General features: G+C 41.3%; 5 protein-coding genes across 7 annotated transcripts; 3 read left to right on the top strand and 2 right to left on the bottom strand.

The window, feature by feature from the left end:
- The first annotated feature begins 35,525 nt into the window (after positions 1–35,525).
- LIN7C (lin-7 homolog C, crumbs cell polarity complex component) lies at positions 35,526–48,866 on the top strand. The gene is made up of 5 exons (XM_082058895.1): positions 35,526–35,589; positions 41,041–41,159; positions 42,231–42,302; positions 42,645–42,854; positions 45,361–48,866. Exons 1-5 carry the CDS (start codon positions 35,553–35,555, stop codon positions 45,514–45,516), a joined length of 594 nt encoding a protein of 197 aa, XP_081915021.1. The 5' UTR covers positions 35,526–35,552; the 3' UTR covers positions 45,517–48,866.
- Positions 48,867–55,331: 6,465 nt separating this feature from the next.
- LGR4 (leucine rich repeat containing G protein-coupled receptor 4) lies at positions 55,332–132,128 on the top strand. 2 transcript variants are annotated; one of them, XM_082058873.1, is made up of 18 exons: positions 55,332–55,932; positions 88,792–88,863; positions 101,745–101,816; positions 103,383–103,454; positions 115,270–115,485; positions 116,160–116,231; positions 117,566–117,634; positions 118,224–118,295; positions 118,382–118,453; positions 119,131–119,199; positions 119,590–119,661; positions 121,219–121,284; positions 122,386–122,457; positions 123,360–123,431; positions 123,697–123,822; positions 125,173–125,294; positions 125,933–126,007; positions 129,158–132,128. In XM_082058873.1, exons 1-18 carry the CDS (start codon positions 55,748–55,750, stop codon positions 130,432–130,434), a joined length of 2,853 nt encoding a protein of 950 aa, XP_081914999.1. In that variant the 5' UTR covers positions 55,332–55,747; the 3' UTR covers positions 130,435–132,128. The 2 variants fall into 2 exon arrangements, with proteins under 2 accessions (XP_081914999.1, XP_081915000.1); XM_082058874.1 differs by lacking the exon at positions 55,332–55,932 and adding an exon at positions 59,031–59,144.
- A 5,926-nt stretch (positions 132,129–138,054) lies between these two features.
- On the top strand, positions 138,055–156,409 carry CCDC34 (coiled-coil domain containing 34). Its single transcript, XM_082058686.1, has 6 exons — positions 138,055–138,320; positions 142,220–142,352; positions 144,813–144,920; positions 153,390–153,548; positions 154,873–155,014; positions 155,993–156,409. The coding sequence occupies exons 1-6, from the start codon at positions 138,139–138,141 to the stop codon at positions 156,202–156,204; spliced, it is 936 nt and encodes a 311-aa protein (XP_081914812.1). The 5' UTR covers positions 138,055–138,138; the 3' UTR covers positions 156,205–156,409.
- An 81,790-nt stretch (positions 156,410–238,199) lies between these two features.
- Positions 238,200–268,336, bottom strand: BBOX1 (gamma-butyrobetaine hydroxylase 1). 2 transcript variants are annotated; one of them, XM_082058683.1, is made up of 8 exons: positions 268,236–268,336; positions 263,556–263,975; positions 262,013–262,127; positions 252,936–253,134; positions 244,928–245,033; positions 243,014–243,210; positions 242,116–242,282; positions 238,200–240,199 (listed from the first exon to the last, which is right to left on the bottom strand). In XM_082058683.1, the coding sequence occupies exons 2-8, from the start codon at positions 263,937–263,939 to the stop codon at positions 240,042–240,044; spliced, it is 1,326 nt and encodes a 441-aa protein (XP_081914809.1). In that variant the 5' UTR covers positions 263,940–263,975; positions 268,236–268,336; the 3' UTR covers positions 238,200–240,041. The 2 variants fall into 2 exon arrangements, with proteins under 2 accessions (XP_081914809.1, XP_081914808.1); XM_082058682.1 differs by lacking the exon at positions 268,236–268,336 and adding an exon at positions 267,860–268,192.
- Positions 268,337–275,939: 7,603 nt separating this feature from the next.
- On the bottom strand, positions 275,940–277,780 carry FIBIN (fin bud initiation factor homolog). Its single transcript, XM_082059650.1, has one exon. The coding sequence runs from the start codon at positions 277,589–277,591 to the stop codon at positions 276,965–276,967; it is 627 nt and encodes a 208-aa protein (XP_081915776.1). The 5' UTR covers positions 277,592–277,780; the 3' UTR covers positions 275,940–276,964.
- Between the last annotated feature and the right edge of the window lie 10,578 nt (positions 277,781–288,358).

Here is a 288,358-nt window from a genome sequence, read left to right on the forward strand (position 1 = left end):
ATAATTTTATGGTTTTTTGGGACAAACTGAAATTGGCATTAAAATTTAAAAGCAACTGCGTCATATTGTAAATATAATTAAGCTATATTTAAGTGTACTGATTAACATAATATATGTTTAACTATAGAGTTTTTTATGTTTTTAAATATATTTTCAATATATATATATAAAAAAAAACTTGGGGTTTTTTGGGGGACCATGTGACTCTTTTCTCTAATTGTAAAACAAACTTGAGTTTTACTATAAAGACGTGTGTTCTTTGTTTTAAAACAATTTTTACTTTATTTTAGCAATAAAATCTCACTCAGAGGGCAGATAACCCCGTTTCATAGCTGGACAGTTAGCACTGGGAGGGGAGGGGTGGCAAGAATTTACTTTCCATAAAAGCTTGGGATACTTGCAGAATGATGCATTTCCATTTAATTCTAGCTCGTAAGTCCTCCTGAGACTACGAACCCATGAATTACACATATATATTATTTTATTCAGCTGTAAAATAATGAGCGTAATGGAAGTTAGAGGGAGGGGTTACTAACCTTAGTAACTAAGGGATAAGTGAAACATAAACTCAATAGCTATAGACCAGTCATGTACCTGATTTTAAATGGTGTCATGTATATTTATATCCCCTGCGCTGAACTTATTTATGACCCCACAGAGTACTAGGAGTGGAATTCCTTGGATTTAACATATTGTTAGCATTTCTAAAAGAATATGCTCCCCTATAACTGCCAAGCCTTTGTATATTAAATTATCCCATATCCCTAGAACAATCAGTAAATCCTCATGATGAATAGAAAACTTTCATATAACTTAAGGGGGGAAAAAAAAAGCACAAACCCAAACTCTTAAAAAATTCCATTGCTGCTGATTTCCCAAGAGCCCAGTGCCAGCAACGTCACCACAAGAACGGAGGAAATGGTGCTTCTGCAGATTATCACTTATATTAAACACACATGCTGGCACATTGCTGGCTTTATTGTTGTCTTAAAATGCAATAAGCCAACAGAAGCAGTGACAGACACCCAGACCTTTGGTGGATGGAAGGACTGTGCCATGTGGCTGCGGGAGCCGGTTCCCCTCAGACCTGCCTCTTCCCCAAGACAGGACAGAGATGGGTGAGGCTGGCTTAGCTTATTTTACTGTTAAATGTATGGTATAGGTACCTAAGGAATAAAATGGGCACCCTCAAAATGCGTGAGCTACAGAGGATGATACAGGAGCTGAGCATCCATCCATATGGTCTCCTGAATCCTCGGGGAAAAAAGTAGAGATTTTTTTCCATAGCTTTCATCACTCAGAGGAGAAATAAAGGCATATAGCTAGACTTTTAAATTACTCAGCCAGAAAATAATAGCAAGCAGTAAAAGAAGATTTTTTTGAAGAGAATTTCAAGGCTACACTGAAGTGCAACGAGAGGGGGAGGACATTTATTTCAATTTGTCCCAGGTGGATCCAATACATTGCTTCCACAGGCTACTTCTCCTAATTAAGATTTCATTGAAAAGATGCCTTCTGGCAGGGCAGTTAAAGTGGAAAAGGAATAGATGTACTTGTTTGGAGTAAATATAAAGAGCATCAAGGCTTCACCTTTAAAGCAATTTTAAAGTTAGGAAGTTTCTGTAGAGGGATGTTTTAGAAGAGGGTATTTTTCTGAACCATTTTGAGGGGGTGTGGGGTTGGTTTTTTTTATTGTTTTTGTTTCAGTTTTTTTAACCACTTGCTACCATTTTGGGTAGTCAAAGACTGTGGTGTTGTTATAAATCAATAGAGTTAAACTGAAGATCGTTTTTGATGCCTGTGGGAGAAGAAGACCTGGAGATAGCATGAGTGAGTCCACCTTTTCCAGCCAAGATTTGCATTCACCTGTGGAATTTGAGATGCTTCTGGAAATCAAGCCTTTTAAATCTCATCCTGTTAGATGGTGGCAGAAGGCACTCAGAGGTAAGCTGCTCTTTGCTATGCCAACCCTCTGTTGAGTGAAACAGCTGGTTTTTGCTTTGCTATGCGAGGGTGAGTCTCTAAAACCTGTCTGCAACCTGCTCAGTTCTCTCGGGGGTCTATACTGAAGTCACAAACATGTGTATGTATTTATCTGGGTTTTAGATAGCTACTGGTACTGCTGCTTTGCTGATCAGGCCAGGGCGGTGTTGTTGACTCCAGATAGAACTGCAGCCGCCTCACTTGTTGCTGCAGGTCCCGGCTCCATGGGAATAACCTGCAGAGGGAACACGGGGTGGAAATTCCCAGTAATTCCTAGCTCTGGGATGCCCAGGCAGGCAGCGAGGGCTTCCCTGCTGCCAGGAGCCCTCGGCTTGCAGCAGATATTGCTGAGCTCATCAGTGCAATCGATGCCAGTTTGCTCACACAGGGATTTCAGGAGATGAGGAGGAGGATTTGGCACAGAGCTGCAAGGCTTCTCGTCTAAATCCAGCCTTTCTGCCTTTATCAGATGAGCAAAGCGCCCGTGTGGCAGTGGGAAGAGGCAGGGAGCTGCTTCTGCCCATGATGATGTAGCAAGGGGATGCTGTGGTGCGATGTCCTGCCTGTCACCATGGGGGTGGCACCACCACACAACTGTAGAAGGCTGGGACTGGGCTTGGAGGCCCTTTGAACACGGCCAGGCAGACAGCTAGAGTAAAATGGGCTTGGGAAAACTGGGCTAAAATGTTTGGAGAAGGAAGTTGTTTGCATGTGCAGGGACCAGCGAGCAGAAACCTGAGTTCCCAGCATAGGTGGTGTTCTTACCCATTGGCAAAAGGTGAAATAATGTCATCTTTATCTTCGTGTGAACTTGAATAAGCTCCCTTCCTATCACAGTAAAGCATGCCAGAGGAGGAACTTCAAAAGCATTGATTTATTTAATAGGAGTAATCTCTCAGGTGATATGCATAGGGATGGGTTACTAGGAGGGAATACACCCTGCTACAAGTGCAGAGTTTTGTAATCTCAGAACGGCATCTCATGCGTCTGCACTCTGAAAATGTTTCCCCTTGCTAAAATAATCCTTTGCTTATACCATCCCCTCCTCCTCTTTATTAAAAAAAGACCCTGAGCAAAAAATCTGGTCTAGTTTAAGCCTATAAAGTATTGCAGTTTCCAAGTTAAAGCTGCAGCTCATGTACGTAAACCAAACTATTTTCTCCTACTGTGTTATGTTGGTTGTAATAGCCCTTTAAACTACTCAGGCTCTAAGTAAGAGCGTAGGTACGTACTGCACTAAATATTCCTTCAACTGGCATCTGCACTGAGGATTTTAAATTATCCTAATAAGGTTTCCAATTATAATTTTTTCTGACCTTTAACTAAAGACCACTCTGCTGGGAGACTCATTTTTGCTCCAGCCCCAGCATGGTCCTTCATGGAAGTCTCACTATATTTGGACTCCAGTCTTGGGAATCTGTTATTTAAAGACAATATAAAGTATGTGTGGCCATGTTTGTGTTACAAAAATAGTTAGTGCTGCCAACTTCATCCTTTACATCCACGAAACAGCCCAGTGAGGCCATTTCACTCCCAGTTCTATGCTTCCTCTTACTCAAACACATGTAATATGTGCACAGATTGGTACAGCTGTAGATTTGAATTGAAGGATGTAAGCAAAAGAGCTTTGGAAAATATACAAAGAACAAATCTAGTGAGCTTTGTTGAAAGCAAAGTACAGATGATGTGTTGTGGGACAGTGGCATCTTATGTGCTGCTGCTGCCTCTTTTCACAGCAGGATGGATATCTTCACCTTTGAGTCAACTCTCTTGTGGAGCAGGGATAAGCAACAACAAATACATACCTAAAGACCTGCTCAGCTACAAGGACATTTACTTGAACAAACAGCACACAGACAACTCTTTCTTGCTTAAACTGTTCAGCATCTCTTCTTTTTTGTCCCTCTGACCTACTTTATTCTTGGAGCAAACAAAGTCACCATTCTTGATGTCCCTGTGTAGCACAGCCCACCTGGGCAGCAACAACACTTGTCTCAGCAACAGCAGGAGTACATTTATTTAAAAAAATCACTACATCAGCTTATAAATTAGGATCCTTTCTGCCCTGTTGGAGGTACTGTTCTAGAGGGCATGGTCAAAGGGATGTGACGCTGGGGTAGGTGTGGATTTCTCTGCCAACAGAAGGTGCCTGCCAGTGCTGGGATGAAGCAATAAGACGACTTGTACTCATTTTATCTAGTGTCGAATTGCCTCCTAGCTGGTTACATGTTTTGGCCACTATTCCCTTAGATTTGGTTGACATATTAGTCTTAGAGATGCCATAGTCTGGCTGTTTAATTCTGAAGGGTACACTCAAAAATCTCACTCAGCTTCAGCTTAACTAGTCACAACAGCCATATTATCTTATGCTTTTCTTCCTTTATATTTCCCCTCCTTGCTGCCAGCTGTGCTGGTGTGGAGTACTAACCTCCTCGTTTCAGGGGATATAAGTTCAGACATGCTCATCCAGCCTTGCTAATAGCTGCTGGTTCATAGCTCCGAGCCACACAGGTCTGTGCCGAAGAGCTGAGGGAGGGAGGAGAAGGGCCGGGGGGCTGCGGCTTCAGAAACCAAAGGGGACCCTCTGCTTTGGAAGGCAGGGCAGCCCACAGCAGCTCTCCTTGCCTTGCTATGCAATTCTTGAATTGAGATGTAGTAGGTATAAAGCAGGAGTACTTGTTAGCACACTGCAAGGCACGGTGTAGGTGACCCCGTGCTTTAATTCTGACACCTGGTAGTCTCCACTTAGCGCTTCAGGAGGCATAAACCACATTTGTGTTTTCAGAAGCCTTGTTGTGACCGAGCTCTCTAGTGAAATGGAAATTCATCACCTGATGTGCTAAAAAGCAGCTTTGTTTTCCAAGGGGAAACTAGGGCAAACACTCAGAAGAGGTTATTGCAGGGAAAGCATCGTTTTGCACATTCCCTTAGAATATGCATTACATTTAGTATCCAAATAAGCTAAAAATCTTCATGTGACTGTATGTATTAAGGCCTCAATAGTGTAGTATTTTATTCTGGGAAGCCTAGCGAGCGCAGGGACCACAGGACCCTATTTGTCAGCATTTAAATTCAGCTGGTGTAGCAGGGGACACCGAGGAAAGGCAGACGAGCACGTGAAATCTCTTCATAAATCTGTCAGGTAGGCATCCACGTTAACAGTAGCAGTGTTCGTCTTGCCTGAACCTCCTGTAAATTAAACCAGAGATTCCAGGCATAACTCTGCATGTCCTTACGGCTTGATAATTGTTGCCCGCATAGCAAGTCGAAGAAATAATGAGGATAAAGTAGTGCAAACAATAGCTATATAAGCTAATTAGCCCTGCCTGTCACTTAATTCAGTGGATGGGCTGATGATCTAAAGCCTTGCTTGAACTTTCCAAAGCAGGAAGTTAGTTTGAGGAGATCCTGAAACAAAGCATTCCTGTAGCCCGAGATGATTTTTAGGGTTCTGCAATACGTTACCCACTCAATAGTCAAATGACAAATTCCCCTTTGGGACCACAATACTCTGTTAGGTGCTTCATAACACAGTAAATAGCTATGGTTTCTAAGAATTGGTGCAACATCTCTAATAAAGTATGTGTCAGGTATTACGCAGGGCTATAACTACAGCATAATTTATAGTTTGGTGCCAGACTAATGAAATGACCACCTACGCAGTGATGTGTTGGAGCATTTCAGAACAAAGCTGCAAGCCCAAAAACCTCTGCAAGTCTTCTTTCTTGGAGCTTTTATTTTTCTCTCCCTTAGATAGGACAATTTCTCCTTAATCACAGAGCCTAATTCTGCCTCTGAAAAGGACAGTGTCTACTGAATTTAGTGGGAGGATTGAAGAGCAACTCAATAAATCAATAGAGAGTAAACCTAGCAAAAGTCATTCTGCACAGTGTCAGTTTTAGCTCAGGAGGTCCCCGGGTTGAGGATTAACAGAAGAGTATTCCAAGAGGTAATTTTTGTGAAATTGTACTATTTCTACCCCCATTCTGGGCATGAGCTGTTGGCCACCGCCGGAGGTCAAGCATGAGGGTGGCCAGATACATGGTGTCATTTGGTGTGGGCTTTCTCAAAAATGCATTTCTGTGCTTGCAGAGTCATGTGAAAAAAAGGTACTATGGCAGGGGGGCTGGCAGGAGGATCCAGACCCTCCCCAGCCCTGGGGACCACTGACCCCGAAGAAGCGAGTGGGACCTTGCCTGGTCTGGGAGGTAGAGCTTTCTCCTGGGGGCTTCAAAACAACCACATATGTAACTTTTTTCCTGCTACTTTGGTCTTTATGCTCCTAAATTGCATGAGTTTGGCTTTCTGGTAAATTAAAGGCAGGCCAGGGGTCTGTTTCAGATTTACATACATGTATTTGAGATACAGCCAGCCCAGGGAATATAGCAGGGATAAGAAAACCCGTCGTGCCTCGGAGGTGCCACAGACTTGACACATGGCCTCAGGCACTCTCGAGCTCTCCAGCTCTGTTTTCCCATTAGGTTTTTGTCTTGTTGTTGTTGCTGTGGATGTTGTTGATTGTATTTTTCAGCAGGTTGCTAGATGCAGAGCCCTGCGCCTGGGTGCAGGCAGATGTCCTGCAGCTGTGTGGCTGGCCAGGAATTCCCATTTTGCTTTGAAGCAAATGAGCTTGTTCCCCCCAAGTGCTTTTAATTCCCTTCCATACAGAGTGCAGACCCTCTGTTCTGGCTCAGGGCTGTCGCTGCCATCTATTTCTGCCTCTTAATGTGTTATAGATCATACCCAGAGATTTCAGTCATTACTCAGGATGGGGTTTTGCTCTATCTACCCCTAAGCATTGTGGAGTCCTTGTAAGGAGACACTTAAAGGCTTTGCCTTTAGGATCCCGCACTGTTTTGTGATGTGTCGGTGTTAGAGCAGTATAATTATTTCCGAGCTGGTGCACTGTTTGTTTTGCAGTAGGGGAGGCTGGTGTGTTTTTCAGCACCTGGCATGTGGGTGTAGTTAAATCCCGTTGGGTGCTGCCCTTGCCCAGCAGCACCCTGATGGAGAGGCAGCGCCTGGCACACACCCACGCCACGGGCAGCACCCTGCCCTCCCCTACCAACCCACAGCCTGGGGAGCCCAAAAACTTACAGAAAATGAGCAAGTTTTTGTGCTGGAGGGGGCCACAACCCGGCTCCTGGAGGAAGAGGATGGGCCACCCAGACCTTCTGGTTGATGGACCCTGCCAGACCCCACAGGGAACCTTTTCCCCTCTGAGTCCATGCTGTTCAATGGCTACTGCAGATCTGCCTTCATGTGGAGAGGTTTCTAACACTGCCTTTCTTTTTTTTTTTTTTAAAAAAAATCCTATATCATCAAACCCAGACAAGCTACCCTGAGCCCAGAAAGTGTGCATGGGAAGCCTCTGTGCACCATATGGCTGCAGAGCTCCTCTGGCATCCCACAGTGGGATGATGAGAAGGCACCCACATCTGTCCGGCTGGTGTGATTGTCCTGTGGACCTTGCCAAGCCTCATCCCAGCCCACCCCAATGCCATGGCCCTCATAGATGTCAACCCCACCTCAGATTGACAGACTTTTAAGCAGGGCCTGTTACGATAGGACAAAGGTTAATAGTTTTAAACTAAAGGAGGGGAGATCCAGGCTAGAAATGAGGAAGAAATTTTTTACACTGAGGGTGGTGAAACACTGGCCCAGGTTGCCCAGAGAGGTGGTGGATGAACCATCCTTGGAGACATCCCAGGCCAGGCTGAACAGGGCTCTGAGCAACATGAGCTGGGTGAAGATGTCCCTGCTCATGGCAGGGGGGTTGGACTAGATGAGCTTTGGAGGTCCCTTCCAACCCAAACTATTCTAAGATGATTCTTTGTGCACCAAGAGGCAACTCCTTCAAAGTGCTGCATCCTCAGCAGCACAGCAAACCCCACGCTTTGGGGTGGGGTGGCTGCTGTACATCTGGCTTTGTAGGCTCATTTCTTTGAGTGCATTCATCCTGTTGCTCGGTTCTTGGGACCATGAGTGCCCAGCGAGCAGCCCCACATGGTATTGGGGCTTGTGGGGAGGCCGCCACGCAAACACTGGACACGTACTGGGCAGGAGGGTCGTGGGGAAGAGGGTGTTTCAGCACCTGCAAGCCAAATGACTGTGGGGAAGGTTTGGCATCCGATCGAAAACACTAGGCATTGATTGCAGTTCAAAGGATCAGGACTGAAAAACAGCGTCTGTCAGAGGCACTGGGAGCAGCCAGCGGGAAGCTGGATTTCTCATGAAGTGCAGCATAAGCTAGCAAAACCCTGTCATCAGGGAAGTTTTAATTGTCTGTCCTTCTGAAGTCTTGGGGGGCGAAATCAGAATGATATTTTGGAGAACTTATTCCCTTCTAGTGGATACCAAATGTTTCAAAGCCATTTGCAGCTTTGGTTCCCTATAGGCAGAAACTCCTATGAGTTTGCATAACTGGTGCTGGTGAGTCTGCCCATGCAGATGGAACTGGACTCTGTCAAATGTGTATATTAAACAAAAAAAGCCTACTTTTTGGCAAAGCTGTGATCACTGTGAGTAGTAACTACGGAGCTACATGAACTTGTATTCAAAATGAGATGTTTGAGCTGCAGAGGTAAAACTTCACCTTCTCTCCTCGGCAGGCACACTGATGCCTCTTCATGGGCCACCTTGGTCTCTGTAGCAGCAAATCTGGTGTTGTTCCTTAATAGATCTATTCTAGACATGAGTGTACCTGGGGGAAGAATTTGGTCTGGTGAAACCATTTGAGTCAGGAAGTATAACAAGATTTGATGATGTGATTAGGCAAAGTGTCTCTTTCAACTACTACCACTGTACTTCTGACCTACAGATGAGCAATATATGATGCCAAACGCTTTTATTTAGTTTTGAAAAACTTATTTATAAAGACTTCAGCACGTCACTGGATGCAAAACCATCATTTCTATAAATACATATTGCGAAATATCTATTCCTTAATGCTAAAATATCTACAATATAAATATTTTGTAATAAAAATATAACTCTGTTAAATAACTAAACAAAACCCATGACAGGCTGTGTGAGTCACCAGTGCAGCTATATGCTATATTGATTACCAATGCAAAGGTCCAGTTTGTAGGCTGACTTTATTTATCAGAATACACGTACTTCTCCAAAACTGGAAATACTCCTACCCATAGAATATTTAAAGGATATTCAAAATAAAATCCCCCTCTGCAAGTATAAAACTCTGTCAAAGACTGCAGACTCGTCAAGTACACTTCAGGCTTGAAATGACAGAAAATATGGTCTCCAGACTTTTTTTTTCTGGCCTGGCAAACAAATGCTGCTACATCTCCTGGTGAGGTCCCTGGATCCATCCCTGCCCTGCGCAGAGCTGGGCATGTGCCGCAGAACAGCTCTTGCGCTCGGCTTTTGGATGGGTCCAGGTCAGCTGGGATCCAGCTCTTGCTGTGCTCATTTCCCACAGGTGCTCGGCTCTAATCCAAAACTGGGTATATCGACACCAGCCCCCTGAGGTGGGTGTACACGAGGGTCTGAGCGTCCGACTCCTGTGAGCCTGGGTAATCAGGGACTGGGAAAAATACCAGGACCTGGCATTACTCATGTGAAAATCCCCGCGGGTAATTATCTAGCGCGGCTTTGTGATCACGCTGTCGCTGGTCTCATCCCCTCGGCCCCAATTTTCTCCTGTTGTTTCTCTGACTCCTCACTTGGAGGGGAGCCCAAAGTGAGGATGGGTGTCCTCCATGGCCAGGGCCACTGCACAGACATGGCCCTAGGGATAAGCCATCTTGGGGCAAAGCCACTCTCCCTCTATGAAAGATCTCTGGAGAGCCCATCCCCATGGATGAAGTGGCCATGGGACAGCTCACAGGACATTTACAGGGGGTGGCTGTGTAGGGCTGGGCTTCAGAGAGCTTCCCAGGAACTAAAAAAAGAGGAGGAAGCCATTTCTGGCAGAGAGGACAGGGTTTGTTCCAGGAAGGGATAACGTGGGGGATCTGCATGGCCTGGGAAGAAGTGGATGGGAAGTTTCCTCTCTGGCTTCTCACAGACTCTGAGGAGAAAAGGCTGAGATGTGGCATGTGGAAGTGAGTAGACAGAGCAACTGAAAAGTCAGAGAAAACGCTGGTATCTGTGTGAACACCTTTGCAGGAAGGAGAAAAGAAATGGGGGTGGTTGGGTGGGGGGGTGGAAAAAAAAAAAAGACCTCAAAATACTAAACTGAGCTGCAGGCCAGGGGATGCTGAGAACGCAGCGTGTTAGTGAGGGGCTGGAGGTGCTGGGGCAGCCAAACGCAGAGGCTACAGCTTGATGTGGGAATTTCAATGTGAGCGGCCTCCGCTCAGGGCTTGTTCGTGCTTGTGCGCTCTCGGTGTCTGAAATAAAGCAGCTTCGCTAATGAGCAGATGTTTTCTCTGTGTGGCTGTTACGACATCCTTGAGGGTTCCTGCTGGAGATGTGTAACCAATCCCTCCCCGCCCACGCTCCGGCTTTGGATGCAAGCTGTAATACACAGTTGTGCAAAACCATTCACTTCACACCGCTCCTGACAGTCTGAGGTACATAAAGAAACTGGAGCTTCGAAAATAAAAAGAATTCTGCTACTGCTATAAACGACTCAGCATATCTGATCTTCAGATGCTCTGCAGCCTGCCTTACCCAGAAACATGAATTTGGGATTCCCAGTGTGCCAGCCACCTGCCCTGCCTGCTTTGCAGGTTCTCCTTACCTGGCTCTGGAGATGCTCAGTAAGGTCACCCCAGTCCATACCCAAATAGAGTGTAGGACACACAGGGTACCAGAGCTGCGGTTCCATCCATCTCCTCCAAACTGGCCAGCTGTTCAGCATCGCAGGGTGGCCAGCTCAGCTATGGGGATGCTAAGGGTGTAAAAAAAATCAGGGTAGCATAGAGTAACAACTGAAACGTTACTCACGTAAGCCACAGGCACTTGCTGCTTCTGCGAGAGCTTTAATGGGATATCAAAAACTTTCCAGAGAAAACCCCCAGCCATCTGCATGCACCTAATCAATGCAGCAATCAATTAAGACCACTGGCAGAGACAGTGTACAAAGGACATTGTTTATGCCACATCCAGCTGTAAAGCGAAAAACCAACCCTGTGGGTTTTAGATAGCATGTACGGTAATTAATGGCTTGATTATAACCTACCTGAAGCATAAAGTTGATCTCTTCCATTTTTCTGGGAAAGTCTTGTTCGGTTCCTCATTTATCACCTGAGAATTAACGTCTCACACAGACGCTACAGAAGGTGGATGAGTAAGTATCACCTTAGTGCTAAAAACATTTTCATGAAAACAGAACTAATAATAATAATAATAAGTGCTTGTTTGTTTTTCCTAGTGGGTTAGCTGGCCTTTTAAAATAAATTTCTTCACTAATCTTATTTAAATGTGCAGTTGTGTCGTTCTCATCTTTCACTCTGTGTTTGACTAGTATTTCTGAACCTCCCTAATTGCTGCTGTTATTTGTGCCTGAGTGGGGTGAGGAGTAAAACTCTGCTTTGATTTAAGCAGAAGTGTTTGCATATCGCCTAGGTTACCATTTGCATGGAAGGGAAAAAGATCACAGCCACGGCATCCTCTGCCTCTCCTGGTGGAACCGTGGTTTGTGGAAAACACTAAATGCTGAAGAAATCATCAATAAATCATAACGCTCTTCCCTGTTTGAGCAGTTTATCCTGGAGAATCTGAAATTGCAGTTATTTTCAGAATACCGCTGCGAGGTCCACGGGTGTTTTATGGTCAGGTGAACTCAGCACAGAGTGTTTAAGGGATTCGCTCAGGATGTCACAGCAAAGTAATGGCAGAATCACCACATCCCCTTTCTTTTCCAAATTGGCCCATCATCTTTCATTTGAAAGAAAATGAAAAAACCCTCGTGTCTCCCTTCCCTGCATTGCAATGAGAAAATAGAGCGTTTTCAAGAGAAGGGCCTAGTTTTTGGTGTGAAGGCACTTAGTGTTGTGGTCAGGAAGAGATGAAGGCTGCACAAGCACCCTGGCTGGGGTGGGCTGAGTTCGAGCCCTCTGGGGACACCACCGTGGGGGACATGGCAATGGTGGCACTGCCTGGGGACCTGCTGGTACCCCAGGGGCTGCCAGCATCCATCCACCTTCCTTCTTTCCACTGCCCTTGCGTTTGCCCCATTGGAAGTCCCCGTGGCCATGGGTGGGGAGCAGGCAGCCTTGGGGTGCAAGAGGCAGTGGGAAGGACCAGCAGGTTATGGCAGAGCCGATGCTGGGGCGGCTCTACTCCACTGTGTAGCTTCTGCACCGTACAGGACCATGTGTTTGTAACTCAGATTGCGAGTGTGACACGTGGCACCCGATGTGCGTGCGCTCTGCTGCTTGGGATGCTAATGCAGTCATCTTTCTCCTGATGCCGAATTAAGGTTCCCACGCAAAACATTCAGCAAAGATTATCTTTTATGCAAAGCAACAGTATCCTGTTTGCAAAGCTTGCCTCTGCAGTGATTGCTGTTGACATTATCTTTCAAGCAGCTAAAGTTCAAATGAGAAACAAACTGTCTTGGGAACAGGGTGGGGGAGGACCAGGGCAGTGATAAACAGCGATGATGAGGGCAAGGAGGGATGCCAGCATCTTCTAGCAAGGTTACAGTCTTGCCTGAAATGTTGGGATTAAAAGGCACCCAGCTGCACAAATAAGCTGTTGCGGTTAAATTAATCCCAGCTCAACAGAGCTGAATCTCTTCCACAGGTTACACCAGCGCTACTGAATGGCGTTAAAGCCTGGCTGTGTAATGACACCTGGAGATGGGCATCCCCAGCTTTGGGGGATCCCAAACTGTGGCTGCTCAGGCAAAGCGGGGGTTAACTGAACCCTTTTCCCCCGCTCTGTGTATAGTTTTCCCACGCAGCTACGCTGTCTGTAATGCTCATGGTTATGGCTGCCCAAAGTGTATTACTTTTTTTTAACTGTAGATGCTCAGGTACCTCTCATTTGCTTCAGGAGCCTTTGAAACTGACATTTTCTCTGTAGCCATTGGGGCTGGAAACCTTTATTCCTCTAATAAAAGCTGAGATTTTCACATAATAACATGATTCTGGTAACGAGAGCTTTAAGAAAAAGGTCAGATAATGTGACACTTGCAATAAAAGCTCAAGATTGGACAAAGCTGTATTTAGTGCAGTTCCCAGCTGAATGGGGAATTGCCATTATACATTCAGTTTAAAGTACACTTACGTTTATTCCAGGAAAGCTCTAATGCAACCTTTTCCTATTAGCTAAATAAAAGATTAAGTTAATGCTGCCACTTATTTTAAAATTTACTGAAAGTATCGGGAGGGGAGGGGGATAAAAAGGTGAAGACTTTTGTAGATGAGTCACTATAGAAATACGCAATGTTGCTAAAACTTTGTTCAGCCTCATTCGTTAATATCTAACAGTAGATTTCACTAATTATAGTCTGGAGCAACACTTCCTTGTTTTGTTTTTAACTTTTTAGTCATTTTACTGAACTTCTGGTGTTGTTTTATTAGTCAGTGTGCATGGGTCTCTGCTTGAAAGCAGGAGGAGGAGTTTTGGGGCACAAGCTGCTCAGAACGGGGTTGAATGGGGACATCTGGGGCAGGTGCTCTTGGTCTTTATCCTGCTGGGGGTTTGATATGGGGACAGGACTCTTGTGGAAATTAAGCATCCTCCCTCCTTTCACATGGAACAACAATTGCTTTACGTAGGATCAGGTTTTATCCGCCTGGCATCAGGTTTTATCCTTCCAGCACTTCTGGCATAAGCACATAGAAAGCATGACTACAAATAAGCTAAACCATAACCTCAGCCCCAAAAGACTTTGCAAAGGTACCTATGACTCTTTATCTAATGAAAAGGATTCCACTACATGCTTTTTTTTTTTTTTTTTTTTGTATTTTCTTTTTTTTGGAAAAGCAGAGAAATATGTCAAAATTGCTTAAAAATAAGTTGCAAAAATAACATTCAGTATTGTAAATGGGAACATGAAACTATTTGTGGTCGAATTTGTATGTTTATATTCATAAAGATTCCCCCAGGAAGGAAGTTTTATTCCATTTTCCCTTATTTCACTACTTAGCAACAAGATGTTATTGTTTCTCATACATCCATGCTTGCTTTTTACCAGCACTGCTGATGAATGTGATTTCACATATTCTTGCCACTGTTTACCAAAACATCTTTAAATTATTGCATCTGGTCCTGTATTAACCTTTCCCTGTGAGCTTCATTGGGTAGGCATAGCACAGAATCTGGTTCTTAGCCGTGCTCCCTCCTTTTCACTTGTTAATTAATCAGTTTCATACCACTGATCAACTTTTTATGGCTAAAGACTGTTTTGCTGTATACTGAAAATACACAAAGAACCGTTGCTGTAAAGGTCTGGTGCTCAGGGAAGGAGCGATTGCTGGCTCCAGCGAGCATCTAGAGTAGAGTAGCATCTACTGGAAATTAAATGAAACGACAGCTCAGAAATGCAAAGTACAATAAAACCTTGGCAGGACAGAGGAGGTGGCTGCTTCCACTCCCGGGACGCAAACTTTCCACAGCCTGTGGGACAATGTGATTAGGAGAAGACCAGGCTGGATAAATCCACATAGGCAGGCTGTTTGGCATATTCCCCAGGTGTTTTTGAGGTCTGGAGCTTCTTTCTTACGAGAGGAGCTGGGTCTGTTCAGCCTGGGGAAAAGAAGGCTGAGAGGCATCTTAATTATGCTTATAAATATCTCAAGGGTGGGTGTCAAGAGGACGGGACCAGACTCCTTTCAGTGGTGCCCAACAACAGGATGAGGGGTGACAGGAACAGAGTGACACACAGGAGATCCCATCTGAATATGAGGAAAACTTTGCTTTGAGGTGCCAGAGCCCTGGAACAGGCTGCCCAGAGAAGCTGTGGAGTCTCCTTCTCTGGAGACATTCAAACCCACCTGGACACCTTCCTGTGTGATCTGCTCTGGTGAACCTGCTTTAGCAGGTGGGCTGGACTGGATGATCTCCAGAGGTCCCTTCCAACCCCAACTATTCTGTGATTCTGTGAGGTTCTTAAATGGAGGAGAAGCCCTCACAGGGGACAAGTCAGTGCTTGGTCCCAGCTGCATACCTGTCTCCTCCTCTCCCCACAGGTTTGCGGGGACCAGTGTCCCAAGAGCATCCCTGGGAGGGGAAGGGAAGGGATGCTGGGGCACAGCCTCCCTGCTCCCCCACTTCTATCGGCCAGTCCCTATGTTGTACTACATCTGGAGACTGGTACCCTCCTGTCTCAGAGCAAGGCTTTGACCAAAGATCCTCCACGGGAAAGGAGGAGGGGTTTTGCCAGAGCTGAAAGTGAAATCCTTCAGGATTTTTGCCTGGGATTTCTGTATGGGGCTTTACCCCCAGAGGCAACACACAGCCGGCTTCTCTGTTCGCATCGCTGCGCGTAGGTAGCTCGAGCCATGCAACTGGAGTGAAAGAGAGAAGGTACTTTCACTAAGTGGGCTGCCATTGATTTTCATATGTTCATAGGTATTAGAGAGGAAAAAGACCTATTAAATCATCTAGTCAGTATAATCAGTGCAGAACTATTCCCTGCTGGACATTTACTGGTGGTTTGTCAACTCTAGTTCAGGAAATTGAGTTGTAGTGTTCAATATAATGGATTCTAAATTTCCATTTAATATCAGTTTTCTTTGGTTTCTGCTTTTACATTAATGCATTGATGTGCTCTATATTGATTGACTTTTATTAGTGTAATGAGAACAAAATGCCACTTATCATTTAAGTCATTTAACTCAAACTAGCAAGATATCAAACTAGCTCCTCCCAGGGGAAAATTGTAATGGCTACAGCAGAGAGTCATGTCAATACAGAAGTGTTGGCAAGACAGATAATTCTACAAATGTTTTAATTTATTTCAAAACAATGCTAGAGAGTTATACAGCTGCATATACCATCAAAAACTACTCAAACAATGAATTAAATCCTCAGCACTAATCTTGCCAGTCCTGCTTGTCTTCCAGCCTCCTAGAGTTTCATACATTTTATGCGCTCAGCTGCCTTTGCAAAAATAGAGGAAACTCTTCAAAATCATGTGAAACAGAGCAACCGGAGCATTAATCTTTGAGCCAAATCCCAACTCTGCTGTGAGCGCTATGCCGTGGAGATCTGCTTGAGAAGGATTGAAGGAATATGAGTAGACCCATTGCATTCCCCCACCTCAACTAATAAAACACGAGGCTGCTAGCAGAGGATTATTCATAGATTTCCATGTAGCTGCAGACCTAGCGTGAGAATAAGTGACAGAAGGAGGTTTTGATCCTTATAAATAGGTTGCTGAAAAGATGCTGTGATTACTGTCATATATATCATTACTTAATATGAAAAATATCATACCCTCTAGTTCGTACCAGGCTCTTATAAACATGTTCTGAGTTTTAACACCCCAACTGTTTTGCAAATGGTGCCAAGCTGTTATCCGCTGGAAGAGAGCTCTGGGCTTAAACATCTGTAGAGCGCAGATGCAGTGCAGTGTGATGTGTAACCTAAAACTGCCGGAAAGCAATTAAAGTCTTACTGTTCTTAGTAACACATCACTGGAATTATTTACAGTGTTAATTTTGAATATCGGGTAACAGCCTACCCTGTATGTTGGGAAAGAAATGATCAAACTGAAGATGTTTTGCTCCCGTGACATGTTCCTTGCACCAGGTTTTGATGAATTTTTAATAAGTTTGGGGTAAAGAAATAAGGCAGATGATACAACATTTTCTCTTTTACAAAATGATACAATTGTTTTTAATCATGAATTCATGCGAGGGTATGAGGAGAAAAAAACATCCCAATCTTTTCCTCTCTCTTTCTTGTGTTGTCTACCATCATATTTACTGTGTCATGGTGGTCTACATCTTGACTAGAGCATGCAATTACTTGCAGGAGTTCAGTTTTACCCACTGTTTCTCTGAGGTGTTCCTATCCAGCCTGAAAATATAAAAGCCTTACGACCACTTCTGACTGTCAGCAGATCTGTTCTCATTCCCTGCCAAAAAAAAAGTTAATTACAAATAAACTATTTCAAGAGGATCTGAAGTGCACTTAGACCAAGCAGACTGCTGTCAGTGATTTTCTGCAGAAGGTGAAGAATCAGAAAATTTCCCATGACTTCAGGCTGTTTCCCTGGAAAGGTGTCAAAGACTGAACCGACGAGAAGGTGGTTGGGAGCACAGCTAAGTCACACTCCTCATTTCCAGAATTAATTATAGTAGTTGCATATGGCTGCTCTCCAAGGAAAACAAATCTATTCATGCTTTCTCCATCCATCTTACTTCATTCCAGAAGCCGCTTTTGATTCATGCTCCACAGTTTTGTAAGTGAAGTCGGAGGGGAACATAAGGGCAGCCAGGCTGAAGGTCCCTGCAGCCCAGTGGTCTATTTCCAGCAATGGTACGAACAGGCTATGGAGAAATAAGAACAGAGCCAGTAAATACAATCCTTCTGTTAATGGTTTCCTTCAAAACGTCTTTTTGCAGATGAGGGAACTTCTTGAGCTGATAACTTGCTGAGCCCACACGATGGTCCCACAGACATTTTACATCCTTGGGCAGGCTGGGGACATGCTGTGAAGGACTATGTCTACCCATCTTTTTTGGCTCTGGCTCCTCCTGAATCCCTCAAATTCTTCCCATTGATTGTAGAAGGTGTGTTGTGAACACCTGATCCTGCTCTGCTCCCATGACTTGAGACCTCTGGCTTCTCTCCTCAGTCACCCTCGATGGAAAAGTCTTAGCCTAACATCTTGTTCCTCATAGGGAAGTTTTTAATACGTGGTCATGCTTGTTGCCTCCTTTTTACTTCCCCCTCCCCACCCCCCATTTCTGCTATAGCTGTTTGAGACCAGCACTGTGTGCATACTGAGAACATCCAATCCATACTGTCAGAGTAAGCTTATAGTAGCAACACTGACCTCAGAACTGAGTTAAAACCTGATTTTTCACCTCCTGTTCTTTGTAAAGCGGGGGCACCAGACACAAAATGGGAAGCAGCAGCTGGAGCTGTGTGCAGCCAAGAAGCAATCATAACATGTAGTCCTGCCTCTCCATCCACTGGGCTCCTTCTTAAAATAAAAGGGATTTTCTGCTTCCTTTTTCCTGCTCTTCATTCCCATTACTGTTAAGAACCTTTCTCACAACGTTGTTCCTCTTTTTGGGTTAGAAACACTTTGTTTTTCTCCATTCATTTTTTGTCTGAATTCATTCATACCGAAATAAATTCTCTTGTTCTTGTTGATATGGGTTTTTCTTTGGCTTACAGATATTTTTAATAACCCCTCTCAGCTATAGCTTAGCCAAGGCAAGTGAAACAGGCTCTTCTAATGAATGTCCTTCTGGGACAGTTCAAGATAAATCACTAAAGCCAAAGTCTCTCCACTAATCAAGAGAGCTTTGGCTCAAGCATCTGTCCTATAGGTACAGTTTTTAATCAAACAGAAACAGTAATAGCATTCAGCATTCAACATTTAAATGGTACAAAATCTCAAACAGGTATTAGAAGAGCTAGAACTAAACTAATGGAGTCCCTTGGCCCCTTCGTGTCACGTTGGCCTGGAAGTCTTTCCCAAAACACCCAGTTTCACTTGGTGCGATAGTGGTGAATCCTTCAGCTGTGGTGGTTGTGGCTGTGGTACGGATTTCGTCAGAGTTACTTCACTTGTCATATTGATTATCACCAGTGGACCTTACTGTGTGACATTATTAGACAAGCAATGCAATAGCTCTGATATAAGCAATCACTCATTTCTCTTTTATATTGTCAAGTGAGGCTGTCTTAGAAGAATGAGGACGTATCTTGGAAAAATTAATTGCAAAGAAATATATTTCTGTTTTGTTCCAGAGACCAATTTTTTTTCCTCTTTGGATATGGGTTCTTCTGTTTAACTTGTCCTATATCATAACCACATATATAATGCCTCAGTAATGTTTCTTACTCTGCCAAAACTTCTTAATCTGTTGCCTTTAGTCAGGCTGGTATGTTGAATGCAGCTCTGGATTTTGTTCTGCTGGCTGGTCAGATCCTTAGAAAGTGTGTCTGCAGTCATGAAAGTGCTTATAACATCTGTACAATTTGCACATGGCTGTACCTTTGGTTCTGGGGATCTTTCAAGATATATAAAGCGCTATTTTTCCAATGGCAGTAACATCGGTTTCAGCCCTGGTGATCTTCTCAAGAGGTGATATTAAACTTCTTATGCCTGTGAGCAAAACCCGAAGTTGCTTCCTCAGAACACACTTGCATTTAATATTTTTAGTACCTAAAATCTGCTGCCCCGCGGTTTAGGTGTTACCGCTGTTCCTCCAGTAATCCTCTTGAACCCGTCTGTGAAGAACCTGAGTTCTGCCTTCGATCACAGATGGTCAGAGGGCATCAGGTGTGTGGCCACACCAGTTAATTTAATAGGAAATAATTAAGTTATTAAGATTTGCATCACATGAGAAATAGCTACTGTTTTCCTAGTGTCTGTTTTGCTACCTTAGGTCTTCACTCTCTACATCAAGGGAGGTTTGTCCCATGGGGTGAGCCCTTCGCCACCACCATCTCCTCCATGAGCTCAGTGCTTCCTCCAGGCCAATTGACTTCCACCAGATTTTAGGGTTTAAGTGTTCACTATCCCTTCATGTTCAGAGATGATGGTGCCCATAAACATGGTCTGATCCCAGTGCCGGGACCTGCTGGGGCTGGGACAGGCGTGCTGTGACCCATGGCCATGCAGGAGGTACGCCACTCTGCTCACATGCTCATTTTCATAGATGATTCTCCCTTTTCCAGCCACCGGCATGGCATGTGCGGTATTTGAGGTAGCTTGTTGCTTCTGACAGCCGCTTGATTAAATGGCATTTATTATACTGCATCAATGGTCTCTGTGAAGCAATGTCTGAGGTGCAAATCCTACAGCTGTGACTTGCATAAAATACAGGTGAAGGCCTTGGGTGGCGGAATATAACAGGAAAAATAAACAGAGACAACTTCCAAGCTAGAAACCTTAACCACCTCAGAAAAATCCAATAAGAGTTTATGCTCTCTCCTTCTAAGCAATTCAACCTGCTTATTTTAAACGCAGATTTAGTATGGGCATGTCCTGTAGAGCCATAAATCAGAGCAGTCTGTCTCTTTGCCAGCACAAGACAGATGCCTGCTTGGCGTTAATGACTATTCAAACTCTACTCAGGCTCCGAAAAGCGGGGTGGAAGCGCAGGGCTGTCCAGGCACGGTGCTGAGCCCGTATCATCTGGTTCTTTTCATCCCATGGAGCAGGAATATACCAGCAGCTGCCTCAACCGCCTGGCCCCACAGAGGCTCCCAGGTGGCTCCAGAGCTCGTTTCGTGCCTCTTGTCGAGCATCTGTTCGTTACTCACCCACTAACTGTCCCTCAGTGCTTTCCCTTCAATTATCTCCATTTCCTGGATCCCATATGATTGCTCGCATAAATGTTACTTTCCATACGTGCGTAGCCGGGGCAATTTCTGCAGCTCCCCCGTGCAACTGGTGTGCCCCCGCTTCTCCGGTGAGCATTGCGGGTGGGTTTTTATTGCCGTGAAGCTGGTGCACAGCTGCCAGAGGACAGCAAAGAGCCCAGGCAAACAGGAGTGTAACCAGCTTTTCCCAAAACTGAGCCTGTGCTGAATACCATGTATGAGAGTGACACTTTTCCTGGCGTTGTGAGAGTTCCATGGATAAAATCCTGCATAACGTGCTGAATAACAATGTGAGGCAGGTTCGTTCCTCACCCCGCAAAACAATATTAGCGGAGGTTTCACAAGGTATAAAACAGAGAAAATACACAGGTGGGTGGCAGGGTATGGTGCTTAGTCACTGAATATTAAGCTCAGATTACAGATTCTTTGGGGATGCCACATCAAGAATCATTCAGAGGCAAGTGGGAGTCCTGGCCTGACACACGGAGGGAGAGGCATCTGTCACCCCAGTTGTCCTCTGCCCCAGGGCAGGGAAGCAAGAAAGGAGAGCTCCCCAAAGCCAAATGGCTAAATGCATCTCAGCAGGGTCTTGTTACTCACCTGGCGAAGGTGATAGGAAAAGAATAGACAATTTTTTCTTAAAACAGAGTTAGAAATGCAGCTGTTAATTCCAATAAATCATTATTTTAAAATTTTATTGCAATTTCTTAAATAAAGACATCATTTATTCAGTAGAAAAATTAATATCACCCTGATTTCCATCACAGTGGAAATTATTTGGTTTTCAAAACTATAACGGATACTTCATTGCCAAATTTCAGCTCAGGTATTTAAACACAAACTTTAGTATAATTTCAGCTGCATATTTTATTTTTTTATGTTCCTTTATGGAATACTAATATATTCAGGCATGAACAGAGGACATCCTTAGATGTCCTCATCAGAAAACATTAAATGCTAAAGGTATATGGTAATTAACTTGTGCTTAGAGAACTTCCTATGAAGGTGTTGCATAAATCCAAAATTATAGCAGCCAGAATTACTTCAGAATTTATTTCATTGCATAAATATGCATCACTCGATCCTGACATTTTACTCCTGCGGACAGAAATAGAGTTTTAGCTAATAATTCTTACCTGTGGTTTTGGAATAGCATAAGGATATAGATGCTAGAAACAAAAGAGAGTCCTTAGTTTTTGCAGAGGCAATGTAGCAAAGAGGCTTGAGGGGAAAAAAACCCTACATATTCTGAGAAATTACCAGAGTCAGACTTGCTAACTGTCGGGCTTACGTGGAGAAAAGCACCAAGAAGGCTTCTGAAAATAAGTTAAAGACAATTTTAGTATAGATTTATTAAAGCTCGCACAGGCAGGCTCTGGGCTGTGGAAGAAATTGCGCCTGGCTGTGCTCAGTGGGAAACGGCACGTGAAGAGAAAACAGCCATGAAATACCCATTGGAAGATACAAAGGTTTATTGAGGCATATGAGGGACTCTACTGTTGCCCTGAATTTAAGTGCAATTGGATTAGGAAAACGCTCTCTGAAAACAAAATGCAGCTTTCCAACATCAGGGCACAGCAGCATTTCCAGGCCCTTAAAACATTGAGTTAAAACATGGCCTCACTTTGTAGCTCTGGATTTTTGGGTGCCCTGCTCCTGGGGAACACCCATGTGTGAGATGGTATCATGCCTCACCTGAACCCATGAGCAACTCAACTCCACATGTGCCACCCTCAGCTTTCAAAGATTTGGGAAAGAAATGTTGTGGTGGGTTGATCCAGGCTGGATGCCTGAATCACTCCTTAGCTGGATAGGGGAGAGAAAACATAACGAAAGGCTCATGGGTTGAGATAAGTACGAGGGAGATCACTCACCCAACGCTTTCTCAGAATGGTCTTTTTGCCACAATTTAACTCTTCTGCTTTTTACCAGTACCCCATACACAACTGGATACTTTCCTCTGCTTCTGCCTGTTTTGGTTTTGTACCTTTGCATACAGCTGGTCTGCTTTAACTCACTGGGTTACTGACTTTATTTTTCCTTTAAACCAGAAATAGTTTGGAAAACACTTTAGTAGCCACACCTCTTGGGCCTAGCCAGACATGGTAGATCATCTATTTAATGTAAATAAGAAAAGAATAAGTGCGTTATTGACCAAATTTGGAGTAGACTCCCTAGAAATATGTTTACCACTAAGTTGCTGGGCTCAAGCAAGAATTTCTAGTCAAAACAAGAGGTATAAGAAAGCTGGGAAAAGATGAAGCAGTTCCAGAACAAGCAATATCTTTGTGATTACTTTATTCACCTGGCAAGAGGTAGCTTAGAATCTGAATTTGGAACTAGAATGTGGGGGCTAGAGGTATTTATATGATTTCTATAAGTGATTATATACTTGCCTCTCTCTCTGAATAGAGCTATTTGAGTTTGTATGTGTATGTCATATACATTGAGCCAAAGATTGCAAATTACTCAGTTTTTTTCACCAAAAAAATGAAGAAATCTGTGATTCTTGTACTTATTTGTGATCTGCGCTGTAACAAAAGCAAGCACTAAAGGGGTAGGGAAAAATTACAGAAAGGCAATGGATGGTAGAAAAGTCTTAGAAAACACAGTAGCCCTGTGACTAGTGAGCTTGACCTCAGATGTGGCACATGTGGGTTTGACTCCCTGTCTTGCACTCCATCTCCTGTCCACAAAATGCCTGGATATTCTGGAGTCTCTCACATTCTAGCTTATCTTTAAACATGGTAAGTATCTTGGTTTCGTTTTGATGCAAATGAAATTAAGTTCCAAGCCTTGTTGTTGTTGTTTTTATTTAAATTAGATACCAATTTTCCCAACCAAGCCTGCTCCTTCACGTTCACTTCTAAACACATCAGACTCTTGCTTTAGTGCCAGAGACAGGGTCTGGTTTTTCTGGTTTTTCCTCTTCTAGAAAATTCTTTACAGTTGAAGCACCACAAACCTTTTAATCCTTCTCCTGCTGAGATGTCTTATGTAATCTTTAATAAAAGCACAGCTATAGAAATCTGCTTAATATTGCCCGAACTTGTGGGTGAGAGCTTGGACTAGGATTTGTTGTGGTTCTCAGCTACCAGCACATTGTATAAGTGAGGAGGAGTATCTTGGACTTTGGGCTCTGGAAGGGTGTTTTTCACAGTTCTCTGAGTAAAAGGAATTTGGTTTGGGAACAAAAGGATGCAAAACAAGATAAAGCCTATCGCTGAGTATGCTGGAGCTGAGTCAGGCTCCGTACTGCCCTCCCGCACACCAGAGGGTTGGTAAATCCAGCCTCAATGGACACTTACTCCTCTCAGAGTTATCCATCATCCACCCCATAATAAACTTGTGTTGTTAATGCATAGGAATACTCTTTCGCCCTGAGGGCACCACAGAATCACATATAGTAACCTGTTTAGGATGATGATTTTGTGGGTCATTACACCCTCAGAGATGGGACATTTCACTGTGTTAGAGCTTTGTGTAAGTTTTAGCATGCAGTGAGTTTTAATGATAAAAGTACATGCTGACTTTTAAAAGTGTGGATTTTCACTATGAGAACAAAGATAAAACAATAAATCTCACCATTATGATTTGCTTAATATGAAAATTTCTTTCCTCTTCCAGCTAACTCACCTTTTCAATTTTTTAAAGCCAGAATCTCCATAGTGTCAAGACATCTAAGCCATAATCCAAAGCACGATGCTACTGAACATCACTGAAATCTGTTTAACTAAACCTCTGCTTCTGAGGAGTTCTCAGGAGGAGATATGCTTTGGGGAGAGGTCTCTTTGGGTGCTGCCAGCACCTTGCAGAAAAGCAGGATGTCTCACATCCACTCCACCGGTGTCCCTGCGAGCTTCCTAAGCACCTTCTGACCAGCAGAACACAAACAGGAACCAAACTTTTGTCTTTGTGACATTCCCACCTGGGAAACAAAGGAAAATTCAATGGTTAAATAAAATGCATCTGAATTCAAAGATTCCTGCCAATTTGACAAGATGGTTCATTGGCCAGGTTGTGATTGGTTGTATTATAAAACCAGACAAACTGAATGAGTCTAGATATGTATTGTCTGCAGCTGAGTGTTGCCATTTAAAAAACACTCGTGCTTTAAAATCTAAGCTGTCCTTTAGTAGCACGCGTTATCTTTAATAATGCAGTTCTTTTAGCTGTGGAGGAATACCAGCGGCAATTGGACAAGCTTAGCGGGGCTCAGATTTTATTGTTCTCTATTTGTCTTGTGTGGCTCAGTGCAAAAGCCGCCTTTATTTCTTGCTAACCAGAAATGGCAGGGTGTGAAGAAAAGGCAGTGTGTTTGCACTCCAGAGGACAGGAGCTGGCTCTGCTCCTTTTGTACGACCATAAACTACTGGGAGCACAGGAAAGAGAGAAAAGATACTTGTGGTTCTCACTGCATAGTGGAGAGATGTTTCTATGTGTTGTATTTTATTTGTTAGGGGTCCCAGTTTTGTCATCACAAAACTCACGGCACCTGAGTGGAGAGGATGAAGCCTGGATCTCATCAGGGTTTCTATATGTAAAATCAGGGTTTCTATGTGTGTATTTTCTAACACAATCTTAGTGATGTCTGCAGATCCAAGATCCATTCACAGTTCCAGGTCAGTTCACCTGCTGATTTTGCTTCATTTTTATTTTCCTTTGTGTTTTTATATGAAAGCATATTACTATTACTTACCTCCTGACTTTCTAAGTATATTTACTCAATACACTAAGAGTTTTTAGATATTTTCATAAAGTTTACTTTCGAACTGTATGAACCAACAACAGAAAATATGAAAAACTTTACCACTGGCTAACAAATATGCATTTGTGGTCGTCTCTCTCTGTCGCCCTCCCTCCCCAGCATATAATCCCCAGTAGACTCAAAGAAAGGAATCCTCTCCTCACCCTTCCTTGTAAGTTGGGCTCTCCCTTCACCTAACCATCCCAGCAGTCTTTCTTCCCATCTGTTACAAATCACGGGTTTGAACATGTTTGACAGGAGCAAAAGACCATAAAGGTTTGGGTTTTTTTTATGAAGGGTGGAAGAATCTCTTTTTCTTGCGGTTACAGGAACTTGTGTCTCAACTTCTGGTATCAGAATCTTATTTTGACGCTATTTTCACACTGGGACTCTTCAAATGGGTGTTCCTCAGCAAGCCAGGGATGTCATGTGGAAATATTTTCATTGAATTGCAAGGGTAAAACATATAGAGTGTGCATCCCTGAAACCACAGAACAAAGAGGACCAAGGGAACACAATCCCAGTCTGTAAACACTAATGCACTGCTCTGATGAAAGTATTTACGTTCAGAGGTGCATAAATCCATATTAAAATGTTTCAGAAGTGCTGAAGTTGCCCAGTCTCACTGTCTTGCAGCTGGGCTTAGGTTCTTCCATGATTTATTTGCTTTTGGTCTTACCTGAAGTTCTAAATTTCATGAATTTACAAGCTGCCATGGAAATTCACTTTGTCTTAGGCTGAAAATAAGTAGCAGTTGCATGTACTCATAAACCCCTTTTATTGCCTTCCTACACAAATTTAATTTCAGTCCTTTGGCTGAAATGTAAAACACAAGGAAGCACACTTTAAGAAAACTAAAACCCCATGTTTCTCAAATGTGCAAATGCAAACGAAAGTGTTTCAGATTTCATTCTGTACTGATCACTACAATACAGCTTGACAAATCATATTATGAATTGAATAGCTTCTTCCATTTTTTAGCCAAAAAAAATGTAAAATGTCAAATCAGTTGCAATCCTTTATTCTTTGAGCACAGAGAACACTTTTACCACCAAACTACCAAATATCTTCCCATTTGCATTATGCTCCCCATATGTGTAACTACAAAAAGGATCAGAAGAAAACAGGACAAGATAAAATCAGACAAATAAGACTTATTTCTCCCTTCAAAATATAATCCTAAATGCAGAATCCAGACTAATTAGCAGCCTTTTACACTCAGAAACAATTTTAATATAAATGATATCGTAACCTGGGACCCAACCCTGCAAACATTAAAGAATATGAGGTTATTTTATGCATGTGAGTAATTCCTCTTGAGAATATTTGTGAGATTAGAAACCAGAGTAATGTGATAAAATAGTATGGAAGGAGATTGTATTACATCTGTACAGACTGTACCCGTTCGATACCACTAATGTAGTCTATTTAATATTAGTCAAACTCACTGGCTTTGTAAAGATGACAAGATCAGATATTTCAACACAACAAAATTAATCTATCTCTAGAACTATCAGGTGGGCACCTTTGATGGGGAGAGGAAAGTCTAGGTAAAGACTCAATTTGGGGAAATAATCTCTATATATTCTTCAATATAAGCAAGTTCTGAAAATGCTTAATGATGTGGAGACAATATATTAATGGTATATACTGCACCGTACGCACAAAGAGGTGGATATCTGGTTGTTACCTGTTTAGTGTGGTCCAGCCCTGTCACTATTGCAATTAACAGCAAAACTCCTGGGGCTGAAGAACCAAATCCTGCCCATATAGTCACTGCAGCTATAAGATATTGGAGATTCAGAGACACCAGGGTTGCGGGCGTCTGCATCAGCAAGTGATGTGGCCCTATGCGAATCTGCAGGAAAATAATGTTATTTTTTATTATTCAAATATTTTAAAAGGAAATTTTACACACATGCTTTAAAGCACTTTTCTGTGCGTTTTAAAAGTGCAGTGATGTGCCACAGAACACTTCCGGAGACCATGAAACTTTTGTGTTATTGCTAAAAACACAGTCAACGTCTTTGAAACGTACATTCCTTTCTGTAGGAGAGGACTTCATTATGTGGAGATGGAGAATCTGTTGGGGACCCTAAATGGTGGATGCATTTTTGAAAGCATAAACAGTTGGAGAGTAAGTCCACTTAAATGCTACATTAGCAGTTTGTATCCATTTTGTTACAATCAGACCTTTGAGAAATGGTATTACAAATCATTTTTTGGCCAAAAGTCTTGTTACTAAGCCAGAAATGTGTTACCCATCATACAGCCAAGCCCATCTGCTATTCAGTCTTAAATCCTAAACATGCAACTTAATTGTATTCAAATTTTCATATTCACACCAGGAGAGCAAGAACCACCTTACTGAACTCGAATGGTCTTCTGGGGTTTAGTCCAACTCCCACTTAGGTCAATGGCATACATTTAATGACTTAAGCAGAGCTTAAACAGAACAATTTGGGATTTTAGAAGTCAAACCAGTGTTTTCTCGAGATTCTTCTGATCCCAGTGAGATTTCTTCTGAGCTAGCTCATCTAAAGGTACACAGGGAAATGCTTCATTGCAGGACCAGCCAAGGAACACTGGAGTCAGTGAAGACTCAAACACAGCCTGAGACAGAGAAATTACCACAACGTCGGGGAAAAAAGCCAAAAGGTGAAATTAAATTCCAGTCCAAACACTCAGAAGATCCTGAACAGCACAGATGCTCATTCTGTACCGTGACCCTCACTGATCATCACAGCTCATCTGCTCGGGATAGCTATTCTCAAAAGATGTGAAATAGCAAACTTTGCATTGCCTGATGAAGACATACAATGTAAGATTTCATACAACTCTCATGAGTTTTCGTTCCTGCTCAGCTCTTTTCTTATGTAAAGAGGAAAATCTCTCATATGTACTGTAGAAATAATATATGCAGTCTGGCTAACATGAAGTCTACTCTGTGTTATAAAACACCAAAATCATTACATATAGCCAGTGGTTACCTAATATGTAGCAAAAATATTTTCCTATGATTGTTTTTGTAAGCGTGACTTTCTGTGTGTGTAGTAATTGAGATCTGGAAAGTTTTCCATAAGTCTCTTCACGAAAGGCTTTGTGGATATCTGTATTACATTTTAGGAGGAAAGATTCTCTCTTTATGAATGACTCCCTTAGAGTGCAGTCTAAATTCAGTACAAGCTGATCTTTGGAATTCACTGCTGACACCTCTGTTTGTTCAGGACACACAGTGAATTTGCAGCTTCCACCCCTTTCCTACTCAGAAAGGCCTGCCAAGGTAAAGTGGGAAGATCAGCACACTACAGACTTTATTCTTTTGACCACCCTTCCCAGAGGCTGAGGCCACAGGTTGTTTCCAGTGATGAAACCAGAGGGAAACTCAGGATGTTTATGTTCTTCTATCAGAAGGCTATTTTGGGTAGCTTTAGTTCAGCACTAGTTCTTTTTTTTTAAAGTAAACTTCAAACTTTAAGGGTTCAAATAAATTTCCATAAAGTAAAATGACCCAGCAACACGCACTTGCAGCCCAGAAAGCCAACTGCATCCTGGGCTGCGTCGCAAGGAGCGTGACCAGCAGGTCCAGGGAGGTGATTCTGCGCTCTGCTCCGCTCTAGTGAGACCCCACCTGCAGTGCTGTGTCCTGCTCTGGGGTCCCCAACATAAGATGGACATGGACCTCCTGGAACAAGTCCAGAGAAAGGCCATGAAGATGATCAGAGGGCTGGGGCACCTCTCCTATGAGGACAGGCTGAGAGAGTTGGGGTTGTTCAGCCCGGAGAAGAGAAGGTGCCAGTGAGATGTTACAACAGCCTTCCAGTACCTAAAGGGGACCTACAAGAAACCTGGAGAGGGACTTTTTACAAGGGCATGTAGTGACAGGACAAGGGGTCCCTCTTTAGACTGAAAGAGGGGAGATTTTGATTATATATGATGAAGAAATCATTTACCCCAAGGGTGGTGAGGCACTGGAAGAGGCTACCCAGAGAAGCTGTGCATGTCCCATCCTTGGCAGTGTTCACGGTCAGGTTGGATGGGGCTTTGAGCAGCCTGGTCTAGTGGAAGGTGTCCCTGCCTATGGAACGAGATGATCTTCAAGGTCCTTTCCAACCCAAGGCATTCTATGATTTAACGTTGCCATCTGTTTGCTCACCACTTTGTCTTGTAAGCTCCTTCGAAAGGACGCTAAGCAGAGCACATGAAAGGCAGGCAGATGTTGCTAATGCAATCTTATCTCTGTCACTGTATGGAAAGACACAACTTAATAGCAGCCTGTTTAAAAACATCCCTGTTCCCTTCAAGGCAAAATTGCTCATCCTGTGTTTCTTCTTCTGAAATTCACCAGTAAACACAATTCCATTCTCTGAATTATTTCAATTGTGCACCAAGGAAAATGTGCTTACAGGCGAGAACTGTGCCAGCTTAATTATTATATTATGACCACTTGCATATGGGAAGTGGGAAATTCTGTCGAATCAGTGTTCGAAGGGAGGTTTTGGTTCTGTATAGAATACTGTACTATATAATACTACTATTAATATATATGTAAGTATACTATTAATATAATAACACTATTCTGTTTTGTAAACAAAGGCTTGCTGTCCTTCAAAGCATAATGGTGAAAAGGTTCCTGCAAAGCTGTAGTACAGAGTGTGTGCTTGTTACACCATAGAGGAAGGTGAGCCCGTCTCATCCATGTGAGGCCCTTTGTAGATACTTCACATTTCATTAAAAAGGAGCATTTGCAAGATCAAGTAGTTTCCTCTGAGGAAAAAAAAAAATGGCAGATGCATTTAATTATTTCTGAGTATTCATTGTAATTAGCATTTAGATGCATCACTGACTTCCCAGTTTGACTTTGCTTCCTCTGTCAGCCTTGTCATCAGTAAACAGCATTTACATCTATAGAAAAGGCCGGGGGGAGATGTAATGACAAGATTTCCCCCCAAAAAATCAGTAATGGGCAGGGCTTTCTGTATGTCTGTTATGTGCTTCCACATTTACCAGGAGTGACCAGAAAATTTCAGAGACAACTCACATATTCAAATTTAATGTGGAAAAAATCACTGGCATGGAGGCACATACCAAAACACTGGACTCTTTCTACACGCTAATCAACCCGATTAATCGAAATGCATATTCTGTAACTCGTAACAAAGCAAAAATCTCTCCTGTCATATGAAGACAGAAAAAATTGGTAGTATGTGCATTATCAGAACGGTACCAAGTTCTTCAGTAGGTACAGAAGCCTGGACTTGGACAGGGACAACAGCAATCAGAGTGTGTGGCAGACCAGGAAACTCGCTCTGGACTAGGCCAATGAACCAAAGTATTGCTGAAATTGCAAATTCTAATGCAATTGCCAAAGATTTAAAGTGATTAAATTCAGTGGTATTAAAGCGATAAAATTCTACCAGCACGGTAGTCCTGAGGCGTAGGGATTTCTTAATAACCTAAAAATTAAATTTGCACTCTCTTCTCTGCCCCGAATCATAAATAAAAGTCCTATCATGGTTAATTTGGCCTTTCAGGTTTCCCAGGCAGACATTGTTCTTTGTGGACAGCAAAGATTCCTCTGCAATTTTTATAAGCATATATTGTGTCTTGATACCCATTACTAGCCTATTTTTTTTTCCTTCACATTGCTTTACTGTGTTACATAATTGCCATTTCTTCCTTAAAAGTAACTGGACGCATACACACCTCTACAGCAACTGGCTGGGTAATTGTTTAAGTAAAATTCCTTTCAGTTTGAACTTAACATTTGCCTAATAATGTTAAAAGCACTTTGAGGTCATTTTTGACCATATATATGTGAAAACACATACGTAAACGCATGTTGTGGGTGTGTGTTTTCTACTATCTGTGCATTAAAATAATGCACTAACTACCACTGTTACACTTCTAAAGACGCTATTGGGTCGATGAAATTTTAGAACACTGTGTTCCAATGTTTTCTATAGCATGTAAAGAATCTTAAGAGTTCTTCTTTGTGACTAAATCATGTCAGCTAGATGCGAAGAAAAATATTACCTAGTTACAAGACCCCTATGGACTGCTCCTGTTAACACAAGAACACCTATACACATGCATAGGTCCACGCACAGGGCAAGTAATTTTCCAAGAGAACTAAGGCATAAATTTACACACTGATAGAATTGTATGGACGCAAGGCTCGCTGCAATCCACGTGCGTTTTCTTTTTCTTCTGATGGCTTTTTGGGTTTAGCATGTCCAGTAACAAAGTATTTAAGCTAAACCAAATACAGCTATTCTTGTAAAAAAAAATAAATAAATCCATGTGAGAGAGGTTAATGGGAACGATTGCTTGCACAGCTGTAAATTGTCCCTTTCTCATGAGAAGCTTGAGCCCAGACGTCACACCCGAGTAGAAGCCCAAAGGAAAGTGAACCAAGTTTATTAAACCACTCGTCTTCCTGCATTTTGCCCAGATAATCAGAGTCTATCCTGTTGTATTTGCATTCCCTCCACCTGTGTCTAATGTCTAGAATTAAAGGCCGCACATTTGGCTGTCTAGTAAGATACTACCATATAAATATTACGACTGTATGAATTAATTTATAAAGCGAGCTCAACATTTTACTCAGTTATAGATTAACTTCTGACACACTAAGCCTTCTCACTTAAAACAAACTGTGCTCTCATTTTAAGTTACCTTACACTAGAGACTGGTTTCCATTTTCTCTTGGACTGGTAATGCAACTATTTTGCAATGACAACACAGGCTACATCACTTGATTATTGATAATTCTTAAACAGTAACTCTGGAATGTCACCACACACATAAAAACCTGCAGGATGTGCTTGCTCCCAGAAGTCCTACTGACATATCGTACAGCACACAGCATCAATATTTCATGTGCCATTAAAGTGCAGCTGGTAACACCAAGGGTAATTCATCAATGAAGATACAAGTAACTCTGGTGAAAATGTCACAAGCTTGAGTGACAGAGGCAAACGGGTCTAGAATAATAATTTCATTAAGGTTAGCAAAATACATTAATTGAAGTTTAATGCTTTGATGCTTCTCCGCCACTAATGTGCAAAAAACGTTCAGGAGGAGCACCCCTCTTTGGGAATTGCTTCTGGGACCTGTTTTTCCTCCAAACACTTCCCAGGATAGGAATTTTCTGACTAGGATGGCACAGTTTGTCGCGTTAATCCTGAATCTGTCAGTATCCACCTATGCTTTGACTTCTTCTTGAGAAAAATACAGCACTTGGCAGTTCATTCCCTTTTTGTGGGACAGGATCAGACTTCTGACTTACACAGTGGCTGTTTCCTTAATTCAAATACATTTTCTTATTCTTGAATACAAAAAATGCACTAAAATACCTTTGCCATAATAAGGCCTGGCTTTGTCACTTAAGACACCACTGCAAAAATACAGCAATGCACTTAAATGCTGTACTTCAGAAAGGAAAAAAAGCAAATGGGTATTCATGTGGCTTTTATATAATCTGTAGCCTTGTTTTTCCTGACCTCTGTTGATGCCCTGTGTTGGCATTCCACTTCTTCCACCGGAATATCAAGCCTGTCATTCTTCAGTTCTCCTGAGGGACACAGAAAAGGCACACATGCCAACTTTTAGCTTTTTTATTAAAACACACAGCAATGTCAAACTTTATACTGAAGTCGTCTTTCTCTCAGACAGCTGGTTGAGTTGCATAGGTGTTCCAAAAAAGCAAACGCCAAACAGAATAAGCAGCCACTTCAATTGTTTTTTTTTCCATTTTTTCGTAAGATTACAACCCCACAAAGTTTTCCTGCTGTCCACAGAACTTTTGGTGTAAAAACACCCAGCTTTCTTGAGTAAAAGATAAGCAGAGAAAATAAGTTCCCTTTTGGAAATAAAGAACAAACAAACCTAACTATTACATTATCAGAATTCTTCACAGATTACAAATTAGAAACCAAAACTTTGTTGTTGTCATTTTTTGTTGTTGTTTTAGGTTGGTGGTGTTTGTTTTTTTGTGGTTTTGTTTGTCGTGTTGTCTTGGTTTTGTTTTTGTTTTCTGCAGGTATAAATCACTGCAAATTCCTGGAGTAATATGGTTTAAGTTGGACAGTGTTATGAAGCAGACAGTGGAAGCGCTACATAAAATGTGCTTTTCAGATTTTCTAATTCTCATAACGTCACTGCCCAGTTCACTGTGTCTACAGGGAAGTCAAAGCAGCTGCTTTAACTTCTGAATCTTTAGTCTTCACTGAAGTCAGAATAATGCTACTTTGAAGATACTTTTAAACATGCACTCTTATGACACGTCTTTGGGAAAAATCTTAAGATTTATGAAATATTGATGAAGACTCATTTTTCTTCATAGGCTCATCTGTTCAACGCCAGACCAGGCTATTTAAAATTTCAATCACTTGTAGCAGAACGGCGGTTCCTGCACCGCTGTGATGGAAACATCTGGATTTTATTCCAGAAACATTCTATGGTTCCAGCTGCTAAACCACTTTTTCTTGCTGAGAACTAGTCTGGGAGGGTTTAATTTTGTTCACCTGCAAAATTCCATTCAGATGACCTTTTCATTGAAACGCGCACGTAGCATCCTTCAAAACGAGAGGAACTGGCATCGAAATGAATCACAGAAAGGAGCGAGTACATCACTGTCACATTAGCTGACGCTTTGAGACCTGTTGAGAACTATCCCCTTTCAAAGCAAAAAACACAAAACATAGACAAACTCAAAGCTGAATGTGAAGAGTGATACCCTTAGAATAAATTAAGAATATATAAACATCGTGAAGTAGTTGCCTCTTTTCCAGAAAAAGCCTCACAGAATGTGTCATACTTACATCAGTTTAATACAGAAGGTAAAGGCAATACATTAGCCCCACACACAGAATAAATTGATAACTAACAAGATAATGTGAAGCACACGCTTCACGTAAAAGGAGGTTGGGGCATGGAGGGTGTTGGTCTATTGTCCCACATAGCAAGTGACAGGACAAGAGGAAATGGCCTCAAGTTGTGCCAGGGAGGTTTAGATTGGATATTAGGAAAAAATTCTTCACAGAAAGGGTTGCTGGGCACTGGAACAGGCTGCCCAGAGCAGTGGTGGAGTCACCATCCCTGGAGGGGTTTAAAAGGCGTTTAGACGAGGTTCTTAGGGACATGGTTTAGTGCTAGAGTTAGGTTAGGTTATGGTTGGGCTTGATCCTGACGGTCTCTTCCGACCAAAGTGGTTCTATGATTCTATAATAACAATAACATTTTTATATATTTATTTCTGTATATATATATATTCCATCTCCAGGGGCACTCAGGGTGCACAGAAAGACACGCAGCCTCTGTGGTGTTTTTAATGTGTAAAGACTCCTCAGTCATGTTGGGTGGGGGGGAACAAGAGGGCATTTTTTGCTGAACCTGCCATAGCTGTGGCTGGCACCTGGGCCACCCACAGCCGAGGAGCCCTGTCACAAACTCTTCTCTTCAGTGACCAATGACAGAACCCGAGGGAATGGCAGGAAGATGTGCCAGGGGAGGGTCAGGTTGGACATTAGGAAAAGGTTCTTCACCCAGAGGGTGCTGGACACTGAACAGGCTCCCCAGGGAGGTGTCACAGTCCCAAGCCTGACAGTGTTCAAGAAGAGACTGGACAATGTCCTCACAGGATGACCATGAGCCAGCACTGTGCCCTTGTGGCCAGGAAGGCCAATGGCATCCTGGGGTGTATTAGAAGGGGGGTGGTCAGTAGGTCAGAGAGTTTCTCCTTCCCCTCTACTCTGCCCTGGTGAGACCACACCTGGAATATTGTGTCCAGTTCTGGGCCCCTCAGTTCCAGAAGGACAGGGAACTGCTGGAGAGAGTCCAGCGCAGGGCAACAAAGATGATGAAGGGAGTGGAGCATCTCCTGTGTGAGGAAAGGCTGAGGGAGCTGGGGCTCTTTAGCTTGGAGGAGACTGAGGGGTGACCTCATTAATGTTTATAAATATGTAAAGGGTGAGTGTCAGGAGGATGGACCCAGGCTCTTCTTAGTGACAACCAATGATAAGACAAGGGGCAGTAGGTATATACTGGAACACAGGAGGTTCCATTTAAATTTGAGAAGAAACTTCTTCTCAGTGAGGGTGACAGACACTGAACAGGCTGCCCAGGGGGGTTGTGGAGTCTCCTTCTCTGGAGACATTCAAACCCGCCTGGACACGTTCCTGTGTAACCTCATCTGGGTGTTCCTGCTCTGGCGGGGGGATTGGACTGGATGATCTTTCGAGGTCCCTTCCAATCCCTGACATTCTGTGATTATATAAACCCCGGGCCGCCACTGCGACCGTCCCCGCTATCGCGACAGCGGCCGCCATGTCGGCTCCGGCCCCGCCTCCCCTGCGTCACTTCCCGTGCGGGCCGCGGCGAGGAGGAGATGGCGGCGCTGGGGGAGCCGGTGCGGCTGGAGCGAGGTGAGCGCGGCCGAGCGGCGGGCGCTCCCGGACGGTGGAGCTGCCGCTCCAGCCCAGCGGCGCGTTGCTGTGGGTCCGGCCCGAGCCCTCGGCACGGCCTTTCCCGACCCCCCGGCCCGGCCTGAGCGAGCGGCGGCCGCCGTGCCGGGGCTGCCATGGCGGGGCCGCCGCTCCGCATCGCCCAGGGCACCGGCCCGCTGCCCTCCCCGCGCACAGCGGCTTTGGGAGCGTTTCCCTCGGGTCTGGCTCCATTGGGGTGTCGCTGGGACTCGCGTCTTCGGCTTTTCTTTGTGCTGCCCCCGGAGGTTTTTCTGGTTTTTCAGTGTGCGGGTGGGTGCGCTCAGCCCCAGCCCTTGTGTGGATGTGTCTGCGGGGCTCTGCCCTCAGCCCCATAACTCCTTGATTCTACTTGTCCCCTGGGAAAACTTCGTCTTGAACCAAGCTGAATTCTTAGCTCTAAGCTCAATTAGTTAAGCTGTGTCTTAGCAATAATAATTGTTTTTTATAAGAGCCATCTGACATATGCAGGAGTCCCACTACACTTGTTCATCATTCTGCTTAACTCTTATCTTCTCCCATTTATATTTCCATCCCGATTTTCCAGTTTATGGCCTTTATTTGCATGGTTAATACTGTGCAGTGTGTGCCTAGAATTAGCAGGGAAATAGATAAAATATAAAACCTGGTTGCTTAGTTTTTTCTGTAGTACATTTGTGTCTTTTAAGCCGGGCTTTTAAGAAACAATTGTAAACTTCATGTTGGTTCTTCAGAACTGTGCAAGGTCCACAGTAGCTCAGTGGACACACGCTTTGTACAAGGATATACATGGTTGGTTTGTTAGTGTGTATTTAGGAAAACAGGGATCGGAAAATGGAATTTAAATGGGAAAAGAATAGTGAGAATGAGAAATCCTGTTTTTGACAAGGAAAGCGCTTCAGTGATTGAATGTGCAGGTGATTGGATGAACTGTTTTCCCACTGCCGTTCCTGTTGGGACCACCACCTTTTCTCACCGTGCTAGGTGGAGTTTTTTGTAGAAATATAACACATTGTATATACCCACTTTATTGTGTTTGGTACTATCACGTGTTATTATCACATAATTAAGCTTTTCGGTTTGCCTAATCTTCCTTCTCATTCCACAAGTGAAGCACTTATAACGTGTGAGAGAAAGCCTCTAAATAGCGACTTACGTAAGAACTTTGCTTCCCGCTCCGCAGCTCATCTACCCTCCCTACTCCAAAGCTCGTTAATTAGGGCAGCTGCTTTGGCAGTGGATTAGTTGCTCTTGGTAGGTCTGCGGAGTTAAACCTCGGGGAGCATCCTCCTCCACCTCATTACCCTGAAAACAAACAAATCTGCAGAGTTACTCAGGAATCAGTGGAACAAAAGATCTATTTAGTCTTCTGGCATGTTGGGTTTTTTTTAAGAAAAGAAGAAAAAGGGAGTGCACTGTAATTGACCTACAAAAGCAAGATCTTTATTTACAGAAATAAATAACCTCTGTGAATTGTATGGGGTTGACTGCAGATAATGTGATGAATCAGCATCAGCTTGAAAGTGAACATCACTAAATGTTGTTGGCATATAGCATGAGAGAGAATAGTGTAGAAAAGTAGCTGATTTTAAATGGTTGCCATATGCTTACCATCAGGGCAATTGAAAATTCTCCCTGTCTGTTCTCTAAGCTGTATTGCAAACACCACCATCCAAGTTCACTGGAGTGCAGGGATGAAAACCAACCAAACAAACAAAAAAGACCCCACAAACATTTAACATTTTGAAGTTATTCGTATGGTTTGGTGGTGCTGTGTGATGACTCTGTGTGCACCTTAGGAATGCAGACTATTGGAACATAACGTGTTGGTGCATCAGGAGTATCTGTGAGGACACTGTGTTTTTCCTTTCTGTGTTTTGTTCACACATATGAAGTGATGGCATCTTGCTGGCTTTTTCTTCCACGTTATTTTAGTTTAAATGTGTCTGTTTTTCAGGACTTCAATGTAGTATCCTGTGATCACAAAAAATGGTTTGTGAAGAGCAGGCAGCCAGTCCAAAAAGGATGAAAAGGTTAAAAGAAAATAATTTTTTGAAGTATGTCTGGATTCCATTTTACAGTTAGTTTTATGGGTTTTTTTTAGTCACCTACTGCTGGAGTTATTTCTACATTGCTCCTTGTTGAAATCCATCATAGAAACAATTGCATAGTGTTCATTTCAGTCTCTGGTTCTGAACAGTTGGCCGAACTGTAGTGTTAATGTTGTGAGGAATACAGCTTTCAGCTGTAGGAATTTAGCAGGCGTTAGGAGGAAGCAAACTACATCAGCAGAGCAGCCAACAGTCTCTAATTCTCTGCACACAGGTGTTAGAAGGTGAGTTTTGCCACCTGTTCCCAGCCAAACTAGTTCCTTTCCAGAGCAGTGTTGCTGGGAGAGACTGAATCTGCAGCTTAAGTTATGTTTAACTTTCAGACTGGTATCATGAAGTCCTGTTAAAAGGCTAAACCAAAACAACTGCTGGGTAAAAAGGGTCCTGGAACTGAGATCCATTGCCTGTATCTACCTGAGCAAGAGGTGCAGTGTGATTAAAGGAGATCTGTAGAGTATTGAGGACTCAGCTTTCATGCTGGGTTTGTCTGCTTTGGGTTTTTACTTTACAGCAACAACTTGGTCCTTTGAGCTGAAAGCCCTTTTTTATTAAAGTGCATCTTTTGCTTTAGTTTTGTCTAAAAGGAACCCAGTGTATCCCAGTCACTTTTTGACAAGCCGACTCTATGCTCTTAGTCTACGCTTTATGAACGGCACAGCTGGTTCCCAAACTAGCCCATTTTACCTTAAGGTATAAAATGCTGTGTAGTTAAATATTCTGGCTCTTAAGAGATCCAGGTAGTAATTATATCTAGTTGATTGATGAAATGAGAAGTTCAAAAAAGAGGAGAAATGAGCAAATGGAGTTCTGGAGTCTTGATTTTTGCAGTTACTCTTTGGATCAGTAGATTGCTGTCACCCTTTAAAATTTCTTGGAGTATCCTAATCAAAGTGCACCTTACAGCCTAATGTGGTTCATGGTTCTGGAGAAGAGAAGCTGAGTGGGGATCTTATCAATGCTTATAAATACCTGAAGGGTGGGTGTCAAGAGGATGGACCAGACTCTTTTCAGTGGTGCCCAATGAGAGGATGAGGGGCAATGGGCACAGGCTGGAGCACAGGAGGTTCAATCTGAATATGAGGAGAAACTTGTTTACTCTGAGGGTGCCAGAGCCCTGGAACAGGCTGCCCAGAGAGGCTGTGGAGTCTCCTTCTCTGGAGACATTCAAACCCTCCTGGACACATTCTGTGTGATCTGCTCTGGTGAACCTGCTTTAGCAGGTGGGCTGGACTGGATGATCTCCAGAGGTCCCTTCCAACCCCAACCACTCTGTGATTCTGTGATCACAGATTTGAGAACAGCTGCGTAGAACTGTACACTTTATGTGCATGAAATAGTCATTTGTCTGCAAACATCTGCAAGTATTTAAATGATAGCTGTATTGTAATTTACATACTTACTAGACTCTTCATGAATATATGGAGTGCTGCAGGATTGGAAGTGCTGCTTTTGCCATTTGTTGATCATTCTACTTCAAGCTGTTCAGTGCGAGACTTCATGAAATTCAGATAATTTGTATTGCTGTTGCTGAACACAAAGATTACTGAGAATGTTGGTGAATTTGCATCATTGAAAGACTGAAAGATTAATAAACAGTCACATCTAGAAGCTCGTTCAGTTTCACCAAATATTTTGTGTGTTACATAAAATACAAAATGTGTGTTAGGAAATTAAAAGCTTTAGAAACACGTTTTTAATTTTGTAGTTGTTGTACAAATATCAATTATGCATGCCTGTGTGAAACAAGATCTCTGTAGGTTTGGGATTAGTAATAGCTAAAATTTAGGGGTTTATATTTCTTTGCGTTAGATGTGATGTTTGTAAAGCTTGAGAATGCCCCCTAAAAAATGCCAGATTCTCATGGCGCATAGAAACCTTAACTGTCGTCTGAAATAATTTGTGTCTTGTGGCTGTAGTGGAAACACTGGGATGTTCTTCCATGGCGGGTTTGTTTCCAGCCCATGGTGGGTGACCGGCCCATGAGGTGAAGTCGTGCCCTGTTTAATTCCCTGCACCGTCTGATCTCGGTGTGGTGGTTGCTAAGACGTGTCTGACTGGTAATTCACAGAAGCGGACAGAACATCACCGTGGGTTGTCTCTTGCCAGGGAACTTCACCTTAATTTCAGAACATTCACCCCACTGTCTTTTCATCCTGTTACGTAAATTCTCTCTTGGCCTTTAGGAGAAGCTCGTGGCTGCTGCACGTCTTCTGTGCTGACGTGATGCCTTTGACTAGACGTGTGTTCACAAGACAAATGATTGCCTAAAGGTTAATTACAGAAAAAAGGAAGTAATGCATTTGGGATGTAGCAGTGTCCCAGACTTCATCCTTTTCTAAAATAATCTGGGCCTTATTTATATAGTAGATTAATCACTGCTTCTTTGTGATAATGAAGGTAATCCTTTCTATCTGCTTTTCTGGGAGACTGTTCTACTTCTGTTCAAGCACTTGCGTGATTCAGAATCATCACTAATGTAACACTTTGGAAATATAAGGCAGGGAGATGAATGTATTCAACTCTTGTACAGCTGCCAGGAGCACATCACATAGAGTTTGATGCCCGTCTCCAGTCATACTGGTCTGAAATCCAGTCCTTCCCAAGGAGTTTGGTTTCACAAAGCAGCACCCGCGTTTATGAGAGCATGGACAACGTGAATTCTTAAGAGCAAATTTCTAGGGACTGGAATGAGGAGGTTTGGGGTTGAGGATTCCAGACTATGCAGATATTCTCTCTCAACTGAGAATACCAAAAAGTATTTTGGTTGTTGTTCTGAGCACTTTGGAAAAAAAAGTAGGCCAGGTAGTTCTCAGCCCTGTTGTAGGGAAAGCATTGAGTTTATTCTTGTTGAACTGATTTTTTTGAATATACAACAAATGTTAGCATATTTCACAATATTCTAGTTGGTTTTGACAAAATGTGATCTGTGAAGTTATGCATATGAAATTATGAAATGTTGATAGTGTATGTATCGATTAAATATTTCTGCCTGATTTAAACTTCAAGGAAAGCTCAGATTGTCTTTAAAATATACATATGGTGGTGATACCTCCATATATGTTACAGGGTTGGATTGGTGTTGTTGACTTAAAAATAGTGGATAAATATGGTGTTTTATTGTAACATTTTGTAGATACATAGTTTTATGAGAAAGGAAACTAATAGATATTTTTAAGGTGTATACAAGTGCGCGCACACACACACAGAATGCTCCATTAATTTAAAACACAACAAACAAACACAACGACGACAAACTTGAATTTCCTCAGGCATTCCTCATTACTAGTGTTTTATTTTTCTTTAGACATCTGCAGAGCAATCGAGTTGCTGGAAAAATTACAGAGAAGTGGAGAAGTGCCACCACAAAAGCTACAGGCTTTGCAAAGGGTCCTTCAAAGTGAATTCTGTAATGCTGTAAGGGAGGTAAGTTACCTTGAGTTACAAAACAGTGTGTTTTACTTTTTATTCTTTGTGTTCTATGCAATGATCTGATTTTGTTCTTTCTAAAAGCTGAATTTGACTTATAGAGCTTTTAAGAGTTTAAAAGAAGATCATTTTGGATGTCTTAGGTGCATTAAATAATTGGTCAGGAGCAAATAACTTTGTAGAAGTTATCTGGGGAGTCTGTCCTTACTGGCAGCTAACAGGCTGTTACCCTTGTGGAATGTAAGAATGGACAAAGTGCAATTTGCCTTTTTCTTTTAAGCCAAATCCACATCACCTTGAGGTGGAGCCTTACTTCACCTCGTCTTTATTCAAGATACTTTTGGAGGTTTTTATGTGATTAACTATGCCTTGCTATCAGTGCTACCACTGATGAGAACACCTGGAATGATTTAAAAGATCCATTTGTAGACACAAGTGTTATCTTAATGTCTTCATCCTATGGAGGACAGCATGCTTATCGCTGAGCAAGTCCAAATGATTGGCAGGTAGATGTGAGGGTGTGGGTTACCCCTCAGTGTCAGCACCTCCTTAGCGTTAGTTTTCTTACTGCCTCTGTGTTTTCAATATGTTTGTTTTCTTAACTTATTCAGTCAGTTGCATCAGTTGAAGGAAAACTTGGCGTTTCGCAGGGAGGGCTGGGTTTGGGAGGGCTTTGAAGAGCTGTCCTGAGGTGGGTTTGCATGCATCCTTGTTGAAGGGTTCCAGCTTGAATCAAACAAGAGAAGATGGTCGTCCACGTCTCCGGTCAGGTGTGTTAGACGAGCAGTAAACTCCTACATTTGTGGTAAGGTCTGAATACTGTGGAAGATGTAGGTTGAGATCTAGGTACAAATGGATTAACTGAGCAATAAATGTGCCCAGAGAGTTGTTTCTTTATAGTACAGTAGATTGCCATTTGACACCTTGTAGTGAATCAGGGAGTAACTTCTTACTAGAGGTGTGTACTTTTTAATTTACACATTTTTGAGTTCTACCTGATATTTTGCTTTATTACCTAAACATAAAAATATCTGGTTTTCCCATACTTAAACTGTTTTGTCTCTAAAGGTCTATGAACATGTATATGAAACTGTGGATATCAGCAGTAGCCCAGAAGTTAGAGCTAATGCAACAGCAAAGGTAAAAGCCAAATTAAACTTGTGTAAAATACAGTAATTTATTACTTTAGAAGCAGAAGAAGTTTATTTAAAATTCGGAAGGGTATTATCTAGATGTCTGATAAAGTGGGTAAGCTTAACAGGTTATTAAAGGGTATAATAAAAGACTTGTTATTTTTAAGTTTCTTCCGTTTTAATTTTATTCTTGGAGTTCTAATTTTTTCGTGCTAATGTTGGTGTCTGGGGAATTAATCTCATTTGTCTGAATATTTAAGTACTTTGAGATAAAAATGCTTATTCACTGTGTCTAGGTAAGGGCTCTATATTTAATTTCTTATCAATAGGAAAATCTTGTTTTTTACAGGCCACTGTAGCTGCATTTGCTGCCAGCGAAGGTCATTCCCACCCCCGAGTGGTTGAACTACCCAAAACCGAAGAAGGTCTTGGATTCAACATTATGGGAGGCAAAGAACAAAATTCTCCAATCTATATCTCGCGAATTATCCCTGGCGGTATAGCTGACAGACATGGAGGCCTGAAACGTGGAGATCAGCTGCTTTCTGTCAATGGAGTGGTAGGAACTGCTTTTCACTTTCTGTAGCAGTAACTACATGTTTCCACTTGGGGGCACATGGAGAACATCTTATACATGGCACAAGCTCCATATCTTTTAGTCTTGGCAAAATAGTTTCTTTTTGTCTTTGCAAGAACAACTTGCTCAGGTTTCTGTGGAGTTGTGTGCATTGAGGGTTTTAGGATTATGCTTTGGTTATCTGTCTCAACTGGGAACTGAACTATTTATGTCAGTGTTTCAGATTCTGAGGGGCTGTATAAATGTAGTCAAAGTTTTGTTTTGTGGAATAGTAACTGCCGTTATGGCTCTTTCTACCACATTTCGTGATGCAGATTTTAATTAATACAGTTTTCTGCACCTTCTACTTCTAAGGTAAGTAGTAAATTATGCTGTGCTGCATTAGACTGACCAGATTCTCATTATCCCGATAAAAATGCCAGTGCATAGTGAAAACTGTAATAAGATGGAACTACAAGATGGTGTTGTCTTCAGTTGTGTGGTATTTTTTCTTCCACCTAAGTGTACCAAGCTTCAAAAACAGAGGCTTTCTAGTATATTTTCAGTAGTATATGTATAAAGTGCTGTTGTGGATATTTATTTTTAATAAGTATCCTCTTCTGAAGAGTTACAATACAAAAAGCAAAACACAGGGTGACTGGAAAGAGGAGACTGTGGCCAGGCTGTGACTTGAAGCAGCTGCTAGTCAAATGCATATAAATATCTCTCAGACCCTTGATTTTATTTACAGGGTAGCTGTATGCTAGTTTAAAATCAATATTTTCATCATTACTGATGATGAAATCATTCATCCTGCAAACAGGATTTTATTTTAAGACTGAGGGTCAAATTAAGTCTTGTGCTTTTTAACCCAAGTGGGTTTTTATGCCATATGAAAGGAACAGAGACTTACTGGGTGTCTGTACACTGGGATATCCCTGCTAGTACAGATCTCTGACATACTTGGCTCCTGAGTATTACCTGGGAGTCCAGCTGTCCATTTCAGGAGACACAGGAGAAATCATGGCCATAGGGACGTGATTGTCCTTGGCCTTGCCTACCTGGTGCTTTGAAGGAACAGTAGAAGGACTGTCTTCAGACAAGGCCTTTCTTGCCCCATTCCACCCAAAACTCAACCTAATCATCAGGCGCTTGGTACAGCTAATAATGCGTGTGTGTGTGCATGCACGTGTATAAATTATATTTAGCCATTGTAAGAATACAGTGAGTGTGTAAAATACCGTTGAGAATGTTGATATGGTCTCAGAATGATCATCAGATGTTTACAGATGGAATCCTATCATCTTAATACATGACAGGCGTTTTCTTGTAATTTCTAATTTAATACTTAAATCCACAGCCAAGATTGCAGTGAATGTGCCTTAAAACAAGTTTAATTTTTTTTAATTTAGAAGATTTTGAGTATACTCCAGAATTTTAGGTGTTTTGATATAATTAAACGTAGAACTTTACAAACCTCATATTAGTAGTTCTTAAACATAACAGCCTGCACATCCACTTGAAAAACAAACATAAAAACATTCAAATGTATGTGTTGTCTTAAGTCTGATAGAAGAGAAATAACTTAGGTGTTTTTAACTGTTGTGTTTCTTTCTGTAAGTAACGTTATAGTAATGGGGAAACCCTCCAATCAACAGGTACCTCACCTGCCTTCTAGCTTCTAATAGCACCAGTGGGAGGTCGGCTTGGGGCAGTCCCGTCATTGTGTCTAATAAGTTTGGGAGAAATAAGTTTTGCTGATAAAATGTGTGCTGTCCAGGAATGCGTGTTTGGTTGCAATTGTTGAGAACCGTTGCTTAAAATTTGTGGTTAGATGGATCTAATGTAACCCTAATAAATTCGAAGGCTTGCTTTAGGAAAGTACTTTGATTCTGTTCTTACTGAGGTGGGTCAGGCTGTTCTTAATCAGTTTAGAGGAAAGTACGTTGACTATCTTATATTTACGGAGAGCTGTGGAGCACTAAGATAAACAGGTTGCATGTTAGCTGTGCTGTCGCAGGTGCCCAGTGTGCATTTTTTTTGCCTTGTCATCACACAAGATAACATCAAGAAAGCAGCTACCTTGCAGTTGTCTGTGGCAACTTATTAGGCAAATTGAGGGTGACTACTGAATTTAAAATATATTCCAAAAGGAGAAAACCAATCTTGAATTTTAAATAAGCGTCTTCCTGAGATCAAGTGTAATTTCATAATTGCTTGATTTTATCCTTATTTCACTTACTGTCTATAAATACAGAACTTAATTGTTTATCATAGACCTAACCAAAAGTTTTGCACTCCTCTTTTGTTAATACAATTTAGTATATTTGTCATCACCTCTTACTGATTTGCTGACGAATGAATCCTGAACTTGGGTGACATCCTTGTGCAGTCTTCAAACTAGAGTTTTTCAATATTTGATTATATAGAAGTTGTGCAAAAAATGAAAAATACTTGTTTTCGGTGTGTGTCTTTACTAATACCGTACTTAATGGTTTATGCTTTGCAGAGTGTCGAAGGTGAACACCACGAAAAAGCAGTGGAACTGCTGAAGGCAGCGCAAGGAAAGGTGAAATTAGTTGTGCGATACACGCCAAAGGTCCTGGAAGAAATGGAGTCAAGATTTGAAAAAATGAGATCGGCAAAACGCAGGCAGCAAAATTAACACTGTATGCAATAACTTAAAGAGAAAATATATTCCATTTACATTTTATAGTTTGCTTTGTGACTCAGTTGATCCAATGCCTGGGCTACGAGAGACCGTGTCCTTTATGTAGAATCGCAGAACGGTTGAGGTTGGAGGAACTTCTGGAGCTCATCCAGCCCAACCTCCTGCTCAGAGAAGGGGCAGCTGGAGCAGGTTGCTCAGGATGGTGACGAGCTGGGGTTTTGAGCATCTCCAAGGATGGAGACTCCAGAAGATCTCTGGGCAACCTGTTCCAGTGTTTTGATCTCCCTCACGCTGTGAAGGTCCATTCTTAGTTTAAATGGAGCTTCCTGTGTTTCCATTTGTGCCCGTTGCCTCCTGTCCAGTCACTGGATGCTACTGAGAAGAGTCTGGCTCTTTTTTAACTCTTCCTTATCAATCATTTACACACATTGGTAAGATCACCCTTGAGCTTTCTCTTCTCCAGACTAGACAATCCCAGTTCTCTCAGCTTCTCCTTGTCTCTCAGATGCTCCAATCACTTAATCACCTTTGTGGCTGCTCGCTGGAATCACTCTTGGATGTCCTTTGCCCATATTGAACTGGGGAGCCCAAAACTGGACCCAGCACTTGATTTGTGCCTCACCAGGGCTGAGCAGAGGGGAAGAATCACCTCCCTCGACTTGGCAACGCTCTTCCTAATGCAGAGGGTGTGTGGTGGCTCATGGTCAGCTTGGTGGCCTTCTCTGGAGCTGGTCACCCCCCAGCCTGTGCTGCTGCATGGGATTATTCCTCCCCAGGTGTAGGACTTCGCGCTTTCCTTCCCTGAGGTTCTCGTTTGCCTGTTTCTCCAGCCTGCTGAGGTCCCTTTGAACGGGTCCCCAAGAGTGTGCTGTGTCCCGCCACCCACGTTAATGACAATGTGAAATAACGTGGACCCCAGGACAAACGCTGGGGTGCACCAGTAGTGACCACAGGACTCTCTGCCGCTGATCACAACAGCCCTTGGCGGTTCTGCCGTTTGTAGAATGTTTTCAGTCTCCATGTATTTCACAGAATGTGTACTTCTGAAGTGGCCTAAGATACCCTCAAAAACCTATGTGTTGATATTTCTATTGATATTTTCCTTTTAATAAGTCTCTTTCATGTCAGATCTTTAAGCATGAAAGTGAATTTACAGATTTTTTCAAAGGAATTTAATAAGACATCCTTGTACAATTGGCATCCCTTTTTTCCTGTTTTCTTTTGGCATCACTTAACATAGAATCTAGGGGTTTTTTTTCTGAATTATTTTGGAAAAAATGTAGCAGAATTTTGGCACTTTTCTTAAGAATATGTTGTATATCAACTACAAAACCTAATCATGATCTACTGTGTAGCTGATAACGATACCAGATTTTGTAATTTTTTGGTGAGTACGTTATTTTTACACTTCTGCTAAATTGTAATTCGTTACTCTGGAAATTGTATTACCTCACCTGTAAATAATTTACAGTTGGTGTTCTCATATAATGATTTTGTAATAGCCGACATTTACAAATTTGCAACAATCATTCCTGTAACTTATATGATTTGATACTAATTTTAAAGCAGTTAAGGGAAAAAATGTAATTGTGTGTGCAGTCCTGGATTGACTCTCTAGAAGATATTTTTATATTTAGAAACAGAAGATATATTAGTGCACTGCAAAAGAATTCCAGATGCTTCCCTGACTTTCTGCTGTTTAAAAGAAATATTCATCTTAATTGTCATACCTCTCTTGTGTTTCTTAGTATGTTCTATTGTAGTCTTACCTACAGACTGACTGTCTTAGTCTTGGAATAGTTAGCATCTAAATTATTATTACATTTATAAGAGTAAAATGTTCTGAGGCTTATATGCCAGGTTACAGTGACATGTGAACTTGTCTGGGGTTTTGTTACCGACTGCTTCCAACTTGGAGGATCCTTGTTTGTACCACAGCATCACCATTATTAAAAATATTATGTGGAATGGTGCTGTGGTGGTAATGAGGGAATCTGCAGCTGTAAGCGATTAATGTCTTATCTCAAGTGTGTGCTGTTTTGAAGATGATTTCTGGACAGAGGTCCACTTCTTGGAATCTACCAGGTTTGAGGCTGTACGTGTGTACTTTAGATTTTGGGGTATTTTTTAAATTATTTTTTATTATGTTATTTAGAGCTTCACCTTATGTATCTAGAATTAACTTGGTTGTCTACTGGGTGTCTGTTCACTTGTATGGCAGCTATGAGTGCATCCTAATTGACTCTTAGTAATTGGATTCTTTGAAGCTTAAACAGCAAAGTGCAGTTCTTAATACGTGGCTAATCCCTGGTCTTTTCACGTGGAGCGGGATGATCCATTGTGAAATAATTCAGTATGTGAAAGAAAGGCAAAGGTTAGTGATCTAAAAATGACGGCGGGAGGTTTGTGCTTTGCCTGTTGATCTGTTGGAAAAGAAGAAACCTAATTGCCGCAGGCAAGTGAGAGATGTGGTTGCTTTCTGCATGTTTCTAGGCATGGTAAGCCTGCAAAGGGAAATTTGGATTTTAAAGATACTGATAGTTTGAGAATGCAGTATAAATATTTATCGGTTAGATGACATTGAGCACTGAATTGCATGGTTGATTATCTATCACGGGCCTCTTTCAAAAGGCCTCGTGTTGCTGATGCAACCGTGTTGTTGAATTGTATATTTTTATGGAACAAGTAATGGTTAAAGTATTGAGACCAAAATCACTAGTTAGACCAATTGTGGATGTGTTTTAATTTAATTGTAAGATACTAGAGATTTGTTTTAGAGCTATATATAAATATCTATATTAAGGAAAGGTATGGATACGAGATAGTAATGTGCATTTTAAAACCTGTATCCCTCTTGTTACTGAACAAAGATAATGTGCTTTGTTACTCTACAGAAGTATCTACTCTAGTGCAGCTAGAGCTGCTAAATGCAGTAGCATTTTCATTCTGAATTGTAGCATTTGGATACAGTTTGTCAGCTACTATGAAATGTGGGGAGGTATATCTGGGCATATAAATTGTATGTGTAGAATTTAATAAAAAGTTTTTAAATTGCAACACCAACGCAAAATCCAATAAACAGATAACTCATTAACAGTCATCTTTAATACTATGAAAATCCTGTGATACTAAGGATGGGATGGATTAAAATACACCAAGAAACTTGGTCTGTGTTACTACTGAGCGGTGCCTGTACTGTGTTCATATGCAGTCCCTACACTTCCCATCCTTGGGTATGCAAACGGATTAAGAAGTATCATTTCTGCAGATAATAACTTCTGCATCTGTTGCTGCTCTGAGGGATCTTTGGGTTTTATCAACCGAAAAATAAAAGTTAAATTTCATGTGCGTTGTGTTTGTGCTTTTTTCCGACTTTCCATTTTGAGTCGTGTTTTCCGACTGCTGTAATTGTGTGTTTGTCATGTCCATGGCATAACATAAACACCCTGCATGCGTCTGAAAAGAAAAACTTTAAATCTGTCATTAGTTTGTTCCCCTGATTGCTTACAGATCTTCCCTTTTCTACCCCAATATTTTGTGATACATTGGAGAAGAAAAATCCAAGAGTGCTATGAAGTATCTATAATACCTTGGATCTCCGCATTTTTGAGATGTCCTTAGCTGCATAAATGTACAAGATGCATATTATTCTGAGTCAGATATTATCATTTAATTGTTTGAAGCAAGTATCTCAAGTAATGCGATGTCGATTTCCTGTAATTCCTTGTTTAAAGACCTTGTAAGGTTGTCAGCTCCTCAGAATAATGTGCCCAGAGTTCTGAACTGAGGTAAAGGAAGGAGAAAATGCTTAGTTCTGAATGTAAAAAGCGCTTTTTTAAATGTAGGTAGGCTGGGCTGCAAATTGAAAATATATGGAAAAATAAATGAATATGTTTATTTGATGTACAGGACTGATAACACATGAACTGGAAATAAGAACACATTCTCAATTTTATGTTAAGATCAGATTATTTCCATGATCTGGCTCATGCAGTGGCTATCTCTGTTCTGCTAAATATGGTTCAGGCTTATAAACTGAATTTCAAAATAAGGCTTATAACACTGAACCAAAGACTGAAATGAATGTAATTTCGTAACTTAAAAAAACAGTAGTTTATCTACCTCGTGTTTTCCGTTGCAATTACAGGCTTAAAAACAACTGGAAAAGTCGGTGGAACGTACTTTATTTCTGATTTAATCTGTGATCTAGCAGTCAACATCCAAACAAGCTGGAAAAGTATTTTGTCCAAGCTAATATCCCACCTTAAACGTGTGGACTGAGCAGAACCAAACTTAAACGAAATAAAAGAAGTTTTACTGGAAAATCATTTTCCTGTCTTCGGATGGTTTCTTCAGGAGGCTGGTGCTGGATGCAAAAGTTTTCATCTTAATTTAAACGTCAAAATGGTAATTTGGAAAAGTAAAATTTCCATCTATCTGCGGCTGCTGACATATTGACATAAACTGATGATATTTGGAACTTCTGTCACCATCTTGTTCTTGATTACGGGTATTCACTGGTGCTGGTACTTGCTGGTTTTTGACGGTGTACGGAGCTGTTTCAGTCCGGTAAGTGAACAAATTGGTGGGTTTTGTGTCAGGTTTTTTGAGTCTGTTTCCATTGACGTATGTATGTGAACTCAAAAAGCAAAGTGCTCAGTCAAAGGAATTGCATTGGCGTGAGGAAAGGGTGAGACCAGGGCGGGTAGACGAACTGATTGGAATTTTGGAAGCCCCAGAAACACAATAGTCTGGGTTTCTGTGATCCTTTGCCTCGGAAAATCCTACTCAGAAGCTGGTTTTTGAGAAAATAGTGGGTTACAGAGCTCACTTTTATAGGGACGGTGTCCTCGGCCTAGAGGGCCTAAAGCCACGTGTCCCTTGGGATAAAACTCTTCACTTGTTCTAATTGTTTAAAAAAAATAACCAGGGAAAGCTTTAAAGATAAAATTAGCATTGAATTTAAGGTTTTGATGTGCTACTGTTTCTTGTTTCAGAGACCCATCTTAGGTATAGAGTGAGAAAATCACGAAAAGTGGAGCAAACTCTTTGGATCTGCAGTTTTTTTGTTGCTTGTTTTGTGGAGTTTTTTGTTGGTCGGTTGGTTGGAGTTGTGGTTTTGATTTGATTTGTTTGCTTGTTTTATGTAAACAGGGTATTTTATTAGTAATAAAGGCTTAAAATATATAGAATAAAGACTTCTGCACAGACATGTGCTAATGATTTCTTCCCCACTCCTCAAAGATAAATGAATCCGCCTTGTCGCATGGTACAAGACTGAGGAAACTGGATCTATTAATTCTAAACTGAACAATCCTCAGAGACCTTTATGAGCTTTGTATCTTTTCGGTTGTGTAGTATTGATAAATCTGGCCTGTGTAGAAAGGCTTCTACTAATTTAAAAGCTGGAGTAAGATGGATACGTTCCGCTATTGTTGGGCGTTTTTGTTCAGTCTGATAAAACCTTACGCTGAAATGATGTGTCCTGTTGAGAAATGGTGATATTTAAATAAGTTGATTTCTCCCTTTAAAGTAAATTTCTTCTCCTTCCTCCCATTTTCACCATTTTTTTTTAAAAAAAGTACATTTTCCTGGCTGGTTTATTAGTTTTTATTAGCAGAGAGGCAAACATGTCTAAGAGTGACTCATGTTTTTCTATGGAGTTTCTGGCTTTTTTTCCCATCATATCATCTGATTTTGGCACTCGGACATACGTTCTTCCATGGTTCTCTCTGATTTTTCCTAGAAAATAGGTCTGTAGAGGAGGGGGAAAAAAGCCTCACCACCACCAGAAAGAGTAATTTTCCCAAACAGTGCAAGACTTTTGTGTAATTCCAAAGGTAAGTAAAAGCACCTGTACCTGGTTCTTATCTAATCGCAGCTCAGCTTCTCTGCTCGAGCTGTTCCGTAGCATTGTCTGAATAAAATCTAATCTGTGGTGGAGCCTGGATGGCGAGCAGCAGGGAAATCAGTCATCGGGCCTTTCACCTGCTCCAGGTAGCTGGAAGTAAAAGGCAAAATTAGTGATTTATTGTATTCCCGGCATTGCAGTAGCGCCCAGAAGTCCCGGGTTTGAATCGGGATCCTATTGTGTTTTGCAGTGTACAAACACAGAACAAATGGTTTGGCTCCAGAGAGCCTCAATCTATTGCTAAGAATTTGTGGGGTTTGTGGCTGGTGTTTCTGAGCTGAGCAAGATTAAACAAAACATGCAAACCTAGTAAAATCAAATTATATTTTTCTGCAGTTTGATCTGCAATTCCAACAGTGTTTTGTTTTGTTTTTCCTTCGAGGAGCACAAAGTGAGAATGCCCCTTGCCATGAGTAAACAGCTTGAGATGCAAATACCTACTCTGGGATTTGTATTAAAACTTGCTGGTTTTTTGGCAGGCTCATGACTAATTTTATTGAAGCCGAGAGCCTGCAGTAGCCATGCGATTTTATTTTCTTTCAGTCATCTCCATGATAAATGTGGAGTCCCTAAGAAATTGCATTTGCGTTGCTGTTTTGTGAAAGCATTAAATGTGTTTCACATGTGCTGCTGGTGTTAGACATGGGTCACGCTGCAATTGAACTATGTAGAGCCACAGCTTTAGATGAACATAGGGATGTATTCAAATGAAATAGCAAGAGTAATTGTGATTAGGCAGAATGCAGCTGGGGAAGTAAAAAAAATAAAGGATCATGATGAGAAAGGGTTGTAGTTATTAATGTAAAATGATGGTTGAGTCTTTGAAGTTTCTGCCACCTATTAAGTGTTGCCAAATTCATTTGTCACCTGGTGCTATATATATATATCTATATGTAAGGAACATTTAACAAAGGACTGTTGTTTTTACATAACTGAGGACCTGGCGCCTACCCTAGCAGGGGGAAGGACCGAGAGACATCAGAATATGAATTCTTAATGTAATACAGAGTCTCTTCCCCAAATATATACTGATACCTGTGTACATACTGATACCTGTATTTACAAGTTAATTTAGGGGGGAAGGACCGAGAGACATCAGACTATGAATTCTTAATGTAATACACAGTCTCTTCCCGGAATATGTACTGACACCTGTATACATACCGATATCTGTATTGATAAGTTAATTTAGGGAGAACTGTAGCCAAAGTACCAGGAATCCATATCTTAAATAGATTGATAAGGGGGAAGGGTATTGTGTGCGTCGGGATAGTCTGTAAACCCTGAAGTACCCAACCAAGGGGCAACAGGGGAGGGAAATTGCAGCCGGGGTTTTGGGGAGATATAAGCAGGGGCTTTTTGCCCTATTAGGCGTGCCTGCCTTTAGGTAGAACACCCGGTCTTGCAAAATCGTTATTAAAATATGCTTTGCCGAGAGGTCTTGCCTGGGCCTATTATATTTGCAAAATAATTGTTTCCTACATATATATATATATATCCATCCCTCTCTCTCAATATCTAATACCACAAAAATATATCCAAAAAAGGCTTGGCTGCCTCCAACCAAGCCAATCCCTGTGCTGGAGGAATGCCTGCGGCTTCTAAAGGATTTATTTGCCTGGATTTTGCGCTGCGGCATACACCCCATCTGCAAATATTGAAGGCGAGGGGTGCTGCCCGGCAAAAACTGTAACGACCCGTCTCCTGCGAGTGAAAAGCAGGACTGTTCTCTGGGCAAACAATAGTTCTCTGGCGTTTGTAGCATTTTGGCTTATTTTGCAGGTGTGGTCGCTTCTGCATTAGCCTCGTGTGCAGAATAAAACTTGAACCTCTGCGTTGCGAGCCAGGCAGAAATTATGAGAAGTGCCTAAGCAGGGAGCAAAAAATGACAATGCTAAAAGATTGGTGGGGAGGTTAAAATAGGATAAAATAAGCCCAAAATTACTAGTGTGCACTTATGTTCAAAATGTTGCAGGTAGCTCAGTAGCTGATGATCGATCTTAATTCTTAGCAGTTTGCTTCTCTTCTTCCCCTGATAATAGAGACTTTGCCAAAGTCTGTTGAGTCAGTCGCCTTGTAACTATGAGAGCATTTCAAATGGGCGATCTAAAGTCAGTCCTACAGAAAATAAGGCACCCACAGATTAGTAATGTTTGTACTACTCCAAAATATTAATGAAAATAAAATTTTTGTTCCACTGCAGCTTTTGAGTCAGAAACAAAGAACAATACAGTGTTAGAGGAATCACGTGCTCCAATGAAACCAGCCCGCTTCTGTTCATCTGCAAGGCTCCAGGTAGGGGAATAAATCAGTCTTGTGCAGTGACCTGGTCGTCTCGGAGAACACGCCAAAATAGTGTATCTAGCATGTGCGCAACATGATTTAAATCAATACGCTGCATGCCGGAATGTTATGGGCTTAATTTATCCTAATAGGAAATTCAACTCAAAACCTATGGGGAGTGTATCCACTTGGTCTTCATCAGAGTTATTCTGATATCTGTGACTTAAAAATATATCATTTGTTAGCCCTACACTGGAAAATCATTCATTACCAAATGATCACATTATGATTAATTGTTCCCTTATAAGTGTGCATGTATTTATCCACATGTATTTTTTTTTTCCAGAGCATTTGGTTTATTCTGTGGTGAAGATAGGTGATGTATCAAATGGAGTTTTCTTTGATAAAGAACTTAAACAAGTTCTTACTTCTTTCTCTCTAACACAGAAGCTTTCATAATATTTTGCTAAACAGCTTAGGATTGCGGGCATGTTCTGGGAATAATTCATCATCGAAGTTTACTCCTTTACATTACTTGGGCTCCGCTATAATTCTTCAAAATAGGGTTTAAGTGTGATTCAAGCTGTGCCACTGGCACAGCCGGGCAGGCAACACCCCAGGCGGGTTCAGAGCATCCAAACGAGACATGTAAAGTAGATGGTGTGAGTGTTTGCCACCCGGGCAGGCTCCGGTGCCTTCACAGGGCTCGCTTCAGACTGATCTGTCAGCTCAGAGCTTGTAATGGGGTCTGGACCAGAGGGAACCCTCAGTGAGAGGTCCCAAGTGGAGTTACCCAAGTGCTGCTGTGGCATCCCCAGTAAGATACAGTGATTGCATGGACCACGGTGCATAACTGAGCTGAACATGTAGCAGGCGGGTTTCTGGTGGTGTCTGCAGGTTAGAAGCATGTAAAAAAAAAAAAAAAAAAAAGGAGGTTCAAGAGAATAGCAGCACATATGGTGATGGAGAATCCCAACTGCAAGGATAGATGGGTGTTCAGTTTTGTTCATTATTTTCTCAAGGCAATAATTAAAAGAGGACACAGACTGGCTGCTGGCACAGGTTTGGTTACGATGTACAGATTTTATAAAAGCCAGATACCATCGGTGGCGTTTTGTGGGCCAGGGAAGCAGTTCTTTAAAAGCAACTCGGTTTTGATGAGAGTTTGTGATGCAGCCATGCCTGCTTGATGTTATAGTATCAATAGGAGAGTGAAATGCTTCAGGTCTATGAGGAAGAGCGACGGTGTGGCACCGGGTCCGTGCTCCGGGGGGACGGACGTGCTGCCTTTGTCACCGTGAGCCCGAGGCTGGAGCGGGGGGTACGGTCGTTCACAGGGCCAGAGCGGCCCCGCCGCTCCTGGGCCCATTCGGTGACGTTTCTGCAGCCAAGAGCACCCGGCGGGCACCGGGACCGGCGTCCCGAGGGGTCGCGGAGCGTCCCCGGGAGCGTGGGGCCCCCGCCGAGGAGGAAGCCCCGCCCCCCGCGCCTATTGGCTGCGACCGAGCTCTGCTTTGCATATTTACCCTCCCTGCGCCAATCGGGACGTGGGGGCGGCTGCCTCATTAGCATATGCACCTCGGCGCTGGGCGCAGAGCAGCCGCCGCCGCTCGCAGCGACCGAGGGCCGGGAGGGGTGGGCGGGCGCCGCGGGCAGCCCCGCCGCAGGCAGCCGCAGGGCCGGGGCGCACGGCTCCCCGGGGACCGCCACCCGCCGGCAGCGGCGCGGGCGAGCCGGCCATGGCCGCCCCCGCGCGGTACCTGCTGGGCTGAGATGAGCGGCGGCGACGGGCGCTGCGGGCGTTGGATGGGACGGGCGGGTGGCGGAGGACTGGCTTCCCGGGCGCGCCGCTGAGGCAGCCCCAGGGCCGCGCCGGCCGGAGGCGCTTTTTAATTTTTTTTATTTTATTTTATTTATTTTTTTACATACGTTTTTCTGCCAGCCCGTGGCGGGGCTCGGTGCGCGGAGGGCGCCGGCGGAGAGCGGCAGGCAGGCCGAGCCGAGCCGGAGGAGGCTGGCCGGCGCTCGGCGATGCGGTGCCTCGCTCTGCTCGGCCTCGTCGCCTGGGGCCTGGGGAGCTGGGCCGGGCCCAGCGGCGGAGCGTCCCCCCCGCCCTGCCCGGCCTCCTGCAGCTGCGACGGCGACCGCGGCGTGGACTGCTCCGGGCGGGGGCTGGCGGCCGTGCCCCCGGGACTCAGCGCCTTCACGCACGCCCTGTGAGTCGGGCCGGGGGGCGGGCAGGTAGCCGCGGTGGGGCCGGGGCGGGGCGGGTGCTTTGTCCCTTCTCTATTGAAGAAAAACCTCAGTAATGGCGTGTTTATGTATTGGTGGTGTGGGTGTAACGCGGCCGCCGCGCTCCCCGCCGGCTCGTCCCCCGGGGGTGGCCCCAGTGGGGCAGGTGAGGGCGGCGGGGGCATGAGGCGCCACCTGGGGCCCGGCCGCCTCTCCTGGGAACCCCGCGGGGGGCGGAGGCCGGGCAGACCCCTCCGAAAGCCCGAAGGGATCGGCCTCAGAGATTTAAAAGGCCGGGAGGGGAGGCGGGGGCAGCTGCCGGGGTCCTGTGGCCCCTGTGGGAGCGAGACGGGAGGTCCCGGTGGGTTTGGGAGGTCCCGGTGCCGTCCTGAGGCGGGGGCGCCGCCGCCTGCACATGTGTGCGCGATCTCACCGCAGCGCCTTTTTCTGCAGTCTGGAGCACCTTTCTCTTCAGTTTTCCTCAGAAACCGGTTCCCAGGCTAGCCGATCTTCTCCCAAAAGTTGGGACGTTTTCGGTCTGCAGCTTGCTTAAATGCAGTTAAATAAGGATGCCTTTCCTTCTACAAAATCTTTTCCTATGGGATGCACAGCTGAACTTTGAGTAGAACCAGCGTAAACAAGACTCGGGAGCTTTGGCAAGTTTTGCTTGTGGATGGAGGAAAATACGAACTCTCAAACCAGTTTCTCTGGTGTCCTGTGACACTATAAACCAGGCACAAAGTGGTGGATCTTGTGTTGAGCTTTGGTATATTTTTATAATGTAACTTAAATTGAGGAATGAAGAATCTCTTCTGTAGAGACATGACCCAAGAGGGATTTGCAGCTTTCAGTATGGTAGTTTTGCTAATCCACAAACCTGTTAAGTTTCACAATAAAACCTGTCGGTCTTGCCCCACTTCTCAGCAGAGGTTTCTCAGGCTGGAGCGAGGTCTCCTATGGGCCAGCGGTCAGGTCTGCTGTTATTAAAGCTTCGCTGCTTTTACAACATGCAGCACAGAGTGCGCTACAGCAAATTACGGCGCGTGGTTTCAGATCGGTTCTGAACTGCTGCGTTGTCAAAATACAGTAGTAGTGTTTCCCTATGAAAATGTCACTTTTTGTTTTTGTTTTTTTTTCCCCATCTTTGTTTGCCTACACATACTTAATATGCAAAGGGAGTGACTTAGTTACTGGAGGTTTTGTTTACTGAGCAGGTTTCCAGTTTCTCGTACCTGTTTGGGCTTTTTTTTTTTTCCTTAAATTGTTCAAGCTGGGTGGAGAAAGATTACTGGGCCTTTTGCTTGTGTGGTACTTGATGAATGGCAAAAGTTACAGGTCTCAGTTGCTACCTGTGCTTCAATATTTTCTTCCTTTTTGTGCTCATCTAGTGTTAGCGGGAGCTGATTTTGTGGTGGTTTTTCTGTTGCAGAAACAGTGTTTTGTGAGCGTTTTGGGTAGTGAGTCGTGATCTGCCATCGTGAAGCCTTGGACTTGGTGGTAAACTGTCTTCTCTTTCCTCCACAGATGAAACAGGGACATTACCTAATTTCATAAAGTACTTGAAGCCTATCTGATAAAAGCCACGCTTAAGTGCAAGGTTTTATGGCTACTACGTTGTCTGGCTGTCTTGCAAAACAGGCCCAGTACATCCCTGCGTGTCTGCAACCTGGCATTTGTTGTCTTATGGGTACAAGTTGTCACAGCCAACACCCATTAAAGATAAGGTTACCAAAGAGTTTCAGTTTTTAAGTTCCTCCTTTCTGTGCAGGTAAATTTACAAAAGCTGATTTAAGGCTCACAGCAAAAGTGATGGGAGACCTGCACACACACATCAGGGTGTTTTGGGATGAGTTTGTGTTGCTGTTGGTTTTGCGTTCGGAGCAGGAACTTTTAACTGTGTCATTCTGTGGCAGTGAAGGATACTCTTGGTCCCCATTTGTTTTTAGTTCCTGTTTCCTTATTTGCAGAAGGAAAAAAATAGGTGACTTCTTGGCACTTCAGCATTTGAATGGTCTCTCTTGTAGCCAGACCACTTGAAGTTTAGGGTATGTAGAAAACAGTTGTGTAAGCATAGAAAACTAATTCTTGGGCTGCGCAATGTATAGTTTTGCCAGAGAAGCCGAGTTGGCTTGGGTGGAGGAAAAAAAAGAAAATAAAATCACACCCCCTAGCTGACATGTTTGTGTCATGGCAAAGCATCTTAGCTACATGGAGAGCTTTTTATGCTTCGTGTCAGGCAGCATAACGATGCCAGGAAATCCCCTTAGCATTGCTATGGGGCTTTTATTGATTATAGCCGTAGCAGCAGAGACTCTGTAGCGTAGAGATGGCTGAGAAAGTGTTACAAACGATGCTCTGCTATACTAAAGCAAAGTAGTGCCTGAAGAAAAGTTGCTCACGAGTAACTGGAGTTGGCAGTGGATGAGTTTCAAGGCAGTTGAGAGCCATGGAAGGGGGCGGGAACTTAATTTTTACTGCTCTTTTCCTGCAGTTTTAATTTCTTTCCATTGATTTTAATAATTTAACATAATTTCCAAGGTGTATTTTTAAAATACAGCCACGTTTCTTGGGCTGGCCATTCATGGCCAGGCAGTGATTTCTGTAGAGTCTCAAGAGTATATCCTTTCAGGTTCCACTTATTTATCTTTCTTCAGCTCTGGACTGATCTGCTCATTCCTTGCTTACTGTAGTGATTAGAAAGTTCCTCCAAACACAGCAGATTTATTTTTTTTTTTGTGGAACATGCATTGAATAGATGCTTTGCTGCGTTCATACTTGTCTAAACATATTATAACCATAATGCTGGGGTACAAGGAGAGAAGGTCTGAGGTGATAGCAAGGGGGTTATATGGTTACTGAAATACAGTACGATCACGCCAAGGTAGTTGCATCAGACTGAGCAGCTTGGAAAGACTGAGTATCTGCTCGTTACTTTTGAGTCATGAGCACACTTTGAGAGGTGGAATTTGAATAAAGAAAGGTGGGTACGTCGTCCCAACCACGGTCACCTTGGTAGGGAGATTGTTTTTTGGAGTGCTGGGAAAAGAGAGAGGTGGCAGCACTAGATCCAGACTCTCGGAGGGGCTGGAGGGGATGGGCTGCATGGGAAGGAACGCTGAGCGAGTCAGGAGGGCACAACCAGGGATAATTACTTGATACTTTTACTGTAGGCGGCCATTTGTTCTGTATAATTTAGGTAGGTGTTTATGTAACTCTTAATTACCAGCTGCCTGTTTTTCTGTTTATGAAGGTTGTGATTTTGCTTTGTTGCAAAATAACTGTCGTCTAGCAAGTTGAGGTGCCTGTGCAAGAATGTGAAAATGTTGTTTGTTTGGGCTTTTTAATCAATGCAGTGCGCTCCTGATCTTTGCTGTGATATTTCATGTGCTAGAAAACATCCATGTTAGTGGAAGAAAGTTACGATAGGGCATACTTGTACTTGTGGTTCTCAGGAGTATCAGTTTGAGAATTCAAATTCCAGTTTCGGGGGTTTAAATACTTGACTGAGTCTTGTGCAGGAGACGAAAACCAGATAATTCTAGATAATGACTTTGGAGAAATCTTACGTGGGCCTGGCTGTTTTTTTAGGGGCTTGCCTGACAACCATGAGGAATGTAATCCCATCTCAGTGCCTGCTATTATATTTTGGGCACTTGAAATATGAAAACAGCACAGATAATTTTCCTTCTAGTGCTTCTTGCTTGTATTTTCAGGGGAATTACAGGGGTCCCTGTTTAATTTTGCTTTCTTGGAGTTGTGAAAGGGGGGCTTGCAAGCCGTGGCTGCCCTAGAGAATAGACCGTCAGGATGAAACCATCATCTTGGTGTTTTGTTTTTTATTACTCGTTTAACCTTATGCTGTCTGTCTTTTGCTGTGCTGTGTTATGCTCTAGCTTTATAAGACCAAGATGTGACAGCTGAAAAGGTTCCTTTTTTACTTGTTTCATACCCCAAGTTGCTTCAGCAGCTGCAGAAAGTTGATTATCATATTTTGAGTCTGCAGACTATCTGGAAGTACCTACACTGTCTCACGCTTGAGTTCGAGTTAGATGTTCTGCTCCGTTTATGTATAAATGGCAAAATGATGTGATTCTATTTGGATTCAGCAGAGCTTGCGCATTTTTGTTTGCCTTTTCATCTGGCGCTTTTATTTTTCTGTCGGGTGGCGGTGAAACGCAGTAGGTAGATGTGAGATGTCGTCTTCTAATCCGTCCGGTACCAACACGCAGATCTTGAGCATCCCGCCGTGGGCAGATAAGCACAGCAAGGACCTGGCTGAGGGCTTGTGAATGCTGTCTAGCGGAGTTGTTATGGTGCAGAGTAAAGATGTCCAGACATGACCCTGAGTCTGGAAAATGTAGCATAATTGCAGCCCTCCTGAGATAGAAAAGCCTTATCTAATTAGAGGTTTGAAGGTTTTACAGTTGCAGCGTTGAGTTTTTCACTTGCCTGTGCCGTATGCTGGTGATGTGGTGGCGAGTAATAAAAAAGCGTATTCTCGCTTTTAAAAAGCATGCTTTCCATACTTCGTTTGGAAAGATGTGGTCATGTCATTTTAATAGGAATATTCCTATTAGTTGGCAGGGATGTTGTTATATTTATACGGGCCTGTGAAATCCCATGGGCGGGGGGGACTCGAGTTTCTGGTGACTGGACCGGAGCCCAGTGGCTCCAGGGACGGTCTCTCCAGCACATTTCACCCAACGACTGGAGTCCTGGTGATTCATTTTAAACTGGCTGATTTGCCTGTTGGTCTTGTAAGAAAAAAAGAAATAGGCGCTCTCAGGTAGTGCACAGAAAAGTGAAGTTGTTGTTGTTTCAAAGTTGAAGTATTTTTTACCCTTTTCATGTTCTCTGTTGGCAGGAAATTTGGTGTTTTCCTCTTTTCCTTTTTTTTCCCTCCCCCTAAAACCCCAGTGCCCTGCCACAGCATGTAATTTGTCAGGTATTTGGCATTTATTTTGTACATTGAGCTCATTTGTATCAGCAATATGTCATTTCTTGTTTGATGCTGACTGCCGGAGACTCCTAAGTGTGACTTTGGGGAATAAATACTGAGATAAGTCTGCAGCATGGAAAAAAGTTGGACTTTAGTATAAGCAAGTTTATGCTAGTAAATAATTACCTTTTCAGTTCTTGAGAGGAATTTACTAGTAACTATCTGCTCGAGATGGAAAATATGGAAGCTGTAATATAAGGACTGAAAAACAAAACAAAACCCAAAGAAACCTCCTCCGCAAGGATCTTTATTTGTTTTGTATTCTACATCTAAGCCAGCAATTTTTGAAGAACACAAGCTCTTATTTACTCAGAGAAAATTACTGGCCTAGATTTTGGAAGGGCTGAGCACCCATCTCTCATTTTAGAGAGCATGGGAGCAACTCTGAATATCAGAGACCCTCCTCTTGTCCATCCCTGTGCTTTTCCTAAAAGCTCGTTCCTAAAGATGGTTCCTCTTGTGGGGAATGGGCCGGAGCCGATGTTGTGTTTATGTTGAGGAGGATTTGCCAACAAACTCAGGTTTGCCTGCTCCTTGTTTTGCAAACAAGCAAGGGAGTGGATGGGGCTGGTCAGCTGCAGCGCGGCCGCATGGGACTCCATGGCCAGCACTTATTCTATTAAGGGATGAATGTGTTTCAGGCAGCAGCTCCGCGCTGCCAAGTTGTGGTTTTGGGGTTCTTTACGGAAGAAACAGAAAGTAAAAAATAGCTTGAGGAAGAATTTGAGATCTGTGTGATCCTAGAAATAGGAGACAAAGGTGGGAGGGGGTACGTAAGAGAGGATAAGAGAAGAAGCCATTCCTATTCGAAGAAACCTCTAAACTGAGGCAACGAACGGAGTTTCAAATGTTACAAACATTTGCTAACAGAGGTATCACCAGCATTTCATGGCTTAGAGGTCCCTGGCCATCCTCCCCACCTGGTAAACTCACCATCTGCTGCAGCAGTGACCCAGGATTTTGCTCCAGGGAAATAAATACCCTTCCGTAGCTTTTCATACCCGCCTTGCAGGTACAGCTGCAGCTTTCTGATAAGATGTTCTCAGACTTTAGTCTGAAGAGAGATTTCTGGTCATGTGCTGTTGGTTCTTGCTGCTTTCCCACCGCCAGCTCGCCTTGCACGACCCTTTTGGGGAGGTGGAGGCAGCTGTGACGTTCCCTTTGCTGACAGACGGACACCCGGTCCCATGGATGCAAAATTACACGTGGCTATGGCTGTGACAGGGCAGGGAAGTCTTGGCGTTACTATATAAATACTGTCCGCCCTATAAGCATGTTTAAAAGCCCCCCTCCCCCCCTTTTTTTTTCCCAGAACCAGGCCCAGATTTATTGAACGTTGTGTTCCAAGTCGGTTGGTATTTCCAAATCAGAACATTTAAGCATTAGATGTATGGGTGCCTGGAAAGCATAAGGAAATCACGCAGAAATGGCATGTGATCTACCTGGCAAACAGTTGACCTTTTTGCTTGTTTCTTTTTTTCAAGAGTGCTGAGTTACTGCAGCTGTCAGTGAGTTTCACTGAAGTTGAAAGTTTCCAATATTTTCAAATCGTATGTCACTTATTTTAAAATACATAGCTGAAATAGCAGAATGCATTTTATTTTACTGTTGAATGATTTAACCGTTACAGAATTTTGACAAGGTCAGAACTTTCCACTTCCCAGAACCGTATTATTGTCGCTGAAAGATTAGGGGAAATCTGTATTTCAGCTTCGCCCTGAATTTGAAAGCACATTCTCCACACAGCCAGCCAGCTTGCATTATTAATGATATACATCTTTTACAAAACAACAGAGGGCTGCAGTGATCTCAAAAACAACAGTTTGAAGTAGGTGTCTGAAAACTCTTGTTGGTTTGGAGTCTATAACAGCAAACTGATGGCATGATATGTAATGTCAGTCAGCACGATAACATGTTTTTAAAAATGTAGATAGCTATTTTTGAGCAGGTGATGTCGAAATATATTCCCTGGTGCACTGGGGTCTGACATTTGTGAGAGATGTCTTTGTTTTTGGAAAGTAAGAATATAACTTCATGAATTTTTATTGGCCTTGTTTTCCTGGTGTGTTTTTTTTTTTTTTAAATATTTGCTGTTTATCCTTACTGAGTTATAGGAAAGTAGTGGCCTGTTTCAGTCATACAGTGTGTTTTGGAGCTAATAAAACTTTGTTGGCTAAGCTTTGGACATTATTTTTTAAAAACCTGTTAAGCATATTATTCAATATGTCTTGTTTAATTTGGTGTCTTCTCCAAGGAAGGACAGTCTTCATAGCGTGGCAGAAATAGTTAATTCCTTAGGCTTCCCTTGTGTGCTTTTTGCATTTCTGTTTGATGAATACAATTCAGTAAGGAAATGTGTAAAGTATTGTTCTTCTCTTCCACAGCCTCATTACATTTTTCGCTATTGAATAAAGTTTCTTGTGTTTCCCAAGTGATAGCAGTTTAAAACATTGAAAATGTAGCCAGATGTTTGTTGGTATAACTAAACCATTTAAGGTGTGTTGCTGAAATGTTATGCTCGGTGTGCATTAGTGTTGGTTGTTTTTGCTGTTGATGTTGTTCGAATCTAATATTGATAAATGCACGTTATTAAAAAGCTTGTTGTATAACTTTATTGCTTGTAGGTAATTCAGATGATGGTTGGTGGTTTTTGACAACTCAGCCTGGAGATTTTGGCACAGAAAAGATACAATTTTAGCCTGAACTGTTTGGTTTTTTTGTATTTTTTTTTTAATCTGAAGTGAAGAAAAATATTAAAGCCAATTATTTTCTTCAGGGGTAGAAAAACCTGTTATAAAGCTTAAGAACTCAGTTACTATATATGTTTTAAAAAGTGAGAAATTCCTGTAAGCCTTGCATTTAAATGCAGGAGGAGCCTCAAACCACCAATATAATCTGGAATAAGGGATAGAAGTCAGGCAGAATGTGCTGTTTTGGGGGCAGAAAACAAATATATCTATATATATATATATATATATATATATATTATTCTTTCTAAAGAGACCAAGTGCTAATTCTTTAGGAAAAGATGAAGAAAAATCCAAAGTCGGGTGAAGCTGAGAGCACCCTGAGAAGCCAAGCTGTTTTTTAATGTTTATTTTTAAAGTGATGTACATGCTCCTTTTCTCTCCCCAACCAATCCTGGGCAATGTGAGGTCTTGCAAAGACTTTTTATCACCCTAAATTTTTTTGAGCCAAGTGTGTTTGGATTTTTAAATGCTACACAATTAGCAGTGAATCATAAATGGATGTGCAATTTCAGAGGTATGCAGGGGAGGCCTAAACCTGTTTAATTTAGCTTAATAATGCAGTTGTGTATTTTATAACCTTGTCCTGCCAAAATGTGTTTTTGTTTGGGAGTTCTCCCATTACCTTCTTGACATCTGCATGGTTACAGATGAATAGCCTGACCCGGTGCCCCAGTGGGGAGATCGGCGTGGCCGAGCTTTCAATAGGCATGTCGCTGACAAAGGGAACATATGGAATATCTCATTCCTGTCTTTGCAAGCCCTGTACGGGGCTGGAAGGGCAGAGGGATCGGGGGCTTCAGACTTCACGGTAGATCGGTGAGGGAGTCACGGGGTTTACTGTGAGCTGTCAAGATGCTCTTGCTGAAGGTGACAGGACTTGCGTGATGCCGTGTTTTGCTGTGCGACCGGGACCCCAGATGTAGAACAAAGAATCACAGAATAGTTTGGGTTGAAGGGACCTTCAGAGCTCACCCAGTGCCACCCCTGCCATTAGCAGGGACATCTTCAGCTCAGGTTGCTCAGACCCCCGTTCAGCCTGGCCTGGGGTGTCTCCAGGGATGGGGCATCCACCACCTCTCTGGGCAACCTGGGCCAGGTTCTCACCACCCTCTTTGTAAAAAATTTCCCTCTCATGTCTAGCTTGAAGTTCCCCCCTTTTAGTTTAAAACCATCACCCCTTGTCCTATTGAAAGGATCAATAGGAAGCCATTTTGGCGTCGTAATATTATTAATTTGACCATGCAGCAGAGTTCACTGTGGTCGCATTTCATTCTTCCCAGTAAGTGATACCAACTGGTTTTTCTGAGCTGTGGTGGTTGGTGTTCAGTAGGTACAGGAGGTGTGAGTGTAGATGTGAGGGTCCCACTGGAATGTGCCTTGGGGTCTGTGTCCCCCTAAACCCATTACGTCCCCTTTCAAAGCACAAAATGGGAGTTACTGTTCCCTGTCATCCACACAGGACACCACAGTGTGTTTGCTTGGAAAGTGAGACTTTGTTTCTCCTGCACTTGGGGCTTTGGGGTTGTGGCAGGAAAGCAGGGATGGTTTGCTCCTTTTGGAGGAGAAGATGGTACGAGTCAGGAGAGGACATCTGGCCAAGCTTGCTGCTCCATGTCCGTTCAGAGGACCTGGTGGTGTCTAGCTTCAATCCTTTTGTTACTAAAATTACATGTAAAGGGTGTCCTGGCTGATGTTTATAAAATTCCATTTCATATGTTCTTAAAAACAACTCTTATTTGGGAAGCTCCCTTGCTGTTTTTCTGAATGCTCATCTGTAACCATAGCAGACGTAGTTGATTCATCTGGAAAAGTGAAGGGACACTGAAAGCTGTGGGTTTGATGTGCAGTGGGTCTTTCTGTGTGGAAACCTGCCTGGTGTTCTTCACTGGGCAGAACTGCTGGATCTGGCCTTGGCTCAATTCTTGTATGTAAAAGCGTGAAGGTTCCGTCTTCTTTTTCTGGTGCCGTGGTTGGAAGCCCTGGAAGTGTCTTGGGTTTTTAAGTAGGGGAAACTATGTCTAGACTGGGAAATGTGCTTGTAGCTCTTTCAGCAGATCTCTGAGCCAGTAAACTGACTGAAGGGACCCCTATGCTGTTTGGAAGGTTGGCATGTTTAGGCCCAGACTTAGAGGTTCTTTGAGAGAATTTTGCAAAGCCACCACCAGCAGCAACCTGCAAACTCTTCGTTCATCTTTTAGTAGCAGTTTCACCCAACTGGTGAGGCACTAAGTGCTCACCCTGTTGTGTTTCTTCTGGGTGTCCCCTTGGGCTCTCGTTGGTCTTCATGGAATTATGGTGGAAAGCTGAGCTGGGAACAGAAAATGTCATGGTCCTGTGTAAGGGGCTCTGCCCTGAGAACGTAGCTGCAAGTGGTTTGGAGCTGGACCTGTACTTTTTTTACTGCTGTTGGTTTTAATGCTTGAGTTAAAAAAAAAAAAAGAATGTGCTAATATTGACTAAACTGTTAATCTTTTACAGAACCAGTGTGAGTCTTGCTAGGTGTAGAAAATCCATTTCTTTTCCAAGGGCAAATCTGCTGGCTCTGTGCTAAATGTTTAGTGGAGGCATCAAATCTCTTCAGTGTCCAGGTCAATTAATCATTTATTTAGAATTGACTTGCTCTTGCTTGACATCTCATTTTAAAAAAAATTCACCTAGTTTGTTTACATGTTTTTATTTATTTATTTTTTTAACCTGCTTCCTGCAAAGACAGGTCTCCAGTTTCCAGACCAAAAATATACAATATCTTGATGTTTGGGAGTTCTAAGCACGGTTTTGATTTGTTTTGAGGATAACAAATGGCAGATGTTTATTGCTTCAGCAGAAGCTTCTGCAATTTTGCAGCAAGGCCGGTTTTCCTTCTTAAAATAAACCTTTTTTCAACTCTCCTGAGTACTTGTGCCAGTCAAATAAATCATAACATGTTCAAAAGAGAATGCTATTGTTTAAACAATAATATATCAGAAATCTTGCTTAAGAGTAGGACTGCTTGTATTGTCATTGCGTCTTCACTGGCATAAGATTTTTTTTCCCTAATAACTAACTGCGTCAATGAGAGAAATTCTGTAATGTACATCAGATTGATGCATATTTCCAAATACCCTGGATATTTATCTTGCCAAATATATTCCCCATTTCCTTCAAGCAAATATTAGTCACAGAAAAAATGGCCAGGGAGCTGGCTATGTGGAGCTGGTTCTGTTGAATGGCTAAACAAGCACCAGGTACTATTCTGAACTTCAGCTGACTTTTTTTAAAATAAAAGCTTGTGTCTTTTCTTCCTGCCCTGTTTGTATATTGCAGCATCACTGAGGAGTTACCCTGTTCCACAGTACTTCTCTTCAACAGGTGCTAGGTGAACATTGGATTTTGCTGATAGCTCCTGTGTGACCAGTGTCTGCTGGTTTTTCACAGTTTGAGGATTCTACATGATGTTTATAACATACGTACTTATTTTTTATAAAAACCCGCTTCTTTGAAAAGGTGATAAATTAGTAGCCGTTGTGCTGTTATGAAGAAAAAGGACTACATGTATACAGTGCCTATAATCACTCATCTCATGTACTATGTTGTAATTGTTGGTGCCCTTCTTAAATTACTGTGTCAAATCAAAAAGTAGCTTCTGACTTTAAGAGAACAGGTGAATCACGGTGTGAATCAACAGTGAAAATGCAGAGGTATTTTTACATATGACCATTTCCAGTGTCATAAAAGTCCTTTGCACCTCTGATTTAAAAAAAAAAAAAAAGCCATTGAGGAGTAGGATCTTGCTTGAGGATTTAAGCCTCGCTGGTGTGTTTGCATTGCAGTGCCAGCATTGTGTATGGCAGTGGGGAGGATCCAGACGCGGTTCTGTTCAGCTCTGTTGTGCATCCATGGGAATCTGTTGGGATGTAGAGCCAGCCAGCTTTGAAAGTTAATCTAAGGGCTTTGCTAAAAGGGTTAAGAGACAAGGTATAAAGTTTTAATGCTTGGTAAAGGAGGTGGAAGGGTTCTCACAGCAGAACAGTGCCAGCAGATGCTGCTTTTGAGACTGATAGCAGATCTCTTAATGCATATCTAGAAGATTATTTGGGAAGGCCTTAAGGTCTGTCTGTGTGACGCATTTTGTTCTTTCCTTTTGGAGCTCAAACACACAAGCATGGCCTTAAAAGGGATTGCTTCTTAACCTGTCTTTATGGTGCAGTCTCTTCTTGGTTTAGATCTCCCTGAAACGTATAGGATGTTAGAAATTGCTTTATATTTTGCTTTATCTTTTAAAAACAGCACATAGTTTATTTTCAGAGAATACAGCAGATCATCCAAGAAGCTTCAGCAAATAACAACCAAAAGTGTGTGTGATTAAAAAACATCTTGTCCGCATTGCCGGTGTCTTAGAAAAAGGCTCTTTCCCCCAGATACACAACTCAGGAGGAGGAGATTCTGTTACAGCTTTTCAGGATTGTGCAAATGACTTCCATTAGTTTTCACACAATAGCCCAAGGCTTTTGAGGAAGGACTGGACTAGAAACTCATCTCACTTATTCCCATATGTTGTGCTCATTTAGACAAGGAAGTTTCCAAAACACTGCGGCAGTTGAAGCACAAGAGACATCTTGAACAGTGAAAATCTTGTTCATATTTTAAGCATTTTTAGCTGTTAAAAAGATACTATCTGTGGAGAGATTAATGAGCAATAAGTGAACTATGTTGGATCCAGGCTTGCAGAATGCAGTTTAACTGCTTTAGGTTTCAGCACACTCATTTAATTACTGGGTTACTGAAGGTTTTCTCCGCTGTGGGGGGGGACGCACATGTGTGGATGGGAAACACGTACATTTATACAAAGAGCCATGAATCAAGTTTGGGGATACACTGCCTTCGTGTTGCCTAAACAATCCCACTTTAGATTTACCCCCTGCCTTAATTTCCTTTCAGGAAGACCGTAGATAGGTCTTACTATCACTTACACTCCATTACTTCAGTGTTCACTTCCCCTATGTGATTTAACATGCACAAGCTTAATTATTCTCTTCTGGCCTAGGGAGAGATTTCCTTCCAATAATTACCTTCACTGCCTTTTCCCCTTCTGCACATTAGTTTGTTTGAAGAAACGTAGTTTCTCAGTAAGCAACTCCAAACAAGGCAGTGCCTGGAGCTGTCTTGGAAATGTAATTTATACCTTTTACGTGTCAGGTTAAGCTTCGTTTTGCTGAAACCCAGCTACTAGATGTACTGAATTAGCGAGCTCTGAACATTTCTCCCCTAAGTAAAGGCGGTACAAAGCCCCAGTTTACCCTGTGCTTCAATACTGTAGTGGGGTGATACAGGTAAAAAGGGCATTTAAGTTAGCAAATAACATCCATTAATTCAAGCTTTTCTTTTTACCAGCAGCTGTTGTTTAGTCATACACTATTTAAATGTCAAAAGAGAATGACTCCTTATGAGATGAACATGATGCAGTGCTGCCAGACTGATTGCTCCTCTGATAGCAAAGAAATTACATATTTAATCTTGGGGAGATTTCTCAGGGTTATATCCTTCTGATTGCTTCTCATACTGTCCTCCCTAATATATAGTATGGAGGAAAAGAAAGCATGAATACCAAAGAACAACAGGAATAAAGTGCATAAATTCTTTGTTAAAATCTTTTTTGTTTTAACTTGGTGGTAGTTAGAATGGAGGTGTAACTGCTGATTTCTTGGAATGGGTGGTACAGAATTAGTTTGAAAAGCTTTGTCTTCTGCAACTTAGATTAATCTGTAGTTATACAAAATACAATCTGATACGTCAAAGGGATGGGGATGCTTCCTCTCTCCCATGTTTACTGTAAATAGCCCTTAACTTATTATAACTATTTTGTGGTAAATCTAATGAAAAGTAGGAAAAGGTTCCATTTGTCTTGGACCCCTGAATATCTAGTGCTCTTATTAAGATGGAATAATTATTTAATTCTTCTGTTAATTACAAATTAAGTAAATATATTTCTGAAATCGATTGTATTCATGTATATGGGAAAAATAAACTGTTTTGAACGTGACAACGCTATGTATGTTTTCACATTGCAGTGCCTTCTTCATTATATCCTGATGCTTGTTTAAAAACAGATGAAAAGAGATCATGTACTTTTCAGATTGGTAGCAAATATAAGATACTTTGGTATTGTGGGATCTGACACCGTAATTGCAGAGCGCTCCTTTGTTTCTGGTAGCTTAAATATTGATGTTAATAGGTGTATTGTTATTAAAAACAAAAAGAGGATATTATTTGCCAGTTTCAATAAAAACCTTTTCACCCTCTCAACTTTCAGGAGGTTAATTTTATTTGAATGGTATCTTCACAGTTTTGCTGGCAGTAGAGAAATGGATGTGTTGGTGGTTGTACATGATGAAATGGGTAATGGGAAAACAGGGTGCGAGTAACACGAAGGTGTCCATATTAGGGGCAGGTTTTGAGCTGCATGGCAAGTTTTACTGGCCCCAATTTACTGATTCAGTAAACCCCATAGTCTTTCAAAGCAAAAGAAACTGGACCTCTTTGAAATAAGTGAGAACAAGAAAAACCAGATCTTTTTATTAATGGAGCTTGGGAGGGGTGTTTTTTTGTCCACCTTGCATCCATTGTAGTTGTCTTCACTGCAATGTACGTTTATACATCAAAAAGGAATTTACATTGACCAGCAGCCTTTAGGTAAGAGCTGGAGTGTATTTCCTTGCCTACAGGATAGCTATGATGAAGTGAAATATACGCCCGTGTTTGTTGTCTCCATGCCCTTGTCTCCTTGGCTTCACAAGCCCTATTTTCTTCTTGGAGTTAATCTGTAAAATACACATTGCTGGAAAGATCCGTGTGCTAGAAATACAGGCAGATTACTTGATTGCCTTTCTTGGGTCTCTTGCTTTTCCATCGCACATGCTTTGGATGTGTTTATATAAAAAAATTGATCCTGTGTACATGATTAAACTTGACAAGCCTTAATCTCTGTTGCTAAGAGTGTGGGCTGGAGAGTTAATGTGGTAGGTCTTTGTTTTTCGTGTAAATACTTGTAATGTTCTGTTTGCTTTAAGTATGCTGGTTTTTTTCTTGACAGTTTAGTGATTAAAATCTACTCAATTTTAAATAGGTGTAGTCATGTAAATACTGAGAACAGAGTTAAACTGAAGAGAGAACTTAACCTTTTCAAGAAAATTACTAGTCATAAGTGCTTCTTTGACCTCTTTTATTTATAATGGCAAGTGATGGCTATTGGGTTTTCTTGGCTGAGGGTTCCTGTGAAAGATTTCATTTGCTTGTTATACGCCTTTTCCTTAAAAATTATAAAGTATGCTGGTTTTTTATTGGTCTATATTTTTGGGTCAGCAATGATAACTATAATTATATTTATTCATTTTAGGGCAGAATCCTAAGTCCAGAGCTGTACTGCTAAATCTGGTTAGGAGAACTATCCAGTTTGGGATGAGCTTCGTAATCAAGTGATGCTGGTGAGCGCCTCTGATGTCCGGACAGATTTTTGAGGTTTGGTGGGTTGTTTTTAAGACCATAGCAGGTTTTAGATTTTTCTCAGCACAGTATGAATTTGGGTTGTAGCTGATGCATTGGATGCACTCAGGATGATATTCCATGCTTGTTTTCAGAATATAAATATCTTTTCTTGCTCTTTGCTGCTGGAGAGGAGTCCTTCCTGAACTGGTGTGGTAAATAATCATAGAAATTGTCAATAGTACAACAGAACTTGAGAGCAAACTCCTGCTTGGTCGATGTTGAAGCTCTGTCAAGGTCAGTGATACAACATGTTCTGATTAAGGCTTGTGAACAGGCTTTCCAAAAATGTGTGATTAGATTTAAGCCTTCAAAACCAAGTCATGCAGACATTGCGTGTGTGGCCTGGTTTCTTTTTTTTTTTTTTTTAATTTTATTACAGTTACATGATATTTTCTTGCAACAGGAGGAAACAAGAACACCATGTAGGACAGGTGTAGTCATATATTATTTGTTTGGGTCTTAACTCGGTGCTCTAAGCTAAGACTAGAAGAGATTTTGGTGTCTGATACCTAAATAGGCAAGTCTCATTTATGAAAAGCAAAATCATTTGAGTGCTTGATTACCGTGCCTTAGAGACAAGTCACTTGCTTGACTATGTGGATAAAAACACAAGCAGCCAACTCTTTGGTATATTAAAAAAAAAAAAACCAGTAATAAAAAAAGGTCTAAGCTGATTTACACCCAGTTGCATTTTGCCTGGATGCATGAAGTCTTTATAGCAAGTGGTGCTTGTTAAAGAATGCCTGCTGGATACATAGGTAGTGTAGAGGAGGATTTGAAACCATTGCTTTTTGTGTTCGCTCAGATTGGTGTTAGTCATAAAAACGTCTTTGTTCTGTTTCCTCTTCATGTTGTGTGGAGTGGCTGTCAGTCATAAAAAGGCCATTCCCATTTTCCTGCAGGAGAAGGGAGCGTTTTGGAGATAACCAGAGCCTCAACCTGTGGTTCTTCGACAGGAAAAATATCCTCTGCTAATGATTTTGGTAGTTTTTGACTGCACCTTCTATTGCTGGGCCGGTCTTCTGCGAGGAAGCCGCCCGTGTGCCACGGTCATGGGACAATGGAGGGAGATGGCGTTGGGTGGTGGCTGTACCCAGTGCTGCCCCTGCTCCCTTCACTGCATGCACCCCACGAAAAACAGTTCACCTGCTGCTCAGGCTGGTTTGCAATGGGAAAGGGCTAGAAGAATAGGTTTCCCCAAAGTAACCTGCACCCACAAGGGTGATATTTCACTGGCGTTTTCATAAAACTGTTTCCTTTCCTATTCATGGCTGGGGAAGAAGTTCTTCAAGACAAGAGCTGCTGTTTGCTCCAATATTGCAAGTTTCTGTAGCATTTCTGTGAAGCAAAGAGTGCCTACACTGCTGGAAAGCAGAGGTTAGTCCTCAAATGTCCTCTTTGATATACAAACATTGGCATTGCAACAGTTCACTTATAAATAATGGAGTACAGGTTACCATCAGGTGTATTAAATGCAAGTGGATATTTAATTGTATGCTAGGCCACTAAACCCAGCAGGGTATATATATAATACACTGTATGTATATATACACACCGTAGCCTTTGCAAGCTCCAATTTTCAGACAGTGCTGGTGCGTCAAATGATTTCCCTGTGTTCCGCGGTCCTTTCTCAGCTCTGCTGCAGGATGCCCAGGGATGTTTCATTTTCATCCACACACATTGTTCCACTTGCCTTCGTTTTTTGGGAGCTGCTGGTTCGCGATGGATTTGGGCGAGCTGTTGCGGTTATCCAAGATTTATGACTCGCTTGTATTTATTTTTTCTTGACGTAGCAAGGGACTTAGAGTGGGCACAGTAAGCTCGAACTTCTTTTTGTTGAGGATAATATTTAAAAGCTAAAATGTAACAGTATTTCAGTTGTGAATGTGTGGAAGTTGTGTGTACTGCTTAATGTGTTTCAGAAATCCCTGTTACTTTTCTTCCTTAAATACAAGAAAACAGGCGTGTAATGCCTCATTGAAAGGAGCCTGTAGGGGTGCTTTGTGAGGGTCTTAATTAAGGGCTTTGAAAGACTAAACAAAAGGAAAAAGAAAATGCTACAGGGTTATTGTTATTCCAGCCCATTGGCTCGGGGAGCTGGCCATCCATTGGTGCCTTCTGTCCATTTGGGAGCTGAATGACACTTTTGTTCGTGGTTAACAGAGGTGAAAGAAGCCAATTATTGCCTGTCTTTTCCACAGAGCAGCTGCAGACGGATTTCACTGCAGGCAAATATGGACTTTGCTGCCACAAGGATGGTTGTGATGACAGTTATTTTTGTGGAATTGTATGAAAGAAAACAGATTTTTTTTCTTCTTCTCCCTCCCCCTTCCCCCCCAGTGACTTGTGTAGATGTTTATTGAAAACTACTGTGAATATGCTGGCGTGGAATGGGAACGTGTAAAGGGCCGGATTCCCCACGCTAACAGTGCAATCGCCTTTTTCTCTGGGCATGTGAGAGAGTGAGGTTTTTGGATTTCTTTTTCTCTTATTTTTTCTTTTTCTTTGCAATTGCAGCTAATTTTAACTGCGGGGTTTTTCTAATTGGTGTGCAATGGGCATTAACCCTCTGGCTGCCAGCCTGGTGCTTTGTGTGCGGTGGTGCTGGAGGGACCTCTCTGCAGGTTAGCAGGAGATCCTACAGCGACAAAATCAATCTCTGCATGCCATTAGGGACCTCAGAAAGTATCTCCGTACCTGAAACTTGCTGCCCCTTCTCCCACATCTCTATCGCTTGCTCCAGTGTATCATAAAATCTTTTCCAACAGCTCTTGCTTTTATAATTCAAAATTTATTCCTTTCCCCCTCCTTTGGTTGAGCCTCTAAATGTGTGATAAGACTCGGTTGATGAAGAATCATTTTAATGGTTTTGATTCTGGAGAAGTCTTCTTCCAGTTTGGGGCAAATTGGGAGTAAGGAGCCACATCTCAGAGTCGATCCATCTTAGTTTGTTAGGCTGAAATGCCTCTCGGCGTATGAGCTGCTGTGGTTGTGGCAGGTTGCTTGTGGTGGCCTCTTTGCGTAGCCATCTAAAATCTGCATTTAGGCATAGTTCATAATAATAGTATTTAAAAAAGAAAAGGAAAAGGCGGTGTTCCTCATCTTAGGTGGCTTTCTGCTGCTGGTGAAAATGGAGTTTGCCTTTTGTCTCCTGACCTTTGGACATGAGGACATTCTCCCTTAATCTCGCAGTGCGTATAGATGAGTTGTTGTGCTTTCAGTTGGTTTCTCTTCATCCAGACTGACTATTTTCCCTTACAGATATTTTACTTTTGATGGCTCATCACCTGCAGATGTGACTGTTCCTGCTGGTTCCTGCTGTATTACCAACCCACACTCACCCAAATTAGTTGTGTCCCCCTTGAACTTAGCACGGCACAGGCAACCTCTTCAACCTAGAAACTAGTCTGTCCTTTCTTAGAGGAACAGTTGGTGGCCAAATTTGGAAAGCAATGGAGTAATGACTTTCTTTTGTTTCGTGTTGTGGATTTTTTATTGGTTTTTGTTTGGTTGGTTTTTGTTTTGTGGGTTTTTTTTGTTTGTTTTTTGTTTTTTTTTTTTTCCTGCCCAAATGCCCATACCACTAGCTAGTTTATTACTGCAGGCTTTAGGAGAAAAAAAACCCCACCATTCTATAAATGCACACCATGGGTGCTGCTGTCACTGGATTCTGAACTTAATGCATAGTATTATATGTTGCTTTAAGATGACAGCACAAGCACATTGAGGATGAGGGAAAACAATAAAAGCCGCACAACTTTGACCACCAAGGAAAGACTTGTGCTTTTTCACAACAAGGCAAAGTGTACGTCAAGTTTTGCTTCTTGAAATGAAATATTAGTTCTGTGATAAGTTAGATAAGAATGAGATAATTCCTGACACTTCCATTATACAGGGAAAATAAAATTGGTTTTGAATACTTCCCTGGTGTCCCTTGCTCAATCTGGTGTTACTGAAGTAGAAGCTGAAGCTGTTCCCCAAAGTGTCCTGGTGGAAGTTTTGGGCGGCTTTTATTTCAATTCGTGTCTCATTGGAAGGTGAGGTGGATGCTCAACCTGCCCCTTTGCTTGGCCGTACATCTCAGATAAATCAAAAAGAGGAATGTAGCTGAAACCCGTATAACCCAAAAGGAATGGGGAGCTCACATGAAGGTAGCGAGGCTGTTTGATTCTTGTATTTAGCCATGTCTTTTGCTTTATCATTTGTCGAAGGGAGCGTTTCATGAGCGAAACGCGAGGGTTGTGTATTAGCGCATCCGCACTGCCACGCAGGAGACTTCAGGCAGACTTTAGTCCTTCACATGTCATAAAGTGGAAATTTCTGCTAAAATACTATGTGATAATTGATGATCAAGAATTTCCAAGACATAAGTTTTACTCATCAAACCTGCTCGTGCTATGTCAGCTACTTTAAGATGCCTTGAAAAGTGCTGCATGAAAGCGTGTTTGGTTCTATAAAGGCCACTCCAGGTGCTGCCATGAAATCTATTTTGACACTAGAAAGCTGTACTGTGCACTTTTTTAGTTTTCCCACAGTATATAGGTAATTATAGTGCTCTATTGCAGAAAAAGATGAGTTGTTTTCCCCTAGAAATAATTTTTAGTTACATCCAAGTTATGTTTAAGTGAAAAAATTCCTAAATGCTAAAGCTGTTGTGTATAGGTTTGGACTGATTGAAATGTTTACATTTTGTCTTCTGACTTAATCGTATCAGTGACTGTGTTCATACACCAATTTTGTTTTGCTTTTTTTGCTTTTAACCTTCTAAAAATGTAGGGCTTACCCAGACTTTTGAGGATCAGGTTGCTTTCTAAACATTGGGTGGGACAGACAAGGAGACCAAAATAAACCAGAAGAAAATGAATAAAATTCGTAGCACTTAGAGTTACTAAAGCTGGCGTTTTTATGAAATTGGGTTTGTAGCTGTTCATGTTTTCATTTTGCAACAGAGTGAAAACACGGAGTGAAAATGCAGCGGAAGATTTTTGTCTGAATATGTATGTGTAGTGATAGCACTGCTTTTATATCAGTGTAAACAGATTTAAGTGCGGGGCTCTGTCTGGACAGCTCAGAAACATCAATAGGTTTATCCTCCACCTTCCTCTCAGAGATGCAGAAAAGATTATTCTCCTTTGAACCTGGGATTTGGGAAGGGGAATCAACCTGTCCAAACCCACAAAATGAGTCTGTGCCGGGGCCAGGAACTGAACCTCAGCAGGACTGTGTCCGGGAGCTTTGGATGTGAAAAGTTTGTTGTAGTAAATACTGCGTTGCCAGGTGGAGGGAGACGTGGTGTCCTTGGAGTCCAAAGGGTGAGCCTGGAGAGGCCGTTTGAGTTTTATGGAATTGCCCTTGAAGCTGTTAAATGGAACGAAACGTGCCTTGTAGGTGTTTGTGGTTACTCAGCAGAGACCTGGGACTGCGAGGGGGGGGATCCAGATCTCATTGAACTGGTTGGATGACATAGTTTGGTGATGTTCTGTGTGTTTCTGCAGTGGTTGTTCACAGAAGTTTTCGATAAGGAAAAAATGCTTGAGAACTTCCTCAATAGTAATGAACAAACCTTGGCTTGGGTCGCGGCTGACGTGTCGGTGTCGGGTTTAGCAATGTGTGCTTTAAATTAAAACTCGGATATGCGTCTAACCCGGGGCTGACTTAAGTCATTAAAGAAAAATCGAAGTTGGAGCCGTTTAAAAATGACACAGTTACCTTGGTGGTTGATGGTTCAACGTGACTCTGCAATGGTGAGGACAATTGTCGCAACTGACAGTTCTGCTCTGTTTTAACTTGGTGTTAAACCAAGTTAAACTTTATTTACTTAAAACATGACAAATGCCCTTCTGTAAAATTCCTTTAGGGAATCTGGTGTTGATTTCCTTGAGGGTGTCGTTACGTGTTATGTTTCATTTTGGTGCAAAGCTCCCACTGTCTCATTCATTACCTTTCCTCGTTCCTGCTACCGCTTCAGTTTGCTGCCCCGCGTTTGTGCTGGTGCAGCTCTCTATGAGGCAATGCTCTATGCAGGACTCCTAACCTTGTCTGATTAAATAAAAACCCACAAACAAACAAAAAGACCAAAATCAGAAATGCTTTCGTTTAAATCCAGATTATTATAATGGCCTGACTCCAGCATATTGCCCATGAACAGTTCCACCATTGAGAAGGGAAGTAAAGGGATTGGAAACCAATTTTCTTCATCAGAAAGAAAACACATTGTGCAGTTGTACCCTGGGGGGTGTTGTGTAACCTGTTGCTACAGTGTCTTTTTGCCTTCATGTGTGAAGACCTATGGATTGAAAACAAACAAACAAAACGCAAACAACCCTTTCTCCTTACCTTTACTGGCCTTTAAAAATAATCTCAAGTCTTGTAGGAAAGGATGGTTTAGACGCACATGTTTGGGCTACACTGATCCCAGGTTCAAGCCCCTTACCTGTAGAGTTATTCCAGCCAGTTTACTGGGACTATTTTTAAATGAGATGAAGCCATTGAAGTATTCGTTGTGATTTCCCGTACCTGTAAGATGTGCCAGTGAAACACAGAAGCATCGCTAAAAGCAGGACAGCGTTTTGAACGCTTGTACCCAAAGGCTCCACCGCCAGGTTCACAACTTGCCTTGGCTTTGCCTGTAGGCCCAGCCATGGTATCTCGAGACAGGAGACAAGCTGGCTAAAGTGCGGAAAGACATGCGATCAACATAAAATAATTACATTGCTTAGATTTGGTCTCCCTCAACAACTGCCATGCTAGTTGCAGGGCATGACGAGTCTGCCTGGCAAAGATGCTTTGCAGTGGTCCTTTGGAAAATGTTGGTCCTTACAGATTTTAGCTGCTCTCCTGAAGTATCCTGGTAGTGTGTGTTACCTCAAGTGGCTGTGAATCTAAGGGGATTATCACCAAATACCTATAATGAATTTTCTGACGTTTTAATCTATAGTTACTTTTGGAGTCATCTTGGATAACTCTGTTACTTTTTAATAAATGATTTTCAAAGACTTTCAAGTGGGGGGGTAGCTGTGGTGTAACCACACTGAGATCTTCCCTCCTAAGGGTTTGGGTGGTGGCAGGACATACCGTGTTGGTTACAGATCAGGGATGGGGATGATCTGTGTTCCCACTGGGATTTGTCCATGGACTTCTTGCACAGGCTGGTTATTGGCATTTTGTGATGGATACTCTTAGGTCTAGGAGGAGTATCTCAGCACAGATTTGCCCTCACTCTTATTGATTAATGTGCCTATCACACTGATTTTTTAAAAAATTTATTTATTTTTGTACTTAATTCCCTGGTGTTAACTGTATTCTGGAGAATAAATAAATACAAAACGATGAATAACGCATAATTTTACTCTCTGCTATAAATAATCTCTAACTATGTAAGGGAAATACTCTTGCACTGAAAGACATTTTGTTTCCTCCTCCGGTTTACGGTATGCCCTTCCGTAATCTACACAAAACGTGTGGCTCTTAAAAATTAACTGAAGAGCGTGTTAACTTGCGCTGTATTCCCCTTCCAGGATACGATCTCTTTCATAATAATGCAGTGGAATTTTTTTCTGGGTTAATTCCCCACCATGTGTCAACATAGGCCATTAACTGTATGTGTGATTGCTTAATGGCTGGCCTGCCGTGACTCAAATACCAGTGCAAAATAGGTCTTTGCATACAAGTATTGTTCTCTCTAAGATCTTGATGATGGCTTGATTGGCACATGAATAGGGTACATTAGAGCTAGTTACTGTGCCTGAAAGAAAGCTAAGGCATCATGTTGGAAGAAAAAAAACCCACCAGGTTGATGTGAAGTGGGAAGGAGAAATAACTTACAAACATGGTGGGGGAAGAGGGGGATGTTACTTCTCTTGCAGGAACAGACCTGTTTGACATTTTTTTAGCCTTTCTGTGGCTGTCAGTGAAAATGTTGTCGATCCTGCTTCAGCAGAATGCTGAAGGATGACTGGAATCAACAGGATTTGTATGCTTTTTTAGTATAGCTACTGAAAAAGGGCTCCATGTACCACATTTTTCCCTTAGGAAAAAGCTCTTCATGGAAAGGTCTGTCAAGCATTGGAACAGGCTGCCCAGGGCAGTGGTGGAGTCGCCATCCCGGGAAGGGTTTAAAAGGTATTTAGACGAGGTTCTTAGGGACGTGGGTTAGTGCCAGAGTTAGGTTATGGTTGGACTCGATGATCCTGAGGGTCTCTTCCAATTGAAATGATTCTATGATTTCTTGTCACTTCTGAATATCTCTGTCCCCTCCAATAGCCGGGGGTTGGTGGGCAGTCTGAAGTTTGATTGCTTCCATGAAAGAGCAGGTTAAACGCTTCACATGAGTGGTCACACAGATGTTCTGGTTAGTTTGAGCCACAGAAAAGTGGATGGAAACATTGCATGTAAACTGCTTGTATAGCTGATAGAGCGTAATTTCTTTCCATCACTGTCAAATAGAGTGAACCTACATATCTAGCAAACTAGAAGCTGTCGGAGCATTCTCCTGTCCTATTTCCCTGCTTAAAAAAACCCAAAAAACGGTAATTAATTTATTTTGAGAAGGACATGGTGGGCAGTAGCTGGGTATAGCACATGAGAGTAGCACTGGGGGGGAACTCCAGGGCAGGTTTTTCCCTCCCGTGCTGTTTGTCTTGCCCATTCAAGCCTCAAACTCTTCCAGGTGAGGAGTGTCCCCATCCGTGTGTTTGCACAGCACCGCTCTTGTTGACACGTTGAACTAGGGCCCTTGGCTGCTTGTTGCAATACAAACAGCAGATGATAAGGCGTTGTGTTCATTAGAGAGATAGCATTGGGTACTTAGGAAATGGTAAGTGTGTTTGCTGGGTGGGAATGCAACCTGTGTCTTGTTTAGCCGGTCACAGGAGATGTTGACTAAGGCTTTAAGTATTTGGATATTTCATTTCTTACAAGAATGTTTCCTTGAAGAAGTGGAAAAGGAAACATGCTCATAAATGAAAAAAATGGCATGGCCGATAGGCTTTTTGTGACTGCAGAGTGGCCTATGAATACAGGACGGGTTTCTGTGCTTTTAAGTGCTGGAGGTCCCCGTGGACACACCAGAGGCAGTAGGGCCATATTTAAGATTGTTGGGAAGAGATGGAAAGCAGAAAAATCTACAGTAATGCAAAAATTAGTTCTGAATCTTCCATTTTGTTTTATCTTTGTGTTAAAAGAAGCAATAGGTGAAGGTCGGAAGGAGAAATATGCGGGGCATGGTGGTGAGGGTTGGAGGATGTGGGACAGTCGATGCTGTTGGTGTCCCCAGAGGTGCCCTTGGATGGGGAGATGGGCACAGGTAGTTGTACAGACCTTGTCAGAGATTGGGAGAATGTAAATTTTAAATACAATACCAGTCTTAACATATTGGGACATCAGTGTGCTATCCCCGTATAAATATTAGCTAATAGTATAGGCTGAGGTAGCCATCCTTGCAGTAATAAATGTAGGTAGTATGTAAAAGGTAAGAAATTAATTACTCAGCATATTACTTAATTTTTTTTAAACTCAAAACCAGTTGCAAGCTCCAACACTTTCCAAGTGTAACCTCCTCTGTGAACATATTTCCTTTGCCTGATATTTGCCTCCTGTTTGTGATTTTTAGCTGTTGGGGCTGGCATGTCTGCATGGGGTGCATATCCTCGAATGTCAGCTGCGTTCATTGGATTCGCAGCGTGGGCAGTCACAGCAGCAGTTGTGAAGCGCTTCTGGAAGAGAATTGTTTGCTTCTTGTTATCAGGAAGACACAGTAAAGCAAAACACAACAAACCCTGAACTTTTTTTATTTGAATGTATTTAATTAGTTTCCTTGCTGATCCTCTAGGCTTTCTATGCTTTCATTACATACCAAATATGATTAAGACATGGGGCAGTATTAATGCAAACTTATGTACTTCATCCCATCAGTGGTTTTATGTTCATCCTGAAGGAACGGGCTAATAGGAAAGTAGGTCTAAAATAGTTATAACTCAACTCCTGTTCTCCCCTGGGACTGCCTGCTGAGCTGGGTGATTTGGTTGAAAATTACTCTGGTTTTCATCATATGAGCATGTTCCTACAAGGAGTTCGGCACTGAATGTGTTGCTTCAAGACCGTAGCACCACAATACGACTTGGATTGGTCTCACTGTGAGTTTTCCTGATGTCTTTTTCTTCTCTGGCTGCCACCGCACCAGTTTCCCTGGTTAATGCAGATGTCGCCATACAGCCACATATACCTCTGTCCCTTTTTTTGATAATTGGCAAAGAATTGTTGGTGTGGTGTGCTAAGAAAAATATATCTCTTGCTTTGTCTTTAGTGTCTTCACAGGTGTTAACATAGAGACTTTATCCCACATATCAATGGTTCCAGTAGTAATAGGTGGCTAATTGTTGCTGACTATTTGACTTGCGTTTGCAATAACCTGGCTTATTTAATGTAATTTCTAAAAATACTAACAGCTCCAGCTTTTCCTAGTACTACTGAAGCTGGGTCAGGGTTACTACCTGGGGAATTTTACATAAGATTAAGACCTTTTACCTAATAGTTTTATATAAGTAGGTAGGAGGGCTTTATTCAAATATAGATAGCTCTGCCTAAATCATTTTGTAAGTGTTATAATTAAACAACTCGGTGGCAGAGGGCCCAGACCTTGGAAAAGACTGAATGGAGCCTACAGTATTACATGCTATTATCTATCAGCAAACAGGTTAAGCTTGCTCAGAGGGAGTATTTTATAGGATTTTAAAGGTGCCTTGTTGAAACATGATCTTCTTTCCTTGAACAAACATTCTTCTCTCTCCCCTTCTCTCTCTCCCTTCCCTTCTCAACCTCACAAAAGATGGAGCTTAGGTGGAGAGCCAAAAAGAAGTTAATTATGAAGTGACAGGGAGCACAGGGGAATATTTTGATTTGATTTTTCAAGCGGCCAATCTCAACAGGGTTTGATTGGGATCTACTTTTTCTTTTCTGCAGCTAGATATTTCACATCTTGCCAGCTTTCCATCTCTCCTTACCAAGCGGAGTATTTCAGGTTGTTAGCTTGCCTTTGGATGGGGCGCATGGACGCGATGGGGAAGACACGTGTGCCCCAAGTTCAGTGCAGATCCAAGTGTCGATGGCCGAAACTGCAAGGCAGGATAGAAGGAGCAGCACCAGCGTCTCCTGTGGGTTTTAGGAGACGTGCCCGCACACCAGAGCTGGTAGCGAGGGGGGTTTCTTTTCCTGACGTGCGCACATCTTTTGGCTGGGGAGATGCAGTAAGAATGGCAGGTCTTGTCGAAAAAAGGTTGTTGCAGCTGAGTGCCCCTCAGGTCCTCAGAGACCAACAAGATTTTCCTTTTTGACACCCATTAGTTATTGTGGGTCTTTAGCTTTCATTCTCTGCCCATATCCTGGGCTAATTTATTTATCATTTTTGCCAGTCCTTTCTGTAGCCCTCCTCAGGAAATCATGTTTCCCATTTTGTGGTCCCTCTTTGTTGTTGCAGCTTTTCTTCTCTTGCAAGAATTATTGTCCCCCTCCTCTGTTTCCATCATCTCTTGTCAACTCTCTGTTCTAGCCAGAATCCTGCTTTGGCAGTGGGTAAGAAACACATTTAGGGTAAATCTAGCAAGGCTCAGGCTACTTTGTGTAGAGGCAGCACCTGAAAATGGGAGGGAAAGCAATCTATGTGCTGCCTTCAACACTGTGACATGCTGCATGTTTTATCTAATTCTCTTTTGCGTGATATCACTGCTGAAAGCTGTGACCAAAGCCACTTTCTAAAGATAAGTAAGAGTTTCTTTTTTAAAGTGTGAGAGAACTGGTAAGTTGCCATTCAAGATATGAAGTCTTTCTGCTTGTCCTGAAACCTGGGGAAATTTGACTGCGGTTAGTGGTGGAATAAAGAATCCTTAGGGAAAAACAAAACCAAACAAAACCCAACCAAAACTTTCCATCAGGAGCTGGAGTTCTTGCGCAGAATGAGTATAAGAAAAAAAACTCAAACGCATTATGTTGCCTATTTCAGATTTCTGATTGCTTTAAGAGTAGTGTAAATCGCTTTATGCGGAGAGAGGACGTCATGCTGTGTGTTTTAACTGTATCCAACAAAGCTGCTTTCCGCTCCCAAATTATTTTATCTCTTTTGATGCCTATTTGCAACAGAGAGAGGTTTTCATAGCTTTTAGCATCCTTGCTGTTTAGTATACATACAAGGATTTTTAAAGATGTGTTAGGTAAAAGCAGGGGACTTTGCTAAACGAAGCTGGCAATGAAGGTTAAATTAGTTGTCAGGCTATGGCTTTATTTTCACCATTGGCCTGTAAAAATTAGTCTCTGCGGTACCTGGGATGGTAAAGTAGCACTTTAAGTAGGTTTCCCCAAATTATTTTTTCCTATAGTACCTTCCTGGAAGAAGCACCAAACTCCTGACCAAGGGTGCGAGCCGTATTTATTGTTCAAAACTGCAGGAGAGAGCAGGGTTGTGTTGATATTCCGGCGTTGGCATCTCTCCTACCTGAAATGGCGAAACTAATCCTAACTCTAAGGCTGTGATTCATGTTATCCTTGCGATGCAGCCTCTTCTTGCTCAAGAGGTTACCACCTTGGGCTGCTCATCGGTTTGGTTTCGATGCCAGCTCCTCGCCCCATCATGCCCTGACCTGCCTCCCTTAAACTTGAAGATTTAGCCCGGCTGCTTCGTTACAGATAAGCCTGATTAATGGCAAACTGCTGAAGGGTGCAGGTCTACCCCTGCCTTCTTTGTTTTCCTGACACATCTACAGAGTGAAAATCACGGCAGCCCCGTCCTCATTTTTTTCCTCCTTCAAGCTGTTTTCCTTTCCAGGGAAAAGTTCCCAAATACAAGCGTGGGGCTGAGTTTAATTTCAAGACAGAGCTTTAGGTTGCTGGGGCTGACAGATCCTGCTGTGAAGTGATGAAAGAGCAAGAAATTTAAGATAAGCCTTTCAGATACTGAGTCTGAACTTGAGTACACCAGTAAAATTTAGGGCAAATGTGTGGGTTTTTGGTGTTTTCTTCCATTTGTTGTGTGGTGTGGTGGTTTTTTTGTTTGGCGTTGTTTTTTCTTTTTAGTAACAATCAAAAGGTTTGTAGGTGTTGTGCTTTTCTTAGGGGATTTATGTCTGGATGTAATAACCTGATCCGGAATGGGCCCGTTAGCATATTGCTGCTGAAATGGGGCACCAGACAGCGGCTGATGTGATCCTGATGTTGTGTGACAGCATCATTCCTGTGGACACTGCTAGAGGTTGGGAAAATACTCTCAGGTATTGGTTTTGTTCATTCTTAGAACTTTATTTTATATATTAGGACCTTAAATGAGCTCTGGGCTCATGGACCTGAGGTTGTTCTGGTAGAGGAGGAGGAACATGTGGAGTAAGGCAGCTTCTCAGTGGAGATTGCTTTGACATATCCAAGGTCTGTAGTGACGGTTTGTCTTTATTATGTAGGCAGCATCCTTGATTCTGCATGCACTGATATATTTTTTTTTGTTTGTTTTTTAAATTCTAGAAGTAGTAAAAATGAATATTTTCTAAAAAGAAAGCACTAAAGACTTGGAAAGGACTATTTTTGTTTTGCGCAGTGATTTGTTTTGGAGGGGGGAGTATTTGCCATTATTTTGTCACAATATATGATGCTAGTCCACTTCTGTTGTGATTCTCCTATAAAGCATGCATTATTAAAAGTATCTTCCAAATTGACTATGTAGAATTTTTTAGAGAGTAGTTATGAATTCACCTAATTTTAGCGATATGGGTATCTGTTTGCTAGTATGTTTGTAAATGCTTGTATTGAAGCTTGTAAACTACTTAATAATTTATTACCAGTAAATAGTGCCCACAAACTCATCCTTTTACTGAGGATATTGTGGATATTTTGATTTATACAATTTTTTTTGTGTTTTTTTTTTCCCTTTCTATATGTTTTGTTGTTGCTGATAGTGCACTTCAGGTAGGGTTCATGTGTCTTGACCTTCTCATCCCCTACATTGAAACTTAATTTTTTTCTAGCATTTTTTTGAAATGTGACCTACCCAAGCCTGATGATTGAGGTATTGGCAATCAGTTTGAGATTTCTGCAGCACAACTGCTTTTACATAATATTTTTAATTAAACAAAAATCGATTTAAAACTTGTATGAAGGTCATTAAGAAACTTTGAGAGTTGCTGTCTTGATGTTCCCCAAAATCTTTGAATCAGTGCTATAAAGATTGGCTTATTTACTGAATAGGAGTTGCTATTATGTGTAACAAAGGCAAATACAGACACTCTGTAATAATTCCATCTTCTTAGCGAGCCATCATGATAAGCAGCCTCTGAAGTTTCTCATCATAATGCTAAAGACAGAATCACAATGTGTCTCTGTGCCTGTTTTTGTTACAAATTCAGTTTCACTGAAAATAAACGTCAGTAGAATTTGTGGATATTGATGATGCTTCTCAAATCTTCATTATGTTTCATGCTTACAGCCAAAGAGTCTACTCCCCATATTAAAATGGTAGATGTTAACACCTGAAGCTACAGGCAAAAAACAGTCTTTACTTTAGTCATTTCAGATTACACAGAATTTGCATGGCAGCCATGCCATGATTTCCATTGACTTCATTTAGGATTGAATGCGACACTTCTGAAACTCAGGCATTTACAGCTCAAGAACCTTCAAGATCGTTGTGTTAAGGTGGACGTGTTTTCTTATTTGTGTAGTGAAGAGCTATCGCATAGTAGTTGTGGTCACAAGTCCTTGACAAAATGATGTATAACATTCATAAAGTGCTTTCTGGTCATATGTACTGCTGACCTAGTTTTATTGCCACTATTGAATATGGTATATACAATTATAGGGTTTTGTATCACCTGGATAGTCTTTCAAGAGAGTTGTGATCTTCTTGCACTGATTACTAGTTCTTATGGTTCATGTAGGGTCTCCACTCCCTTCTCACCCTTCCACCCTCTTCATAAGCACTTCCCAGTTGACAGAGAAGGGGATGTGTAGTCCTTTGGAAAGGAGAGGATGAGCCGGGATGTGCGAAACTCATGTATTCATGACAATTTGACAAGTGTATATGGGGAGAAGGGAGAAAAGAAGTCGCGGCCTCCCGTGGAGCGGACAGCTGACGATTCATGTATCTGATACATTTATTCATTTTTCTACACAAGAAGAAAAAACGTCCCCTGCGGCAACTGCAGCATCTTGGGGCACCCAGGGTGGGATACGAAGCACCTCTTAAAACACACAGGCTGTGGAGTTTAGAAATAAATCATCTCTGGTTCAGTGAAGGAGTCCTGTGTGCTACAGGGGATTTTCTCGCTCATCTCTCACCATTGGGTTGGTCTTGTATGCGCCGGACCTTATTTTGAGCCATGCTCTTGAGCTGCGTTAGTAAAGTCTTAACAGCTGCTGAGGAATAACTCTTGGTTTATGGTGGGGTATGAGAACTGGTGTTTTGGCCTGCTGTTTAATAAACATTTAGTTTAAAGAAGTGACTGCACCTAGATTCAATGTAAAGTGCAATGTTGGTGGCTGTGGGAAGCAGCAGAGCAGCTGTCAGTCACTTGTTAATCTTGACATGTTTGCAGACATTAGTTGACACTGTCAACCGCTGTGCAGAAAATTTTATTTTATTTTTTTCCCCAGTAACTATGTGTGTGTTTTTTGGTGTTTTTTAATAGTGTGTTTTGTTGTTAGTATAAATAAGGAAACTTTTTTAATGAGCAATGTTAGACGTTATGGTCTGGCAACTGGAGGAATTATGCGGGCACTCCTCGCAGAAAGTGGTTTAATTACCTGCTGCAATGTTTTCAGTTGGTTATATGGTACTGACGTGACATTCAGTTTGTCACAGCACGAAAGAAGCTCAAATGTCCCGAGATACCATCTCCTTAGAAGTGTCACCAACCCCTCCACATGTTCATTGTTCCCCTTGGGGACCTGACTCTGAACCTCCCAAGGTCAGCACCAGGTCCTGGTGGGACCTGTGAAGATACTGTGACCATGAAACTTCTTAATTTCTCAAGGGGACTGTTTTTGCTGCTGCAAAATGGTTCTTCAGGGATTTGTGCCTTTCCAGCATAGCAGGGACAGTCTAAATTGACCTTTCCCCGCCTCATCAGAAGTGGTAATTCCATTTGAGGAACATGTTTGAAAGAGGAAAAGGTTTGGAAGATGGGAAGCAGAAGAAAGCTGGGAGGGCTGTACTCAACACTCTCACTGAATTGCTTGTTAAACTACATATTAAAAAAAAAAAAAAGGCAGTAACTTAGTGGAAAGTAAGAACTTGGGTTATGTCATGAATTGTTAGGCAGTTATTAGTTTAATTATCAAACTGAATTGTTTTCGTGCTACTTTTACTCACACTGAGTAACAACTTGCTTTAGGACCGGATTATCCGTGCTGGTTCTGTAGGTGTGAACTGAGGTGATGGCACCGGCTTTGCCACTTGGGGAAGAAAAGAGCCGAGCAGGTCTGCATACCTGTCGTGTAAGCACTTGCTGCCGGCCTGTCTCCGCTCACGGACCGGGGATGAAATCTGCTTAAAACTATTACCTCGAGGACTTCTATAGGTTTTATAGTAAAAAAAAAAATTACTGTGGTAGAGCTAAGACATGTTTCTGCTGTTCTTGTCAGTTGTTCCAGAAGCCATGTTTGCCAGAAACTCTTTATTAAAGTCCCAGTGCGTGTATTCTTTTTTTTTTAAAGACATTGTGGGATGAAAATTTGTGTGGTGGGTGGTCCCAATCTTTTTTTTTTTTTTCTTTAATTCTTTTCCTATGCTGTGGTTTTAGAGCGGTCTTAATCATCTGCATTAAAATTGTATGCATGTGTAAGTTGGTAAAAATTAGTACTTGGGGATAACAGTAGTGTAGAGCCTCTTCCATACATGCTTATGCTGTAGTTTCACAGTAATTTGTTTGTTTAGAGGTATCAGAAAACCTTTTTTTGTCAGCATCCCATTATATAGGTCTCTGCTCTGACTGGATTCTCAAACTGCTGTGCTTTGAAAGTTAAACATGCAAATTAAGGGAATGGAGCATCTCCCTTATGAGGAAAGGCTGAGGGAGCTGGGGCTCTTTAGCTTGGAGAGAAGGAGACTGAGGGGTGACCTCATTAATGTTTACAGATACATAAAGGGTGAGTGTCAGGAGGATGGAGCCAGGCTCTTCTCGGTGACAACCAATGATAGGACAAGGGGCAGTGGGTACAAACTGGAACACAAAAGGTTCCACTTAAATTTGAGAAGAAACTTCTTCTCAGTGAGGGTGACAGACACTGGAACAGGCTGCCCAGGGGGGTTGTGGAGTCTCCTTCTCTGCAGACATTCAAACTCACCTGGACACCTTCCTGTGTAACCTCATCTGGGTGTTCCTGCTCCAGCAGGGGGATTGGACTGGATGAGCTTTTGAGGTCCCTTCCAATCCCTGACATTCTGTGGTTCTGTGAAATTTCTAGAAAGAAATTCTGTGTGATGCTAAAATAATTGTTTCTGTTATCATAGCATCTGATTAGGTTGTCTTTTTCTCCTCCTTTTCCTAGAGTGTAGAGATCCCTTACTGTTCATTGATAAATCTGTATTTCTTCTTCCCCAGGGATATCAGCATGAATAACATCACAAGACTACCAGAGGATGCGTTCAAGAACTTTCCCTACTTGGAAGAGTTGTGAGTATTTTACAGACGTTAAAGTTTTGCTGCAACATCACGTGGCTGCATAAAGTGGGAGGTGGGTGGGGAAAGAAATATTGTTGAGTTGAGCTGTGAACAGAGAAAGCAATTATACTTAAAAAAAAAAAAAATAATAAAAATCCTGTACATGTTTGGAAACCGGAACAGTAAATGCTACTTACAAGGGACTTTTTACGATAATTATTTTAATCATGGCTAGAATGATGACACACACTAATTACAGTGTTATCCAAAGATAACACGAGAGGTGTGTAATTACCATTGTTTCCGAAGGAGCTACAGTATAACTGTTGCATAAGTTCTATAAAATATATGTTGTTTGGTTTACTGAGCAGCTTGTTCCCATTGCCCCTGTGGGCTGCAGATGCAGCGCTCACTAACCCATCCTGATCTGTATCAGGAATTCCAGTTCTGTGCTTACAGGGCTGCTTGTTCTGGGTTTCTCTGGCAGAAATTTTCTCTCCAGTTCCCATCTCGCTCTTCTCCCACTCCTCTTAGGTTTTACTTGGGTGATACTTGGACTTTTGAATCCACAAGTTCCCTTATCTGTGAAGGGAGGGTAATGGTTCAACCTTTGCCAGAGCGCATTGTGAATTTCCAGTAATGAGCAATAGATAAGACAACACTACTGCCATTTCACAGTGTCAAAGTAGCATTTCTCTTATCAAACAGCATTTAAAATACAAAGTAAGCTTGTCCTTATTTCTGGCTTTGGCTAGGCTGGAACTGTGTTTGCTACGCTGAGGTTTTTTTCAATAAATGCAACCTAAGGAAAGAACAGCTCATTCCCCCAAAGAAACAGGGAAGCGTTGTCCTGACTTTACAGATGAGGAAACAGCAGCAGAGAATGAAAGCCATTTGTGGAGGGTATGGGATAAATTAACCCCATAGCAAAACTACAGATAAAGCCCAGAACCTTTTGACTCTGGTTATTTGCTATGACCAACACAACCACCACACCTCACTGGAACAAGGATATTGAGAAATTGATAAGAGATGAATCACTTGTTTCTGAAGAAAAACTTGCACTCCTGAAAGCTGCTCAGATTTTTTTCCTTGCCTCCCAGCTACACTGGTCTAATAAGGTGTTTCACCTCTCTGTACAATTTTGGTCTCTCTTATATCCCGATAGTGTAGCAGCTACCATTACTAATACACTTAGATAACTCATTTTTCTCTGGTTCTTAAGTAGTCTTCACATAAGTTAGTACAATTGTGCAGCTCAGCTGAGCTTATTTGTGTCAGATGAATTGTGTGCGATATCTTATTTCATGCTTAACAGGTTCTGGTTTATTCTGATTTTAGCTTTGCTTGAATTTGCAGTATAGCCAAGAATACCTCATGAAGGAAAGCAGATTTACCAGGATTTTAGATGGTGCGTGTGTGCAATTGACACAATTTAAGAAAGGCTCTATGGCATAAGTAGTGAATTAAAAAAAACAAACAGAAAAATAGAACATAGGGAAGGTTTTCTTGGCTCAGAATATATATTATATATATATATAATATAATACAAGCAAACATTCCCAGTGTGTTTTATAATAGGCACTGCTGTATGTCTGTATATTTTGTTAGACTATATTTGTAGTCCATTTTTTTTTTCCAAATTCTTTATAATCATATTTGACACCAAAAGTTGAACAAAAACCCCGAACAATTCTGTTTCAGATGACTGTGGGAGTCTTCATTTTTTTCCCTATAAGTAATTAAGCAATAAAACCTAACTGGTGGGTGTGCGTATTGTGTAACTTCCATAAACCCTGGGTGTGTCAGGAGGTGAAGAGAAAAGGCAGAGCCTTCAGCCATCGTCTGCTGTGCTTCTTGCCCAAGAGCCATTTGCTGCGTCTACCTCGATGTCCCACTTAAATCCGGCATTTCAGTTTGCAAAACAAATAGGCTGGCGTTAAGCTCAGAATTATATGTGCGCACTTAGGAGCTTTAAATGATTCCTAGCATGCTTAAGTGAGATGGTAAAGCAACTTCTGGAGAGAAAGAAAGAAAACATGCATCTTTGCAGCAAAAATGAATTGGCAGAGTTGAAGCAAAGTGGTGTTGAAATCTATGCCAGAAGTGACTTTTCCATGTAGATCTTTTCCCAGGAATTACATGCCTAAAGCAAATAAAAATCCCACAAACTGAATGGGAGTGCAGTAAGTACCCACAGCACCATGGGCTCCAGTGGCTCTTCATCCAGGGGACAACCCCAGACACCTTTCCCTTCATACCACACTATAGCCCTTCTCTTTGTCAAATAGAGATGAGCCCCTGACAGAGTGACTTAATTAATATTGCAAAATAGCATAACAGAATTTAATTGAATGTAAATGGGAGGCAATTAGATGTATTATCTAGGCAACTTGAGTTTTATGTAGTGCACATATGGAGAGTATAGGATTAAAAAAATGCAGTAGGAGTCACTTAAAGTGGGGATTGTCATTTCCTTAATGCAATGAATTATTTGATAGTCTGGAGGGACTTCACAGGATCGTTTTTTGAATCCTAAAATGAACGCTAGTGAATAAAAGTGAAAGCAGCAGCATACCAGAATTGTAAAAGCTGGCTGCTCGATTAAAAGATGTAGACATCACAGAACGGGGAGAGACCTGGGTGCTTTGATGTATGCATCCCATGCTGATTTTAGATGTGCTGGGTTATCAGAGACTCCACCAGCATACTGGCAGGGCTGATGCAGATGGGAGAGCAGTGGCCACCTGGAGTGACCGCTGGGACCAGGTGGAAGAGAATGTCTGAAATGGCACCAAGTGGCCATGTTTAGGGAAAACGACTCACCTCCAAAGTATGACATTTGCAGGTAAAATCTGATTTCTCATACCTTTGAGATGGTGTCCTACCTGGATATTCCAGCTTATCTGTGGGCGTCACCGTTGGGTGATGTGCCCCTCTCCACAGCCTCGTTGTGCGTCTCACCCCATAGCGCACTTACCCTATGTCTGTAGGATTCTTGCACTATTTATAAATGTTATAAAAATTCTCCATCTCTGTGTAACCGATACCCATCTGGAAGTAATTTGCAAATGATTGAAACGGCAATGGCCGGAGCCAGGGAGGAGCAGACCACCAAGGGTTTTTGCCACAGCAGTTAATGAAGTGTATTCTGCAGAAAATGTTAATGTAAATATGCTGCAGCCCTGAACTTGAGATGGAAACTAAAAATCCTTGAAGAACTTGGCCACAGTTTTCTAACCACACCTTGAAGTATTTATAGAACGCTAGAAGAGGAAAATATAGTTAGATAATGCAGTGTTTTTAGAAAGCAGAAACAGTTTTTCAGTGTGAATTTTCAACGGGAAGAGCCAGGCTGTGTTATGTTTTGATGCTCTTCTAAATGGTTGCAGTTCCTTTAAAGTTATCTAAAGTTGTCTGGAGGATTTTGACTGTATTATTTCCATTCACTTTATTTGTAAATGATCTGCTGGATTGATTTAAAAGGCCCTCTTGTCAAGGAAGGCAGATCAGAATGATTTTTATTCTTGGACAGTTTTGCAGTCTTGCTTCAGAAACTTGAACCACTTGAATAAAGCAAAAGTTTCCTCAACTTAATGACCCTGTTTTGAGGGAGATGCTCTTGGGCTGTTGGGGCTTTGAAGACCATATCCAGCCCAGTAATACTGCAAGGAAGAAAATCATCCCTCCTGGAGGCACCAAGAGACAGCAGCGCTCGGTTACCTTCCTGTGAGTTGCTGTGTTTCTGGGTTTTGTTCCTATATGAAATGAAGCAGTCTCTCTTCTGTGACACTACCCTCAAATACTTATTTTTTTTACTTGGTCAAGGGAAAACTTTATTAAGGTTTTTATTTAATAGCTGGCAAAAATGGTTGGGGAAGTAAAGTGATTAACGGAAGTCTTATCTCAATAGAAGTTTTCTCTTCTCAGTGCTAATTTGCTTTTTGAGGGTTGAATAAACAGCAAGCAAGAGACAGCGCACATGCAACTGTGATTTTTCAGGGAAATAAATGAGAATTTGCTTGACTGTTCAATTTTATCTATGCTAATTACACCACTAAGAGATCTACTTAAACATCTCAACCCCCCATTCCCCTCCACCAGAGTCTCTGGTCATGGTTTTTAATTGACAAAGTATATTTTAAGAACAGGAGGATTAATTAAAATGCACGCTGGCAGTGAAAACGAGGTGTTTTTGCCATAAGGTTGTAATCAGGAAGTATCTGCAAGGGAAATGTCTGGAGTTATTTTTCCTCTTGGCTGCAGCTGAAGATGACCACCTGGCTGAGACAGCGCAGCTGCTTTTGTAGTGTCTGTTTTGGTGTGTAATTTAGATGGTCCCCTTCCTTCTCATTTCTGCATCAGCACCGAGTGGTATTATCCTTGGGGAGGGGAGCGGGAGTGTCTGTCTTTTTTATGACTTTGATTTTATGAATAAAGCATGTCTTGGAGTTCTGCCAGGGCCACCAAGGCGGAGCTGTTAGTTTGGGATGCGGCGTCTTTCCTCACCTGGCTGTGGAGCGTTTGCTGGAAGGAGGTTTTTGCCCTTCAGTGCCAGCTCTTTAAAATGATGTTTTCAAGGTAGCGTGTGAATGTTGACGAGATGGTGCAATTCCTCTCCCTTTCATAAACACGGATAGTTTCAGGATTTTTAGTGGGAAGCTGGAGACAAAGGGCTTGTTTTGAGTGGAAAGGTAAGGATGAATCTTCATGAGAAAAGTTGTCCTGATGCTTTGTGTTAGTCAACATGTGGTAACTGGGGCTGTGGTTAAACATCCTCTTGTGAAACAAGCTGGAATGATTGGAGATGTTACCACCCTGTATCTGTCCGTTCAGCCCCACCAGCAGAGCCTGAGGAGCAAGCCAAGAGCTCTCTTCAGCTTCTTCACTATAAAGGCAACGACTGGAGACGTCCTCTGTTGGTATTTCAAAAATAGCCGGCTGACGTTGGGTTGGAAGCCGATGAGCACTCCTCATCCATCTGCCAGCCCCGAATGTTTGAACAGCTGGTGGAGGCAATTTCCTCAGTCGCTCCAGCTTGAATTCCAAGAGGCAAAGTTCTAATGAAGAAAATGCGAGGTGTAGGTTTCACGTGTGGTAGCAAGCATGGAGCGTAAGCTTCGACTTGACTGACTAGCATACATTAGGAATGATTCCCTGCCTTGTGAGCGCCGGAGCTTTAGAAAGTGCGTCGGCGTGTTGTAACTTGCACCTTCGAATTCTAGTCAAGACAAACCTTTAGGCAAAGACTCCCAAGTAGAATTAACCACAGTCAGCTAAGATATTTTTAAACATCACCTACTTGGTCTGCGCTAGATGCTAAATGATGTTTAAAAGCATGTTGGCCAACCTGTGTTTAATTAACGTTTTCTTATCTATGCGAGTTCTAAATCAGCTTGATTCTGGATGAGTTTCAATCCTGCTGGTGTCAGAATAATATTTCTGTAGCTTAGAAAGTTCTTGCTGTGCCTAAGAGTTGTGTATTTTTCCAGTTTGTGGGGACAGATGCAAGTAGGTAGAGTAAATTCCATTGTTTTTAGAAGATGAGGAAGTTTCTTTCCATTTTGTTTCTACATGTTAATTTAAAAAGTTGGCACGGTTGTGTATAAGGATCCCAAGACTGGTTATTCTGCTGTAAGTACTTTTAGAGGGAAACAAACCTTTTTTCCTTATCTGTTGCCTTTGAGTTTCAGTGTTCGGCTTTATTTTCACACACAGAAGCTGGCTTAGCTCAATGGCCCGGGGGCTGAACTTTGCGGTGCTGTGCTTCAAGACTCGTCCTACGAGCCTGAATTTATTATGCTGCCTGAGCTGCCAGGTTGGGGCTGTCTGAACATATAAACCAGATAAGAAACTTCTGGAGGCCGAGCGGGAGCCTCGGCAGCTCTCAGGTTGGGTCTCTCATACCGTGCCGTCCATCTCCATTCGGTGCCAGGAATTGGAGTGTGGGACAAAAGATGTACATGGTTCCAGGCTTAAACCTCTAGAAGAGTCACAGGTAGCTCTGCAAAAAACCTTAGACAGGAAACCAGAAAAAATAAATCCAATATATCGGAGGTAAATGACATCCCTCTGAGAATTAGTTGGTCTGTCATAGTGCCATGGTGTGACACTCTGTGTTGTGTAAGAAGACAGGGTGAGGAAATAACTGATTCTTTTACCTCTATTTCTCCCCTCCTCTTGGATGGCTATATTTTGGTTTATTTTTTGAGTACTGAGGTCCTCTTCCCTCATTAGCACTGGCAGATTTGATTCTGGCACAGAAGTAACCTGTACTCATGTAAAATTATTTTCCTGCCCTTCCTGTATAAAAGTAAAATTTTAGATTATTCTGATAAAATATTTGCTCCCTTTTTTTTCCTCTCCCAGCTAGGGAAAAGTTAAGAGTTGACTTAACTCTGAAACAAAGAATCCTATTGAAAACTACTCTCGTTTTTTTGAAGGTGGCTACAAAACCTGGGTCTTGCATTTACCCAGTATGTATCTGAAGTGGTTAGAAAACTGGTAACAGAGGTTTAATCACCAAATATACGTAGGCTGGATCCGCTTCCACATTTTGCAGCATCAGTTGTTAGGTGTGTGGTCTTTCAAAAGATCCCATGCTTAGAAAACCAATAAATGCCAGGGCAAGAGACAGCCTTTATGGATAGATCGAAGCAACTTTGAGGATTTACTGTCTCAACAGTCACTTTTTTCCACCCTCATCCACGTCTTTAATGATCTTGGAAATGTTCTGAGCATCCAAATAGCACTATCTCCTAAAAGCACAAGTCTGAAGTTGATTCAGTTGTTGCATCCTGTGATCAAACCCGAGTTTGGTTGCTTTAATCTTTGTGTCTCTGCTTTACAGACTAGGTAAGTGAAATGTATTTATATAATAGCTAGGAAGGAGCGTGTTGGAGTGGAAGATGAAGTTGGTATCAAATCCACAGATCCTTCTCGGGGTGTCGGAGTCTTCAGAGCTGGACCTGTCAAGCACAAACCCCCTCTGCTTTCTCAGCAGTGGACCCACCACTATGGAAACCATTCCCATAGCACAGTGAAGTGCCCCAGTCCCTCAGCATCCACAGTGAAAGGATAAGTTAATGTTAGACATGGCTTTTTGAGGCGACAGCAAGAAGAAAGAAAACCCCCAAAACCACCATATTCCCCGAGTAGAGTGTTTAAGTTTGGGCATTATGATGAAGAACGTGCAATATTTGTCTCAGGGAACTCCTTGAGTAAACACAATGGTATCTGTAGTGATTCCTACTTATGTGATGAGAAATCGGAGGTAAAGCAGAGGAAAGTCATCACGATGATGTGGAAAGGCAGTTAGGGAGAAGAAAATGCATTTTATAAAATGTATTGTGCTTTTTGCTTTGGAGGTAGGAAGAATCAAAGTTTCATACTGCAACAGCTTGTTCCTGCTCTAGACCAATCTTCAAGACAGCACAATATTGTTGCTTATTTTTAAGACATGACCAATATAGAAAATTTGTGCAAAGTTCTGTTTTGCTGGAGAATACTAACTGTGGCGACAAAGCTTGCTTCAGCAGGACATAATGTATAATAACTATTTTAGTTTGTATGTATTTCCTTAGGTTTGGGTGTTGTAGGCTGTGGTCTCTTCTTCAAGGAGGTCTTGCCCAAATATAGACACTGCTTGCAAATGGAATGATAGTGCATGTTTTGCATGGATGGGAGTGCTTGCGTTCAAAATCCATCATCATTTATTTTCCTGTTAACAAGGAAAAAATATATTATTTGATAGGAATATCGTGGAGCCATATTCTGTGTTGGAGTGGGCGCTGTTGACTCTTGCCGACAACGGTAGAACTTATGGACAGGCTTCAGATTTCTTGCAGCTTAGTTTACGTAGACATTATAACTTTTTAGTCCAGAATGCATTTTGAAAACAAGCCATCACCTTTAAGTTCAGTATAACTCTGGGAAAGCTGTAAATGCTGGAAAGGCTCAGGATGAGAAGTGCTGCTCAGCTGGACGGAGCTGCTGCAGTTTCAGGGCTGGTTGTAGTAACAAGTTTCCTTTTTCAGTCCTGATGTGTCTTGGCTTATTCATCATTATTTATAGACAGTGGTTGAGATTCTATGATGCTGAAACTACTGCATCTAAAGTAGAAGGGGGCAAATGCATTTTTCCATTAGTAGCAGCAGAATAAAATATCCATTTAGTTATGCTAAAACTTTGAACCTTAATGAATAATTGTAGCATAATACCATGCGTCATCTGTTAAGAAAATGGAATTCCATTCCAAACTGGCTGCTTTTGTGGAATGGGTGGAACATGAAGCTCTTTTCTTAGATTTGAGAAAGTTTAATCCATGATTCTCAGCACGTGTATCTATGAGGCGTTTTCAAAAGTTACTTCTGTTGCGGGAGAACTTGAAGTAAAATTTAAACCCTGAAAAAGTTGATGGGAAGGGCATTTAAGGATGGCAGGAAAGTTTGATGTAAGACAGCAAAAAAGTAAACGAATTACAGAAGTGCACATGGGGAAGCAATGGAGTGTTTTCCAATGGAATGAAAATAAGTAGATAAAAGATAGAGAATTAAAAGACGTTGAGTGGGCAGAGAGACAGTGGAAGAGGGTTCTTAAGGGACTGTGGAAGGTTCAGCCTTCACTAGATCTTGAATTAGGAGTCTCGGGTCTTACTACAAAGCAGCTAATGTAGAAATGAAAATAATAAATGGTTTATTAGGACGTGTCAGGATTGCAGTCTGCATCTATATTGGGATTTTCAGTGAGGAAGAAAGGTTACAGTTCATCCATGGAAAAAGCAGCCAATGTGGTGTTGTCACAGACGAGATGGACAGCTAAGGTTGGGAGGATCCCACAATATCACCAAGTGGAAAAAACCAAACAACCTCCCAAAAAGCAAACAACACGGTAAAAAGGCTCTCCCCAGGTGTGCATGTGTGTGCACGAGATCTTCACAAGGACACGAGACCCAGTTCTTTTCTCAAGTAACCCGAGGTTCACCACCCACCATCTGGGATGCAAGACAAGCAGAGAGGTTTCCAAGGAGTTTGTGTTGCATCCTGTCAAAATGAGAGCAATGATTTTAATTATTATGGACAAAAATGTATCCCTGCGACACCCTCCCTGATTTTGGAGTGACACCAGTGATTAACTTGGCTCCATTAACATGCAGCCGCGTTGCCAGGCTCAGAATTGCAGAAGTTTTAATTTCCCAAAAGAGAGAAAACAGTCTTTGCTGCTTTCAGAAGAGTTTCAGTGCATGAAGCTCTGCTCGCTGTGTACTCTGGGAATGAGATACCATGGCAGATTATTCCCCAGCCAGATTGTATTCTGATTTCTGTAATAACAACAAGGAGTGCTCTACATCTGGAGATCACTTACTATGTCACTTAAAATTATGATTAGAGAGTAATGCTTGCTTACCAATATGACAGGATAGCAGAAGGATTTTGTCGTCTGTATGCCCTCCTCTATTAACCTGCTGTGCTGAAATTGATTTTGCCTATTTGGATTTGTCTGGAATTGCAGAAATGGTGTCCCATTGAAACAATTAATTATTTTTTTTTAAGTAAAAATAGAGGAATACAGTTTTCAAAACTAAGTAATTACAAGGAGATTGCCAACCTAGAAGAAGATACTAACGTGATCACACATTACAATGGTGATGCTGCTGCAGAAGCCCCCGAGGTGTAACTCGGCTGGGTTAATTGAGGATATTTGCAGATTTGCAGTCCTGGGCAGAGTTTCCAAACAAGGGGAACAGCAATGGAATTAGCAGGAAAACTCTTAGTTGGTGTGATGCACATTTAAAAGGCAGCAAATTAAGTTTTTGTGGCCTATAGCATAACAGGGCACTTTAGAGTTGTTCATTAAATTAAGTCTTTGTGGGTGAATCTGTTTTAGAAACAGATTCCTTCCTTTTAGAAAAAGAGCTCAAAGTAATGGTGTTGCGCCTTGACTCAGTAACTACAGATGGGCTTTCAGACCAGGTTTCTGAGATGTTTTAATTCAAAATGAAGGGAAAGATGGGTGCTGGGCTCTCTATAGTGTAACTGTAGGGCTGTCTTCAGGTGCTGCTTCATCACAGTTTGGGGTTGTCCCACTATAGAGAAGTTGGTCCCAAGCAAGTTTGCGCAAGGAGTTGAAGGTTATTTCCTTTATGTTGTGCTGGAGTCTGGGTTTTGGTAAAGCTGTGGTTTTTCTTAGCCTATTTACCACGTGTGTGAGAGAGAAAGAAACAGAGGTGCTTTTAAAACATTCATTTTAAACATTATATATACAAATCTGAATGTGACTATTTTTGAGACGTGCTGGAAGGAGAGATGTGGAAAACCCATCTGGGTGATTTCAGCAACGTCTTAATTCACACATTGTACGTGCGCTATATTATACGCTATCAATTTTTCATTTATCTTTAAAATGAATCTGGTTGCATAAACAGAACTCTTGCCGTCCAGCTGCAGCGGAGGGAAGCGCATCAGGAGCGCTGTGTGAGATGCTGGAGAGCTGTGGAGAAAACCTCCTGAACAAGCAGCCGGGACGCGAATGATAAATGTCTGTTTGGCAAACTGATTCTTAGCAAAGCCTTTGCACACTTGGCCAGTTGCATCCTGTTTCCTGGAAGGATGCCAGATGGAGGAGAAACGGAAATGTAATGGATTGCAGGTTGTTGGTTTTATTACCATTATTTTCTTCTGTTGGTCGCAAGAAGGCCGAATAAACAGGAGTTGCCTTGAGGTAGGTGAAGTCTCACTATCTGAAGTCACGCGAGCCTGGCTCAGCTGTATTTCATTTCCAGCGCTCTGTAGTTGTGTTGGTGACACTCAGGGAGGCTGTTCGGCTGGATTTAGTTTAGCTTTTTTAAAACAACCCGTAATCCCCAGGCTCTTGGAGTGGAGGGAGAAGTTAGAGCAGATGCCGCACGCCAGCCCGATTAACGGGGAATCTCAGCAGAGCCGCCGCTTTTTGATACACGTGGTAGGGAATCAACATCAACATCGCCTCGTAGTGTTTGAGCGCCAAAATCATGAGGTGCTGGAGCCTCAGTTAAATGTCACTTGATTTAAGGTTCTCTATTTTGATGTTTCGAACACTTCATTAAAATAGGCAAGTGTTTTGTAGGTCGCTGGCTCTCTGGTGGAGAGACCCAGCATGTTTCATTGATATTTCCATTTGCAGTGAACTCGGGGAAATTGTTAAAAAGAAAGCCATGAAATATTGCAGATCTCCCTCCACATCCCCCCAGATAAAGTTAATATAGTTGATTTGGGCAGCTACTGATGACAAAATGGATTGGGGGGGGGTGTTTAGTTACCATCTAGAATTTCTGTTAGAAATTCAGAGTATTTGAAAAATCATGTGAGAGCTCCAAAATCCCAGACAGGATATTTCAACAAGTATACATTGATTCTCTTTATTTTTCTTCTCATTTCACAGCTGTTTGGTTATATACATCTCCTCCCTTGGTTTATAAATCAAACCATCTACCTTTGACAAATGGTTTTGATAAACATAACTTGCATGCTCTCTATCAGGCAGCATTTTATGAAGTCATTAATTCCTTTGCAAGCAGATTTATGCAGGCATCAAATGCTTTGGGTGATCTCTTTTATGTAGTTAGAAACAGAGACTAAGATAAGAAAGTAATAATGTTGCTATGTTCTGGCAAGCTGATACTTTAGGTGATGCTCTTGTTCTTTCCTTCATTTGCCTATTTGAAGTAGTATTTTCCCCTTAGTGTGGCTTCACAGTGCCCTGTGACAGCAGAGGTGGGTTTTGATAATCTGTGACCTTTGCCCAAACACATTGACTGTTTTTTATTATTAACACTTGCTGCATTGTACACAGTATTTCCACCGGCTGATTTCATTGTACACCCTTCCCCAGCATTGCTTTTGCTTCTCTTGGCTATGAAAACAAGGCTGAAAGGAAATACTTTGGCTAAAATGATGGCATCTGTTGGCAGCTCTGGTTTACCAGGTGTTCTGCATTATTGTCTTTTACCCTTAATAAAATACCTCGTGTCACAACTATTAGCAGCTCAACAAAGGTTGGACCACACAGGGGCTGCTGGGCAGGATAGAGGTGAAAAGGTTGAAGGAAAAAAGGAGCAGGGGAAGGGGGTGGAATGAGCTGTTTGAAAGCAGCTGTTTTGGCTGCTCTTTCTGCTTTGTGTTTTTCAGCGTCTCCTGTATTTATTACTTTTAATATCACGGTGGTTTTAACAACTTGCGTTAGTGTCTAACAGTCCAAGCTTGAAACCAGACACATCTTGCGAGGAGCGAGCCAGTAGAGCCGAGGATCCCGCTCCTTTTCTCCATCCCAAACCAGTTTTATTTCCTGAAAAACAGCTGACCAAAAAGCTGAAAGATGACGTCTCTGTCATGTCAGCAGACATCCTGTTAGTTGTCAGCACTGTGAACACACACCTGCTTGCGAATATCATCTTCACATTTGGGATTCTTCACACGAGCATCCAACTATTTTTTTGCGTAACTGCTTAGTTTCTGTAGAAACTGCCACGTAGATTAAAACCACATGGGTACCAGAGCATGTGTTTCAGTAGAGCGATGCTGAAAGCCAGAGGGTCACGTTGATAGTCAGTAAATGCACTTTTCAAACCTGGTACCATAAGATTCTTTATCGCTATGGGGTGCGTTTTGTTGGTTTGTTTTTCTTTCTAGCTTGTGTGCAAAAATATATCCATGAGGCTGAGTAATGCATTCTTGTCATTAAAAACATGCAATGACTGAAATAACTGTTGCAAGCGTGGAGGATCATGATTATGGCATAACTGAATGCAAAACGCCTAATTGCCTGCAAGATTTCATATATCGGTGATTTTCCCTTGTTAGATGGTTGTAGAAGTACTGTATTTTGTGACTGAAATTATTATTGCCATTTTTTTCCAGGCGGCTGGCTGGCAATGACCTCTCTTTTATCCATCCGAAGGCCTTGTCTGGGTTGAAAGAACTCAAAGTTCTGTAAGTAATGGGTTTTCAGAGCTCCGTAGCTCGCAGTCCGTTTGCTCAGTGCACAGCCAGCCTGGCTGCTGGGAGGCTGGAGGAAATGTTTTTTGGATTCCCCTCTCAATTATAGTGCTCCTACTTTTTAATTTATTTTATCAAAGCTTGCTCTAAGTGGTGATGATGAGCAGTGGTGAACTTGACTAAACCGTAATTACAGCGTTTAATTAGAAAGCTTACTTGTTTCTGATGTATATTTTGTAGCAGAAGCATCCTAAAAAGGAAAAAAATCCTAAAAAGGACGTGTAAATGTTTTTGTTATCCTCCACCCCCTCAGTTTACTGCATCGGGTACCCCGACACTGCCAGGTACTTAGAGAGATGTAAAACACTGTCTGACCTTGGAATCGTCCCCTATGGGTAATAGAAATAATTTCCATAGATTGACTCTGCTTTAGGTGAAAATGACTTATTATTAGGAAAAAAGCTTTAATTAAAAAAAGGTTAGAATTGTATGCCTCGTTTCCCATATCTTTTTTCCCTTTCTGAGATAAGAATTATTAATTTCCACTGTTTTCCCATAGCTAAGGATAAAAAGAGTTTGCTGTTGTTTGGGATTTAAAAAAAATCTGTATCCAGAAATTGCGGCATTTATGCTGACGTAAATATTTCCAGTTACTAGTAGGGTAATACATAGTTAATTAAACAGATAATTACAAAAAAAATCATTGAAAAGGACCCTGAGGTTGTAAAGAAACAATCATAAGGAGGGTACGGATTAGGAAACTGCCCACCTGCAATACTGCTTAATGATGCTTTGTGGGTTGAAGGCAGTGTCAAGGCTTTTGAAGGTAACTCCACTGGGATACCCAATGCTGGAGGTGCCTGAAATTCCAGCAGTTCTTGAAAAATTTGGGGCTTGGGTATTAATTAAGAGTTAACTTATTTGTCTAATTGCATTTTAACCCAGTGCGCACCAAAATCTAACAGCATTTTATAATGTGTGAAACCTCAGTTATTCGCATTGTCTTTATAAAATAACTCATCGTGCAATTATATGTTGTCCCATGAGAGAAGTTCTTTAAAAAAAGCCCAGTATAACTTAATTCGGCTTGGTGCCAGTTTCATTCTGTGTCTTTTAAAGTTGTGCTTTGTTGTGAACACACTTTATAAATCAGATTGTTCATGCGTTGTGTGTTGATGGGTCTTTGAGAAAAACTAGAGGTTTGTGTATTTTGGAGCATGTATAGGGTGATTTCACAAGAAAGTAATAAAATGTCATTCATTGTAGCAAATTTGTATTAGTGTGACGTTGTGCGTCCTCTTCAGTGAGTTCTCAGGGGAATTTCAATGTATTATGTCAGAGGCTTGTTCTCTGCAAATTAATGAAGTTAATTAACGAGTCATAAATAAAACTGAAACAGACCATTTTCTTGTTTCATCATTGCCTTTGGGTAATTCTGAAAGCTTTTATGTACACCAGTAATCTGTGAAACCATAGCGGGACCGTGGGCTCTTCTGTCACCTCTACTGTTGATAAAGATTATTGTCAAATTGTACTTTGCTAACACAGTGGATTTTACAGGACCCTACAGAACAATCAGCTGAAGACTGTACCTAATGAGGCCATCAGAGGATTAAGCGGTTTACAGTCTTTGTAAGTTTTCTTCCTTTGCTTTTTGTCACTTTGTACACATCTGTTTCATTCTGTAGAGTTTTGAAGTATAGTCATGTATGTGTAATAATGTACCTGGGCTTCTTGATATTGCAGTTTCAACTGGAGCATAGTTTCCCATGTAAAGTTAGTAAGAAATTTGATTTGTCATCTTTGGTGGGGTGACCCAAAGCCAAATCAAAATCCAAACCCAGTGACCGGATTGCTGTATAAATGTAATGGTGGGGGAGTTGAACATTTATCGTCTTTCTTGCGTGTCCTAAGGTGTTTAAGCAATTTTAAAATGTTGTGCAAAAATGAATCATGCCCAAGTCTTTTGTATCCAGAGGAGGGAAATTGGTTTCTGGGAAGGAGTATTGCTTGAGACACGCATTATATTGGTTTTACTGGAAGGTGTTGAAATCACAGAGACAGTTATGAACACCTCAGCCATTATTGCGAGTTGCTCATGAGATATTTCACATGTGCTTATACTATCTCATGGCTTATTATGTTTTATAAAGCATCTTAATCAGCCCTTAATAGTTAGTTACAGCTCTCTAGGTGGTAGATGCTTATCAGGGTGGTGAGGAGGTGGAGGGGGGAAGGGCTGCAAAATTTTTTCCTCTTTTCTGCTTATCTACAGAGAGAGCGGGCAGATTATCTCTTCCTTCAGTGCCAAGATTCAGATTTCTGGGCTAAGATCCTGTTGATTTCAGTGTTGCATCAGATTATGGAATAGCTTTTTTTAGGGAAAAAAAAAAATAGTTTTGCAAAATAGCTTTGCAAACTCTTGCCAAGGCGCTTTCTGCATTCCCTGAGCTTGGATCCCGGCCACTACCTGCTCGGATATTCCCGCCTTTAACACGTGAACAAAGCGCAGTGAGGAGCACGGGGCAGAGCAAGGTTGGCTGCATGATGTGAATAACCCTTTAATAGTTGTGTTTGTACGGTTTTTTTACCCCCTAAACCCAACAAAAAATAAAACAAACAAACCAAAACAAACCATAAACCAACTCCTTCCTGGTTTTCAGCATTCCTATGGTGCCAAAAAAGAAACTACTTTAGTAAATACCTTTGTTGTCTGCACATCATCCGTTTCAATTTCAATGAATGCGCTTTGTTCTCTACTTATATACAGTAGTGTTTAGTCTCTAATTAAAGTTTAAAATAAAAAATCTCCAGTTTGATAATTTTATGTGCAAAAGGGAAGGGGCAAAACTAAGGAGAAAAAAAAAATGAATGGATGAATTAAACCAGCATCTCTCTCTTTTTAATAATTCATATATTTTCACAGAATGTTAGGGATTGGAAGGGACCTCGAAAGATCATCTAGTTTAATATGATTAGAAAAAAAGTGGTTAGAACCATTTTAAAAAAAAGACATTTTAGTTGTTGGAAAAAATAATGGAATGATTATGTAATATTGTGTAATGTAACCAGTATGATTGCTTGACATAACATCATTGTAATTAAAATGTAATAGTAACAATTTAAAGCGTGGTGAGGTTTCCCTTTCTGGGAGCTTCCATGTTCACAAGCAAATGATAAACTATCCATTTTAGGAAGGTAAAAAGGATTAAATTGGGCTAATAACAGCAAGCTACTTATTACATCTTTTTCTGAGGAAAACCTGATTGATTTTTCTCAAAATAGCTGTTGGAAACCCATTCTGGAAGCTATCGGTGTCAGAACCTCAGATTAATTTGTTTAATTCCATTGGTGTGAATTGTGTTTTGGTTTGTCCCTCTCAGTTCCTGAGGGATCCTGCGGGATCACCATCATTTGTTCAGATCAGCAGCAATTTGAGAATAAATTGGTTTTTGAGACAAGTGTAGTGGGAAACATGAAGCATTTTTCCTGTGCAGTTTCTTTATTTCACCAAATGCATTTCTGTAATTTTAACAAATTTCAGGAAAACGTTGTTTTACTGCATCGCCCGTAAGATTACAGTGTAATTATGCACATCCCCTGCTAATGTAGGGAGCACCTTCTGGTGAAGGAATGGAGAACAGGTCCTCTGAGTTTTATGTTTTAATGTGGAAATAAAAGTGCCAGCATACTGCCTTATTTATTTAAAAACAACAACAAAACCCAACCCAAAACTAAATATATAAGGAAAAAGGTGATTTTCCCCGCAAAGGAGTCTGTGTAAAATATTCATTGAGAGATCCTGAGCTGCTGTGACTTTCTTCTAAAAGAAACAACTCTTTGCAGAATATGTTAGAAAACCTGCTTCTAACTTCTTGATATATAATCTCCATGCAAACCCTGCAAGTTTAAACATCTCTTAACCGACTCCTTTGGCAGTTTCCCAGTTTGCTCTGAGTAGGCTTTAGGGGGAATTTTTTCTTGGTGAAGACACAAATTACTTGCTCATAAAACTGTAGAGTATATTGATAATCACTTGGGTTCCAGCTCCTGTAGAACTACACCGTTTCTCTTTATGTGCTCCAATTTCTGGCTGCGTAGGATGGCGGTTGCCACACTATGTATTACACTATGTATGTATTAACCAGCCCAGTAAACCTACTGGTGTGGAAATAAAGATGGTTAGAGGAGCTTCATGATCTCTAATGTTTATATGACAGCTGGCGAGGAGCCAGCCTGGTTCAGAATGCTAAACAACAGCTCTTTATTTTCTGTTTACATTGGATATTTTCCCAGCTTTGGCCTCCAAAATAGACTTAGGACAGAGTCCTTCTTTATGCAAGTGAAATTTAGCAACAAGAAAAGAGTTTTAGTGAGGGGAAACTTGCCGTCGAGCACCCCAGAGAAGTTTTATGTGGCAGGATGTGTTCTCGTTGTGAATGTCGTGATATCTAACGAAGAGGCGCACTTTGTACCTTGGATCTGGGAATGGTATCGGGGAGGTTTATTGGTGATCCAAAGGTCATAGGAAGAGCCGGAGGCAGGAAAGCGTTTTGGCGTCTGTGGAGCCCAGAAGGACCTTTTATTTTTTAGGTGCTGTAGCATAAGAAGCATATTTGACTGCGATGACTATTTGTTTTGTTAACACCACTTGTTCTGACCTTTGTGGGGATTTGTAAAGTGGTTCTGTAAACTACAGCAACTTCTAGGATTGCTCTAATTCACCCTAGACACCCAGCTACATATGAATTTTAAGTCATAGCATAGAATATTCTACTACAGTCCTCACTGCCTGACAAATACTGGAACTACGTTATTCAAACAGAGACTTTCAGATGCTTTCAAAACGAGAACTTTGTTCCATTTCAACTCAAAATACCCAATTGCTGCTAATTTTAGTGGGCATTTGCCATCAAATCCATGAGCCGTTTTTGAAAGCTTGTCAATAAATGCTAAAGCATCAGGGACTATTTATTCTAATTGTAGTTAAGGAGTCACCAAGGTTTTGTTCCTGCACATGTGCCCACATGTGGGGAATATTAGAGCAGCAATACAGGGTGTTTCAAGAAGATGGACCCAATTTCAAATCACTGTATCTATTTTTCATGTGGGGATGTGTCAAAGACTGTGTTTTCGTGCCACCATTAGCGAATTAACCAAAACAGAATCACCACAGCAGTGACCTCAGTGGATAACGACACTTTGAGAGGCATTTGGGACAAATTCAACTATTGCCTTGATGTTGTCCATACAGCAAGTGGAGGGAACATTTATAAAAGCATTTATAAGAAGGTTGCTAAAACCTGATAACTCATTAAAGCGTTTGTAAATTTCTCTGGAATTGTAACATCTTGCCGTAGTGAAATACACTGCTCTGAAATCGGGTCCATCTTTTTGAAACACCCTGAGGTTCAAAGCGCTGCAGCTATGTTGCTATGTCAGAATCCCAGATCTGTGGGTATTGGGACCGTGCCAGTGTGGTGTTTGACGGTGATAGCTCCTGCTTTTCTCTTTCCGTGGGTGTTCACCTGAGCTGCAGGGTCGGTGTCTCCGGGCGTGTGGTCAGCAGTGATTTTCTATGGTACCCAGGACCGGTTCTGGCTCCCGAGTCAGGTTTTTACTCCCAGCATCCGTGCGGGATCATAACCAGTTTTGCAGTTGCCTTCTTATCTCAGTGGCGAGAGCAGGCTTGAGGCAGAAACATGCTGAACTGGAATGTGATTATTAATACACTTTCTAGGAGAGGGAATTGGCTTGGCCCAGGCAGGAAAGACTTGGGGTCCTGGTGTGGGATTGAGAGAAATGAGAGCAGCATCTTGCTTTGCAGTATGAAGATGTGTGGTAGAAGGGTGGCCCATAGCAGTCAGGACACATTTAAAATACATGCTGTAGCACATAATCTGCTACAGCCTTGCATTTCTGGCGTTCTCTTATTTTAGGAAGGATGCCTTATACGGATCAAGTTACGCCTGTATTTATTAAGAAAGAAAAAACCCGCACAAACCATACAAAAAACCCCAAATAACAACACCAACAAAACAAATAAAATCTAGAAACATTCTGCTGCTGCCGCAATGAAACCACACAGCTTTAAGTGGGAATTCACGTTGGTGGCAATTTTAGTAACGTAAACCATTGGAGCACATTGAAATAAATCGAAAGGGAAGATCACTAAATGTGGAGAGGACAATGCAAACGTTGTATCAAAAAATACACAGTTCTACTCTAACTCTGCTCGTTTCTCTTAAAATGTGTTTGATGGCTTCTGTTGATAATTTTGTGCTTCTGGATTATATAGTTTTGAAGGCCAGGGCTATCTGTATGGATAATCCTGCCTGTGAGACTGGAAGATCTTAATTAAGAGCAATGACCGGATGAAGTTAAGAAGCATTCTGTGGTCTTAGATGCAGTATGCACCTTCAACAGCGGTACGTGGTTTATCAGCTAAGCAGCTTTGAATAGAGGTTGGTAGTTCCCTGCTTTGCTGTTTTAAAGTGTTAAAGGGGACCAGCCCTTCGAGTGAGCCTGTGTTAAGCTATAGGATTAAACTATTGCCACCAGAATGGGAAAGGAAAAAAATTCACACACATTTTCTTTTTAACTCACAAAAACAATGCAAACTTTAATATGCTGAATATGCCTTTTCCTTCTTGCGTTTTTTTTTTAAAAAGAATGTATAAGAGCTCTCCTGAGCATGTTTGATTATGCTGAAAAATCTTCAAATATGCAGCAGTTTAAATATGCTGCTTCGTGAACTTTACTTGCTGAATGACAGGAATCTCATTTTTTCTGTGCCATGTTCACCTTCAGAAGCTGTTCTGGTTCTCTTGAAAATGAGCTATGGCTATTTCTTGTGAGCTTTAGGAATCCCTGGGATTTTTGTAGCCTTTTTTTTTAACTGTCTGGGCTTGCTTAAGGAATTGCTGATGTTTAAATAAAAATGAGGAAATTGTTTAGAAACAGAGTGGTCAGAAACTTCACTGGGATGATGGAAAAGTTACACAGCATGTAGGTAAAGATGCATGAATCCTGTATGGGTAATTCGCAGCAAACTTTGTATGATGTCTAGCTGATACCATCTTAAACATTTAAATGGAAGAACTAGATGTGCCGGCACATGGATACAGGTGGTTGAAATAGCTTTGACATGTATCAGTAGTTTCTGAGAGCTGCTGTAAAGTTGTCTCTGAATAAAGCAAATCCTTGTATTGATGTTTTCAACACATAAGGTTGATACAGTGAGCAAATGTGCTGAGTATTTTAAAGTACCTCTGTTAACACAGTGGGTTTATTGCCCTGCATTGTAGCAGAATTTCTGAGGTACCAGGGTTATCAGTACTTAACTTCAAAACCTAAAAATCTACTCCATTGTTATTTGAGTGATTTCTTTGTGGTTTTTGAAGGAGCACTTTAAAGAGCAAAGTTCTTTAATGATTGCCATTGAGCAGAAGTGGTTTAACACAAGAGTCAGGAGTGATTTTCTTTTTATTAACATCAATGTTAAACTCTTGCTATTAGTATCAGGCTGTTAAAATTTCCCAGTCACTGGAGCCTGGAAGGCTGAGTGTGGTCACAGATGAGATCTGTCGAGGCTGCCAGCTGGGATGGGACAGTAGCTGCAAACCAATCTGCGACAGTCTCCTATTCCCAGGCAAACAGTGTGAACAAAATGCATGGCAGTACATTCATAATTAATATTATTACTAAGATGATGTTTACGAGGTGTATGTCGCATCCACAATACCCAGGTGGGCTTTGCAGTGAGGAGCATGATAAGGAATTACTGGAGGGAGTCCAGCGGTGGGCTACAAAAATGATGAGGGGTCTGGAATGCCTTTCTTATGAGGAGAGACTGAGAGAGCTGAGTCTGTTCAGCCTGGAGAAGAGAGGCTGAGAGGGCATCTCATCAATGTTCATAAATATCTAAAGTGTGGGTGTCAAGAGGAGGGACCAGACTCTTTTCAGTGGTGCCCAACGACAGGGTGAGGGGCAGCGGGCACAGACTGAAGCACAGGAGGTTCCATCTGAATATGAGGAGAAACTTCTTTACTCTGAGGGTGCCAGAGCCCTGGAACAGGCTGCCCAGAGAGGCTGTGGAGTCTCCTTCTCTGGAGACATTCAAAACTCACCCAGACGTTATCCTGTGTGATTTGCTCTGGTGAACCTGCTTTAGCAGGTGGGTTGGACTGGATGATCTCCAGAGGTCCCTTCCAACTCCAACCATTCTGTGATTCTGTGAGTATCTTTTCCTTTTTAGCTTTTTTTAACCCTGTAGGTAGATGCTGTGCCCAGGAGCGGTGCTGCTGTGCCTGCTTCATTGGCAAACACCTGCTTTTGTGCAAGTGTCCGGCACGGCAGGTTCTGCTGAGGTTTGGTGTGGTGCAGGGATGCTTCTGAGCCCGGGAGGAGGGCTCTTGGCTGGCTTCTGGGAGATCCCGAGGAAAGAATGAGGAGATTGGGTGATTTTTTTACATCTCCCAATGCTCCAGAAATGAAAAACATTATCAAAGCTTTTCCTGACTTACCCCCTGCATTGTAATGTATTTAAAAAGCAGGATGCCATGTGGTGCCACCTCCCATGTATCCGTACAGTTGTGAAATCCTGGCAGGCTTGACCTGAGATTTGTAGTGAAAAGCTTTATGAAACTACACTGGAGTCAGAATGGTAATTTAGTGTATGTTTATATTACTATATAAATATAAAAAAAAAAATCATATATGTGTGTCTGTTAGACTTTGGAACTTTAATTCATTGGATTCGAGGTAGGAGTTCATATTAGTTTTACAGTTTCCTTACAGCTGAGTTAATTGCTTTAAGACCTTTAAGTTTCTAAGTTCTTTACTTGTTTTAACAATATGTCCAGTATTAATACAGGAGCTGCTGAATATACAGGTTTCTACCATCCTCCTGCTCTTTCCTCTTGTGCAGTTGGAGTTTGTGTGAGGAGGGAACCTAACAGGTAACAGAAGGGAAGATGACAGCTCTGCAAGTGAACACTGAATTTATAGACTAAACGTAAAGGTCTCTCACAAGCCAATGCCTATAGGGAAACTGGAATTGGAGTAGCTTCTGAAAGATTAAGGAATTTAGATACATGCTGCAAGCTCCAATTTAAAGAACATAGTCTTATCTTTAACACTTTAATGGAAAAGGACAGTCTTTGTATAAGTTCAGTCCAAGAGTATTACTTGTGCTTTGGTAGTTATTGGAGCAAGTGAATAGTCCCTGTGCCATATTAAAGGAAAGGTGTGGTCCTTAGGTGTAATTTTAGGTTTACTTTTCAGTTGTTTCACCAAGTACTCCATTATGTGCATTTTACATTAAATAGAAGTATTTCAGCTGTCTCTTGTGCATTGAACATGAATTGGATAAGCTCTAGTGTTTGGAAGAGGGGAAAAATAAGTAACTGTGACACATCAGGCTTACACTAAGAGGCATGAATGAACACACAAAATGTGGATGAGACAGAAATGGCCAAAGTAATTAAAAATAAGTCTTGAGATATGACAACTAATAACAAAAATTTGGCACCAATAAATATTTTTTGTGTGTAATTGTAGTAATACCTGCTTTGGTTCATTTGATGCTGTGCTTGTTCCTATAATATTTGTAAATCACAGGCGTTCCCTTTAAAACTGTAAATGCAGCTCAATGAAAATTCTGGGAAAACTGTCTATTTTCAAGTATTTTGTTCATGTATCTGTTGGACTCTGGGAAAACCTTGGGCTGGCACAGTGGTCTTCAGAGATCAGGAAGATGCTGTGTAAATGGAGAGTGGGAGACACAAATAATCACAGCATGATGTCTTGTCTTTCTCCTTGACTTTGGCTGTGTGATTTGATATCACTAATTACTTGCAGCTCTATTCAGACATTGCAAACATTTGGCATCATCTTAAAAATGCAAAGAAGTGACAGAGAGCCAGGAAAGTGCTCTCTTTCACCTTTTAAACCTCCTCCTCAGTGACCGTGGTGGGTGCTGGTCATCTTATCCCTCTTGGTTTTATTGCTGTGGGCAGGAGAGGATGAACACAGCAGACTTGGGTGGCTGTGGAGAGCAATCAGTTCAAAATCATAGAATAGTTTGGGTTGGAACGGACCTTCAAAACTCATCCGGTGCCACCCCTGCCATGAGCAGTGACATCTTCACCTGCTCAGGTTGCTCAGAGCCCCATCCAGCCTGGTCTTGAATGTTCCCAGGGATAAGGCATCCACCACCTCTCTGGGCAACTTGGGCCAGTGCTTTATCACCCTCATTGTAAAAAATTTCTTCGTGTCCAGCCTGAATCTTCCCTGCTTTAGTTTAAAACCATCACCTCTTGTCCTGTCACAACAGGCCCTGCTCAAAGCCTTTCTCATAGGCCCCTTTTAAGCACGGAAAGGCCGCAATAAGGTTTCTCCAGAGCCTTCTCTTCTCTAGGCTGAACAACCCCAGCTCTCAGCCTGCCCTCACAGCAGAGCTGTTTCATCCTTCTGATCATCTTGGTGGCCTCCTGGACCCTCTCCAGCAGGTCCATGTCTGTCCTGTACTGAGGGCTCCAGAGCTGATACAGTTACTTGGGTACTTGATGTGTCTGCCTGCTTTGGGGGATGAAGGTCTTGGCAGAGCAAGGTAGGGATGAAGGGCCCATCATCTTCTCCCTGAACATCTTTCTTTTGCTGGGACTGTGGGAGAAGAGGAGCAGGGTTTGGGGATTTGCTGTGGGGTTTTGTTTTCCAAAGGCTCCTTGAGTAAATGGAATTTAGCAAGGAGCACAGTGCAAGGACAAGCGGAGGCATAAAGAAGTAGTCTCAAGGACCAAGGCCTGCCTTGCGAAGGGTGCTGCTGCTCTTAGTTTAAGACTCCGATATGTTTATTCTACTGGAAAATAATTCTTTTGATCTTCAGGGAGGTGTGTGAATTTAGGAAAGAGAAGAAAGGTAATTTCTTTCTCTATTTTTTTTTCCTGAAGCAGAGCTACAGGCTTTTTTCCTCCCCGCCCCCCCTGCTCCTTATTTTTTATTTCTTTATTATCATCAGACATCTAATTTCTCTGAAATGTTCCAGTCTCTGTGCAGCCTGAAAACATTCAAACTAAATAGTGTACACACCTGTCAGACCATGGGGCAAATGATAAGGGGGTGCCATCATATGAGCCGTAGGAATTAGCTCTTTGATGTGTAGCTTTAGAGCTAATGGCACCTCCCTCATCTTAGGAAAGAGCGTTTGACTGGAGACAGTTTTTTAAGTTCCCACTTGTGTTGCTGTATTTGTTGCTTAATTTGATGTATTTCTTGACTGTTTATTACATGGAAGTTCGGCTGCTGATTATTTTTCCTAATAATTTGAAATATTTAAACCACGTACATCACAACAAGACTCTCACAGAAATAGATTTAAGTGCATTTATTCCTGATCAAGCTTGTCTTCTCCCTTTGAATTCAGTGTGTCCTTTAAGTGTTGGGGTCCAGAAGCACTTTAATTTTTAAGCTGTCGTGACTGCGCCTGGAGACAAATATAACCAGTCTAGAGGGGGATGCGATGAATGGCTGGAGGCAATGACTTCTTAAACTAACCCAGCGAGACTTTCAAGAGCATGTCTGATCATGGCTTTGGAAACACAGTGAATGCTTAATATAGCTCCGAAGCTGCGCTGATCGGTGTTGCAGCGAGCATGGGTGCCGCTGGAGGAGCGTGGACGTGTTTTGTCTCCCCAGACAGCAGCACACGGCTTGCGGCTGGTACACCCGGCCTTGCAAAGCGGTTATGCAAGGTGTTTTCTTCCATGTTTGCAGCCAAGTCACCACGGTTCAGCTGCGTGTTGACCTGGAGAAGACAACCCCTAGGGCAGGGGACAGTCAAACATGGCCTGGTGCTCTCAGCCCTGCGCTGCTTTGGGTCTCTTACAGACCATTTTTTTTATAGAATCACTGAATGTCCTTAGTTGGAAGGGGCCCACAAGGATCATCAAGTCCAACTCCTGTCTGTGCATATGACAACCCCAAAATTCACACCATGTGCCCTGAGGGTGTTGGCCGATCGCTTCATCTCATGGGCAATCACTGCTGACCTTTTCTCCCATCGCCTTATGCAAAATAGCACTTTATTAATGTTTTGCATCTTCCTGGGCTGTCCCTTGCCGCTGCCCATTCCTGGGGCTTCCATCTGTATAATTCCAAGTTGAAGCTTTTATTTAGTATGGGTGGTTTTCCACTTTCAACCCCGCCACATCTGGTTACATGGTGTTGCATAAGCAAACTTGAACTGGTCCCGGTCTGTGCTGTTTGCCTGCCCTGGTTGTTAGTGCTGTTATCCAAGTGCTGCTAATGTAAGAAAATGTAACAGAAACCCAAATGGGTTCAGAGCATGTTGCATGAGGAAGAAGCACAGGTCATTTTGCACGGAGTTCCTGTCACCGCTGCCAAAGCCATCAGACAAGGAGCGCGGGATCAGGTCTGTCAGTTGTCACAGATCAGGATTTTGGGTGAGACTCTGATGGGAACACCTGCACCTCCTGTCGCGAGGGCTCCACATCTGGAGCCGGAGCTGGGGACGTGCATTCGAGCCTCCTGGGTTTCCAGGTGTGAAGTGCTTTTTCTTTTTTTGGATGCGTTGAAACCTGAAGAAGCGGTGAAGCCCCATAGCATAGGTGAGCTGGTAACTGTAGCAGAACTAATTGTTGCACGTGGTTTGTCGTTGTTTGTGAAAGACAGCAAAATTGCTTTCCGCACGTGTTGCTGCTGCTGCTGTTTGTGACCAGAGTTCATTTGGGGAGAAAGTGTGATGGCAAATCCCATAACACACAATAGTCAACAGTGCTAACGTGCTATTCCTTATTGATTTTGTGGAGTGCGTTAGAAAGAATTAGGTGCAAGAGTGAAGAATATTTCTCATGTTTTAGTTGATGACACAATGTTTTATTTGCCAGGGTAATTCATAACTCTGCCTTTGTTCAAGAACTGCTTTTCCTAATCCTGTTCTGTAAAGTCGTCACTTAAAGGTATTGCAGTACCACAAAACAGAGCCTGTAACAGTATATGATGCTATCGACAATGTAGCTATAGGGATAATCAATTCAAACAAATAAAAGCCTCTGCAATGTTTGGTACAATATCAAGCCACTATTTTAAGACTTACTTGAATATTAGCAGCTGGGGTGTTTGCACAGGAGAGGTGTCTATCTAGTTATCAATTCACTTTAAGCTGGTTATAAGCATATGAGTTTGTTAAAACGTTTTATTAAAAACATCTGAGAATAAGTTTTTCATGAAGCTTTATTTTATGGGCTCTTCATTTGCCTTGAAAAGGTGTTTATACATCATCTAGTAAACCTTCAAACTTTCCAATATTATTTTAGTAAAGTGTATTTAAGCCTACAAAACCTATTCAGGAGTAGTAGGACTTTGTTACTTTTACTTATCTCTAGTTTGTGAGTTGACTACTTGAATTCTTTCTGTTCCAATGCAGGCGTTTAGATGCTAACCACATTACCGCCATACCAGAGGACAGTTTTGAGGGTCTGGTGCAGCTGCGTCACCTTTGGTTGGATGACAACAGTTTGACAGAAGTTCCCATCTACCCGCTCAGCAACCTCCCCTCTCTGCAGGCGCTGACGCTGGCGCTCAACAAAATAACGCACATTCCTGACTATGCCTTTACAAACCTTTCAAGTCTTGTTGTTCTGTGAGTATTTGTAGCCGTATTTCATAGATCACTTCGATTCTTTCCTTGGATACAGTTTTGATTATTCTAGGACGGCACCAAAGATACGGTATTTTGTTGTGTTTTAGCTCAGTAGTCTAGCAACGGCCTGTACCACCAACATGAGATGATAGAGCGTGTGCTTAGACAACCCACTGAAGGGTCACTGAAGACTTTCTCCTAAACAGAAAGTCAAATGGACTATAGGCAATGACATTACCATATATTTTCCCAGCGTCTCATTTTAGTAATGAATATTGCAAACCAATGGTTGTCAGAGAAAGCTTTCAGAGATATTAAAAGACGAAAGTATTATCTGCCGCATACCTGTTTATGTGTAGTCTTAAATATCTCCGAGGATGAATAGGAAAAAATACTTTGATTTAGATGTTTAAATTATATTTTTAGCACGGTTCTGGATAGTGAGTGAAAGTTTAATATGGGTTGTCTTGACTGTGGTCAATATATTATGTTCCCATATGAGGATGAAATATTTCTGCCTAGAAATGAACAACATAATTCTGCATTATCCACCCCATGCAATGTTTTTTCTAAACTATTCAACTGTTTTGATACCATAGAAGTATCTGCTGATTTGTTAACTTATATTAAATAATTCACTTGCTTTCATACTTGTTTCGTTTTTGTTTTTTTAGGCATCTGCATAATAATAAAATAAAAACTATAGGAAAACACTGTTTTGATGGATTAGACAACCTTGAAACCTTGTAAGTATGCTGCTGAAAGTAATTACTTGCTTAGTGTTTGTCTCATTCCCAGCTTAATCAAGTTTACCCAACACATAGCTCCGACACTTAGGTCCAGCTCAGGTTTCGGAACTAAGGGCTAGTAACAGTGCAGTGCTCCAGCAAAACTAATTCACTGTGTTAAAAAGCAGGTCAATATTAGCCCGGGTGAAATGTCAACTGGCTGATGTGGCTCTATCATTCCGAGCCCTGTCGGAGCTGGTGTCTCTTTGCGTAGCACTCCACTGAGTCAGCTGCATGTATCACAAGTGTTTGAGTGGCCCTGTGGGTGATAAGGGACAAATATTTGTTTCTCAGATTTGCTGTAGGATTAAGTGTGTTTAAAATACGCTGCCCAAACTGTTGTGTGAGGATAGGAGGGTTCTCAGTGGGGCTCCAGTGTCCCTCTGTTACTGGACGGGCACCGGCGCAGCTCCTGAGCTGATTTTCTGCCTCTCCCTCAGTGAATGTCCAATAAGCGATATCTCCCTCCACAGTGCTTTTTGTGGTGCTTCCGAGAATGCTAAATGAATAAAACGCAAGCCAGCAACAACCTCTGTTAACATGAGGAGTTTGGATGAGTGCAGGAATGCTGCTTGCTCCAGCTGTCTTGTCATTCTCGTAGAACCTCAATTAAGAGATAATGAGGCGCTATGTAAATATATACAGCTGATGTAAGACTCTCAAAATGTTTTTCCTTCTCATAACTAATCCCTTCTGCAGTAAAAAGGCTTTAGCTGGTCCTGGTGTCATTGCCAGAATGGTGACAGGTTAACTGAGTTTCCAACAGATCCCTCTCCCCAACACAAACTGATTCATTGTAATGAGTTTTCCTCTGCTTCTGTTCAATATTCATAACTGGTTTTGCCACAAAGTCTGCCATTACATAATGGCTTATTTGTTGTTTCGTTTATAAAACCTGAAAGAAAAGTTTTCTTAGTAAGCTGATAAAGAGTAGTCATTTTTATCTACTTTTATTTTTAAACTTTGAAGTCTTAATTCATTCCCATGTAAATTCTGTTAAAGACAAATCTGTGAGTTGTTGAAAAATACTGAACTATGCTGTAAGGAAATGTCATTTGACTTAGTATGAATGATCCTGTGGATAACATTATAATAAATACCTAAGTTACTAGCTGGTTATAAAGCTGGTACAACATCAGAAGACTAAATCCAGATTAAAAATCAAGTTATTCTATGGGCTAGTTGAAGATGTTCTGAGGACGTTTTACTTTCATTGAATAATGTTAAAAGCTAATTTAACAATTCATAATCACAATTAAGGATTTTGTAATTTTTCTGTTTTTTTCTTCTAGGGATTTAAACTATAACAACATGGTAGAGTTCCCTGAAGCCATAAAAGCACTCCCAAATCTAAAGGAGCTGTGAGTATTACTTACTCTGCCTTTTTACCAGTTTTCTTTCTCCTTTCCATAAACAAAGAGAGAAGAGAAATTCTCAGATTTCAGAATGCTTTTCTCATTATGCAGCAACCTGGATCAGATTAAATTATGCTAAGTGATGCTATAATTAAAGGAAAATATAATCATCAGCTAGAGAGGGAACCAATTGAAAATGATTTTGGAGTTATATAAGCAAGCAATTTATTCAGGAGACCCATTAGCATAGATCTTAATCATGAGCTGGTTTTGGCCTCTAGTAGCAGAATTAAGTATTCACTGATCACACGTTTTCCTCGTCCCCTCCTTAAGAAAGGAGGAAGAAGAGAGAAAGCGCAGGATCGTGTTCTGAACAAAACAGTTTCTAATGAAATATTTTCAGTTTAGCTGATGTGCAGTAGATAGAAATTATGCCTTCCAGGTTATTCCTACAGTTTGATTTACTCCTATTTAACTACCATCCTATTTTTGGCAGGATTGGGAATTGAGTAGGTGTGAAGAAAATGCCTATTGGTTAAATCTACTGGCGGTATGTTTTTAAATGCTGATTTTTCTTCTTTGCTGATATCTTTAGGGGATTTCACAGTAACTACATTTCCATAATTCCTGATGGTGCATTTGCAGGAAACCCCCTTCTAAGAACGATGTAAGTAATTTTCATGCGTCTATTTTTAGTCTTTAGCAGACAGTGACTGTAAGAACAGCGACTGAAGTGTGTTTTTCATTTCCCAGACACTTGTACGATAATCCTTTGTCTTTTGTGGGGAACTCAGCATTTCAGAATCTGTCAGATCTCCATTCCCTGTAAGTATCCCCTCAACTACATAGTACAATAAATGGATATGAAATGTTGTGGCTAAGAACTCAACTGAATTTCCTGGCTGCCTCTTACCTTATGATTTTTTTGCAGTAAGCTGTAATAACCATTGTTGTTCTTGGGAATATCCAGTTTCTCAAGAAGCTCTAGTAAATACACTCTACAACCTTTTTTTTTAAGATCTTCATTATCTTGCATAAGTCACATAACCTCAGGCCAAATGCTCAGGCTCTTACTTAAACAAACTGCAATATGTCCTGGGTGGTTTTTGAACAAGGACGTACATTGTGAGAACGTTTTGCAGGTTCGTGCACGCTTGTTCTCGAAAGATATCAGTTCTGAGGGTGACGAGGAAGCAAAATGGAGTGGGACTTAACTTTGAACTACAAACTACCTAAGAGTTTATGCCCTTGTCATACGTGTATTGATAAAACTCCTTCCAGCTTGATGAACTCGAGTTGTTTGCTAATGGAGCAGTAATTTATTAAGCAAATTACTAGTCTAAGCAGCAGTGAAAATGTTTTCTTAGTGTGTAAAATTTAAATAAAAGCAATAAGGATGTTAGAATGTCTCCTTAGTGAAAATATCCACTTGATAGAAGGATTGACTGTCACAATTCGTTTGCATAGTGAATTACAGCTAATTTTTGTGGGGATTTTTTTAGGGTCATTCGGGGTGCCAGCATGGTGCAGTGGTTTCCTAATTTGACAGGAACTGTTAATCTGGAGAGTCTGTAAGTATCTTCTACAGAAATAATTTCCAGTAATTTATTTGGTTTACCTCTTGTGAAGTGTTTGAAATACAATTAGTGGATCTGGACAGTAACTGGAAATAAATGTAACGACAGAGGTTTCCTTACTGTGATACGTGGGTGCCTCTTAATATTTTTTAGAAGGGTAAGATGGCAACAACCTATGAAAAGGCCATTGATACTAACCCTCCTCTCCCAGAACTGAAAAGCAGAGAGGTTGGCATCTTCCAAAGAAAACCAACCAACCAAACATTTGGTGAATGAATTTAGCACCCTGATAGCTGGGACACCATCCTTGTTCTGCTCTTATATGTGCTTGTTATGCCATCTGTCATGAACAGTGCAAACATTTACGTATTTCTTTTTCCACAGAACTCTAACAGGGACCAAGATTAACAGTGTTCCTGTTAATTTATGCCAAGAGCAAAAGGTGCTACGGACATTGTAAGTATACACATTGCTCTCTGATTTTCATCTTCATCAAAATGTTTTAAAAGAAACTTGAATTTAAAGCAAAAATATCACTCAGAATTGTTCATCCTAGTAGCTCTATTGGAGTTAGAAATCTGATTCTGGTTTCTGGTTTCTTCAAATCAAGATTCATGGCAGAGTTCACGTAATGCCTCATATTCCTAAAACAGGGTCCCCTTTATAGGGATGTGCTGTATTTGTTTCCTGTTTCATAAAATATATGTAAGGTGATGCTGCAGAACAGTCCTTGCATCTTCAGTTCCCTCTGCTGCTGTTCATTTTGAACACACAGTAGTCATCTACGTTCAGAGGTTAAGGAAGAGTTTAGTTATAGTGCTTTGACTTTTTGTGTCTGGGAACACAGGAGGGAGCATCGGGAACCAAGAGAAAGAGAGGTGAGGATTAGGAAGAGGGTAGCAATACAAAGACAGAAAAAGCTGTAAGGATGTGTTAAATGTAAAAAAAGTGGAAAATGAAACCATTGTGAGGGAGATGCAAAGCCTTGTTTACAAAGGATACACGCAGGAAAATTTGGAACAAAAGCAATGCTGAAAAACAAAGGAGAATATCTTCTGTTTTATAAAAGAAAAACTGGGAAGAAGAATGACGAGGTAGGAGTTATTTTTACATGGCAGCTTATCTTTTGAACAGAAATTGGAAGATGGCTTGCAAGTTTCTAGTCTCTTTCTATTATGTGTAGTTTCACAGGAAAATCTGAACTTTCCTAGGTCTGCTTAGGGAGATACCAACAAGTGAAATAATAATAATGCACTCCAAATTCCTGCGTTGCAGTCCGTCTATCTTGTTTATTCTAAAAAAATCAGATTATCAATCAAACTTTTAAGATTACAACTCCCAGAGTTCAGGGAATTTATGCTGCATGTGTTGGGTGTGTTCGTGTATCCAGCTGCAGAGCTGAAAGCGGGTGCCTGTAGAATCAAAAGTGTTGGTTGGGAGGGATCTCATGAGCTGTTGAAGTCACTACAAAGGCACAGCCTGTTTCTCTGTTACTTTTCAATTACAAAACAGTAATTTGAGTTATTAATGTTTGCCAAATAGAGGTATTTTTGATTGATTTTTGCTTTATGTCACTGGCTGAATATTTCAGAAAGTTTAAAAAATTGCTCATCAAATTCAGAGAAAAAAAGGGAGAGAGATATAGAAATGTAGTTTTCGAAAGGGTTACATGAGTAAAGTGAATAAAAGGCAGTGAATCAGCATTTTACAGAGTTACATAGCCTTGTTTCTGCTATCCGCTGACTGTTTCAAGGTTCATGTTGCAGTTATGTCTTTCTACATTTTTGGTTGTGTGTAATATCTATAATAGAAGTGGAGCTAGTTAGGGTGACTGTGGAGAGATCACACTTGTGACTCTGTTTATGATTTTCTCTAAGATGCCCTTAGTTTTTCTGCAGAATGTTACTAACAGGGAGATTCTTCTGCCAGTCCATTTAATGGTTACAAGTGATGAGGCATTTCAAGGAGAAAAGGATTGAACTAAGCACCTCTCTCCCTTTTTCTGTTTTGAAGGGATCTGTCTTACAACAATATAAAGGACCTCCCAAGTTTTAAGGGCTGCCACTCCTTGGAAGAAATGTAAGTAGAAATACATGTTGTGTATATTCTTTACTGCCTGAATATGCTGAGTTCAAGTCTCTAGACACTTCTTTGATTCGTGTTTGATCGTAAGTACAATTCTAAGATAAGGACAGAGAGAAATAACGTGACCATCTTATGTGAGGAATATGCAGGACAGAGAATTCTACCACTTGTGTTTTCCTCAATTAGCTAAAGATTAATTGTTCCTGTGGCACAAAAGAAAAAAAGGACACCTTAATCCTGCATGTTATAGTAGTATTGCTATACACATACATGGAATGAGCATTTTTGTGTTTTCCTTCCTGCCTTTTATCTCTTCCATCCTTCTTCAGTTCCCTCCAACCATCAGCCTACGCTTATCCAAAGTGTTTTTGTTCTCTAGTACCTGTAAGACACATTCAAACTCCATCTTTACTTTTCCGTACTGCGTTGCTTTAAAGCTTCTTAAGCTTAATTTCCAGACCCTACACAATTTTTCTGCCTGCGTATGTTCCTACTTCTGCTGCGCTCAAGCTTCTTTCCCCTTAACCAGAGTGGGGCTCATAGATGTCTCACAGGCCTTTGCTGTTGTACTCTTGATGTCTTTGGGCTCATGGTACACATGGTTCATTGTGAAGTGAGATAGTGAACTGGAAGTATAACTTGCCCGTTAGTTCTTGAAGCACTTCTCGGATCTTCCCTTTTATAAATCCCTATTTTGAGAACTGAAAGTGCACCCAGGGTTAGAAGATGCCTAAAGATTCCCCGCAGAATTAAGTAGATTTATTTTAAATCAGTGCGACTCTTCAAAGGTCATGAAGTGTTACTTTTAGCTTGGGAAGAATTCAGTCTGCACTTAACATTCTCTTCTAAATTCAGTTGTGAATTGGGATTGGGCAGAGGTGCCACAAAAGAGCTTCATGTTTGTATTAATGTGGCTAATTCAAAGTGCAGAGCAGATACTTAAACAAGTTGCCTAAAAACTTGTTTTGTTTATTTTTTTTAATGAGAAAAGACTAATCATTCGCAAGGCTAAATCTGCAGGCACTGCGCAATCCCTTGCTTTGAAGTCAGCGCAGTTTGCCAATAAACTTCTGTTTCTGGTTCTTCCCTTTGCAGTTCCCTACAGCACAATCAAATCCATGAAATCGCAGAGGACACCTTTCAAGGATTGTCCTCCCTTCGTATCCTGTAAGTGCACACAGTCGCATACCGAATTAAACAAGATTGTGCTTTTGATTCCCAGGTGAACTGGTGTCAGGGTTTGGTGTTACACATCTGAGCAATGTCAAAAGACCAGGTGTGCTGGATCCTAAGGTGAAGCAAACTGTGTACAAGTGATACTGGCAGCAACCAGTTTCAGTCCTGTTCTTTCGCATCTCCATTTTGGTTTTCTAACCTATAAAGATATTTATTATATATATATATATGGAGATTAAAAAAAGGATGATTTTTTTGGTAGTCCACTATTTTGCATTACATAATTACTATATTATTCCATTATATAGTATTTATTTGAAATACCCTATCTGTTTTCCTCAGGAGGAGCAGACCTGTAAACAAAATTATGCCTTCCTGTTTACATCCCTCGCAATATAAAAATTATTTAAGAACGTTGAAATTATCAGGAAAAAAATCCACAAACTGATAGGTGTTTTAAAAGGAATGTCATAAGTCATGGTGGTCCAGCCGAAGCTGGAATTTGAAACCCAACAAAGCAGGTGCCCTTCTGCTTGTTCTTTTGTTGTCGTCCCCGACCGCTGCCAGTGTGTCCTACCACAGGTGTGGTTGTCACCAAAGGGATCGTCCTGGCACCTTCAGCCTGGGAACGGTGGTGCCAGAGCCTGCTCCTGCCTGGGGGGCAGGAATGGGACATGGATTCTCCTTTGGGGATGAGGTGACGCAGGATACAGCTGCCTTGCCAAGGGGTTTGGCTGCTGCTGCCCTGGCTGGCTGGGTGGTGGTGGGAGGGTTGTTGGGCTTTTCTGCCAAAGGCATGGTGTATTTATCACCATAGCTTTTTTCTCAGTTCAGTGGCTGTTACAAAGTTTTGATGAAATTGCTAAAATAATCTCATATATCATTCATTGCAGCGACCTCAGTAGGAATCGGATCCATCAGATCCACAAGGAAGCTTTCAGCTCTGTTGCGGCTCTCATCAATCTGTAAGTGGGATATTCTGTGCAGCAACCTCCTCTCTCTGTCATTAAACTGCTGAGATACTCAACGGTTTTAGCTTAAATCAAGAAACCTCTCACTAGCTGAATATACACAGGGCAGACTTCTTGAATGTGCCCACTGCACTGCCAGGCATTTGCCAGACCACAGCCGGTGTGAGGCTTTCAGAAGCCTCCCTGCCCCGCTGAAGCGTGTGCTATGGAATCTTCAAACTTCCTTTGCTCTAACGCTCTCTTCATATTCACATTTCAGAGACCTGAGTTTCAATGACCTCACTTCAGTTCCAACTGAAGGATTGAGCGGACTGAACCAGCTTAAACTTGCAGGGAATTCTGAGTTGAAAGAAGCTTTGGCAGCAAAGAACTTTGCAAAGCTCCGGTACGTTGGTAAATAACACTATGGAGTTCCTCGCTTACTCTGGCAATAACAAGCAAGGTGACAGAAAATAAAGCCAGCTTAGATAATACTCATGACAAATAATCAGACCCTTGCTGAGTCCTGTAAGGCCTTAATATCGGCATTTTGGAAAGGAGATCTGACTGTTATGGTAGAGAAGCCATTTGCAGACAACTGTCTTGGAACCTTCTATATTTTTTCCTCCACCCCTTTTTCAGGCTCTGACTTTGGAGTAGTGGTTTGGGTGGATTCCATTTGTTATTGAACTGGGCACATCTGTCTTCCAGAATATGGAACGCAGGAGCAGACGCGCAGGTGTCTGATTCCATTATCACCATGCTTTATACATATGCTGTTTATTCCTGGGGCAAATGATAAGAGGAACAGTAATAATTCAAATGGTACTGGTACTGATTTCAGTGGGAGGTGGATCAGACAGTGATTAACTGCTTTGCATTTTCAAAGATCTTTTTGCACATTAATATTTCAATCCTCAAGAAGCAGTTAAAAATGGTTTCCTATACTGTCTGATGGAGAAATGGAGATGAAGATACTGTTAATTGTCTAAGGCCAGCAAAGGAATCCATGTCACTTTTAGAATCAGGCCTCAGCAGATTGTTTTTTTTGTTTTGATCTGTGTTTGAGAACTAATGCATTATGTGATCCTTTAGACTAACGTTCCTGCTAAATATTTATCAGAACAGAATTCAGGAACAATAATGCAGATAGTTGATATTGTAGCTTGTGTCAGAAAAATTAGCTTCTGGTCTGCTATTATGCTCTTGTTTACATGGACTTTTTAATACTCTGTATGCAGTTGTACTACTTGTCTACTAGGTTTAATCATACATACTATTTCTGTCAAACACAGAAAAGGCAATAGCAAAAAAAAAAATCTTATTTTGGGGCACAAAATGAAGAGTGAGAAGGAAAGTGGGTTTTTTTAACATTGTCATTTGGGATTTAACTTTGTTACTCTTTAATTAACCTGCCTCATTAGTTTTCAGTTGAAGTTGTACCACAACAGCACAAAAACCGATAGGAATTTGTTTTGTATATGGAGTAGTAAAGAGAGCTAAACACCACACAATTTTCTTTGTACTCCTTGCAGACCAGGCTTGGATGCGTCACTTGTCCTCCGTCTTAGTGCAAAAGTTCATCAGAAATGGTTACAACCGATACAATTTGAAATAGTTTTTTATTAGCAACCGTGGAAAAAAAAGCAGCTTCAGTTTTAGTACCGAAGTGTTCCACTTAAATATTTTTAATAGACGATAATCTGAACCGGGGTTACAATGGGTAACGCTCTGTGTTGCTCTGCCCGCGTTTCAGGTCGCTCTCCGTACCGTACGCGTACCAGTGCTGTGCATTTTGGGGGTGCGATTCTTATTTAAACTCTAATGCTGAAGATTCCGGTCACCAAGATCAAGGTGCCTTGACGGATCGTGAGAAGGGTGAGTGTTTCATTGTACTAAACTGGCAGTATTACTTTGGGCCGAACGAATAACAGTGTATGTTGTCTTTGAGTAAGGAAATTATAAAAATGTAAATTGTTATAGGAATACAAAAGCTGTCTCTGAAGGTGCTTAGCAGCTACTTCCAGATAGGTTGTGCCATATTCTTTCTAAATGTGTGAAATGGATTTATCTGACAGCGTAAGATTTGCCTGTTTAAAAAAAAAAAATAATAATTCTAAACTGCCAGTATTGTTTGTCATTTTCTGCCAGAACAAAAATGTGTTATGGGTCTCGGTAATTTCACCTTCCTGTTCAGAAGGGGCTTGTCCTTCCACTGTCCACTCCAAGGCCCGCAGATCTTTCCCCAGTGATGAAGGATGTTGTTCCTTTGTTGTAAAGGGCTGTGAGTAGCTGGGACAAGCAGTAGTTACTCAGCTGCTGCAGTGATTTCTGCTCTGAGCGCACGGCCCAACATGGCAAACCAGAGCAGCTCCACTCGTTAAAGGCTTGAACGCTGGTGAAGTGTTAAGGCCTTTGATCTTTCAAAGAACGACTTCCATCCCAGGCAGCTTCACTGCATTTCACTTATTTTTTTTCCTACAACTAACCTAGTTTTCATTTTTACTTGGATACAGCTGATGCAGATGTTCTGAGAAATGAGGAGAATGAGGAACTGGGACAGATTATTATTCACTGCACACCAGCAACAGGTAAACCTTATAATGTGCTTTAGCCACATTGTGAACTTCAGGCATGGTATTATGCAAATAGCTGTCTGCAGAATTACATCTTTCATTCCTTGTAGTCATTCTGTGCACAGAAGATTAAATTCTACGATGCTTGGGTGAAACTTCCATTTGATGTCAAATGTTGTTTTGGATGAGCAGTCGCAAAGATTTGGCTCAGCTTTAGACACTCAGTACACTATCGGAGAACTATGCTAGGGAAAATAAAGTTTGTTTCTATAAGCAGAGCATACAAGACTGTAATACTTTTATTTGGAGCTTGTTGTGTTTAATGCATAGCCCCCTCATTCTGAATCACTCTTGCAAAAGAAATGTCTGTGGAGCAGACTGTATGAATGCTCCTCTGTTTCAGTGAGGACTCAGCCTATACTTTAAAAGCTTAAGTCCAGCTGCTTGGAGTCCTTGGTTTTAATGAACCCTGATGCCTTTTCAGGAGGAAGGATATGAGGAACGTTCACCCGATCTGTTCCCAGCCACATTCACTGATGGCAGAGGCTGTTACAAGTAGCTGGAGCAGGCAGTAGCATCTGAAACTGCTACAGATCTTTGTGTAACGAGTAGTTATTGGTATACTAGAAATACTCCAATTCAGGCCTGAACAGTCCAGGAGTGTTGAAATTGGTGTTGCAAACGAATGTTTTCATTCTAGGCAGCTTCATTGCTGACCTTTTGCTTGTCTTCCTCAAGCTGCGAATTTCCACAGACAGTTCCACTCGGCTCCTAAAGCGCTTGCTGTGGTGCCTCCTACTTCCTTGCCTTTGCCACGGGCTCCCCAGAAGGTTCTTTCCGTACATGTCGTACCCTCCTGTTTGCGTAAAGGGGAACGCATAGATGGGGGTACAGCATGCTTCCAGTGAAGTTACTTCTGGATGAGCAGTGGGTTTCCAAGTCTTGGTTCATTCTCTTCTCCTAAACTGGTCTTTGACCCCCATTATGAAAATCTATTCACTTTTTATCTTTTGGGCTAGCTCCAGCCTTACTATACAGGATATCACAAGGATTTCTTGATCACAGCCAAAAAAAAATTGTGGTCAGAAAGTCAAATATACTGTTAATGTAACTGTACGTGATCCGAGAATTAATTTGACCAATGCTGCCTATTTGCCTTTGATCTCCTGTTCACAAAATGAGGCTTCAGGTGGTGTGTTAGATGGGTTTCATCCTTAAAGCCTTTAGAACTCTCTCTTTTTCCCCATGCCAGAGATGCTGTCGCTCTAAAAAGAACTAAGAGCTTGTTTTACAAGTTCACAATTAGCCTGGTTTTTCACCAGTTCCTCCCATACTAACAGTTTGTTTTCTGTGCCATGCTATCGTCTGGTCATAAGTAGGACACTCCACCCACCGTGTAAGTTCTGAATCATTGCTCATCTTGTAGCTCCACTTTCTGCTTTGCCTAATGGCAGGAATGGATTTCTGAACAGCAGCACTCGAGTTGCACGGCACTGAAATCCATGAAACTCGTCCTTCCGAGTAGGGATTTCCCTTGTGGGCTGGGAATATTAGCGAGAGAGGAGGATAACATAACTCTAAGGATAGTTAGACCTCAGGAAGAGGCAGGAATGTGTGGTGAGTTTTGTTGTTTGTCTACAGATACCTCACTGTGCAGCTACTAGGAAACAGACTTCAAATTGATTTTTTTGGAAGCACAGCGTTGACTTTTTAAAAATTCCCTGTGTAGGAAGTTGTTTTTATTTTTAAGCAGATTCAGCTTAGCAGGTATTGCTGCGTCTTGTGAATATATTGTTAAAATAATTATTTGGGCAAGGATGTCTTACGCAGGAATAACTGCAAACACAAAGGGATTTTAGTGCCAGTTTTACTGAAACTTGCTCATTTAAGCAAAAGGAGCTGGGAGTGGGGGCTGAACTGTCTCGGGGCTCCAGCCCGAGGTGGCGGCACCCTGAGAATCAGAGAATCATTTTGGTTGGAATAGACCCTCAGGATCAAGTCCAACCATAACCTAACTCTGGCACTAAACCATGTCCCTAAGAACCTCGTCTAAACACCTTTTAAACCCCTCCAGGGATGGTGACTCCACCACTTCCCTGGGCAGCCTGTTCCAATGCCTGACAACCCTTTCTATGAAGAATTTTTCCCTAGTATCCAATCTAAACCTGCCGTGGCGCAATGTGAGGCCATTTCTTCTTGTCCTGTCACTTGCTGCTTGGGAGGAGAGACCAACACCCTTGATGCTCCAACTGAGGTGGCAGCACCTTTGGTGTGTTTCTGCTCTGCCTTCAGCTCCCAGAGCACCGATTGCAGAGCCAGATCCCCAGCGATTGTGCTTGGGACAATTAGCAGCGCCTAATGGGGCTGTAGCAGAGGTTAAACTCTTCTAATTGTTAGTTAAAATCAGTGGGATTTCCCTATGGAATAAGTAGCAATTAGAAGGATTAGAAGGGTAAGCAGAAGTAGTGACCTTTTTTTCCTTGTCTCATCTCATATTATTTTGCTTGTTGGATGTTTTTTATTGTTTAAGCTTTTTAAAGCGGCGAAAGAAGAAGAAAAGCATTTTCGCCATATGACTTTCTCAGCTCACAGTGCCTTTCAGTGGCGAGGGTGGGGGAGAAGGGCTTGTGATGAATTCCTGTCGCTATTAAAGCTGATAAGTGGAATTTGTCAGCTGTTTTACAGATGTTTCCTTGTGGCCAAAATTTGCTCCGGAAAGCGTGTTTGTGAATCATTTTTTGAGAGAACATGTTACTCCTAAAAAACCCTTTGCCCTTTTACATCAGTTGTAAACACTTGTTTTTATTTTGTTACCAACTTTTAAATGCAGTATGAAATCCTAATAAAATAAAAAGTATTTAGGTGGCACTAATAAAAGCTATTTTGAGTAGCTGAAAGGTAATTAAGTTTGTTTAGCTAGCTTGTTTATACAAAGTATTCTCAAGTGACCATTCATTGCAGTAATTATTATTTCAGGCATAGTTAATTAGTAAATAGCTTCAGCAGAATAGTTTACTTTCAGCTGACCTATTTAGCAGTTCAGCTGTGTACTCTATTTGTGAATTAATGAGGAGTGTTCTTGTAATACCTTTTGAAAATCTTGCTTATTAAGGCCAATTTTTTTCTCCCAAATTGATTCTTTCTTTTTTGTTTGTTTTTTTCTAGGTGCTTTTAAGCCTTGTGAATATTTATTGGGCAGCTGGATGATTCGACTTACTGTCTGGTTTATTTTTTTGGTTGCTTTGTTCTTCAACCTGCTTGTGATGTTAACAATATTTGCATCCTGTGCGCCATTGTCGTCTTCCAAACTGTTTATAGGCCTGATTTCTGTCTCTAACTTAATCATGGGAGTCTATACTGGTATTTTAACTTTCTTGGATGCTGTCTCTTGGGGCAGATTTGCTGAATTTGGCATATGGTGGGAGACTGGCAGTGGTTGCAGAGTTGCTGGGTTTCTTGCAGTCTTTTCGTCAGAAAGTGCCATTTTTTTCCTGATGTTGGCAGCTGTTGAACGGAGCTTCTCTGCCAAGGAGATCATTAAAAAGGGGAAGAGCAATCGCCAAAAACAATTTCAAATTGCGGCAGTTTTTGCTTTCCTGTGTGCTGTGGTAGCAGGATGCTTACCACTGTTTTACAAAGCAGAGTACTCGGCGTCACCCCTTTGCTTGCCCTTCCCCACTGGAGAGACGCCTTCGTTAGGCTTCACAGTAACATTAGTGCTCCTCAATTCATTAGCATTTTTGCTAATGGCTATTATCTATACTAAACTGTACTGCAACTTGGAAAAAGAGGACCTGTCCGAAAACTCGCAGTCCAGCATGATTAAGCACGTCGCTTGGCTGATCTTCACGAACTGCATCTTCTTCTGCCCCGTTGCGTTCTTCTCATTTGCACCTCTGATCACTGCGATTTCTATCAGCCCTGAGATCATGAAGTCCGTTACTTTGATATTTTTCCCATTGCCTGCTTGTCTGAACCCGGTTCTGTACGTATTCTTCAACCCCAAGTTCAAGGAAGACTGGAAGCTGCTCCGGCGCCACATGTCGAGGAAGAACGGCGCGGTGGCCATCGCCGTCAACGCCCAAGGGGGCTGCACCACGCAGGATTTTTACTACGACTGCGGCGTGTACACCCACTTGCAGGGTAACATCGCCGTGTGCGAATGCTGCGAATCGCTCCTTCTCTCCAAGCCTGTGCCCTGTAAACATTTAATAAAATCGCACAGCTGCCCGACGCTGGCGGTGGTGCCTTGCCAAAGGCCGGACGGCTACTGGTCGGACTGCGGCACCCAGTCGGCCCATTCCGACTACGCCGACGAGGACGACTCCTTCGTGTCGGACAGCTCGGACCAGGTGCAGGCCTGCGGCCGCGCCTGCTTCTACCAAAGCCGGGGATTCCCTCTGGTTCGTTACGCCTACAACATCCCGAGAATTAAAGACTGAAAAGGTTTCTTTTCTTTGCCGTCGGCCATTCGAGGGGAAGAGGCGTAATGTTCGTAGGCTGTTGCCTGTGTTGACCTTTCAAGCAGGAGAGCACTTTTGTAATCATCGTTTAGCATCGTTTGTAAAGAAGGGAAGCGGGCAGTAACTTCTTGAGCCATACGTTTGAAAATAAATAAATCGATTGCCCTGACTGTATGGAATTGGTAAACCAAATTTGTTACCCAATCTTTTTACTCTTTCCACGCAATAGTGGGGGTTTTTTATACAGTTTTTTACATGCTAATGGTGTGTTTCCACGTTGTACTCCAGTTGTACTTTGCTTCTGCTCTTGGCGAGGTAAGTTCTGTTGATGTTTTTGGGTTTTTTTTAATCCTTTTTTTTCTGCCAAAGCAAAATATAAAGGACAGCTGTTTAATATTAAAGAAATTATTTTTAAATGTGACTTTTCTATAATTAAGCAAAAAACTCTCTTGCTAGCTTTGTATAGTGTATTCAGCGTTGAATCTCAGGATGAATTTTACTGCAGGGCCAAAAAAGGGATTAATTCTCCCATACGTAACTGTGACAGCAATATAGGAATACCATGTTTGTTTTGTATTTCAAGCCAACGTTCAATTTTTTTAAAAAGGTTTTGTTACAACAAAGCACTTGTAATCCACGGTATCTGTAGACTATGAAACAAGAATATGAACAGCTGTCAGGAATGATGGGGCTGGACACATTTTTTGGGTGATGAGGCGTTAGTTCCTCCAGGTGAACCACAGCGACGTTGTTCAGTATTATGCAGTTGGGTCACACTGTTGGAAGGGACATCGATGCATTGGGGGGGGTGAGTGGTGCTGTCAGTGTAAACAGCTCACGTCTTTGCAGCCTGTTGAATGTTACATGAATTATATCTCTGAGTAGACTGAGGTTTTAGCAAATGGGGGGAAAACGGAAAATGATTTTGCAATAAAAGCATTTTTTCCAGTTATTTTACTGAGAGTGAAGTACACTGTGCAAAGTGACTGATTTTAGTGTAAATCAGTGCAATATTTTTCAACCGTTCAGATCCTGAGACTCGAATGATTTCAGTACAATCAGCGATCCATTTATCTGTAGGTAGTTTGAAATCTGAATGATACAAAGTTACAAATGCATGATTTAGTAATTATGTATGTTTCTTGAACAATGCGCTAAATCGAGAGCAAATCCACTGCCATCCCGGTTACTCTGGAGACATTCTCGTTAAGATTTAAAGCTAGATTACTGTTTTGAGAATTAAACTGTATATACTGTTCATACAATGAATTTTTATCTTTGTATTGTAAATTATTTGATAGAACACATGATTGGAAATGTGGCTTCAGTTCATTTTGCTAATTAAAGCTACCTCCTAAACAATAGTGGCTGCCAGTAGCAGAATGTTTAAAATGTGGTTTATATACTTTTTGCATTGTAAATAGACATGGTTGTATATTGTCACTGTAATAAAATCAGAATCCTTGTATATCAAAATCATGTAGTTTGTACAAAGTATGGGAGGATTATTTACTGTATGCTGTTAATTTTGTAAGCCGAAATATTCACATGTAAAAACAAAAGAGAAGAAAACCAACCCAGAGTTAATTCTTATATTTACACTCATGAATATTACATCTCCAATTAGCCTGGAATGTTACACTGAAAGCAAATAAAGGGTACATGAATATTGATTGTTATTTATCTCTGTTTTTCAAGAGTTAAGGCTGAAAATGGTGCATATGTAAAAATTATTGAGCGTAAATAACGTGTCGTCTGCTCTTGGCTACATGGCGTGAGAGTTTGGGGAAAGAATTGCCAAAAATATAAGAAAGTTGCCAATTCACAAGTGGATTTATGATCTTGGACTGCTGCTGACTCTTGGCATGCAAACGGTTAAAACCTTCAGCGAAGTGTTTGCCCTCTTTATTAAAGATATTATTCTATATTGTGTTGGAGTTGAAGTGGTTTTAGTATGGCTTGGAAAAATCACACAGATGATGGTTTTGGTTTTGATTCTATTTCTGTGTTGAGAGTTGTTGTGTTTGGGGTTTTTTTAAGCTGTTGTTTTATAAGAGTTCCAGTCTGTCCCACACGGCTGCTGTTGGCCAGCCAGTCACAGGTAAGGAGAATACTTCTAATGAGAATACTTCTCAAAAGGAACAGTGTATGTCAGCTGCCATTTCATAACTGGTAGAGAAGAAAATCCAACCATCAAGCTTCCAGAAAGCTCGCTCCATTTTCAAACCATGTTCTTGAGTATGGATTGATTTCTTCTTCTGTTTTACAAATGAGTCTTCACAGAAATGCTATTAAATGCTATTAAAATGGTCAGATGGGATCCGTTTGGAGTTGTAGAATTTCATTGTACATCAGTATGTTTTCTGGAGTTGTGCTAACAGTTCGTTTTTAATGCAGTCAGCCCAGAGTCTTCCAACACGGGCAGGTTTTCTCTGCTGGTACGAATACAGGCTGAACGAATACAGGCAGGAGCTACTACAATCAACCTGTCAGGAGGCAGCGCTGCAAAACTTGCCAGTCTCAAAACAACCACCTGCTCAACACCTGCCGAGAATCCAGACACCAGGTACCCGATGCCTCTGTTGTCGTGTCTGCCGCGCGAGCTGATCTCAGTAGCAGGGGATGGTGTCATGGTCATAGAAACATTTTGGCTGGAAGAGACTATTGAGATCATTTTGTGCAACCCTAACCTAACTCTGGCACTCACCCATGTCCTTAAGAACCTCGTCTAAATGCTTTTGAAACCCCTCCAGGGATGGTGACTCCACCACTGCCCTGGGCAGCCTGTTCCAGTGCCTGACAACCCTTTCCGGGAAGAATTTTTCCCTAATATCCAACCTAAACCTCCCCTGGCACAACTTGAGGCCATTTCTTCTTGTCCTATCACTTGCTATGTGGGAGAATAGACCAACACCCTCCATGCTCCAACCTCCTTTCAGGTAGTTGTAGAGAGTGAGAAGAATATGTTCACAGCCGCCTTAGGAAAGTATCCACTGAGAACTCACTCCCTCACCTTCTGGGGTGTTCACAGGAAATAAATCCTGTGATTTTTCTAGACCCAAAACTGGCTGAAAATTCTTGCAGTGACGATGTCTCAATACATTGTGCCTAAGCCCCTCTAAACAACTGTTGTAGCTCCAAGGCTAGACAAAAAGAATTTACTGTGGACTTTAAATGAACATTTTGTTGCTTTATTCATCTTGTGATGCTCTGAGGAAGCAGCTTGTCTGCAGGGGAACAGAGTCACAAATAAAATTGCTAAAGTATTGCCTACATTTCCCCCATTAAGAGTAATTTTGTACAGACCTGCTAGCCTGCTCTGGCACTGTGCTGGTGAGATCTATTAGCTTGAATTTTTTATTCTCTTACAAAAATAATGCATCTAGGTAACAGCTTTTTGGTCTAGATCCCTTTTACAGTTCTTTCCAGCAGAATTTTCCTGTGTTTAATCATTGATTTAATCAGAAAATTCAAAGTTCTACCAAGACACTCTTCTGCAATAATTATTTTTACCTTGATTACTATTTTTAAGCCTTCAGTTTTAATTTACAGGGTAATATTTTTAATTAAAAGCACAAGGCAGAGTTTGTTTCACATGCACTCTCAATGTAATAATTTTTAATTACATAGATGTTTTTGATCTTTTGCTACTAGCATAACAAATGTATTTTTAGTGAGATTTTTTTTAGTATTACCTTTCACATATTGTACAGCAGAATCTGACCTATTTACTCTTAGCACTGAAGTTCAGTTGAAGATGATTCAGTTAATAAGGAAATTAAACCTGAAATGGGATAATATGTTTCATCACAAATGACTGTTTTCTTTACTGTTGTGTACTGTAAGAACTTGGAGGGCAAATGGACACATTTCATATGTAGAATTCATGGTACTACACTACTGTAAAATATAATTTAGGTTTTACCTACGAAATACTAGTTAATGGTCGCTGGAATTTACTATAGGGAAATTGTTTGGATTTGAAGGCAATGAAATATGAAGTGTCTGGCTGGTTTCCAGTAAGAAAAGTAAAATCTGCCAGTGGCTTGAAAATTTCAGCTGGAAAATGAGCAAGTAAATCTGTTACTGTTGTTTTGGAAGACATCAAGACTGTGCAGAAGCCTAAACTAGATAAAGGAGTGAAGGCTGCTCAGGAGCAGGAGCGCTGTGATCTCCAGCTAGTATAAAACTACTAGATTGATTCAAGAAGATGGGATTTTAATATAAATGTGTTTCATAGAGTTCTTGCACATTTCCCTAAATGAGAAATTCTCATCTCGGGGCCACGCTCCTTGAAAGCAGATGGTTCCACATCTGCAACCTGCAGGGTGGGCGCTGGGCGGTGCAGAGATGAGAATGCAAAGGGAAACCGAAGCAATCCAAGAGCTCTCTGGTTTTGTGGCCTCTCATCGAGCAGAACTACAAATGCAGCATAAAAATAGCCAGCGGACAAGTACAGGCAGCTCCTTTACAGAGCTGAGGAGCTGCTTCACTCCTGTGCCTGCCACAGCCTTTATCCCCACATGGGAAAATCTGAAGACTGGGGAAGAATTCTTAAATTTAACTATATTTGGCTCAAATTTTCATTTTTGCAAGCAAAATTAAGGTTTGCATTTTTTCTTCAAGGCACATCGTCTAAACCTTAGTTCATACCTAAAATTAGTAAGGTTTTTCAGTAGGATTATTTATATGTTTATTTCTGTGTTACTGAGTGCAAGTGTGGAACTGGATGTTGCATCTGAAAGCAATCTCCTCTCCTTTTTGGCATTAAATCTGCCTGGTGTTGATCAAGTTGAACTGTGAGGTTTCCTTCTGATGGCTCTTTAGCTTTTGGACACTTGGCTGATCAGAGTACAGTTGAATTTCTAAAATTCAGCTGTTTCATAAAGAAGAATTGGCAATTTCAAATAGTTCATATAGTTGTCAAATCAGGATAGTTAGTGATTCACGGTAGTTGATGTATACCTAGAATTTAATTACCTTCTGTATGTGTTACCTGTAAAATTGCTTTCTTGATGTCATTTTCTACGTAAAATGGCTGGTTGAATACTGTGGATGGTAATTAGGGATTACTTGGGAGCAATTTGTCAGGAGCGTTTGGGTGTTCAGACTTGCTGATTGGCAAGACTCAACAGACAGAAGGTTTGGGGCTGTTTGCTGTGAATTTAACTCCCTGCTTTCTAGATAGCTGAAAATACTCCGTACTCTATGATGGCGTTGGTTCAATTAGCACCGAAAGACTGAATGTAGTTTTTCCTGTTTCTTTGGTGAGAAATTACACTGATTTTTTACAATGGTAACAGCCATAGGGGTGTGTGTACATGTATTTATTCACAACACTCCATTATTTGCAGCAACTTTTCTGCTTCAATTTGATTTTGTCCAGAGGCTTCGGCAGCGTTGATGCTCAATTCCTGCTATGGCAGATGCTTTTTAGAAACAGTTTTTCCTATTATGGCACTAAGTTCACAGAATTAAGGTTTTGCCGTGAAGCGTGTCCTTGCAACGTGCCATTTATCTGCTTGTCTGTCCTTCCATGGCCACAGGAGTTGTGTACTGAACCTGCAGGCTTGTTTTTTCCATCATATTTGACAAAATGACATTGTTTGAGCTCTTACTTTGCCTGTATAAACCAGGGCACAGTGACTGGAGCTGGCTTGACAGGTTGGGCAGAACAGTAAGAAGGGGCATAACAACAATATTACTTTATACTTTCTCTTCTATTTGAAGTTGGGTGTTTCTGCCATTCCGGTAACAATGCTTTAATTCCCCAAAAAGCGACCTGGCTTTTGCTGCCCTCTGTGTAGACAGTCCTGATGCATAAGCTCTGGTCCCTTGTCACAATACTAAGGTTTGTGAATAAAATACTTGCCCAATCTGCTTTTCAGGAAGCAAGGCTAAAACCAGGAGTGGGATGGCAACAATCACTTTCCCTTTGTAAAGGTAAATGATATTGTTTTCCAGTCCTCAAGGAATTATCTTATTCTGTATAATAATATAGGGAGGGAAGAGAGAGCCTCAAATATCGGTGTCTTTGGCAAGACCGCAGCTGACTGCTTTGCTTTGAGATGTCTGTTTCAGAATTTCTGGCCATCCTGGACACAGACGTTCAGGTAAAACCACGGACGGTTTGTGTTTAACAAAGCTGAGGCCTTGCCTTGTGCACCTGGTATCCTAAGAATCCAATGTGATTTGAAATTTTCTTCTTGTGACTTTGCTTGGCATGAAATTTAGGTTCTAATGATACTATGTTGTTTCTAATACCTGAATAATCAGCTTAATTTAACAGGTGTAATTTGTTGCCTGTTAGTGACGGTAGCTAGTAATACTTGAATCTTTATTTGATGATGATCGGCTCAACAATCTGCTGCAATAGGCTGGAGTTATTTTAACATCGCAAATACCAATTTGCTGCAGAGCGATGAAACACCAAACAGCCCATCTTGGAATTCCCCAGTATGATCACTGAGTTAATGACGGCATCGAAATGTCTCCTGCCTAGTGGCACTTGTTTCAGGTGGTGTCTAGGCGCGTGTAATTGTTGTGTAGGTTTCATGGCTTTTTTATATCGAGCCACTGAAATTCAATTTTTATGGCAAGTTAAATGCCGCAGATGACTTTCCCATTTTAGACAGCATTTTAAATAGTGTTGCTAATTTGTAGATTTGCCTTGCGTGGCTATGCTGCTTCTTAAACTCAGTTACCTGCAGATTCTTGATAAGAACAATTACATCAATAGAGGAACCAAATTTACAATCACTTTCAAACTTCTGTATCTCACGTTGGCATCAGTAACGCTTCTGCTCGGTCAGCCACAGCAAAATAACTCGAAGTTATAGAAATCTACCCACTGCTTGTCAGCGATTATCTCCTTGGTAGGTGAGATTCAATGGCAATTAAAAGCTTCGGTGATACATACGATTGTTGCTGATCCTGCTTAAAGATTTGGTCAAAAGGTGGACAGGGTGGCCCAACAGCAGCAGAGAGGGTGTGTGAGCCCAGGATTTGGAACCTTGATGGAATATTGACAACGTATCTGGTGGCAAATGGGAAAAGATAGTGTATTTAAAAGCAAAAAACCAAATCTGTTATATTTAGAACAAATAGTTACAGACTCTGGAGAATACTGTTAATTCAGTATGAACTGTAGAGAGCTCATGTAAGTCAGCACACGGGTGTCAGTGATGGCCGTGGGAGCTGTTGCAGGGCCTGCTGCTCTCCCTGTGCCGCGGTTCCTCCCTCGTCCTGGCACAGCGTGTACTGGGAGGACCCCACCGGGCCACACACAACCAGTGGCCGCCGGTTCCGACCCCCCATTTTCCCGGGGTTCCGACCCCCCATTTTCCCGGGGTTCCGACCCCCCATTTTCCCGGGGTTCCGATCCCCCATTTTCCCGGGGTGCCCCCTAGTCGTTCCTTCAACGCTCCCGCGGGGCGGGCACAGGGACGAGGCCGTCAGGCGGGAGGGGCGGGGCGCCGCGCGTGCTGCGGACTAGCGCGGCGATTGGCGGAGCGGCGATCGGCGGGCGAAGCGATTGGCTGGCGCGGCGTTCCGGTTGCCATAGCGGCGGCGGGGGCGGGGAGAAGCCGCGGGGGCCGCCGGGAGAGCGGGTCGTTCCGCGCGTGTGGTGACGGGCGGGCTGAGGAGGCCGTTAGCCGCCGTTATCTGCCGTTAACCGCCGGGATGAGCAGCGGCGCCCGGCCCCAGGGCAGGAGGAGGAGGGCCACCCGCCTCAGCCCGCCGTCCTCCGCCAGCTCCGAGGGCGAGGAGCCCCTCAGTCCCTCCGGCTGCTCCCCCGCGTCTCGCCCCAGCTCCCCGAGCGGCCTGGAGGATGAGGAAGAGCGGGCGGCGGGCTCCCCGAGCCGGTGAGGCCATAGGTAACCCCGGCGGCTGGGCCCGGCCTGAGGGGCCGGACTTCGGCCTGGCCTCCCTGCACCTGAGGCTTAACGATTGTTTCCTCTAAATATAGTTTTATTTATATAGATAACAGCTTTAGGCACCTCCTTCCCTTTTCGGATATTTTGGGAGTTTGCAGGTTATGGCAATCTTTTCTATGGGCAGTTTAGTATTTTCTTGGGTTTGTAGAGTATCTGTAAGCTGTTGACCTGAACCTCAGGGTCTTTGCAAGTTAAAAAGCTTCAGCCATTCCTGTCAGCTTTTCAAACATTCTTAGAGACTAAAGGGCTATTTTGCTACATCCAAAGTCAGTTTTGTGTGTGTGCGCATCACACAGTTCTTCCTGTGTCTTAATTTCATTCACTGTTAATTATATGTGAACTTAATATGTCTTCTTTCCCTTGGGATCTCCTCTGCTTGACAGGAGAATAAATTCTTCTTATTCTTCCCTTTAAAATAGAAGAGAGAAGAGCAGGGAGCGTGTGTCTCGTTCTGGAGTATGACCTTCGCAATGGGAAGTCTGCAGATCTGTGCAGTAACTGATGGGGGATGTAAGCAGCAAGACAGTTACATCCAACAGCAAGTGCTGGTGGGTAAGGGAAGGCCAGGTCAGCCCCATGGGAGCGCAGGGTTCCAGTGCGGTTCTCAAACTCCCATGGAGATCAGTGCACCCCTCCCAAGATGGACTGGAGGAGTATGGGCCACCATGAACTTTTCTTACATGCATTTCTTGAAAAAGTTGCTAAAAGTCCAAGGAAAGTGTTTAAATGTAATCAGAAATAGAAGCTTTAGAGCAGGGGTGTCAAACTTATTTTCACCAGGGGCTGCATTAGCTTCACAGTTGCCTTCAAAGGCCGAGTGTAATTTTAGGACTGTATAAATGCAGGAGTCCTAAAATCACATTCAGGCAACTGTGAGGCTGATGTGCCCCCCGGTGAAAATGAGTTTAACACCCCTGCTTTAGAGTGGGAAGGATATTAGCCTGTTTATGATCACTCCTGTTCCAGGTTTTCTGTTGCCTCTCCTTTTACTTCTTCCCGATATCCAATTCTCTTCACCTCTTTGAAGTTCTGTAGCACTCATTTCAAACTATTAAGTGTCTTTGCAGCTTGACACTATACTTGAAGCAGCTGTCAGTTTTTGGGTCTGTTGCTGCAGTGTTCCCTGCAGTGGGAAGATGTAACTGAAGGCAGCCTCTGTTAGGGAATGAGCTGGAACAATCTTATTAAACTCTGCAGGCACAATATAACTTCACTCATGCATACACTGCATCAGAATAATACTGCTGCTGTGTTCTAATAAGTGTCTACCAAATGTTCATACAGCAGCTTCCGCGTATAACTGCCAATGTCTCAAAGGTATAATAATAAAAAACACTTCTTGTGCAGCCACTACCCCTCCCACATATGCACACACTCTCAAAGAGTCTTTTTGTTGTTGTTGTTCTCTTAAAACTGCACAAAAATTAGCTGGAGGCAGACTTTTAACGTGGGAAGTACAGTATTTGCAAAAGAGAAAAGCTGAAAACAAGGCCTTGTGAAATGATGTTAGGCATTTTCATACTTTCATTATGGATCAGTGTTAACGTTTGATGGCATGACTTAAGTGACTATATGGTGAATGATAATCTCAGTGTTTTCTGTTAATCAGACTTCAGTTCTGATGCCAACCGTGTCTAATTTAATTTAAGATGCTTAACTACAAGTGTGCGCTTGAGAATGTGGTGCTTTGAGAAGTCTGTTATTTTAGTTCTTCTGAGGAAGGTCATAGCTGTGAGTGTGCTAGTGTTTCAGAAAATTGTCCCATGAAATTCAAGGTCTGTGTGGCTCAAAATACATGATCACTGTGCCAGGGAGAGTGCGGCTGGGGCTGGGACGCCACTGGGAAGGCTGGGTTCCAGTCTGTGCTCCAGTGCAGTCTGAGAGCTTCAGACACAGTACTGCAGAAGAGGATAAGTGTTCAACAATTCTTCATATTCAGCTTGTGTTTTCCTCTGCTTAAACTTCATTTTCTGTTATTTCTTACTTGTATACAGGAAGCGTTTAGTTTATTACTGTGAATTATTTTTTGAGACAGCTTGAACTTCGTAATCACCGATACAAGAAAACACATAGTAAATACTTTTTTCTGAATTCATTCCTTCTCTTAGTACTTTTTCTCAGGTTGATCTAACATGTCAGCGCTATTCTAGTACAAAATACCATAATGCAAATTGCGCATAGCAGAAGAATGTGTTGAGGAAGTTTCCCTGCCCAAAATGTCAAGTCTGGACAAAGTTGTGTTGGTTTCCTGAATTTGAATGCATAATACTTTTATCTTTATCTTTAATAATGTTTCAGAGAGTTATTTTCTAACAGGATGTGTTATTAGGCATTCTTAAGTTGCATCCCTTATTACGTGTACCTGTTTGAAAACCATCTCTGTTAAATTTTGGTGTGTGTTAAAGCTGTAAATGGCCTGGGGTGCAGCAGAAGGTGTTGGGCACTTCTGGGCCTGGGCGTTGCTTGGCCTGTGTTGCTTCTGTCCATACGTTGTCTGTGTGTCAGGGTGTCCTGTCTGTCCCGTTGTGCTACATCTCTGTGCCAGCACAGTGTAAAGAGGTTTGGGAGCTGATCCTGTGTGGGGAAAACACCCCCTTTCCAGGGTAGTTTCAGCGTGAATCAGTTCCCCTGGACATGTCGCAGCATGAACAGTATGTTGGTGCACACCCACGCGGAGAACAAAAATGGAGAGGAGTAGGACAAAACTCCTTAGCGTTGACATTGTCCCCAAATCCTTTGCATCACAGAAATATTTTCTAAAGATTACTGGGATGTAAGATGTTTTGCAACGCTGTTCCCTGTGAGCACGTAATATTTCTGTATTGATAGAAACAGATATCTCATGCTTAAAAGAGTTATTTCAGGAGTATTAGTATAATATGCTTGTTTGGATGCCTCTTCTGTAGCTTGTATTCAGCAAACAGAATTACTCACTGTAGTGAAGTATGTAGATAGGCAGGTATTTCTAGAGCCTATATGTCCCTATAAAATACTGATGTGGAGTCTAGTTTCACTGCTTTGTTTATAAAAAATTCTGTATAAGGTAGAAGAAATCTTACAAAGAAATCTATTGGCATATTTTCAATTTTTGTTGACTTAGAGCCTGATATACTGTCTTACTTATGAGGTAGTACATGTATAGAATATTATAAATTATATTTCTGGCCTGGGGCTAGGATTCTTGAATTATTAATGAGTGAAGAAGTTATGAGTTGTGCAAGGTATCCTATTAAGTCTGACAGAACCTTGTATAATAACAAGTGTTGTACACAAGCCATGTATCTTAAGTATGTTTCCTGTGAAAGGAAAACTTTACCTATTAGAGTGAATGGATTCTTAATGCTGAGGTTGCTAGATATCATGAACCCAATTCTATAGGACTCAAAAGAAGAAAAAATATTCTTAATTATCCTTTGCTCAAGCTAAAGGCCACTTGATACATGAGGCCTTTCAGTGACCAAGGGCAAGGATGTGTTTGTAAAATCTCTGATTTTCCTCACTTTCCATATGTGAGAGGGCAGGTGGCACTTTGGTGTATCAGGAGTTAGTTTTTGTTTAGTTCATAAAAGGTAATGTTTGAATCTGTTCTATAGTTTCACTAACAAGCTAGAATTTCACTGGTAAAATATAAGGGGGGGGTGGTCAAATGTACTCTATAAATGTTATTTATCCATTCTGGAGGTTACTAAGCAAGTAGAAAAATAATGTAATTGTTGTCACAATATACCGTAAAAGAAATGTCATTTTTCAAGGCAGTAGCGCTGCTTAACTTTTCAATCAAATATATTATAGATAATATTCTTTCACATTTCTCATTTTTAATTCAGGAAGTCTGAAGACTCTGAAATAGCAGGGGGGGGAAAAGAGTCACCTTTGAAAGATAACCTTTCACCATGGGAAGAATGGTTCATTGGAAAAGAGAAGGAGCTACGTGCCCGCTTACAAGCCAGAGCTGCAGAGGTGAATACATTCAATTAACATTACATTAAGTCTAATAGAAGACAGCAAGCACCAAAACACAGGATTGTCTTGTTTTGGTTGAGGAAACTCAAGTAGTTTTGTCCATTTTTTTTAGTGTCTTGGGCTTCCATAGTGTTTGTGTTTGACAATGCTGACATGATTCATGCTACATGCATTCTGTGTAGCTAAATGCTGTACTTTGCTGAAGTGGTGCTGTATAATATTGTGCTTTTCAATCTCTCAGGTAATGGTTTGAGTTTAAAGGATTAAAACATTTATATAATTGGTACCTTGATTTTGATCATGGGTGCATACGCCTGCATGTAGGTAGTAAAACATGACAGGGCGTGTGCTGGGTGTAAGTATGACAGACTACTTGATTAGATATGAGCCGTAGTGTCGTTACCCATTTAGTGTGTAATTATACAACTGTTTGGTGTCCTTTCCCAGGAGAGATTCCCCTGCCCCAGCATTTTTTTTTCCTCTCCTTCCATCTTTTGCCCCTTTGCAAATGAACAGTTGTCGAATACTGGGGCAGAATTGAGAATGCTATATCTTTCCTTGATTAATATGTTTGTAGTTGCAGTTGATTAAATGATACTATTGTATAAAATCAAATTGGAAGTATTGGGTAGTGGTTAGAACAATCACGTCAAAGTTAGATCACTTCTCACTTTAGTTACTGATTTACTATTTGACCTTGAGCAACGTTCTAAACTTTCTGTGCTTCACCTCATCTGTAACGTGAATAAAACATACAGTTGTTTTACGTGGGCTACCTCATGCTGTTTATAAAACACCCACCTCTGGAAGGTTCTGGAACGGTCTTTTAGTGGTCAGCTTAACACCAAAATCTTTTGCTGAACTGAAGGAATATGTTCTGATCCATTCATATTCACCACACACTTCATGACTTTCCCTTTAGATTCCAGTTTGGTAATTGTCTATCCCTATTTTGATTTTTAAGTACAAAAAATGAGCCAAAATAGTTTCTGGTGTCATGTAGAAAATGAGATTTGTGTGTGGACTTCTCATGTGGTCTTGATGAAGAACCAAAGCAATTTATTCTGTGTATCACACAATAGCATTTGTACAGTACTAAATGTGATCTAGAAGGTGTCTCTCTTAAATGTATGTTAAGAGTGGTCATGGGACAAGCATTACTTAAAGCCCAGTAGAAATTGGTGGAATAAGTAAGCGTTTATTTTTAATTTGTAGGATTTTCAAAACATTAGATGGCAACTCAAATAGCTTATATCAGGAGAAAAAATACAATCAACCTTTTTGTAATATGCCAGAAGAGAATAAAACATGCGATTGTGATATAAAAATGTATTATTACATTTATGTATAAAAAGTATCTAAGAAACAGCTGTGAAGCCCCAGATCTTTTACTGACAGCAGCAGCAAGTCTGCCCTGAACACTGGAAATGTGGAGGGACATTTGGAGTGACAGTTCCTTCAGAGGTTAGATAGAACCTTCAGAGGTTCTGATGGTGCCATCCCCTTTTGCAGAAGCCAGGATCCCTGCAACCCAAATGTCTCAGAACTCGAGCAGGTGTTAGTTGCTCTAACTTTGCCTCAGTACAGCAACAACTGTATTTTCAGACTATACCTGTATTGTGAGTGTTTTCTTTGAGCTCTCTATAGGCTCTTCTTTTTTCTTGATGTGTTAATAAATTCAAACTCAGTATCACAAGAAAAGGGGATTCTCTCTGAGACTACAGCATAGGGACCATAAAATCAGTTTCATGGAAATAATTCCATCTATCTGTGTTTGAAGGTATGAATTTCCATTGAAAAATAGCACCTTTTGCCGATGCTACTGTTAGAGAAGCTAGACATCCCAAATTGTCATCTTAGTCATGTTTTTTCTTTATCAATTAATTTATTTGGAGAGGTATAAGTGATTGCATATATACTGTATGTGCTATAAAGATACTTCAGAATTTCTTCTCTTCAGGATAAAACTCCTGTTTCAGCATTTGCTAAAATCTGTGATAATTTTGTCTTTAATAAGCTTTGTGTTAAGCCCTGAAGTTCCTGTAGTTCTGGTACTAAAAATCACAAGTAATATTTCACTTAGCTTTTGATGCCTTCCTGAGTACAGAGCAGTACACTGTGTAAATTTTAAGTATTGTAGAAAACTTCTGCTGCAAATTAAGATTCCACTGACTGAAAGGCCATTTAAATAAGCTGAGGAATGTGTTCTTACATGGAATTGTTTCCAAAGCCCAATTAACATAATTATTTTCAGTTCATATTCTAAAAATCATACATTTCCATTGATCGTGTTTCATTATATTTGTGTTGTCACTCATCTTTTCCAAACTCCTAATGAAGGAAAAATTTCAAACTGGAATGCATACATTGCGTTAACTGCGTCACTCTTGCCAGTGTTGAATGTATTGGTGCAGATGATCCCCACAGATTTAAGATGTACACTTTTTCTTTAATTAGGAAATGAATACACAGCTCGAGAAGATGAAGCAAAAGCAAGAACGTGAAAGGAGGAAAAGGATAGCTGAAGAGAAACACAAGGAATGGGTACAAAAAAAAAGAGAAGAGGTAAACGTTGCTTTAGCTGCAAATATTCTAGCACATACCATGCTGAAGTAAACCTATGTAAAATTTCCATTGACTGTTTGAACAACCTTATTTTTAGTTTGCTGAATGAATGGCTGTTTTAATTGAAAATTATAAAACCACTCCAACATAGTGAAACATTTTTCCAAGACCATTGGTTTGGTGTTTTGTTTTGTTTTGTTTTTCTAAGGTATAAAGAGATTTGTTTGCTGAGTAGCCAGATAACTGACAATTATCCTATATTAGCCTACTTCAAATTATAGCTGGGGCTCTGGTCTGCAATACACCCTGCTCTTTCTGACTTCTTAGGGTCAATGCCCAAGCATTTTGGGTAAAACATACATCTTAACTGACTGCAATGTCTCGTACAGCAAGTAGAGCCCGGAGAAGGATTTAGTTAAGTACCATTGTGGACAGGCAAATAGTACGGTAGAGTTTAGAGGGATAATTGAGGTGTGAGGCCAGATTCAGGAAATTCTCAGTATACCACAGTTAGCAGTTGGGAATTCCTTCATCCAAAAAGTCATTTCTGAGAGGGATCAACATTTTTTTTTAAGTTCTCTTGAGAGGGATGCCTGAGTCCAGGGTCAGGAGACAGAATCCTGACCTCAGTGGGCAGCGTACAGCTCTGTGTCACACAAAGCAGCCACGTGTACTGGGTGGCAAAATGGGAATGTTTGTGAGGCTTGGGCTTGTTGAGTCCTTGGTAGTTTGTGGGAACATGCATTCGTTGTCTTATAGTCTATAGCAATGCCAGTTGCTTACTGTTCTGTACTTCTGGTTCTGAATAAAATCAGATGAAATTGGATTAAAAATACCACAATGGCACCAACTGGGCTAGATATCCAGACCTCATATGTTTGTCTTCACTATTGCAGAACTCCTCCTTCAGATTCAGTCCAGAACCGCCAGAATGACCTGTGCTTGGATCTAACCTAATTGCTCTTAGTCTTAATGGTAACTGGATGATTGGCATGAAGCTGCCCCAAAACCAATGCTGCCTTAAGTGTTTATTATGCTGTAGGAAGGTTCTTTCCTTATTAAACTACACAGCGAAAAGTACATTTATTATTCAACATAAACAATGCTATTTTTCTCTTCTAAAATGCAAATTAAATTATAGGTGTCTGTGACTATTCATTGGCTTGAAAGAGTTTGGACTGCCTGTTAAAATTGTTCACAGTTTAAAGTTCTTGTTCTCTCTCCTGCCACCTCCCATTCCTCTGCCTTCCAACTTCTGCAAACTTCTACCTGTTTCTGTCCTCCAAAGACCTTTGTCTTTGTGGATTTACTGATTAACAACTATTCTATTGTCAGTGGGAACAGGAGGTCTTTTTTGTAGTAATCACATCAGCCAAAAGGACAAGGGAAAAAAAACATATTTGTGTCTGGACTTTATCATATTATGTTTTGGAAGGATAAGGTCATCTTTAGGCCGTGTCCCAAGCTTTTACCAAAAGTAATCTGATTTTCATTTAAATCAGATGATTCACTGGCTCGTCTTTTCTGTAAACCGCACTCAAATCAACAACAAACTGGACTTAAAAGCTTAGCTGTCTTTAGGATATTAACTGCATAGATCCTACCATTTCGAGTTTCCACAAGATTATCTGTGGATCTCTACACAGACTGGAGGATAAATGTCAGTTAGGTGACTAAGAAGTTGTTTAAAATCACATGAAGATTTCACATGAAGTTTAAGGTTAGATCCATGAGCACTGACAGTTGCTATGGTTTTCTTGGGGCACGTGTGTACATATTTGGGAAAGCTCACTTCATTTTCTCCTGGAAGCATCAAAAAATGAGGCAAAACTTGAAGTATTCTTCACTGAAATACACATTAAGAACCCACCTTTTTCATATCCAGTTCCTGATTCTGAGCTCCTGTGTGTGGACTGCAGAAAATGCTTTACTAGACAGGAGATGGTACTTTGGGGCTTGGGGCTTGGATCTCAGATCTCCCAGAGTCTTTGTCCTGTCCCACTGCTGGACACTGGACTGCTGAAGGAAGTAAGGCATGGTTGAGCATACATAGAACTTTTTCCTTCTTCTTGAGCATCCAGCACCAGGAGAATCTTCATACTGTGAATGCGAGAGACATTTTTGTCAGAATTAGGGCGTTTGTGTGCGCATGGGAGAATTCTACTAGTTTTCTCTATGCCAAGCCAGTTTTCTTGCGCTTTGTTGCATGACAATGTCAGTGGTGATGTTCTTACTGTGAAATATAGCCCTTTAGGGTCAGATTAGGAAGCAAAGCTTGAATGCTCTTTTTGTTCACTGGCAGTTTCATTTTTTATTTTTAAATATATATTTAAATCTATATGCTGTGAAGTTTTTTTTATGCTTCAAATCATTTTACATAAACTATTTTTGAAAATGAAGGAATCATAACCATTTAATACTCTTCTATGTAAATAGCTTTTGTGATTTTTAAAGGTTGTAAATGAGCTAGAAGTAATATTTTGAAATATGAGCTGTCAAAGTACGTTCTAAACCATGAAATATGTTCATGCAAATATGGCAAAATTTTGCAACTCACTAGGAATTAAGAACTTAATAAATTCAACTCTTAGGTGCTATCCTGGTTCTACAAGTGCCTTTATAATTTTCAGTAAGATACCAGATCTCTCCTGGACAAAAATAGTCTTACTTGACTTGTAATAGAGCTCTTCTTTTTTAACAAGTCACAGGAATATAAGTCAAAATATTTTAGCTCTAAAGTATCTCCAAAGGTTCTTTTGATTCCAGAGGAAAATCTGCTTGAACCCAACATGATTTTGTATGTAGCCAGTTCTGGGTTAATGTTAGATTTATTGATTAAAATTAGGTGGGCATGATTAGAAATGCTGAGCAAGCAAATCTGGTGTTCAGTGTCATGTTTTCATTATTAAAGTAGCCTTGATTTGAGTGGCATGCAGAACCAAACAGACATCAGCAAAGCCATCAGAATCTGTCTGGAATGTTACGACGTTTGCTTGATTGCTAATTGCTGTATTTAGACTTCAACTTGGTAGGGAGCTCTGTGGAGGCAGCTCATAGCTGAACTGTGAAGCTTAAAAAGAAAGGAATTGACATCCTTGGTTCCCATCTCATCACCAAATTAAATCCTGAATAGGTAGTGAAAACTTAACTACAGTCTCATTTCTTCAGGTTAGAATTAATGTTTGTGAAAGCTATTTTCTCTGTGTCTCTTAATTCTGGAACTTTATATGTTTTTTTTTGGGGGTGGTGGGAGAGCAAGAAAGGACACATGCTCAGTGGAGTGAAGTTTGTTATTGAAAATAAAACCAACAGGTAGAGAATGGCTAGAATTTATCATTAAAAAAAAAGAGACTTTTGAAGTCTATCATTTCATGTTTATATACTGACTCCTTGTAGATAGTGAAGAGATCAGTTAACTTCAGTCATTGTTCTTCACCACTGAAGTTTAAAAAAACCAAACACCACCACCCTCACCCCCGCCCCCCCCAACTGTATCTTGGAATTATTTGGATTGCAGGACCTACTTGCGTGATACATTTTGAAAATCTCCTCTCCATAGTAGCATCTTTTTATCTTGTCAAATATGTTCTTGCTTAATAAATGAGAGTTTTGTGACCATTTGCCTTAGCAGGCTGTAGATGGTAGGTATTTTCAGACCTGGGTAAATTACAGTTCGAGAAGGAAGAAATAACTGCTTAACATCTTCAAAATATTTGGGAATTGGATTTCTGGTTCCTTCCAAGGACTTTTCTCTCTCATCTAAATTCTGATGGATTAATATGTGACAACAAAACTCTGGCTGGGTATAAAAGTATGCAAAACACAAAGCAATAGGTGAGGTCAGAGATGTTCAGAGTTGATCACTCATTCATACTTTCTGCCTGATAACTTACTGTGTTCTACTCAGTGGAAGTTTCTGGAGATGCTAGTGAAAAGCTTCTGTTCTGTTCTGGAAAATATGTAAGCTGCTGTCTGAAACCTGTTTGTTTGTTTTTTCCCTCATTTGCCCTTGACTTAATCAATTCAAGACGTGTAGCGTTCTTCCAGGACTTTACCCTTACAACCTCATCTCCCAAGAATGAGGTAGAGTTTAGTTTAAAAACCCTTTGTCTTTCCAGGCTCCTGTTCTTCCTTTATTCAGTGTCCTCTTACTGGTATTTCTCTAAAGAACTGAGGATGGTTTTGACTGTAGAGGTTTATGTAGTTTCACATGAAGTGTTGTTATCTTCAGGTAAACAGGGCCCCAACCACTGCCTTTGTAGTTTCTAAGCATAATTTGCGTTTAAGGCTTGCCCGCCTATCAAGAGCACTGTGTTTACAAGACTGTATCTGAAGAACCCCAGGTGTATATAACTTATTTCCTAATGTTTTGCCCTAGAATAGGAAGCTTCTTGTTGACAGAGCAAGTTTTTTTCCTTTTCCTATTTTCCATGAACTTTTGATCCTGAGCTGTGGAGTCTCTTTCATTCCTATCAAAAACTGTGGGGTTGAACACTTAAGTAAGGTACATGTAATGGCTGAATTACTGATTAATTGCCTTCAAGTTGAAGTACCAAAGGCTTTGAGAAATGCATTGTGCCTGCATAAACTGTGAAGTGTCTGTAAATTGCTGTGACTGTTTAGAACTTTGTCGTAACACTCAGAACCTCTTATGAATTAATGCTGAATAAAATATGAGGATTAAAGGCCCGGCCTGATGACAACAGCTTTTTGATTAAATATTTAAAAAATTAACACTAGCACAGTGCACTCTGCCCTCTATGCTCTATTTAATATGGTATCTTCCAGTCATATTTAATCCACCTGTATTGACTCTGCAAAGCTGCTTCATTCTTAGAATTCTGTAGCTCATGTTGTTAACATCCTTGTCTTAGTCTTACATATAATACTTTATGCTATATTAATAACATATCTAGCAAAGAACACAAGCAGCAAAGTTACACATTTTACATTGGAGAAACTTATTATTCTAATGCCAATCTTAATTGGACTGTAGCATTTCTAATATGTTCTGCGTTGTTGAATAGAGAATAAGGCATCGCTTTTCATTTTTTTCTTAAAACTAAATATGGGCAAAGCAAGCATTAATTGTGAACTTCATTCAGCTTTTATTTTTGTTCATTTTTTCTTTCAGTAGGTCCCCATTACTTACTGAAAAATATAATTTTAATGGAAAACAGGTGCAGGATGGGAAAATTCTGTTTTGATGCTTTTTCATTGAAAATTTTGTTCTTACAATTTAATTTGCTATTGACTGACAGACTTTATGAAAAGGTTCCAACTCTTACTCCAAAGACTTTTTTTTAATGCATATTTTATCTCACCATTGTTAATAGAGAACACAGATTGTTCAGCAGTTTGAGCATGACTTTCAAGTTAAAAAGTCACACTTGCTCATGCTTTCTTTTTTTCATCCAAGGAATTGTTAATTATTTTGTGAGGAGTGTTACGGCTTCAAGAGAAGGGGTGGAAAATCCTGTCATCCCAGCCCACAGCCTGACTGATGGAATCTTCTCCCCACTGTGGGACATGTTAGTTTGAATCCTCCCAGGCAGAGGGGGGATGAAATCTGGATCTTCCCTCTCCTAAGTTAATGTTCTAACAGCTGAATTGTTCTGAGTCAAAGCAGTGGTTGACGCTGCATTTATGTAGAACCTGATGTGCTCTGGTTTTTGCTGACAGTTTAGACTTGAAAGAGATGCTGAGATGTTCAACTTTCTCAAGACTGAACCCTTTCAAGAAACATATTTGTTAGGGAAGCTTAGATATCTAGAATAAATACTTTCCAATCTTGAAAACCAGCTTGCATTTAAAGTTTTTAAATATTCTGTTTACATGCCCAAGTCTGCCTTTACATATCTAAACTTTTTTGTGACTCTGGGCTTAATTTCATAAGATTGTTTGTTTGTTTTGAGGTTTTTGTTTTGTTTGTTCATTTGGGGTTATTTTTGTTTGTTTTTTTTCTGTCTATTGTGAGTTTTTCAGCATCTAGACCTGGAATACTTTACAAAACAGGCTCTTTTTTTTCCCCTCTTTAGTACAGTGCTGATGTGTCTTTACTCAAAACTTTTCTGTGAGGTTGTGCATGGCCACTGCCATGTTTATAATTTTAGGTTGTACTAGAATCTTAATTGCATCTAGACTTACTTTTAGATTTCTGTAAGTAGAATGAACTAATTCCTCATGGTTAGTGTTAGAATGAGTTTTAGATAGACTTGTGGAGGAGGAATTCAGGGTGACAGGTGATTAAAATACGAGCACTTGTGTATTTCGGCAGCATTCATGGTGTGTGTGTTCTTCTGAAGACCCTGAGAGTGTTCAGGGACAAAGTGCATTAAGACTTTGTCATGTATATTGAGTACCCATGTCAAAGGAACAGTTTGGGAGAAAGATCCATGTGTGTAACCATCTTAAAATTCTTCAATTACTAGGCTGCAGTGGGCTCTGCTTGGACTTGTGTCAGCTTGAGCAGTAAATCATTGCAAACCTGCCTGCTGGTAGACAACTGCAGCTCCGTGTTGGTTCACTGACCTCCTTTCAACCTCTTCTTTTCACATGCTGATTCTGAAGAGACTGAAGAGATATTTCTGTGGGCTCAGCTTGGTGAGCTAGGACTCAATTGCAAAGATAATAACAATTGGCCGAACAACTCAGATTTCTGAGGCTGCTGAATGTGATTGACGTTCAGGATTATTATGAGGATAAACGAGGAAATTTGGGTGTAGGTTCCGATGTTGGCAGTGTGGACTTTTCCTATATTTTGCCATCAGTCAGCATAAAATGATGCTAGAATATGGTAGCTAAGATGTCAGAGCAAACAGCCGTGAAATAGAACCATCACTTATCTATGAAAAGAAAAATGTCACATGCTGCAGAGCAGAAAATGGGGAAGGATTGCTGTGAGAACAATCTTAAAAATATAAACCACAACATTAATTTCTGGGGATATTTCTATCCAGTGACACTCTACATAGAAAATGCAGAACAGAAAGCAGCTCTGCATTTTACCCTTTCCAGCCTCTCATTTAATCATTGATATGAACATACAGAAATATCTACTTTATTAATTTGCTTCTAGTTGGATATAGTGTCTCTTTTTCAATGGCAAATGGGCTTTTTTCTGCCTGGAAAATTATTTAATGTTTCTGTCTTCTGTCAGGAAGAAAGTGGGATGCTTCTTCAAATTTCAAATTCATTAGATGATTCTCCCCATACACGTAGGTCTGATTTTTCTTGAGAAGTCAGTAGTTCTGCTGATGAAACCGTGGGTTGGTATTGACTCAGTGCGACACATGCTGCCAACTGAGTCACCATCGCCGCTTTGTGGGACGGCTGGATTTGGTTTGGGTGGGAATTTTCAAATGCTGACCTGACCTGGGCTTCATTGGGTTCTGAGGTTTGACAGGATCAGGATCACAGCCCAGAGTGATGAACCCACAGGGCAGATTCATATCCTTTCTCCTTAATAATGTGTTTGGGTGGGGTGATGGGAGAACAAGCCTTTCTTCCAATGAGTAACTGGATGTTTTACAATCAATATCTTAATTTATGTAGTACCTGTAATCATATTTTAAAGCGTATGGAAATTCAGATCAAAGAGAATTTTTAAAACCCAATCTGACTGCACCAAGCATAAACAAATTAGAAATTTCCCTCCCCTCCTGTATACATGGAAGGAGAATGGAAGGAGGATTGAAGAACGTGTACAGTAATACACATTCCTAGCATTTTTGATAGACTTGTATAAGGGAAAGTAATGAGGATAGGGGGAAGCTGGGAAGAGCAGGGTGACAGGAGTTTGACATGAAACAGGTTATTAAAGCAGCTGGGAATGCAGTGCACACTAATTTTATGAACGAAAAGCTGGTCTGTGCAGGAAAAAAGAGGGAGAGTTTCTGATCTGTCTGCAGCATAATTTCCAGGCAGCTGCAAAGTCTGCAGTTCTGTGGGGAGTCTCCCTCTCGTAAGGATGTCTCACTGGAAGTAAAACTTCCCAATAGTTGTGGCTTTCATGGTAGTGTGTGTGGTATATCATGGTTTACACAGGACCTAATTTAACTTTGGATCAGCCTAGATCATAGCTAAACTCATCTGAAGTATTGTGATTAAGGATATATAATTTAAGAAGCTTCGCTGCCTTTTAATTACAATCTTCAGAAAGGTTTTTTAGTCTCAGGAATATTGAGAAGTGTCTGAAGTGTTTTAAAAATATGTCTGAATAAATAAAAAAGTTGTAAACATAATAGCATAAGGAGTCCTGAAAGTAAATTATTTACCATGCTTTGTGACAAGTTTATCTGTTTAAAACTACTTTATCTGGATTCTAGTGATTAATAGGTTCTGTCTTCAAAGAGCTTAAAATATGATTTTACAAATTACAATTTGTAATTATGTAAGAAAATTAAGTGTATTCCTCAAAAGATTTGCCCATTGAAATATACTGAAAAGTTTCTATTCTGTTTCATGTAGGAAAGAAGAGAAAGGGAACGAAAGTTGAGCAAAGAAATGGCTGAAAAAGCCACAAGGGAACTAGAAAAAATGCAGCTACAGGAAAAGGCCGAAGTAAAGTATAAAGAATGGTTAAAGAAGAAGAGAGCTGAAGAGGCAGAAAAGAAGAAGAAAGAGAAGGTATTAATCAACTAATCATTTATTTGGTTGGAGTTACCTAATCTGTAACTTATATTAAATATATTGGTTCATTAAATTGATTAGAATATATCAGATGGCAGTGTTGTACATGAGAGGAACTCGGAAATGTTGTAGTGTTAATGTGTTAAAGACTTCAAAATATAGTCAGCAAAGCAAGGTGCATATTAATGCATTTTTGTTAATAGTCTTTGCAAACCCACTGTGGTTGTGGTACGGTAAGGGAAATACAAGCCACCCAGTGGACCTTTGTTACTCAGTGTGTTGCATGGTGACCCAGACAGAAAACAGGTGGCATTATGTGGATTTTTCTCCCAGGATCACTAGTATTATTATACTTGCACATATTTTTAATTAAAAACAGTTTTCTTCATATCTGTCCATAACAATCTAATGCTAGGAGTTCTAATTTTAATGTTATTTTAATTAATCACTTATCTGTTTTTATATTGAGCTTCACAAGACCTCTCACTTAGTGTAAGCTTCCTAAAGTACAGGCTTTGAGGTCCTCTGGTTCACTAGAACAAATGCTCTATCAAGGCTACACTTGCAGCAATCATCCAGAATTCCTCTGAAATATCACAGATTGGTAATGACTATGCCTGAAAACTATGAAATGTATGACCAGATGTCTTATCTGTGAAGTTGATTGGTTGTCTTTTAATTAACATTACATAATATATAATTAACATTATATAATTTTTCAGTAGAATATGTAATATCATAGGAGTGCTACACTATTGTTGTAGCTAAGTGTGGGGAAGGATTGTGATGAGAGAAATTTATCTATATTCCCTCTGTAATTACAGCAGTTCTTAAAGTGCAAAACCCATTTGTAAGTGTTTCACAAGTATATATAATAATTTATTCAGATTAACTTTGAAACACTGTTACCTGTATCAGATCAATTTTCAGGCCTTAGTGACGTAAATTTTCCAGTCTTTCAAAATTTCCCATAGAATTGAAACAGGCTTAAATATTCTGTACTGGTGGTGTTTATTTCCTGCTTAACAAACTGATTCTGGGTCTCTGCTGAGCTGCTACATTGCACAGCACAAGGAGCCTGAAACCCAAGAAAATTCAAGTCATCAGACAGACTTAAAACGTGTGCATTCTTGTAGTTACATCTTCATTACATAGGTTCTTATCAATTAAACTGAGTTTAAATCCAGCTGCCATGCTTAAACACTTGTATTGGAAATATATTCAGCAGTCTTGGAATCTGCGATGGATTTATTTACAATTTTGTGTATATTGGAGAGCGCTTTGTTATATCTTAGATTTATTTTTTTTTTTTAATTTTTAGGAGAAAGAAAAAGAAAGGGAAGCTGAACTACAGGAAAAGAAAGAGAGATCGGAGAAGATCTTTAAGGAATGGCTACATAATGCCAGAAGTAAACCACGTCCTGTTTTAAATGGTTATGGCTTCCCATGTGGGAAGTCGACAGGTTTGTACTCCTACTGCACGTATGTAGTGAGTTAGGGTTGTGGTTCCTTCCCTCTAATCAATGTAAAATAATTAAATTTTGTTTAAATATATATGTGTGTATATATATATATATATATACACACAGATACACTTTTGTCTTTATTGTTTTCATAGAATTAAAATTATTATTATTTGAATTAGCAACAGAAAATACTTTAGGACCTGAAGTCCAGGCTCTGAAGATTTAAGCAAATGTATAGAGCAGGTGAACAACCTTTGCTCTTTTGCTTACATCCATTTGTAGATGGTGATATGTTTTACCTTTGTGGGGTTTTTTGTGGACTTTAATTACTTCCCAACAGCTGCAATTACTTGTTCAAGTGATTTTTGAAAAGCATTTATATACTCAGTTGCATTCATGCAATACAATATATTACAGACTTTGTTTTACCCAACCATATGATATATGCACTGAAATTTCACTACAGACAAATGATTGAGAGGGCAACATGTTCCTTCTGTTGCATTTTAGGTTTTCTGATATTGCCTTATGGACCCTAGATTATTAATGTGTATGTGGATAATTACTGTATTTGTCTCCTCAAAAAAATGAAGAATAACAGTTAAACAAAGATGGAAAAATGTGTGAGCTTCGCATATTTGGTGACAGGAAGTTATAAATGCTTTGAAATAATGCAGAGCAACCAATTTGTAGACATACAGCTTTTAGATATAGAAAGGACTGAGCATTCTGAATGTTTCACAGCATTTGACCTTCCTGTTTTTTTAATGAAGAATATGGCATTTATTAGTATATAAAAAAAGGTGGAAGATTCATTACTTTGATTCATTTCAGTTGTGTGACATGCCTGTGCTGTCATCCTCTGAAGATGCTGTTGTGTCACTTAGTCCATATGATTATTATTACTGCTTGCATTGTAAAGCTTGTAGTGTAACTATTCCTTTTTAGTTATTGTGTATTTTTTAAATGTTTCAGGGTGTGCTAATGGAAATTTGTATCCAGCTCCAGCATATTGTAACCCCATTCCTTGGAAACCTGTACATGTGCCTCCTCCAAAGGAAGACAATGTTCCTACCATGAAGAAGAAGAGACCTGTGTCTTGTCAGTCACGTGCATCTTCATCTATGGTAATTCATAAACCCAAGAGTAGCCGTTGTGTTGGATCCTTGTGCAGAAAGCAGTTATAGTATGGAAAACAAATCTGTTCTTATGATCTTGAGTGAACTGGGCCATAAATATGAAGTTATATGTAGTTATATGTTCAAAACAGGCTGCTCTACTTTTTAAAAAATGTTTGTGAATGTTTTGTATTTATAGCTAATTGACCTGTCAGCTTTTTTATATGTTTTTTATATATTGCTTTTTAGTTAAAAAAACAATAAAAAATAAAAATAAAAAGTCCTATTTCGCCAATTGTAATGGGACTGTACCTCAATACTAATGAAGTGCACAGGTTTGTTTATTCCTTTCCTCTTCTGTTGCTGAAGGAGCTCTTTTATCGATGTGATTATTCTTTAGGGCCACAGTGTTATTGGGTTATTTTAAAGATGCTTCCTGACACAGCTGGGAGAGGAGCTGACAAGGGGAAGCTCTTTGCTGGACCTGATATGTGCAAACAAGGGAGAACTGGTGAGGGACATGAAGGTTGGGGGCAGCTTTGCCTGCAATGACTGTGGGATGGTGGTGTTCAAGATCCTGAGAGGAGGAAACAGTAGCCTGAAGTTCAGAAGAGCAGTTTTTGTCCTGTTCAGGAACTTGCTTGAAAAAATCCCATGAAATATGGTCCTGGAATGAAGGCGGGTGATTTTCAAGGTTTGCTTCCTCCAAGCTCAAGGATGGTCCGTCCCAGTGAGCAGAAAGTCAAGCAGGAGTGACAGAAAGCTTACACAGATAACCAAGAGTAAAAAGGAAGCATATGAGAGGGGGAAGCAGGAACAGGTGACCCTGGTGGAATATATTATAGAAACAATGTGCAGAGGTGGGATTAGGAAAGCCAAAGCCCATCTTGAGTTGAAGATAGCAAGGAATGTGAAGCACAACAAGAAGCACTTCTGTAGGTATGAACAAAATAGAAACCAGGACAAATGTGGGCCCACTGCCACATGAAACAGGGGCTTGGTGACAATGGACACAGAAAAGGCCAAAGCACTCAATGCCTTCTTCACTTCTATTTTTTTTTTCCCCTGGGAAATCTGCTGATTGACCTCAGCAATCACAGGTCTTAGAGTCCAGTGGAAAAGTCAGGAGCAAGGAAAACAACCTTGGTGGAAGAGGATCAGCTCAGGAACATCTAACACACATGAGTCTGGGATCTGATAGGGAACACCTGTGAATGCCCCAGCTGGCAGGGCAGGAATGGAGGGACCCTCAATCAATAGACAGAGTGCTCAGCCAATGAGGTGCCCAGAGCCAGGGAAGCTTCTGGTCCATGCTCCTAACGACCACAGCTGCGTCCAATCTGACTTTAAAACGGGGCCTCGCTGAAGTCCCACTTGGAATGGTCTTCTCAGAGCAATGAGACTGTGAACAGAGCCCTCCTCTGAGATCAGGGATGCCATCTGAGCAGACTCCCCAAGACTGAGAGCCCTCACCTGCTCCTTGGTGAGTGTTTTTCTTCTGGATATATCCCTAAGTGAGCCCTTGCCCACCCTGGGTGAGTGATTATTTCTCACCCTGGAGTGAGGTGGCCTCTTCTTTTGAGTTGTAAAGTAATAATATCCCCAACTGGTACATCAAACCTGCAGTTTATCAAATGTTGCTGGAGTGCTGACTGATTTTGCATTACCCCCCACTTACACTGGTTTCTGTTGTTTGGTTTCAGTCTGTTGTTTGGCTTTGGCACTAAATTAAAGTTATTTTAAGTTTATTATTTGCTTGGGGTGGTTTGGGGGTTCCTCCATGACAAGGGCACTCTCACTTCTCTTTGAGTGGTCATGGCAACCATGGGAGGTTGCTGAGGACTAGAAGCAAGCAAATGTTCATCCTGGCTTCAAGAAGAGCAAAAGGTGGATCTGGAGATCTACAGGGCAGTCACCAAGAGAGGTGACGGATGTGGCAGAGGTGGCTGGCAGCCTCCTGGGCTGTGTGAGGAGTGAAACCGGTTTGTACAATATGCCTATGGCTCTTCTTTCTAGATAATGCTAAATGCTAACAAGATTGCGACGTCTAATAGCGGTTCATGTTAACAGATTATTTGGTTTGTGTTTGTCAGTAATTTATGATATGAATTAGGATGAAGTCTCACATATTTAGGCTTTCACAAAGTACCTCACACTCACCTGTTGTTAAAGCAGTGCAAAGGACATGATGCAATTGAGTTTTATTATTTATTTTACTCTGTAAAGTCATGAATATGAAGGTGTTCTTCATCGTAACAAAAAGGAAGAAAAATGCTGTAAAGAGCAATGTATGCATCTTCAAGCCAATTCTATCATTTTATTATAGTAGTGGCTGAAAATAGCTACAGTTGGGATTGCTGTTTACTACAGGTGTAAATACAAGTGAAAGCCCATTTTAATACTTGAAGGTGCATCATGTAAGTTGACAAAATAGGCAAGAGCTCATATGAGTATATGAGTATATTTATCAGTTTATGACGTATGGCGAGTGCACAGGCTGATCCGATACGTTTCACTTGTACCGTCACTAAGGTATCTGGGCTCCACAGTGCTCGTGATGGGTCTGTTCTTGTTACTTCTCTGTGTGCAAATCAAGTGCGAGACATATATGAATATGCAATATTGAATATATTGCATATATTGAATATGCAATATGCATATATTATTGTATTAACTAATGAACATCTGCTAAGAGTACCAGACTTTCTGCAATCTATTATTTTTCATAGGGCACACAGAGTAAAAAATGATAATTTTTAATGCTGTGTTTATTGAACGGTTTATTTTCCTATTTATTCTAATACATAACTTAAAAAAAGACACTCGGCAGAGCTCTCATGAAAGAGAATAAGAACTCCTAGCAAGGCCACTGCCATGATTTCCCAGAATGTTCTCTTATTGTTGTTGACAGGTTATTTCCCTATTCTAAAGTATGTAAAGCTTTTGGTTCACTGCAGTTTGGTTTTATTTAAAGGCAGAAAATAATTTCAGTGGTTCATGCGCTATTCTCTTCTGCGTGTTTATTCAATGTTAATTTGACTAGATACACTCAGGAGAAGTCTGGAATCCATAAAATATGTGGGGTGTCACTCTGTGCCCAGTTTTTCCTGCAAGGACCTCCGCAATGGATTGGTATGAAACTGGTGGATTAATGGATTAGTTGTTAATCTCTCCAGCTGACCTTGCCCTCTGGAAATGTCTTATGAGAGTCAGAGGTTTGACAGTTGTATAAGCTACTAGAAGCTCATTAGTGTTTAGATGAAGGGGCAGCATTTTACTTTAATGTAAATGATTAATTTTGGATTAGCTGACAGAGGTTTCCTGGGACTCTGATTTAGTTGAAGACCCATATACTATTGTGTATTTTCCCGAATACCTTTCCTGAAATAGCATGTGGCCACCAGTAAGATGTGTTGACATAATCACCTGAGTGTATATTTATGACTCTGTATTTGTTTTAGTATTTATTTGCTTGTAAACGGCCTGTCACATGAAGATAGGCATTGATAACATTTGTATTAACAGAGTATAAAGAATCTGTGGCTTGATTCTGCTGTAACACACAGTTAACAAGATTTCTGTAGGCTTGAACAGTGACAAATAGTAATTTAAGAGGGTTCCTATGCTAAGTCAAATGGAGGTTTCCTTCAGGATTGCATGTCGGCACCTAGGGTGAAGGGCTAAATAAATCTTAGATGTGTATTTGCTTCAGGAATGAGAATATATCAGTAAACGCTGAAGTCTAGTAATTTTCTTTCCAATTTTTTAGCCTGAAAAATCAAGCTGAGTTCTTACTGGAATTCTGGTCTAGAGATTTTAGAAAATATTAATAAATATCTAAAGGCATTATTCTTTTTTTCTCCCAAGCAAAGATAGTGCCATTTTTACTTCACCAAATTTTCTGTGGGGAGGCTTATCCTGTCCTCAGAATCAGAACAACGTTTCCAGACGGCCGGCTTCACGTGGACTTACAACCCCTAAAATAGCAACTTTAAGATGAGGCCCTTGCTGTAGCTTATCTATAGAATTGCAAATACAGTTCTGTCCCAGCTAAATTAAGGCAAGATAGCTCACGAGTGTACATATTGGCTCCAATTCAATCAACGTAATGGTTTTGCTGAGCAAAGAAGAGAAATATTGTTTGGATTTTTTCCAACAGGATGTCAACCACACAACACAATGCTCTGGCCTCGTCACGTCGTTTAAGATTTTATGCTACAGAAAGCTGTAATTTCATGCTGGTACGGCAAATAATTTACACCATTCTTTCTCAGATGTTAGAAAGATAAAATCTTAACACTTTGTGGTAGCTTAAATAGTATTCTGTGCTCTCTTATTAAGTTCTCTCCTGAATTTCCCTGCTTGTGAAATTTCACAGTAGATCAAGTTGCAGGATCTTGAATTACTCACTAGAAACAATCCAAGATGTTGGATCTTGGTGTTTATGCTGCTAAAATAACGAGACTAACCTTGCCTTATTTTCATGCCCTTGTTTTTGTGGAATGTTTGGTTGTAAGAATTCACAGACCACTTCAAAATCCTGGCTGCTGCATCCTTGTAGGATTCACCACCTTTCCTTCTCTCCATCTGAAACTCATGGAGTGCCACATTCAGCGGAGAATTAAATCACCCATGAGCTTTTACTGGTTTTGAAAACTATTGTGTAGGTGCTCTGTAAAGTAGCGGGGTTCTCCAGTAATTGACGGTGGATCTTGACAGGAAGCTCAACATGAGCCAACGGTGTGCCCAGGTGGCCAAGAAGGCCAATACTATCCTGTCCTGTATCAAAAGTAGCGTGGTCAGCAGGACAAGGGCAGTGATCCTTCCCTGTGCTCTGCATTGGGGAGGCCACACCTGGAGTATTGTGTTCAGTTCTGGGCCCCTCAGGTCAGGAAAGAGATTGAAGTGCTGGAGCGGGTCCAGAGAAGAGCAACAAGACTGGGGAAGGGACTTGAACACAAGCCCTATGGGGAGAGGCTGAGGGAGCTGGGCTTGTTTAGTCTGGAGAAGAGGAGGCTTAGAGGTGAGCTCAGCACTCTCTAGAACTACCTGAAGGGCAGTTCTAGCCAGGTGGGGATTGGTCTCTTCTCCCAGGCAGTCAGCAATAGGACAAGGGGGCATGGGCTTAAACTCTGCCAGGGGAAATTTAGGCTGGATATTAGGAAGAAATTATTTGCAGAGAGAGTGGTCAGGCATTGGAATGGCTGCCCAGGGAGGTGCTGGACTCACTGTCCCTGCAGGTTTTTAAATTGAGATTGGACATGGCACTTAGTGCCATGATCTAGTCGATAGACTGGAGTTGGACCAAAGGTTGGGCTTGATGATCTCTGAGGTCTTTTCCAACCCATCTGATTCTGTGATCTTCACACAGGTGTTTCAGGGTTGAAATTCTACAAGCAGTAAAGTGGATCAAAAGAATTCACAGAAGAGCATATGATGAGTAAGAGGCTGCTATTATAAGAGGCTGCCCAATAATTGCGTCAGGTTCTAATAACGTCCTTTCTAGTGTAACGTTTCATCATGAAATTAATGTATTAATTTGTCATTTTGAAAAACCAGATTGAAGAGCAGTCAGCAGTCCTGATGTAATTTTCAGTGGGACGTTTTTGTGAGTAAATATGGAAGATTTCACACCTGGCTGTGGTGTCAGAAGGTGAGTGTTCCAGCCTGCTGTGCCCTGGGCAACATCATGAGCCGTGTTTAAGCTCGGTAATGAAAAGGAAATCTGAGCACCCAGATCTAGTAAAGTGCATGAACACTTGATTAAGTGTGTTAGAGAGATCATTGATAAAGTAGGGCTAAAATAGTCATGCTTTCCTGGATTTGAGGCCTAGGACCTAAAGCCCATTAAGTTAGCAAAGCCTCTGTTTCATATATTATCTCCATGTTTTTACATGTGTAACTCATTTTATAATGACCTATTAGACAGTTCTCTAAAACTGTAGTTAATTGAGTGAATTTTTGCAAAATGTGAAGACTTTTTTTGTTAGTATCTGAACCTAAATGTTTGCTTGGCAATAGTGACTCAAGCAGAGATTGAAAATATTTAATTCACAGTCAAATTTGAACTTACAGAAAATGCTCAGGGTGGATGATTTGAAAAGTGCAATACTTGAAGCTCTTAATGTTGAAATCTATTGAACTGTGCTGTGGGCAGGTGTAAGGGTGGATTCAGTTATAGTAATGATATTGTTACAAAGTAGTCGGAATTTGATGTTTTTACTGAAGCTGCGACTGAAATGGTTTCAGTATTATTAACGTTAAACAATGATAAGTGGTTAACTCAGCTGGAAAAACAGCATAATAGGTGCTTTTGTGTACAGCTTCTGTGGGAGCTATTACTTTCACAGCTAATTTGTTTAAACAATGCAAGGTTGTGCATTTTGGGTTTAAGGCAACAAGTTGTTAATAAGTAAACCAGCAGTGCCAAAATGTTAGTGGATGCCAGAATGTTTTCTCCATAACGAGCCTGACTCCCTTTTGTACTTGTGTCTCTTTATACTGCTGCTGAGGCAGAATGTTCTCTATACAAGGCTGTAAAAATCCTGAACTGCAGCACTCCCTTAAGAGGTGACAAGAAGGACAACTTAGCGTGACATCCTTTCTGTGAGCTTGAGCTTGAATGGGCTGATAGGGAAGGTATTAATGTTGGACTTGACTGTGAGACTTGAACTTACATACATAAACTGTGTGTTACACATGTAGATTGGAAGAAGAGCATTTCGATTGAGTGGGATGGTCTTTTTTTTAGAGATGTTTATGCTTTGTTTGACACTATTGAACTCTGTGCTTAGTGTTACAATTAGTATGGCACAATAACATTATTCTAAAACCAAAAGCCCCCTACAATTTTACTAAACTGTGCCACCATATATGTTGGTACAGATGTGAAATACATAATGTATAGGTCTTTTTTTTAAGACGACTATCAGGGTAAAAAGAAAGCTCTTCACTTTCCTTTTTACGTTGACACATGTTCATCCATCTTTAAATAACAGTTACTGAAAGCTATGTAGAATATTCATCCGTACCCAGGAGGAAAGCGAGGTGACCGTGGAATGCCTGAGTTCAAAGAGCCCTTCAAAGATACCGATATAAATCCACACTTCAGCCTTTGCTAACAAAATTGTGATCAAGCTATAGAGGATGGGTCCCAGGAATTCCTGTGTTGTTCATGCTGAGTGCCCTGGTTTGAAGGGCCAACACCGAGGCCTTTTATTTCTGCTGTTTAGAAGTGATTTCTCTCTCTGCCAGGATGTCTATCACGGTGTGTTGAGTTCGGCACTGACAAATGTACAAAAGGACATGTGACATTTACAAAAACAATTTCCGTACCAGATGGAATGCAGGAAAATACCAGGGATGCAGGAAAAAAAAAGACAAAAGGCAGATGGCAACTGAGGCTGCAGCTGTGAATGGGCAGAATACGGGACCTATGTCACATTATTTATTTCATGTGACATAGAAATGTACACAGTGTGGAACTGGAACAAGCGAATTAATGTGCTCAGCCAGCAGTTTTTTTCTTTACCACCCTATGCACAGTTTTTCAGAGGTATATCAGAATTATCCCAAGCCAAGTGTGAATGGCAACAGCTTTTGAAGTATTCCCATCAGTAGAATCTACACAGTGGGATATTTATTAAGCTGCTGCATTGATAGAGGGTTGAACAGAAAAGCTTTTGGCTGGCACTTGTTTGCAATGTTCCAGGTTATTGCAGCTGACATAAACTCTATGGAACTTGTTTCCTCGCATGTACTTCAACCTGAAATGGCTTTCCAGAGCTTAGTACTGTTTCATATCCAAATTCCTGTACTCCCCAGGAAAGAAAATGGGAGGATGAGTCTGTTTAACTGTAGCAAGATTCTTGGTGTAGGAAAAGTGGGTAATATGACACCAATTAATTTAACAAGGAAATTATTCTCTTGCTGGTTTAATCTAGTAGCAATACAAAAGTTACAGAAACGATAATTCCAGTATAAGTTGGGGAATGACCTATTAGCAGCGTAGGGGAAAGGGACCTGGGGGTCCTGGTGGACAGCAGGATGACCATGAGCCAGCACTGTGCCCTTGTGGCCAGGAAGGCCAATGGTACCTGGGGTGGATTAGAAGGGGGGTGGTCAGTAGGTCAGAGAGTTTCTCCTGCCCCTCTACTCTGCCCTGGTGAGACCACACCTGGAATATTGTGTCCAGTTCCACGCCCCTCAGTTCCAGAAGGACAGGGAACTGCTGGAGAGAGTCCAGCGCAGGGCAACAAAGATGATGGAGTGGAGCATCTCCCTTATGCGGAAAGGCTGAGGGAGCTGGGGCTCTTTACCTTGGAGAAGAGGAGACTGAGGGGTGACCTTATTAATGTTTACAGTTATATAAAGGGTGAGTGTCAGGAGGATGGAGCCAGGCTCTTCTCAGTGACAACCAATGATAGGACCAGGGGTAATGAGTTCAAACTGGAACACAAAAGGTTCCATTTAAATTTGAGAAGAAACTTCTTCTCAGTGAGGGTGACAGACACTGGAACAGGCTGCCCAGGGGGGTTGTGGAGTCTCCTACTCTGGAGACATTCAAACCCTCCTGGACATGTTCCTGTGTAGCCTCATCTGGGTGTTCCTGCTCCAATGGGGGGATGGCACTGGATGAGCTTTCGAGGTCCCTTCCAATCCCTGACATTCTGTGATTCTGTGATAATTTGAAGAAACTCTATGATCCAGGTGCTGCTGGTGGTTTTTTTTGCCTTTTCATTTTTAAATTTTTTTCTTGTTGTTGTTCAGGCTGAAGCTGTTACTGAACTATTTGTAAAGTCCACGCTTACGTGCTGACCATGGAACTATTTTCACTTCCATTTTGGTTAAGCTGAACAGCTTTGAAAATTGGTGAGATTTCATGTAATCTCCTGAATGTGGTGGATGTGCTGCTCACGTTTCATGACATTCCAACACAAACAAATCTTTGAAAAAAACCCTCCCTACTATTTGTTATTTCAGGTGGTCTGGGTGTGTTGCTCACACATAAAATTGTTAGGTTTCTTCTAAGACTGCTTCAGAGGTATAGTATTTCAGGATTAAAATGCTTAAATAGGAGTAAGGCAACTAAGCTTCAATCTTATGACTTTTACAACTATTGAAGAGCGGCATTGCAACTTACCCTTAAACCTTTGATACTTTTTAAAGCATAATCTTCTTGTAAAGCTGTTCAAATGTTTGGTATAGTCACTTAAAATACTAATCTGCTTTGTGCCTAGTTCAGTGCTTTGAATGATCATTTATCATTAATTTACTGTCCTTGACGCTAAATTTATAGAATCTGACCTCCCTCAGATATTGATGTTGAAACTGTTTTGTTGTTTATAGAATAACTTACAAGTAATAACAATTCCAGAGCCACTGGCCTAGAAAATAAGATATATGAGTTTAATTCTCTGATCCATGAGCTGTTACTCATATATGCAAAGTAAAATACTTCCAGCAGAAGGGATTAGACATCTCCAAGTAATATATTCTCATTTGGCCACTAGGTCAGTGACCTGAAGACTCGTGGCAGAAATGAAGGGAAATGACTGGTAATTGTTGACTATTGGGAAATAATTAGTGAAAAATCTATTTTAGTCGTATTTTATTCATAGTCACAAATGAAAATGGTTTTAAGTCAAAAGTTTAATGTTGAGTGAACGATACCTTATGCTTTTGATCTTGATAAGGACAGTTTTAGCTTGGGTTTGGTTGTAGTTTGATATTTTTTGGGGGAAGGATTGAGGTGGGAAAATGTAGTTCTGATGCTAAAACCCTAATTATTTTTACAGCTGTGTCTCTCAGCATTTAAACTGTAGTTAAGGTTTTGCTGTACACAGCTGGTTGGTAGGATAGTGACTCATATTTGTGCACTGCAACTTGCGTTTCCCTGTGCGGTCAACAGCGAGGCTTGCTGGGAAGAGAAACAGGATTAATTACCATTTTGACTTCATTTGTAATACAAGTATTGCAATACTGCGCTGCTGTTTCCTTTTAATTTTGCACATATTCAGTTGCAAATGATGTTTAAGTCCTGTATAAAGAGAGTTTGCAATCTGGACTTTCTAGATCAAATCACCAGCAAACGAGACACACCTCACAAGTTAATGATACCATCTACAAAGTGTATCCAGGGGTTCGTTTGTTTACTTCTTCCTTCTCATACTATGAAGCATTTTCGTTCTGTTTTATCTTGAGACTTTTTCAAGAGTAGAAAAGTGTATGAAATTATAATTTTATTTGCATAAAGATTTCAAATGCTCTTCTCTTGGAGTCTTAATATCTATAATACGTGTATTTTTATATATATGCAGAACATTTGGCTAAGTTTTACTGCTGCTTCAGTTTCTTAACACAAAAGGGAAGTAAAATGAACCATCACAAGCTTTTGAATCATGACCTCAAAAAATAGTTCTTGTCTAGCTGTGTATAGTTTGTAGGATACTCTTTAATTAACATTGAGACAATATATAGTGGGTAAAGAATGCTGTCTTGTGATGAAGAAGTTATATGTCTAGCTCTGACTCTTTGTAAGACCCAGGACAAAGTGAGTAACTTCTCTCTGCCAAGGTTAGAGAGTGTCTGAAAGCTACAACCTGTCATAAATCACCACTTTTGATTGCCAGGTGAAAACATTTATGAAACAGGGTGTAGGAGGCTCAGTGACACTGAGTGATAAAAGAGACTTTTCACTGTCTGGCTCTTTTACAAAAGCACGTACAGCGTTACTTTAACTGCGCTGGTGTTCCATGGCTCTAAGAGGCACTGTCTGAAACAGACGCAATTAAATATTATCTAGAAACCAGATCACTGCAAGTTTTCCACGACTCTGCTTTAATTTTGTTTCTATCTTTGCTGCCACGCTGTTGTTCTCATTTAGGAGTTAAAAGGCCTGCTCTGCTAGGCAGCTAAATGCACTTTGCCAACGTGAACTTTTTAAAAAGCTAAAAGGTATAGTAAAAGCTTAGTGGTAGAACATAAACCAAGCTCAAAGAATGTCTAGAGCTATCCTTGCAAGCCAGAAGATCTTGCCTTAAAAAAAAGGCAAACAAAAAGCTTTGGCAATAAAGAAAATGATAACTAATTGAAATTTCCAATACTACATAAATAAGTACTATGTACAGAGCAATTATTAGTTAGTAAAATTTTCCTCTCTCTTATCAGTTATAAAACATGGGGGCCTTTCTACCCTTGGAGTCCACCCCAAATCCCTTTGCTAGCTTTTTAGGGGAAGAAAAAACAAAAACCGCAAGGCAAAAAAAGAAACAACTGCTCAACCAATCCTATATGAACCCTTGACTCACTGCAGCCTGAGACAGTTCAGAGCCCAGCTTTTCGGAAAGACGAGTTCTTCCTGTTGCTGGAGAAGGGAGGGGAGGGATGAAAGTCTGCGTCATGGATTTCAAACGCAACTTGATTTGCAACATTAAGAGCTGGTCGCTGTGCTGTCTGCTTTCAAGAGTGGTTTTAAATGCTGTTGGTTTTTTTTCCTTAGATGATCAACTTCTGATATGCTTCAAAGAGAAACTGCTTCTCAGTTTAAATCAGATATGCATTTCTTAAAATTTGTCTCAAACAACTGGAGACAAAGGAAAAGCCAAAGTCACTTGGGTTGAGTTTCATCTTGCCTAACTTTAGACAACACCTTGTGAATTACTCCCACTATGTCCTATTATATCCAGGAGTAGATATTGGCGTGCTCAGGGTGCAGCAGTGCTGTTTGAGAAAGGCAAATTAAACTCTAGAGGTGTTTCTTTCCATTGTATATAATTACTGTCTTGGAGAGTACTATGTGCATCTCTGCTGCTTGGTCAGGTTTATCCTATCTGTGCCTTTTCTGTTCACAGCTTTTGTAGCATTAGCTGTGTCTTGAGATAAACTGTCTTTTGTTATTGTCACGGTCACAACTTTATTCTGAGTCTTGGTTTTGGTATTTTTTCATGAAAATCCTGAGTTCAACTATAATCTCACTTTCATTAAAAAAAAACCCACTTCAAAATGCTATGAAAACAGAGAAAGCTTAGTGTTGGGATTTGTAAGCTAATGCCTCAATAATTTACTGCAAAACAGCTCACGCTTTTTGGTGAGCAACGCTGCTGGTCAATCCAAACAAGATTTCTGTTTATTTGGCTTCCAGTTCCCAGTAGACACCAGGTGAAGACAGCACACTCATTTTTCAGCACAGACCTTCATATTTAAGTCGCACGTATCTATCAGATTTTAGCTATTACTGTGTTTCGTAACTAACTTCATTTACACTGTCAGGTGGAGAAAACCAAGAAGCAGGTCTTAGAAGTACAGAGACAAAATTTGCCTATGCGGCTGTGAAGCAGCCGTTATATCCTCAGCCCTTATGGAGTTCTCAGCATCACTTTGAGTAGGACCCAAATGTCTCACAAATAAATGAACAGTATGGGTTGTGCATCTGGTGCCTGGCAGCATTATATGTTGCAGCAAAAGCAAGGTAACAAAGAAAAGCAATAAAATAATACTGCTATTGACTCTGTAAAATCTAACACTCTGCAAATTGTCTGGAAGGTGATATTTTGTGAAGAAACATGTAGGAGGCTTCTGAAGCTTGTGCGGCTGTGAGAATGCCGAGGTAGTTAGCTGATGATGTACATAAGTTCTCAGCTTACAGTTTAGCAATGATATGGAAGTATTGAAAAAAGTGGTATGTGAAAAAACAGAAGGGTTTGTTACAAAATCTAATTAACCTATTCTTAAAAAATTACTTTGGTAGCAGCAGTAAAATATCCACTATGTAAGCCTTAATTTTGGGTTCACTCTCACTAGGACTGTTGCTCACCATTTCTACCCATTTCCTAATGCTTTCCAGCAGCTGTGCAAACACCTTTAAAAATCCAGACATGCTGCAACGAGTGAAACGATTGGAAATTTCTGAGAAACCCTGGTTTAAGAGCCTCTGGCTGGATTGTGATACAAGAGATTTGACAAGAGCAATTTGATACGTAACCATAACTAATGATGGAATCCTAATCGATGTGAAGAAGAAACTCTCACAGGTAACTGGAGTCAGTCTGAACTCAAGAGTTACGGGATTCTGTTTTCTTTCAATCCGAAATTTTCTCACAGCATCACAAAGAGTGAAGTTCACATACCAAAACCTGTGAAAACACCAGGTCAAACGTAAGCAATTAAACCTAAGCAATTAAAACCTAAGCAGTTTAGTAGGTCAAGGATGTCTGACCCAGCAAAAGGCCGCAGTGGGTAATACAATGTCTGTCTCCATCTCAGCAGTGCTGCATGAAGTGGAGGAGTAAAGACTGAGGGGTTCTGACACAGAAATACCCTCTAAGCCTTCCCTGCCCTGCTAACATAGACAATCTCCGATGTAACAGGGATTGTGATAGTGTGGTTGGAAAATACATGTTGTGTTTTTTTTCCCTCAAGTTCTTGAAGGGAAAACATAAAAAACCACTGTCCTACTGCTCCGTTTTTAAAGAGTATTTTTTCTTAATGGAAGATGCACAGGGAAACAAATATAGATGCAGTGTATAGCCAATATATGCTATTTATTGTGTATAAAGGTGAATATAAATTTGCTTAGATTAAAAGAAAAAGAGGAATACCACGGTGTAAGTAAGAGAATCTGACCTGATTTCCAGTTTCAAGGAACCTGAATGTTTCTCATCATTAACAACCCTTGCAATTTATAATGAACCTGTGACAATAGTTTTATTTACTTATTTATTTATTTTAACCTCCATTTTTGGTTGCGATTGTTCGGTAATTTCTATTTCCATTTGAAAGAGTGCATTTCTGTTTCACAAACATGATTCTTGTGTTGACGTTGTATCTTTCCTGTGTATTCTTCTGTACATGGTTTCCTGGCAGAATGTCAGGAGTTCTGCTCTCATAAGGAATTTGCTCTTTATTTTATGAGCCCCAAGAAGCAGTTCTGGTGTATTTGAAGCCAATGATGGTAGATGGCTTGAACTATGTTTGCCAGGCCCAGAGGGAAAATAATTAGCTCGATCTTTTTATTGGTTCAGGAATTAAGTCATTCCAGGCTCTTGTCATACTTTATGTCAATGCAGTTGTGGAAAATTTGTGTTTCCTTTACAAAGAAGGGAGGGTTCAGGCATCCTTTGCCGTGTCCTTCATCACCATTTCTGAATCTGAATATAAACAGATGTGGTTTACAGTGATAAATACACAGGTATCTGATTAGTGGGTAGGACTTAATGCCAGACCTGCACTATCGACAAAACCAGTAAATATTACTTCTCTGCATTCTTATGGTACCAGGTCTTTACTAAAGCAAGAACCTGATAAAAAACTAAAGCATTGCAAATGCTAAAAGCCCCCCGAATAAGAAAAATTACTGATTAAAACTTTAAACAACTCCCAGAGACAGAGATTAAATGATCTGCCTCAGTCATTTTAGGGGAAGAGGGAAATGACAGATGCAGAAGCACCAGCCTTTCCCAGTGGAACATGAAGTTTTCCTTCCATTGCTGGGAGTGGAATGCGGTACATGAATATCGTCAGCTGCCGGAGATCCCACACAGGTGGGTTTTGATGGAGCATCTTTCCACTCATATATTTTCATGGAAACTTCATCAACTGTAAATGTACAGTTAAAAACCCATATGGTAATGATACTCCTCTAGCAATGGCCCCATAGACTTCTTAGATCTAATAACTAAACCCAACACTGTTTAGTTTATATGATATAAACTAATTTTACCTGTGATATATTTTTCATTCACTAGATGACTTGGTGCTCTGTAATATGGACATGGTATGATTCTTGGTAAACTGAGTCTCAAAAAAGAACCTGAGACATAACCAGATGCTTGAATGTTTTGGAACCATACTTGCTAGCACAAGTTCCACCCATTCTGAGAACCTTTTCTGGATTTCAGTACTTAGAATGTATGTTCCTCATTGCCTGCTATGCGATGAGGATGTGATCACACAATTAGACCACACAGCACTCATTTTGATTTTTAAGAAGGGATGGGTACTTTTTGAATCTGAAAACAATCCTGTCAAACCAAACAATCCTCATATCAAGGCAAGGTCTGTCATGTTTGTCCAGTTCTGAACCTAGTGGGAAATAAATATTACTGCTCCCATTAGCTTTAGTTTTTTATAATAAATAGTAGTTCAACTTGATTTAAATAATAAAAAGATTGCAAACCAGATAATTCAAAGAAAATATCAATTAATCTTTGCATTATGCAAATGGGAAGGAGTTTGAAGATGTTTTCAATCTGTTCTGTTTGGATGGAAATGCCAATAGGAATTAGTGGGATTTTTCTTTCACCTAGTTGAACCCTAGGTCCTCCTGGATCTCTAGGTTCTCTTGTTGTTGTTGTAAGCTCATTCTCCTCAACTACTTGGGAAAGCAAATATTTCAGCTTTGGGATGCAGCACGTCGCATGCCCTCCAGGCCTTCTTGTGGAGTTGACTTTTTAACCCTCTGATCATATTTTCTTTATCTCTTATTTCTCCTCCTCCAAGAAAGTCTTGATATCACAGGCAGGTTACAGGAAGGTGAGGGAATATGAGAACTTACCTTTCCTCATTGTATCACCAGACCAGTATAAGGGCGGGGTGCAACATTTAATGTACAGTCATGAGATATGAACTAGATTGGCATGATCTTAATGGCATATATAAGTAATATAGTTATGGGTTTCCTTTTGATTTATTCAGGAAGGTAGTACTCATCTTGGACACATTGCATACGAAGTTTTGCGTTGGTATATGTGCTTTCAAAAGAATTTTTCCAGACTTCTTCTGACTAAGGAGGCAACTCTTCAACGTTGCATGAGGTTCCCTTCTTCTCTTGCATAAATCTCAATCTGTGTGTTTTAATCTAACAAAAGCAGACAAAAAGTTGATATTTAATTAGATTGTCAGATGCTTGATTCTCACACAATACTTTAAAATGTTGTGGAACGACTGTTATGGAAAGCAAGATTTTGACCTTGCTGTTCTTTATAATGCTGAATATTTATGACTGGCTAAGGTATTTATAAAAGAGATAATCTGCAAATTTTAAAGAGGTTCCAAAAATTAAAAGCAGCTGAGGAGAGCCGTTCAATATCTGGCAAAGGAGCTGGATGTATTTTCCAAAGTATATCTCACATGTATGATATACGTGTGAAATACAAGAACTCACATTCTATGTATTAGATCTACACGGTGAAGATAAAATGTCAAATTCCGTGTCTAAATTTTTACATTTGTCGTTAGATTAGAAATATTCAGGCGCCAGCTTGTAAAAGTTGAACACATTGACACAGGCATTAATTCATCCTGTTTTAAAGATGTGGATCCTCAGCTTGCACTGACCTCTCTTGGAAGGATGCTCACTGTCTCTAAGGATGAAAACTGTGCTGTGGAGCTGGGTATGGACCCTCTGGCACACGCTTCAGGTAACGGGACAGCAGAATGTTGTACCGTGCAGCATTTCAGGGTTGGCCGATGCTCTGCAGCATCCTCTGTAGCGCAGCTCTATGTTGTGTCTTCCTGGAACAGCTCAATGATTGCAAAGCTCAGAAAACCCAGATTAATGGAAGCTTTTGAAAATGTTCTTTGGTTGCTTGTGTGCTTGATGGAACAAGCAAGAGGGAGCAACAAACATGTTGCCCTTTATTGTGCTCCTCAAATTCTTGGGACGCTCTCAGCCCTCAGCGTTTCTTGTGGCTTGCTTTGTGCATTTCTCACCCTGTTTTCCAGCTGTTGTGATGAATTAGGTACAAAAATCCATAAAAGCTCATGCTATTGCTAAAAAGATTAATTGTCTGAGTGAAAGGAAAAGGTTTTTCATCTTTGACATCTATGCTGTTAGCACATTTTTATATTTGATATTTGTAGGAAGAATCAACGTGCGTGATTTCTGAGATCCAAGTTTCTCAGTGAAAGAGAGATTAATGTAAGAGACTGCAGGAGTCTGTTCTGATGGTTTGCATTTTAGGGGAACCAGATGCTCCGCAATAGGCTCTTCCATTGCAGATCTGCATTGCAGGTTCCCACCTGGACCTGTCCTTGACAAGCTAATTAAGATGCTACAAGGGAAAAAAAAGCCTCATTCTTGGTGATTTGGACCTGAACAAGCCAGATAATTCTACAAATTCACATAAAAACAGGCACACTGGTAGGGCAAGAGAAAGCAGATGTGCAAGGAGAGAACTGAGAAACTGTTGTATGTATGAGCCAATATTATTCCAGGACAGTCTCTGTAATCACAAAGCTGTCTTCAAATGCAGTTAACAAAGCCAAATGTTGACACAATATCAACTCTGAAGAGTGCTGTGTCTACTAGGAAAAAGCATAACTGTGCCAAATTTCAATGAGTACTTCTTGACCAGGATGAACCTGCATTGTCTTTCCTTCCCTGACCTGTCTAGTTTAGCGACGTCCCATCCTGGACATGTATAAAGGTGGCATGTTTTGTTTGTTAATAGGGTGCATTGTAGGACTCTGATCTGCATTATTGTTAATTTTTAGTTCATAGGATACTGATACAATCAAAATGATTATGAAGACTGGCACTATTATTTGTTGCCCTCTCACACTTAGAAAGTATCAGATGAATAGAGGAAAAATTTTGCAAATCATCCTCTTTCTGTGACTGAAGACAGATTGTTTTTAAGACAGGAAACTAAGATTATTTTTAGCATAAGGGCACAGCATACAGAAGAACTAAAGCATTTTGCTGAAATCAGAAATTACAGATTTTAAAATTTTGGGCTGATAACAATTCAAAGGTCTGGAGTAAGACCCCTTTGCTCTAGCTGCTTTGAAGTAAGCTATAAATTAAGCTTGAGTGTTAACATTTAAGGTTAAGCAGAGCTTTAGTGTGTTGTTATGTTTTGTACTTCATCAGGACTCAAAAGGAGAGAGCAAATGATATGGTGCATTTTTGAAGATGAGGATGTTAGTATCAGTTCAGTTTCCTCTTGTTTATACAAGTGTTTGAGAATAGCTCAGTGGTTTGATGGGATGGGATGGGATGGGAGAGGAGGCAGATGAGATGTTTTTGGAAAGATCAGGATCATCCTTCATGTCACAGGACTGGGCAGGTGACAGAGCTGGAGGATTTCTGTCCTGATCATATTAAATAATTGGACTTTCCATTATAATTACTGACTTTAAAAGAAAGACATTATAGCAACTGTGGGTTTGTTTTTTTTCTTTCTCTCCCTGGAAAGTCACATTTCTGCAAAATCACATTTTGCAGTGTCATATTGAAAGTACTATGAATGCTGTCAGCAGAAGATACTGTGCATCGGGGTATATAGTATATATATACAATATGTATTGATACAGTATATTGGTACTAACTGTCATCATGTAGGGTCAGCCTGCTGTCAGTCCCACACCTTGTGTGAGCCACTCTTAGCTGCATATTCTTCTTCTCTCTTGAGGTTATAACCAACCCAGAAGAAAGAAATCAATGTTCTGGACGGATGACACCAAAACCCCGGAACAAAACACAGCACTGTGTGTCCCTCTTAACAGTTAGAATCATCCAGTTCACTGACTTCTGTGGCTTTTAAATAAGGTCCTATAAAGAAGGTGTGTCTTTATGGTGACCTTGTTTACTGAGGCGCATAGGAAGTGGTGGTTTATATTTTAACCCCTTCTTGTAAATTCTTATAAATACCTCCAGGGTGGGTGTCAAGAGAATGGGACCGGACTCTTTTCAGTGGTGCCCAGTGATAGGATGGGGGGCAATGGGCACAGGCTGGAGCACAGGAGGTTCAATCTGAATATGAGGAGAAACTTCTCTACTTTGAGGGTGCCAGAGCCCTGGAACAGGCTGACCAGAGAGATTGTGAAGTCTCCTTCTCTGGAAACATTCAAACCCACCTGGACACGTTCCTGTGCAATCCGCTCTGGTGAACCTGCTTTAGCAGGAGGTTGGACTGCATGATCTCCAGAGGTCCCTCCCAACCCCAGCCATTCTGTGATTCTGTGATGTGTGAAGGGCTCTGGTCACCTTTGTCAGCAGTAACATAACCTGCATTTTAGGTTACTACCATTACACACACTCAGTTTCTACAGAAGTGATCTGGGTGTAATTGATAGATATTATCACTTGAGTTAAGGGCTGGGTGCAGATCTGAACAGGCCAATAACATCTCTATAAGAAATATGTTGTTGAAGTTTTGTTGCCTGGATAATTTAAATAAAAGCTTTGAACTGCTAGTTTCAAGCCAACCAGATTAGCCTCTCATTTCAAAGATGTTTAAAACAAAAAACCCGCTAAAGCACCTTTTTTTTTGAGGTGGGAAACACGATAGGTGAAAGGGAATGTCTGCAGCCATTGAAACTGCCTGCTGAACTGATTTTGACCATATAAGCGAATAAAGTTCAACTGTGACCTTGTTTAAGCTTATTCCAAAAGTGAAGTCATTTCTGGCACCTAAAGCGAGTCCTTGAAGCTTTAAAATCGTGGCTCTGTAAACTGGGCTCCTCTACATTACAAATAAACTATTAGAATGCACCATTTCAGACGTGAATATGGGCTGTTTTGCTTCAATCCACACGCACAGTTCAGAAGGTCAGGCGTTACCGCAGTATCTCTCCTGTTATTTTAGGGCTCTCATGTTATGCTTGGCCCTAATCACAAGGCGTTTGGTTTCAGTTATTTTTTCCATGGGTTTGGCTTTTAAGAATAGACACATTTCAAGAAAAATCCAACAAGTTGTAAAGTTCACAAAGGCTGAGGGCTGCGATCGCTTTTAGATTTGAGCAGTCGAAAGGAGATAAGCATCTTGTTCTAAGGACTGTGGCTGTTTAATCTAAATATAGTGGATCTCAGTTATGGGTAATGGACAGAGCAAAACTTGGTGTGGGTTATGGGGCAGAGACAAAAAGAAAATAGAGGCAGTTAGTGTTGTAGTAGCCCTTAGCAGCTTTATTGCTTAGACCAACTGTTGCTAAATTACTTGAAATTTAGAGTGAAACAGAGCCAAAAATGGAGAAACAGCACAATTGGTTGAAGAAAAAAACAGTAATTAGTTTGATAAATAATGCAAGGAGTGGAAGAGGGATTCCCTTCTGGTCAAAATGCTGACCCTTTGATCCCCAGCTGTGGCTCATCATTTAAACTGGTGTTTTTCTTGTTTCTGTGGGTTTTACTGTAAGAAGCTTTTCCTAACCACTGTGTAAAGACCTGCACGGCAAATGTAGGCACCCTTTGTTTAAAGAGTGCCTGGGGGTTAGAGGAACATTTCCAAGGACAGCATTTTAAAATGTATGTGGCTGTTTAAATGATCAAATACTAGTTGTATTAAAAGGAGTGTGTGTCTCCTCTTTTGTCTCAGTACCGACAATTTGCCTCGGGGCTTATAGACTGGCCGTCTAAACGATGTGGTAAGATTTTCAAAACCAGAAACTGCTTAGTACTTTGGAAAATTTGTTTGCTTCACCCATTCCTAAAAGTGCTTTTGAAAATGGAATGAAATGCATGAATGCCAGCATGAAAGAAGTGCAGTTTGTGTAGCCGTGGACTGGTACAGACTCTAGCTGCTGAGGTAGAATTATTAGAAGGCAAGGGAGACCTGAAGGAATGTGCACTTGGGTCTTTCAGTCATGAAGAATGGTGTTATATACATATACATCCAGCAAACACACAATTATATAAGGAGCTGTGGATGTGGAGTCCCGAAAGGATAGTGAACGTGGCAGAGTTTGTTTAATTTTTTCAGACAAACCACGCAACAGAAGTTTGATGCTGCAGCCCCAACACTCATGGTCAGTCTGTATCTCACAGGAACATGTGGGAACGTCGATGAAAGACTGAAACGCTTCAAGAGAAGTTACAGAATAAGGAGGATTTATCTCTCCCACTATCTCCCACACCTGCTACAGCACTTGTTGCTCATGCCACAGGAAAGATGTGCCCTTAACTTACTTGGACTCCTTTGGTGTAACTGATTTTGTTTAAATACATGTGACAATATCAAGAGCCCAGATTTGGGGTTGTTGCAAATTTTGGCTCTGTTGTCATTGTTACTCTAATCCAAATTGAAACTTGATTCAATAATATGCTACTTTGGTAATGCAGATTTATCATGCTTGCAGGAGTTTGGATGTGTGAAGATTGAGGTTTACAATGCTAATAACAAGCTTTTAAAGACATCTGGTATCCTCTGTATTTTTGCTATGTGTTTGTCTTAAAATTGCTAGAGTAGCCATATGGTTAAACATAGTGTAACTTCTGGTCCAGAGAAGAGCACAACAGAGATAAAGTAATACATGTACTGTAATACCTCTAGCTCCTGTCACTGCAGGATCAGACTGAAATGAGGAATTAAAAAGAATATTCTTAGTTTCTTTTTACATTAAAACCAACTTCGATGTGTTCTTTATCAATTATCAGTTTCAATTGTTGTTCACTGCACTTGTGTCACCATCGGAGGGAATTACTGAGTGAAAATCAGAAGCTGGACAGTTTGGTGGAGTAACAGCACCTCATCTGCTATGGCACTGGAGGAGAACTGCCATAAAACCAGATGCACCACTGTTTAATGAACGGTAGCTGCACTATTTGAGTAATGCTGGTTAGCTCTACAGTGGTTAAAACTGGGAACATAACTATTGTCTAAGGAAAGGAAAAACCAAGACTCCAAAAAGAAATGTATTTTAAAAAAATTATTATTATTATTTTTATTTCTGCATATTGTTGCCTAGTTCAACAAGGACTCAGTTGACTGATTTAACTGAGGCCCCATTAAAACGGGTTTTACTCCGGGTCAGCTGGAGTTTAAGAAATTCAGGAAGAGAGCAGAAGCAACACTTTCCTGTGTGTGTTCGGTGGGGCTCTGCAGGGGCTCTGCAGCCAGCGAGCTCGTGTGTGCGAAGGGCCAGACCTCTTGGACAGACCCGCTTGATTTGGGAGGGGAGACGGGAACTTTGTCGTTAGTGGCAGGAAACCTATTATTTATTATCAGTCCAAACTAAAAAAGTATGTACAAGTCTCTTGAGAGAACAGGGGTGTAAAAGTAGCATCACATTCAAGTGGCTATCGTCTGCTTCTTTCAGGCTTAGCAGTATGAAAGTACTAAGACCTTTTCTTTTGTTTTCTCCAGTGTATTTTGCTAACCTGCAGAGCTTCCAAATGATTTTTTTTCCTCTCTTCTCATGATTCTTCTTCACCTTAAGAAAGCTCCACCAAAAACAAAAAGATGGAAGGAGAAAAGAAATACCATCCTATCTTCTCCCAGCTGCCTTCAATTTCTGGAAGAATATCTACCTGTGTAACTAGTTTCCTTAAACTGAAGGGAACTTTTATTTGTTTAGTGTATATTTGCAATGGATAAGGAGTCTGTGGCTACAGTTCTCCAGAACGAAATACAAGGCATAAAAGCAACTTGAATTCATAGAAGTCATTGAGTTTTAGACTTTGTTCTTAATTTGAGAATTTGTCCCTTTTGTAATATGGTTGAGGCATGAGGGTTGTTTTTTGCTGGAGGTTTTACTTAAGCCTAAGGAAGGTAGTGAGCTTGTCTAGACTGAAATAAGCATTGGTCACCAGCTCTCATGGTGAGATTCAGATGATTTTGGTAAATCTGGTATTTGGATGACTAACAGATATTCTCAGCTCTGATTTCCTTCAAGATGGTGGTTGCAAATATTGGTATAGAGACAGAGTGTTTGAAATACATTAATATTGGGGAATTTGTAGTTCAATTTTGCTGTAGGTATTGCATCTCCATCTAAAAAAATCAGCCTTTTAATTATTTAAGACTGTAGCTATTTTAAGATTTAGTGTCAGGTGTTCCATAGATAGAATCATCTTTTGATTTGCATTCAGAAAATAAGAGAATTTTCTCTTTCCTGTGTAGAGGAGAGAAAACATAAGGGCTAAATATAATTGTCTGGATCATGAATTAAGTCTAAACTTCTGGTGTCTTGGGATTCTCAGGTTCACAAGTGACCAGCAGGCACCAGGGCATTTCAGGTCCATCTTCAGATGCCTCTGAAATATGCTGAAAAAGTACAAATTCAGTGTTAGAATTTGGAATGGCTCATTTAATTTCTATGAATTGTGTTGCACGGCTGCTTGGGCTGGGTAGCTATAAGGGTTCATCTAATGTGGGAATCGGTGCTCAGAGTGAAAACCTGAGATTTGTTTAGGTCTGGTGCGGCAAGGGAGGTAGAAATGCCACCGCAGAGCAGGGTCCCTGCCATGCCAGGCCTGAGCAGAGTCCCCTGGGCTAGAAACAGAGTCATGGGAATGGCACTGGCATTCTGTTCTTTTGTCTTGTATGAACCACTGACTGCTGCTGGTCAGAAGTTTTCTGACAAAATGAGTCAATTCACTGGACTGGAATTGTTGCCAGGAAAGATTCAGTGAGGCTGAGTCTCCCGCGTAGAGGTTTTTTTGGGTTTAAAAAAAAAAAAAGCCCCTTTGACAATGCTGCTTTCACTCCGATAAAGGAGGTCGAAATCTGAACAGAACGTTTCAAATGCACGGAAAGCAAAGCTGCTCTGTCCAGCCAGTCTGTCCTCCCGCGTAACGCTGACTCTGTGGACATTTCTCCCTCCAAATTTTCAACTCCTTTTGTGGTAAGGAAAAATGTTTGAGTTCTTAAACGCTGACAGGTTAGGAAAACTGTTTCCCTTGCTGCTCCCCCTGTAACTGTGCAGCCCTTGTTCGGGCTGGGACGGCGGCCAGGACCCGGGCGATTCGGTGGGGCTGGGACTGGCAGCGGAGCAGACCAAGGAGCTGCTCTGAGATGCCTTTGTTTTGCTGTCATCAATGTCCCATTGTCTGCCAGGATAATTGCCCAGTTAATTCTAACTAGTGGGATAATTATATAAAGCTCATGTCCAGTGTAAACAGGAAACAATATACTTGCCTTATCTTCGCCAGGCATTAAGTTCCCTCGACTCCTATCAGCCTTCCAGGATTGGCCCTTAATTGTTGACTGCCAGACAATACAGGGTGACAAATTAACATCAGGGACATAGGATCAAATCCTAATCTCCCTTACTATTCAGGTGAAATCCCTGGTTTTAGGGCTTAATTTTACTGGATCTAAAGATTACGCCTAGTTAGATTGTGTCCTATGTCTGTAGCCACCCAGCTGCTTCTTCCAACTTTGAAACAGTTCCAGAAGCTGATGCTTTAACAAGCCTTTTCTCAGCTCTAATAGTAGTTCTGCTAATGTGAAAAGGTAAAGTGCATTTTTTTTTTTACCCACAATAAAGAGGACAATTACTGAGTAGTAATACAGCTCGCTGTATAAAATTTGGACTATTTATATAGCAAATTCTTGAACACGTGGTTTAATAATGATTTTAAACCCATCACTTAACTGATCTTGATTCTGATGAACAGTGCTAAAAAGTATCTCGTAGTAACTGAAAAATGTTTAGTTTTTTCTCCTATTTTAACCCTTGAGATTTAGGAACAAGTTTTATTTTGCATTATCACACTGAATATTAGCGCCTTACAGCATGAGCGGGGCTGTTTGCTTCAGTGGGACTGGTTGTACTGGTGAGCATATCAATACGCGGCTCATAACAATAACTGTGTGCAATCAGTTACTGTGTGCAAGCTGGTAAAATATTGGTGAAAAAAATGGACAGGGAAGACAATAAAGTCTCACATTTGATTTCAAAGTCATGAGTACGTGTTGTACTGTTGGATATTGGCCTAAATCTTAGGAGCTAAGGAGATAAAGTGAATGCTGCCTGTGTGACCTTTCTGCTACCAGCTGCTTCGCTCCATAAAACCTCTCATATTGCCCAGGGCTGCCCACCTCCAGGAATGCTGGAATACTAGAGGTAAATCAGGCTCTGAATAATTACATTTCACCACTGGGCCCTCTAACCTTGAGCAGCAGCCCCCTGCACACCCTGATGGAGGTGCCTGTAGTGTGCACAAGGTTATTGATGCTTTCTTTCCTCCAGTTCTCCCAGTTTTGTGCTGTGTGGACTTGAGCCAATGGTGGAAGTGGCAGGAACATTCCCTATGGTAGCCCAAGGGGACATTTAAATTTGCCTGCATTTCCCACTTATGTTAATGAAAAAGGCATGTCAAAAACAGCTGAAGAAAAGGCATTTTAAAGACATAAGTAAAACCTAGTGTGTTAGGAAAGAGTTTTCTGGTATAGAGATGTGTCCTTCTGTCCTCAAACATCCTTTCCCTTCCAGACAACATCTGGTGGGTCCACAGAGAGAACTCCACTATTTTTACATTTATTAGCTTTGATTTTTGTTAATTATGTTATCCCCTGTTCCATCTGAATTTCTAGCTGGCAGCTCTATATGGTGCCTCACGGAGTGGAGCTTGTTTGTTCCTGTAAACCTTTCTGCTACCTTTTATGTCGTGAGACAATGTGGAGAATGCAAAATTGCCGGCAGGACCTCTTTGAGCACGAGGGGCGGGCCGGCGAGAGTAATGAGTCTAATTCAATTTGAATTTAACATCAATACCCTTTAATGAACTCTTAACAACACTGAATATCAATGTCCCCGAATACACCTTTTAACAACCCTTATATACTCTTATATACTCTTATATACGCGACAAACACAGGCGACGATTGGTTACTCTCTGCAGTCACGCGTCCCCCTGCCCATGGTGATTGGCTGCAGGGCACTGTCCACGAGCTGTTCACGCGCAGTGATGACAGTGCCCCTCATGCAGCTTTAGGCGGGAAGACAGACCGGCTCCTGTTTCCTTCCGTGTGGTACTAGTGCACCTCAGCCACATCAAGCGCTGGCTTGTTCACAGCCTACGGCCTGAAAACTCTCCACACTTTTAACCATCACCTTACAAAATTCCAAAAATACCTCCAGGAAAAACAGTGGATCCACATTCCTCCCCCAAATATTTTTGAGGATTTCACTTTACATGACAAACAGCTTTTGAAATCCATAGTGCTTGGACAGGACAACAAGTCAGTTCAACACCTTTTGTCACTGGGCTCATTCCCAATCCCCGTTGAGAAAACAAGAGCGTGGAATGATACTTGTTTGGTACGTTTCTGGAATAAGATGGATTTTGGAAGAAATGAAGGATCTTTTAACCAGCAGCACAACTCCAGTGAAACATCACCTATCAGGCAGGTTTCTAATGGACTCTGGCCTTGCTTTTTTTATCTGTCTGGCTTTTCCATGACCAGGTCACTGAATGACGACCTTCCCCAAGCGCATAAGTTGCATCTCCAGGTACATCCAGGAGATAAGAGTTTAGATGCTCATGGCCTGGGCTGGTCCAATGGTCCCAGCTGACACATTAAAAGAATGAAGAAACTTCTTACAGTGCTGAGTGGCTCTGAAATGCCATTTTGTTCAAGTATTTGGGTTCCTAGGCCAGCAGGTAACAAAGCTGGATGTGCCGTAGCAATTTTGTTTCAGCAAACAGGTGCTATTTCACCATATGGAAATTTCTGGAAAATTTCAGAAAAAGTGTTGTAAATTGAAAGTCTTGAATTTCAGAGACATGCAGAAATAACTAAATGGGGAAAAATAGTGCAAGACACACTTAACTTTCTGAAGTAGAATTTGCTATGCTACTTTACAGTTAATGCTAGGATTTGTCCTGTTAGTCAGCCAACATACTTTTTCTCATTCAAATCTGTGAATAATGAAGTGTTCCATTAACATAACTTCTGAGAAGGACACACCATAAATTAAGGCTATCAATTTCACAATATCTGCTGCTATCAGTTATTGCTTCTCCCTTTCTGCTCTTTGTCTTCTCTGTTACTGTCCTTGTTCTGTGAACTGACAACCTGCTCTGTACAAGCTCAACATCGGTTGAAATATATTAGCTCTGACAATGCTATATCTGCAAACCTTCCCCAAAATGAAAGTTCTGGGAAAGAACAAATAACTTCTGAAGGCCTTATTTAGGGCTCCTTGATGAAAACAAAGATACCAGCAGTGAACAGTGAACCAGTGGAGATGTTGAGCAATATCCTGAGGTCTGTCCTGCTGCCAGCAGGGTCAGGGCTGAATTTGCATCCCCTGGCTCTGTGTTCACACCTACCCAGTGCAATGATACAGCAGAAAAACAAACATTGCGTCTCATGGATGCCTTTCAAACTTGGTTCGGAAAGATGCCTCCTGGGTGCTGCTGGGACAACTGCTCTGTCCCAATCCACAGGTCTGGCTGGAATTCTTGACTGCCAATTGCTGATGGAATTGCTTTCTCGATGCTACTGTTTAAGGCTTGTTTTCCATGGTGATGTTCTCAGGTTCAAGCCCTCGGCTAGAAGTCAGACAACAAATGTTGGAGAGGAAGGAAGGACCTGTTGCTCTCATGCTGTAATTGCATGCAGAAGATGTAGGTTCAAATTCTGGCTTTGCTACAGATTTCCTACGTGACCCTGCACAAACATCCCGGTGCATCAGTTGCCATAGCAAAACAGAGATACCGTTTCCTTCCTTCCACTGCCTGTCTCACATACGATCTTTTGAGGACAAACATTTTTATTTATGATTTTACAGAACAACATTTGATGCAGTATGGTCCTGACTTTTGGCTAGGGCCATTAGCTACGTACATATTACCAATAATAAATAAAAATAAAGCAGCTTTGTTCTGCAACAATGACAGCCCTGGACTGCTGTCCAGGCAAGCCTGATCAGAAGCATATGGGCTGTCTAAAAAGTATTTTCTCTCTCTTATTACGAATTCCCTGGTTCATCCAGGCTTCCAGTTATTCTTGTGTAAAGAAATATCCAGTGCCAAAAGGCAACGAGTGAAGCTGCAGCTCCCTCATTTCTCTTCTTGAGTGGGACATATGGAGAAGTAGCAACTGGTCCTCATCTACTGGCATCATGTTGCTGCCTATGTCCCCCCCAGATAGTGTGGTCACTAAGGGGTGGAAGTGGGACCAGGAGCCGGACCAGTGTCGGTTCCTTCAGCGTGTGCTAACAGAGGTGACAGGAGGTTCTCCTGGCCTGTGTCTCTGGTGGAGGGTGTACAGAAAAAGCCACGTGTTTGAGTTCATCTGCAAGGCCGAGTTAGGAACAGGATCATCTCTTGTGGTGCTGCCCTGGGCTTCAGCGTTTCCCTTGAGGTAGATGTCAGAGCTTGTCATGTCTCAAACTGCTACAGAAAAACAGCCTTAAAAAATGTGATCACATATTTATCCAGAAAAGAGCTTTAAAAACAGGGTGTTGCGGGCAAATCTTTCCAGCCGCCAGGGTGGAAAATGGCAACAGACCCATTAGTCCACATCAGTAGTTCTGGCCTGGATATGGATGAAAATGCCCTGCACTCTGAGGAAACTATGTAGAAGATGTTCCTCAGCTTGAGAAACATCTCATCAATGTCTATATGGGAGTTGGGCAAGGGTGCTCTTCTTAGGACGCACACTGCTCTCAAAGATTGCAGGGGTCTCTGGGACTTTTGCGTTGAATAATGCAAATCTTTGAGAGATTTATAGTAGCTGGGGAGTAGAAAGGGAGTAGTTATGTTGGTGCAGTGATGCCTTAGCAAATACGCTTTGTTGTAAACAAGCCTTGGGACAGCTACCACTGGTATCAGAGTGGTGTCTCCTAATGGCATGGTGGGATGCTAACAGAACAGTAATTCACAGGGAGGAGTGCCCTCTGCAAAATTACAACGTCTCGCTTTTAAGCTCCTGGTATGTTTCTGGAGGTTTTCATCAGCCAAAGATTGGCACAACGTTGTTTATTCTAACTGAGGAGACCACAGCTTGAAGTGATTGCAGGCCATCAGAGTTACAGCAAAGGGGAATATTTTAGGCACATTTGGGAACTTCAAGAAATATATTGACTGAGGAGGCACTACTTTGATCAGGTTCCAAGAAGAGCATATAAAAAACCTCTTTTTAATCAAAATTATTTTCAATTTTGCAGTAAGGTGAGAGAGGGATGGAAAAATGCTTGCTAAAGTAATTTCTGTCAGATACCTCTGCTTCCTTTCCCACTTGCCTGTTTTCCTGTGTTTTCCAATGGAAAAAAGACCTTTTTCCCCTGCCACTTGCCTGTGAACTCATCACATCTGTGACATTCCCTCTCAACATGCATCCATTTTCCTCCATTTTCAGTCCTTGTCTTCCTTTTTCTTTCTGGTCCCTCTGTTTATTTTCCATTCCCTCCTCACCCTCTATATCCATCATCATGTTGTTTGTTGTTGACTCCTCGTCCCCAAATGCAGGGGAATTATTTCCACTTTGATAATTATGAATTTAGCAACGAATGGGTACGCTTTCACAAAGAGTAGTATTCTGAAGTGTTTGGTGTGCTGTCGCTGTTCCTGTTAATTGGGGTTTCTGTAAAGGTTGTTGAAGGTCAGTTCATTTGTGACTTACGTACAAAAGGTTTTCAATTGGTCAAGCTCATATGACTCTAAAAATAATTTTGTTAAAGCTTTTTGTAGGATGCGTGTAGACTCCATGCCAAACACATACTTGCTACAGTCAGATCCTTTAGAGCTCTGGTTGTCAAAAGTACCAAAGAGCAAGTGCTCAAGGCCACATTTCTGAATATCTATTTATTAATAGATTCCTGAAGTGGGAGTTTGCTCTCAGTTCTTCTTGAAGTGGAGTTGAGTTTGGTTACCTGTAATAGTTTTTCCAAGTTCTGTTTAGAACTTCTGGCTCTGTATTTCTTGCAGAATCCAAGCTTCACTATTACATTCATGTGGAGGCCAGAAACTGTAGGAAGAGCAGATAAGAATGTAGTCACGTGAGATCAAAGCAGGAAGGCAGTAAATGCAACTTGGTTCTTAGCTGATCTTGACAATCAGCCAGCCATACAGGTTGGCTGGGGCTATTTCTTCATCTTCCACAAGCAAAAACTAATTTTATTTTTAAACGTTAGGTAAATACTTGCAGAATAGTATTTGTGTTTGTCTGTCTTGACAAATACTAATCAGGTTCCTGAGGAAGGGCTCTTACTTCCAGACAATCAGCAAGGACAGCTTTCTTCATTCCCAAAGAGAGATTCTTAACAATAAATTAACATTTACAAAATGGGAATCACTCTGAAGTGAGAAGAAGAGGTTACTTTTCGGCTTTGAATGTGTTTTGCTGTGAGATGAAATATATGGCTTTTTTAGAAGGAAAGTTGTCAGTTAACGCTGGATCAGTGGTAATTTTATTAGCTTCAGAACTATCCAGTATTATTTGGAAGAATCTGCTTCATTTTCTGTCTGCACATCTGCGTAGCAGCTGCCGGCACATACTTCCCAGGGGCTCAGTCTAATTTGTAGAATTACAGGGGTTGTGCCTGGCTATAGAAAAGGTCTATTAGTGTTGCTCATGTTGAAAATTCAAGCTTTATGCCTTCCACATGTTTTTTGTTTTGTTTTGTTAGTATGTTTCTGGGTCTGTAATTAACCCTTTGACGAAATGTCACTTAAAGCAAGGTAACTATTGTGTTGCGTAATTCCTGATTAACTGTTTTCAGGAGGCCATAGTTTTGTACTGCATCTTTTCTGAGTTTCTAGCAACAGTATCAGATGAACCGTGAACTCAGTTGGATTTTCCTCTCCCTTTTAATTGCATACAGAAATCAATTTCTCCATTCCTGGAAAGCAGCCACTGTCACAGAAATAGCGGTAGACAGAAGAAGTGTGTGCGAAGCTCACAGAGAAGAATGTATCAGCCAGATTTAACCCTAAAGATACTTTTGGATGGTAGAGTGACCTTGACGAGATTTGAATTTGGTCAAAATATAACACCAAACATGAGGCTTTGGCACAGTATTTAGCAGCCCCTGAGAGCCGCCTGCCCCTCCTGCAGCACAGCACAGGGCTGGATTCTTCAACCACAGTAAATCTGTCGTGGCAGGGTCACCCTTGCCGTGCAGATGGACTCCTCGCCCCTCTATTTTAGCTCGCCTGAAAACTACCATATGTTTATGTTCTGCAAGTGAAAAGCATCAGGGTGGAAAAAAAAAAAAAATCACTTTTTTCCATTTCTTAACTTTTGGGTAATACATCTGTTGTCTGGGGTCTGACCGACCGGGGGCTTCTTGCCAGGCTGGAACCTCATAGGGAAAAATGCCACCTTCTGAATAACCAGCAGCCCGTCCTGCCCTCTTCCTCTCCTGTCTGCTGTCTGAACACCGTGACAGCTCGGCTCGTCCGTGCCAGCAAAAGCCGACGGCTTCATGTCGGGCCCGCTCTGTGCTTGGAGGAGCCCTCAAGCCGAATTTTCAAGTGGGAAAAACATGGTATTTTTGTGTGAGTGGGGGGGTGTTGCTCTGTCGTCTTGTGGAAAGAGAAACGAGGCCTTTATAAAGCTATTTTGCTGAAGTTTTGGTTCTGCTACTGGAAAAGAAATTGCAGCTGAGAAGAAAGCACTTAGTTTTTGTCAGGCGAGCTCTAAAAACACCAGTTTGTAAAGCTAAGCCAATTCTTTTCCTTTCAGATCTGCTTCTTATTAATCTGTGTTGATCTCAGTTGTTATGATACCTTCGCAGTGCTTTATTTCCCTCCCGCTGCAGGGCCTGGGTTCACTGCAAAAGCCACATCTTTCACGTCAGGTTATGGCCACACAGTTTGCATCACAGAAATCCCATCACGATGGAACGCATAGTCCGTGGAGAAGTTTGGCACAAAGCACAGAAATGGAATTCGGGCAGACTTCATGACATGTTGAGAAAGCTGAATGGAAAATACTTCAAAGAAAATATTTCAACATTTCCTGGTATTTTGGGTGGTAAATGCCTTTGTGGAGAATAAATATCGGTATTTTAGTTTTCCTCCTTTATTTGAAAAGTTAAAAGAATATATAATCTTCATCCATGAGATCAGATTTATAGCTTTCAAAGGCTGTCTTTGTGGGTAGGTCTCTGAATGGAGCATTGCAAGAGGCAAGTACATTGTCCATAGATGTTATGCAGTTGAAGGGAAAGGTGTTAAGACATTATATGATCAGCAGCTATGCATTATTGAACTTCTTATTGCATCCAGACCACCTGTGACCATTCCCCATATAGAGTCACTTCCTGTAAGGAATATAGAGGATTTTTGTATTTTGTAGTTAAAAAGGCCTTCACAATATTTAAATCTATCTAACTTGACTCTTGCTCTGTATTTTTGTATCCTTTCTGTTACTTTCTCTTCCATTCTTGAACCATAGAGATATGTACCTATATATAAAAGAATTAATCTTTTTAGTTTGATGTCATTGATCTTGTGGTAACCACTTGAAGAGATAATTACTCAATCACAGCATTTTTTTTTTTTCTGGAATGGTCATCAAAACTATTAATGATAGAAAATTATTTTATTTCTTTTTGTCACAAAATTCATTATTTCCTGTCAGCTTTCTACTCACTGTGCTATAGCTAGTGAATGGTTCAAGAGATTTTAAAGATTTACCTACTTTTTTATAGGGACAGGGTTTATGATTTGATAAGCTAAGCAATTTGATAATGAATTTCAAGTACAAAGGCAATTTCAAGAAACTACTGTTCATTATCTGTATGTGGACTAATGATACCTGACATTCATCTGAAATATGTCGCACTAGACCCAAGTGCACTATAGCCACAATTAACACGCTGATCCTGCTGAAATAATTGATTAAACTCCCATAATCTTCAGTGGAGCCAAGAATTCATCCTCATTTGAGGTCTTTAAGCCTGCTTGCTCTTTCTCTCCTTAACATCTGCCCTCTCCCTTTCTCTCTCCTTAAATTTCCTGATCTATGTTTATGGGGTCACTACTTCCATCGTTAAAACGCAGCTACTCCTTTTCAGCAGATTGCAGCAGCGTTACGTAAACAAAGGAACGGGCGTATCAAATATCGCAGGTGGCCTTGAATTTTGTTTTTAACATTTAAAATATTATTAAAGCATATTTTGACACTTAAGGTTACACCACCTCGTCTTTTCACGTGCTCTTTCTTCAAACCCACAGTTTTATTTCTGACAAACCGAGGTAATTCTGCAGGGATTGTTCAAGTGCTTGAAAGAACCTGTTGGCAGGTGCAGCTAGAAGCTTGCCACAACCAAGCAGGCACACAGAATGGATTCAAGACCCTTTTGACTACAGTTAAGGGTCATTTTCTCATTGTTTTAGGTAACAAAAATAGGAGGCCTGGTGAAATAAATTAAAGATGACTAATCACATTTTCCTGTTCACTGTTTGCCTTGCATTCATCATCTGTTCTTAAACTATGAGCTCATTATTTTATATTCCTTCGGCTGAACTTGTACAAAAGAGCTATATTCTCACTTGCTGTGTAACCATCTGTTTGCTCTGGCAAGTGCTATAGTTTTGCTTTTCAGGAGGCTGCCATGATGTTATGCAAACATGTCTGTTCATTTGCTACACCATCTTGGTTACCCCTTCAGCCATGGTCTCCGTTCCAGCTTTCACATCTGTATTTCGAACTGTGTAATGTCCAGGCTTAAGCCAATTCCATTGCTATTTGGAGAACTTCAAAACGAAAGGGAAAGATTAATGGTCATTTAATAACCTGTGAGCAAAACTCTCTGCTTGGGTTGTCTTCATTGTTTAACATTAGTTGATGTATGTGCAAAACTAAAAGTGAAGTAATGGGAACAAACTCGACTAAGTCAGGAGATGTTTGGAAGTCAGATGCATTTTTGGTTTAGCGAGAGCCTGAAATGTAGCAGATCTGTGGGAAACATGAAAATATGTGCCTTAAAGCAAAGGGAGTCTCCGCTGGTCAGCTTCACTAAAATACACTGGTAGATTGTGCAGTACTGCTTTTGTGGTCTGAAAAACAAATAAACATTGGGTCACATTCTTAGTACATGCCTGCAAGCACCCGGCCCTGAAGTCAATGAGGCTACACCAGTATGTTTTAGCTAAAATCTGTCCCTGTATATAAATAAAAATGGTGATGATAGGCCACTTTTTATGACTCCATAGGTCAAATTCAGGTTTCTGAAAAGCTGTGCTGTCGCTAGTAAGCACCTTCTGCCGTTTAATAGAATAAATAAAGGATACAGGTTGCATATATTGCTATGCTATGAAAATATTTCCCTACTATCATAACTATCATACTGATAATAATATTGCTTGGCTTTTACTTCCCTCCTTCTTTTTTTCCCCTCTGTTAATAGCAAACTACATCAATGGATGCGAGGTGGCTATGAAGACCCTGCACCGGCTGAGCGTGAGTGCTGTTTGTAGCGAGCTCTCCAGTGATGGGCACCTGTAGGATTGTTGGTTAGGAAATTCTTAGGCATAGAACAGAAATAGAAAAGAAAAGAAAGGTTACTGTTTGGTTTTGTGCCAGATCAGCGCTAAGTACTGTAGTCCTTCAAGGCATTTTTAAGGAAGTAAGTTTTCTAGCTGTTTTTGAAAACAGAAAGTTTGGAGGAGCGTAAGGCTTCTCGGGGCAAATTTTGATATGAATCTTCTGGGTTTTATTTGTCATCTTTGAGTGGGACGATCCATAAACGTTCTTGAAGTGTAAAAGTGCACTAGCAAGCCCCACTGGATAGTTGCATCCGTGTTTGCATTCAATGTGAACATTTATGACATCAGGAAACATTTGTTGAAAATTTAGTGAAACTATGTAAGCTTCATGGCCTTGTGAACTAAAAGGACTTGAAGAAATGAGAATTTTAGAACTAAATAGAAGACTATCATGTTCTGGGAAAATACTGTTATGGATTTGGTTTGTTTGAATATTGGATCAGGAGATTTTCTTTTGTTTTTTGTCACTGCTGAGTCCAGCTCTGAAATGCTGTTGTCACATCAGCGGGCTTCAGAAAAACGCTAGTAATTTAAAGGAAATACAGGCAGAAACAATGCATTTTATTTAGAGGCAGGTAAGAGTTATCCTTTTGTAAATGCAACAGAATGTCTGTACTAATAGTCTGGTTACAACACAGTCAGTACTTCCCAGGTATCCGCGCACGTGAATATATATCAGGGAGAGTGACTGTTTATTTTTGTCTTGTTCATAGTTATTTCCCTTTACACTCTCCCAGCCAGAGGACAATTTTCTCAAAATGTCAAGAAATTGATATTAAAATTTCTTTCTTACGATGGTCTTTCTCTTCCAGGAGTTATTGTGGTCAGGTTTGTGCTCCTCACAGTTGTACCAAGACACGTTGCCCTCCACTGGGAGAGGGACTTTAGCAAAAGTCCCTTCAGTTCTCTGTATCCTAAAGCAGTATCTCTCTTATGAGGAATTTTGCAAAGCACGGGGCTCTTGTCACCCCTAAGAGGGCACCTCCAGGTTGTGCCTAGGAGGTTTTGACCTTGTCGAATATAAAAGGGGCCATGGATCTGTTCCTAAAAGCAAAGCAGGCTCTGAATCACTGCGTGCAACATGTTGGCAAATTGCTGTGCCACCGGGACAGATTTGCTGGAATCGGTTTGCAAATGTCCATGGCAAATCTCCAGACTTCCTGAAACTTTCCTTCTCATGTAATTCACAGCAATTCTTGAAAGCTTCCCAAATTTTTCCTGTGTTGCTATTTTTATTTTGAATGGGAAAGGGGGAAGGAGCATATGAACAGTACCAGATGTAGACACCTTTTATGTAAATTTATACTCTGCTCGTCTAATAGCACACAGAGATGAATTCATGATACACGCTGGCATCGATGTATGGTCTGCATTCACAAATATGTTGTGAAATTGATTCCAAACCAAACATTGGTCTCTCATCTGGGAGAAAATGCCTTGGTTAACTGCCTATGTACAGACTGCATTTCTACAATAATGATGGCAATGCCTTGCCTGCCTTGTTCCCTTCCAAAAACCAAGATCGGTTCCAATTTTTCCTAAGCCTATTTTGGGAAACAGCAGTTCTTGGCTCTTCAAGAATTCACGCTAGCAAGGAACTTAATTGTCTCATTAGAGAGACTAATTTGGCAAATCAAATCATAATGTTTCATCCAAGGTTTACAGTTTAATTTAATTTTGAGTAATTTTCAAGGCACTTGGGACGCCAGCTGCAATCAGGGATGTGGTGAATGGCAGCTCTGGATGAGCTGGGGACCTGGTTGCACCCCAGGCGGGGGTTTGGGGGATGATTCCTTCCCAGCATGTGTGGAAGAGCAAGAGGGGTCCAGAGCACCTAATCCTGAGCCCTCTCCAGTGGATGGTGGATAAGTCCTTAGAGAACAACATGGGCAAAAAGCATGTGGCAACTCTTCTGTGAAATTAGGATACAAGGGATTTCCAAGTGGTACAGTAACACCTGAAATAAAGGAAAGCAATAGCTTGATTGTCCCTCTCTTGACAAAAATACTCTTCTTTCCCTTTGACAGCTCACCTTCAGTTGAGATGGGGTGTTTTGCAGTGTAAAACGCAGGTATTTATGGACCATAACCACACTGTATTTTGAGAACTGTATGGTGAACACGGTTGCTTCAGGCATTTACAGCTATCGGTTTCTAAACCAGTTAGAATCACTTGATGGAGACTTCAGTATTTCTAATGGACAGTGGAGTTGTGTTTAATGAATATGCCTGGTTTGGGTGGTTTCCAAATATGCTATTTAGCTTATATATCACTGTATGCATCACTTCTCATTGCTTCCTTATATTGTAACTGCCTTTATATACCTGCTACATTTACATATATGCACACACTGTGTGAGCAATTCTCTGGAGGGGATACTGTGTAAGCCAAGAGCCTGAGTGTTTCTATCTGCTCGAGACTTCTGAGTCTAAAGCATTTTTTCATTAAAAGGTACGTAGAAATTCTTGGTTCTCAGTAACTATGTCTCTTTTCTAGGAGGGCTATTTCTACATTACCTGTCATCTTGGCCTGTGAGTGCTCCAGTGATTTAAACGATCTGGAAAAATCTGTTTCAAGGTCAATCTTTTATAGTTTAGTGAATATTTAGTGAATATAGGTTGGGAAATTACATATTAGAGAGCAGTATAGGGGAAAGGGACCTGGGGGTCCTGGTGGACAACAGGATGACCATTAGCCAGCACTGTGCCCTTGTGGCCAGCAAGGCCAATGGCATCCTGGGGTGTATTACAAGGGGGGTGGTTAGTAGATCGAGAGAGGTTCTCCTTCCCCTCTACTCCGCCCTGGTGAGACCACATCTGGAATATTGTGTCCAGTTCTGGGCCCCTCAGTTCCAGAAGGACAGGGAACTGCTGGAGAGGGTCCAGCACAGGGCAACAAAGATGATGAAGGGAGTGGAGCATCTCCCTTATGAAGAAAGGCTGAAGAAGCTGGGGCTCTTTAGTTTGGAGAAGAGGAGACTGAGGGGTGACCTTATTAATGCTTATAAATATATAAAGGGTGAGTGCCACGAGGATGGAGCCAGGCTCTTCTCGGTGGCAAACAATGATAGGACAAGGGGTAATGGGATCAAGCTGGAACACAAGAGGTTCCACTTAAGTTTGAGAAGAAACTTCTCAGTGAGGGTGACAGACACTGGAACAGGCTGCCCAGGGAGGTTGTGGAGTCTCCTTCTCTGGAGACATTCAAACCTGCCTGGTCATGTTCCTGTGCAACCTCACCTAGGCATTCCTGCTCCAGCAGGGGGATTGGACTAGATGATCTTTTGAGGTCCCTTCCAATCCCAAACATACTGTGATACTGTGATATTGGAGTTTTAGTAACAGATAAGATAGTAAAAGAACAGTAGACACACAGAACAAAATAAGTAATGATTTTTTTTCCTGTCCAGGAAGAAGTTTCGAAAGCAGAGCTGGCAACTTGAGAGCAGGAGTTGCAAAGCTGGAGCTTGCAAAATGGGTGGTGTCCTTTATGGGCACACATACCAGCTCTAGAAGACTGTTCTGTGAATACTCGTTTCCCTCTTGTTACAAAGATGAGATGAAGGCACACTCCACCTCAGCTTTCCAACAAGCAGGAACACACAATGTAGGTGCGTGTCATTTTTCCACTCCTAGTTTCCCACTCAATGGTGACAGTGGTACGCTACTATGGGCTCAATACTTTTGCTATACTTGCAAAGCATGAAAAGTGATTCCCAAGAATAGGCTAATTTCCTAATTAGGAGACCTAGGTCCACATGTACATGGCTTTTCAGCTAATTCCTGCTCAGTCATGCTGTTCTTAAGAACTTTTCTTCACTTACTGTGCAATATCTCTCACAGGAGCAAGCTCAGTCAGCCATGGTACAATATGGTATCACAATGACCCTGTTATATTGTCAAAACCAAGCGTAGACCTTGACAATTATATTGCTACTAATGGAATGAAGGAGCTAGACATACCAAAACACATCATTCAGCTTTATGAGGAGCAGAGTCAGACAAGGGGAACACAGTCGACTCCATCTAGTACCTGGCGACTGTAATGCATCTAGTTCCTGACTGCACAGCCTGTACAACATGACATATCTGCTCTAATCACCATAGGATTTTGTGGGAGTATAGGTCTACATGCACTCAAAGCGTTTGGCATTCTCTGATGGGGAGGGCATCAGGCTGCAGTGAAAAAAGAGGCTATTTGAGATGCAGAGTCACTCAGAGGGAGATGGAATGCAGGCTGGACAGGTTTCATCAATCAGAAGAGTTTAGGACAACACGCAGAAGGAGACATTCACTTCTAAAGCTTTTCAATCCATGCATTAGAAGGAACAACACAGTAAGATCTAACTGAGGAAAATGCTGAGTGTTTTTCCTGAGCATGGCAAATTCATGGCTTGATACTGGTTCCTGCCTAAGGTCAATATTTTATCAGATGAATGGAACATTTGTATAAATGCAGATTCTTGAGCATCCCAAATGCTGTAAAGTACTAGCAAAAGATATTAAAATACTTAAAATTATTCAGTGATACAAGGCCCTGCAATAACATGTTGTTTGCATCTACAATTAGCATATAGAGTTAAACCGAAGGCTAAGCAAGGCTTTCTGTGCCCGTAAAGGTTTATGATTGTATTCCTTTCTTATTTTAACAGAATTTTATACCGTAGATGATGCGTTCACTGTGTATTTGGGAAAATGAAAGCAATTACTGCTTTAATAAAGATTCAGCAGAATATGATTGCTTCAGCCCACCTGCAGGTGATTTTTTAATCCATAACACAAGCAATTACAAAGATGCTCTAATCACCTGCAGGAAAAGCAGAACAAACAAAAACACAGCGGGAAAAGTCTATTTCGGTTTAAGCCCGTGGACCTGAGACTGGCCAAAGCACGCTGGGTGACATAACACGAGTAGAAAGGCCCGATGCTAGGTTAGCCTCAGGAAAGTTGCTGGAGTTTGCAAGTTAATTTGGATCCAATCTGCTCTTTGTTAACAACCTGTTTCAGGATTCTTAGAGGTTAGAAAAATAACCTCCTAATTACAGATGCGATTAGATGCCATACTGTCTGTTTTATTAACCCTGACTTCAGTAGATGCAGGATTTTATTCTTTTAACAATATCCATCTCCCAGGAATTCTACCATTTCTATCTCACAAGATCTTATTTTCCTTTTTCCTTTTTCCTTTCCATAGCATTGCAGCTTTGAAACTTCATAAGTAAGTCTCTAAAATAATGGCTTTGTGTAGCGCCAAATGTATCGACTCCTATGAATCGAGAAACTTTGCAGTTTTCCTGCAAAATTTCCTGGGCTAAACAAGGAAATATTCTGCTTGGGAAGGTAGTCTGCATTGGTTTTGCCAATCTATGTGTTGCTTCAGAATTTACATTTGCATCTCACTACAGAGATCTACAATGGTACCCACTGTACTGCTAATGATGTTATTTACAGTGTGGAATATGTGATTAACTTGTGTCATAAAATAATATAGCTAGGGCAGTCTGAGCCATAGTCATAGATAAAAAACCCCTTATTTTACTCTTTCCCTGTGATTTTGTTTCTTCTTTAAATCATGTATTGCAATTTCTATATGTTCTCACTGCGATGTTGTCAAGGTTTAGAATAGGTATTTATGCACTGATATAATCTGTCCTCACGGAACTTCTGCAATTCATTTTGATTTAGCCTTTGTCAAATTTTATGCAAGCTATTGTCTAAAGATCCCTAAAAGCTACCCTAAGTTGAAATAATTTTGGATTTAAATCAAAGAATTTTACAGAACATGCCCGGTTTGTACAAAATAGGATCTAGATATGATCCACCCTTTCTTATTAAAAACATACAGTTTGAATATGATTTTAAGTAATAAAAGAAAGTTTATTAATCACTGAATGGTAGTTGCCTACTCAAGCAACATCTATGCTTGCATGTAGTCAGTAGTTTCTTACCTGGAAACACAGGTTTCTCTCTTGCTCATGATGATTATAGAAAGCACCTCGTCCAGCTTCATGACCCAACTAGCAGAGTCACCATGTGTCGAGGGTTTAGATTGCGGGGTGACAATAAAACCCTGGCAGATGTATTGTTAACCTCCTCTCCCCCTAACTTCCCCCTTTTGCCCCTCCCTCTCCCCCCTTCCCACTCAGGACAGGCGATCGGGAGGGAAAGAAGGACAGAGAGAAGAGAGTTGGAAAAAATTAAAGATGTTTTACTAATGCTGCTAATAAGAATAGAGAAAATAATACAAAATATACAAAACCAATCTTGAAAGTCTCAGCAACTGCAGAGCCGGTACCCAAAGTCCTGGATTAGATTCTGCAGCCAACCTGAGTTGGATTCAGTCTCTCTCTGGCCTCAGTTCGCAGGGATGACGAGCAAGGCCCTCTCCTAATGTCGGCCATAAGCAGAAGGGAAAAGGCAAAAAGGGACGAGATCCTCGTGGTCTCCCGCTTTTATATGAAGTATTCACGTGAATGGAATGTTATACACAGTTGGTCAGTTTCTTGGTCACTTGTTTCTCGTTGCCCCTCTTGTGAGATGTCCATCCATGCTTATCAGTAAGTTTGCCTTCCATTGCTATGTTTACCAAAACATGTGTCTGGTTCTCCAGGAAAATGCAGCTAATATGAAGCTTTAGCTGACAGGCAAATTCACTAAAAGAGAAACTTGTTTTTAACAAAAGCAGGACACCATGTTTTCCTTACAGCCAGTTTGCTGTTTTGTTGCTCTGATAAACATGTGGGAAGCTGCCATGCGTCTTCCTTTTCAAACTGCCCAGATACACTGCAGTGCAGCCTCGTTTGCTGCAGCAGCAGCTTGGAATTTCAGAAGACCTGTGTTGAGCCTGGAGAACAGGAGGCTCAGGGGAGACCTTGGTCTCTGCAGCTACCTGAAAGGAGGTTGTAGCATGGAGAGTGCTGGTCTCTTTTCCCAAGTAGCAAGTGACAGGACAAGAGGAAATGGCCTCAAGTTGCACTAGGGGAGGTTTAGATTGGATATTAGGAAGCATTTCTTCATGGAAAGGGTTGTCAGGATGCCCAGGGAAGTGGTGGAGTCATCATCCCTGGAGGGGTTTAAAAGGCGTTTAGACGAGGTTCTTAGGGACATAGTTTAGTGCCAGTGTTCAGTTAATGGTTTGACTCGATGATCTTGAGGGTCTCTTCCAACCAAAAGGATTCTATGATTCTGTGATTTCTACCCTTTGTTGCCATGTGGTCATATATTAGGAACTATACGGTTCCTACATGGTGATTTCGTGAGAGAAGACGGAAATAATTTTTTTCTGGGGTGTAAGGTGGGTTAATTCATGCTGCTTTTAGTTCCAGTGTCTCTTGAGAATATAGTTCAGCTGGAAGCCTTTTTTGTGCATCTACACATGGTGGCAGACACTTCCCTTTCTATAAGCAGGTAAAGCAGCTGGTGTTGGAGAGCAATCCTGCTCAGGTGTTAAACCACAAATGGGCCCAGACTGTCCTGAGTTACAGGAGGCCCAACAACATGCTCAGAGTGCTGCCCCCAAACATTGTTTTGTTTTGTTTTGTTTTGTTTTGTTTTGTTTTGTTTTGTTTTGTTTTGTTTTGTTTTGTTTTGTTTTGTTTTGTTTTGTTTTGTTTTGTTTTGTTTTGTTTTGGTGTGTTTTCTCTTACTTGACTTGCAAAAACCACCACAGTGCCAAACCACCACCCTCTTCATGGCAACATCGTTTAGCACCTCTGTTCCAGCCACAGCCATAAAATTGAGACCCCTGGTAGATCCTAGTACCTGTGAACCACCAAACAATACACAATATCTGTGTAATCCATCAAACTTTTTTCACGTGTCACCCAGGGCCCTGCACACCACAGAAAATTCGCCAGTTGCTCTATGACTAAAGCAAAGGTTGTGGCAAAAGATGGGAAGTCGCAACTGTAAAGTGACACAAGGAGTGCAGGGGAGACTGAAAAACATTGTTTTTCTGAGACCGAGAGCATCTTAGGTCCATGGATATTTGTTCAGCAAATCTGATAGTGGGAATATGAACTTGCCTCATGCCCTCTCTGATGTGTAGGAAAAAATTTATATGAGCCCAGATTTTGTGCTCAGTAATACTTTGTTACTGGTATAACCATTTAAATGCTTGAGAACGACACCATTTGCTTGTGCTTTAAGTAAAGGAAAAATACTGAGCTTAGTTAACAAGCAAGAAGGGGTTAAGACTTAGTAGCGCACATTCTTTGGGAAAAAAAATGTAGGGAGGAGGGTTGTGGTACCTGATTTGTTTATTTTTGCAGCTGAGGTTTTTTCCTCTCAGGACGCCAGCTTGCCGGAGCAGCGCTCTGTGTACAGAAGGTCCATTTACAGTGGCAGGCAGGCAGCTGCACTCCGAGCTCTATTTAGTTTAACTTGTGACGGATGACTTGAGTGGGAGACGTGAAGAGTGAATTAACAGCTTTAGTAAAAACACATTGTTTGTCTTCCCGTTGACTTTCCACTTCGCGTTACCTTGCTGTGTTACCTCCCTCGGGTCGCTGTTCTTGTCTGTCTTGCTCTCTCCTTGTGTCTCCTGTCTTTCAGGACTGCTTTCCTGCCTTGTTTTTGTTGCTGGATTTCTTTTATTATTATTACATTTTATTTTTGCATTGCTTCTACTGCTTGTGGTCTGGGTGGAGGCCCCACTTCCCAGCCAGGACACTGTTGCCAGTGTGAAGACCTCAAGAATCCAGTAATGCCCCTACTGGTGAAAAATTCATATCTGGAGGGAAAGATGCCTTCAAACACTTTTTCCAGCTGTGTTTGTCCTAAAAGGTGACTGAAGGACATTGCCAATACCCTTTGCTTGCTTCCCCATGTTAACTGGCTTAGCTCACCTCTCACAGAAATGGTTTAGGCGCCTCTTAGGAAGCTCCACTCCAATTTACAGCCAGCCACCAAAACACATGGATGGAGACAAGGTAAGCCAGACGTGACTCTGTAGGAAATAGTTCTGGAGGAGAATTGAGGTAGGGCATATAGTCAAGCTGTTAGGCTACTTGCCAGGCTGGGAGGCTGATATGCAGGCTTTTTATTCTTCTGCAGGTCTTTTCTTCTGCCTGACCACTGTAAAACAAAAATACTGCTGTCCCACAGAGAAACATCCTATTGGTTCTTGTCTCTTCTTTTTTCTTTCCTAGTAGCATCTAGACATACGTCATACAAGATCACTAAAGCTCAATATAAAAAAGGTGAATTGTATCAGACCTAACTTGAGATTTGTAGAATTGGAAATTTTGATTTAATTTTTTTTGTTTTTTAACATTAAATGTCAAAGAAACATAGGGCTTCATAAGACCTCAACAGGTCCTGTAATTTCTTACCCAACACAAGGCCAGACAACCCATATTTACGAGGGTCCTCGCAGACATTCTCCCACTCACTATTAGATATCTGCAATGAACATGCTCTAGTCTGATGAGTTCTTGGCTTCTAGTATCGTAAACCTGATAATTTTTCTCTTAAGTTTCTTAACTCTTGAGTCTTCTCTGATGAAATATAATCCCCATTGCTTTCATTCTTCATACATATTGAGAATAGATTTCCTCTCTACAGCATCCTTTTATTTAGTATTCTACCTACCTCCCATACTCTCATCTCCAGGCTAAGCAGTCGAGTTTATGTCCAGGTATTTTTCCAAATTTCATCCAGTTCCAACAGGAACTTTATTGAAATGCAACACTTGTCCTTATGGAACAGCATCTTCTTCTTTGCAGGCCACTTCTCACATTTGTTTGGATTCAACTCTGCCATCCAACGTCTTGGTTGCTCCCTCTTATCTTTGTGTTATTCATCAATTAACAACCTCATTCTTCCACTCCCCTGACTACTGGTTATCTACTCATGATCATATAGTTGTAGTAAAACTCCAGTGGCAATACATGGCAGGATCCTAGCTTCCATTTACATTAAACATTGACAACCAGCCTCTTTTCCTACCAGTTTTATACCTGAACTATTACATCTGAATCTAGGACACAGTCAGTGTGATTATAAGAATATATTAAAAGCTTTACTAAAGTAAAACTATGTGATATATTATTCTCTTTTGCATACCCACAAGACACAATACCATATCTTAGATGGGTACTAGAATAGTTTGATATTATTTGCCCTTAGTGTAGGTTCACGCCGACAGCCACTCATGGAGCTCTTTTCAGTGCTTACAAATAGATTGTTTAATTATACGTGCCAGTGTATTTTGATAAATGAAGTATGCTGTCAGGTCTGCAAATTCCCAGCTGCTGTGTTTTTTGCTCCTTTGTAAGAATAATCACCATTTTCACTCTTCTGCAGTTTTCTGGCGTGTTATTAATCCTCCATAGATTTCCATAGATAAGCAACTGCCAGGGAGCTCTGGGATTTCACCAGTCTTCCTCAGGTTTTTGTATATCATAGCCTGAGTTGAAAGTATTTAGCTTACCTAAGTACTCTCTACCCTGTTCTTTCCATGTTCTTGCCTCTTAGTATTATCTAAAAATGCTATTTAACTGTGATTTACCTTCTGAATGTTAATGTATTAAAAAAATCTTTAAATACTTTCATCTTCTTGATACTATCTGTCAATGGATCCTTACTGACTTAGTGGACAAGCCTTTTCCTCTCAGGCTAGTGCCATACTTAATACGACATGAGATGCTGCTTTATAGGGACTCTTTTGCATCCTTTAGGATACAAAAAATATTATTTTTTTCTTAATGAAAGCTGAACTACTAATGGATTTAGGAGCCAGTCCTCAAAATATCAAATATATTAATATGCATTAAAAAAAGGAGAGAATTTGTAACATTTTTTACAGGATGTAGGAATGTAGATAAATGCATGTAGACAAACTTAATACCTGGAAAACAACTGTGTGGCTGGCACACTCTTTGCTTATTGATCTTCAGCTTGTGACGGTGGATCACTGTGTCAAATTACGTTACTTAGAAAATATGTGTGGTTTGTCAATTTTGAAATCTGATGGGATTCAATTCCCCCGAGTCAGATTTACACTGAAGCAGAGATGGGCTCTGATATTTTTAATTCATTGTATAGACATGGACATGCAGTACAGAATTCTAAAAGATGAGAACTGAACTGAATCGCATTCTTTGCTGCCAGTCATAAGGACGTATCTGAGACACAACAAATGAAACATTATTTAAATTTTATTGCTTTCTAGTAGGGCTTTTGGTGTCAATTTAATCATGAAGCTCTGAACCAAATAGAAAGAACCAGTAATTTCTGTGAGGGGAAAGTAGCACAGCCATTGAATTTTCCCACTAGTGACATGACTACTCTTCTGTTTTATTGAATTTATTTGCTTCAGTTAAGGGATGTGCCTCTACATGCACATGAAGAGAGCAAATACAGCATTAGCAGACCTGAACAGAGAAGGTAACTTTTGGCAGTAACATGTGAAATGGAGCAATTATGATGACAGTGCCACCTCCATATAAGAGTCTAAGTAGTAGTTGAAATATATATATTAGGAACAAATTATTTTTCTTTTCATTTTTTTAATGATAAATCTCATCAGACAGCAGTCAAATTACTTCAGAGTTGCAGTCCTATCATTTTCAAATTAATTTAGGTTAAGGCAAAAAAATATATTCAAAGATGAAGTCTTGTGTCTTTTAAGCAGCAGAATAGAGAGATGGTTTATACTTATTTTTTGTTTTTCCTTTTAACAGCACAGTAGAACATGTGAAAATGAAAAGTCTTTATCTGCAAAACAGTAGTGATCTCTCTTCCCACTATCAGTGAAAGCTTTGTGAACTGATTTTATAAAGGTGACACTGAAAAATAAACAGTTGCTCCTAACAAACAATCTAGTGCAGCAGATAAATTGATGAACGTCTTTTTTTTTAAATTGAAGTTATAACTTGGGAAATATCTATGCAGCATAAAACTGTGTGCTTTGAAATGCAAAGATTATAAAACTAGTTATAGTTACTAATTACTGTTTGTGTTTCAGGAAGAAAGAAAAGGGCACTGATGGGCAAGGTGCTGTGCAAACACGCAGCATCTGCATGAATATTATCACAGAACCACAGGCTGAATGGGTTTAGAAAGATCAGAGTTTATTGTGCTGCCCCAAGGCAAGATTAACTATCCTGTGTTACTCCTGAAAGCTGTTTGTCTAACTCGTTCTTAAGGACCTCCAAGGATGGACACTCCATAGCTTCCCAGAGAAATTTATTCTAGGGCTTTACTACCCTTCCTGTTAGAGAATTTTGTTCTATCGTGTTTAACATAAATTACTCTTATTGCAGTTTAAGCTCTTGATTTCTTTTCCTCGCCACCACAGATATCGGAAAAAAGATTATTTGCTCATCTTACAGCAACCTTGAGCACTGTTATTTTAGCCCTCCCTTCCTCAGTCTCCTTTTTCTTTTTCGCTAGATGACGGCAATTAATTCAGGCTTTTCTCTGGGCCTTTAGTCTCCCTCTTGTGTTCCTCCCAAGTCTTCCCCGTGGTTTGTCTTCCTGAGGTGCCCCAAACATGATGCTGTTCTTGGCTGGGTGACCCACAGGCTCTGCTGCTCTTCGCGTCCCAGGGAGGTGTTTGCTTTTTTCACAACAGATTACATGGTTGATTCGTGCTCAGCTGGTGATCCATTACACCCTCCAAGACCCGTTATGAAAAATAGCAGGTCTAACCCAGGCTAATCACTCCCTATTTTGAGTTTGTGTAGCTGATTAATCCTACCTAAGTGCAGTACTTTTGTTTTGCCAAGAGAGACTTTAGGGTGCGTTTTCCAGCTAGACAGAGGGTTGAGGTAGGGAAGAACAAACTCGTTTAGACAAGATCACACAGGGAGTTTGGGGAAAAGCCAGGAATAATTTCTAACTGACCTCCGGAGGCCTCATCTGCAGAGTCTCCTCCCTGGCGTTAATGGAAAATCATTGAATTGAGCACTGAAAATATGGCAAGCTCTAATACATTTTCAGTCTGACTCATTTTTACTCAATGCTGTTTTTATGGCCCTCACTAATGAGACCCAACAAAACGAGTCTTTGCCAGCCGTCTATCAGAATTTCCCTGCACATTCGCTCTGCACGTGGAATTGGGTATAACTGCATACTAAAAGCAAAAGTAATTAATATTGAAACACGTAAATATATGAATTAGTGGGTTTTGCAGGCAGATGGACCCCCAGCCTATCGGACAGTAGCAGCTTTGTATTTTGTCTTCTTTGGAGATTAACAGCCTCTCTGTTTTTCTTAATGAGAAAAACAGGCATGGTAGAGCCAGCCACTGGTGTTCATCATGCTCCTCCATAGCTATATAATGAAAAAAAGAGGCAAAGGGTGGGAATACCATGAAACTGCTAAACTGCCTCTTCATTAAGAAAGCTGGCCAGGTACAGAGTTTTCAAAATGAATATCCCCAAATGATATTTCTGAGAGAGTTGTTTGGTGTTAAGCGCTCTGGAATAACCGGCTGTTTCGCCAAGTTCTCTAATGGGAGCAAAATCCTTTAGGAAATCTGAGCATTTATCTAAATATGAGTTGCTGAGTGATTTTTAAAAAGACATTGCTTAAAATAAGAGTTGCAAACAAGCAAAAGGAGCTTGGAACAAGTGAGAAAGTTGGTGTGAGCACAGACGAGGTGGATATAAAGCAATAATACAGTCGGCTGGGTAGGACACATCAGCACGTACAGTTTTATTGTCTTTGGTGGTGTGATTTGAAATATTTAGCTTGACTCTGATGCTGTGTGATTGGAAACATGCTGTTTGCTATGGAAAGAGACAAATGAAATCTATTGTATTCTATTCTGGTTTTTAAACTGCATCCATCATTGTGGTGAACAACTTCTTTAAACATTTAGATATTTTTTCCAGCACAGTATTTTTTCAAAGTATTTTCTAGCTTTATCTGTACAGTTACAAGCGGTTCAAGTTTATCTTTTGTCAAGTTGCTGATGTCTTCTCCCAGAATACATGGATACTGGGTTTACAAAGTTTTATTTTGTTTCTGGTCTGGAAAAGGGTTTTCCTTGCAAGTAACCACTATTGCAAATGCTGTCAGGGTTGCATATGGCCTTTGGGGAAGGTGTCGTTGCTCAGCTCAGTTGCAGACAAAGGTCTGTATCAGGGTTCGAGTGCAAGTGAAAATGGCCACGCAGACACTTCAGAGTTTCGTTTCTTCTATGTTGAGATGAAGCTTAGCCTTGTCTCTTGTTACAAGTTCATATTTCTTTTTGGGATGCTAAAAATGTCCCTGGTGTATTATATGCAGTTGGGTAAATGACCAGATTTATCCCAGAAGGATGAACCATGATATTGTTTCATTCTTCCAATAAAAAATGATATGTTTGTTTTGTATTTATCCTCACTGACCATCAACGTGCTTGCTAGACGTTATTCTCTCCATACTTCCTCAGACAGAAGTTGGGGCAGGTGTAAATTTATCACTGATATTTTAGCTGTAGCACTTGACTACTATGGCTGCCCCAGCTACATGTTGGCCAGTGGCGTGAGTCCTGGTCACCTTCCTGTATTGCTGTATTTCTCTATTTCTCCTCTGTCTTTTGGCTAATGAGCTTCCACAATGCTCTTCCAATAAGCAAAAGGAAAAAGGCACGTCCATTTAAATTATTTGTGTGCTACTTCATGTTCTCAGAGTTCCTGTGTTCTGCAACTTGTGTATATGAATTAAATACTTCAGTGTGCTTATGTGATTTACCCTTGGAGTCAACGAGAAAAATCTTGATTTTAACAATGTCAAAATATAGCTCACTGGGTAACAAAAGTGGTTCTTGATGTTCTTGATTCTGTATGGCTGTAAAACTTGAATAAAAAGGAACCAAGACCTCTAACTGCAACATGCCCTTCTAATTAACTATTTTTCAGATCCTATTTAATTACTTCCCAGCTGAGCACTAGACAATAATCTCAGCACTAGAAAATAAGCTTAGCACTACAAAATAATATTTTTTCAATTAGAGGTCACATTTAGAAAAAAAAATACTCTGCAATTTTATACTTGCAGTCTGCTGGAGGGTGCAAATAAGTGAATTTAGATGTCTTCGTACTTGACAATGCGATCATACTCTCCTTTTGATAACTCAAGATTTACTGCTAAAATAACTGTGGAGATAATGAGGGATGCTTTGCTGCCAATGCTTTTGCCTGTTAATGAGGAGGGAATTAAGCTTTTTGTCAGTTTGCAATTTTCTAGTTTGGCCTTGGCCTTAACTGGCATTTGTGAAGCAGATAAACCCTCAGCATTCCCCACGCTGCTGTCCCTTCGGGCTGGGCACACCACACACCCTTGGCGCTCCTCGGTCCTTCTTTTCTCCTTGTTTGCTCCCTTTGCAATTTTCAGATCTGCCACTTCCCAGATGACTGGGGTGATGTTTCTTTTATTTTCTTTTCGCCTGTTCTCTCTCTCTTCTTTCTCCCTTCTTCTTTCTCGTCCTGAATGCACCTATGCACCTTCCTTTTGCCACCTTACCTTGACTTCACCTCCCTCTTCTCCTCCGCCAGAACCTCTGGGTGTTCTTCCTTTCCCCACTTTAGGGCCCGCCGTAGTTTTCTCTGCAAAGCAGCTCTGTGAACTTGCACCTCCCTTCCTTGGCCACCTCAGTATTTCTTGCCCTCTTCAAAAAAGTCGCTTGATGTGTCAGCAGGTTACTCTGGTGTTAGCAGAAGGGGACAAGCTGGACGTCATCAGTGCCTAACAGGTTTTAAGTCCATTGAATGGTTAATATAGAGCTAAGTGAAAGTATAGGAGGTATAGTTGTTTAGGTACACTAAGCTAATTTTCTCCTTAGTGTTTTCTGGATTTCCTCTGAATCTGTACCATCTTCAGAGAAAAGGAAGCTGAGGGGAGACCTTGCGCTCTACAACTATCTGAAAGGAGGTTGTAGCATGGAGGGTGTTGGTCTCTCCTCCTGAGTGATAGGACAAGAGGCAATGGCCTCAGGTTGCACCAGGGAAGGTTTAGATTGAATATTAGGAAAAATTTCTTCATGGAAAGGGCTGTCAGGCATTGGAACAGGGAAGTGGTGGAGTCACCATCCCTGGACATGTTTAAAAGACATGTAGATGAGGTTCTTAGGGACATGGCTTGGTGCCAGTGTTGGGTTAACAGTTGGACTTGATGATCTTGAGGGTTTCTTCCAACCAAAATGATTCTATGAGGAGGCCAGAATCTGAGCCCAGGGACTGCACCATGTGGTTTGCAAGACCCTGAGACCTTGGACCTCCTTCTGGTGCCCCCTAATTCATAAGAAGCATAAGCACAGCAGCTCTGCTGTGGAGGACAAGGTATGGCATGGAGAGAAGTGTACTCTGTTTCTACCTCTCTACTGCTTTACTCCTAGAGCAGAGATGCTGTCCAGGTCACCCTGATCGCTTCTGTGGGGAGAAAGGGCAAAGGAGGTTCATGGTGAGGCTGCTCAGATGGGATGGGGCATAGATTGGTGCTGCAGATGATGTTTTTCCTGAGGGCACTGGAACTGGCTGTTTCACACTGTCATATTGTAGCATCATTGTACTGCCCACTGATAGTGTTTGTGTGTGTAAAGGGCAGAGGGAAAATTGTTTGGAAACATGTTTGCATTAGGGAGCTTCCCAGGTTCAGATCTGAGCTGCTGCGATCAGATTCTGCAGTTAGAAGTGTGGAAACTAGCTAAATCTGCTAAAAATTCCATTATCTTCACTAGAAGTCCAGTGAGATCCCCTATCTTGAGAGCCTGCCATCATCCTGTGATTATATCTCACATACTTGGCTGCTCCTGCATGGGAGAAATGCCTCCTCTTAGATTTCGGTTCGCTTCCGATGCCAGTTCTCACGGGGGCTATATTTGCATTTGGGTTGGAATATGCGTGCAGTGGGACAGAAACCCCACTGGTCCTTAATGCTGTCACCTCTGCATGGGGTGACAAGAACAGAGTTTTTCTCCTTCCTCCTAATTTTAATCCCAGGGTTGTGTGCAGTCCTGACTGCTCACTCCTTCAAGAAGTAAATTGCAGGAATTCGGTGTGTCCTTGGCTTCCCTCAACTCTCGTCCAGACTGGCTGTACAGCTTGGCCAGGCTGTTCACAGGCTGATAACAAAGCACCCGCAGGAATCAGCTGTGGTAATGCCATCACGGTGTACATGCAATTCTCCAATGTGCAAGGACCACCAAATGTTCCTGCCAGTGGCAACAGCAACACAGAGCTGACTCCCAAGGAAAGGCAATTCAAAGGCAGGCTGCAAATCACATTTGGGAAGGGCTTTGAAAGCCCTTATGGCCAGCAAGGAGAAAGGATGAAGGGATAGCAATAGGGGAAAAGAAATACTAGTAAAGAATAAAGAAATCCATTTCTGCTTGAGAATATAGCTGGTGATTATAATGCAGAGCAAAGTGGTGCTGGTGAGAAGATCATTTGCACCTCCTGGTGGCAAATGAAAAAACAAAACAAAACAACAAAACACTTAAAAAACATCCAGAGCAGATGTTCAAATATTTATTGGGCTATAATGAGTCTGGTCAGAATAACCTGCAATAGGACAGTAGCAAATTCCTGAAATCTATGTCTCAGGGGAAAGAAAAATACATACAACAAAAGCAACATATTCAAAACTTAGAGCTCTGTACATCACTTCTGAATCAAAATAGAGCCACAAGAAGTGGGATATTCCTTTTAAAAGCCAGTTTTCCTTTTAAACCATCTGAATATCAGTATTTTCAATGCATCTATTCCAAGGGACTATAGTGATGCAAAGCAAAACCAGGATAATACTTGCCTAAATGTGCAACACAATGGGTACTGTATCTTGTCTGCTGTTTGAGCCACACTGAGGTAATATACCTGCAAATATAAGACAACAGGAAAATGCCATTTTCATTAGGAAATATTGCCCAGCAGCCTTGACATCCAAACTCTAGGGATGGTGCTTATCTCTGGTTAGCCATGGGCTTCCTAAGTGTTTCTGGCTCCTGTGACTCAATTTATCATTTGTAAAATTTTATCAGGCCTTTTTTGAATCTGAAAGATGCCATTGTAATAAGTATCAAAGAAAGTAATAAGTACCTGTGCAGTGTCTCTAGGGACTCACAGGAGTGTCTATTCATCTTCCCAGGTAAAAGTGAAGTACAGGACTTTCAGTGTCTTCAGAGGTTGTAGTAGCTGGACTTTTGAAACACTCTGATGATAGTTCTATTGAAAAATGTTAAAAAAATTAAAAAAAAATACTCCCAAAATTGTTTTAATCTTCTTAAACTTTTACGCATCTCCTAGAAGTCAGAAGGAGCTTATTACTGTAATTTGAAGTGTGACTTGGAAGATATTCAATGTTCCGTCTTAATTGTGTAATGTTAGGGCAGAGTGGAAAGGAATAGAGATTAGTTTTTCAGTTGGGTTGTAACTCATCAGTCAACTCAACAGTGACCTTGCAGGCTCAGTAAGAAACTGCCTTACAGGACACGAGCCTTTGCTAATGTTTGTTAATGTAAACGAGACAAATGATTGTGTAGATGTCTCTCTGGGCTTCACGGCTTGGGCTCACAACTCACCTGATCAACACTGAAATATTTGCTTAATTATGCTGGGCATAGTGTACGATTCTTGAGATGTTGTAACTCCGCTTGTAAACGTGGTTGAGTCTGCAAGAAAAAAGATTTTCCTATTATAGCATTATATTATTATAACTTTATATTATCATAACTTTTTGGGCACTGGTCTAAGCTCCATCTCATGTACAGTATTGTTTTATAGGTATATATTTCAAGCAGAGACAAGGTCTTAAAAGTCAGTAATAAATAAACTGGGTGAGGTGCTTGACTCACGTGGGAAAAATCTTGCGTTGTATCTAATCCAGCCTGGAGTGGCAGCAGGCAGCTGGTGTCTTTGGGCTCTGCTTATTTCCCACTGTGTCCCCTTGGTCTCAGGGATGCTCAAGTCCAGCTTGTCTTGGTTTCCTGGTGACCCAGGTGTCCAAATGCCTTCAGAATGTCACCCAGTGATCTTGCGGTGAACTCACACTGGAAATATCCATGAGGAAATTAATAATGTTTTTCATGTGTTATTTGTATTTTACGAAGTGTAAAAATTGGAGGAAAAAAACTGCATTCAGCAGCTCCAGAAATCTTTTCTTGGGTCTGAGCACAAGGACACCTTGTCCAGTCTTCCCAAACTTCTCCCAGTTTATAGTTTCTGAGTACCTGTTTTTATAACATTTGTATTCTTTTATAGTAGGTCTTGGGAATGCACTGCATTTAGAAAGTAGAAAAAGTATATATGCCTATATAGTTGTATACACTATGAAATATATACAAAAACTCAGATGTTATGTTTATGTTCTGGTAACTGAAACTGTTGAATAGTAGCACCCATTGCAGTCGTAACAAGTTAGGCAGTTTTGCTTCAGCCAGGATATAGATTTTAACCTGTAGGCTGCATGTCACAGTTCACAGCCTGAAGCAGGGCTGTTGTCCGTGCTGTGCTGTTCACAGAACACTGTACCTACAGCATTTACATACACTGGAGCAGCCACTGCAAGCACAATTACCGGTAATGTGAATGGCAGTCTTAATCCCAGCATATGCCGAAAACATCTCCCTTTGCAGAATATTTGGCAGGATAACCTTTCATTGCAATGCTTTTTTTCAGCTAAAAATCAGTTTCTGCGTTTACAACTGATAACCAGGTTTGCCAGTTAAGAGTAATAATTACATATGCTTAGCATGGTACCAATTTCCTGAATAGTTAATATGATCTTCTCTAAAACCTTACAAGCCAGTCATGTTTATAATGAACAACAGAGATTGGCTGATGTTTTGCATAGTCTATTTAAGGTTATTGTTGTGCTCTAGTGTTTTGGTTTTTAAAACAAATTGCCTAGGCTGGAAGGAAACGTAGGGTTTCATTTCTATAGTTGCTAACTGTTCTGTTCAACAGCATCCCACTGGCAGATGAGCAAACTCTATAGGAGCTAAATCTGCTTTAAACAATCACTCAACTGGAAGTTGCTAATTAGGATCTGAAATAAGAGATCCTATAAAAGAAAAATGGCTTTATGAGGTGGACAGCTGGGATAAGTGTGACACAAAAACAGGGAGGGAACTCAGTTAAGTGGGGAAAGGTTTTCTTCTGGGAATCAAATGAGTCAGCAGAGTCACACTCTTGTGAAAAAGGTGGAGTGCAATGCTGAATACCAGAATGCACAAGGAATAATGTAGCCTGCTTGATATCTACAGTAATCTTTCTGCTATTCTCAGAACCGGAAAAACCTCAGCTGGACTTCTCTGGTACTGCAGTTCAAGAGGACGTGGACCAGTCAGAAAAAGGCCAAAGAGGAGCATCGAGTGTAATTAGAGGTCTTGGATATGACCGGGGAGGTAAGAGCTAATCAAGTTACAGGGTTCAGCTTTTAGAAGAGGAAACGTTAGGCAACGCAGGGACAGTCCTCAAATATGCTGAAGTTATGATCAAGCTGTAAAAATGACAGACATAGTCTTTCCTAAAAGCCCATGTTTTATTTGATAGGAAGTTTTGATCTTACGCTACATGAAGAAAGATGTAGGTTAAACAATAGAGAAAAGCTTTCTAACAGTGAGGATAATGAAATATTGGAGTTTCTGTCTTTGGAGGTCTTTAAAAGCACGTTAGACAAACAACTGTCAGAAATGATATAGGTATAGATGATCCTGCCTGGGGCAGGGGGATAAACCAGATGACTTCATGAGGTATTTTCTTTTCTCCTTTTTTTTCTATGATTCCACATTGAGGCTATGCTCATTTATGCACGTTTGGATCTGATCCATTAGACTAGTTTGAGAGTCACATTCCAGGATAGGATTTTAAAAAGAGCTTTGAAAATATTAGGTGGGATTTGTGTGCCTACCTCCTTCTGACTCCTCCTGAGAATCCTAGTCTGTAAAAGTGTTCTTCATCCAGACAAAGACAGATAATTTTCTGTATGTTGATATTGAAATCCTCCGGCTTAATCTGTGTTTCCCTGAAATGTTTCTGCCTGCTCCAACATGCCCATGTATGTTAAATTGCTATTTTTCTGCATGAATCATGCTGAGAACATTCAACATAACAAGCTGGGTATAAAATGTGCACTCAGAATGTGAGCTAATCAACAGCAGCTTTTATATTTCTTCTTTAAATACAAGAAGGACCATTTCCAGATCTCTCCACTGGCTCTGGGTAACCCAAATATTTGAACAATAAACTGACCCAACCAGCCGACAGCCTCAGGGGAAGCAGAGGTTTGGCAAAGACTGACTGATCTAGCATGAAAACAGAACATGTTTTAAATGAATAATGTAAACAACTTTGTGAAATTATGTTGATTCTTTCTTCTGAGCTGTGCATATGGTCTGCCCTTTTTTTTGCTTCATGCATGCTCTTTATTGTTTACACCTGTGGACCTCCCTGTTGGCTACTGCAACTGTTTTTCTGGTGCCCTTTTATGTCCCATCAGTACTTGTCTTGTGTCCTGTTGCTCCACTGACTTCCCCAAAGAGTCTTTTCCATCTTTCTTCTTGTTTTACATCAAAAACAAGGACCAAGTTATATTGGGGTTAAGAAGTCAAGCAACTACACTTGAGTGTAAGCCAAGAAACTCCACAGCTGAAATGTGCCTGTCCTCTGCATAACAGCCAAGGCAGCAGGACGTTAACCCAGGAGCCTGGTGTGCTACTTCTTAGTCCAAAGGGCTTAAATTCACATTACCCAAGAAAATAAAGAGGGAGTTGTTCCTCAACCCATCTTCTCAAAATGTGTCACACTTTGGAGAGGGAATGCCTGGAGCAGGAGAAGAAACAGGTACATGCATGAGTGTGTTGCGGTGTGAGGAAAGGATGTCCAGGGAGGAGAGTGCCTGCTTGCAACTTGGCCATTGAAGTATTAATACTTGCGAGGAAGCAGGGCTGAGCCACAGAGGGCCTGTAACTTTGGTTTTCCACAACCTGAAGAGAACCATCAGCCCATCATATGAACCACATTAAAAAAAAATTAAAACATTAATCAGTCAACTACAGATCATAGGCACTTTGGTTCAGAAAGCCTTTCGGAGCTCACAATGATCTGGGTCTCACACCTAGACGACTTGTGGCTCTCACTCTGGGAAAGATTATTTCAGAGACGTTACTTTCTTCTGCATTTCGTGCTTGCTAATTTAGTGCCCTCCGCAGGCCCTCCCCTTGCAAGAGGGAATTTAATTGCAGTTATTTCGCTGGATTGCCTGGGTCAGGGGAATTTGGGAAATGCCTTAAGACCACATAGCCCTGGAGTTAGGTGTACTTTGCTGAGATCCACCTTGCAGACACCCCTCTGCAAATCTCTGCCCAAACTGTCACTTTCAGGGCTCTCTGCAGTTCTGTAAGGCTGTTTTGCTTGCTGTTATCCTGTGCTTTGCAGGCTTCCCTGTGCTATAATGCTTTCCTTTCCTTTTTTTGTCATGCTCTACTCCTCGCTTGCAACAACTTCCCATTTCCTAAGCAGTTATAATTCCAGTTTGTTAAATCCCTTTTTTCCTGTTAGTGGTTGCCTATGTCTCTTTGGTGGCAAAGTGACTGTGACATCTCGGCAAGACAACATCTCCAGCCTTGAAGCCAAGGTTGCTGTTTGGTCCCAGGACAGTACTGGGCTGCTGCACTTAAAAACAGGTCCTGGAGACACCAATCTCATCCCTTAGCCTCAGTTCTCATGAATGAAATGTCTGTTTAACCTCCTCCTAGTTATTTCGTTATCTTGTCAGTATTACTTTACCTCTTTAAGTAAGTCTCTCTTCATTTTATAATTTCCTTCAAAATGACATTTTCAAAATAAAACATCCTGACTTTTCAGGACAAAATATTGTGACTTCTGTGGTGAAATTATTTCTCAAAAATGGTATATTCTTGAAGGATTCTCATTGCTCAGAACGTACTGTTAAATGTCCTTCTTTCTGAACACTTCTGCTATACTGCTGGGCACGCAAACTAGACAAGATCAGGCTTTAAGTCTGGGTGGATTCTGCTGTCTTAACTTTTGTGGATGTTTGCCTAAATCAAGCTGTAAGCAACTCAAGAAAAGCATCTGTCTTTGTGAGGCACGATGTGTCTTCATCTGCTTGTTGACCCACAGTCTTTCCGAATATAACTCCTTTCTCATCTTTCTTGGGAAGTTTTCCAGCCCTACTGTATTTTCCATTTCTTCTCCTTTAGCAGTGTGACTAAGCACCTCTTGAGAGTTAGTCTGTGATATGGTCAGTTCATTTGATTTAATAATTTCTGGGAGTTAAACAGCTGGATTTGTGGTTTTAAGTTTCCCTTTACCCCATAACTTTTTTCCCTTGGAATGCACACAAAGATATGCACACAAACTAAAATCTGCACGTGGTTTTACTTGGAAGCCTTAATGAGAGTTGTTAATCTATGTGTTTCTAGTTTGTTTCTACAACAAAAAAGTTATTCTGAATTCTGTACAGAACTTCCCTTACATATGCAAAAAATGAAGATATTGGGCAATTACTATTTCAGCTAGAAAGTAGAGTATTCTGAGCAATTCTGGAACATCACATTTATGAACTTTTCTCTTTCTGCCATCCAAATCCTCTTCTAATGTCAGAATGACCTTGGTGGGCATCCTTCACGTTCCTAAGGTGCCTTTGCTCCCAGAAGCTAACCCCATATTCTGTTTTAGGCTTTCAAGACACATTAAAAACATTGCTGCATAGACCAATGCAGCTTTTATGATTTTTGTTATGATTAAACCTGGCCAGATTGACGTATTGGATTTAAGGGAAAGTGTCTGGGTTAAAGTGCAGGCCAGACTACTAGGAAAAAGAGAAAAGAAGGGCAGAGTGAAGGCAGGTTTGGTGCTGGAGGTGTAGTCCTCTGACGTCTCAGCCTGGGCTGGACAGTTCAGGCAAGTCTAACTTTGATCTTGAACTCTCATGGTTGCTAAACTTCACTCACACACTGATGTCAATAGGATTATGTGTGAGGTTAAGTTAGATTAATAAGTGTTTGCTAAATTGTAGGTTTGGACTAGGATAGTGCATGAGCAATATTGTTGTGGGCAGTGGGAGTCACAACTCTGAGTCACACCATTGATGAAACAGAAGGACCATCTGTTAATGGAAGGTGCTCTAACTGGGAATAAAATAAAATTAAGCACAAAATCTAGTTTCTCATCTCTTTGGCGTATCCAGGCCCATTTGCTTCTAATTAAACCTATTTTTCTTCACACAGCTGCAGTTTCCAGTCGCAGTTCCCTGGGGCACCTGGGTGCTAATGCTGCCCATGTGTGCTGGCACTCCCTGGAGTGACTGTTTGCAAACTCAGCTCTGCGGCTGGGGAAATTGCTGCCTTCCTTTCATCAGCAAGTAAGTGTACTTTTCTTATCCGTATCTAGAAATCTGAGAATTTTAAGTAGTTGCTCCATGTGTTTGTTAATTGATCGTGTTTGTGCCGTACTGTGAATCTGAATGAAGGTTTGCTGACTGGTTTTGGTTTTTGGGCTGCAAACAAAGACACTCAGAGAGCTTGGCTGTTCCTGTTACAGTTCATAGAGAAATTCTGACTATTTAAAGTAAGCATTAGCTACTTAATGGAGAAATTTTGTGTAGAAAGTATTTTCCGGGTTATTCAGAATCTCCAGAAGTGTTTTTAGTTAGTGTGGAACAGAGTTGGCTTTTAACGTAGGCTGCTGTGAAATGAAGGAGACTGAGCAATGTGTGAAATGTGGTTTATTTGCTCTCCCAGAAAGGACTCAAAATAGCAATTTGTGGCTTGGATGTGAAGCGTGAAGGGGTTATCTGGCTGACCTGGGATCACAGAGGGTATCTGCAGTAGGACTAGAAAACAGCTCTCTATCTTCCAGTGTGATGCTGCATCTAGTGATGTATGAAACAGCAATGAACCCTCAAGTGACCTTTATTATAAACCCAAATTCTCATGTACCTTTCTCCTTTTTCTGAGTTTTTGTAGGCTCTTGCCACCATATTCAGACAGTGTTCACTGACCCTTAATTAATGATTTATTAAGGTGTTACTAACTAATCCAGGAGCTACAGAGAACTGCTCAAACTAGCAAATGCTTTTCTTTCTTTTTGAATGCAAGTTAATTGAAATTGCGGAAGACTATGATAAAACACTGTTACGCCTGTACTGTCTCCTCCTAGGTTTGGTCATTCATTGTCACTTGAAGGGCTGGTAGGAAGTGAGTTTCTAAAAATGAATTCAAATGGCAGGATTGCATAGTTGTAATGCACAGATCTAAATGTGACCCATAGGCAATGACATTTTGTACTTGCTGAGAAGCAAGGCTGTTGGAATGGGAATGGTAGGACAGGTTGGAGAAAGTGGATAATCTTCAGCCGAGCCAAAGAACCGCATGTCTGTGGTAGTGAATTAAATTTATTCCCTCTTTCAAGTGAACTTCTAACATAGCATGGTCTGAGAAACTTGGCTAAAGGCGCTGTAATGCACTATACTGGTCATCCTGCCTTTCTACTGTGTTTTTCAGTTGGCAGGTATATTACCTGAAATATGATCTCCATGTGGTTGGAAAGAACTTAGTGGTAAAAACAAGTTTTCAAATGATATGCACGATTTTTTTTTTCCATAAGAGTTCATACACTCAAAAATTATGCCTTTAATTTTGAATGCTTATTGATGCAAAAAGCAGACCTTTGGATCTCACACATGAAAGGTATCGAAGTGACTGTGTTCAACAAGAAGTTTGCCACTTTTTTCCTCAATATGGTTTCAAAATAGCCTAAAACCAAAAGAGGGGCCCCTGTAGCTTCCCTACAGCACTCTCCTGAGGATGCAGCCATAGCAGGGACCGACTGAGGTGCGAGCCCTGAGATTGTCTATAATATAGTTATCAGATCCTGCTTTCCTTCATTAACCTTTGACCTCCAAATACCTGAGTTGCAAGTCCCACTGAGACATAGCAACACTGTTCGATAACAGAAGAAAGCACAAGGGAAATTAAAATTGCACTCTCAGTTGTCACCACCTTGTTTGCTGAAGGTGTGTGATGATGGTCGAGGGGCAGGTGTTGAAAACACTAGAAGGATTTTTTCCAAGGAAAGGCCGAGTGTGAGAATAAGGGTGACGTGTCTGAAGATCGGGTTTGCTTTGCATGTGTTAGCAGTACGTTAGAGAGAATGGAAGCTGGCAATGAGACTCTTTGGTTGTCTAGATATCTTAGGAAATATAAGATGTGCTATTTTCTGACCTATGTTTTTGGTAAGATGTGTTTTTGTGGGCAAATTCAAACTCTTGTGTGTGTGCGTTAGTGAATGCAATATTAAAATACACACAAAATTGCTGTTATGGTAAGCCAGCAGAGTAGCAGCATCTCCATCACAAATCTCAGCTCTTCAGCAGCAGTATCTTTGTAGCTTTCTCTCTTCCCCCTCCACCTCCCTCCTTCTCCTTCATGTTTGGGGATGTGGTTACCTCTGCATTACCTGTTTTGGTCCTACTGCACTGGGGCAGCTGGATGGGACAATTCACCATGGTTTTATGCCCACCAGGACAACTGTCTCAGGTCAGGGAATGCTCAGGCAGGATGGGGCAAATGTGGTAGATCTATGCTTATGTGACTCTTGGTCGCTTATTTTGGGTAATGTGGATATGTCCAATACTCCACTTATTTTGGATAATTGTAGAGTCTCCTTGGGTCTTATGGCATGGGATGTAGAGTAGATTTTTCTGCAGGCTGCCCTTTTTCATACTGGCTGCTGGATCAGTGCCTGAAAGCAACTAAGCCTGGGCATCACAGCTGAAATCCAAAATTTGGGTCTTTGGGAGATGTTGTGTTCTGATTTTCATAAGCTTTGTTTCATAATTTACATCCCTCCATCTTGAGTGAGGTGAGAACATGGATCTGGGTAATCTATTTTTCAGGATTTTTCTTAAATAGTCAGAACTGAAGTAATACTCTCCAGAAACCATCAATGCTCCATAGCAGCTGTTTTGGAGAGGATGTGTCAAGCAGAAACCTTGAGAACTTCTTTCATGTTGCTACTCTTTTGTCAAAGCTTCTCATTATCTTACCATTCAGATTAACATACCATCGACCTAATTTCTGTTCCCCTTTAAGTGCTGTGGCATTTCATTCTGGAATTAATGCGGAGTGCCGCTAAAACTCACTTAATTTATGTTCTGTTTGACAGAGCACTTCTGATTTTTGGATGAAGATGTTCTTGGAGCTCTGTCAAGCTCTGTAAACAGTTTATAACAATGAAAAAAGCAGTGAGATTTGACCAGATGAAACCCCAGAAGCTGCAGTTGAAACTCACTGGAGTTAAGAGGAGCGTTTCTGACCATCTATTAATCTCTGCATCTGCCCCAACATACATGGGAGTCTGAAGTTTGCAGCATGGTGCATGCCCTATGTCAGGAATGAATAGCATGTGGTCTTTACATTGTATTTAGCCTCCTCCACATGCAGGAATGAGAACCCAAGTAACTTGTCCCTTATCTTAAGTGTCTCTCCCTTGTCACTGTGTCAATTGTCGGCTCTGCTAGTCTGGCTCATGCTTTAGGTGGCCTCTTGACCTTTGACTGTTTAGTTGACATACCTGCAAATATGATCTTTTTGGTAGAGTTTTGCTTACTTGGGATCTGAAACACAAGAAAAACTTAAGGACTCAATGCAAGGTATTGAAATTAGTTTTGTTCTTTTTCTTAATAAAAAGTTCTTTTTATACTATATGAGAATTAATTAAAATATATCTATTTGAGCATTAGCGCTTGGCCAAACCTGCCCAGGAAACCTGTAATAAGGATTTCATGAGAATAAGTTGATGAACTTGTGTTCTCCTGATCTTTCTTGAGCACTGAACCGATTTCTGGATTTTTATTTGTCTGGGGGGGGATTCGTAATTCCCGTGATTTAGAGGTGAGTGTGTAACATTGCCTTTCAAGTGTAACCAAATCTATACCTCTGAGGTAGTATATTCTCTTCCAAGTCAGAAGGAATGAATTGTTTAACAACTGCTGGTTCTTCATCTACTAATTGGGACATCTTAGATGAAGATTTTCAATATTTTGTTCTGGATTGGTTAGCTGAATTCTTGTATTTGGTCAAGTTCCTGTATTTAAGGGAACTGTATCCTGTTCTGCATGCCAGTTTCTGGCACAGTGTTTGAAAATAAATACTTCAATGATATTTCTAACTGGTTTGAGGCATACAACAGCCAGGTCTGTTGAGAGTATTGTAGCACTGACAGTTGTCTTTCAGGGCTATAAAACATTTAAAATGTTTTTATGTGGTGCTATGTACAGTAACTGATGTGCACTTAGAAGGCAGAAGGAGGGAATAAGCTTTCTATGCTCTTATCAGGGACAGAATACATGCAAGGCTTTGCTCTTCCTTGGATACACTGGAGCATTTAGGGTTAAAATGTTCTATACAACTACTAGAGAAACTCTCTTTACCATGTGTCACCACTGTATATACACATAAGCCCAAATAAAAAGCAGAGTATTCATAATAGGCAGTCAGTCTCTTAAATATTTACCTTTTAATCAAGATATGGAAGTCTTTATTATATTCACACGTACCCAGGTTTCCTCATTGTCACATCTAGCTCTTTTGAAATGAAGGAGCATTAATGATATTGCATGGTGAGGTGGGAAACGGTCATGTTTTGGTATGGTACAGGCCAGGTGGGAGAACAGCAAGATACATTTTATTTTAAAGCATGATTTTAAAAGCAATTTCTCAGTGATTCTTGTAGGGGATATTGTCTTATGGAGCATGGCATCATCAAATGTGCCAAAGCTTTTCTGCTGCTGTTCTTGTTTGAAAATGGATATTAAAAGTATGGCTATACTTTGTGTTGTCATGAAACATGGCAAGGATACTGATAACTAAGTTCCATTGTCTAAAACTGCCTTTTTTTTAGAAAAAAAACCCGCACTCTAACATTGGATGAAATAAAGTAGTGCAAGACATTTCAGACCAAAACTTGCATGCTCACTGCAGTTGAAAACTTCTGCGGACCTCCTGTGACACTGTTTCTCATCTCTCCAAATGCTGAGACACAGCAGTTCACCATTGTACCAAACATATGAAAAATAACATCTCTGCCAGCAAATAGCTTCAATATATGTGATCTACTTTTGAGAGAAATGCCCCAATTAAAGGGTCGTAATTAGCCATTTAGATGAAAAAAAAAAAAAATCTCAGAAAATAAATCAATTTAAAATTAATCTTTATATGAGCCAATTTCAGTGTTAAGAAAGAGAGTAAAGAGAGTCTTGAAATACTTAATCTTCTTGAAAATCATGAAGAAAAATATTGTGAATCTACAGTTGTGGTTTAGTTTTGTTTTTTATTTGTTTGTTTGTTTTTTAAGCTGAAGCACTTTCCCCGAATACTTGCTCCATGAATACTTAATGGCACAACAACTTATTACTGCTTCAGGGGCCTTTAAGTAAAAACACTGAGGCTGTTCTAATAATCTTATTGCTGAAAATACATTATTTCTATTGTCTATGTTTTGCAAGCCCCAAGAAAGTTTCGATGGGTTGTGAAAAACAAGTTATTACAACTAACTTCATTGGAGTTCTCTTTTATTACGACAGTTGTTTGAAACTATGTTTAGCTAACCAGGAACCGCCATGAATTTTAATAGTTTAATTAAATTCAATTATATTTAATTTTCTGACAGATTAGATATATAGATAAATATAAAAATATGTGTAGGTATGCTGTGTCTATAAATAGGTATTTAGATACATCTGCACACGTAAATTTATGGAAGAATTCTAACAAATAATTAACACATGAAAGTTGCAACATATAATTATTACCACCCAGGTAAAAACGCAATAAATGTTACTGAAAGGTACTGGACATGTTATTCTATGCTGTAGTGACCTTCCAGGTACAGTTTTTTACTGTGATGACAAGTAGGTATCATATATAATAAAAATATGTGCCTATACTGCTGACTGCTATCTCCTTTTCAGATTATAAAGTTACCTAAAGGTAGAAGTGGTTGCAGAAACCTGAACGGTGCCCCGATTTAGGCTCCAAGTCACGTTTCTGGACGGACAATTTAGCCGCAAGTCTGTGATGGGAATCGAGCAAATGGTATAACTGTTTCTTCTTCCTCATACTTTTGACCTGCAAACAAGATAAGAGATGAAGAGAATCTTTCTAGTAAAGAAGTAATGTGAATAACTTGTACAATTCGTGGTCAGTTTGCAGAGTGATCAAAGTTGGGGAATGGGATACAAAGTAAGAGAGAATAATTCACGCTCTTTCTGCTGGCTCTTGTGTTTCTTGCCTTCCAGGTTAGCCTGGTGTTTTGCAAACTGCAACCCTTGGCTTTTTTGGAAACTAGAATTGAACTAATGTAACATTTGGAGTTCTATTAATACATTCTATATTGTTCTATAGTACATTTGGAGTTCTATTAATACATTCTATATTGTTCTATAATACATTCCCGACCCTCCTCATCTAGACCCAGAATCTGAGGATAGCACAAATCTCTCTCAGCCTGACTATTGATTAAAGTCTCTCTTCTACGCTTTCATGTGTTACTCTTCAATGAAGAGAAAAAGAGTTTGCACTTGAGTCTTTTAAAATTTGTCAGTTGAAAGAATGAGTGACTATAGTTTGTGAACCCATTTAAGCCTTGTCTTCTTTTTTTTTTAAACGCATTAAACAATATGTCAATCAGACAAGTCAATTTAAAGAAAACATAATAATTAAAAACCATCCCAGGGGGATGAAGACTGTTACAAAGGGCTGTCATTTGATGCCAACATGATTTTCCAGTGATCTTGAGTACAAAGAGTGAGGGAACATTGACTGTCTCAAAGAATGGTAATGAAATATGTTTTTTTTTCTCCCATGTCCAGTGAAAAGTTCATACAATTCACACACCCTTTGGTCAATTACTTGAAAAGATATTTATCTCCCTATGTAATCCCCATCAGTGCATGTTTCTGCAGCTGAGGTGGTTGTGAGGAGGATGCAGTAAGACCAAGAGTGAGTTACTTTAAGTTTTCCAGCCACCTAAGGTGGGCAGAGTGATGGCAGAATGATGTACAACATCCATACATGGTGGTCAATGGAATGAGAGGGACAGGCTGCTAATAAATACACGAGAGCCAGAGCAGTGGTGTGAAGTTGAAGCCGTTATTTCACGTCCTCACTCTCACACTTAGCTGTAGAAACTCCAGGCCTGTCTGAGATGCCAACACACCAGTTTTATATCTTTAACTGATATGCAGGTGTCTTCCTTCTATATATACACTGGTGAAAACAGCTAGGCTTATTTATAGTTGTTTTCCCCCCTGCCTCCAATTTTTTTATCCTTACCAAACTTTCACCCTGGAGACTAGAAGCCTTTTGCAAACCTTGAGTGTGACTTGGAAAATCTTTGCCCTGAACGTCATGGTGTTACTGGTAATCTGACTTCAGTTCTGGTGAGATCGTTGGAGCAGGGACAGTCACAATTTTGACGGTGGCGGAGCTTCTATCATGCTGAATGTAATCTTGATGGATTAAAGGACCAGCTGCTCTTCCTTGAGCCTGAAGTGATTTCCTTATAATAAATAACTCCTCAGAGAGGTGGCACTGCCTGCATAACTCAGAGAGAAATCCAGTTTCTGATGCTCCCTGGAGCCAAAGTCGAGTTTTCAGCTGTTGAAGAGCCCCCTGACTCCAGCGAGGTTGTTCAGAGCATGCGGATGAAATACACGCTCATATACCTCAATGCAGGAGGATCTTGGTTTCCTTGGGACGCCCACGGGCAAAATGCTGGAGGACATGTGCACCCGTGTGTTAGTGTTGATGGGATAAGAGACAACAACACAGACCCACGAGTGCCTTCCTGCAGCAACTCTGCTGCTGCAAACTGCAGTAGGGGAGTTTTGTAAGGGCAGTGAATGCCCTCCAGTGGCAGAAAATAGGGAAATAGATTGGTTCAGTTTTCCATAATTGTTATGGAATTGGTAAATATAGTTCGATTTCAATTTATAGATGTATTCCCTTAGGGTGTAGTGGTGCAGTGTTAAAAGACATCCTCACCTCTGGTCTTGCAGTTCCAGCACGCAGCAAAGAGCTAAACCTCAGCTGAAATCTTTGTTAGTAGTTACTTTTATATAAGACAATGAATGTCAGGATGCTCTTACTAACAAACTTGTGTTGGTGAAGGGCACGTAATCTGACTGTCCAGCTTCATGAGCTGCCTGTTGATATGATTTTGTTTGCTGGAGCATGTAGCAGAAAAGGGTCATCCTGCACGCTGCAGTCACGAGGTAGAGATGGGGAGAAGGGGAAATGTGGCGTCTGAGTGTGTGAATCTTTTGCACAGCGAGGTTATATATAAGTGATGGTTTTTTTTCTGTCTAGTTTTTGGTTTTGTTTTTTAAATGATGCTGTCATAATGTATCCAGTTATATTTGTGGGTCAGAGCTGTTAAGGTATTTCTTGCTGGTTTATAACATGAAATCAGCCTTTAGAGGGCATCATATATACTGCAGCATATTTCCATGTTTGTCATGGAATAACCCTCTTGTAATAAAGAGGCAATGTGGGATGGAAATGTGCTTGATTGCCTTACTTTGAAAATTCAGAACAGCCTCATAAACAAATAAGAAGCTTTTATAACTATAAGCCAAAACCCCAAGAAGGCCTTGAATACCATGACTCCAACATGCGTGTTTGCTGAAGTGGTTTCCCCAGACTGCAGATACCTCATGCTGTCCCAGCGCTGGGGAACTGCAGGGAATGTGCAGCAGGGCCAAAAAGCCAAGTTTGTGTCAAAAAGTCCGTAATACTTCAGTGTTGTCTTAGGACAAACAGTTATCTGTGGGTTCATTAGACAAGATGGACCCATAAATTGTTATCTCTGTTGTTCCTGCATCCCAGGTTTATGCCTGGGAATGCATTGATCTGTGTTCAGTTTTGGGCCCCTCACTATAGGAAAGACATTAAGGTACTAGAGAGACTTCAGAGAAGGGCAATGAAGCTGGTGAAGGGTTTGGAGCACAAGTCTGATGAGGAGTGGTTGAGGGACCTGGGGCTGTTCAGCCTGGAGAACAGGAGGCTGAGGGGAAACCTTATCGCTGTCTACAACTACCTGAAAGGAGGTTGGAGCATGAAGGGTTTTGGTCTCTTCTTCTGAGTAGCAAGTGACAGAATGAGAAGAAATGGCCTCAAATTGCACCAGAAAAGCTTCAGATTGGATATTAGGAAACATTTCTTCATGGAAAGGGTTTTGAAGTAGTGAAACAGGCTGCCCAGGGAAGTGGCAGAGTCACTGTCTCTGGAGGTGTTTAGAAAACGTGTAGATGGTTCTTAGGGACATGGTTTAGTGCCAGTGTTATGTTAATGGTTGCACTTGATGATCTTGACTTGAGGATCTCAAGAGTCTCTTCCAAACAAAATTATTCTATGATCACGTTGTTTGTTGTCGGGGGCTTTTTCTTCCATGTTTTAGCTTGTTTTGATGGCCAGGCATTTAGTGTGCAGCCTACGCCCACTTTAAGTCGAGAGCCTGGAAGTGAAAAGTTGGCATCAAGGACAGAGTCCTGCCCAGCATATTTTTGCTCTGAGTTGCCCCAGAATTTAAACATCTGGAAATCACATTACCATGAACATCTTTAAAAACATCTTTTTTTTTTTTTTTTTTTTCATGTGAGGTGTAGCCCTTAGAAATATTCTGGAGATATTCACCTTATAAAAGATTGATGCTCATGTGTCTTTTCTCCCTGGTTGCCCTCTGCCATGCCTGGCCTGGTCCCAAGCTTGGTTGCTCTGTGGTGGGAAGACAGTAGTCTTGATCAAGGCATTCTCAGTTGTCTTTGATTACTTTAGCTTCTTATTCACAACACTTACAGTAAGTCTTTACTCAAAACAAGAAGATGATAACCTGAGCTTTACAGTAATATTTTGGGGTGATATAGAGGCTGCCCTTTTGGAAAAGAGATCAAGCTGTGCTGCCCACGCTATGTGAATATCAGCACAGGTAAAACTAGTAATTCGTACTTTAAATGACCCTTGATGTTGCCTCCGGAATGTTGCTTTTTCCAGAAAGAATTTTCTGGGCTCGTCATCATTTGGTGGTGGCCCAGGAAAGAGTGACATCAGAAACTGATGGAAGCTTTAGTGCAAGGCATGAGAGTCTCTTGTAAACTGTGGCTGGGTTTCTATATAAGCTTAGTACAAGTTATTTAGCAGTTCCCACATCTCCATGGGTGCCTCTGGATAACCAGCTACATAGAGGCTTACTATTTAAACATGCTTCGCTCATGAGGATTACACTTAAAATATCTATAGGAAAGAGACTAATAGTGTTCATAATATTTACTTTAGCTCTCAAGTGTGCTAAGAGGTCTGCTTTCCTTTCCGATTTTGACAGATCATTGATTTTACACTTCTTCCAATATTTTGCTCAGTTCAGCAAGCAAATATAAAAAGATATTTTTAATTTTGTTCTAGGAAATGCAATAATCTATTGGATTAAGTAAAAGACTTGCCAGAGATGTTAATTTGGAAGCACTGGTTGTTCTTCTTTTGATTTATTAATAAATTACTTAGCAAAGTTGATAAAGACACTAAGAGTTGTAATAGATCTAATCAGAGCAAAAAAGTGTTTTGATTTTTAAAATAATTTTCTTTTTCTTTGAGGCTAATATATGAACACTTATAACACACATAAATATATATGAAGACAAATAATATTATTAGAAATTCAAGAGCAGAAAAGATCCTCAGTTAAAGAAAAATATATTTTTCTGTTTTCTTCACATCAGTTTCCAAAGATGACTTACACCTTGATCCAAATGATATTTGTCTGCTGTTGAAGGCTGCCACGTTACAAGTCATAAGCATAAACTTTCTTCACAGGATGCTCTGACGGAGCTGATTTAATACTTACAGGCTGCAGCTGAATGTTAAGTTTTCAGTTTTCAAACACAAGTTATAATAGCGTGTTCATTCTGCACAACTCAAATAGTAGAAGTGTCCAAAAAGTAATTCTTGTTGACTTACCTATTGAAAACTCATGTTCTCAAACTTTATCAGTCAATATTGCCTTGTGTGCGTTTGTGTGTCTCGAGAGGGTGTCAGGCTAAGAGGAAAACATGAGCTCGTGTTGACACAGCATTACTTGGAGGAAAAGGTACATATCTGCTGGGAGAGCCGTTTTTAACAAGAGAAGTGGCGTTTGACACCATTACTCATTTAAAATCAAGCACCGCAGTTAATGTGTTCAAACAGCAGATCCGCAGCCTTGCCTGAAGTTTTGCTGCACCATCAGCACCCATCTGGCTGGGCTGAATGGAGTAGTAAAAGCAGTGAAAACAGGAATCTGCCTTGTTTGGTCCCAATAATCTTGTCCAGGGCCTGGCCTTGGTGGAGATGTGGTGCACAGCTTTCAGGTAGTGTCATCCCTGGAGGTGACTTTGTTTTTCCCAGGGAACATCAGTGCCATTGCCTCTGCTCCCTGCAACCCAAGAGCAAGGATTCGGGCTCTGGGCATCGGCTGGACCGGGAACTGATCTCCCTTTGGCTTTAACCTCACTGAGCCTCAGCTCCCAGAGCTAAAAGCTTCTCCTATAGCACAGACCTGGTGAGAGGGGTGTCCTCTCACATCCATTGCTCAGGCAGCAACGCAAAGTTGCTGCGTCTGCCCCTGTCCTCAAATATACCGTACACTTGCGTTCCCTGCAATTGTGATTGCTGGAATTATTAATAGTAAACTCTGAGCAAGTTCAGTGAGTGGTTATCTGCTTATCTAGCCAGCTTCTGGGTCACGCTGGTACTCTGATGCCAAAGGTTGGGCTGACCCAGAAGAGAACTGGGTTATATCCATATTCTTCCACACTGAGCTCACTGATGTATTCAAATTGATAGGGCAGCAAAGCTGAATTTAGAACACAGGGGTTTTCACTCCCATTTTAATGTCTGTGCTTAACACTCCAATAGCCATCTCTCAGAAAGTTTTGTAGTCTATACTGTTTCCCTTGCCATTTTCCGAGCAGCATTGTGGCTTATGCAGAAGCCCTTAGGCCAGTGTATGTGGGCAAGAGCATGCAGGGGATCTTGAATAGTGAGATGCTGCTGTTTCAGATCTTTCTCTTCCTTTTTTTTTTTTTTTTTTGTATTCTGAAACATACCCTGTGAAGGAAAGGAATCCATGAGCTCATGGCACTTCTATGTTCAACAACCATTTTTCAGAGCGTGCTTTTCCCCCCTCCAGGAGGAGCAGTGAGGGATGTGTTTATGTGCAAGGGTAGTTGTGCATGGCAGCAGAAAGTCTGAGCTCATCCCACCTTTCCTAAACAAGAGCCTAAAAATAGTGCCAAAATCACTCACTGCAAAACACAGAGTATGGTGCTCTTTGGCCATGTAAAAGCTGACTGGAGCTATGCCCTTGTTCAAAATGCTTTCAGATTTATAGGCCATGTGGACTAAACGAAAATACTTGGATGGAAAAAGGAGGCTTTCAAGGATTATTGACTTGTCACCTTATTCTGGACAAATAAATCTATGGATAAAAAGAGAATAGAAATGTGTTTACTGAGATGAGACATTTGATCTGATAGGGAACGGCTGCTGTGGAGCCAAACTCACTCTACATGCTCTCTCATCTCCAGGAGATCTGGGCTGCAGATCAGACCCATTAGTCAGTCTGTAATCCCAGTGAAGCCTCCTGTAGAGGGTAAAAAAGGTCAGAGAAGACTGTGACAACACTTACTAATCCTTAGCCTGCACTATGGTGATTTTTTTCAAGCTGGGTCCATGACTTTAAAACCCCATTTCTGACCTACGGAGGCCAGTGTTAGTACACACCATGTCACCAGCATCTTCAACAGCTCTGGGCTTTTATGTACCCTGCAGTGGGGACTGGAGCTCTGCACGGCTGAAAGGTGCTGAGAGCAGAGCAATGCTGAGATGGATGCCAGAGCTCCCCCCGTTTTTAATGAGAGGCAGTGCTGAACATGGGTTTCAGGAGGCAGAAGTGGGAGTGAATGGTGCTTTGAACATCTGCATGGGCATCCAGTGCAGCACCTGAGCCTGTCAGCCTGCACCAAGCTGCTGAGGTGTCTTCTCATGGGTACGACCTTGCTATAAGTTGTGCTCAAGAATTATCTGAAGGGGAAGTCCATATTCTTACCTATTTTCAGGCTGAGAGGAGCATTGAGCAAGCTTGGTGTACACCCCAAATCATCACCAGACTAGGAGGACAATTTTGCTGCTAATGCAGTAGATACGACCAAAACAGATCTGAGGATTTTGACTTCGCAACAGAAACTACATCCTTCACCATACTGTGATTTGGTTGACTCCTTCCAGCTATATGTTTCTTAAAATATTGATGGCTGAGGTTGCCTTAGCAAGGCAGTGAAGTTTCACAGACTTAGCAACCCGTTTGTGTTTGGGTTGAGAACTTTTCTGTGGAGCTGCTAGATGGAGGTCCCATCTCATCCGCTGCAGCTAAAACTGAGGAGGAAAACTTACTACGGGGGAAACAAAATAAAATGGGTATACAGGTGTTGACACATGGTGCAAGCAATCTATGATATTAATGGGAGTCTTCTTCACTGGCACTGGTAGCTTTGGGTTTGGCCCCATGCAGAAGAAGTCCAAGGGCACTGGTTCCTCATTTTTTTTCCTAATGTGCTAGTCCCAGGAGGCCTTTAAGTGCCTGGACTGGCAAGATATTTTCCGGAATGTGGTTAGTCCTTTCTGTCATCCAAAATAGATCACTCCACTGCATTTTTAATGAAAAATAAAAAAAGTCAAAGCTACTGAAAGTGTGTGTATTTCTAAGTGGCCATAGGCTTTTCATTCTTCTTGAGGTATTTTAAGCATTTCCCAGGAGGCCATCAATAGCACTTCTTATTCATGATTTCTACAGTAGGTTCCAGAGACTTGTCCTGGGGTGGGCATCCCTGCTTTCCCTGTGGGCTGAGCCAGTGTTCCTGCTGCACCAGAGGCTGCTGGAAGCCACAGCCTCTTGCTGGGCATCCCTGTCAGCAAGCTATCACATGCAGAGCTGTCGGTGCTAATTTGCTTAAAAATCACAGTGTGATGATTAAACTAATTCGTATCCCTTCCTAATTTGGGCTTCTGGTGTTTCTGGGCTCCCTCCAATGCCAGGAGACTTGTTTGTCTGCAGAAAGCAGGATTCTGTGACAACCCCAGGCAGTGCTACAGGCTCGGGGGAAGAGAGGCTGGAAAGTGCCTGGGGGAAAAGCATCTGGGGGTGTTGACTGACAGGTGGCTGAACATGAGCCAGCAGTTTTCCCCAGGTGGCCAAAAAGGCCAACAGCATCCTGGCTTGTATGAGGAATAGCATGGCCAGAAGGAGCAGTGCAGTGATTGTGTACTTGGGACTGGTGAGGACCCACCTTAAATCTTGTGTTCAGTTTTGGGCCCCTCATCATATGAAAGACATGGAAATACTAGAGAGAGTGCAGAGGGGGTGACAAAGCTGGTGAGGGGCCTGAAGCACAAGTCTGATGAGGAGTGGTTAAGGGAAATTGGGCTGTTCAGCCTGGAGAACAGGAGCTGAGGGAAGACCTTATCACTGTCTGCAACTACCTGAAAGGAGGTTGGAGCATGGAGGGGGTTACAGTATCACAGTATCACAGTATGTTTAGGATTGGAAGGGACCTCAAAAGATCATCTAGTCCAATCCTCCTGCTGGAGCAGGAACACCTAGGTGAGGTCGCACAGGAACATGTCCAGGCGGGTTTTGAATGTCTCCAGAGAAGGAGACTCCACAACCCCCCTGGGCAGCCTGTTCCAGTGTCTGTCACCCTCACTGAGAAGAAGTTTCTTCTCAAATTTAAGTGGAACCTCTTGTGTTCCAGCTTGATCCCATTACCCCTTGTCCTATCATTGTTTGCCACCGAGAAGAGCCTGGCTCCATCCTCATGGCACTCACCCTTTATATATTTATAAACATTAATAAGGTCCCCCCTTAGTCTCCTCTTCTCCAAACTAAAGAGACCCAGCTCCCTCAGCCTTTCTTCATAAGGGAGATGCTCCACTCCCTTAATCATCTTCGTTGCCCTACGCTGGACCCTCTCCAGCAGTTCCCTGTCCTTCTGGAACTGAGGGGCCCAGAACTGGACACAATATTCCAGATGTGGTCTCACCAGGGCGGAGTAGAGGGGAAGGAGGACCTCTCTCGATCTACTAACCACCCCCCTTCTAATACACCCCAGGATGCCATTGGCCTTCCTGGCCACAAGGGCACAGTGCTGGCTCATGGTCATCCTGTTGTCCACCAGGACCCCCAGGTCCCTTTCCCCTACACTGCTCTCTAGTATGTAATCTCCCAACCTATACTGGAACCTGGGGTTGTTCCTGCCCAGATGCAGGACTCTACACTTGCCCTTGTTAAATTTCATTAGGTTATTCCCCGCCCAACTCTCCAGCCTGTCCAGGTCCCGCTGGATGGCAGCACAGCCCTCCGGTGTGTCAGCCACTCCTCCCAGCTTGGTGTCATCAGCAAACTTGCTGATAGTGCACTCAATTCCCTCGTCCAAATCGTTAATGAATATATTGAATAATATTGGCCCCAGCACTGACCCCTGAGGCACTCCACTAGATACTGGCCTCCAACTAGACTCCGCACCATTGACTACCACTCTCTGGCTTCTCTCCCTAAGCCAGTTTGCAACCCACCTCACTACTCTATTGTCTAGACCACACCTCCTCAACTTAGCTGTGAGGATGCTGTGGGAGACTGTGTCAAAGGCTTTACTGAAGTCAAGGTAGACCACATCCACCGCTCTGCCATCATCCATCCACCTTGTTACAGTCTCATAAAAGGCTATGAGGTTGGTCAAGCATGACCTACCCTTGGTAAAGCCATGCTGACTGCCCCTAATAACCCTCTTATCCTTGATATGCCTTGAGATGGCATCAAGGACAAGCTGTTCCATTACTTTCCCAGGGACAGAGGTGAGGCTGACCGGTCTATAATTACCCGGGTCCTCCCTCTTGCCCTTTTTGAAGACTGGAGTGACATTTGCTTTCCTCCAATCCTCGGGCACCTCTCCCGTTTCCCAAGACTTGGCAAAGATGATGGAGAGCGGTCCAGCAATGACCTCAGCCAGCTCCCTCAGCACCCGCGGATGCATCCCATCTGGACCCATGGATTTATGAATGTCCAGACTATTTAATTGCTCCCTAACCCAGTCCTCATCGACTAAAGCAAACTCCTCCATTGACCTGGCTTCATTCGGGGTCTCAGGGGTACGGGGCTCCCCAGGACAGCCTCCGGCAGAGTAGACAGAGACAAAGAAGGCATTCAGTAATTCTGCCTTCTCTGTATCTTCTGCCACCAGGGCACCCACCCCATTCATCAGTGGGCCTACATTGCCTCTGGTATTAGTTTTATCTGCTATGTATTTGAAAAAGTTCTTTTTGCTGTCCTTGACCCCTCTCGCCAGCTGTAATTCTAAGGAGGCCTTGGCTATCCTAGCTGCCTTCCTACATCCTCTAACAGCAGCCTTATATTCCTCCCAAGTGGCCAGCCCCTGCTTCCATGACCTGTAAACTCTCCTCTTCTGCTTGAGCATACCCAACAGATCCCTATTCAACCACGCAGGCCTCCTGGCTCCCTTCCTTGACTTCCTACGTGTGGGGATGCTCTGATCCTGAGCGTGGAAGAAGCAATCTCTGAATGCCACCCAGCCATCTTGGGCCCCTTTACCTTCAAGCAGTCTTGCCCATGGGATTTCCCCCAGCAATTGTTTGAAAAGGCCAAAGTTAGCCCTGCTGAAGTCCAGGGTTGCAATTCTACTTGCTATTCTGTTCCTGCCACACGAGATGCTGAACTCCACCATCTTGTGGTCACTGCAACCCAGGCAGCCCTCAACCTTTACTGCTTCGACCAGACCCTCCTTGTTAGTGAGGATGAGATCCAGCAGTGCACCTCTCCTAGTCGGCTCCTCCACCATCTGCATGAGGAAGTTATCATCAATGCACTGGAGGAACCTCCTGGACTGTGGCTGGCTGGCTGAATGGTCCTTCCAGCAAACATCAGGGAAGTTAAAATCACCCACAACAACCATGGCCTGTGACTGTGAGGCCACTCTCAGCTGCCCATAGAAGGCCTCATCAACTTCCTCAGCCTGATCTGGTGGCCTGTAACAGACGCCCACAACAGTGTCAGCCCTGCCAACCGGCCCCTTGATCCTGACCCATACACTCTCAACTCGCTCGTCATCCGCTCCTGGGCAGAATTTAGTACATTGTAGTTGCTCTCTCACATAAAGAGCCCAGCTAATTCCTGCCCCAGCATCCTTTTGCCCCTGCGAGATAAACCTTTCCCACGTGACAGTGTCTGGACTGGTGTCTTATAAAACCAACCATTATCAAAAAATCCAAAGTTGTTCTCTTCTCCCAAATAGCAAGTGATAGGATAAAAGGAAACGGCCTCAAGTTGCGCCGGGGAGGTTTAGATTGGATATTAGGAAAAAATTCTTCCTGAAAAGGGTTGTCAGGCACTGGAACAGACTGCCCAGGGCAGTGGTGGAGTCACCATCCCTGGAGGTGTTTAAAAGGTGTTTAGATAAGGTTCTTAGGGACATAGTTTAGTGCTAGAGTTAGATTAGGTTATGGTTGGACTCAATGATCCTGCGGCTTTCTTCAAACTAAAATGGTTCTATGATTGTATGCCCACACGCCTGCCTGGACAACCCCTTGTCCCATGTGGTGTTTGGTTTTAAGGCTCTACAAAGGATACATATGTTGGCAGCCAATATAAATGCTTCCCGACCTTTTGACCTCTGGTGACCTTTTGACCTATAGTGACCTTTTGATCTCAGATGACCTTTTGACCTCTGGTGACCTTTTGACCTATGATGACCTTTTGACCTCTGGTGTCCTTTTGACCTCAGGTGACCTGGTCTGACCCCCAGACCCTCTTCATGTGACCTTTGAGGTTCTTGCATCTTGAACGTTTCCGGTCAGTTGTGTTCTATGGTGTAGTTCTGGGCTGCAACAGCAGCTCTGCTCTCTACCCATCCAGTCTAAGGGGCTGGCACTTCTTCCCAGCATCTTGAAGGTTTTAAGTCTTGCAGCAGCTTCTCGTATTTGCGCCGTCTCTGTGCGTTTGCGCCAGAGCTGCTGTGTCATAAGAGGCCGTGGCATTAGGCTCCTTTTTTTTTTTTTCTGGGGTTGCCGTAGAGGCTCCTCGCCTCACCACTGCCTCCCCGCAGGTTATTTTGATCGTTGCCATCTCTGGTTTGGAGTTGTTTTTGTTGTGGAGCCTTTTTGGTGCTGTTGCTGTCGTGTCATCTATAACGTTGTGCGGAGCGTCTGTCTAAGCATGTGCCCATTTGGCTTGGAGCTGCTCTGCCCGGAGGTGTAGAGTCAGGAGGGGGTGGACTGAGTTCTAAGAGTCCACGATTAATCTGTGGACATGTTACACTGTGTTGGGAAAGGTTGTGCAGTCCTCTGGGATGGAGTAGCTGTGGGCAGGGGAGTGTACAGTCCGTTCCCCAGTGTTTTCGGGACTCAATTAGACCTTCTGTTGCGATTTCTGAGTAGTAAGCAGACCTGTGGAAGGGTCAAGCTGTTGACGAGCTCCTGGGTGACTTGCTGAATAACTCGATTTCAGGTGCAGAGGGACAACTTGGCACGGAAGAGCGACGGACGAGGCGGGCTGTGCGTGCCGTAAGCAGGTGGGTCGGTGCGTGGTGCCAGAGGGAAGCTGTGCCGTGTGGCTCTAGCTAAGCTTGGTCGTTTCTCTGTTTCTCAGGTGACCTTTTGAACGCAGGTGAGCACGGAGTGCTGGGCCGAAGCGGCAGCTCGTTTCAGGTCCCGTGTGGCTGGTGCAAGTGTGAGCGTCCTTTGGTGGTGTTTCACTGGTGGAAGCTGAACGTTTCCGTGGTCAACAGCGTGGCAGCCAAAAGCAAGAGCGGCTGGGTGGGTGTGAGTGGCCCAGGTAAGGGAGGGCGAGATGGGAGCGTCTGCGGGCAGGCTGTGTTTTCGGGCGGCGTCCAAGCGCGTGCCTCTGGTTTTGCAGGTGCCGCAGACGAGCTGGGAGGGGCGAAGCCGCACGCCGGCCCGCAGCCGAGAAGGTGAGGCAGCGGTGGGTGCTGAGGAGCCCGGTTTTGCCCGGTGACTGGGTTCAGCGTTTCCTTCTCGCTTCGCAGGCGCTTTGTGGGCCCTTTGGACCGGGAGGAGCATTTGCGGTGAGCCGGGCTAGGGGCGAGGAGGAGCGTGGGGCCGGGGACTCGTTCCAGGCGCTACAGTTCTTTTTCTTCTCGCCGTCTTAGACGTCACGAGCGATGAGGGTCTGTGGCTGCGCTCGCGGCACGACACGCCGAGCGGAACGCCGTGGAACTTAGCAGGAGGTGGGTGTTGCGGAAGGGGTCGGCGTTTACCCCATGCCGCCGTGTGCCGGCACGGCTTAGCGAGCGTGTGTTTTCTCGTTTTCCTGTAGACGCTGAAGAGGAATCCGGCGATGCAGGAAGACGGCCGTTGGCGCACGTGGCGTTTTCCGCTGTTGAAGACGGGTTCGGTTCCTTGGCCCTCTGAAAGCTAAGTGGAGGCACAGGGGCTGGGACGGGGGCTTTATTTCTGATAAGGGAAAGGGCCGTCCAGGAACCGTCCCCTTGGCGCGGGTAAAGGGCCCGAGACCTTTACTGTGCGATGCCAGTGTGTGCTGGGCAGGGCAGCTCCAGCCTGTGTGTGCGTTGTGGTGTGGTTCGGGAAGCCTGCCTGGCGCCTGTCAGACGATCCTGGGGTCTCGTTGCATTCGAGGGACAAAAAGGCGCCTCGGGTGCCGTCCCGGGATCTGGAACGCTGGTGCCGACCGGCGTAGCGCCCATTGGGCGCTGGTTTTCTGGTATCAGCAGCCGAAAGCGTGGAGGGTTCTTGCGTTTCGGACGTTTCTGGTCAGTGGTGTTTGCGGCTTTGTCCTGGGCTGTGCCGGCAGCTGTGCTCTCTACTCATCCAGTCTCAGGGACTGGAACTTCAAGATGCTGGGAAGAAGTTCTTAGGCGTTGCAGCAGCTTCTCGTTTGGTTGCGCCGTCTCTGCTCGGTTGTGGCGGTGCTGCCGTCTCGTCAGGAGCCGTGACGTTGGGCTCCTTTTTCATTTGGGGTTGTAGGAGAGGCTCCTCGCCTCCCCGCTGCCTCCCCGTGGATTATTTGGATGGATGCCTGTCTGGTCTCGGAGTGTGGTTTTTGTTGTGGAGCGTTTTTGGTGCTGTGGCCGTCGTGTGGTCCATAACGTTCTGTGGAGCGTCTGTCTGCGCGGGTGCGCATTTGGCTGGGAGCTGCTCTGCCCGGACGCGTGGAGTCAGGGGTGGGTGGCCGGAGCTCTGGGAGTCTCCGGTTAACCTGCTGACGCGTTAAATTGCGTAGGCAGAGGTTGTGCGGTCATCTGGGATGGAGTAGCCGTGGGCAGGGGAGTGGAGGGTCCCTGCGCAGGCGTTTTAGAGACTCCATGAGAGCTTGGAATGTTATTGCGCAATAGAAAGCAGACCAGTGGAATGGTGAAGCTGTTGATGAGCTGCTGGGTGACTTGCTGAATAAGTCGATTTCAGGTGCAGAGGGACAACTTGTCACGGAAGAGCGATGGTCGAGGCGGGCTGTGCGCCGTAAGCAGGTGGGGCGGCCTGGGGCGGCGCCGTCTACCCGCCAGCCGGGGGCGGCGCCGTCTACCCGCCAGCCGGGGGCGGCGCCGTCTACCCGCCAGCCGGGGGCGGCGCCGTCTACCCGCCAGCCGGGGGCGGCGCCGTCTACCCGCCAGCCGGGGGCGGCGCCGTCTACCCGCCAGCCGGGGGCGGCGCCGTCTACCCGCCAGCCGGGGGCGGCGCCGTCTACCCGCCAGCCGGGGGCGGCGCCGTCTACCCGCCAGCCGGGGGCGGCGCCGTCTACCCGCCAGCCGGGGGCGGCGCCGTCTACCCGCCAGCCGGGGGCGGCGCCGTCTACCCGCCAGCCGGGGGCGGCGCCGTCTACCCGCCAGCCGGGGGCGGCGCCGTCTACCCGCCAGCCGGGGGCGGCCCTGTCTAGGGTCCTAATTATTTGTTTGACCAGATGCCCTTGATGCAACATGGAGCAGCCCTGGGGACACTCTGAACTGCTGTGGTTCTGCTGAAGTCTCTTTGAAGCAGCTGGGGAAAACAGCAGCTTGTTGGTTTTTCCAGCTGCTTTTCTTGTTCCCCAGCACTGTCCTGCAGGAGGTGCTGAGATCCCACCCGCAGTGCTGTGTCCAGCTCCCAACATAAGAACACTGAGCTGTTGGAGTGAGTCCAGAGGAAGCCACCAAGATGATCAGAGGGCTGGAGCATCTCTCCTGTGAGGACAAGCTGACGGAGTTGTGGTCGTTCAGCCTGGAGAAGGCCTCGGGGAGACTTTATAGCAGCCTTCCAGTACCTAAAGGGGACCTATCATAAAGCTGGAGAGGGACTTTTTACAAGCATATGTAGTGATAGGACAAGGGATGATGGCTGTAAACTCAAAGAAGTTAGATTTAGATTAGATATAAGGAAGAAACTGTTCACCATAAGGGTGGTGAGGCATTGGAACAGGCTACTCAGAGAAACTGTGGATGTCCAATCCCTGGCAGTGTTCCAGACCAGGTTGGACGGGGCTTTGAGCAACCTGGTCTAGCGGAAGGTGTCCCTGCCCATGGCGAAGGGGCTGGAACGAGGTGATCTTTAAGGTCCCTTCCAACCCATACCGTTCTATGATTCTTCGTTACAGGAGACCAGGAAACGTTCTTTCCTCCCTTGTGTCCCCAGGAGGAGCAGTTCCACCCTCCTGCCCACATCTCGGTCCCCACAGCACCAGCACCAGGACAGAAAGGGTGGCTGCAAAATGCTCTCACTCCCTTCTATGAGATTTCAGCCCATATCCAATATTGAGATTGATTTCAGCCAGAAACATCCCGTTTTCTGCCACATCTATGCTTTAGTTAAGGTTTGATACCATGGCTATTTTCTAGAGGTGTTTTATTAATAGCTAGTTCCCTGACCTCTACAATTTCTTTTTCTAGACTTTAATCAGTTGTGCTGTTTGACCAGACAAATAGGTTTTGTATGAGCAGTTGCAATTTACTTTCCTTTCATTCTTTGATGTGGGGTGGGTTTTTTTTTTTTTTTTTTAAGTGGATTTTTGTGTTCTTTCTGCATCTTGGTCTTTACCATCTTTTTTGTGCTACTGGACTGGTGTAATGGGGTGGGGGAATCTTCTGCTGTAAGTTTAAAATGTGTACATAAAATATATTTGTCATGTTAGCTTTTACCAAAAGTGATTTCAGATTTCCAGCACGAAATTTCAAACGTGGGCTTGCCCTAAACTGACAGCGTTATGCATGTGCAGAGCAGAATAAAAACTCATTCACCTTAGGGAGAATTTGAGACAAGATTGCTCACTACTTTCTCTGATTTGTGTCAGAAAAACATACAGTATAGAAAAAAAAATATGTATTTTTTTTCAGGAGTAATATATTGCACAAGCGATGAAAAGCTGCATTTAATTTGATAGATGTGTATAAAGGAATACATTTGAACCTGCAAAAATGGGCAGCTAATCCAGCTTTCTTCCCACAAGAAATCTCTCTGGACTGGGATTTACTGTCCACCCAGCCAAAAGAAGTTGGCAGACGCTGCAGGTAGCTCAGCAGTGGCTAAAATGGAGCCGTGCTGAAGTGATCCACAGATATCTGGATGTACTGAGATGCCCAAGATACTGCTTGCTTTCAGCAAGCAGTATCTTTGTCGGGTCCAACATCCATTGCCACAAAATGCAATGGAAGGAGAAAAAAGCTAGCAAAAGGCATTGGCAAATAATAAAATAGATATGTTTTTTTCCTGTTTCCTGTGCTGTGAGCCCACTTGGTGCAGCCAGTTGCTGACCACGGGCTGGGTGGTTGATGCATCATGGCCAGCACAGATGTAACATGGTGTTACAGCTTCTGGACTGCAACCAGCTGAGTGGAATCATGTCCATCAGCACCCTCTGGATACAGCCCAACGCTGCTCAGAGTTGTCTTGCAAACATATATCACCAGTTAATTTTTCTTGCTGCTCCATTATTTAGCCCGAGCAGGGACCGATACAGTCATCTACTTTGCAGATAGAGAAATCTTCTCTTTTCCCAGTGTGACTATAGTAGGATGCAAATGTGTTTAGCCTTTAAATTTGTGATATAGATAGTAGCTGGATCCTAGAAGTTGAGCAGAGGTTTTGTAGCCAGAAATGTTAATTGTTGATTGTGCATCAGGTTTGGGCAGTTTGACCCTTTCCCAGTTAAACTGGATATTGTGCCATAGCTCATGGAGGTGTTGCAGGGATTAGATTGTCTTTGTGTGTTTTTTATCATTATTTGTATTCTACTCTACATGAGATACTTCATTGAATATCTAGTAGGTTGAATTATGTTTATATATTACACTAAAGGATTTATATGCTGCAAACTGGATGTAAACAGGTTGTTTATCCTGTTGGGAACCTGGAACCCCAGCACTCCTACACCCACCTGTCTTATGTGTGTATGTGGCATATACCTGTGATCTGCAAAGATGGCTTTTTAAAAAAAATTATTATTATGTTATTTATTTAACACTGATAATACATTATTTTGGGGAAATGTGGACAGTTCAAGGAGGTGTGGGTATATAAAGTACAATGTATCTCAGGGATAAAGTGTGAACTTCAGGGATTTTTTAGTGTGAGTTTTAAACAGGGCACATTTCACTGAGGAAAATAAAATCTGAGCAGTGCAAAATTGGGTCCATTGAGAACCTGGATTAATTTTGGTGTTGTTTTTGTTTGTTTGTTTGTTTTCCTTCAGCTCTTCAAAGCTATGGCTTTAGTTCTATTTTGACTATCAAGTATACGGGACAAACCTGAGTGGATCCAGGTCTCATCATATTGATGAACATTTGTAAATAATAATAATAACTTCATATCTGTGTGGAAGATGTTATGTGGTTAGATGTGAGCCCAAACCAGTAATCAGTTCCATAGTAGCTTTTAATAAACAGAAATTTGAATAAAACAGTTTGCAGAAAAGTACAGAATAAAAGCAGAAAATATCTCTTTTCTATTAACCATTGGTATAAATCCCAAGATGTCTTGTTTTAAAGTTATAAATTGCAATCTTTATTAAATTGGTATATTAGGAATATCACAGTTAAAGCACAGTACTGCTGGTGTCCTACAGAATTTAGGTATTAACCTTTCCTCATATTTTCTCCCTTCTATAGAAAAGGCAAAAAATTAATTGTTAAAGGAGGCACTGAGAAATCAGATTACTACTAAAATCCAGTTTTGTTATGCTATGTCTTAACGTCAAAACTGTGATTAAGAACATTTCACTACTTAGTAAAGAGGAATGGATTTGAACTGCACCATGCTGAGTCATGACTAAATCCCAATGTAGTTTTATTTTTCAGCTGAGATATCTGTTGACTGTAAATGATAAGTAGAAGCTATGGAAGTGTTTACAAGCTGATGTTAGTGTCTCACTTATGTTGGGGCTTTTTTGTGTCAGCAAATTGAATTCTACAGTTATTTAATCCTGTGGTTGCAGTTCTACTGTTTTAGCCCACTAGGAAGAGACTGCAATTTATTTGACTTTCAAGGAATATTTTCAAGATAAACAGTGGAACAGAGCAGATCTGAGGGTGGAGGTGTGGTGGTTTTGTCAGGCGCTCAGCATGGGTGAAAGGGCGTCCTGTTAACTCTGCAGCTGTAAGGACAGTAAAGAATAAACTCAGTGGACATATTGTTGGGTATAAAAACTTCCTTTCTGAATTTGGTGTCTGAACATAGGGGAAAAAACCACTGCTTTGGCTGCAGAAGTTTTTACATAACATCACCTCTATTCAAAATGCAACCTAAAGGAAAACATCCTGCACACCAAGACTATCAGAGACATACTCTTTGGTGTAATAAAAATGCATCTGAGCCTCTTCTCGATCAGGTGCAGAGTCCATAATCATGTCTTGTGCTTTGTGGTTTCCAGCTGCCAAGCAGCATTGATGTTCCTCTTCCCAACTTTACTCAAAAGTCTCTCTGCCCTGCAGATCTTACACCTGTGCAGAGCATCCAATGGGATTTCTGACCCTATCTGCCACCTCTACACTGAGATGTATTTCTAGTCCTAATGTAGAGGAAAATTGATAAGACACATTCTCTGGTAGCTCTATCGTTTCTGAGCTTATGGACTTAAAAATGTAGGAAAAATTATTTGCGGCTGTGATAGTCATCACATGTACAGTGGGATATACAAAATAGAGCATCTCTTGAATGAGATCTTGTGTTAAGGCGGAGTTCTACCTAGAAGGGTGTGTATATAAAAATAACTCCATGGCAGCAGTTGTTTATTTTTACAATGAATTTTAGTTATGATTTATACAATAAAGAATGGCTCTCTGAAAATGGGGGAAGGTGATGTTCATAACAAACCTTTAGTAAGTAACACTTGTAAGCTCTTTTCTGCTGCTCCCTTGTAAGCTTTCTGGGGAGGGCCAGTAGATTTGTGGGGACAAAGGAAGGCTTTGCAAAACCCAGTCAGTCCAGTTAACTGGACTTTTCAAGCCACTTTGCACATTGATTTTAAAAGGCAAATGAACTGACAGAGGTAGCAATGCGTTTTATAGATTCAAAGACCAGGGCTAGGGTAAATCTTAAATTGTAATGAACAACAGGTTCCTTAGCTTATGGAACTCAAAAATAAATCAATTATGTTAGTTTCTGAAAAGAAAACTTGGTTGGTTGCTTGTTTGTTTTTGAGGTTAGACAATCTAGGTTTTGCTCATTCTGGTTAGAAGAAAGTTCACTGTGAAAGGACGCTCTTCCTGAGGAGCCGGAGCCTGGACATGACCACGTCCCAGTCCGCGTAGGCACCTTCCAGGTGACGAGTCACTTCTGATCCCGACTGGTAGCTTTGGCGACCGTGAAGCACACGCCAGTTATCAAATGTCACTATGTCTCCTAGAAAGAGGTTGCACCAAAAGAATCATTAGATGATGACACGTGGTCTTAGAAATATAGTTTTCCCATTCATCTTGTTGATCATACAGAATTCTGTCTCTGTGTTGGTGTACCAAGAATCTTAAATTAAATTGCATTTAGGTAATTGATTTATGGCAGCTTTGCATACAGATGTAGGTGTCGTTTATGCTTTTATGTTCTGGAAAATTAATATTCCTCATCTTAATGCCAAGAGCGTACCATGATTACTCTTAAGCAACTATTAATATAAATTCCCTTGCATTGCCATTACAGAAAATGATGTTAATGATGTACTTTTTCTCTTGGATGTGGTAGTCCTGAGAGTGTGCTAGGCTAAGAACTATCACGTTTTGGATGTGCATTGGTGATCTAAGTTATGTTTTCTTATTTCAGTCTGCAGCAGAGGGTATCAATAATGATAGAGCAGATGCTGGTCTGTGATTGTCATATCTACAAGTCACTTGTCTACAAACGTCTAAAGACGACCAACTCTGAGAACGTCTTTGCAAGAGCAAACACAAGTGCGTTGAACATCTTTCAAATGGGAACTCTTTTTGGTCAATCATTTCTACCCAAAACAGGATTTGAAAGGCTCGATTTATCTTTGTTGTTCGCCTAAACCATCCATTCCTCAAATGTTTATACCTTGCTATTAAAAAACTGATACATCATTTCTTACATAAAATTTCTCTGTGAGCAATAGTCAGGGAGCAATAGTTTCAAGTAGCTCAGCTGGAGATACACAGCGACGACATGGTAAGTTTAATTTAGTTGGTCATCCTCAACCAGAGAGGGCAGGTCCCTTTCTGCCTCTGCTTCTTGTATAACCAGGAGTTAAAAAGCAGAGCAGTAAGGGAGTCCATGCTGAGAAAAGCAGGACTTAAGGGGAAATGTGACCACAGCAAACCCACAGGGAGGATAAAAAGGGTAAAAGCCACTAGGATGATTTTAATTTGATCAGTCTGGTAGTATATTTGCTAAACACATCCTGCATTACTCTCTCTGTTAACAGAATTTTATGAGAACAAAGTCAAGCCATTGAAAGTTAGGAAATCACATAATTAAGGCTAGCATGCCATTTACATTTTTTTTCCCTTGTGTAGCACCTCTGTGATAAATCTCTAATCAGATATTCCTTCTTTCCTTCTCCCCCTCCCCTCTACCACCATTTTGGTGCCTTAATTGATGTGTTGGAGGGCACTAATGTAGTGTGAGGTACTTTGCTTTACCATTTATTATGTGCTCTTACAAATTATTTCATTGCATGTTCCCAATAGAGAGAGATTAATTTCCTCGTAGACATTTTAAAGACACTAGCATCACAGTACACGAGGCAGTCAGATACACTAATGAATTTACTTTTGTGATATCTCTTGAGAGATGAGAGACTATTCGTATCTTTATTTTATAGCTAGGAAATGAAAGAACAGATATTAAGGCCAAAGTAGTTAAATATACGCACAGACAGACTTTTAAAGAGTAGAGGGCATTTTTGCAGTGTGTTTTATGTTGAAAACACAGCTCTGTACAGCATGAACTGAAGTTTAGAGCTCTTTGCGCTTCTGCAAATCTGCCTCCAGATGTCTTGCATAGGTCAACCAGATAAAGCAGCCCAGCAGCAGCGCCTTTCACAATTTCCTACGTGGGATGGGGTTTTGGTGTAATACAAAGATACACTGGACTTATCAATAGGTGGACTCTATTTCCCCCGTTTTTGTTTTAATAGTGTAACAATGGCAAAATAAATCTACGAGATGAACGTAAGGATGCAGCATGAATAAGTTGATAGAAGGACTGAAATTTCCTCTCAGTGCCAGTGCTGAACAATGCTCAAGTGTTTTGACTGTTAGGAAAAACATGTGAAAAATGATTGCGAGGAGAAGCAACTTACTGACCTGGTTTCAGCTTGAAAGTAAACTTATGCTCTGCACTGTTTAATAAATCATTAAATTCCTTTAGAGCGGCATAAAACGGCCTCACTTTTTCAGCTGGTATGTCAAACACTGTGTCTCTTGTTGCATTATTATAATTGATGCGAACTGCTTCTCCTCTGGAATCCACACTGTGAAACAGAAGGAAAAGGAATGTATTATGTTGTTACCGAAACATTTTAACATGGTTAAACAACTGAACTCTCCTGCTGAAATTTCAGTACGTTTCTAATAGTGAAATTCAGACTGTTATTGAGTTGGATTTTGATAATTAAGCCTGATTAGGAAAAGAGATAATCGGGAGAAAGTGTGGACGCTTAATTTGCTTAAAAATCTTTCTTCTGTGCTCTTTAGTTGTAGAATCATAAACTTTAAATTCAGAAGAGATTATGGACATTGGCATTTGATATATTTGTAGTGTATAGTTCGTAATATAAATGCTTCAAATGATGAGCTCTCTTTGGCACGGTACAGCTGTACATTGGCTGGAATTTAGGAACAGACGGAACTGCTGTTAACCTGTGTCTGTACCCAGGAGTTGCTCTAATTACCCCACTTCTAAATGGTGTGTGGGAAGACCGAACAAGGAAAACTATGCTGTGGTGGTACAAAGTACACAACGAGTCATCCACTGGAAAAACAAAACAAAGCCAAACACAATAACAAAAACAGAGACAAAAACTACCAACAACAACCACCCCCACCAAAATACAAAAATAATTTTTTTAAAAAACCAAAATAACTATAGACCACGTTAAATCAGTGCTTCTCCACAAGGTGGCAGGAGCAGACCTTCTCCTACCAATACATAACCCAGTGTACAATAGGGATTTTATATTTCCATGTTGTTGAAACTACTCACTCTATAATCCTTTGTTTACATTGCACAGCAAAATCACAGTAGTCGACTCCAACATCTGTATAGTCTACAGCAGTAGAGGACAGGATCTGATATGCCTGAGGATTTTGTTTCTTCAGCTTGTTGGCTACGTGAAATCCATCTACAACTTCACTTTCACCCCCTGCAGCTGTTTGCTTTATACAGTGGAGCAACTGAACCTGTAATGAATTAACATCTTATTATGAGAAGAATTAGCCTGAGTATTTAACAGGTCATTAGTATCAGCTCCCTCATATCTTTTTGCTGTTTTGTTTGTGGGTTTTTGTGTGTGTGTGTGTGTGTTGTTGTGGTGGTGTTTGTTGTTTTTGTTTTCAGTGAAAGACTGAGTTCCTATTAGTGCAGCTTCACAGTGCTGTCACATAGGCAGAAAACTAAAGTAGCATGTTCATAAATCCATCCCATTTTTGGGATACCTTTGCAACCTGTGATTCAACTGCAAAGCTCTGGTCTTGTGTCTTTCAGTCCCTCTTCGCAGCAGTCCTATAATTTTAAATGCATTGAGGTCTTATCTCAACAAGGAGGATTAGTTTTCTCTTGCAGAAACAAAACATGCTGTGAATTATCTGCTCGCAGAAGGATAAGGTGGCTCTTGTGGAAGGCAACAGGCCCAGTGTCTCTATCATAAAGTAGGATTAAGAGAGTTTCATTTAACTTCACAGTGAAATTGCCAAGGTGTAAGATGGAGCGGAAAGTCTAAACTGGGCTCTTGGTTGCACCAGTGTAAATCTGGGCAGTAAAACTCCCCATGGCAGCAGACAGCCCAGCATCACACAGACTGTAACTTCGTCTCAGCCCAATGGCACAAATACACCTGTTGTAACAGTGTTCGCCTTCCCCTTTCGTGGTGCTGAATTATTTGAGACTGAACATTCAGGATAATGTTAAAAAATAATCCAATGTGCTTTAATACTTTCATTTCTTACAAGGACATTTGAATGAAAAAGGTTACGTTCTTTTTCTAATATTTCGTAGCAAAGTGTGCACTTTGGCATAGACAAGACAGTGAACTAATTCACATCTGCTCTCTATTAATGAAGCCCTGTTCCATTCTTGCTCCACATTAGTGAACAGCATCTAAATGATTTTAATAGGTGATGCTAGTGTGAAATCTTTGGCACTTACTTGTGAATAAATCACATTGGCTTTTTATTTAATTCTAGAAACAACTGATACGAAGTACTGCAGAATATTAGAAGGGGATGTTTTAGGTATGAAGCTTACAGAGACAAACTTTTCCAGGTTTATCTATCTTTATTTTTACCTGTTTCTACTAGTTTCCAGTTCTCTGGTGAACTATGTGAATTAGGCTTTGATATGCCAGGGACTAGATGAAAACATATTCACTATGGTTGTTGTCCAGCTTTGCAGAATGCCCCTTTTTTGTCTACTGTGAAGGGATGAAAAGTATCTAACGTAAATCTATTCATAGAAATCGACATCTTAATCATATTTCTTCTATTATATGTTCTCCTCCTGAGGTGAATAAATGTGTCCTAAAATGTCACAGCTTGACTACGGCAGGTAGACATCCAACTTCTTCAATATAATGAAGACAGTATCAAAAGCACATACAGAACCTTAATGCTTTCTCATATGGTAAAATTCTCAATACTTTCCATTTAAAAATTATGGCATATAGTGCACTTCTTACGCAGAAGTTACATCATTTTATATATATATATATATACATATATATATTTATTTTGCATAGCCATGTGTATATAGATTGCTATATGCAGATTAATAGATTGTTATTTTTTTACATGGCTCTTTTAAGATAAAATTCAGATTCGCTGAACACTAACCATATTTTGTGTGATGATAGGAACATTTCCCTTTCCCATTTTGTGCTGTGAGAAAGCAGGTTGACCTTACCCCAGGTGGATGCTGCAAAACGGGGTAATCAGTGTGAAAACATAGTTTCCCGGTTGTATAAGCCACGTTGTTAGCATCTGCTTTGTCTTGCACTTGCCAGGTTGGTCTTTATAACGAAAGGGAAAAGAGAAACACGTGTTAAAACAGCCAGTCAGCGCACACTGAAACTGTGAAAACACAGAAGAGTCATTCCATCTTTGAACACCCCAGTATTACAAAATTATAAGGAAACTATGATTTAGCAGTGTCCCCTCATCCCAGCAAAGGGGCTTATTTCAGCAGTCTTTAGATTCAAGACACTAATTAACCAAGAGGTATTTGCTGGGATAAATTGTCATGTTAATACTGAGGCTTCAGAAATAAGAGAGTGGAAGTTGCCCCGTTTCTTTTTCTCAACTTTCCGTTTTTCCCTGCCAGGTAGAGCACATTTGTCAGTGAAGTATGAAATTGTTAAAGGCAGTGTAATTTTCCCCATTATTTTTAAAGCTTTATGATCTTGGAAAATACAGAGTCTCCTTTGCAGGGGGAATCTTTCCTGTAATCTTAAGACTTGCCGCTAAAGGAAAATGTCTTGGTGAAAAACTTTGTGACTTCTTCCCGTTCTCTGATGCTCTTTCTGAGCAGTATGCCCATTTATTTTGTTACATAGTTTCTGTCTTAAAACTTGACAAAATTCAGTAGGAAAGTTTACTGATAACTGTAAAATAATCCCCCCCTTAATTGTATTACGAAGACAACACATTGCAACACAACCAAAGTCTGTTTTGAGCAACACGCAGTGCAGGAGAATTTAAGAGCAAGAACCAAACCTTTTTTTGTAGACAGTTCACATGATTAAAGACAGTCCTCAGCAGATACACGTTGTATGTCCAGACATCTGTCTGGAAAATTCTAAGTTGCCATACGCAGCCCATGTTATCACGGGAGCAAAATTGATTTAAAAGAAAATATGAAACTCATTTTCCCTTGTGAAATACTATACACCAAATATATTATGTTTCAGACGGTGTGCGTCTAGTGTTACAACTTAGTTTAAAGAGAAAGCAGGTTAAAGAATGTGCAGACCGAAATGATTTATATATATAATATACAAATACTTTTGTCCTAGAAGTAGTATTTAGTATAGGAACTACGCAAAATGCTAAAACTAAATTTCTGAAATTGCTAGGGGGTGAAAAAAATGGGGAATATGTGCAAATGTGTTTAACTTCCTGGGAAAAATTATTTTTGTTATTTGGTACAGCACTTATTCGTCTGTACATGACTTCAATGCTCAAGTGTGATAACTTCAACCACACTTTGGTCGTTCCCAATTCTATAGCCAAACAGCACATTATATCATCCTTGTCATTAGTGTTGAAGGTGGTGAAGTTCACTGTGTATCTTCAATTTAAAAGGCTCCAGTGTCACCTGATATTTCTAAAACTATTTAGCACATTTTAGTTTTCTCTTTTAAATGAATATATAAAATTGCTGGAATAGTAGTACCTTATCGTTGTGAGGTTTTGCAAAAGCAGTCAGTGTTTTCTGGGCTTTGCAAGGGGAGCTGGTTCCTGGGAACCTTCCGTCCACGCAAGGAGCTTCGGTCAAGGCTCAAGCTATTGGTTTGAAGTCAGGGATGAGTAAACAGGCAAATCGATGCTAATAGGGAACTTGGTGCTAAATGTGTGAAAATCAACCTTACTTTGTCACAGTCTCAGCTGATCTGAAGCATAACTCAGTCATGGGGAGAGTGCATGAGAAACGAATAAAGAAAATGTGGGTAATGTCAGAGGACTCTTGGCTATTGGGGAGAGTGAAGCGATTTGGAATGGTTTATGGTTTAGTAATTAGGGTCAGATTTCAGCATCAATTCCTCAGGCTGTTTGACAGAGCAGGAAATTTGGCACCAGGCAGGTGTAGCAATTTTTTTGCATTAAGTAGCAACGTGAGCTCCGTCTCCCTGGACAGAAAACTGGTCTGTCTGTTCCATCCTTATCCTTGCAAAATTGCTGCACTAGGAACTGAAGCCACACTTGAATAATCTGATCTTGTGCTTTTTTTAAACAATCTGAGTCTCATTCATGAGAAGTATGGGACCCATGTCCTTCTCTTGCAGCTGAAGCATGTACCAAGCAGACATCTAGACAAAAAAAAGGCTTTTGTTTTTCCATTTGTCAGAGTTCTATTCATTACAGTTACATTTCAGTTTAAAATTCATGGCCCTGTTGAGGTAATGCTTTATTTGGCAAGCTTGCCCATTCCAAATTTAGCCTTTTATTTATAATATTTGGTAGGTCTTGTATTTGGCTGCTAGCGAAATAGCAAGGGAATTACTCAAAGTTATTATTTTATTACAGTTGTAAAAGGCACCTCAGAATTGGATGCCAGTAAGAAATGAGCTTCTGTTTTAGAGGTGAAGAGATGGACTGTAAAATGTTGCTGTAAGTCTGTTGTTAAGACTGAAAAGTGAATGGAGTATCTGCTACTGCGACAAATATATAGGAGCACCAGGACAGGGCACTACAGTAACTGTATCTGAAAATGGAACAGGCTAAATTAGGGGAAAAGACACTATTAGGGAAAGATGGCTTTTCTCTTTCCTAATATTTTAGACTGGGTTGCAGCTATACACAGTAAAAAGATAAGAAGCTTGTTCCTTATAAAACACTTTAAAAACTCCTCATAGATGTCCAAAAAGAAGCTAAAAACATTAGTCTTTTTCAAGACTTCACATGATGAATTACACATTTAACAAACACTGGGTTATTAAGCTGTTTGAATACAGTTCTCTAACTATTTTCTGATGTGTTTAGCCTGTTACCACTTCAACCACATCTGCACTAAAACATTTGAAACGAGTTTTGTGATTTTATTTTTAAAAAATACCTTATGGATAATTTCTTAACACATAACAATACAAAGTTTATGCATGATACTACTTGTATTTTCCAGTATTTGAGGAATTCCTCCCTCCCTATTATTATTATTATTATTTTTGCACAGGGATCTTTGGAAAAAAACCCATGATCTATAGAGTAATTTATTGAAAAATAAAATAATTATTTAAAAGCAGAATTATGAATTTCACTAGTATGGTGAAGAAAGCAGCTGAGCATTGCTGAAGATGTCAGGCTGCAACATATGTGCATGTGCCCAGGGAGTCAGTAGTGCAGTAAAACAGACAGCATCTTCTTTAAACAGGTTTAGTATTTTGCAACCCAACTTTCTGTTTACACTCTTTGTGATTAAAGAAAACCCTCTTAAAGAGAGGTGAAAGCTAAAACAACTCCATCTTAGGGTGCACTAGGACGATGCTCAGGAGCAGTGTCAAACCATGCAGGGGTCTGTAAGACACACATGCAAACAGATCACGCTTTTGTAAAAATGTTTCCTATAGATTTCATCCACTACCAGAACTCCTCAATGGCCGACAGCATCCTTCATCTTGCACACCACCTTGGCAGCATAGAATAGAATCATAGAATCATTTTGGTTGGAAGAGACCCTCAGGATCATCGAGTCCAACCATAACCCAACTCTGGCACTCACCCATGTCCCTAAGAACCTTGTCTAAACGGCTTTTAAACCCCTCCAGGGATGGTGACTCCACCACTGCCCTGGGCAGCCTGTTCCAATGCCTGACAACCCTTTCCGTGAAGAAATGTTTCCTAATATCCAATCTAATTGTGCATAATTATGCTGTACAATTCTGGAAATTTGCCTTTCTCTTACTGTGAGTATTATGTTTGAATAGGTATGGCTTTCTTGTACAGTCTTAGCAAAAGCATCCTCACAGCGCATCTTGGAGACAGATAAACCATGTATGAACCAGGGAAATGAAAGCCAGGAGGTAAGGAATAGCACACTGGCCCCAAATCAGCTCACTGAGTCTGGCTCTGAGCTCCAGAGCAGCCTGCCTGTGTGCTTACAGTTAATTTCTCTCCTTGCAACTTGGCAACATACTCTGAAAAAGAAAAGTGTGTTCAACGATTTTGGTCCTTCCCCTGGAAGTCTTGGCTCTGCTAATATGCGCATTGTATCATACACATCCTACCCCTTTTACAACTCTGCCTTTCCATTTGCACTGCAGCAGACGGTCTTTTTTTTCCCCTTCCAGAGTTGGACATTGATCTGTATGTAGCTTGTTGACTTCACCCCATGGCAGAGCTGTTTTTTGTTACCTGAAATCCAGACTAGTCTGCAAAACTGGTCTTTGGTTGTCAGCCTCTCTTTGACCTTATTCTCTTCAGATTCTAATTTAATATTGCAAAATCAACCTAATCATACACAGCAGCATATTATGGGCAATTTGGGCAAATCTAACCATGGTGGCTCAATTGGGATGATGTACACCAGACTTCAAGACTGTCAAACACTACAGCTGTGTTTAAAAAGAAGATAAAAAGATAAAAACAAACTAAATATTCGAACTATGATGTTTTCTTTTAAATGCAGAATTTGTAGTCAATTGGGAAAATTACTACAGCATTGAGACCCTCTTTTTACAACCTAAACAATACATGGATTATTATAGCAAATTGCTTTTGGAAAAGCAGAGAGACTTACAGCCTTTAATTGCCACTTTATTGTGAACCTTAATACTTAAGGAAACATAAAAATAAGGTTCAATCAATACCAATAGTAAATCTGTACTAGTAAATAGTAAATTAAAAAGTGAAAGGAGCTCTAACTGTTATTTGTTCAAATAGTGTGTGTTAAGACCACATTTCAACCTTGATCTTGTACGGAATATTAATAGGTAGGAGGATGTATGAAAGCACTGTTAAATGTGTATACGTATATATCTATATCTATATATAGAGATATATATACACCTCAAAGACATCCTGACAAATTGCTTGTATTGAAACCATCTTGAAAGAGAGTAAACATAAATTCAAGCTGACTTTAAACAAGGTGAAACATTCAACAATTATTACTGTTTACAATCATGTTAGGGAAGAGTCAGTGAGGGACAAAACTAACTTTTTTAATTGTAAAAAAACCCCAAAACGTACACACAAAACCCTACATACAAAAAAATTCCGATAACACAACTGATAAACTGGCAAGTCTCCTTAGGGCAGTCTGAATCTCTTGTTAGCTGAACTTAGACAAGGAAAGTATATCCTGGCAGTTAATGTACATTTATACAGCAAGGGAATTTTCAGTCTCTCTCAAACATAGCAGTTGTCACAAGCTGGATGTTGCAGATGGTTTCAAAGAGATGCTTGGCAGTAGTTTTAAATAGCAAGGAGGATGAAGAGCTGATAGATAGAGTGGTAGATTTTATCTTACCATGCTGCTGAGCTAAGTATCAAAACCTTTTGAATGAAAAACACGCTACAGGGCTCAGAAAATGGACAATAGGTGAAACACAGTGGGCTGCCACGTCAAGAACATTAGTCTAGAGGATTTAAAGATCATTTTAGGATCTAGGAAATACATTTATATCCAGTTCCTCATCCCTGAAACTTCGGGAAACTACTAAAGGTTCTGTTGTAACCCAAGCACAAATTCATGGTGTATGATGAAGGGGTTGTTGTTGGTTTTGGTTTGGCCTTTTCCCCCCTTCCCTGAGGTATTTTGGAGATAAATATTTTCTTTTAGTGGTTTGCTTTAACCAAGAAGCAACATTTTTTTGTTGTTATCTGGGGCTGGCTGTATTCATTCCTAACTCAAAATGCTTATGCGGCTGTCTGGATACAAACAGAAAAAAACCTTTCATCCTTAAGATACCGAGGAAAGCTGTGAAACATTCTCAGATATGATCAGGATTGGATACCCCTAAGAATTTCCTCATATCTGTTTTTAAGATCACATCAAAACAGAAGTATAAAGCAGTAATATTTTCAAAATGATGCAAGTTTTAAACTGAGACCATAGTAGACTGCCCAACATAGAAGTGTTTGACATTAGAAATGCTTTAAGTGGTAGAAAATGTTTTGTAGCACTGGATGAGGTTTCCAAGAGTCCTGCTCCCATTTATTCCAGTAGGATTAACCTGACTGAATCCCAGTTAACTTTGAAAACCACTTTTCCTTCTGGCACAGTCAGCAGAAAGTAGAAACTGCACCTTAATGGAAGTGCATTATCTTAACGACCCCAGCACATTTATACATTATTCCCTGTAACGCTTTACAAATATTTATCATGGCTGCTGGAACTGACCAAGAAAAACCTTCATAATATTAATGCTATTTTAAAGCAGTTATTCTCTCCATCCTCTCTTTTTGAAAGACAATAAGAAAAAAGATATTTTAAAATGCCATTCTCACAGGCTGGTCTATAGTACACATTATAGTTTCATTTCAGTTGCTGCCAATTTCTAGAGGATATTTTGAGCCAACTTTCCTGATTTGAAGTCTGGAGAAAAATTGTGCATGAACAGGTTAACTTTCAACATAAATGAAACAAAAATGAAAGACGGAGATCGAGTCAGAAGCAACTTATACACTGCTAGAAGCTGCTGATCTATCATAATAACTGCTTCAGTGCCTCTTAGAAATTGTTCGCTAAACCTAAAAGCTGGCAGCTTTTTTGGGGATGTTTTTCTCACCTTAAACTCCCCCCACAATTCAGAATCTGAGATTATGATATGATATGATATTATATTACTATATTATATTAATATATTTTTATACTATACTATATTATACTATATTATATTAGATATTATACTATATTATAGTATACTATATTATACTATCATATATATTATATATGATAGTATATATTATATAATATATATATCTCCTGGTGTCACAGTGCTGCTTTTACCAACCTCACCTCATTGCATATTCCAGCAGAGCTCATATGTGCCTTCACACAGAAGGGTTAGGAGGCTGAAAATCTTTCCGTCTGACTTGCAATCTTGAGAGAACATGGTCTTTCTGGCTATGGTTGGATTTTTTTCCCCCCACTTCTATTTATTTTAGAGGGTTTTTGGTTTTCTCTTTTAAACAAAGGAGGATACACTGGTTATTGCCCATATGGTTTGCTTGCTTTTTCTCTGAACTAGCGGTAAATCCAAGTGCCACAATTTTTATTCTATTTATTCTACTATGGGGGAGAAGAAAGTTTTTCAGATGGGAAGCCCTGAAAGTTCTGGGTTTGGTGGCTATTCAGGCACCAAGAAATCACAACTATGTTTAAATGCTACCATGTATTTTTGTGAATTATTATTTTTTTAAGAATAAGTACATATCCAAGTAATAGGATTTTTGATATACAGTGTAAAAAAATATACCAACAGCTGTGGGTGAGGGATAGGACAATACTAATAACTAATAACTAAAGGAACTAATAACTCTGCTCCTTTACTTAGCTAGATGGAGGTCAATAACACAGCCCAGCAAGACATGAGCCACCATCATTATTTATTTACTCACCTAGTAGGTGCTTGAGGAGGCAGAGGTTCAGTTTACCACCTCTTGGCATCAAAAGGATGATTTACAAGTTCCTGCTTGATCTCCTGCAGGTTGGGCTCTTATTTTTTGCAAAAAAGCCATCTTAAAATAAATGTTTGCTGGGCCTGGCTGTGGCTTTCAGAGCAGACTCAGTTGAAAGGAGAGAAATGGGTTTTCTGCCCGTCTTCTCAGTGATGTGACACACAACAACATTGTCTAAGTCTTATCTATTTCCACAACTCAAAATCAGGCTAAGAAAAAGTTTCAGTACACACAACTTCCTCTATTCCTAAGGGAACTGCATTAGAGGGTTTTTTAATTTTCTGCCATGGTGTGGATAAATACAGCTATATTGTGGTTATCTTCTTATTTGACATCATCTGTTTTCTGGCCTTTTTCCTGCTCTCAGCAGTTAATGTTGTAGCTGCTGCTCTTTACATACCCTGCCTGTGACAGCAAAGCAATCAGAATATTGATTGGCACCATATTTTCTTGCATGCAGAGAAGAAGAAATTTCACCTTGTTTTAATAAATTAATGCACAAAATAGGTCCAGCGAGCTGAGGTGACATACATTAGAGGTGATTACATAGCAAGGATATTAAAAAAAACCCTTACCCATAAAAAGTGAGACGCAGGAACCCAATCCTGTTGCCAAGTTTAATCAGTTCTCCTTGCCTAGTAGCAGCTCCTGTTAGCAGCACAATTCCCACTTTCTTTAGGGTGCACAGCCACTTGTATGCGCTTTCATCATTCAACAGGATTTCTTCAAAAGGTATTTTGGGAAGCTGCAGGTCTGAGCCCCAGTACTGGCGTTCTGCAAGGAAAGAAATAGAGAATCAAGCACTTTGTTTCAGCATCAAAGCTCAGGACACAAAGTATGAAGTTAGTTAATGTGATTTCTATGCACTTGTGAATATACCTTCAGTCCTGCAGTCAGCCACCTGAAACTGGGTCCCTGAGTTTGTATGGATAACAAGTGATCTTTGTGATGAAATTCAACAAAATATATCAATTACCAAATTTTAAATCAGAAGTTTAATAGATCATTTGAAGGGGAATTTTTGTTTTCAGTGCATCAGAAATGAGCAGAGTCCTTTTACCCTCTGTACTGGTGAACCACAAGAGTGAAAATTTGAAACTAAGACTACTTTGGAAGTTTCTTGTCTAAGGTAAAGTAGCATGGAACAACCCAAGATCTCTCTCAGAGGTATCATTGTATGGATATATAACAATGAAAATAATATATTCCTGATGAAGGAACAGGAGACAAACATCACTATAACAGTTTAGAAGCAGAGTAACTACATCAATTGCATAAGTAACCAATCAGTTTTCTTCTGTAGATTTGTCTTCATGAAATACCCAGTTATGTTAAATTCTGCAGGATGGTGTCATTCCTCTTTGTCTGCAGATTTTTTGTGAGCATTTATCTTACTTCAGGAAGATGCAAAGGAGAACATTTCTCTCCTGTACCAAAGATCTATTTCAGATTTATATTCCCCACATACAACACTATCTGCCTCATTGCTCTCTTCTCTTTAATTTCCCCTTGTAAAATCTTATTAATTTGCCAGTTTACTGGTGTGTACGCAAAAATAAACACACATACGCATTCAAACCAAAAACACTGCACAGTGATAGGTAAACAGGACAAAATTTCCTTTTGCATAACTTCTGCACTGATTCTAGTTTTTTTCGCAAAACACTAAGCATTAGTTTTAAGTCAAGCATTCTTCTAAATGCTGAATCAGAGCTCTTATTCTTACAGTAAAGACATAACTGGTTTCCCTTGTTTTGATGTATTTGGTCTGAAGTTGCTTGCTCTTTAGGGAGTGCACAGTAAAGCACGAAAAGGTCTATTCCATAGAATAATAGTTTTGTTTAAATCACATCTCGCTAACTTGGCATTTTAGCTAATATTCAGTTAACTTGTCCAATCATCAATCAAAGAGATTATGTACTAGAACTGAGACCACAAACATTTGAAAAACGTAGATGGTATCATTTTTCAAACCCTTATACCTTTCTTTTATTCCAAGATCCCTTCAACATGCAGGATCAATGAAAACTATTACATATTCCAAGCAGCTTTCAGAATGGGAGCTCTGAAGGATTTCAGCTGGTGACTGAGGGACGTGCTGCACTTCAAAGGGATGAAAAGGGCCAGGTTTGGCGTTTTTGTCCCCCTCTCTCTAGATATATGTAGCAAGTACAAAATGCAACATACTCATAAAAAGAGAAAACCCAGACACTACATAATTACAACACTTTTTCAGGAGTTGCAAAGTCTGCAAATTTCCAGCCACTAGTATTCCTCTCCCCTTTGGCTAAGGCGAGCTAGAGACTGTCCAAGAAACACAAAGCACATACCCAAATATAAGTTATCCACATAGAGCATCTTTTATGCTCTACCCTGTGTTTCAAAGAAGCTGTAGTATGATTGACAAGCTGCTGAATTTCACAACATGTTCAGAAAATTTAAAAAGCACAGTCCTGGAGGAGGGACATAATCTCACCTCATTAAATTCCTTTTTGAGACCACTCCATGGCCTGCTACTCACTGCTCCAGTGTGTTTAATTCAATAGACAGCCTTTCACACACTTGAACGATGGGGAAAAATAAAATATGAATGTTTTCCTTTTTCTCTGTTACAAGTTATGAAATTAAAATGGTTTTAGGTATGCTGCATGGACTGCCAAGGATATAATTTGGAAAAACATATTTAAGCCTCAGTGTTGGTGAAGGTAAATAACAGTGTGAAAATAAATGGAATATTATGTTTCAACTTTTCCTTCTTAGTCTTTCTTGCTAATATTTTTTTTCCTGTTCTTCCTTACATAAAACAAGGTATAGCGGAATGTTGATATTTCACGGAATATATAAATGGGTTTTCCCCACTTTGGGAAATAAATATACGCACCTGGAATTTAACTGCAACCTCAGGAGCCCCAGGCTTCCCCAAGTCAAGTCCTCTTGTTCAAATTCCCACTTCCCACTGTGCTTGCTACAAGTTCTACCTTCTGTAGCCAGTTGACATGGGTTGCGGTGTTGGGGTTTTGGGGTGGTTTTGGCTTTTGTTGCAAACACCTGCTTTGCCACAGCACTGCAAACCAGCGCACACTCAGCATACCTGTCTGGGACCATCCTTAATTTTGGTATAACATATTACATCCACCCTGTGGAGAACATCCAAGGAACATCAACTCATCTGCTCTTCCTCCCAGCCAGATCCCTGCAGTGGAGACATCTGGCCTCACAGCTCCAGCTCCATGGAGTTGAGGGACACAAAAGCCAAATACAAAATGCTTCTGTAAGTAACCTGCCAGAGAAATCTTTTCTCTGTGTGAAAACTATCAATTATGTGAATCCCACTAAGGTACTGGGAATTTAACCTTTTCCAGACTCTGCGGTGTATTCAGGACTCAACACTGCCTGCAGACTGAAGAGATGTTTAACCTGTATCATTTGGTTCGCTATGACTGCACAATTTCAAGGAAACAGAACTGTTCACTAATACTCTCTGGGCAGAGACTAAAACTGAAAAATGGTTCAAGCAAAGCAGCTTCTTAGGCTTTTTTTTTTGATGTTTAGCTACATTGTATTAAAAAAAAATATAGATAGATAGATAGATATATACACATATATATATATATAATAAAGGTGACAAAACCAAACCAACAACAACAAAACCCAAACAAAGCCAGAAAGTGGTAAATATAGTTAAATCCCACCTGGGAAGGCTATAAACTCTGTCTTCAAAATTCCAGTTCTGTCCCATGACTCCGCTTGCAGTGACAAGTGCAGCCAACATCCTCAGAGGTTTGGGGCTGTTTTTCTTTTTAATCATGCGGGCTGGTCCACAAATGTTTATAAATCCTACCTTATGTTTCAGAGAAAAAAGGCTCCAAGTTCCCAGCCCTGCAGTGACATCTTGATGCGGCCAAGAGCTGAGTCTTTGAGCTACTGCAGGAATAACCTTCCTCCCATGACATTTGCCAATGTACTCTCTAATGACACTGCGGTAAATATGCCAAAAGCATTGTGCACAGCTCCAAGTATTACTAATCTTGGGAAACGTATGGGACACAGCAGCAGTTGGTATCTGAGAGGGGAATAAAAAAAAAATCCAGTGCAGCTTGGAAAGTTATTGCTATTAAAAATGTGCCTTCGCTTCATGTCTTAAAAACCTCTTTTTAATTTGAAACATTTTATCGTTTAGCTAAGCTCGAATTTTTTACCTATTCTGAATAGCATTAAGAAAAAAAATCTGTTCACATATGTACACATTCATTTGTATGGTGACATCTGTGCCATGAATATGGAAAACAAATGGATCATTCTCTCTTCCCCCCTAACCCACACTTCATTTATTCCATGTGTCATGTGCAGGGATTTCCAGTGGGTGCTCTGTCACCTTTTTTGATGTATGGTGTCCAAAATAGATACACACTATAGAAGCCTTAACTCCATCAGATGGAGCAGAAGGACAACTCCATCTCTTCTGCAGGTTAAGTCTTCTCTTTGGACTCAGCTGAAAGCAACATTTGCCTTGATGATCCCAAACCAGCCTGCCAGCATAAAAGAACCCCCTCAATTTTTATATTTTTATCATTTTTCCTATTTGTCAAAGTCATTTAGAATTGTAACCTGGGTCCTTCAACACATTTCCAGTCAAGCCCTGGTTGGTGTCATCTGCAAATTTAATGTGGCTGTTCCTTTCAACCATAGTCATGGATGAAAATAAGGAACAGTGTTGCATAAAACACAGATCTCTGCAAAGCTTATCTATCTGTCTTGATGGTAAACCATTACAGCTACACTTTGACTATTTTTTTAAAGATGACACGTTTCTTTAGGACATTCACAAATATGTGCAACAGGGTCAATTGTTTTATGCTGAGAATATGAATATGAGCACTTAATATGAAATATGCCAAAGAAAATGATGAAAAATAATCAAAGAACAAACTTCCATACTTATAGCACAAGCCAAACCACTGTCTTTATAGCACTGCGTAAACCTTTCAAAATATTAGGAAGGCATAATCTCCATGAACAGAAAGAAGCAGAATGACTAAAATGAAGCAATTTATTTTCAGCAATAAAGCCGTGCAGAATGGGGAGAAACTTGCAGCATTTACACACCAGCTCAAGGCTGTATGCATAATAAATATGTTTACTACTAGCGAAGAGCTAATAAAGCTGCTGACAATCATACTGCCTTTCTGCAGCTGATGATCAGACGATTACTTAGACCGGGCGCATATAGTAAGTTGCAAAGCCCAGCTTATATGGCGACTTCCTCATCATTTTAGCACAGAATTTCCGTGAGCCTTTTTAATCTAAGCTTTACATCTTGATAATTGTGGTGGGGCGGGAGGGGGTTTCAGAGAGATCTTAGAGCTTAATTAAAATACACTGGTGCCACTTACAGTCATTGCAGTAGCTGCAATAGATCTGAGCTCTGATTTCTAACACTTATGTCTGACATATACGCATAAACTACTTTTAATTCATATTTGCAAGAAAAGCAGTGAAGAACAACAACTGATTGATCCCAGAGATCATCACAGCCAGGTAAGTACCACAGTAGTAGAAGAGAGACAAGTAATAGTTCTACACTAAAATAAGCAGAATTTACAAAGATTTCGTTCTCCTCACCCCCAGATGAAACTGTTACATGCTGTCCAATATTTACACTTTGACAAATTATCAGGTCCATAATTCTTTGGAAAAGGGACAGGAAAGAATACATCATAAAACCAAAAAAATAAAAAGATTCTATGATGTAAAGATATTTAAGTTCTTCCACTTAACAATATTTTTTTAAAGTCCAAATGAAAGTCTTGGGAAATCATGTGCCCCACAGGGCATGTTATTCTCCCATATACCAAAAACCAGGAACTTTATTCCCATTTTTCATCCACATCCCCTTCAGCCTGAAAAATCTATCAAGAATCTGCACTAGAACAGGGGCCATACTCTTTCCCATTGGGAAAAGTACTTGATCCCACTCATGTTCTTCATTACTTTATCATGTCAGCATAGCACATGATTTTTTTCCCACTGTGTAACCACAGTTAATACGATTTCCTTTGTAATATAGTAGAAATCTAAGAAAATAACCTCTAAAAGCTGAAGGGGTGAGAAAAATAGGATTGAGCCGTTAGTGCCTGGGCAGCCTTGGGTCTCACTTGCACAGCACAGTTGCAGTTGCCAAAACAAAAATATTTATGTTTACCAACATAGCTAAGGAATTCCTAAGGGATGAAAACAAATATCTTGTAGAACTATTTTGTGTATTTATTGATCATTTACATTAGGACTAATAATGCCCCAGATCTACCTGCTTTTCAAAAAGGTAAGAATGAACTGCTTTTGGGAGAATTAATGACTCACCACCTCTTTCCATTGCAGAAAAATAATTTGGAAAAACAAAAAAAAAAAAGGGAAAGAATCCTATTTCTCAATCATACCAGGTTAGCCATAAAAAGCCATCTACATTAGAGTTTGTATAAAATGAGAAGATGGGCTTTGCCCAGTTAGTGCAGACAGTGTGCATGCATCAAACACACACTGGAAATTATGCAGCATTTACTGTGCAGACAGGGACAGTGCTGGTCAAAACCATCTATAAAGGAGTAACAAGGGAAAGAAAACATAGGCATCATAGATTAACTTACTTCATCTCGTCTACCAATGTGTATTTTAATGTTTGTTGAAAGCCAAATGCATTTTTGCTATATTGTGAATTATGTATATAGCAGCCTAACTCATGGGATAAGTTCTTATTAATTATTACTACAGGATAAATTGTTTCAGTAAAATAACTAGTTTTAACTTCTTCCTTTTATAATCTCTCAGGACTTAGTAGAGAAACTGAAAGCATCCTTGATGATGTTAACATCCCAATTCAAAATTTGGTGGATCTGAATATATATACAATATGTGTATGTATATATAATAACATATTACCATATTTTAGAGGTCCATCATCATCTGAAACCTTTAACCTTAGCTTAAAACCTTAACCTAACCTAAAGTTAAAAATATTAATTATGCAAGTAGCACCAGGTACTACTACTGCTGATTCTTCTTCTCCACCTAATCATCATTGTGACATTATTTAGTTGGGTTTTTTTTTGGATTTTTGGATTTTTTTTTCTCCCCAGGGTCCTGTTGAGATGGTAAATGGCTCCTGTGACATTTGCTGGGGAGAGCACAAGGACACAGGAGGGGAAAAAAAGAGTATCTTTGAGCCATCAGAACTGGAGAAGTAGAAAACATTTCTTTTGCTGCTCTTTTGGAAGTATCTTGTACGCTGGTTGAAATGAGCCTCGATGGACGCTAACAGCGGACTTTGCATACCCCACGGGGAGGATCTGGCACTGTTTTTTAAAAGGGGAAACTTGACATATTGCCATGGAGCTATTTATAGTCACTTCCACCATACAGTGAAAATCTGACCTCCAGGTTTGACACATGCCTGACATCTCATTTTTTTTAAATCAGAAATTATGATGAAAAACCATCATAAAAGCAACATGAAGAGCAAATAATGTCTTGCAAAAACAAAGAATTTTTAAAAAGCCACAGCTGTAATAATGTCAGCAGTGAAGTTTGCTCTTACATATATGTATTTGTTGAACCAGCACGCAGGGCTGGCATTTCACATGGCCGTCTGTAACCCTACACTGCTGGGATATGATTAGCTACTTAAGGGCATGTAATTTGCAGTGTGTAACTACACTGACCAGAAGGAACCAATTCTAAACTTACCCTGATACACAATGAGAAACAGGTCTTAAACCAGCCAGCAAGCAAACTCATGTGCTTTATTACTGCAGCGTTTTTTTGCCACTGAAACCTGAGAAAAGCTGGGGAAAACTGTAAAAACAAGCCACATCTTCTCTGGGAATATGAGGAAGAGTAGTACGGTGCCACTAAACAAAGCCCAAGTTAATGCAGGCTGTTATGTAGTATAATTTTTATAAACATATTTCTTCAGATCTACCACAGAAAACAGAATTTAGAAAAGCATTGCTCAAAGAATGAAACATATCTTTGGTGTATATTTTACCTAGATGGCTTCACTGGACATGAGCAGTAGCAGAGGGGAGAACTGACCTCCAAAACAAGAATTGTATGATATTTAGATGCTGAGAATAACCACTGCGTAAATGCGTGTGTACGAAGGCAAATGACAGCAAGTTAGGCTTCATAATGGGGGAAAAAGTAGCATTACATCTGAAATACTGAAATCTCAGTTATTGATACTTTTGCTAATAAACATAAACAGAGATCTAGACTAATTTTTCTGGGCATTCATTAAAGCAACATTCAATTTACATTCATTTACATCCCCCCAAAGGCTACAATGCATCTTGCTAGCTTAATTTTTCCAAATAAAAATTCTTACTACCTGAGAAATCAAGTCTAGTTTCCCTGATGAGGTTTGCATCTTCACCACGTTCATTCTGGGAACGTGCCCAGACGTCCAAAATAGTAAACAGTGGAGTTTATTCTTGCCAAAGCTATAGACATGTATTTTTATATCACTGGAGGAAAAAAAGTTCCATTCTGAACTATGAAGATTTTGTTATATGATCCATTGAAATGAGTGGAAATATTACTCATCACTTAAGTTTTAAGCCAGATATAAAAGGCTGAATCTTAAGACACTTGTTTTGGGGAACGGGTGATAGGAGCTAAGGAATAATTGCAGAAACTGGAAAAGATAAACCACCCCCTACAGTTGTCCTTAAAGTGCCAAAGCAAGCTCAGATGCAGGAAATACCTAGGGCCACATATTTTCCCATTTCTCATCTTTCATGGGAAAAAACAAACACCCCACCAAAAAAGGAGCATAAACCAATTGCAGATTTGGCTTTTGCTGAGCTCTGAGGAAACCAATACCTGGATCTGAGTTTTGCACCATCAACCAGTCTCTAGTAACATCCAGTTTTAACGAGTACAATCTTAACTCTGAACACAGATCGACAACGTTCTGCAACAGCAGATCTCACAGGAACACTTTCAAGAGCAGCGGCAGAAATCTTGCAAGTTTTCACAGGTTTCACGCTCACAATCTGAAGGGCTGCCAAGGAAACCATGATGTGCATCATGACAAACCCGGTGGGTTTATAATTGCTCACTCAAAAGGGTGAGTGATTTGTACTGGGTAAATGTTAACACTGCTGGTTGTACAAAATGCTTCATGAACAAAAGACAGCAGGGGACGCAGAGCAAACACAACCTGAACTTCGGCACTCGACACTGTTATATTACACAGTTACTTTTTAACAGAAGGCCAAGGCAAAGGAATTCTTAACGTTTCAGTTATAACTCCCTTGTAATTCTAAATAATCTTTCTAAAAATAATTTAATAAAAATCAATAATTATGCAGTGTCACTTGCATTGTCACATAGACCACTGTTGGTCCACGGGGCTCATTTTTGGGACCTACCAACCCTTTCTGTTAGGAAAAGGCTTTTTGGAAAGCAAACACAGCCCAACTGGTTGATCTGTTCTCAGGTCCAGAGGTTAGAAGTGGGAAAGAGTCACCAAGAGCAATTGCTGCTGCTCCAGCTGGGTAGACCTGGTCCCCATGTTGGGACTTAGAGCCGGGACTGTCAGGGTCAGACCCCTCGCGTTTGAAACCTGCATGATAGATGTGGCTTTAATTCTTACCTGGTAAAAATAAATCTTTTCGCATTTCTGCTCTGGCTTCCTCAGAGAAACATCGTTTTTTCAGCCACTCGGCTTCATATTCACTTGCGTGTTCATCAGGCCATGTAATAGAGATCTTCCAACACAAAACAAAAGAGAATTTTAGAACAAAAAGATTACAAAAACTTCACCCAGAACAACCCCAAAAATATCCTCAGAAAGTAATATTTAGATCAGTGTCATGGTTGAGCCTTCCCTTTAGCATAATGGCAAATGAGTAATGAAAACCCAACCTGAACATCATCCAAATTCTGATACCTTTTATAAACAGTCATTTTCGCATGAACCCATGACCTAATTCGCTGGTTTGTGTGGGCTGCTTTGGCTGGGGGAGCTGTGCTAAGCAGAACGAGGAGAATCACAGAAGCTGGCACATATCTCACAGGGGAGAGCGCTGCACCACGGCTCAGAGAAGAGCAAAAATATCCTCTCCAAAACACTGACAGCTTGTTAAAAAAGAAAAAGGACAAGAAAGAAATTCTAGGAGAGAAATCCCTCTCCTAGTTTTGAAACGTCTTCCCCTTTTCAAATAAATTTTTAAAAGTTTGTTTTTTAATTCCTGAAAAATACATTGAAAAAGAAAAGCATATGGCATTGTTTGTCATGAAATGAAAGAGCTCAGTGCAGCGCAGACCCTCAACTGAGTTCTCAAGGCTGTTCAGTAGGTACAGATTCCCATTTCACATTATTCTGCCTGTTCACATTCACATGCTGTTGCACAGCTCAGCCTCTGCAAAGTCACCCTGCAGTGGGGCTGTCCCAGCTGCTAAAGGGTTGACTGATGCATTTTTAACGTTTAAAACTCCTTTAACCATGAAATGAAGGAAGTGATTTTGCATATCAAAGGAGGCATGTATTTTTTTTTTAATAAAACCTATATAATTGAAATGATTTATTAGGTTTTTATATGTCAAAAATAATTAAAATTCATAGCGGAACAGGTCCTGTCCCCTCTTGTCCAATAGCCTTCTCTTTCTAATGAAAAAATGATAGAGTGGTAGATACAGATATAGACACAGACACTAGGTCAGCTCTGAATATCGGGTCCAAATTTGGTTTCAATTCTTTCTCGAGGATGCAGTCCTTTGAACCTTGGATATTAGCTAATAAACTGATATTTTTGTTACTGATTAAGGTCCTCATCACTTTGGCATTTGTTTTTCTGATTTTCAAGATATTTACTTGTAGAGAAAAGACATACATGAAAGTGTAATTAAAACTGTGGGGAATGCCTGCGCTTTCTTTTGAGCATCTGCTGATGAAGAAACATAGAGCAGAATTTTTAAAAGCACGATTGTATTCTTAAATCCGAAGCCTGGCTTTCTGTGCTCTCTGCATAACATCTATAAAATGAAGTTTCACACAAAGGTGGGAAGATCCGAGTTCCCCAGCTTGTGATTATTCCTAAAAGCTTTGCAGATACACGGCAGAGCTTGCAGATAAACAAATTGTGACTAAAGTATAACTTGGAACTCTAGGACGAACAAAAGCTTGCTCCACATACCTTTTTTCTGTCTGGCAGAGCGACGTCTTTCGCCACAATGTTCACGTCCAGGTCCTCGAAGAGCATCTTGCGCGCCCTGGCCGAGTGCAGGAAGCAGTGGGGACACTGGCAGTTGTCCCTCAGCCACACGCAGGGGTAGCGGCTCTCGCTCCCATCCTCCCACTCCACGCAGACCAAACGACCCGCGTCCAAAGCTTCCACCCTCTGGATCCCCGGCTTCATGCCGAGCGTTTTGGGGGGACGGACCCCCGGAGCAGCTCCTGGACAGCGATGCCGAGGGGTCCCCCGGAGGAGGCTCCTGCCTGGCTGTGGTGGCGGCAGGCAGCACGTCCTGCCCGTGGGGACTTTGGCCCTTGGCAGGACTGCAGCCACCGCCCTCCACATTTCGAGTTGTTGAGCAAAATTGCCTTTGTGGAGTTCCTAAAACAGCATGAGGAGCAGTTTGTTACTGGAGCAGTCAGTATAGCAGAAAAAACATTTTAAGATGATTCTCCCCTCCCTCCATCCTGGCCGAACCTTTACAAACCTTTGTTATCTCTTGCTAACATTTTTTTTAAGCACAGAGGGTGTATTCGGATTCATCTATTAAAAAATTCCTTAGTTTAGCAGGGCTTCAGTTTGAATCATCATGTGAAGACTAACTTCCGTAGATCATAGAGCCAAGGCACGGAATCACAGAGTGGTTGGGGTTGGAAGGGACCTCTGGAGATCATCCAGTCCAACCCACCTGCTAAAGCAGGTTCACCAGAGCAGATCACACAGGAATGTGTCCAGGAGGGTTTGAATGTCTCCAGAGAAGGAGACTCCACAGCCTCTCTGGGCAGCCTGTTCCAGGGCGCTGGCACCCTCAGAGTAAAGAAGTTTCTCCTCATGTTTAGGTGGAACCTCCTGTGCTTCAGTCTGTGCTCATTAACCCTCATCCTATTATTGGGAACCACTCAAAGGAGTTTGGTTCCATCCTCTTGACACCCACAAATCAAAAGCAGGAGCTACTGCCACCTGTGTTCAAAAGCTAAAGCTTTAAAGTACACCTACCTTAATTCCTGTTGTGGCTATGATGGAAAAGAGAACACAGAAACCATCTCTTGTACATGCGACTTTACCTACAGCAACAGAGTTTTCCGCCAGAGCTCCTTTCACTGTCAAACTGCTTTCTAGAGATACGTTCTTTTATTTAAAGCTAGCTGCATGCTTTGCTACAGAAACATGATGCATCCAAATCTTAAATTAGAAAAGAAGTTCTGGTCTAATACTTTTCTTATTTAGAAAAACACTTGGCCTCCCCTGAATCAATAAGTCATTACATATGTGTTTTAATAGACTGTTTAACCATCTCAAATATTACATATTTATTCAATATCTTTTTCTGTTGTTTTTGTTCTTAAGCTCAAAGGGCAAAATACTGATAACCTGCACCAGGACCAGTCTCTCCAGTTGTCTAAAAAAACTCAGATGCAACCAACCCTGCCAGACACAATTTATAGAAAAAAACAACAACAAACCACAAAAACAAAATCCCAAACTTCTGGAAGCTACCGAGGTGAGTTACATGTAATTTATGATACAAGGTGCAAGCTAAATGGGAATTTTCACCTTTGCTTGGTTGTGAGAAGCTTGTACAATAGGGTTCATCTCACCTAATTTCAGAGACATGTACCACCTGAACATCATACACACCATCCCCAGCACTCCTGAGAGGCACATCTAGATCACAATTCAGCTGACCTTGTCAGAAACTAACTGAACTCTTATTTCTCTCCACTGACTACAAAACCCCTGCTCCGTGAGGCTGCAGTTTTTGGTGTCATCAGTCAAACCTATTGCTCATGACAAAGTATTCTCTTGAAATGCTTGCAGTGCTCACAGCCAGAGTCTGGAACAGGCACTGCATCCCGCAGAGAGGGGAGAATCTTCACAGGCTGCAGCAGGAGCCTTCCCTGTGCTTAGGATGGGCAACAATACCATTGGACACTTCACAATAATAATAAAAATCATTATATGTGTTTTTTTTCAATATGCAGATCTATTTTGTCTGCTGTTAATCTGCCCCAAGACTCCAGACCTATTCAGATCTTTATTTATATTTACTGAATTTATATTTATTAAACTTGTACCTGTATAACAAAACTTAATTAAGAGAGAACTGGGCTCTCCAGCTCTAGTATTCTTCAGTTTTCTGGTTATGCAAGAGGAAGACATGAAAATTATTATAGCAAGAAGATTTCCCTTGTGGTGAAGTTAAGCATTTACTCTTTAAATGCACGGCATTAAACTCCTGTTTCGGTCTTTGCTGTAAAGCAGTTTTTCGGGTTAGCCACCCGCTGAGAGAAATCTTATAACAATAAAAAGACTGTTTATTGTTTTCCTTGAGTGAGTCATATCATGGTGTCATTATTAAAATGCAAATCCAGATGATAATGATTAAAAATGTCTGGTACAGCACACCCTCTAGATGTTTTTCTTCTTTCCTCTGCCTGTTTCCAGCAAACTGCAAGGAAGGATTTGTCTGGAAACTGTGTGTTATTCCTCATTTCTAATTGCTTTTTCTCTACATTGAGCACATCTAGAATGTTAATAGCAAATAGCACTGAAGAACTCAGAACTGTTCATACTGATAACTTCAGAAAATCCTGCAATTGCACAATTAAAAGTACCACACAGAAACCAACTACTACCTTCCCACTTCATGGCAAAGACAATGTTCTTCCCCCCCTTACTATTTAAATGTATCTATAAATGGTACAACTGGGCAAAATAACCATTTCTGTTCCTGATCAGCAATTTGCACAACCATAACTACTGGGTTATACCGATGTTTTTCCAAAACATTTTTGTCAAGTTATGATAATAAATGCTAGGAAAAATACAACTTTGTGTTTCAAAAAACCTGGAGTCCAAGACATCTGAGCTGCTGGTAAGAAAAGCAAATCCAAATGCTTGGAGCTGATGGTGCCAGACCACAGCAGAAAACTCATCTCTCATTCTAGGAGGCCATTGAAGATGCTCAATGGAATCAATCACACAACATGTGGATTCTCTTGTCATGTTCAGTGTAGTTTCTCAATTCCTGACAGTTGTTCAAATGTTTGCCTCGTTATTTCATTTCTTTTTTTCATTTTTTCAATAAAAATAGGTGCTAATCTCAAACTAATTAAGGCTAAATTACCAGCAAGAGTTCCAGGAGTTTTTATCCCCTTGCCCCCTCAAAATTTTTAGGCACTTATCCCTATGCTACTATTCTACACTTGAAATTGTAGTCTGTACTAAACTAGATGCAGAACTCACTGGTTCACCTGAAGTCAATACGCTCACAACCACAGTCAAATCAAAGAGCAAAACATAATAATAAAGCAAAACAAATTCTCTGCATCACAGCTCTCCCCATTTCTTCTCTCTGAATTACTGTGTTCTGCATGAACCTGGAAGATACCACACATAACTCTCAGTTATCAGACCTCAGATTTGTGTAGCTTAAAATAAATGCTCCCAATAGCTCCTATGAGTCTCACTGTCCCCATGTGAATATCATCTCAGGCTTATGGATTTTCTGTCCACGTTGTCACTATTCACTCGTAATCCTCAGGGTCAGCCTGGGTGCTGACAGGCAGGATTTAAGGCAATCACCATCACCTGGACGCAACACTGTCAGTCTTCCCCAGCTCCCCAGTTAAAAGCTAATGCTCACTATTCTCTTCCTCAATAATCTGTCTCCTTCACCCTCCTCAAACCTCACCCCATCATCCAGGCTCCCCTGTTTGCTGACACCAGTAGTGTGTTTATTAGCTTTACCTGCACAGCTACTTAAGATTTAATTCTGGTTAATGGTACTTCAAGGCAGTTGAGCCACTCTGGATAACATGCACTGCCCTCACACAAGGTTAAGCAGCTGCAGAAAAACAAACGGTACAATTTTTGTGTCACAGCCAAGTTTTAGACATGTCTTAAAATCAGTTTGCTGCGTCAGAAGCTGGTCGATGTAACCAGCCCCATGTAAGACATAAGAGAGTTTAATGCTGCTGCCAGCTGCCCTGGCACCATGGATACGTAAACACTGAGACAACCGCAGGAAGAGCCCATGCTGGCCTCACACTGAACCGAGGTTTTACATCTTGCAAGTATCAATGCAAAAATCAACGCAAACTTCAGAGAAATAATAACCCTAGACTGAAGAAAGCACATGTATCACCTTTACACAGCTGAATTATACCGTCTTGTGTACAAGTGCACCAAAAAAAAATCTCTGCAGGAAAACATTTGCCTGATGCTGCCGTGTCAGATTACAACAGAAACAAGCAAATACGTACCGTTAAGGGAAAAAAAACCCTGCGCATTTATATTACTTCACGACTTGCATAGTGCTGTGCATGAAGGCCTAGGAAGTGACACTGGCTAAAGGATTCCTGTTTGGGAGTCAGGCCAGCTTTCATTCTTCGCAATTAGCATAATTAGAGTAAACGACAAAGCAGCTCATTTCCACAGGCAGCTTTTGCAGAGGAGACGGGACGCAAACGCCACACAACACACTCCCCCCGGGGAAGCGTGAGAAGGGGGCGAGGCGGCGGACCCGTGGCCGTGTCCCCGCTCCCGGGTGGGGCCGGGGTGGGTGTCGGGGCCGGTGGCGGTGTCGGCGGCAGCAGCTCCGCCCGCCCCGCGTCCGCGCTCCCGGCCCCGTTCCCTTACCTGTCCCCGCCCGCTTGCCCCGCAGCGGGGCTGGGCTCGGCTCAGCGGGGCTGGGCTCGGCTCAGCGGGGCTGGGCTCGGCTCAGCGGGGCTGGGCTCGGCTCAGCGGGGCTGGGCTCGGGGAGGACACCGCCCCCGCCGCAGCGCCCTCCGGGCAGCCACACAGAATTACAGAATGTCAGGGACTGGAAGGGACCCCGAAGGATCATTCAGTGCAATCCCCCCGCCGGAGCAGGAACACCCAGATGAGGTTACACAGGAAGGTGTCCAGGCGGGTTTTGAATGTCTGCAGAGAAGGAGACTCCACAACTTCCTTGGGCAGCCTGTTCCAGGCTCTGGCACCCTCACTGTGAAGTTTCTTCTCAAATTTAAATGGAACCTCCTGTGTTCCCGTTTATACCCATTGCCCCTTGTCCTACCAGAGAGGACGAGAGAAAGAGAGGATGAGAGAATGAAAATCACACACACACACAAAATAGCCAAAACCCTGGGATCTTTATATGCCAGACATAGCCTACAATAAACACCACTGAATGTGAAAGACAGCATTTACAGGCAAGATTTAGTGGCACTGTGGCCAAACAGAACCTATGTTGCAGCATAAAATATCTGGTGGTGTTTCAGATGGAGCGGCCCTTGTCTGTGCATGATTTGTATCAGAACCAGCAGGATCAGGGCAGCAATCATCCCCCTGTACTTGGCACTGGCGAGGCTGCACCTCAAATACAGTGTTCAGTTTTGGGCATCTCGCTACAAGAAAGACATTGAGGTGCATTTATTTGAACAGTGTGTTTCCTACAGTTGAAGAAATGGAGGTTCTAACAGACAGAAGTACGACTTGTGGAGCTGAAGACAATGGTGGGACATGGCACATATCAGTTTTCGGCTGGAGTGGCCCACATTGGTCTCCAAGTTTTCAGCTTGTACAGGACTGGAATCCCCAGCTTCTTCAGTACGCACAAGCTGGTGGAGTAACTGACATGAAAAAGAAGAGCTGAACTGAAAAGGAAAATAGTTACTTTTCTCCAGATGGGAAGCTTTTTCCCAGCTATGCAAGAAGCGCTGGCTCCGCTGGGTGCTTGGTGACCATACTGTGGTCTGCAGGGCACCCAGAAGAGTCCTGGGGCCTCAATATAACCAATAAAGGGAAAATCTTCAACATAAATGTCACCTAAGCAACACTTTTCACAGACAGTAAAGCATTCACAGAGATGAAAAGTTGGCTAGTTGGATGGAAACAAGTACATGCAGAAGTGAAAATAGTCAATGACTGTTTAGAGACTAAGCATTTTGGCAGTTAAAAAGGGCTAAGACTGAGACTTATAGGAAATTAAATATTTTTGTTGGTAGTTATCATTCAACATCTTCAATAAAAAACAATATTCACATGCCACAGCAGTGCTGTAATGCACGGAGTTGGATGCATTACTTTATTTTAAGGGAAGAGTGGTAGAAATTAGTTGCTTTCAAATTAGGTCCCAAATCCATTTTCCACCTTCCTTTCACATTCTTTTTTCTCCCTTTTTCTCTATGGAACACACGTATTCTTGGTCATCATGGCTGTCTTCCTGGCTTTTAAAAATTTTCTTAATAAGTAACTAATGTATACCTCCCTCTACCACCCCCCTCTCCCCATTTAACTATGTTCTTTGAAACCAGGAGCTTGAAAATTCTAAATTATTTTCAAGGTTTGATAGACTGGATGTCTGGCAGATAATTGGGTTCATTTCATATATATCATTTACAAATTGCTTTACTTATTTATTCCAGAGTTTTAATTGTTCTTCCTTAAAGAAAACAAACAAACTAACAAACAACCAAAAAACAAACAGATAACTCTGTACCTGTAGATATTTTATAAAGTTTACATACCTTATTCCTTGTGTCCATCACTAATCTGTGAGCAGCAGCTCTTAGGAAAGGGCAGCGTGAACTTTCTGCCTGTGTTGAACATAAATTGTTGCTTGAGAAGCCACAGTTTTTAATTTCCTGACTCTTATGCTGTTGGCTTTGCAGCCTATGACATTAACACAAGGTTTCTTGAGTATTTTTGCCGCTTTGTTTTCTTTTCGAATGCACACCCTATGAAATATATACTGGCTGAAAGAAAACATTTTATGTTGTATACGTTTATAGTTCACTTCTTATTTTTACTCGTTAAAGGGAGAAACAAGCGAATCAACTTGTTTCAAGCTTGGAGAAACAAGTTGTGTGTAAATAATATATTTAAAGATTTTTAATGAATGAAGCCGTTATTAACTTAAACTAAGTATATAAGCATACATAGAAATCCCTGCCAGGGTGAAAAATAAAACAAGAAGAAATTTTGCTTAGACCTTAGGAAGAAAAGCTGTATATAGATCAAAAATAGAGGGGTTTTTTTTCAAGCCAAAGGGGAACATTTTGAAGTATCACAAGCATAATAAGGAGGGTCTGAGAATCAAAATGATCCTAAGTCTCATTCAGTAACAGGAGCACTCTAAGGTGTTTGCAAGAGCAGGTCTCTATTTTTATAAGTAGTGTTACATAATACGCAAGTGGAAAAGTCTCCTATCCAAGTGGAAATAAAAACAAAGTGCCTTCAAGATGACATAACTCAGCAAAACATGAATCATTACTGTTGTGCTTGTATTTGCTGAGTATGTATAAAAGACAGAATTTTAAAAGAGGTATGTCTGAAGTGCCTCAGAATGAACATCCGGACCTTATTGATTTTGCAGTACCTTTAGGTGCCTTTTTTACTGTCACAACGTCGTTTTGCTGAATCCTGTAGGGCAAGATCAGTTAGTTGATTCACTTTGGGCTTCACTGTCACTCATACAGGGACATATGATTCCATGGGGTTTGTGCCATAGGTTTCCATGTGACTAAGAGGCTAAGCAGTAAGCTACTACCAAATAAATTTAAGGTTGGCAACAATGAGCAGGTAAAAGGCATTACGAAATTTCAAGTCACAGACATATGTACAAAGAGCATAAGCAGAACACCCTTAGGAAGTAACCTTAAAAATGTAGAGGAATTTGTATTAAATTCAGTAAGATTATGTGAGTAAATGAATACCACACAGCCTGCATATGGTTGTGGAACCAGACACAACGGAGATGTGATTAGGATAGAACATATAAATCAATATATATGTAGCACAGGGGGATGCCTGGCTTTTCAAAAACCCTGATTGCCACAGAAATATAAATGTTTGAAACAATAACTAGGCCTGGTTGCAAATTAGCTTCTGGGGTCAATGAGAACAGGGTGAACTTCAGTTCATTCTTGATGTACATGGTCAGGTTTATTCCTCTCCACTCATATCAAGAAAAAAAGCTGAGCATGGTTTACCTGTTGTTCATTCACTTTGGTTTTTCTAGGGTTACACTTCTGAAATTAGAGGATATGCAAGATATTATTTAAAATTACGTACCTAATAGCACCCTGACTTCTGTGCTGACCCAGTTATGAACTAGCTTGTGTTTTGCTGGGCCTCTCTTAGAATCCAGAGTTAATTACATTACTTTGTAAGAAAGCATCAAAACATAAAAATAATTTGCAAGATATTTAACATATGCACTCATATTACTTTGCATTTTAACACAAATCTCAGTTAAATCACATTAAATTAGAAACAAATTCATATTCATAAAAAAAGACAAAGACTGCTCTTAAGAAAAGTTGGCTGCTCTTGATTAACCAAAAAGCTGATGACACAGAAAGTGTATGGGAAAGAATTCTTTAGCATGACCCAGGTAAAGGCATAACAAGCTCTTAGACAAATTTAAGTAAAAAAAGCTGAAAACCCAAGACAAAAGACCCACTGAACTAATTGTCTTGGACCTAACACTAAACTGAAAATCTTGGTCATGTTATTTTTGAGAAAAGATGATAGGTAGACAGAAAAAAACTATCTTGCAATTTGGACAGTCTATCTATAGTAAAGTCTCTGCTATTCACACTAAAACTAATTTATGCTGGTAATTCCAGTCATACTGAAATGTTTGCAGTGTGGAAAAAAAAAATATGGAAAATACGATGCGAGTATATATAGCTTTTTCTGTCATCCTGAACTTGCCAGTATCTAGTGCTGGACAATGAATCTCTCCCTAAGCCAACCTTCTCCAAGGACTTTCCCCCCTCCCCCAGGGAAAATTCAGACACGAACAATTACTATTACACAGTTAGTTTCAACACACTCAAAAGAGACACACACACAGCCTAGGGAAGGTTGTCATCTGAGAAAATATGACACACTTGGTACAGTCTTTTCTTATGAAAGAACGTTAATGGCATGTTGGAGACCGTCAGCGATACCTCCCCAAGGTGAGGCCGTTTTCAAGGGCAAATGGCTCTACAAACCATGAATGACTATGTCCAAGCCACATCATTAAAAATGTAATGATTATGGGGACCATATGTTTTTCTTGTTACAGAATTAGTCATTAAGTTCCGCCTTTTCCAGTTGTAAACTGATCTTGTAGGCAGGATGACAACTTTATGAAGAAAATAAAATAAGCACAGAGTTATAGTCTTTTTATACGTGTATATTCTAATAAAAGCTTTTTGAAAAAGGATGTAGTAGAGTCAGTATTTTTGCCAGTTTTGCATATTCCAGGAGTGAAATACAGATCCACAAATCATTCAGTTTTTGCTAATGGCTCACCAAAAAACCCCCTCAAAATAATATAAAATAAATTCCCCAATGGGCTGTAAGTAAAAGTACATTTTAAAATAAGACAGAAAAATGCCAGATTTCGAACATACAGGATTACTTCAGGAATAGTGGCTGTCAACTACATTTCAGTCAATGACTCTGCGGTGTTAGTAGGAAACTTTATCAGCCACAAAAGTGATAGCCCATGAGCATGAGCAAGAAGCTGGTAAAGCAACATGAAGCCCATCTAAATAAACAGCTACACCAACAACATCAGATGCACCCAACAGAATTTCTCCACTAAATAAAAGTTTTCAAGGCAAGATTATAACCAAAGCTGATGCTTTTTCTGTAGCTCACCAGGCTGTTTCTATTGCCTGAGTATAATTTTTGCTTCCCAGGTACACACACATCTTGGCAACCTGCATTTGAGAACATGACAGCCTTCAGAAACAACAACTTCAGACCCAGCTGGCACACACAGGTTTTTTGAGAGGCTTTACCATGTTTTCAAAAGCTTCCCTCAACTTCTCTGTTCTCAACCTGTAGAACTTTGGAAGGTGAAATTCAGAAAGCCACAATTCGCATCACCAGCTACACTGAATTCCAGGCCATTGACTTGGCACAAGGCAAGCACAGCCTGTCCTTGTCCAAGATTTTATTAGCACTGATGTGAGAGAGGACAGTTTGCACCATATTCCTACTCTGAGCATCTTCCTCTCCACATGTATATCGATAGACACGGGAATGTCCACAGCACAGCGCTGCCTCCAACACTAACCGACCTGGAGAGGAGTGGAGGCTTCTCCTCTAGTGCCTTGCTTTGATTTGATGAGTTAAATCACAGGTTGAGTATCAAAGAAAAGCTCTGTATGACTGTTCCAGCTGCATTACTTGATTTTTTTTCCAGAAAAAGTTGTTACCTGTTCTTCAGTGCCATTGACTCTTCAATAAATTCAGAATATGCATTATTTGAAAAATCTCCGGAACACCACAAAATAGACTGAGTCAGCTTAATCTTAGCTCCATCCTCTGCATTAAAAAGAGAAAAAAATATATCATCTAATATTAATGCAATATTTAAACACAACAGGAGAAGCTATTGTGTCAATATAGCTGCTACAATCTTCCTCTTTAAGCTCTCTACTTAAACATCCTTGCTTGGTTTTCAATGGTAAAAAGGCCTTCACTATTTGAAATAGGTTGTATAAAACCACAGGATCTTCATATCTTCTAATGTAATAAGTTTTATCAGATAAAAAAGCAAAAGCAGCAAAAATTATAAGACTGCAAAGAGGACTGCAGTATAGTTTCCATAGTTTATAAAAAGAAACCTATTTTGAATTTCAAATTTTAAACTGCTGGATATCACTGAACACTCAGTTCTTGCAGGCACTGCAGATTTATAAAGGCCATTTAATGTATCAGCTCTGACTCAAAATTGACACATTTAATGGATGCACTTAATACATACCTTTGCTTAGACCAGCCAAAATGATGTAAACCAAGTAGACTGAAAGGCCCTAAAAGAGTTTTGTGCTGGCTTCATAAAATCCACATAAGACTGACCCTTTTTGCTAAACACGAACTTATGCCCAGACCAGACTCACATGTATGCATTTTCTCTTTAAAAGACAACATTTAAAGCATTTTATATCCAATGTTACAGAGAATTCTGATTCTGTTTCAGTTTCAAGTACAAAAATGTTTATATTTGGTTGAAACATAAACCAACTGAGATATTCATCATGATATTTATCATACAAAACACTAGTGTGGATTTTGAAGAACGATGGTTTTGTTTCATTAGATGACAACTTACAGATGTGTATTGAGCAGAATGAGTTATACTGTAAATCTCCATAGGTCACTGCTTGAAAGAAAGTGCTCTGCAAACATCTACCCTCTTTGTATGCACATACTTTGGGATAGTTTGAATTTGACTAAAAGTTTGATACTGCAAATAGAATAGCCAAGCTGCTCCAAGCATTTCCCAGAAGCTGTGTTTTACACAACAACTATTTTTCTATTAGGATTTTCATACTGTTCTCATATGGCTAAAACACTAGTATAGTCTGCCACTTTAGATTCTCTACTGTTGTTTGCAGGTCATTATGCTCAATGACTCGGAAAGTGAGTAAGCAGAGACTAAAGCACCTTTTAAGAAGCATCTGGGTACAAACAGAACCACATGACATCTTTGGCACCTGCTTCTAAAGGGGTAAGATTCAGAAAGGACGTAAATGAAACCCTCTGGCATTTTTAGAACTTGGTCCATTCCAGAAATGCTCTTTAGTTTGCTGTGATAGTGGGCAGACATGGCCCAGAGGGCCCTTTTTGCTCCCGTGTTACTACATCTAACCCTAGTGGCAAGGAAAGTATCAGAAGTAAATTAATCTTTAAGAAATAGAACCTGTCGTACCTTCTCACTTGACACCATACTTGAAAACAGCACTGAGTAGTTCCACTGAAATAATATTTCATTTTTTTTTCAGGCAGATCTTCAAAGTCATTGGTGATCTAAAGGTGTAAATTGGCAGCTCAAATATTCTGCTAGGAGCTGCATCTCACTGTCCTTAGCAAAAATGAGCTGCCCAGATGGTCCAGGGTCTCTGCAAGCAGGTTCCTCCACCCGACATCTCCCAGTGCCTCCAGCGCTCTGGTCCCAGGTGACTTATGCTGACCCATTGCACTTCTGAGTAACTTACCAACTGGATGGTTTGCAGACCAAAGTATAACCAAACACAAGTAGTGTTAACAAGATCTGACCTCAAATATCCACCAAACAGCTTCTCTTCCAGTGCTACGAGGTGGCTAGTTTCTTAAAAAGGCTTACAAACTCCAAAAAATCCACCCTGCATGCCCTTCTGTATTGTTGCTTTTAATGAAACTTGCTTACCTCTTGAGCCTGTAAATTTTTATTTGTTTTTACTAAAAGGCGAGTTATTTCATTTGGCAGGATCTACATACTCACAATTTTTTGCTGAAAAGACATAATACAACAGCATGTTTTAAATTAAGAGTGTCTCAAACAGAACAATAACAGAAAAAAGTGCTTCAACGTTGTTTTCAAATATTTATTAAAACAACATATGAACTTTTTTCATCCCAACAGTGAATTCGCCTGCAGCATCTGTAACCTAGTAGCCATATTACCCCAAACTGACAAATTGCATTGAGTCTCAAAACCCAAACAAACCTCCATCTTTTTCCCACTAGGCACTTTTGCTATTGTCTAGAAGCACAAATAGTTTTATTAATAACTTAGCTAGCAAAAGTACAAAGGCACCAATGAGAAACGTCACTGTGCTGGCACAGACAAAACCTTTTTGTCTACTTTAGAAACATGCTCTTAAGAAACCCTGCTCTCCAATTTGGGATCTGAAGCTACAATCACCACTAGGGCTCCTTCTTCTTACTATAAAAATCCGCATCAGCGTTCTCAGATTCTGACATAAGCCTTTTTGGCTGGCTCTTGGGGTTATGGTAGCTTAGGGTCACAGATAAGCAAGCCTGGAAGAGTACAAATCCTGCCAGAATAGTTCCCGTCTTTCAAAACACAAATGGAAATCACAGCTTCAAGTTACGTAGTAGAACAATGGTTTACGTGCGTAGAATACATACCGTTACAAAAGTTTAAGAAAATTAATAGAGGGCCCAAGATTTCACCCTGAAGGAGAGTTACAGCAAAAGCAATTTAAGAATGTACCACACGTGAGTCCAGACACAGCTGGTGAGCACCGCGCTTTATCCACGCTTGCAGCCAGTGAGCCGCAGTAGAAAAGAAGATATATAAACCAACGACAGGGAATCAGAGACGAGAGAAGTTACTTCACTTTGTAACCAAAGCTAAACAATGTAATTTTTTAAAATATGGGATATTAATCGTACCTCTAACCCCCGGGTTTATAGAAACGCACTGTTTGTTTAGGAGGTGAAATGCAATAAATAAGTTTTTTCCAGGATGAAGGATGCACTTGCGCACGGAGGTGCTGCTTCCAGCCAGACCCCTGGCCCGAGGGCGCCTCCCGGGGGGCGGCCGGCGCCGTCTGAAGCCCCTCGCCCCGCGTCGGGGCGGCGGTCCCGGCTCAGGCGCGGAGATAATCGTTCTTGAGGCGGCTGAGGCGAGCGCCGTGGCTGCGGACGGTGAGGGCCAGGAGGTCGTGCTTGTCCCGCAGCCCGCTGGAGATGTGCCGGGTCTCCCGGAGCAGGGCCCGGGCGTGCAGCAGCAGCCCCAGGAAGCTGTCTCCCAGCCGGGCCTCCTCCCGGCCGCCCTGCTCCTGCCCCTGACGGAACTTGCCCTCTAGCTCGCTCAGCGAGCGGTCCGAGCTGGAGTAAGCGTCGCTGATCTGGGCGGACTCTCGGCGCAGGTACGAGCTGTAGCTCTCCTCCCCGTCCAGGTCGTAGGAGATGCTCTTGCCGATACCTTCCAGGACCCTGCCCGCGTCCTCCACCTGCCGGCCCAGCACCGTGAGCTCCTCCCGCAGGCTCAGCCCGCCGCCTCCCGCCGCCGCCGCCCCGCACCGCCGCTGCTCGCTCACCCTGAACAGCAGCTGGCAGCGCTCAGGGTCGTCGTTCTCCTCGTAGTCCCCGTCGGGGACGAAGTAGTGGTGCAGGGTCCCGTTGGACATCTCGGGGTACAGCGGGCCCTCGAAGTACCCGCGGCAGAGGCTGCAGAGGCAGCCCAGCCACAGCAGGAGCAGCGCTGCCGGCATGCTGCGGGCAGCCTTAGGGGCGGCCGGCGCCGCGCTGCCCCCGGCCGCCCCGTCTACCCCCCATGGGGCTCCTCCCGCTCCCCGCCGCTGCCGCCCCGCGGGCAGGGCCGGCTCCGCTGCGGGTTGGGTCGGCTCGGGTAGCGCGGACGCCGGCGCGGAGGGCTGGCGGCGCTCTGGGGCCGGCTGTGGGAGCACCGCCTTTAAAAGCCGCGCAGCCCCCGCGGAGGAGGAAGCGGCCCCCGGGCAGGGCAGGGCAGGGCAGGGCCGCCCCCCGCCCCGGGCATCGGCCACCGCCCCCGGGCATCACCCCCCGGGGGGGTTGTGCAGAGCGGGGAGGGAGAAACACACCTTTCTGCCCCTAATAAACACCCCCCCCCCCCCCCAACCCAGGGATTGGTCAGTTTTTCTCTTTTTTTTTTTTTTCTTCCGTTAGAAACCACTACTTTGCTAATAGTCTTAATTTTCACAACAGCTCCACGTGCCCCTCAGCAAACACAGGGTACGGGACAGCAGGGCACAGCAAAGCTGCAAACACAGTCACTGCCTTTTAATTGAAAAGAATAAAGATGTGGGTTCAAGTATAAGGGTGTAATGCAATAAACCTTGAGAGGGTAAAGATGGGGAAATAGAATGCAAAACCTGTTCTTAAATAAAACGTCAGATGCATCTGACGTAAATCCAAATACAAGTTCATCTTCTAGGGTTGACTATGTACAATTGTAAGCATTTCTCTTCCATTAAACAATATGCTGCATGAACCCAGCAGCTGGATTACAGCGGGGTCAAATCTTGCCCGTAACTAGTATAAATCTGTCTTTACTGTTTTTGAATTGTTAAATCAAGGTGAGATCGCAAAAAGAAACGGTCTGTAAAGTTTACTGGTTCCTTTCACGTCATCTTTCCTCTTTCATGGAAAAAAATCACCAGCTAGCGGAGATTATACCAAATCCTGCAGTCATGCAGAGTTAAAACTCCCACTGCTGTTTGTGAGGGCTTTGTGTGCAGAAATATTTATGTCGCCTCTTTAATGTAAATATTTTAACTATCATCCTGATACTTTCTGCATGTTGTAAATAACTACGATGCTTACACTTAATTTGTTTGGGAAACAGGCCAGCTGCTTATGTCACGTCTCTGCTTTTTTCACTATTATGCTGGGCATTGTAGATTAGAGTCTTACAGGGCTCAGGGGACTTTGCCTCTACCATTTCTTACACCGTGATGACTTAGACACCTACATTTCAAACACAGAGTCTTGAGCTCCTTCCCTCACAGCAACTTCACGCTATAATCACAAGCTATCCTGTTTTGGGGCACACTTGAAGCAAGTTCTCACTGGCAGTGTGGCCTTTAATACTTAATGATAACCTGTGCTATCAGCACAGTGCTGATACTAAAGTGCTTTACATAAGCGCAGAAGGTCATAAGGCTAACAAATGCCAAGAAACAAGAGCAAAAAATAAACCAACCGGCCAGCCAACCACCACAATCCTAACCCAGAGACAGCAAGGGTAGTATCTAAACCCTTCACTTTCTGAATTGCTTTAAGTGGGCTTCCCAAGCCCTGGAGTCACACATACACCTCAAGGTGAGCAATGTTTGCAGAGTCCAGGCAACCTCTTTTGCACTGCTGAGAACCCAGGCCAGACAAGCTATCCAAACAGAAACACTCCACACATTTGGAAGCATTTTAAATTTGTAATTAAGTTCAGAAAACACTCATATAAATAGTCTGGATTAAGCTGAGCTTTTGTGCCTCAGCTTTCTATAAAAGGTTTAAAGCTTATTCAACTCAGTCTGCTTGGCATTTGTCCTTGGTCTGTGTTTGCCAACAGGGGCTCTTTCAAACAATTTTATTCCCAGGATGCTCTTGTTTCACCTAATATTTCATTTGGTTCCCAATTCTTTGCCAGCCATAGTACTTTATCTACATAATTTTCCAGCCCAGCTGGTGTTACTGCCAGTTGACTGGTTTGGCTGATACTTGGGTTGTGGTGGACTCCACTTTTGAGGTCTCTTCATGGAGGTACCACAGTGTAAATCACTCGGCTATAGCTTTGTCAGCATGGTTATGCTCTCACCAGTGCCACAGTGGGTAAAAATCTCAGTCTTAGAATATATTTTTTCTCTGTCTCTTCATACTTTAGGACTTTTAGAGGTGTCTATTGCTCCCTGCTGCAGCTGCAGACTCCCAGCCACTGCTGTTTTCAATCCAACATGCGTTATCCAAGTTTTATTTAAATTTTGCATCAAAATAGTCTCTCCCCAAGTGACCCATTTGGAATGCCTGTTTTTGAAGGAAGTCTGTAATACAGGATCTGCAGCCTCAGTGGGCAGTGACTCAGTGGGCAAAGCTTTGGTAAAAGCTTTTAGCACTTGCTGAAGGCTGCACAACAGCCCGATCAAGGCAACACCTGTATGGTTCAGGATTACAATGCAACAGAATCCTAAGTTTTAACTGAAAAGCCTGAAACAATGGAAAAGATGTAGGCTCACACTGACAGTATGGTGCATGAGCAGCCATTATTCATTCTAAAAATCACATTTAAAAGACAAAAGGCTTAAGACTGCATCAAGATAATATATGTCCACAAAACCATATGCATACAAATAAAAATCAGATTTTTTTTTTTTTTTTGAAAGACAAACGTGAAAAGCGACAATTACCTTCATGCATGAAGACCTAGGTTGAAGGGTCAGACATTTTCATCACACAGTTAACAGCAGCAGGAACATCACAGCGATGACTGAAACAACAACATAAAAATCAGTGTCAACATTGAGTTCTCAAAAGTAATTTCTGCCAATGTGTGGGAGGCACAGAGGGAAATAAAACCAAAGGAGGACAGAAGGGAATTCCTCAGAAATACCAGAAACACAGGGTGGAGAGAACCAGGGAGGAGAGCGAGCCATTTTCTGCTGAACATTGCATTTTCTGCTGTGAACCCATAGGGGTAGTTGTATGAGATCAGATATCTGGGGAGATTTGGGATGCATCCAAGAACCAGCTGCTCCTTGCGGCATGCTCCCATGAAGGCCCCCATTGATATCCCGGCATTGTCAAAAGGCCCATTGATTTCACCATGACAGTATTTCACCCTGCGTGCCTGCTCAAGCATTTAAAAATTCCTTTTGCATAAAACGAGGAAAAAGTACTGGAAACAAAAATAAAGCAGCATACCGATACTGTCTTTTTTACAAATACTTGGCACGATATACTCTGCCTTGGTAAAGCCATTGTTTTCCCACTGAACAACATCAGGATTATAGTACTATAAAGAACTCTGCATAACCTCTTATGCAACAGCACCAAAATCAGCCTCCAGTTTTGTCCAGAAATTGCCTATAAACTGATGGCAAATATGCAACTTGGCGCTGGATTTCAGGCCGTGCTTGCGTAATCTTTCTCTGTAAGCAATGCTTCATCTTCGGTTCTTGGTTCACACGTGCTTGCTATTTCTGTCGCAGATGATGGTAAATGTTGTGGTATCAGAATGTTTCAGATGTAAATAGTCATTAATTTGGAGAACAGATATATGTTATATGGTCCTAAAGGCCCTACAGGCTCTAGGGTATAAATGTTGTTTTCTGACTGCTGGCGCCTGTTTTCCTGCTGTGAGCTGTTCTATAGCTTTACATAAAGATACCTTGTTTAAACATGAGACTAACAAGTATGTGTGTGTAATTTCTAATTGTAGGGTGTAGTACTAAACGCTCAGATGGCATCAAGTTCGGTGGGCATGAAATAACCCATAAAAGAGTACTGACAGTTTTTTGTGGGAAAAATGCCATAAAATATGCCAGAAATTCTGCAGAATAAAAAAGAAAAGATTTGTCAAATGAAACTTTTACAAAACACTTAATACTCATTCAGTATAACTTTGGAATACAACAGAGATTAGGAATGAATATGCTGAAGTATGAACTGTACTGAATGTTCCAGGACAAACATGCTTATCTGTGGTTACACTGAAATTTTGAATTTCTCAGAAAGGTGCATTGAATTCAGAATTTGAACAGCTGAACAAGAGATTTCTCACATAGAGCTTTGTAGAGAAAACGACTTCGCTGTTAGCTTACGTTTAATGCTGACAGATTCTGATAAACCTTTTCTTCTTCACAGATTTCAGGCTGAAGCCACAGCTGTGTCTGGGTGTAAAGTTCTCTGAGTCCTTTAGCACTGGCACTTCTTGGATAAGCAACACAGAAAACTGAATTCAAAAAGCACAAGTAGCTATAGGAAGTATCGGGTATGAAGCTGGGCGTGAATACAACAATAGAAAGAGTCTGTCAGGCTGGTTGTCTCAGAAGAATATGCAATTAGTACTGGATCTACTTCAACTTTAGCCAACCCCAAAATGAGCTCAACCTTGGCAGAAAAATACAGAAAGAGATTTTACCACAGCCCCTCTCTGTAGTGGGTGCTGGTTTACTTTATAAAGATATAATTTGCTGAAAGTAGTAAATTGAGGATGTGCTCAGGTTATTTTTAAAAGAGAAGTGATGCATCTGGATTCTTCTTAAGAAGGGAAGAGGTTAAAAGAGAGATGAAGAGGGATGAATATTTACTGGTATTATACTAGTGCAGTTTCTGTCGTCTTGATGAAAAACCTCAAACCCCAAAAGGGATATTGCTAGTATTTCTTCAGCAAGGTTCCTGAAGTGGAAATAATAACACTTCCTTGGTGGAAATGAAAACACTTTAAAAAGCATCATCGTTGGCCAGCACATGGAGAAGTTTTCCCATTACTGTCAGTGTGGTTTGTTACAGTGACAGTGTATCGGGCTTTTAAAATGCTGATTTGATTTTCAGTCCTTTCTGTGTTATATTTAATGCTCTATGTGAACGTGAAAAGGCTGTATGTGGAAACATACACTTTGCAGATGTTACAGAAACATAGTTCACTAATTATTGACGATAACATATTCTCCTTGCCTCTAACCTGTTAGGAGTAAAATAAGATTTATCTTAGGACATTAAAAAAAACCCACATAACTTCTCTTTCCTTCTCTCTCACTTTCAAAAAAAAGTAGAAAAAGCTTAAAACCTGATGTGTTTGGCTTAGGCAGGATTGGAAAATAATTTGAATAAAGCCTAGGAAGAAATCTAAGAGAGTTTGGTGGGGAAATGCTGATGTAATTTCCAATGGGATTAATCCATTGATACAGTTGCTCAGGATTTGCAGTCCTGTGATTTAATGTATTCATTTGAGGCAGGGTCTTGAAAACATCTGAATTTTATGAAAGCTGAGTTTCACCAGGACTATTCCCTAGCTCAGTTCCCGAACAATTTAAGTAGGTTTTACACTATATAATCTCCAGTTTTGCCACCTTTATAAGGATGGCATTTTTCTCATTTGCACATATAATTTTATGTATTAAGATCAGGGATGAATTCCTGAACCAAAGCTAGATCCTGACACATATGATACATCAGATTTCCTCTTCTCACCAATCCTTTTAAGTCCCTTCTCATGAATTTAGGGTGGGCACCTGCAAGTTCAGGCTGACCAACTGCACATAGCTTTAATAAACGTGTCTCTGCAGTGGTTTAGCCTTCATATTCTCTGCCCCAGATAAAGCTGAAATATTTATAACAGTATCGTTTTTGCAGATGGAAGTGAAAGAAGATAGAAAATGAAAATAATAAAAAAGAAACCTAGGACTTCACTGGTTTTATCTCCTTTCACTCATACCTTTCCCAATGTAGCAAATAAAGAGTAAAACAAAACACACTTCTATAGTAAACTTCACTTGTATTCCCAGATGTGTTTTTTTAGGGGTTGGAAAATGTCCTTTTTGTATCCTAACACATTCACTCAGGTTTTTATTTAGGTGTTTTTAACAGTGTATTAAATTTAAAACTAAACTGACTTTGTATTTGAGCAGCATAAGACCAAGCATATGGTTTCAATTGAAATATACCAAAATCTTCCTGTTAAAAAAAAAAATATATATATATATATCATTCCCTTTAACAAACATTCTTATAAAATTCTACTTGAAGAAGCAGGTGAAGGGATACTATTTACAGTCAGCTCTATATTTATTTTTGTGCAGTCACAGTTGACTGTTCCACGGGTTTTTAATGACTGGGTGCACACAGAGCACTCATTCAGCAGCCCTAACACTGCGTTATTCTCCCATACCTGAGGCTGGTGCAGAATATCGATAGGGATTTTATACCTCCTGCTGCAATTTATGACTTTTATTTGGAATCGGGTGGCTTAGGAAATGGCATTTGAGATGACTTGTTGGTGATTCTGCAGGCCCTTCTGCAGAGGATGCAATGGACGCTGGTAAGGCTTGTGTCCACGACTCAGCCTGGAGCTCCAGCAGAGCTGTTTGCTACCACTGCCCTTGAACCAGGGTGCATGGGGTGCTCTGCAGAGCTGCAGGAGCACTCCCTGCCCATCCCTGTGTTTATAGTAAAGCAGCAAAGACATATGATTTGCTTTGATGGAAAGAAGCTGGATTGAATAAAGTTTGTGGGCTTATTCAGGCTTAGGAAATATTACAGCTCTTCCAGCTTGGTTGCTTGGGATGAGAAAGGCCTGGCCTTGCTGCTGGAGTTCAGAGCCTCTGAACACCATGTTTGGTCTCACAAATCAGTCTGTTCTAGTTCTTTAATCCCACTGGGTTTTATGCTCCCAGAACCTGTGCCAGCTGAAAAAAACAGCTTTTCCCTAAGGACTGTCCTGCTGGGATGCTGGAAAGCCCAAGACAGCAGCCCTGTAGTGCCATAGCAGACTTGGAAGGGTTTCCTCTGGGTTTATGTAGGTGATGCCTGAGCCTAAATTTGCTGAAGAATCTCAGTGCCCAAACCCACAGAAGCACAAAGAAGAGCAGGTTCCCTGTGCTAACAGGACAAATGCTTCTGTTTCACAGTAGGAAGCTTCAGAGGCGTTTAAAACACATTCCTGTTTGAAGCCGTAAGAAAGTTCAACCAAACCAAAGCAATGCTGTAACAACTGTTTGAAATTAAAATTAAGAGGGTACATTCAAAACTGAGAAGTGTCTGGAAGGCAGGGCTGGACGATCTATCCTGTCTACAAGAGTAAACCACAGCTCTATGGGTTCAATGGCTGCATCACGCATGGTTTATCCAGTGCCATCAGAGCATGCCTGCAACTATGGGGTTGCTTCTCCTTCCCCTCTTGGTTTTCTCCCAAGGAAGACCCTGCATAGGTACAAAGATGATGAGTGGTCTGGAGCATCTTATAAGAAAAGGCTGAGAGAACTGGGTCTGTTCAGCCTGAAGAAGAGAAGCTGAGAGGGGATCTTATCAATGCTCATAAATATCTCAAGCGTGGGTGTCAAGAGGATGGATCAGACTCCTTTCATTGATGCCCAATGACAGGATGAGGGGCAACAGGCACAGACTGAAGCACAGGAGGTTCCGTTAAACATGAGGAGAAACTTCTTTGCTCTGAATGTGCCAGAGCCCTGGAACAGGCTGCCCAGAGAGGTTGCGGAGTCTCCTTCTCTAAAGACATTCAAACCCACCTGGACACCTTCCTGTGTGATCTGCTCTGGTGAACCTGCTTTAGCAGGTGGGTTGGACTGGATGATTTCTAGAGGTCCCTTCCAACCCCAACCACTCTGTGATTCTACGATTCTGTGATAATTAAATTTCCAGCATTAAATGTGCAGGTAGCAGCAACAATAGCTGAACAGAAAGGAGTTAGCTCTTGTTGCACTGGGTCATTTGCACGTGAATTTGATGGAGTAGTTTACCACAAATAAAACCACTTGGAATAGCAGCAAAGTTTTCTTGAGGCAATTAAACCATACAGGTTCTTCCATTTTCTACTTATCTTTACACTTGCCTCCCAAAGAACCTTGTGCAGAGTATGATTTTGAGCTGTGCTTGACCTTCATATTTTGTTCATTTTCTCCTATTGCTGATTTAAACAAAAAGTTATACATTTGAACCGTTCCAACCTACAAAGCATCAGGCCAAGCTCTCTAACATTACTTTGTGAAAAATCATAGACAGTAGTCTGCGATATTTTGATTACTTGTAAAACTGCAGAATTTGAACCAACAAGGAAGCCTCATTGCTGAGATGGATGCACTAACCAAAACGTACTCAGACATACATTCAAACTAACCTACCTTTCTTTGGAAGTTGTCCAGCTGGGATCAGGTGTCACTATAGGCTACAAATTCGGGCTTGTTTTGTGGTGGTTTCTTGCATTTCTGAAAATGTATGCACAGGATATTCAAAAGTGTTAAAGTGAGCAGTGAAAATTATATTACAGCTTTTCAGAAGACGCCCAAGTTATAAATCGTAATTAGAACCACTAATTCCATGGCATTAATTTAAATTGTATTCTTTGCATGTTATATTCTGTTTGTCTTATTCCATTTACCAATACTAGATCAGTTTAGTTTTAAATGACTGCCAAGAATGCGAGCAGACTTCTGAGAATCCTATCAGGACATTGTTGCTGTTGCTCCCACTGCAGTGACAAGGTCAGGAGTCCAAAGCTGCTTCAGCATAAATGGAGAAAATAACTACCATAGTAACTAAGACACTTAGAAAGAGACATTGAGTACTGCATTTTGTAAGCAAGTTTTCTTTAACTCCTGCTGAAAATGATGGGAACTTTACCCCTGCCTTTAGTGGGGCAGAGTCGAAGACAAATGTTGGAAATATTTTGCTCTATATTGTAACTGGCTTGCTTGCACTTGGCTTACTTGCAAATCACTTGCAGACAGTAGCCTTTTTTCTTCTTTTTTTTGGGCTGCGAATCATCTGGGAATCAGCACAATGAATAATACAGAAACCATTAGTTGTTTCTGGAAACACAAGTTTCCAGAAATGTTAGGCATTTCCAGATATGAGTAATAATTCCTAGATTGTTCATTGTGTTAATTCCAGATGATTTACAAAAAAGAATTTGCTATTGTTAATCAAATTACAGCTTACATAAGGCTTTCTAGCGGTTCTCTTTGCCCACCAGTTATTCGGTCCTAATTATTGATACATGATGGCTGGCCTTGGGACAAAGTTGTTGCATGAGAAAAATCATCATGGCAAAAAATACTTCTGGTACAAATTTTCAGCAGAGGTTCATTTCTAGTGTGGTGTACAGAAGTGTTGGCGTTTACAAACGGTTTTGGTTATCAAACATTTTCAAGCAATTAGCTGTATGATTTGATTAGGAACAGCTGAGCGCTTAAAACATTTTTCTTAACTAATGCAAACAAAACACTCCATTGCCTCATGTGATAAAAACTAAATAAAATCTAATTTAGAGAATAAATTATCTCCTTCGAAGCCTTTTTTTTTTTTTCCTACTAAATAATCTATTTTGATCTATTAATCAAATACATAAACTCAGGACTCTAACTGGATATATAGTCACATCGTGTGGGACTAACACATAGTAACGCAAGAGCAATCCCCTCCAGACATTGTAACTTTATCAAGTTACTTCATTGGTTAACAAACATTTTATTTCTTTTTTTATATTTTGTCCAGATGTTACAGCAGTAGATATGTTGGAAGTGGAATGCATTAGCAAATAAAAACGTGTCTAATCTTCTCTGGAATGGCACAGAATTTTCTCTTTCATCGTATTCCCTGTGTCTATTAGAAGCAGAAGGGTTTGTAGGTGAAGTAAGACTGCATGAACAAAACCATGTCACACTTGTTGAAGCTAATATATAACGGTTAATAAAAAGAATACGATAGCGCGTTGAATGTTGATACCAGTTCACATGTAAACAGACAGGACTTTAAGACCTCAATAGATCTAGAAGCATCAAAATTTTACCAGTTCTCAGTGGTTTCCCTGAATTGACACTTCTGGGCACTCCCATCAGCATCAGCAGCTGTAGGATCTGTGAGAGATGCACATGCACAAGAAACAGACCTTTCCAGTCCTACCTCCCCTCCTCTCTTGGACCAGATGTTGAGAGGAGGCTCCGCTGCCACATCCAAGACTCTGGATCTTGAAGGTGACTCTTTGGAGAGAGCTGGTCCATGTCAGGGTTCATGGGGGTTTGAAAGCAGACGGCTGTAGCAACCAGATCTTTCAAGAGCAGCCAGCACAGGTTTCCATAATGCTGTAACAAACCCAAAACACAAGTTTCTCATGCTCATCACCTATAAATGAGCCATGGCAGTGAAAACCAGCAAAAGACAGCTGGGTCTGTAAAAAAAAGAAGGTGAAAGAGAGAAATCCAACAGGCAACATGAAGGTGGAACTGTGCCTTGTCCAGCCAGGCAAATGTGTCTCTCTGCTTAGGAAGCAACGCTTTGGGCAGCATGTCATTCTGGAAGGACCATGTAGGGCATGGTGATAACAATGGTAATAGTCTTTCTGGAGGAATCTATGGGAATTCTGATTTTTTTTTTTTCCCAAATAATGGGCAGTGTTTATCCAAAATAACAGAACTATTTAAATTTAAATCTTCACCATGTTGACACCAAAGAGAAAGCATGAACTGACTTTGGAAAGGCCAATATTGCAGATTGCCATGGGAGAAGACTTTCAGTTACGTCTCAGCATCTCCTAAACTGACAGGGTTAGGACTCTGGACACAGCCCCAAGGAATTTTACAGCTGCCTTCACTGCATTCCATTTGTTGTTTATATGTTTTGTGCACCTGGTTAGACCTGTGCTGATCCCCACATACCGTGAGGCAACGGAGCGCACTATGACATGATAATTCCTATAGATTCATAAGGAGAAGAAAAATTTACCTGCTTTTCCATCTGTGCTTTTGGACGTATTAAGGCTGAAGGCCACACTC

Source organism: Streptopelia decaocto, assembly GCF_964273445.1.
Source record: "Streptopelia decaocto genome assembly, chromosome: 7".
In the NCBI taxonomy this organism is placed as follows: domain Eukaryota; kingdom Metazoa; phylum Chordata; class Aves; order Columbiformes; family Columbidae; genus Streptopelia; species Streptopelia decaocto.

Excerpts from the sequence above, each read along its gene's own strand:
- CCDC34 (XM_082058686.1), top strand. The coding sequence starts at position 138,139 with ATGAGCAGCGGCGCCCGGCCCCAGGGCAGGAGGAGGAGGGCCACCCGC. Across the intron at positions 138,321-142,219 it reads GCGGCGGGCTCCCCGAGCCG|GAAGTCTGAAGACTCTGAAA; the intron begins GTGAGGCCATAG and ends TTTTTAATTCAG. Across the intron at positions 155,015-155,992 it reads CCCATGTGGGAAGTCGACAG|GGTGTGCTAATGGAAATTTG; the intron begins GTTTGTACTCCT and ends TAAATGTTTCAG.
- BBOX1 (XM_082058682.1), bottom strand. The coding sequence starts at position 267,886 with ATGCGCAGGGTTTTTTTTCCCTTAACG. Across the intron at positions 263,976-267,859 it reads GGGTTTTTTTTCCCTTAACG|GAACTCCACAAAGGCAATTT; the intron begins GTACGTATTTGC and ends ATGCTGTTTTAG. Across the intron at positions 242,283-243,013 it reads TGTAAACAAAGGATTATAGA|TGTGGATTCCAGAGGAGAAG; the intron begins GTGAGTAGTTTC and ends TCTGTTTCACAG.
- LGR4 (XM_082058873.1), top strand. The coding sequence starts at position 55,748 with ATGCGGTGCCTCGCTCTGCTCGGCCTCGTCGCCTGGGGCCTGGGGAGC. Across the intron at positions 101,817-103,382 it reads TTGAAAGAACTCAAAGTTCT|GACCCTACAGAACAATCAGC; the intron begins GTAAGTAATGGG and ends TGGATTTTACAG. Across the intron at positions 123,432-123,696 it reads GTTGCGGCTCTCATCAATCT|AGACCTGAGTTTCAATGACC; the intron begins GTAAGTGGGATA and ends TTCACATTTCAG.
- LIN7C (XM_082058895.1), top strand. The coding sequence starts at position 35,553 with ATGGCGGCGCTGGGGGAGCCGGTGCGGCTGGAGCGAG. Across the intron at positions 42,303-42,644 it reads GAGCTAATGCAACAGCAAAG|GCCACTGTAGCTGCATTTGC; the intron begins GTAAAAGCCAAA and ends TGTTTTTTACAG. Across the intron at positions 42,855-45,360 it reads TGCTTTCTGTCAATGGAGTG|AGTGTCGAAGGTGAACACCA; the intron begins GTAGGAACTGCT and ends TATGCTTTGCAG.
- FIBIN (XM_082059650.1), bottom strand. The coding sequence starts at position 277,591 with ATGCCGGCAGCGCTGCTCCTGCTGTGGCTGGGCTGCCTCTGCAGCCTC.